This window comes from Carassius carassius, chromosome 11, assembly GCF_963082965.1.
Source record: "Carassius carassius chromosome 11, fCarCar2.1, whole genome shotgun sequence".
Lineage (NCBI taxonomy): Eukaryota > Metazoa > Chordata > Actinopteri > Cypriniformes > Cyprinidae > Carassius > Carassius carassius.
Window position 1 is genome coordinate 27,233,483 of NC_081765.1, and position 288,358 is coordinate 27,521,840.

Here is a 288,358-nt window from a genome sequence, read left to right on the forward strand (position 1 = left end):
GAACCCCCCTCGAAAATGAGATGTTAGTTCCAGTGTTGCGGAAAGTTACTTTTAAAAGTAATGCATTACAATATTGCGTTACTACCTAAAAGTAATGCGTTATATTACTTTTGTGTTACTTTTTAAATATGAGCAGGGCTTGATTGTTTTTAATATAAGAAGTTCTATTTATAGCAAATGTAAAAGCCCTTTCACACCATAAAGTGTAATGAATAAACCTCAGGCTGAACACAGGAGAACAAGGTTCAACACTGTTCAGCAAAAAAAAATGAAGCACAATTGTTAGTTTATCTAAAGTCATTTTTGCTTATTAGTATGGTTAAACTGGATCATCAAAGGTCAGCAGCAAAGAAATTTGTTAATAAAATGAGATTAGATACATTTCTGTTGTTTAACATATTTAATTATTGTAGGTCTGCGTCATATTCTGAGTTTGAATTTCACTGTTTTCATTAATTTTGATGAATACTAAATCTTTTTTTCTTTTTTTTGTGATTGGGATGAATTAATGCACATTCACATCTAGAACTACATCATGTTCACATAGTGCACACAACGCCTCTGTACTTTCAATTTCTCCCAATATGTGGACAGGAGACTTGTCAGTCAATAAATGGGAAAACAAAGTAACTGCCGTTACTTTTTTGAAAAACTAACTCTTTCTTGTAAATTTAAAAGTAATGCGTTATTTTACTAGTTACTTGAAAAAGTAATCTGATTACGTAACTCTCGTTACTTGTAATGCGTTACCCCCCCAACACTGGTTACATCTCAAGTGACTTTCAACATACAAATTTTTTCTGACGCCGCTACAAATATGGGCGGGAGCAGGATATATCATCAGGCACCAAGGTTTCCCCTTGATTATCACAACATGGATTCTGATGTGCTTGTACTGTGTCTTTTGCGATGGTGACAAAAGCGTCTTATTATATTGTACTCTGTCTCTCTCTATATATGTAAATTTATGGACACTAAGCAATAAAAAAATTATAAAATGTGTCCGCATTCAAATGTACCATCTGTTCCTGTTTCCATGGACACTGCAAACCATGCAGCTTCTTTTTTTATTTTTTTTTTTATAATCTTTTAAAGATGTTATATAAAATAGGATGCTGCGCTACGGCTAAAATTAGTACTTCCTCCATTTTTGAATTTCTGTACAGAGAGGTCACACAGTGACATATAGATACCTACTGGTCCCACGTCTTCACGTGATGTGAATACACAGGTCAGAGTTCACCAAACTGGAACTTTGGAATGCAGCGAAGTGCGGAAATTTTCATATGAGCATGCGTTTCCGGTCTGATGCATTAATATGCCTATGAATGGAAGTCAACGGAACTAAAAGTGCAGTGTGACCACCCCTTCATTGTATACATTGTGTTCATTTGGTTTTAGATTTGTCATTGTCAATTGTCTAGCTTTGTTGCCTGTAACTACTGTTAGTAAGTTGTGTCCATGTCTATGTTCTTGTTTTATGTAGTCAAATCAAGCCAGCAAGCCATGTATGCTGTGTGTATTGTTTATCTGCTCCCTTTTGGGATATACTAAAACCACACTTGGGTTCTCACAACACTCTTTCAGTGGACATTTTATTACAATCTTACATCCACTGTCAAATGAGAATGCTGCTCTTTAACAGCAGCCTCTACTGAAGTCAACAACCTGTAAGCATGTACTGTTGCAAATATAATTTTTTGTGATGGTTTGTTTTAGTCACTTAGCATGTCAGACAGTGTAGGACAGTAGCTTTTACACAGCACAGACACAAGGTTACTGCTACCCTTCTGATGGTCATTTATGGCCAGTAGCTGCTTCCAGCTGATCTACATGATGATAAGCCGGACTCTCAGCTTGTTGACCTGAGATCAGCATTGTTATACTTGACCAAGTTAATATACCTGTACAAAACAGATAACATGCTACAAAAGCTAACTAAATAAATACAATAAAACAGTTTGACCACCTTAAAGCATTATATGAAATGGTATCTCTTATTGCACAAACAAATTCTAGAATTATATATTTTTATTATAATATAATTTTTTTATTTATATAAAGGTTAATATAATAATAATAATGGTGATAAATGTAATAAAATAACAAACAAAAAGTATTTATACACAAAAATAATAAAAAAGACTGATGATTTAAAGTTTGTTCTCACTACTTGTCTTAGTAAACCTTGTCTATAACGGTTCAGAATCATTCCTCACTGAATTGCCTTTTTTACGTAAAATACACCTATATTTGATTATTGACATATAGCTAACTGAATCTCAGATATTCAATTTATTATATCACCTACAAAAGTAATAAATATGCAGTACATATAAAATTTGTATACTACTAAAAAGAATATAGATGAAGTTATATATTTACCTTGTTAAGCCTGAATTGGATTTAATGTATCGTTATTGAGTCCGATCCGTTTGATATAATGAAGACATTTTGCCAGCTTATTCTTAGCAAAGACCACTTTCCATGTGATATGTCACGAATTTACGAAAAAGTAATATAAAAAAAAACAGGAAAAAAAGCTTAAATCAAGTGTGTAGAGTTTATAACGCGCAGGAGATGTTCTCTCTCTCTCTCTCTCTCTCTCTCTCTCTCTCTCTCTCGTCAGGTGTTCGCGCCGCTGTCTGCAGTATACTATTGTTTCTGTTCTGTATTCTGATTGTCTATACAGACGGGGCGGGTGTTTCTCACACGTTGCATGACCTGTTTGAGGATTCAGCGCATAATGTGAGTGAGAGGGCAAATACGCAATCGAGAGAAATTTGATAGGTAGGCCTATTCAAGATATAGGCGATGTATAACTACCCAAAGTACGGTGCCCCTATACGGTGCCCGTAAGGTTACATGTTCGGTTCACAAAGTTTTGTCGTGGCCACGACATAATAACTGCTGGGAACGTTGTAATATGTTGTGGCCACGAGATATAAATTTGAGGGAACGTCATATTAAATCGTGGTAACGTGATATCATGTCGTGGCCACGAGGACATCCTTATGTTGTGGCCACGACTTCTTGAAAGTGAAAGTGAAAGTGACGTGACATTCAGCCAAGTATGGTGACCCATACTCAGAATTTGTGCTCTGCATTTAACCCATCCGAAGTGCACACACACAGAGCAGTGAACACACACACACACTGTGAACACACACCCGGAGCAGTGGGCAGCCATTTATGCTGCGGCGCCCGGGGAGCAGTTGGGGGTTCGATGCCTTGCTCAAGGGCACCTAAGTCGTGGTATTGAAGGTGGAGAGAGAACTGTACATGCACTCCCCCCACCCACAATTCCTGCCGGCCCGGGACTCGAACTCACAACCTTTCAATTGGGAGTCCGACTCTCTAACCATTAGGCCCCGACTTCCCAAAAGATGGAGCGCTTCAGTATATGTGCCGCCGTGGCGAACACTTCTTTATGTTGAGAGTAAGGCTACGTTCACACTGCAGGCTCAAACGACCCAATTCCGATTTTTTTGCCCCTATGCGACCTGTATCTGATCTTTTCATGACAGTCTGAACGACACAGATCCGATCTTTTCAAATGTGACCCAGGCCACTTGGGTATGTGGTCCTGAATCCGATACGTATCCGATCTTTTGAAATGCGACCTCCGTCTGAACGGCCAGGCCACATGTATCTGACCCGTACGTCATTGATACGCTACAAACGTCATAATTCTGCGTTGAAGTAGGCGGGAACGAGAAGATAAACTGATGAATTCTGTGTTAGTGAAGCCACTCACATCAGTATCCCACCACTCCTGACTGCGACTCCGCACCCACACGTTTCTCTGTACCGACGTTGCTAACACTGCTCCACAAAACGCCATGGCCAAAAACCTTGCTCTCCTGCTTCTTTTTAATTTTCTTCTTAAAACGAGAAGATTGTAATTGTGCTGGCTCCGTTGGGAAAATAACTTTAATGTTGCAAAAAGAGCTCCGCTGTTGACTACACTGTTGTTGACATCAATGTTTAACGTTAGCTACTTCCGCAAACAACGAGTGACGTCGTTGAGCGTTGAGTACTCTTCTGCGCATGCGGGTCACTTCTGGGTCATTTCACGTTCACACAGGAGATCACAAAAGGTCGCATTTAATTGGAAATGTGAACGGCCTTGCAAAAAAATCACATTTTTTCAAAAAATCGGAATTGAGCATTAAGCCTTGCAGTCTGAACGTAGCCTAACATTAGGACATATTTTTCTCTGTGGCCAATGAGGTTAATGCGTAAACAAATTTGTGTGATCATAGCAACCCGAGATTATCAAAAATAGATAAAAAAAAAAAGTTTTATTAACATTAAAAATGTAATTTAATATTTGTATATTATTATTATTATTATAATAACTTATTAGGGTTCTATATGTATTATTATATATGCTTATTTCTCCTTTTATCACTTTACCTAGTTAATGTTTTGTGTAATTATTCTAGCATTTGCTAACCTACCATATATTTTGTACATAAACGCCTAACAATTATAATTATTATACAAATAAAACTACGTCTATGATTAATTCCTCAACGAAACATAGTATTTATAATTATGGTCTATTAATTAGCTGAAATAAAATTGAATATATGTTAAATTTAAACTTTAAATTTAAATCTACTGGATGAAATAAATTACTTTGGCAGGTGTAAATCATTTATAATGTTTTAATAATGTATAATTTTAGTAGCTAGGCTAATATAATGTTTATTTTATTTATTTATTTATTTAATTCAGTAAATTTATATACATTATTGGTTTTGGTTTGTTTGAACTCAGATGGAGTGTCAGCCACATTAAAAAAGTTGACAGCTTAAGTCATTTGTGGATTAATGCGTATTAGAGATGCGAACCCTTTAAAACGATTTAGTTCGATTTGGTGAACTGAATGATACGTTCGCGAACCGGATATCCAGACTGCTTTGTTTTGAACTCTCTCACACAACAGACACGGAAGAGAAGACAATGCTGAATAAAGTCGTCATTTTTGCTATTTTTGGACCAAAATGTATTTTCGATGCTTCAAAAAATTCTAACTGACCCTCTGATGTCACATGGACTACTTTGATGATGTTTTTTTTACCTTTCTGGACATGGACAGTATACCGTACACACAGCTTCAATGGAGGGACTGAGAACTCTCGGACTAAATCTAAAATATCTTAAACTGTGTTCCGAAGATAAACGGAGGTCTTACGGGTTTGGAACAACATGAGGGTAAGTTATTAATTACATAATTTTGCTATCTGGGTGAACTAACCCTTTAAAATATATAATCAGAAATATTCACTGAAGAAAGTGTTTGAATAGGTTATTTATAATAGAGATATTATGAATCATTATGTATGTGCAAGAGTTTTTTTCAGCCATTTCATGATATACTATATATTTTGGTAAAGGACTGTTTGAAAAAAAAAATGGTTCTCTATTCTACACTGAATCAATCAACCAGATCAAATTCTTTTGTTCACTCTGGCTTGATCAGACTGTCTGGTTTTCTATGACCTTTAGATCACATTCAGTGTTTTTGTTTTGTTTTTTTATTCGTGATGGTTGTACAGGTTGTGAAGTTCATGAATCTTTCCTTTGTCTTTAGGTTAAAAGGAAAAGGACAATAACAGTATAGTACATACATTATTCTGAAATATATCACCTAACATTTTAATCAGTTCTAAAACTGATCGTAACAATAAACAGCCAAGATTAGGATCCACATAACACGCTATTGTTCAAATATACTTGAACTATGAAAACTGGCTTGGAAAGTTTTCTAGAAGCATCAACAGAACAAAAGACTGAAAAACATCTCATGTTGCACTCTTTTTTATGAGAATAAGTCACAAAGCATTGTCTCCACTCACAAGTTGAGGTAAAATGAGAAGTATAGCTTTGAACTTACAGATGAGCATCATATGAAACCAGATTAATGCCCCTGGAGAGAGATTGCAAAAACAGTCATTTAAAAATTTGCAAAACCTACAGCAAATTTATTATTTTATACTGTATCTAGCAGACTACTAGAAATTAATTTAGAATAAAAAACATTTATAGAAAAACTGCACAGATTAAAATACAGTACATCTTTGAATGGTAATTGTGAACATAAATTCACATTTCCAGACAATAAAATAAATCTACAAAACAAAAACCTCAACTGCTTGTCCTCAAGTTAAGAATGCTACCATTCCTGACGCTTATCTTAACAGGCTGTGATTTCAGAATATGTACTTTGTACTGGAAGCGTTTACCTCATCTAATGAAAGGAATAAACATTCCATGATTTTCAGCCACCTCAACTACTGCTTTACAAGTTGGTCTCAAGCAAATCAGAGTGCAAAATGACCTTTGGAAACATTATACAAACAAGCCATTAAAATCATGGACAAAAAACCAAGGTACTATCATCACTGTGCAATTTAAAAAAAACACAGCCTTTTAAACTGGAACAGTATTCATAAGTTTTTAAATCTGAATCTCATATACAAAGTGACACATGATTTGGTACCACTTCATCAGCCAAAGAAACAGCTCTGAGCGCGTCACTCGAGGCTCTGCTAGAGGGGACTGTGTCATCCCTCTGTGCAGGAGCGTTTTCAGTCGCTCGGCCTGGTCAGTGAGGGGTTAGACAGGAGGTTAGACAGCTCAACACTTACAAGGCCTTTACAAAAAAAATTGAACATTTTGCTCATTAACAATTATGTTTGCCAACATTAAAAGCCAAGCCTATTGAGCTGTATTATATATTTGATTATTGTAACAGGTACAGTGTACCTTAAGTTATTTTACAGTGTCATTTATATTGTAGTTATTTTGTAGTCAATTTGCCATAGACTTTCGTATTTAATGCTTTTTTTTACATCTTGGCCAGGGGACTACAGATGAAAAATAGCCCTTTGACTAATTCTGGCTTTTTAACCATGTTTGTTCATGTGTTTTATGAAATTGCACTGTCCCCTTTTAAATTACAAATTCAATTCAATTCAATTCAATTAAACACTACCGAGTGTAAAGAAAACTGTGGGAAAGTCTGTTTTTTCTTGTTGTTGTCAGTTTTTTTTATGACAGGCACAGTACTGACATGTTAGAGCAAATAAACACTAATACTGTATGTTCATATGTGTTTTTCTCAAAGGCATAAATTGTTCTGAGACAAAAATAATGGAGATAAGAGCATAAGAGCATATATAATAAGAGCATAACACAAAAAGCCAGGCTTTAAAGGCTGGAGCAAGGGTTAAAAAAAATAATGACCTCTTTCAAAAAGATTTGATTACAGTGTTATAAAACGTTCATCTTGATTATCAACAATCCCAATCAAAGAACTGTAAGAACAGAGCAGCAGCATTCACAAATTCCATATGTGACACAAGATAGAAGTTAAAATCCATTTGATATATTACACTTATGACTCACCTTATCTTCTTTAACTTACAAAGGCCTTACAAACTTGTTACACAATCAAAATCCATTGGCTCTTCCATGAAACAAAAAATTCACCCAAAATGAAAATTTGCTGAAAAACGAGTCTCCTTCAGGACATACAGTAGAAGATGAGTTTGTTTCTTCATCAAAAAAGATTTGCAGAAATGTAGATCCTCTGCAGTGAATGGGTGCTGTCGGAATGGGAGTCCAAAAAAAAAATCACAACAATCCACAAGTAATCCACAAATCTCCATTAGTTAATATCATTAGCTGTGTGTTTGTAAGAAACACATATATTTTTAAGCCATTTAAACTTTAAATTGTCTCTTCTGGCCAAAATACCATTCCATAATCCATAATAATTATTACTCAAATCCATCCCAAATTGTCCTCTCACATCAAAATCCAATTAAATATTTATTTATAACTGTTTTTGACTGTGTATTTCACTGGAGAAGGCAATATTGTGGATAGAGGACTGTGTTTTACTGTAAACAGCAGTTTGAGGTTAAAAACATCTTAAAGATGTTTTTTTTTTTTCTTACAAACGCAACGCTTTTTGTTTCACAAAATGTTAATTGATGGCTTGGAAATTCATGGATTAGCATACTTTGATGTTTTTATCAGCAGTTTGGACTTTCATTCTGACGGCACCCATTCACTGAAGATCCATCGATGAGCAAGTAAGTAATGCTAAATTACTCCTAATCTGTTCTGATAAAGAAGCAAACTCATCCACATCTTGGATGGCTTGAGGGTAAGTAAATGTTCAGGAAATTTCATTTTAGGGTGAACTATTCTTTTAAAAGATTGTATTTTCAACATTGTCAGATAAAACATAAAAAAATATAGAGAATCCTCTTAAATCTGAAAATGTCTGTATGATCAGCATCAAGTTTTCTGTGTGATCAGTAGACAATTTTCCAGTGTGTTGGTTGTTCACATTCATTCTCATCGTCACCACAGAATCGGTTGTAGGTGATTTTAGGATCGAAACCTAGGATCTCCCTTTCCTCGTGTATTCTGAAAGAGAACGTTGGAACCGAAGTCCCAATGAAATACCTGACAAGAAAGTCAATAAAAATGTGAGTGGGTGATGTACTCTTCCAAAAGAGATAAACCATCGCACAAACAAAAAGATTGCAAGATATATTTACAGTAAAATGTCATACAAAAGCATGTGATAGGTAGGATCAAAGGTTGTCATATCTAACAATGAGCAGTTTTTTCCAGTTAAGCAAGTGATTGAGGTGATTGAAATGATCAAGCCATTGCGTCATGGGGTTATACATTTCCTGTTTTAATGCAAAGAAACTTTTGAGTCACACCCAATTCAATGAAACAGCAAAAAATCGAATTAGTAATTGTAATTGCTAAATAAACTTTTAAAGTTAAGTCATTATTTGAAATATTATTTATCTTTCAACACAGTTGATAAGGCAGGTTTGTTCAACTAAAGCATACAAAAAAACTCAATGTCATTCGGCAACCACTTTGTTGTGATGAAAAAAGGAGAGCAGAGGCTGGGATTCAATACCTCCCATGAGCGCAGATCCACTGGTCTATGATGGCCACCCCTCCATCCTTCAAGAGATCCAGGTCCTCACAGGTGGGCTCGTATCGCACCATCTCAGGTAGCATCCTTTTCAGTTTAGATAACTCTAAAAGCAGAAACAGCTTGATCTCACATACATTATATATATATATGTGTGTGTGTGTGTGTGTGTGTGTGTGTATATATATATATATACACACACACACACACACACACACACACACACATATATATATATATATATATATATGTACACAAACACTACTGTTTAAAAGTAAGATTTTTTAAAATGTTTTTAAGTCTCTTATGCTCACCCAGGCTGCATTTATTTGATTGAAGATATGGTAAAAACCAACATATTGTTAAATATTATTACAATTTAAAATGACTGTTTAAATATATTTTAAAATTGAATGATGGCAAAGTTGAATTTTCAGCATCATTACTCCAGTTTTCAGTGTCACATGATCTTTCAGAAATCATTCTAATATGCTGATTTGATGCTTAAAAAACATTTCTTAAAGCTTAGTATTCATGTGGAAACCATATTTCTTTTTTTCCCTCGATGAATAGAAAGTTAAAAAAAAATAACAGAAATCTTTTGTAGCATTACATGTCCTCACTGTTACTTTTGAACAATGCAATGTGTCCTTGATAAATAAAAGTAGTTTTTTTTTTAAAGAGATTTACTGAGCCCACACATGTAAACAGTAGAGTTTAGGAATATAACATCTTAAGTAATGATGAAAATACAGTAATGGTCAATGTGAACATAAATTTAAATTTCCAAACAATAAAAGAAATATACAAAACAAAAACATCAACTGCTTGTCATCAAGTTAAACATGCTACCATTCCTGATGCTTATCTTTAATGGTTGTGATTTTATAACAGGCTTTGTACTGGAATCTTTTACCTCATCTAATTAAAGAAATGAACACTATCGAGTGTAAAATACTGTGTGGCAAAGTCTGTGAAAGCACTTTTTGTTTGTTTGACAGGCACAGTACTTCAAAGGCTGGAGCAGGGGTGAAAAATCATGTTGACCTTTTTCAAAAAGGTTTGATTACAGTGTTTACACAGTTCTTTTTGCGTATCAACAATCCGAATCAAGGAACTGTGAGAAAAGAGCAGCAGCATTCACAAATTCCAGCTAAAAGCCATTTGATATATTCCACTTGAATTTTCAGCATCATCACGCCAATCTTCAGTGTCACATGCATGATCCATTATAAATCATTATAATATGCTGATCTGATGCTTAAAACATTTCTTACTATTATAAATGTTGAAAACAGTTGTACGGCTTAATATTTATGTGAAAACCATCAAAAGATTTTTTTTTTTGATGATTAGAAAGTTCAAAAGAACAGAAATCTTTATCATACATCCTCACTGTTACTTTTGAAGTCTTTGATGAATAAAATTTAGTTTTTTTAGTTTATAAATTTACTGAGCACACACTTTTAAACAGCAGTGTTTATGAATAGAAGATTTAAAGTGAATAAAAATGGCTAATACAAAGCTGTTGGGTGGCTAGAAAAGATATAATTAAATCATATCAGCTACTTTTAAAGTGCTTTTACTGTGTTTTTTAGATATGCATGCTGCTATATATTCTGCTGAACAGAAAATAAATATCAGCTCAAAGCTTTGGAATGAGATTGGTTTAGTAAACAATAACAAATTAACCATTTTTTTTCTATTCTGTGATTGTTTTGTATCATAAATAAATAAATGTGTCTGAATGAAAGCTTGTTGTTTTAGTCTTTTTCAGTCTTTTTAATAGTGTACCTTCTTCTTCTGCATCGGTGGCAACAAAGACTTGTTGAAGCTTGTGCTTCTTCAGGAGACTACGGTTCTTCTTCACTGCTCTTTTGAGGCTGGGCACATCTTCCCTGTGCCCCCAGATGAAGTTCTTCCTACGCAAGTGGACTCCCAGGCAAGGGCCTCCTTTAGCACTGCCAAGCCTGTTCTGAGTCCAAGAGTTTACAAAAGGTCAAGCAAAAAAGTTTGACTGCTTTGTCACCCTGAAATGAGTGTGGGCGTAAAGCACATGACAAACATTCCAGAAATGAACTGTCCTGACATATGAACAAAAGCTCTGACGAAGCTCAAATACTTAATCTTGTCACATAATCACCAGTCTGACTATAGCTTTTATGGCTGGAACTAATGTAAGTGAAACATACTTTCATTTGGGTCCAGTCTTCGTTATATGGCGCCTGGTCCTGTTTGTCTGTGGAGTTTAAATTCTTGGCCCTAAAATCGTCTCCTATGATACGCAAGTGTTTGGCAAACGCCATATACTTCGCCTCGTCTGTAGAACAATAAAATTAGATAGGTGATATATATCTTTCAAAAAGCCTGATTTAGCCAAATTATTTTAAAAAACTTGAAAGTATAAATTCATGGACTTACATCCCAGTAGTCCTTCCCAGCATAATGATCATGAAGGACAAATTCAGCTCTGTCTAGCATTAATGACCTTTGGATTAATGATAACACATGTATAAGACCCCATTTGCATTTAAGAGCTTTTTAATTCAAACTTATTTTCAAAGAGACTTACATAGCGTTTAAGTTATTTTGTAAGACAGGAGCCAAGGTAGAGGCATGACCCTGAGCAGATAAACAGGTGACATTCAATGCTCTGGTCTCCTCATAACCCCAAAACCAACCTCTGGAAAAAAAAATAATAATAATTAAAGAAATTAACTGAATTTCTTTTCCTATGCATTTCTCTTTTTTGCTGTGGAACACAAAAGAACATATTTTAAAGAATGTTGTTTTGTTTGGACTTTTTGGTATGGAGACAAAGTTCAAATGATATTATTTTGCATTCAACAGAACAAAGAAAAAAAAAGAAACAAAGAAAAAATCACAAACTATCACTTTAAATTTGGTTTGTTTCTCACACAAAGCCATTGTTTGGTTTTAAAAGATAATAAAATATAATGCATGATCATCCCTACTTTCTCAAATCGAGCCGATCTCAGATGCCTGTCTCTGTGATGTCTAGGCATGGGCCGGTATGAGATTCTGACGATATAACCTTAGATAAAAATATCACGAGTTCACAGTATTGTGAAAAAAAAAAACTTTTTTTTCCATTGTACACAATATATTTTATTTTTAAGAAAAATATAGAATATTTTGGGACAGTAAACATGTCAGGTTAAATAATAAACATTTATAATACAATTCTTCTTAACATTAAACATGCAGCCCAATATTCAAGAATATAATCAAAACATAATTTCTGTAAAAAAAAAAAATATATATATATATATATATATATATATATATATATATATATATATATATATATATATATATATATATACAGATATGCATCACAACAACTAGGGATCATCGACGCTCAATATGCTCCCTTACCAGAAATAATGTCACATTTCTGACGCGCGAAACATAAACCAAATGAGCCAACTCGATAAATTTGATGACACACGAATGACACGATAGAAGATTTGAAAATACAAACCATTTATTTGTATTTCAACATGAACACACATTGCTAGAAGGGAACAGAAGACATCTAATTAGCATTTATTATTAATATTTATTATTCAAGCTGAAATGTTGTAAGAACATGTAACAGAACGATGTGTATAAAGAGAAAATAATAATTTAAAAATTTTAATATTAATTCATATGTTGTCAGTTGATGTTGTATGTAATGTTAGAATTGTCACTGCAATTCGAGTGGTCACTGTCCCAATGGGCAGTCTTTGTCTTTTTCATCGGTGGAAGAAGTTCCTCGGATTTACCTCCTTCAGCCATCCTATACACCAGAGGTTCCCAACCATGATCCTGGAGGCCCCCCAATACTGCATGTTTTCCATGTCTCCTTAATCAAACACCAGTAACGTGCGGTGAAATCTTGTCATGGGTAGGCTGTGACCTATCAATGTGTGGAATATATGTTCATATATTCATTCAGTTAATTTAGCAACACAAGTTCATATCAGGCATCATCAGATCGCTGCCTGCATTCAGCAAAGTCAGTCATGTGAGGCTAATGCACAATCAAATATAATAATCAAATTAATGGACACATCTATCTTATGACTTATACAACAAACAAATGTTTTGTGCGGGACACAGAGAAGGAGGCGGCGCGGCAGCCTGGTCACTCCATCAAAATGCGCAAACGCGCACAGACAGCCACGGCGCACACACACACACACACACTTTTGGTCTGGTGACGGCGCACCAGGCTACAGTCAGAAAACATTGCGTCAGCAGTACAGCTTTAAAGTACAAAAACAGCTTATTCGCTCCTACAAACTGCTAGGCGCACACACCAACACGCAAGTATACTAGATGCTAGTATTCGGGAAGCGCGCGGATTGAGTGAGAGCGAGTAGATCACGTGACATGAAGCAAGCTCGGTCTCTGCCTCAATGTTGATAATTCAAGACAGCATGAGAACTGACTGCGCATGCGCAAATCTACATAAACTACGTTCTATGGACCAAAGAGGCACCGCTCACCTCTGCCTCAATGGCCATGGCTTTTGAATTTCCTGCATGAAACAACGGTTTTTAGGAGCAAACAGTGGCAAAATGAGTATATTATGTGTATTCCTGAAAATTTTTGTTACAAAAAATTATATTTTGAATAAAATTAATGCAATTAATAATGTGGTGAATTAATAAAGCTCTTGGAATTAATAAATGTAATGTCAACATTTCCTTTGGTGAGGCACTGCCTACCCTGCCTACCCTGACCGCACGTCCCTGTCAAACACACCTGATTCAGCTCATAAGTTCATTAGTAAAGACTCCAAGACCTGAAATGGGTGTGTCAGACAAAGGAGAGATGCAGTGTTGGGGGACCTCCAGGAACGTGGTTGGGATCCGCTGCTATACACAGGTGACCGCTGGCAGGTTTCACACCAGAATACGCCCAATTGCTACTCAAAACTAGCCCAATCGCATTTCGAGGGAGTCCTGCACTTTTCATCTTTGACGACATGTAAAAAAACTGCGCATACAACAGAAATGATATAACAAAATTTTAGTGGTTTTGAAACCATTTACACCCACAACAGTATGTCTGTCAAGAGCAACTGAACTTGCAGAACATGTAACTTTAAAGCAGTACCTGTAATAACCACATTTTTCTTTTGTGTACATTAGCTTTTCGATGCATGTTGGTTCATCCACCATCTCCTCCCATTTCCCATCTGTCCAACCCTCAGCATACCTCTGTAGCACAAGGATCTGGTCAATGAAGGGTCCTCCAGACACTAAGATCAATAATAAAGACACAGAATGTGGGAATCATACTTGAGTCTCAGCTTTTATTGTTTATTAATGCAGTGCCCCTACTCGTATTTAAATACTACACTGTAAAAACATTTACTGGAGAATGTTTGAGAAGAAATTTTTTTTTCAGTTTTTCTTCAGTGTGTTACTTGGTATTCTTTGTAGTTATTTGTGAAAATTACTAGCACTTTCTATTCAAGTTAAAGTGAAATTTGATTGTATATGACTAACTAGACAGTCAAGCAAGACTGTCCTGTATTTTCTGTGCCACTAGCATCACCACATGGAATTGAAAGTAATGTACATATGTTTTTTTTAAACCTGTTTTTCCAACATTCCTCCTGTCTGAATAAATTAATGACAGGTAATTGAATTTAAATAATAACATGTAATTGTAATCTCTCTCAAACACACAAAAACAGCATGGCTCACCAGAAATAAACTCCTCATACTCAATGACAGGTATGTTAGCCTGCAGACTGGTTATGTTGAAGAACTCCCCCCACGGGATGCAAACCTGATTTATATCAGGACTCTGCCAGTGATGCAGACGACCCCATGGAGGCAGTACTAACATCCAGTCGCCATTTTTCCTCAAGGTCTTCAGCAAAGAGGCCATGCGAATGTACACATCTCGGCGAAGATTAAAGCCCTCAGGTGGATTAACATCATATATGAGGTATCTGAGCATTGCATATTACAGGATCAATTTATATATATATATATATATATATATATATATATATACACACACACACACACACACATACACACACACACACACACATATATATATATATATATATATATATATATATATAGAGAGAGAGAGAGAGAGAGATATATATATATATATATATATATATATATATATATATATATATACACACACACACACACACACATGGTCAGAATTGTTGGTACCCTTCGTAAATATGAACAAAGGGCTGTGGAAAAGAACCCTGCATTATTAATCCTTTTGATCATCTATTTAATAAGAAAAAATAATCACAAATATCTAACCTTTTACTGAACTAAAACAATTGAAAATGGGGGGAAATCTCATCATGAAATAAATGTTTTTTCTCAAATACATGTTGGACACAATTATTGGTACCCCTAGAAATTCTTATGAGTAAAATATCTGTGATGTATATTCCCATTCATATTTACAATTATGAGCATACCAGAGTGATTATGAACATGAAACTATCCAACCATGGATTCCTGTTTCACAGGAATATAAATAGGAGGCAAACAAAGACCAAACTCAGAATCAGAAATCAGAAAGAGCTTTATTGCCAAGTATGTTTGTGCATACAAGGAATTTGTTTTAGTGACATAGGCTTCCAGTACACAGAGACAACAACACAGACAAAAAAAGAAAGAAAAATTAGCAAATAAATAAATTTTATAAACAGTTGTGCTATAGATGGTAATGGAATAGAATTGAGTAGGATGCAGGGATGTAATATGATGGAGGGACAACAAATAAGTATAAGGATATTACATTTTTATTGCATAAGTGGGGAACATTTAACTGTTCATGAGGTAGATTGCCTGGGTGAAGAAACTGTTCTTGTGCCTGGCTGTCTTGGTATTTGCGGCTCTGAAGCGCCGGCCAGATGGCTAAAGCTCAAAGATGGGCTAACTTGGATGTGAGGGATCCAGAGTGATTTTCTGAACCCTTTTCCTTACTCTGGATGTATAGAGTTCTTGAAGGATGGGCAGGGGAGCACCAATAATCCTTTCAGCAATCCGAACCATAGCACAGTGCACAGGACAGACTCAATGATGGCTGAGTAGAACTGTTTCAGCAGCTCCTGTGGTAGAAGGAAATACAACCTTTTGCGGCCTTTTTAACAATGGAGTCAATGTGATTGTCCCACTTCAGGTCCTGAGTGATGGTGGTTCTCAGGATCCTAAATGAATTAACTGCTGCCACAGTTCTGTCTATGATGGTGAGTGGTGGGAATGCAGGGGGGTTTCTCCTGAAATCCACTTTGATCTCCACTGTTTTGAGAGTGTTCAGCTCCAGGTTGTTAAGAATGCACCAGACAGCCAGCTGCTCAACCTCTTGTCTGTAAGCAGACTCGTCACCATCCTGGATGAGACTGATGACTGTAGTGTCATCTGCAAAGTGAGTGAAGTGAGTGAAGTGACATTCAGCCAAGTATGGTTACCCATACTCAGAATTTGTGCTCTGCATTTAACCCATCCGAAATGCACACACACAGAGCAGTGAACACACACACACATACTGTGAGCACACACCCGGAGCAGTGGGCAGCCATTTATGCTGCGGCGCCCGGGGAGCAGTTGGGGGTTCGATGCCTTGCTCAAGGGCACCTAAGTCGTGGTATTGAAGGTGGAGAGAGAACTGTACATGCACTCCCCCAACCCACAATTCCTGCCAGCCCGGGACTCGAACTCACAACCTTTCGATTGGGAGTCCAACTCTCTAACCATTAGGCCACGACTTCCCAAACATCAGGAGCTTGACAGAGGGGTCTTTTGAGGTGCAGTCATTGGACATGAATTCCCCCAGTCTCACAAGATGTTGCCTATCTGTCAGAAAGCTGGTGATCCACTGACAGATAGAGCTAGGAACAGAGAAATGGGTCAGTTTGGTCTGGAGGACTGTTGGGATGATGGTGTTAAAGCCGAACTAAAGCCCACAAACAGGATCCTCCAATAATTCCCTGTTTTGTCCAGATGTTGCAGGATGAAGTGCAATCCCATGTTGATTGCATCATCCACAGAACTGTTTGCTCAGGTAGGCAAACTGCAGGGGGTCCAGTAAGGGTCCAGTGATGTCCTTAAGATAAGCCAGAACCACTTTTTCAAACAACTTCATGACAACAGATGTTAGAGCCACAGGTCTGTAGTCATTAAGTCCTGTTATCTTGGGTTTCTTTGGAACGGGGATGATGGTGGAGCATTTGAAGCAGAAAGGCACTTCACTAGGGGTGCACCGATATATATCAGCCGATGATTAATGCGCATCTAGTCAGTAAAGCTGGTTCTCTAAATTCCATCAGGTGTGTGATTTCACATAGAGCAGCTGTTATTACACAGGGGTGCGTTTCCCAAAACCATAGTTGCTAACCTGTTAGGAACTTAGTTGGTTGGCAATGGGAAATTGCATCAACTGGTTTTGGGAAACGCACCCCAGAGCCGTTGTTAATTGACAAGCTGCGCAAATCCTTTTCAATTAACAACGGCTCCGTGTAGTGTAAGAGCTTCTATATGTGAAATCACACACCTGATGGAATTTACCGCTGATTAGAGAACCAGCTTTACTGACTAGATGCGCATTAATCATCGGCCGATATATATCGGTGCACCCCTAGTGAAGTGCCTTCCTGCTTCAAATGCTCCACCATCATCCCCGTTCAAAGATCAAAAGGATTAACAATGCAGATTTATTTTCACAGACTTCTTTGATCATATTTACCATGGATACCAACAATTCTGACCATGTTTGTATACACACACACACACACACACATACATACATACATACATATATACATTTTTTTTTATAATTCATGTGTAAAAATCTGTTTTTATGTAGGCTACTTCTATGTCACTGGAAATGAAACCATACTAAAAACAATTATTTAGTTAGAGAGATATAGACTTGTGAACAATGACTGTTTTAATAATACTAATTATAAAGCCAATGAATGCGATCCAGTCTAATATTAAACAGAAAAACATTTGTATTTGGGTGTTAATGAACGTTATATAAAGGGGAATTCAAGTCTCTTATATCCTGGTAAACACATTAATCTATTTTTACATTACAGCGTCCATATGGCCTTACTTAACAGGAATAAACCAACACAAAAGGACTTAACAGTTTTGGACATTCGCCATGTAAATGTAGGAAGCATCTTTTCCAACAAATGATTCCCACCGAACATCCCGTGATGCAGCAGCCACCGGAGACAACATCATCGACTGCCTGGCACGAAATACATCGTCCTTTGTAGCCGAAGATAATTTATACAATAAAATAGTTAGTTAGGATTAATAACGAATAATGTTGTAAAATATCATGAAAGGGAGCAGACTCAGCTGTTCCCCTCTTATAAGCCATTACTTTCGTAGTCACGCACTTCAGGCGTCGGTACAGTTGCATAGCAACCATAGACTGTATGATAAAAACAGATAGCAACCACTGATCTATAATATATATAGATCAGTGATAGCAACTCAAGCACCTCTACACAACCGGTTTATAACTGAGTTTACTCCTTTTCAGAGTCATGAAATATATATATATATATATATATATATATATACATATATATATATATAGTTAAATATAGCAAAAAACGCGGAGATTTACTTTTACTTCCGTTTTCCCTCCGGCATGGTTTGCAGGTGGCGTCATGTGTCGCAGAAAAAGAAGCTACCTAATATGCGTTAAGCATTGAGCGAGATAGTAGGCTGCATAAGAGGGAAATTCACTTCTTTTGACTCTTGTCGTGGGCCTGTGAATGTCCAACTAAACATTTTAAGTGTGATCAAGGCCGTATTGGTGGCTGTTCTTACCGATCGTACCGAGGGCCAGTCAATTGTGCTGTAGATATCTGCCCGTTGTTGTTTTGCTGCTGTGTGGCGGCTCGTGACGGCGACCAGTGGTGTTGTGCTGTGGAGACGGGGGAAGTTGTGCGCTCAAGTCCCTGATTACTGTGATAGACACACACGGTTATGTGCGCAGGGTTTTATGTAAACGTGTGTTGATACAAGCGCGTGTTTGAGTGAGTTTGGTGCAAACGAGTGTGTGTGTGCGTGTGTGTGTGTGTGTGTGTGTGTGTGCGTGCGTGTGTGTGTACGTTGAGATTATTTGGTTTGGATTAATTTTGCTATATTGGTTGGTTTAATTGTATTTTCTTTTCTGATAAATGTTTTGTTATATTGGTCGATTTAATAGTTCTTCTTGAATCTGATACTTTTGTTATAATTTGATTTCATTGTATTTTTCTTTGATTTGTTGTTGCTTGTGAATTGTGTTCTTGAGATCTTATTTGTCAATTCCTTGTACCATCAAGGATTACCATTGGGACTGGGAGGATTTATTTCGTTTGCTTATTGTGTGGATTGTGGTTTTTGGTTATACAATTGCATGGTGTGATTTTGAGGTGGCTTGAATTTAATTTTTTTTTTCATTCCCAAATGTTAACTTACCCCATGGGATATTGATATTGACTGTCGTGTCCAAGATCCGATTTTACAGGCGACCGCTGTATAACATCAATATTTATTCATTTATTTTTGTGTGAATGTAATTGTACTTTTGCATTGTTCCCTCAACAGGTGTGATTTTTATAATATATATTCTCTTATCTCTGAACATCAAATAAAGATTGTACACATCTCTGCTTGTCCTTTCCATTTGTTTGGAAACCCTGTGGTTGGGAGCGTGTATAAAATACGTTTACCCCTTAGGTGGCATTAGCCTCCGCTCACATAAGGAATGAAAAAAAGCATAATCTTCATTGGCAAAGCGCGAATGAAACCCTGTCTATGAATGAAACCGTTCAGTGGGCAGGTGTCGGCTGTTGTGACACATCGCGAGATTTCCTCGCTGGTGTCGCAGCATTATGACATCATCAAGCAGGGCCAGCAGGGGCGACAGACAGAGGGAGAAACCTTACAGTAATCCAGAACATCAGCTGAATCTTAGCCATGTCATTAATAATTTTGACATCTGCGCACAGGTGAGTCTTCCTCAAGTGCCACAGGTGTGATGTCATCAGACATCCGTTCTGCATATAGACTCCAGAATTCAAGAATTATTTGCTTGCTGTTTGGTGTGTAGGAGATCTGCAGACACTGCAATATAGGTCTCTTTTCCAAAAAGAATGAATGAGAGCAAGTTTGGACGTTGTCTTATTTATATATACAATAGCTAATAAAGTATGGAAGGTGTCGTTTAAATATTTGATTAAACTGAACCCAGCAAAACATACTTTAAAAGGTTTAAAAAACACATAGAAGCAATCTACACCTAATGCATCATATAGAAAATGTTGTGCATTGTGTTCTTGTCTAATAATGAAAGGCATGAACATAAATAAAAAATGATATATATATAATTTATATATACATGCATTGTATTTGATGTTTCATTTTCAAAATTTCCTGTTGCCTTTAATTGAATAAGTTTAATGCCATGACCCAACAATACATTTAACAATAACATAAAAACAATAACACCACGGTTGATTTTTTTTTTATCTAATACAGATTACGATCAGCCTGCAGATTGCAGAGAATACAAGGACACATGGTAAGTTTGAGCCCTAAGCAGACATCAGTATTCATGCAAAAAAAAAAAAATAATAATAATAATTCAGCCAGTCAAGAGTGTATAATCCTTTTCAATAGTTTTTTTATGACCCTAAAAATCTTTTGGTCTGGTATCTTATATATAATGCTTGGAATAATTTGGCCTTTTTTCATCTGATGTCTAATGTTTAAATGTGCATTTATTTAAAAAAATAAAATAAAAAAATTATTTAATCACCTTGTGATGTACACATTTTATTTTAGTAATGTCGTATTAATTCTACATGTTTCTCCCATTGAATATTGTTTTATTACTGTGTCTCAGATGTCCACTAAAGCTGGGTCTGAAGTCCTGTTTGAGAAAGTTGGAAACGCTGGTGTCATTACACTAAACAGACCCAAAGCTCTCAATGCCCTGAATCTCACCATGATCAGACACATCTACCCTCAGCTCAAGGTTAGGGGAGACTGGAAGCCTTTCTCCCAACATCAATAATAGCCCTATAGTATTTTTGATCACCCAATCCACCTTCATATAATAAATCTGTATTGTTAACCTACTTCAATCATCGTGTTTTTGTAGAAATGGGACAAAGACTCAGAAACGGATCTAGTGATCATTAAAGGAGCAGGGGAGAAGGCTTTCTGTGCTGGTGGGGATATCAGAGGTAATTATTTAAGATAATCATGCAGTTTGGTTTTTCATTCACTCTTAAATTGATATATGCATAGATAATACAGATCTGACATTCAGATATTCTCCCAGCTGTCACAGAAGCTGGTAAAGCAGGCGATTCTCTTGCTCAAGACTTCTTCCGTGAGGAATATATTCTTAACAACACTATTGGTATGTTTTCACATTTCTGTTGCTGTTTTTGAGGTTTGATGAACGGATTGATTGATTGATTTTAACTCTTTGTAGGTACATATCAGAAACCATATGTGGCTCTAATCGATGGAATTACAATGGGGGGAGTAAGTATTTATCTGAAACGGTCGTCTTGCTGCACAAGTTCACCAGCAGATGGTGCTGTCTGTTCTAATTTAGCAGAATAAAGAACCAGAGGCAATGTGGACCAGCTTGTCTTGTGTTTACAAAATATAAAAATAAATGAAGGACAAAGCGTCCTGCTTTATATGAAACAATATATATATAATATATATAAAAAAAAAAAAAATATATATATATATATATATATATATATATATATATATATATATATAACTGTACCGTCCTTTTCACTGTGTCACTATTAATTTGTCCAAAAACATAAGGACTCACATTTCTACTGGCTTCATGCATGATGCAAAATCTAGGTGTTCTCATTTGTAAACATATGCATGAAAGTACTTGGACATAAGGACCCATGAGCTATTATTATATGTATTCTTTATGCAATATTCAATATTGTGCAGTCATGTTTGACTGTATGAGCTGCAAGCCAGTCGACGCACTTAGAGTCATAAACCCCTCTTAATCCTCTTTATTTCTGTTCTGCAATGTGTATTTTATCCAGTAGGTGTCAGCAGTGAGCTGATCTTGCATACAATCTTTGGGTTTTTTATGAATCAGTTCTGAAGTGTCCTCCCATTGGTAGGCTATGGATTTGTGTTTGAGTAACACTTTATATTTACATTCATTTTGTACATTACATGTAGACCCAAAAGTCAATTCAGTTAATAATTAGAGATGCATCACAAAGTATCTGTATTCAAAGGTTTTATACTCAAAATGTTTAATCAGTTTCTAATAAACTAATAAACTTGTAATGCTTAAAGGAGTAGTTCACCCAAAAAGAAAACTTTTCACCCTCAGACCATCCAAGTTAGATGAGTTTGTTTCTTCTTCGGAAATGTATTATTGTATGAACAAGTTAATGAAGTGTTTCACTTCGTCTCGAATTGCACTCACGGAAAGTGCTTGAGAAAAAGTGTCTCTCTTTTTTGTCTCGAGAAAGACTGTACGGCATTCACATTACATGATTTGACGGATTTTCACGTAGAAAGGGCAACAGCGCACCACATTAAAAGAAATGATCATTTATGTTTCCATAACCGCTGACCAAATTCAAACACATCTTTGAGAGCAAGTGTGCCCCCAGGTGTTTCGGGGGCCCTACACAGATTGCGTATTTTGTGTATAGACAGGATCAGCTCTGCTATAGTTGTATTTTTGTTATTTTTAGTTGATTTATTTATTTTATTAGCAGTCTCCATTATGTTAAATATTTATAGCTGTTATTAACTTTATAGTTTTTAATACATTTTAGATAAAAACCCTTAAAATCTCCTGCTGAATTGGGTTGACAGAATGCTCACTAGTCAAAATTTGACAACTAGCACAGATATAAACATTATTTGCACACTTTTTTGTGATGGGCTCTCTTTCTTGTATTTATTTGCATACTAAATTTTATTTTTTTGTCTTCAGTTATAGTAACTGCATCTACACTACTTTTGGGGTCAGTATGTATTTTTTTTGTTAGTTTTTTTTTTTTTTTTTTTTAGAAATTTATACTTTTAATTCAGCAGGGACATGTTAAAATGATCAAAAGTGACAACAACATTCATAAATTGTATTTAAAAAAAAAAATGTTCAACACTAATAATATAAAGAAATGTTTCTTGAGCAATTCTAATCCAGTTTTATAATATAAAGAAAAGTTTCTTTAGCAATTCTAATCTTGTTTAAACACCCTGAAGTGTCTATGAGTTCCTCTCATACTTACTCTAAAGCAGCTTTCCAGAATCCCTACTTAGAGATGTGAGGAAGGCATAATAGTCCCATCACTATAAGTGGTAGTAGATTATCCAATAAATCAGAATGATTTTCTCCAGTGGTCCAACTTAATCTTTGTTTATGGAACACATTTAGTAATGGAAGAAGTATGTAATCACTCATGAGAGGCGTAACATCATATCTCATACCTGCAGTGTATCAGTCGGTGGCTCAGTGTGATCTATGAGGATCTCTTTGATCCCTCACACAACCCTGTCAGAGGGTGGCTGTGCCACACCTTTAAAGCCTTCCTGACCATCACTGCTTATCAGCTATTCCTGTTTTCCAGGATTTGTAAGATACTCTTTTGCTTTGATTATATAGTTAGCATTTGTGGATCACTATAAGAATGGTATTTTGGTCCCCACTCAAGCTGCATCCTCATTAACTTGCACGTCTGTGTTTAGTCTTTTGTGACGAAGTTCATTTTCAGTCATAGCATGCAAAACTACTTTTTGGACCTTGCAATGAATATGGGCAGCAGGATGTGATGCCACACTCATGGGCAACTGTTATAAATAAATGAAGAATAATAATAAATTCTGTGTTACAGATATTGAAAGAGCAGTTAGAGGTAGGCCAGATAAACTCGCACTCAAAAGATATTTCATTTTACTTATGCTGAATTCATTTTGACCATCTCAAAACTATAATGAAAATCAAACCTTTAGTGCTTCTGCAGCTTGATGCTTACCATATGGTAAATCATAATTAAGCAGAGCCGCAGGACAGATGAAGTAATACAGAGGACCAGAAAGAGAAGGGCAACTGTTATATAAAAAGAACTGGTGAACTGTTGAAAATATGCAGACCACATTTCATAATGTAACTTTGTTTTCTCTATAGTGAATACGAGTATAAACTGTTGTCTTCTACTTTTGTTTTTGACCTTATTGGGCATAGAAGTTAATATTACCATAAAAAATTTGGGGTTGCTTTATAATGTTTTTTTGAGCCTCTTCTGCTCACCAAGGCTGCATTTATTTGATCAAAAAATAAAAGAACATTGATATTTTGAAATATTATTGAAATGCAAAATATATTTGAATATATTGTAAAATATAATTTATTCCTGTGATCAAAGCTGAATTTTCAGCAGTCATTACTCCATCCTTCAGAAATCATTCTAATATGCTGATTTGATAATCAACTGAATATTTATTATTATCAATGTGGACAAAAATTGTGCAGCTTATTGTTTTTGTGAAAACTGCAATACATTTTTTTTTTTTTTCGAAATCATCTGATGTCACCTTTATTTCTTACTCTTTACAGAGAGAAAGGAAAATAAATAATTATATTGAATAGAAGGTTCAAAAGAACGACATTTATTTAAAACAGAAATCTTTTTTAAATTCCTTAAAACATAAATGTCTTTACTCTCACTTCTGATCAACGTAATGTATCCTTGCTGAATAAAAATTGAATTTTTCAAAAAGAATGCCCAAACCTTTGAACAGTGGTGTAGGAACTTTTGAACTAGATGTTAATAAAAATTCTAACCTGTGGCTGCCTATGTTTAAGCATGACTTTTCTCTTTTAAGTTGATAGGAACTTTTTAGATATTTCCACCTCTGGCAATTTTAGATTCAGAGGTTTGCCAAGTACCTGATAAAGCGATTTGCCTTCTTTTAGGATATCTGTGATGAAACATTCCAGAACGCTTTCATATTAGAATACCGCCAGATTAAAGATGGTCTTTAAACATTTTTGGCTACATTTATGTTCCATATTAGTCTCCTAAAGAGGAGAGACTTGTGTTTTTGATAGGTAATGTTTTCCATCCTGGAGTTGATTCCTAAATTTAGAAGCTGTCCGCAAGTTTTCGGTCGGATTCCAGCCAAACGTTTTGGACAACCGATGAAAGTTTCCACCGCTTCTAGGTGAATGATTTGATGCTTCCAGCTACAACATGTGCTTCCCGTTTATACATGAAAATCCTGTTACCAAACTATTTAGACAGTTTATTCTTTTCTTCTGCTTCTACTTTGACTGTGTTATAGTTTGGATGGTTGTTCTCACCTTATCGTAATCATCCTAATGAGTTTTCATGTAGGGGACACATGGGCTGCTCCCCAGGAGAAGATGATTATTGTCTCTAAATGAGCAGCCCGTTGAGAACGCAGCCCCCAGTTGGTCTCATAATCACGCAATTTATGATGTCTATTTTCTTTAACTAGATGAGTCCATGTCAGTCATGCTCTGTGATCTCATGAGTCACATCAGCTAAATATATTGAAGTGATTACGATGACGATGCTGTTTTAGACTCATTTGTGGATCTTTTTTTATGACAGAATCAGGTGGAGCTTTGCAGTGGCAACAATGAACAAGTTGTTATTTTGTATAACAAAAAGGTTTCGAATTTTGCGCTTCCTGATAGTCCAGGATGTTTTCTTTAGAAGTTGCTTCTAATTTTTTGAGAATAATTTATCTACAGAGCAAGGTCGATGGTTGATATAATGCTAATATACACTGTCGTTCAAAAATTTGGGAGTCGTTATTTTGAATCGTTTGTAAATAAATGAATAATTCAGGAAGGGTGCATTAAATTGATCAAATGTCACAATAAAGACATGTTTAATATTGCAACATTATATTTTGTAGCAATATTAAATATCAGTATTTTGTAGCTGAAATAGTAGATTTCTATTTCAAATAAATGCTGTTATTTTGAACTTTCTATTCATCAAAGAATCCTGGGGGGGGAAAATGTATAATGGTTTCCACAAAAATATTAAGCAGCACAAATGTTTTCAACATTAAAAATAAGAAGAAGAAATGTTTCTTGGACATCAGATGGCAATTTGAGATTGATTTCTGGATGATACTTGGCCAATATTGATCATTTCAAAAATCGGTCATTCGTTTGTGCTAACAGACCTGATAACTGTTCAGCTGTGTCTGTAATGCATCAAGAGTATCAGCTGTCTGCTAGGGTTGCTGTGTTGTTGTTGTTGTTGTGTCATGTGCACCATTTGTTTCTTATCCTACACGGTTTGTGAACAAGCTGTGGATTTTCAGAGCACATAAAAATCCAGTGTGCTGTACGTCAGTGACTGTTTGTTATTCCATTCCTGCGTCTGCTGTTTAGGCAATGCTGTCGTGATTAAGGGTCTCATACTAAATCATCAAACGTGGTGTTGGTGTTTCATTATGGCTACAGTGCATATAGAAGAGGCTTAAGTTCTTACACTGTGCATATGATATACTTTGTCCACTCTTTTTCTGCTGCACTTTCTGTATTTTCACACAATAGGAGAATTTTGACTTTTGACCATAGATCGTTTCTCTAACATGACAGTTTATAGTGACCATAGGGTTTAAAACATCAAGGTTTTCACAGAAATATTAAGCAGCACAACTGTTTTCAAACTTGATAATAATAAGAAATGTGTCTTCAGCACCAGTTCATATCAGAATGATTTCTGGAGGATCTTGTGACGCTGGAGACTGGAGTAATGATGCTGAAAATTCAGCTTTTCTATTACAGGAATAAATTACATTTAAAAACATTAAAATAGAAAACTATCATTTTAAATTGTAATTATATTTCAAAATATAAATATTTTAACTTCATTTTTTATCAAATAAAAAAAGAGCAAACACCAATTTTTTGAGCGGTAGTCTATATATAGACACAAGTCATATGGGCCATACATACAGATTTGATTGAATCAGAATTTTCATTAAAATATCCCTCTAGTGTCTTACAGTGAATGGGTGTGAAGACTTGAACCTTCATTCTACAGCTCTCTCCATCTGGTCTGTGAACATTGTACCCAATTATTGATCTGTACATTTTTTTCTCTCTCTCTCTGTCTCTGCAGGGCGTGGGTCTTTCAGTTCATGGACGGTTTCGTGTGGCCACTGAGAAGACACTGTTTGCCATGCCAGAGACGGGCATTGGTAAGAGGCAGCCTGCATTCCTCTCGCCCTGTGGACTGTAACTGGGTTATAATCAAATTTTCATTTATAATGCAAGATGGCTTTGACTTCACAGGAATCGATAGTACTTCATCCAAAAAATAGATGTGACAAGTGAATGTAAAGCATACCATTTGCCAAAAAAGGCATATTCATTTAAAGGAATAGTTCACCCAAAAATTGCTTTAAATCTGCTCACCCTCAGGTCAACCATGAAATAAATGTAAATCGCAACAGATTTAGAGAAATTTACATTTACATTAGATTGCTTGCTCACCAGTGGATCCTGTGCAGTGAATGGGTGCCGTCAGAATGAGAGTTCAGACAACTGATAAAAACATACAATAATCCACACGACTCCAGTAAATCAATTAACATCTTGGAAGTGTAAAACTGAGTGTTTATAAGAAACAAATTCATCATTAGGGTGTTTTAACTTCTTTTAGCTTCTTTTTAGCTTCTGGCTAAAACATAACAAAATCCATAATAATGCTTACTTCAGTGAAAAAGTCCATCTCCTGTTGACATTTGTTTTTGCTGGTAAACAGTGCTTGATCTGTGTATATTTCTCTACTGATTCAGATTAAACAACTTTTTCACTGAAGAAAGCAATGTTATGGATAGAGGACTCGTATTTTAGCAAGAAGAAATGGGTTGAATGTCTTATGATTAAAAATGTCTTAAGATGCCTTAAAAAAATATGATATTGCTTTTTACAAACATGCTGCTTTTCATTTCACAAGACCTTAAATGATTGATAAACCTAACTGACGTTTACTTGTACATAATTGTGATGTTTTTTTTCAGCTGTTTGTGTGAGTGAATGACGTGACATTCAGCCAAGTATGGTGACCCATACTCAGAATTCATGCTCTGCATTTAACCCATCCAAAGTGCACACACACAGCAGTGAACACACACACACACTGTGAAGGCCCGAGATGCGAACACACAACCCTAGGGTTAGGAGTCAAACTCTCTAACCACTAGTCCATGACTTCCCCCCTGAAATCCAATTTTGACGCCACCCATTTATTACAGAGGATCCATTGGTAAGCAAAGAAATGTGATGCTAAATTTCTCCAGATCTGTTGCAATGAAGAAACAAACTCATCTTGGCCTGAGGGTGAGTACATTTTCAGTAAATTTTAATCTGTGGGTGAACTATTCATTGAAGTAGTGATCTATTTAGTTTTTTCTATTCCGCTTACAATTACATTGAGTTTTGTGTTTTTCCTACAAATATTGTACAAAAATATTACTTTGCATCTTGACTGTTAGATGTGTCCTATCATTCATCTCATGACCAGCCAAATTACAAGCAGACCAGCGTGAGATGACACAGCACACATTTTTTGTAGCTGAAAAAAAACTTGTGTAATCTGTTTCCTTCTCAAATCATTCCCTGGCCCAAAGTCCTGACCCAAAAGCATCTTTCGCAGCAGGTCAGTTTTATGTGGAAACAGTGTAGAGAGATGGTGCGGATCGAAGCACCTGTCTGATGCTTGTGGTCTCTTAATGAGCGGCATGCTAAAACACTCCACAGACAGCATGAATCTTCCTTTTGCTCATGGAAGGAATTCTGGCGATGCGGACGGCATCCGATCAATCTGCCGCTGATATGTAAGTGGCTGGGTCTTGTTCCAACCGTGGAGCCAACAGATGATTCTTGCATACTTGTATGTATATTTAATTTCCTAACCTTTCATCTGGTGTAGGTGGACAGCTCAGTTCATAGTGACATAAATTGAGTTACAGACCAAAGTATATATATGTTTTCTCGAAATGAAGACAATAAGTTTTGACACTTTCAGCACTACAAATCACCTTCAGACCATTGTCATTGCAAAAAATTCTTACAGATGCAACGTGCTTTGGTAATTTGTTGTCTAATCATTTTGATAATTTTTTTAAGCATGTCTTACACTACCGTTAACACTACCAAACGTTTGGGATCTGTAAGATTTTGAAATGTTTTTGATAATTTATGCTCAACAAGACTGCATTTATTTGATCAAAAATACAGTGATACATTTTCTCTATGCTTCTTTGATGAATAGAAAGTTCAAAAGAACACTTTTTATTTGAAATAAAAATAATATTTTTTTCCTTTCAAATTTGAGCAATTTAATGCATATTTTTGCATATTATTACATTTCTTTAAAAAAAAAAAAGAAAATCTTTGTGTTTCCAAACTTTGGAACTATAATGTTTTAGTGTTATACCACTGCTGATGTTTTTAGAGAAACTGAGCTTGTCATAAACTTAAAAATGTTTAATTCTGTCATCACTTACTCACCCAGAAAATACACAGTTAGACATGAAGTTAAGAAAATGAAGACAAAATGTTCATTTTTGAGTCCAAAGTGAATGTTTCCACATCCATCTTTTATAACCATCCTCCCAGAATACATCCATGTGTGCTGCATATCACTTTTATTGCACATGCTTCAGATTTTTCATGCTTCTTTTCATTCCATGTTCTAATCACACCCTGTGAATGGTATTTCTGGAGCCTTGATGCGGTATAAATCAGATCGTCTGTGATGAATACTTTGCCTTTGTCCCTATCACATGCTCCTACACATGTTCGCAGAAGTCTGCCTCGGTTATTGTAATTCATTCTGGACTCTTAATGAGAGAGTTTTACAGCATTTCCTCCTGCGTTGTACAATGTCCTTCACTCTTGCAAGCCTTGGGTGAAGACTCCCTGCGGAACTGTTAGAGTGGCAGGAAGTAGTGCTAATCACGGTCTGACACATCTGTTGAGCATCTTTGCACGTGTGTGTGCGTGTGTGCGTGTGTGCGTGTGTGCGTGTGTGTGTGTGTGTGTGTGTGTGTGTGTGTGTGTGTGTGTGTGTATTTGATAGAGTGAATGCACAGTGTCTTTGTGCCGTCACCCACTAATTCCATTAAGAGCTTGTATCTCTCAACCCCAGCTAAATGAATAATCCTCTTTGGGTTTACAGTTGTCTTAATGGTTTGTTCTGCGTTAAGGTGGCCAGATTAATTTGTCTTGTAGCCGGGTACTTCTTTATAGTTCTTTTTCCTTGACATAAGGTTGTTAAACAAGTACTACATCATCATGTGCACATCATTTGTGTGGATCCTCAGTTCAGCTATTGATGTAAAAAAATTGCCTATTACACTATTTTATTGTATTATTTATTTCAGATGATATTTCTGTGTCTGGGGCTCATCTAGTTTACATGGTCTCCACTAGGGGTGACCCTGAATAGTTGATGATGCGATGCTTCGATAGGAGGAGCCCGATTCTACTACCAATCTCACAGTCAAATATTTGCAGGGTGATATGATGATCATGCCATTTTGACCATATGGCTGTGCTCAGTGTTCGAGTTCACATAGAGCTACTGGTTTTCTCCCAATAAGTTAATATAAAGCCTGTTAAAAGAAAGCTATAAATAAGAATCTGAAAAGAAAGAAGCTGCAAATAAATATTTTAATGTGCATGAATAAATCCAACCACCCCTAAAGATTAAAGTTTCACTTTCCATAATCAAATAAATCATTTTAACAATCTTATTTTAGTTACTTTGTTTCAATTACCGAAAAATGTTTTTTTTTATGGTTTTAGTTTTATCTGACAATAATAACCCTGTACTTGGCATCATAATAAAAATTCTTCATAAATAATGATTTATTAATAAATGTTTTAAACAGGTTTTAAACATGTTTGTCCATTTGCCATAGATTGAAAAAACACACCCCAAATAACACCATTGGTTGAGCTGTTGTTACTATGTTGGGTCTCTCAAACAAACAATGTTTTGATTGTGTTTACGCTTTTCTGGGAAAGAAGTGGTGCTGGGAATCGTGTACAGTTTTTAAAGTGGTTTAAAGAACTGATATTTATTTTATCTAATTTTTTTGTTATCTAAGTGGGATTCCAGAAGGGAAACACCATGAACAGCATGGTAGCAGAAGCCTTGAGCCATTTGTGCTGAGCTGTAGCATTCACCCATGGTGGCACCTTCTCTGACAATGTGCCAGCCATCTGTGTGTCGAAAATGGCCCCCTCTCCCCATCTGTAACCTGTATCAGCCCCTTCAACCCCTTCTGTTGATGGTTTATGGGGCTATTTGAGTTTTTAAACTATGCCGGCCATGAGACAAAGGCAAGCTTAATCTGCATTTATGATATTACATTTGTCTCTTGGAATCAGGTCGGGGACCTAATCCTGCCCCGTTTTACTGTGTGTGTGCGTGTGCATGTGCGCGTGTGTGTGTGCGCGTGTGTGAGGGAAATTATGTTATTTTTCTCAGCCCCTGCTACTAAAAAATGCACATCAGGTTAATAAGATTGTAGCACCACACTATGCCGTTTCATAACCATATCCTGCAGACTGAACAATGCATTTGATAACTGTTTATGCAATGGTTTTACAAATTAGGGGCCAAGGACCCCCTTGCAGGTAACTGGAAATAAATAGTGTAAAAATATTTGTAGAAAATGTTAATATTTGAAGAATTTAACTTTTGATTTAATAATTCATAATTTGACTCTCAGTTTAATACCTCTAATATAAATCCAGTGGTGGGTAGAAAATTATATTATTTCATCTTAATGCTTAATATAAGTAAATATTTTCATGTTTTTTATTTTATTTTATTATTCTTTTTTTATCCCATCTTTTGGCTTTAGTGTAATGGCAATATGACATCCAACTACTTGATTTTGGAAACAACATTATAAAGTTTGCTTTATAATATCATGTTTACTATTTTTCCTACATATCATAAATGGTCTGTTTACATGGTAATATACAGCTCCCATCATACTTTAGGAAGGGGGCCCCTTCAGATTATAATTTTGTTGGGTTATTGGCATAAATTTTTTTTAATGCTCCTTCTTTGTGTGACAGTGAAATATAGCTCATATGATCAAGGTCTTCTCGTTTATTCAAATATTTCATTTTTTGATTACTTATTAAATCACTTGAGCGACAATTATAATTAATTAACTAAAAAATAACAGTTATTTCTTGGGTAAAGAGCATTAAAAGTCATGTCTCATTGGTCCTGTCCAATCTTAAATTGTAGGACGACAGCATAGCATAAACACGCAGCAGATGTACACTGTCCCTATGTAGCTTAAACAGTGAATAAATCTTATTAAAAGTGGCGAGAACCAATCGTTATGGATTGAAATACATCACTGAACTATTTGTTCACTGACCTTGAGTTCATAATTATTTTTTCTGCATTAATTTTCTCAATAAGGATTCAAAAAAAGAATAATAATAATAATACATTTTCAATAAAGAAGCCTTGAACCAAACCACCCAGCTCTGAATTACAGCACATTTGATTCAATGTAAAATAGTGTAGACTTAAATTACAGACTTTACTAGAAGTAAATCAACTAGTCACCCCATGAAGCAGTGCAATCAATTATTTAATATATAAAACCTGTTTTGTCTTGTTTTTCAGTGGAGAAAATGATTGGGATATTTGTGTCCAGATTTGTGCTTCATGTCATGCTCTAAATGGCTTTTGTTTTGTGTGTTTCGTTTCTATAGGACTGTTCCCTGATGTTGGTGGTGGCTACTTCCTGCCCAGACTTCAAGGCAAACTGGGCCTCTTTCTCGCCCTGACTGGGTTCCGCCTCAAAGGCAGAGATATTCAGAGGGTCGGGGTGGCTACTCACTTTGTGCAGTCTGACAAGGTAATGCACATAGACTAGAGAAAGACCAATATTTGGCCATTTTGAGGTTAAATAGATATTTGATTGGCCAAATAAATGGCTCTTTCTCTAGCATCAGTTTGTCAGACTATTGATGGCCTTGTGAATAGATATTGCGCATTTTTTTTTAAATTTGTCAAAGATTGTCACATTTGTCAAAGATTGAGTAAATATTTGCAAATATCAGTGTTATTGTAATTTTAAGCTTCTATTAATCTTATGTACAATCAAATATTGTATATTTTTATAAATAATATATAATATGATATTTAACAGATTATAATTTATTCTATATTTGTATATTATTTATTATTTATTATATTATTGTATAATATAAAACATTGTATATAATATATATTTAGAATCTGCATCATAGACAAAGCAATATCTGATATATTGGCTGTGATTGTTTCATGTTGTGCAGTGGTTTCACATGCAGCTCCTGGTTAGGACACAGTGCTAAGAAACAGCTACTACATTTGTAGAACAGTTTTAAGATGAAAGGATGAAACTCAAATTCAAGGTAATGGTGACTGGAAAGGAGCTGTGCTGGTGCTGGCCTCCTGGGCTTTCGGGCTGAAGTTCTTGCATTTGTTGCTGAAATGATAGAAGTTACTGAAAGAAGAGGACTTAGTCAGCTTTTCTCACACTTGTCAGCAAGCTTTCGGCAGCAGGGGGCAACTGAGCCCTAAAACTACGCCCAGTTCATGTGCCAGAGGTGAAAATGAGGACCAGGGCTTGGCACTGCTGGAGAGAGGGGCATACAAGCCTACACACACAGACACACACACACACACACACGCATACACATCCTCTGGCCAATGACAGACAACCAGCAGGATCTGGCATACACGCTACACACAGAAGTGACTTGTGATAAAAATAACCACAAAAGGGCTCTGAGGACAGGGTGTTAGTTTGTACTGCAGAACTAGTTCAGAGCTGATTCAGTCTGTTTTTGAGCAATGTAAACAACCCTGACAATTATAAATTGAGTCAGCCTGTGTTATCATTAATTATCACCACAAGTGTAAGGGAATTTTTTAATTGTGATTTTTAGGCCTGGAAAACTTTAAGAGGAAATAATAATAATAATAATAATAATGAAAAAACATGGGATTTCTTTAGTGAATATACATTTTCTAATCCTGTAAAATATTTAATTGATTAGAAATTGTTCTTTCCAAGTCCAATCTCTTTAAATTTTATCTAGCAGTCAAAAGTGGAAGAAATGCATTTTTCCAACAAGTGGGAGCCTGATGGGAGAATTAAATGCCATTCTTCCTTTTATATCCTGGTGTAATGCATTCTATTCAATATGTTACTGTAGTGTGTTTCACAATGCATATTGTTCCAAAGTAGAAAGGGTAAAGCCTTACAATTCCCTGTGAAAAAATAGCCATACAATTAGGAGTTTCATGTGAGGGAAAAAAGTTCCTCATGCAGATTTCAGAAAATATTCTGTAAAATTTTCGACTCTAAAAGCTGCTTGGTTTTTTTAAGTAACTTCTTTTTGTGCTGTGTTATATATATCTTCTCACTGTTGACAATAGACCTTTTTTTTCATGCAAACTTTAGCTGATGAGACTGCACCTTTTAATGCAGTGTTGTAAGCTCACTTGTGATCCCTAAAAGGCTGTCCTGCACACTACGTTTTGGGCACTAAGCTGTTGTTTAATGTTGTGTATCACTGTGCCCCTGCCCATCAGGAAACAACACATATCCTTCTCTGCTCTTCAGCATCTGATCTAGACCCACAAGATTTTTTCTTCCTGTGATGCTGAGAATTTTACCATTTGTTTCACCCATCAGATTGTGTCTCTTGAGAAGGATCTTATTGATCTGAAGTCTCCATCTAACAGTGATGTGGCCCAACTTCTGAATTCTTATCAGGAACAGGTATGTGGCAAAAACAGACGTGACTCTTTTTGAAAACTTTTACAACCTGAGTGCCTGCTGTTACACTACACAGTGGTACGATATCAACGATATCGCTGTAGATGAAGTGTCCCCAACTAAGCAAGCCAGAGGCGACAGCGGCAAGGAACCGAAACTCCATCGGTGACAGAATGGAGAAAAAAACCTTGGGAGAAACCAGGCTCAGTTTGGGGGCCAGTTCTCCTCAGACCAGACGAAACCAGTAGTTCAATTCCAGGCTGCAGCAAAGTCAGATTGTGCAGAAGAATCATCTGTTTCCTGTGGTCTTGTCCTGGTGGTCGTCTGAGACAAGGTCTTTACAGGGGATCTGTATCTGGGGCTCTAGTTGTCCTGGTCTCCGCTGTCTTTCAGGGCAGTAGAGGTCCTTTCTAGGTGCTGATCCAGCATCTGGTCTGGATACGTACTGGATCCGGGTGACTGCAGTGACCCTCTGATCTGGACACAGACTGGATCTGGTGACCACGGTGACCTCGGAACAAGAGAGAAACAGACAAATATTAGTGTAGATGCCATTCTTCTAATGATGTAGCAAGTACATAGGGTGTTATGGAAAGTGTTTCCGGTTCCGGTTTACCTAATTAATGCAGCCTAAAAATCCTTTAACGGATTTGGATAATAAAAGCATATTAGTATGTTGTGTATGCCAGGTAAAGGACCATTTACCCATGCACCATGTGTTTTTCCAAAGCTGTATGACTTTCTTTCCTCTGTGAATTACAATTTCTAATTGATTTAATATTTTCTATATAATTTAGAAATATGTGACAACAACTTATGGACCCTTGTTTCAGTATGCTATAATGAACATGAAGTTCAGTTCTGTGACATTAGCAAGACTGTCCAAAAGCTCAAAGTCTTTTGCTCATTATGGCTTAGTGGTATGGATTAATGGCCGTCTGTGTTTAATGCTGTGAAGCTGTGTGTGCCAAACAGGAGTGTAAGTGAGGATTATTGTGACTCGTACAGTATTTACATCACAAAGCTTTCCAGAGGTCCCCAAGAGGGAGGGACTTTTTTATGCACCAGACAAACCACTTTCGCAAACCCTTCCCGGACCTGTTTTGATCATTCCATTTATTTTATTCTCTTCGATTCTCAACAGATTGTAATAGTAGCCTAATTAAAAATCCAAACACTGTGATTATTTACAGTTAGTCTTTGCATAATGATATTGCACTAAAATGCACTGGATGTTATTTATGTCTGGCAATGCTCCTGCCTCAAAGAGAGTTTTATATACAGCAGCTGTCACTAAACCATAAAACCATATCATCAGTGTTGCACTTTAAAGTCTGTAGATTGTTTGATACTGAAGATAAGATGGGGTGTATCCAGACCTGAGCAGATAAGGGAGGAATATAGACACTTTCATTCTTTGTTTCATTCTTTGAGTGCTAACAGTGAATTGTGATTCCATGTTACGGATTCTGTGACAGTGTATTGAAATAGATATATCCATGTCTGTGTATCTCTAGAGCAGGCGTGAAATGAAATGTCACTGGGATTCATGTCACCGCTTTTAAGGACTAGGAGGTCATAAATTAGTTTGACCAACGGTGCACGCCTACACAGAAGATGAAATTATAAATGGCCTGAATCTGAAATGGTCAGCCAACAGTGTACTAGTTTATAGTGTATGTATACATGCACTACCAGTCAAAATGTGGATTTTTTTTTTTTAATGTTTTTGAAATGTTTTTCTTATGCTTATTCTTCAGCATCAGACACAGCCATGGTGTCTGACAGGAACTAACATGGCCTCACACAGATAGTTGAGGATTGCAGTTGTCTGGGTTGAAATACAGCCCTGTATATGTGCTTCAGCTGGTGTTTAAACACAGACTGCTGTTTTGTCTCCTCAGAGCAGTCTGGATGCTGAGAAACCTTTTGTGCTGCAAGAACAGACAGAGGCCATCGACAGGTAAACCTAAACGCTCTTCTCTTCTTGCTTTATTGTGTCTAACCCAAAATAGAATGAAACTAAAGCTCTCCCTTGAAATGGAAAACTAACCTGTGGTTATATGTTAGGTTTTAAGTATCATTTAAATATAATTTTCAGTCTGATACTGCTTTTGAAATGGTTATGTATGGGTGTAGTGATGCTTGCTGAAGTCAGTTGACTATTGAAATTGGGGAGTTTTTAGAAGAACAAGAATGTATGTGCTTTAAAACATTCATTACACTTGCCCTATAGGCTTCAAGTCTAAGTGCACTACGTTTAAAAAAAAATTATATATATATTTTCTACAACTTTTCAGAATGATCAAACATTTATAATTAAGCATCAATGTAAATGTTTTCATGCTTAAAAAAATTATTAAAAAATTACATTATTTGGTTCAACATTATGTTGCAATTCTTTTGAGATTCTGGATCACTCCACAATAATTAATGATCAGATTTGTAGGTTAAATGTTGATAATTCTTTTTTACTGAAAAATGAAAACAAAAAAAAACTTTATATAGATACAAATAATTTAAATATCTAGTAGATATACACTTTTTTTCATCATTCTGTCCTTCAGAATTCATAATAATATACTGATTTGGTGCTTAATAAACATTCTTATCATTATCAATGGTGAAAACAGTTGTACTGCTTAATATTTTTGTGAAAACCATGACACACTACCATTTACAGAAAATTATTTCTTTATTTATCAAGAATGCATTAAATTGATTAAATGTGAACAAGTGATACTTCCTTGCTATTTCACAAGTGATACTTTTTTTTAGGTTTCTTTGATAAGTAAAGAGTTCAAAAGAACTGCATTTATTTGAAATGGAAACCTTTTGCGGCATCATAAATATTTCTCCCGTTACTTTTGATCAAATTAATGCTGAATAAAAGTTTTAATTTCAAACACAAACCCCAAACTTTTGTACATTAGCTATCTCCCAGCTCCAGTATAAATCAGCATTGTATTTAACCTGTAATATTTAGGTATGAATAGCAGTGACACCATACATTTTTTTGCATACTGTGATGGTGACAGTGTGGTAACTGTGAGTCAAAATCATCTGCAGGAGCAGTGCTGGCCTAATATCTGTAGACTTCACACTTTTGAAACCAATTAGTTATACTTCTGGGTTTGTGTCTGTTTCAATGGATAAGCTTTAGACACCAGCCTTCAAGGTCTAGTAAAACTTGGAAACTTCCAGGCAATTTATGGCACTCTGAAAGGCCCATAATTCCATGTGCAGGAAAAAAAAAGTTGGGTTTGTTGATCAAAGTCCTGAAACGATCAGACTGATAAACATTGGACATGCTCCAAAACTCAGTTTCCACCTTGACCAGAGCATGTGCAATGTTGTGTTTACGTCTTCCCTTCCGGGTGCTTGAACGTTTAGTGGAACAAATTGCCAAGAGCCTATACACCCCTTGTTTACCTGTTTTTGTGTTGTTTGACTCTGCATTGCATATGAGCCTTACATAACATCGATTGATGCTGCACTAATCTGGTCCCAGGATTAAATCTGATGACTAATTTGTCTTGACTGCATGAGCATGATGCAGAAAAACTTGCAAAGACGGGGTTTTTATAGATGTTTGTGTTTGTAGGACTGTTGTTGTTCTTTTGTTTCAGGCTCTTTTCAGCTGGAAGTGTGGAGGAGATCATGGAGAACCTTAAGAAAGATGGCTCTGCTTTTGCACTCAAACAGACTGAGGTGGGTTCAGGGAGAGTGACTAAACACACACAAAAAAGATGACCCAAGAGTGAAAATTATTGTGATTTAACAATTACAGTCTTGACCTCACACAAAGCTACTTACGACTTTAGAAGATAAAATATAGTGTATGCTTTACGACAGATCATTTTTATAATATTTCTATGGTGTTTTTTTTTTTTTTTTTTTAATCACCTCGTAGTTTTACAGCCCTCAGCCCTAGTCCTTGTTCACTTTCATTATATTGAAAAGAATGGCCAGTATATAACCTTAATGGCCTTTTTGTGTACTACAGAAAAGAGCAAGTGATACAGGTTTGGGACAACATGAGGTGAATAAATTATGACAGTATTTTTTTATATATTACTCTTTGGATGAATTATTCAGTTGTTTTGCAGAGTAAGACCCATACGAAACTCACTTGTACTCCCTAGTGCAAGTGATGTTTTAATGAACCTCATAAAATGTCATGGTAATAGGCAATGTCGTAGCAAGGTTTGGTTTGTTCTTCATAAAGGAGTGTGTTTCCATGTCCTGCTCCTGCAGCTGGGTACAGCGTTTGATGGTTTCTGGGATGTTGAGTGAGATAAACAGAATGAGCGCGTATGGCTTCTCATTTAAGGTCTACGTGCTCTCTGCTGCATGCAAACACTCTCTTCTATTGCGTAATGGGCCCTGAATCATATTATACCTCATTAGTATTTCAAAGCCATTCTGTTTTTCCTCCCATAGCGCTACTTTGACACATCAGTTTGTTTAGAGTGAGCTGTAGATAGGAAATTGATGTTTGACATTGTGTTGTTTTATTGGTGAATATTTACAGTTGCTGTTGCTCAGTATCTGGACTATAATTTTTTGAGTGAAAATCTGTTTCCTGTTTGCTTTTTCTGTCCTTTTATGACCTAAACAAAGTTACAATATAAATAATCGCAATTCCTCATTATACTGTATAATACAAAGTAGGGCTGGACGATTATGGCCTAAAATGAAAACCTTGATTAATTGAACATTTTTGCCTTGATTACGATTATTGAATGATTATTTTGTTTTCGTTTTTTTTTTTTTTTTTTTCTCATAGTTCACTGACAAGGTTTGTACTATAAATATGATTGACTATCAGCAGTTATTTTATCTATGTTCTTAACATTTCTTACTAGGGTTGGGTATTGTTTGAATTTTATCGATTCCGATTCTTATCGATTCCTAGTTTTGATTCCAATAAGATAAATCCAATATAAAAAAAATTAAGTCAAACATTTAGATGTCAAACATTTTTACAAAGCATTCTGTTGCAGCTGAATAACATGAGCAAAAATCAGCAGCCTACAAAACACTGCAAGAGGAATTTTGCCTGTGATAAAAAAAAAAATACTATAGCAAAAACAACTAGATTTATATAAATTTCAAATATTAAAGTGTTAAAGACAAGTAATAAGATAGGTCAGTAATAAGAAAGGAACAAACAAATCAATTAGCAATATCATAAATAAATATAACTAAACTAAATTTCAGGTAGCCTACAGAAACTGTAATTAAAACTTTAAAAACACTGCATAATTTTCTTTTTATAAATTAAAATAAAGATTAATCAAGTAAAGTTATTAAATATATTCAGTCAAGATCAGTGAATGATTTTCTTTTGTTCTTTGATTAACATTAATGACAGGCAGCGCGTTCATTAGGCTGTTGTCTCTTTAAGCAAAAATACTGTACATGTGTGTTTTCTTTCTCTTCTGTTTATGTTCACGTAAGACAAAAACGGCTGTGTTTATGATGATATACTGATGTAACGTTAGTTTTCTGTATCGTAGTTTCGACTCAGAACAACCTTTTCTACAGTTAAAATACACAGAACAGTCCGAGAACGGACACAAACCGGGAACGCGCAGCGCGACCGCCGACCGCTGCTCTCTATGTGCGCTGCACGCTATAATAAGTTTTGAGATTCTAAGCTACTTTAGTGATAAATCACAGGACAGCGCTGACAACTACTTTCTGTGTTCCTCTGTGCGCGCGATCTTCATAGCTACTGTTTATATGAGGGTTCGTGCCACAATGCAGCTGCGCGAAATGGTAGCTCGATACAAGAATACACATCCGTTCATCTAATCGCTTGAATGTCCAAACCATAAAACAAATACAATTGACAAAGTTTAGTGAAGACGCAAGGCTCACCGCTCACACCGCTTTGCTTTTAAGCCACTGACGGGATAGCAGAGTCATGTGGCTACACACACGCTAGTATGCTTTTAAGGGGTTAGTGTTAACAGGATTAAAAAAACGAAATAACCGACATGGGAAAATTACGTCGGTTAGAGGTTATGAATTTAGGTTTTGATTATTTTTCGATTAATCGTCCAGCCCTAATACAAAGTGACCCTGATATAAACAGAACAGGCCGTTTGAGTTGAATGTGAATATGTATGACCATACAGGTCATGCAATGTTCTCTCCAAACACAAGGCTGTTAATGGACTGGTCCTCTGCTTATGTGGGGCCTCTTTTTGTCAACAGTTCACTTGACCATTACCCCTATGTAACCTCCCTGTTCATACTTTTTGGTTATATGTGGACCAGTTCATGTTTTCCCCAGCTCACAATTTTTCTTTTTCATGTATGTGTGTATTTATTTATTTATTTATTTATTGGGAGATAAATTATGACCTTGTTCACCCAAAACGACACATTTCTGGAGCTTCTGTTAATTTTTGTGAAAATGTAAGCGATAATCCATCCATCCACTGTTTTATAAGTCTTTCAAGGTCTTTGATCAAATCTAAAACTAATTTAAAATTAAATTAAAATCATAACTTTAGCTGCTCAGTCTGTCCAATTCTGCAAATTCTCACAACACAACCAAATACAGAAACGAACTGCAAATATATAAACGCGCTGCAAAATTCTCACAACACAACCAAATACAGAAACATGCTGCAAATTCTCACAACACAACTAAATACAGAAACGCACTGCAAATACAGAAACGCGCTGTAAATTCTCACAGCACAACCAAATACAGAAAAGCACTGCAAATTCTCACAACACAACCAATTACAGAAATGCACTGCAAATACAGAAACGCACTGCAAATTCTCACATCACAACCAAATGCAGAAACGCACTGCAAATTCTCACAACACAACTAAATACAGAAATGCACTGCAAATTCTCACAACACAACCAAATACAGAAATGCACTGCAAATACAGAAACGCGCTGTAAATTCTCACAGCACAACCAAATACAGAAACGCGCTGCAAATTCTCACATCACAACCAAATACAGAAATGCACTGCAAATACAGAAACGCGCTGCAAATTCTCACAACACAACCAAATACAGAAATGCACTGCAAATACAGAAACGCGCTGTAAATTCTCACAACACAACTAAATGCAGAAACGCACTGCAAATTCTCACATCACAACCAAATGCAGAAACGCACTGCAAATTCTCACAACACAACTAAATACAGAAATGCACTGCAAATTCTCACAACACAACCAAATACAGAAATGCACTGCAAATACAGAAACGCGCTGTAAATTCTCACAGCACAACCAAATACAGAAACGCGCTGCAAATTCTCATAACACAACCAAATACAGAAACGCTGCAAATATAGAAATGCACTCCAAATTCTCACAGCACAGCCAAATACAGAAACGCGCTGCAAATACAGAAACGTACTGCAAATACAGAAACGCACTGCAAATTCTTACAACACAACCAAATACAGAAATGCACTGCAAATACAGAAACGCACTGCAAATTCTCACAGCATGATGATACTTTGTTGATATATAAATTCAAATTGCTATTTATTTATTTATTTTGATTATTAAATTCAGGTTTTTGTATTGGATTTTACAGACTCTGGCCAAAATGTCCCCAACCTCACTGAAGTTAACTTTCAAGCAGATTCAGGAAGGAGCGAGAATGAGTTTGCAGGAGGTGTTGGTGATGGAGTATAGACTCAGTCAGGCCTGTATGGTATGTAATCCAATTCCCTTTAAATGCAATGCTTTATCATTTCATTACCCAAATCAAATCACCTTAAAGCTGTGTTGGCACAGTTTTCACATGCCAGTTATTAGTTTAGGGGAAATACTTGTTATTTGTGTCATAGGTTTTTACTCTTGCTTTGCAGAGGGGTCACGATTTTTATGAGGGAGTCAGAGCAGGTAAGACATATTTTCTTCAAATATTCACATATTATTTCCTAATAAATATAAGGTATCAAATCAGAATGGTGGTTTTAAAGGGTTGGTCAAATTTATAAAAAAAAAAATTTAATGGTTTGAAATTTGAATTAAATTAGCCACAACCATGGGATGTTGAATTAAATTGAATCAACTTGAAGAATACATTTATTTTTAAATTTAAAGACATTTAAATTTTTGTAAATTAAGCCAATCTAGAAGTATAATGCTGTTCCAGAATAGTTTGTAATTTACTAAATTTAACATTTACACATTTTAACATTTTACACATACATATGTAACGTACACATTTCTATCATCGTATGTTATTGGTAATATCCCATATGATGTGTCTATAATATTATGTTTATGGTTCATTCATATTTGTGACCCTGGACTACAAAACTGGTCTTAAGTCGCTGGGGTATATTTTTAGCAATAGCCAAAAAAACATTGTAAGTGTCAAAATTATCTATTTTTCTTTTATGCTAAAAATCATTAAGATATTAAGTAAAGATCATGTTCCATGAAGATATTTAGTAAATTTCCTACCATAAAAATATATGAAACCTTATTTTATTGATTAGAAATAAGCATTGCTAAGAACTCATTTGGACAACTTCAAAGGCGATTTTCTCAGTATTTAGATTTTTTTGCACCCTCAGATTCCAGATTTTCAAATAGAGAAATATTGTCAGATCCTAATAAAACTTATTTATTCAGCTTTCTGAAAAAAAAAGGTCACATTTGTGTTAAAACTACATTTGACATGATGAGTTTCTTACATTTCTGCACATTGTTGATGTTATAAATTGTATAATCTAATAATATCTGTTATTGGTAATTAAGGTTATTATAGGGTTTTACCTCAAATGAAAGTGCCTCTTGCAGTATTCTTTGCCAGCTCCACTCACCTAACCAATTTTTTGTCCTAAGCAACTGCAAAAAAAGGTCAGTGCATACTGTAACTGTCTGATTTTTTTCCCTCTCTGCTTGCAGTGCTCATCGATAAAGACCAGAGTCCAAAGTGGAAACCTTCCACCCTCTCTGGGGTCTCAGAGCAGGCCATAGAAGAATGTTTCAGCTCCCTGGGTGAAAGAGATCTCAAACTATAGAAACTCCCCTCAGAAATCCCCTTGCTGTGTAATCATTTGTGTAAACTCTGTGGAAAGAGAATGGCAGACACTCATTTTTGCACTTGCTGCAATCCGTGATTAACCCTGACAACCTTAACCACATACCCTGGCCATGATTCAGTTTGGTGGGATTAAAGTGTCGTCATGTGATTCATAATATGACTGCCATTAAGCACAGTGTTTTACTACACAAGCAGTTCCACTGGCCTAGACTCCAGGGTATCAAGCCTGACAGAATAAATCTGAATGATTTTGAGACAGCGTGATGCCTTGAATTCAAATAACTTGGTTCTCCTCTTCTTTGCTCATGTAACTATGTGGATGTTCATAAAAAATGTGCGACCTATATGTGTGCAAAATTATAAAGTAAAATTATTGTTTATGATGTATGTTTTTGATTTTGATAGCAGATATGGCATAACATTTCAACAGTGCATCTCAATAAAAACTTTCATTGTATTCATTGAAGTAATTAGTAAATTGACTGATAGACTTAATAGCATGCATGGCAACAGATCATTTAATCTACTTATCAGTTTTATTCATTAAAGCATTGCTCATACTTAAGGTTGGGGATCTAAACAAGCACCCAACTGCAAGTAGTAAAGTCAGGCAAGCGATCTGCGCGTTGTGCTACAGTATGGACATGAATAATATCTCAAATCATGATGACATTTAACGGAGAGCTTTGCTATTCATTTTCAAAACAAACAGCATTTTTCTCTTAGTGGTTAATAAAATCACATTAAAATTCCCATACACTTGCACAGAAGGAAAAGTCATATTTTAAGTGTCGTGATAAATATGAAACGGAAGAATCTGAAAGAAGGCAACAGTTGAGGTATTGACAAAGGCCATGGTTGGTTTATTGGTGTAGCAGTGTTTTTCCCTTTTCTTTAAATTACAGAACTGAGATTGCTCAGACTACAGGTAAATCACTTATGTCTGAAATATACACTGAAATATGAAATACAACAATTTTGGTCAGAATCATCAGCATCTCATCAAACATTTGTGAGAGGTCCTAGGAGAAATCAGCTTGACAGTACACACTGGTACAAAAATAGTCTGAGATTGCTTCTTATTTATACTGGATTTGAAGCACTTTTTTGTTATAGGTAATTACACACTTTTGGCCTAGTATACAAATGGAAGCCTATGAGAGTAATGAACACCAGTGACTCATGTGCTGATTGTTCTTTTAGATGCTGAGATATTCTGAGGTTCTACTCTGAGCACATAACATAGTGTGCTGAAAGGCCTCATGAAATACAACTTTAAGTCCTTCTTTCCTATCTTAAGATTTCACTCTGCATTTATGACTTTCTATGCAGAGGTATAATGGTCAAAGTGCAGTTCTTGCTTAATTGTCTTTGTAACACGCCATAACAGTGACTACCCATGTCTTCTGTGGCCTAGGTTCTGGAAGTAATTTTCTCATTTGTTTTCTCCATAGGGATTCGGAAAAATTATTCAGTTAAGAATTTAAAGCCATTAACAAAAACAAACCGCTTCATCAACCTTTGATTTGAAGCAAAAACATTCTTGGCACTCTGAATAATTATTTTATGACTGAATATGACAATGACACAATATTAAATAAAGATTAAAAAATATAAGTATAAAATAAAACGAAGTTAATTGCAAAACATTCAGATATGCATAAATATAGAAATGATTTGAGAAATCTGATGCTCTATGGGAAAGGGTGACCTTTGAAATTAAGATTTTTTTTTTTGTAGTTATGTAGTTAATGTGATAGAGCTTATATCATATTTTAACCACATCAGAGCTCATGGTAGGTCTGTCTTAAAAGATTTATGCATTACCACTAACAATCCATTTCTCTATGGATAAAACAAATGTCTTCCAGAACCCCACTGTGTCACTGTATTGTGCTGGAGATCATTAAAGGGAGTATATATGCCTACCTGACCACATGGCACAAGACCCAGAAGTGCCAATATCACATCAATAAAAGCATTGGTGAGCAGCTGTTGAAACACTATTAGAAGAGTTATTGTGCTTGCATTAAGAATCATTAAGGATATTGGTATATTTGCTCCCCTGTATGAATTTTGTCTTTAAGTGAGGGGTTCGGCAACCTGGTAGCACTAAGTTTGTTTTTATAATGTCTTGGCCTTTAAGAATTGTATATCTGAGCTCCACAGAAGAAAAACTTATATTAACAAAATAGTTTAATGGCTTAATTTGGGAATCCTTCTCTTTTGAATGTATTCTTTCATGGCATCATGAGAATGAAGGATGATTTGTAACCTCTAAATTTAAGAATCCATGGCATGTATCATGTATAAACAACATCTGGCCATAGTATCGACAAAGTTGTTTGTACCCGGAATTACATTTGACAGAGCTGTCATATCAAAAAAAAATTTAGCAGTGAAGTAATGTACACTTATTAATCCATAGAAGCCAGCACTTGCCCCTTAAATAAAAACCATAACCCCTGAGCTGGCGTCCTTTAAATGTGCAGTCACATTTACCATTTTTCAATGATTTTTCACAGGCAAAATCCAGTCATTTCGATAGGAATCCACGTTTAGGAATTTTTGTATCAAGGTCGAAAGATTTCCCCACAGATGGGTTCAAGTAGGTCACTTGAATTCTCAGTGCTGACCAACAGAAATTCTTGGTTTGAAAGTCATCACTACACTGTTGCCAATGGACATTTTTTTGCCAATGAAAATTCACTAATGTGACCAAAACCAATGGATGGATGGAACGTAAAAATGAGGTACTGTCTGATGTGCTGAGCCACATGAACATGAAAATATTAAAGGCAAAAAGATGAAGTATGTACTAAATATGGTTGGGATGACTGTGGCCTTTGGACCAATTAAACCACTGCTTTAAGGGTAAACAAGAGACGCAGTCTTGTGGAATAACAGCTCTTAGTTAAGAAAACAGGCCTCTAAATGTTACTTTTAATGTGTATTTAATGTGAATCCTTAATGGGTCTATAAAAAAAACTGTTTTCAAAGATCAAAAGAACAGCTTCCCAAAATGACATGATCCTCCTCTGGCCTGAAGTTATTTGAAAGCTTTCCTTTACAAACAGGAGGGGTGTAAGCCAGGCCAATCCAGCCTTATTCCATCCAGTTGAAACGTTATGGCACATCACACTCAATGTAGGGGATGTCACTGTACCGGCTGTCCACCTCAGCCCATTGTTGTACTGCCCGGGCCACAATTTCCTCGGAGAGTCTCTGGGCATAGTCCAGCAGAACCAGACTGACCCGTACCGGGTCCTCCATGGAGCCAATCTCTGAGAAAACTAGAACTGCTTTCTCTCCTTGCTTTGCTGGCTTGCCATCCACTTTCTCCGATGAGCTGGAGTTCTGAGTGGGGTCACTGTGCTTAGATTTCATGCATCCCATGATATAAATAATGTAGCATTGGTTTGAAAGCAATGAGGGGAAGAGATGCAAAGATGGTGAGATACCAAGGTTATATTCCCTTGTTTGGAAGTTTATAGGGTTTATGATGTATGGATAAGAAGCTAGGGCGTATTTCTGTGCAAAGTGTAGTTGAGACACTCCAGATGGTCAGCCATGATGTACAGCCACCTCACACTTCCCTGTGTGAAGAAAATGAATGGTTAATGTGAGTTATTTCGCCTTCGCCTGGCTAAATATATATTTTCAAGATGACTATTTTTCAGTGTCTTGACAACCTTGTCCATGACAATTTTAATGACTAAATCTTCACAGGAATGAGGATTTCCTATAAAGAAATATATATATAAAGAAAACTGTGCTTTAATAGGTTAAAGCATGTAGTTTTAAAGAATCGGTTAAAGAAATGCACTGGATGTTTATGCAAACACATAATTCCATAATCACACAGATAATATGCTACTGTTCATTGTGGATTTTTTATTTATAAGGGTTTTTTTTTTTTTTTTTTAGCCCAGTTCGGTTTCAGACCTAATTTAAAAGCTAAATATAATTTATATTCACATTAAACAATACTACATATCTACTTGAAGAAAATAATGTTTGTGTTTATAAAATACCTTAAAAACAAAACTATATTATAATTATGTAGACTATAGCAAATGCATATATCAAACGTGATTGTAACGTTTTACAAGTAAAATTTTGGCTAAATTTAAATCTGCGTTTAGCCTCATCAGTGACATCAGTTCACACTAAAATGCTCTTCCATCAGTTCTCGACTCACTCCGAATCGGATTCAGTTGGTTGGGATGTTTTAGACTGGAGAACCGCTCGGACTAATTCAGTTCGGTCTTCGAACAAATCGATTTTGTGAACTGGTTCAACCTAATCGTTCAAATGATCCGACTCAAAAGAACGATTCGGGCGTCGCTATTAGAATATTTGTCTCGTGCTGTCTCCAGAAACGCTGCATATCCTAACAGCTAATCCTAACAGACTTCTCCTCACAACGAAAGCCGACTCCTTTTTCTGCACAGATACCAACATCTAGAATTTAGAATATACCGCATTTAGAATATAAACATGTTGATTTTGTGGATTCCAAATCTACAAAATCTTTTGGGCGCTAAAATAGTTAATATTTTTAACAATAATATTATTAGGCTACTCTCGGCAATATTCTCTTCGTCTGATACGCGAACCCATTGTAGGCTTTAATGCACAGCAGCCAAAGACAGCCGACAGCCACGTCTGGAAATCTTTTTTCGAGTAAATTCCATGGTCGCGTTTGTGTCAATAAACCCTCAAGGTCAAGACAAATGCTTTTCCTGGTTTTATAGAATGCACGATTATCTGTTTTATATCGTGATATTAAAAGTGCAGATTCTAATGATATAATCAGTGTGGGTACATACCTATTCGGACAGCAGGCTGCGAGCGTCAATATTATGGATATTAAAATCGAAGAATAATTTAATCCATATCGGAGTGCGTTCTTTAAAATGAAAACTGGCATAAATGCACAGTATTAACAGGCAGAAGCTTCCTCCTCTAAACCAGTCTCGATTACTCCACAGGAGAGTGAGAAAGCATGGTGATGAACTTGCTCTTGTGGGGTAAGTCGGGTCAGAATTCAGCATGTCATGTGCGTCCGGAGTCCACATACACTGATAACGTTTCAGTTTCATTGCAATGACAGGACAGCGAAGCCGCTCAACAGCGCATTAATCCGTGTTGTTTTTGCATTTCTCTCTGTCCATTCAGTCATGGCCATCTATATATGACTGAATTTGAAGCTGGGAAATTCTTTCCGTTTCTATTCACGGGCATACTTAGTCTATGATATCCTTGCTTCAAAGTTTGTTTGTAAACTGGGTAAAATAGGTTACTGCAACGCACTCAGACACAGGTTGCGCCTCGCTGTGTTTTTAAATACAATATCGCCACCTAGTGGAAGGACTGTTTTCACTAATACTATAGATAAAGATTTCTAACAGAGGGGTTTCCCAAACTTTTTCATGACAGACCACCCTAGAGATGTACAATCTATTATATGAAAAATAAACGCTTTTTTTTGTCATAGACTACAGCATATAGAAAGAGAATGGGCTATTTCTTGCTGTCACACAAATGTGATTCAATAGTTAATTCCGTGAAGGTTTCGTCAGACTCTTAAATTTGTGAGTTCTGTATGCTTACCAAGAAAATGTTAATTGAATTTGCAAAAATATATTTTGTTGAAACACATTTACATTTCATAAATATACCGCAATAACCAACAATTTAAGGAAGCGTGTTACATTAAAAACCATCAAACAAACAAGCACGATAATTTCAGGCTAGATCATTTTATACCATGTTAGGTATTATCCTAAGTCCATTGGAACTTAATAAAGGAAGATATCTTCGATTCTTCCTTTTTTATCTTCACAATATTAGACTGAACTGAACCGAAGATATAAGTGACGGGATAATGCCCTTTCATCAGCTCATTATCACTAAATGTTCCCAGACTCCAAGCAGTCTTGTATGGCCTTGAAAAAGTTGACTGCACATTTTCCTGCTCCTTATTCTCCTACCGGCTCCTTGCCAAATAAATAAATAGACATGAAATATTTATTTGAGGTGAAACTATGTTATTATGTAAGAAGAAAAACAGTGGAGTAGTGCAGGGAAAATCTGTTTTGACATGCACAACAGCTGGCCAATCAGAATTAAGCATTCCAGAGCACCATAATAATGGACATTTTAATCAGGATTTATTTTCTTGCCATAATCCAACACAACTATAACTTCTAATGTATACTAGAAGTTGCATATCATAATTTTATTTTTTAGTATATATTTATTTAATAATTTTCCACGTTTACTATCTTTATGTGTATATTTTTTACTGATAATTGTGCAAAAATTAGAAGGTCAGGGAAATACCTCACCTGCGTTCCACAATGTATTCCACAAGATGGCGCAATGTATCTTACCCACGGGTCTTAAAAAACTTAAGAACTGCAGCTATGAGGGAGTGTTGGACAAAGATTAATTGTGATTAATTGATATCATACGTTTAAAACTTTACATATGTAGTTTGAAATTAAATCTCGTTGCATTGACAGAATCAACGTGAATATTATCCAAACACATATCTTTCAAATACTACAGGCTACCACATAATATAGGACATAGGAAAAATTAATGCATGAATGTACTGTTAAGATTTTTTAAAAATCTGTTATGATTTCATATGCATAAATGCCACATCTAGCCTTCACATTAGGGTTCAGATGCGTTTGGATAGTGAGTAGCCTAGATGCACGCACTGAAATGGTATACTAAATATGCGTGTTTTTCACATACATGTGCATAATTTGTATTCAAGTCCAGCTGATTATTCCACGACTCCTCTAAGATGTGTCATGCCTCTTTAAGAACTATGAAAGAAGTCCAGCTCTGTCCATTAGGTTTATTGTTGCCAGCTCAGCCAATCATTGAATCTTACGACACAATAGAGTGGCCAAAGTTGCAGTATAAAAAGCCTTGTCGAATTTAAGCATGACATCTACTTGTCCGGTGCGTGGTGAGGTTCATTTGCATAGCAAATCAGATCAAACATCGCAAACATCCTTTAGCACGCTTTGGAACATGCATTTTACACAGGTTTTAATTTCTCTAAGTGTATTAATTGCATATGGTTCAGTGGGTCATGGAGATATAACGGCGCCCCAGCAGCCTTCCACAGCCGCGGAGGAAAGCGAACAGTGTTCCACATGTGAATTCAGACAACACAGCAAGCTGATGAGACTGCATGCCATCAAGTCCCAAATTCTTAGCAAACTCCGACTCAAACAGGCTCCAAACATCAGCCGGGATGTGGTCAAGCAGCTGTTACCCAAAGCACCGCCTTTGCAACAACTTCTGGATCAGTACGATGTTCTGGGGGATGACAGTAAGAATGGAGCTGTGGAAGAGGATGATGAACATATCACCACAGAGACCATTATGACCATGGCCACAGAGCGTAAGGATCGTATATTTCAAAGATTTATTTAAGTAGATGTATCCTCTTAACAATGGACAAAACATAGGGTAGATACTTGGAGAGACCCTTTTCGGCTATTGTGCATTAAATGCACAGTTAATGCTAAAATAATTATCGCTTACTGATTTTTTTTAAAGGGTTTGGTTTGCTCCTTTATCAGCCTTGCTGAACCGATTTTACGCACGCTGAACTTGGAAGTCGGTCGGTCAGAGGAAAATGTTTTCACCATTACCACACGTGACATTTACAAACTGTAGTTGAACCTTGGTTATATCTCAGGCATTTTTTAGGTAAAAAAAATGCGTATTATCATATATACATTATAAGTATGGCCAAATCCATTAGTTTTTAAAAGTATAAATGTTTCCTTCCGCAATGCCGTTTAAGGTATTTTTGATATAAATAACTATAGCCTATATCTAAACTATATGTATATAGTCAATCAATTTTTTACATAGAACTGTCTGCTTTATGTCTGTAATGTATTGTATTTTGTGGGTGTAGTCAACGTTATTTCTTTAAAACGTAATTTTTCAGTTTATATCAGTGCGCCACATCATGAACCGCTTTAATAATAAAACTGTCACTGAAAACAGCAGATATATAATCATATATACAGTCCCTATAATCGCTCTTTCTCTTTTTTCAGCTGACCCCATCGTTCAAGTAGATCGGAAACCGACGTGTTGTTTTTTCTCCTTCAGTCCGAAGATCCAAGTGAACCGGATCGTTAGAGCGCAGCTGTGGGTTCATCTGAGACCCGCGGAAGAAGCGACCACCGTCTTCTTACAGATATCACGACTGACGCCCGTCGCGGACGGAGGAAGGCACATACGAATACGATCTTTGAAGATCGATGTGAACGCAGGAGTGACGTCTTGGCAGAGTATAGACGTAAAACAGGTGCTGACGGTGTGGTTAAGACAACCGGAGACCAACTGGGGCATTGAGATAAACGCGTATGACGCGAAGGGAAACGACTTGGCCGTCACCTCAGCTGAGCCTGGAGAGGATGGACTGGTGAGTTCAGCTGTTCTGGTTACCAAGTATGCGTTTTTATAAAATATAACCAATTTTAGACAGAACTTTGCCAACAGTAATTGTTGTGAATGGCACTAATGAGAAATTATTAAGATGGTTTTAGTTCTACAATACTTTGTTTTAAATAAATTATATTTTAGTGAAACAATGTGTCTTATTGAATCTAAAGTTACCTTCGCCATGTCTAACAAGAAACAAACTAAAAAAAATTTAAAGTTAACCCTCGTGAAACTTAAATTATCTTACATTTAAACTTGTATCACTAAGTCGTACTTTACAAAAAAGATTGTTTTAGTATTTTTATTTAATATAAATTCCATAAAAAAAAGTTTTACATTTATGTTTGCATATTGGTTCTGCTGATATCAGAAATGATCTCATGATTTCCTGGGGGCTGTAACTGCAAATAGAATTGAAAAAATCTTTAATGGCACCATTAAGCAATAATAATCATTAAGTGGAATTGGAACCAGAATCATTAGCATACATTAATGGTTGGACAAAGCTACTTTATGGTCAGACCAGGAGTTGGCAAGCGGAAAGCACCAACAGTAAACTGAAAGACTGGCTCTTTGGTTTCTTTCACTCCCAGCTCCCCTTCATGGAGGTGAAAATTTCAGAGGCCCCAAAGCGAATCCGGAGGGACTCTGGATTGGACTGCGACGAGAATTCATCAGAGTCTCGATGCTGCCGGTACCCTCTCACTGTGGACTTCGAGGACTTTGGCTGGGACTGGATTATTGCTCCAAAACGCTATAAGGCGAATTACTGTTCAGGAGAATGCGACTACATACACCTGCAGAAATATCCCCACACCCATCTGGTGAACAAAGCCAATCCACGAGGCACCGCCGGGCCCTGCTGCACCCCCACCAAGATGTCTCCCATCAACATGCTTTACTTCAACGGCAAAGAGCAGATCATCTATGGCAAGATCCCCTCAATGGTAGTAGATCGCTGTGGCTGCTCGTGAACCAGTGCCCAGACAGGACTTGATCCGTCTCATAACCCGGACATCCGATCACACCATCCACCATCCACTATCAGTGCTTTCCGCAAGACACTGTGCAATAGAAGGACACTCACTCACTCTCTGGGCACTGCTTCAGTTTTTTGTCATTTTCCTCTAAATCAGTATCTCTGCTACAGGAGTCCAATGTTACATGGATGTACTAAAGGAATGCCATACTGGCTGGGCTTGGGAATGGACACTTTTGAAATGGAAGACATTCTCTGCTTTAATTCATGTTTTCACCTTGTTCACAATACTCTCATTAGGATACGCAGACAACATTGTATTATGCAACCACGCCAAAATACAATAATTTAGATCTTTGCTGTAACAGCTGTAACAGGTGCGCTTATTTAAGAAGATAAACAGAGAGGGACTCTTGAACATTGAACAGAGCTTGAATACAGTTATCTGACGCAAACTTCCATATTGCAATAAACACACCGATCAAATTGTTAATTGTAGCTTTTGTCCACTACTCATCTGTCGAACAGCCCTACACACTTGAAGTATTATTGAGATTGTTATTAGGGGACAGAAAGACTTGAAGCAGAGGTGCTGTGAATGCTGTCTACACATTGAAATGTGTTCGAGACAGAGACATCGGAACTGTAAGAATGAATGTTAACATCACGCTAACACCCTGTCTTCAAACCAAACAGTTTGCACTATGGCAGACCAATAGAAAGAATTGGTTGCTAAAAATGTTGTAAAAACTGATTTTGATATGTTTGCTAATTGTATTGTATACTTGCCATTGTTTCCATTAACGGTTGCCTTTTTTAACCATGGTTAGTACATGTATATGAACACAAAATAGCAAAAAAAGTGTACAATATAAATCTATGTATCTGTTCAAACAAATAAAAGGTGCTTGCTTTATATGTTTAACTCTATTATTTCAAATTGTTCAGAAAAAGGATTAAAACTGCACTGAGTTTTGAATGTTTGGAAACCCGCAGTTCTGTACGTATAATCAAAATCATTTGATAAAATGTGTTTATTATCACACTGAGCCAAATTGGCTGTGATCAGATAGTTCAATGGGAAAGTCGGTTTATGTCATGTCTTTTTCTAAGCAAAGGTGAATGTGGGGCACTGTCCGAACTGTGTTAAGAGGTTCCTTTTTGGATTGAATTTACTATCATTTGACCTTTTCATTCGCTTTCCCCCATAATGGCAGCGAGCTGCAGTGTAACATAAGCCCAAATGAACAAATCTTCCCTCGGAATAGTTCAGTGTGAGCATTCAGTAGAGTTTTCTAAAAAGACTTGTGCAGAAATGTTTTGACAGCACGGCTAATTAGACCAAGGCTTATTGGAGCCCTTACTTCCGTCCAGAAGAGGGCGAACTCAGCACTGCCGAGATCTGCTTCCTTTCCTGCTGTGAGTTGGACAGATGCCATGGAAACCAGGTGGGAACTGCTCTAAAATGAACAGAGGGCTGTGGGAGATTAAAAGTCTGACTTGCAGCACCGTCCTTTGTGCCAGGTAATGGCAAGTGTATGATATACAGGAACAGTAATGGTTTCCCCGAGTTGTTATATCTGTCACACGGGAAACGTTTTCAGTGTCTCCGTGGCTTGACAGCTGCCAGCACATTCCCAGGTTGACAGGAGAGGAAGTGACTGTGAGAAAATGGGAAGGCAGCGTGGCTCCTCGAGGGACAGGAGACTCCGGGGGAAAACACATAGCTCATCTCAGTCACCAGGATTCCCCATATCCGTATGAGCTGCAGGGGAGCCGGGTAGAGCTGCATGTGCTTGGACAGGAGGGAAGCACGGTGTACAAGGGGGAAGAGGGACAGCTGCCAGGTGTGGTCAAACATCTGCATCTTCACACTAACATACAGTCTCTGGAACAGCTGGAGAAACACTTGCTTTTGAGTGATGAGTTAAAGGTACGCGCTGCCATGAGGCATCAGGTCGAATATTGATGGCGAGGCTGCAGACAGGTGGCAGATGATACATGTTGTGCTGTTGACATCTCACCTGGTCTGCTGCTGTGGTAAACATGAGCTGTACTATTACCTGTCTGCCAAAAAACAATCAAATTATGTCAGTTTGACTTCTTAAGTCATTCAGGTTTTGAACGAGACAATTGTAAGATTATTTGCTCGAAAGATTCCAACTGCATTTGCTTATAAATATATAAATTAAAATGTATGTTTGTTTGTTTATGCTGGTCCAGTAGATTTATACATGCCTTGTTGATATCATGTGGCTTCACCCCAAAACATAATAAATATTAATATAAAAATAATAAGCATCAAGCATCAAATTCATCAAAAGTGACAGTAGACATTTCTAATGTTACGAAAGATATTTAAAATAAATGCTGTTCTTTTTTTTTTTTAAATCATTTATTTCTGACAGATCATGTGACAGTGACACTGATGGCTGCTGAAATAAATTACATTTTAAAAATATATTCAAATAGATTGGTTTTAAATGTATGACTATTATTGATCAAATAAATGCAGCCTTGTAGAGCACAAGAGGCAAAAAAAAATTTGAAAAGTACTGTAATTTGGTTGGACGGTAAAATCATACAATGAAAACCAAAAATGCTAGGTCTGAAAAAAAAAACATGCATATGATCATTAAATATAATTCTCAGTGACAATTAGTTGTCAGCTGGCCCAAAACTGAAGCTTATTGTTGAGCTCTGCACTGATCTTTTCTAAATCAGTCAACACCAGGTCCACTCAACAGGCACAATCGAAAATACCTTTAATTTAATGATTAATCTAACATTTTGCTATGCAATAATCACCTCAGTTTCCAAGGGAGGTGTGATTCAGTTCCACTGAACTTGTGCTCTCATCTGAAGAAAGCAATGAAAAGTAATAAAAGACATGGGCCTCGGGCAGATGGGTGCAGATGTGCAGCCACTGACGGCTGGTTGTCAGCGCCCCTGATGGATTTATCCAGCACATCCACACTGGGCCCTGCCTTCAACACCACTTGTTTTTTCACTTAGCTGAGAAATCGACATCCGTCTCTCCCAAAACTCTATTGACCCTTGTGGAATCAACATTTGATTAATTACATCGTAAAGCTTCCGTACGTCGAGGACGGGAATGTGTCCTGTTTTAGCAATGTGTAACTCAAGATCACATTTGGGCTGGAATGAGTCATTCAGCAAGTTTTGTCCATAAGTCTAAGTTCATTTACAAGGCACCCTAATGACTGAAGTGGAAAAGGTCTGTGGCAGTAAACCATATGCCCCCAGGAGACCAATTACTGACAGTGATGGAGGATAGATGCTCCTCTGAGGAGACTGCGAGATGTCTGGTTCATTTGGAAAAATGGAAACATGTCCCCTTCTGTGTCATCACAACGCCTGTCAGACAGCTGGATATTCAGGAATCTGAGGTGTTTTGTCATATGGAGAAACAGTTTTGCATTGTTTTGCAATCAAGGCAATAATGTCTGTATCTATTTTAACATATAAAATATTGCTTATTGAAAACTTGTCTGTAATTTCTTATACAAGAATATACTAGTCTGGCTATCTATCTATCTATCTATCTATCTATCTATCTATCTATCTATCTATCTATCTATCTATCTATCTATCTATCTATCTATCCACACTTAACAAAATTATAAACGCAACACTTTAGTTTTTGTCCCCATTTTTCATGAGCTGAATTCAAAGATCTAAGACATTTTCTATGCACACAAAAGACCTATTCCTAGGTCATCCATCCACCTCACAGGTGTGGCATATCAAGATGCTGATTAGACAGCATGATTATTGCACAGGTGTGCCTTAGGCTGGCCACAATAAAATGCCACTCTAAAATGTGATTGCAGTTCATCATCATAACCGACTTGAGTGTGCAAATGCTCACATTTGACGGCATCTGGAACTTTGTAAAGGTGTTATCTTTACAGATGAATCCCAGTTTTCAATGTACAGGGCAGATGGCAGACAGCGTGTATGGCCTCATGTGGGTGAACCCAGGTGCATTTTATTGACGGCATTTTGAATGCACAGATATACAGTTACGAGATCCTGAGGCCCATTGTTGTGTCATTCATCCACGACCATCACCTCATGTAGCAGCATGATAACGCACAGCCCCATGTTGCGAGGATCTGTTCACAATTCCTGGAAGTTGAAAACATCCCAGTTCTTGCATGGCCAGCATACTCCCCGGACATGTGTAATTGCATTACACCTGTGCATTAATCATGCTGTCTAATCAGCATCTTCATATGCCACACCTGTGAGGTGGATGGATTATCTCGGCAAAGGAGAAGCAGAGGTAATCCCCATTCCCACATTTAGCATAAATCCAACACTTATAAATTCTCTAAGGACATGAAAACCACAGTAGGTCATTATACAGTGAATACTGCCAAGCATCACAAGCCATAGTGAGCAATAAGGTGGACAGTATATAATCCACCAATTAAGACAGCAGCAAGACTGCACATTTAAAAGAGTGGATCACCATATGGGTCATTATTCAACTCCATATAGAGCTATGTTTCCTACAAAAAATTCTAAGCAAATTGTGATTTCAGCTTTCAAGCAGAATGAAAATATCCATCCATGGACATCTGTCTTCTGAGGCACAATGTTTCTTAACCTTCGACCCCTGTTGCAGAGGCACTGGAATGGCATTTGGCACGCTCTCTGACCACAATGTGCAGTCCATCTCATGCCAGAGACCGTCCTTCAGTACACTGCTTCCAGCAGTGCCAGCTGCACTCTCTTTAATCAATGAATGCCATTTGACGGCTAATTGTATACATTATGAAATTACAGCACGTTTTGCTGATTTGCACTTTGTTTGAGAAACATTTGTTTTAAAGGATAAAACATCTGAATAAATCATTAAAAGCTGAAAAAAAAATATGAAAATCAATTAATATTGTGTGACATTAATATTGTGTGAATTAGTCATATATAAACACAGAAAGGGGATTGTCCAACCATTGAAGCAATTCAAGCTTTAGTTAGCATTTCCATTAGCTAGCCTCAGTCCAAAATCAAAGCACTGAAAGCAGCTCCAGCTGATACTACAGGCAACCTGTCCTATGCGCAAATTATTTTAGTCTTGTAGTTAACCTGCCTCAATCATCAACTTTCTTAAAGACTTTTTAAGGGAAAAACACATTTCTTGTGATGTACAAAACGTACTCGGTTACTAAAGTAACCTCGGTTCTCTCTTGAAGAGGGAACGAGTACTGCGTCTTAGCTAAGACGCTACGGGAAAAGTCTCTTTTCACGAAATACTGAAGCAAAAAATTATCCTTAATTTTGAATTATTGTAAAGCGCATTTGCAGCAGCACACAGCCATAGGCGAGACGGCTCGCTCGCTCATTGGCTGCTCTGCGGCAACTGCACAGCCTATCGAGCGCAGGCTGATGCAACATCAGTCCAATACCCGCCGAAACGGGTGTGGCCCAACCCTATAAAAGGAGCTCGAAAAGGCTGACTCACCTGATTTATTTCATCGCCGAAGCGAACCAGAGTGAATCGTACGCACGGCAGAGAACGCAGTACTCGTTCCCTCTTCTAGAGAGAACCGAGGTTACGTTAGTAACCGAGTACGTTCTCTTACGAGAGTTCTCTCGTACTGCGTCTTAGCTAAGACGCTACGGGAACCCCATGTAAAGCGCCGTGCGCGCAGGGATCACACACCAATAAACCTGGAAGCAACGCCCAGGATTTACAGTGCACAGTCACCCGAGAGACTCACAGAGAGTCCAGGACAGGAGGGGGGGGGGGCCCTCCGTCCCATATCTAGCAGCATCCGTAGATGCGGCAATATGACATCACACAGTCCAGGCAAGGCCTGACCAATGTGGCAATGCGGGTCTTACGCAATACTGCCCATATAACAGTCGGCAGCGCATAACGCTCGCGATCTCAGAGTTCCAATCAGGGCCCTGATTCGACTATACCGACAGCAGCCTTGCTTGCAAGGCGGGAACCTCCAGGTTATAGAACCTGATAAATGTAGACGGCGAGGCCCAACCTGCCACCATACATATATCCTGCAAGGAGATCCCCGTAGACCACGCCCACGACGAGGCGACGCCCCTTGTGGAGTGTGCTCTGACGCCCAGTGGGCACTGAAGGCCCCTGGAAGTGTAAGCTAACGCTATGGCGTCAACTATCCATCTGGATAGAGTCTGTCTCGAAACAGCCATTCCTTTGGAACGTCCACTGAACGAGACAAACAGCTGCTCAGTCTGTCTAAAGACAGCAGAGCGAGACACATAAGTCAAAGTCAAAGTCACCTTTATTTATATAGCGCTTTAAACAAAATACATTGCGTCAAAGCAACTGAACAACATTCATTAGGAAAACAGTGTCAATAATGCAAAAATAATTGTTAAAGGCAGTTCATCATTGGATTCAGTTATGTCATCTCTGTTCAGTTAAATAGTGTCTGTGCATTTATTTGCAATCAAGTCAACGATATCGCTGTAGATGAAGTGTCCCCAACTAAGCAAGCCAGAGGCGACAGCGGCAAGGAACCGAAACTCCATCGGTGACAGAATGGAGAAAAAAACCTTGGGAGAAACCAGGCTCAGTTGGGGGGCCAGTTCTCCTCTGACCAGACGAAACCAGTAGTTCAATTCCAGGCTGCAGCAAAGTCAGATTGCGCAGAAGAATCATCTGTTTCCTGTGGTCTTGTCCTGGTGCTCCTCTGAGACAAGGTCTTTACAGGGGATCTGTATCTGGGGCTCTAGTTGTCCTGGTCTCCGCTGTCTTTCAGGGATGTAGAGGTCCTTTCTAGGTGCTGATCCAGCATCTGGTCTGGATACGTACTGGATCCGGGTGACTGCAGTGACCCTCTGATCTGGACACAGACTGGATCTGGTGACCACGGTGACCTCGGAACAAGAGAGAAACAGGCAAATATTAGCGTAGATGCCATTCTTCTAATGATGTAGCAAGTACATAGGGTGTTATGGGAAGTGTTTCCGGTTCCGGTTTACCTAATTAATGCAGCCTAAAAATCCTTTAACGGATTTGGATAATAAAAGCATATTAGTATGTTATGTGTATGCCAGGTTAAAGAGATGGGTCTTTAATCTAGATTTAAACTGCAAGAGTGTATCTGCCTCCCGAACAATGTTAGGTAGGTTATTCCAGAGTTTAGGCGCCAAATAGGAAAAGGATCTGCCGCCCGCAGTTGATTTTGATATTCTAGGTATTATCAAATTGCCTGAGTTTTGAGAACGTAGCGGACGTAGAGGATTATAATGTAAAAGGAGCTCATTCAAATACTGAGGTGCTAAACCATTCAGGGCTTTATAAGTAATAAGCAATATTTTAAAATCTATACGATACTTGATAGGGAGCCAGTGCAGTGTTGACAGGACCGGGCTAATATGGTCATACTTCCTGGTTCTAGTAAGAACTCTTGCTGCTGCATTTTGGACTAGCTGTAGTTTGTTTACTAAGCGTGCAGAACAACCACCCAATAAAGCATTACAATAATCTAACCTTGAGGTCATAAATGCATGGATTAACATTTCTGCATTTGACATTGAGAGCATAGGCCGTAATTTAGATATATTTTTGAGATGGAAAAATGCAGTTTTACAAATGCTAGAAACGTGGCTTTCTAAGGAAAGATTGCAATCAAATAGCACACCTAGGTTCCTAACTGATGACGAAGAATTGATAGAGCAACCATCAAGTCTTAGACAGTGTTCTAGGTTATTACAAGCGGAGTTTTTAGGTCCTATAATTAACACCTCTGTTTTTTCAGAATTTAGCAGTAAGAAATTACTCGTCAGCCAGTTTTTTATATCGACTATGCAATACATTAGTTTTTCAAATTGGTGTGATTCACCGGGCTGCGAAGAGATATAGAGCTGAGTATCATCAGCATAACAGTGAAAGCTAACACCATGTTTCCTGATGATATCTCCCAAGGGTAACATATAAAGCGTGAAGAGTAGCGGCCCTAGTACTGAGCCTTGAGGTACTCCATACTGCACTTGTGATCGATAGGATACATCTTCATTCACTGCTACGAACTGATGGCGGTCATATAAGTACGATTTAAACCATGCTAATGCACTTCCACTGATGCCAACAAAGTGTTCAAGTCTATGCAAAAGAATGTTGTGGTCAATTGTGTCAAACGCAGCACTAAGATCCAATAAAACTAATAGAGAGATACACCCACGATCAGATGATAAGAGCAGATCATTTGTAACTCTAAGGAGAGCAGTCTCAGTACTATGATACGGTCTAAATCCTGACTGGAAATCCTCACATATACCATTTTTCTCTAAGAAGGAATATAATTGTGAGGATACCACCTTTTCTAGTATCTTGGACAGAAAAGGGAGATTCGAGATTGGTCTATAATTAACTAGTTCTTTGGGGTCAAGTTGTGTTTTTTTGATGAGAGGCTTAATAACAGCCAGTTTGAAGGTTTTGGGGACATATCCTAATGACAATGAGGAATTAATAATAGTCAGAAGAGGATCTATGACTTCTGGAAGCACCTCTTTTAGGTTCTTCCTTGTAACAAGAAGTAGAATTTACAATTTTGGCTATATGAAGTTTGCACAGAACTAAATAATGATCTGAGATATCATCACTTGGCTGAATAATTTCAACACCATCAACATCAATTCCATGTGACAGTATTAAATCTAGAGTATGATTTCGACAATGAGTAGGTCCTGAAACGTGTTGTCTAACACCAATAGAGTTCAGAATGTCTATAAATGCTGATCCCAATGCATCTTTTTCATTATCAACATGGATATTAAAATCACCAACTATTAAGACTTTATCTGCAGCCAGAACTAACTCGGATGTAAAATCACCAAACTCTTTAATAAAGTCTGTATGGTGCCCTGGTGGCCTGTATACAGTAGCCAGTACAAACATAACAGGAGATTTATAATTAACATTTGTTTCTCTGGATAATGTTATATGAAGCACCATTACTTCAAACGAGTTATACTTGAAGCCTGCCCTCTGAGAAATCCAGAAAATGTTGTTATAAATTGAAGCAACTCCTCCACCTTTGCCTTTTAGACGCGGCTCATGTTTATAACAGTAATCTTGGGGGTTGGATTCATTTAAAATAATGTAATCATTAGGTTTTAGCCAGGTTTCTGTCAAACAGAATACATCTATATTATGATCAGTGATCATATTATTTACAAAAAGTGTTTTCTTAGAAAGGGATCTGATATTCAATAAGCCAAGCTTTATCATTTGTTTATCCATATTGCTTCTGTTTTTTATTTGTTGAACCTCAATTAAATTGTTAATCTTAACTTGGTTTGGACGTTTTTTGTATTTTCTAGTTCGGGGAACAGACACAGTCTCTATAGTGTGATATCTAGGTGAAAGAGTCTCTATGTGCTGAGAATTAACTGACCTCTGTGACGGGAGGCAGCTAGCAGACGGTCGGTTTAGCCAGTCTGTCTGCTTTCTGACCTGGGCCCCAGTTAGTCAAGTATAAACACTAAGACTATTTGCCATATTTCTAGAGAGAAGAGTGGCGCCACCCCAGGAGGGATGAAGACCATCTCTTTTAAACAGGTCAGGTCTGCCCCAAAAGCTCGTCCAATTGTCTATGAAACCTATGTTATTCTGTGGGCACCACTTAGACATCCAGCCATTGAGTGATGACAATCTGCTATGCATCTCATCACCACGGTAAGCAGGGAGGGGACCAGAGCATATTACAGTGTCTGACATCGTGCTTGCAAGTTCACACACCTCTTTAATGTTATTTTTAGTGATCTCCGACTGGCGAAGTCGAACATCATTAGCGCCGGCATGAATAACAATCTTACTGTATTTACGTTTAGCATTAGCCAGCACTTTTAAATTTGCCAAGATGTCAGGCGCTCTGGCTCCCGGTAAACATTTGACTATGGTGGCTGGTGCCTCTATATACACGTTCCGTACAATAGAATCACCCATAACTAGAGCACTTTCATCAGGTTTCTCAGTGGGTGCATCACTGAGTGGGGAGAACCTGTTTAATGTTTTGATCGGAACAGAAGAGCGGTGTTTTGACCCACGACTACGCTGCCTCACCGTCACCCAGTTGCCCTGCTGCAGGGGCTCTGTTTCCGGAACCGAACAATGTACAGGAATCCCTGAGCTAGACGCATCCAAAGCCGTATCTAGAGCCCTAACATTCTTACTGTCCTCAATTAAAGTTTGGATGCGTGTCTCTAGTTCTGAAATCTTCTCTGTCAGCCTAACTATATCCCTGCATTTATCACATGTGAATCCCTCATCAGCGACAGAGATAGATAAACTGTACATGTGGCAAGAGGTGTAAGTAACAATGACGGGAGAAGGCATTACTCACCGTGCTTGATGAAAATTCTTACTGCGGTTGTTTGATGAACTTGTGAAAAACTGGAGCGTGAGGAGAAAAGAAAACAGCGATAGGTTCGAATGAAAACGCTAATGACAAGCTAACGAGTGCTAACGCTTTGCAGGTGTACTGCACTCACGGATATAAAATAAAAGTGAACGATCAAAGTTAATCTGATAAGATTGATCGATAATATCAGAAAAATGGTGTGAATTAAGTTATATTTTACCACTTTAAAAAACAGAGAGTGATAGTAAGATAAAGATTCTAGAGAAAAAAATAAAATAAAAACAGCTACACGGAGCTACGATTTGCTACAGAAGGCCAACAGGAAGTAGAGAAAACACTGTCCAACAGCGACACCCGCTGGATGTATCTTAAAGCCCTAACAGGGCAAAGAAGACTCGAGTCTCCATCCTCTCCTGACACAGACAGGGCAGACAGGGCAATAACCTGAGCCCGAAACGGCGTGTTGAGGGATTTCGGCACATAACTGTGCCTAGGTTTGAGTATGACCCTTGAGTCATTAGGCCCAAACTCCAAGCACGACTGGCTCACCGAGATCGCGTGCAGGTCACCCACACGCTTCACTGAAGCGAGAGCCAACAAGAACACTGTCTTGAACGACAGATGCTGGGGCTAATCGTTTGGATAGGCTCGAAAGGGGAACCCTTCAAGGCCTCCAAAATCGTCGCGAGGTCCCAAACAGGGACTGGATAGGCTCGAAAGGGGAACCCTTCATGGCCTCCAAAACCGTCGCGAGGTCCCAAACGGGAGGATTCAGCCTCCTAGCTCCTCTAAGGAAGCGGATGACCAAATCGTTCCTTTCCATTGACTGACCGAGCGCTGTCTCAGAAAACGCTGCGATAGCCGTCACATAAACTTTGAGCGTGGATGGGGCTCTGCCCTTATCCAACAGCTCCTGTAGGAAGGAGAGAACCTCCGTCACCTCACAACTAAGGGGTGAACATCCCCGAGCTGTGCACCAGCTGGAGAACACCGACCACTTTGAGGCATACAGCCGTCGTGCCGACGGAGCTCTAGCCTGAGTGATGGTATTTAGCACTCCCACTGAGAGATCAGCGGGTAACCGTTGAGCGCCCACACATGGAGGGACCACAACTCCGGTTGAGGGGGGGCCAAATCGAGCCCCCGGCATGCGAGAGGAGATCCCTCCTCCACGGCACTGACCACGGGGCAGTGTCTGCTAACTGCATCAAATCTGGGAACCATGGTTGGTTCTTCCAAAATGGTGCTACAAGCAGTATTGAACATCCCGTTTCTCTCACCCGTTCTATCACCTGCGGAAGGAGGGAGACGGGGGGAAAAGCATAAAGCGGGCAGCACGGCCATCTCCGTGACAGCGCGCTTTCGTTCTTGGAAAAGAACGAGGAGCAGCGAGCGTTTTGTGGGACGCGAAGAGGTCCACCTCCGCCCTGCCAAATCTCTCCCACAACAGCAGGACTGTTTGTGGGTGTAGAGACCATTCGCCCGTGGGAATGTTGTTTCTGGACAGCCTGTCTGGACCCAGATTCTGTAGCCCAGGCACATGAACTGCCCTCAGCGAGCGCAAGTTGCGCTGAGCCCAAACTAGGAGGCGTTCTGCCAACCTGTACAGGTTTCGGGACCCGAGACCGCCCTGGCGATTTATGTAGGACACCACAGACATGTTGTCCGAACGGACTAAGACGTGGTGGCCTTTGATTCAGGGACAAAAGCGCGTCAGCGCGTTCTCCACTGCCAGCATTTCCAGACAGTTGATATGTTGGAGCTTTTCCCGTTCTGACCACAGGCCAAAGGACGGTCTGCCCTCGAGCAGCGCTCCCCATCCCGAAGTGGAGGCGTCTGTTGACACCATCTTCACTTTCGAGGAAGTCCCCAGGCTTACACCTGATTGGTACCAGTCATTCGCTGTCCAGGGTTTCAGGGCTGTAACACAGCTCTGATTGACCCTGAGACGCACGCTCCGCGCAGTACTCGCGCTCACAGCCAGAACTGCAGGGGGCGCATGCGGAGCAGGCCCCACCGAAGAACTGGAGAAGCTGAGGCCATGAGACCTAGCATCTTCTGAAATTCTCTGAGCGAGAAGGTCGCGCCGCAGCGGAGAGAGCTCGCTGTGCGCTGAATGCCCAACGCGCGCTGTGGCGACAGCCGCGCCGTCATGGAACGTGAGTCCAGAGCTATACCCAAAAACAGTATCGTCTGACTGGGGTTCAGCGAACTCTTCGTCCAGTTGACACTGAGACCGAGTTTCTTGAGGTGATCGAGTAAAATGGCCCCGTGTTCCACGAGCTCTGATCGTGATTGAGCCAGAATCAGCCAGTCGTCCAAATAGTTCAGCACTCGCATGGCTCTGAGTCTGAGAGGAGCGAGCGCTGCGTCCATGCACTTCGTAAACGTACGAGGAGCCACAGACAAGCCGAACGGCAGGACTGTATACTGGTATGTCTGGCCCTCGAAGGCGAATCTCAAGTATCGCCTGTGACGTGACGATATCTGTATTTGAAAATACGCGTCCTTCAGATCTATTGACATGAACCAGTCTCCTTTGCGAATATGCGCGAGGAGTCTCCTGGTTGTAAGCATTTTGAAACTGCGTTTCGCCAATGCTTTGTTCAGCTGTCTTAGATCCAGTTTGGGCCTGAGACCCCCGTCTTTCTTGGGCACTAGAAAGTATTTGCTGTACAGCCCCCCTTCGCTTTGAGCTTGAGATACAGGCTCCACAGCCCCTCTGCTCAACAGTTTTGATATTTCGGCTCGAAGTAGGTGCGCTACTTCTGTTTTGACCGTAGTTTCGACGCGCGCTAAAAAGCGCGGAGGGCGTCGGAAAAACTGTAGCGAGTAGCCTCCCTTTATAATGTCTAGCACCCGATCCGGAACCCCTGGAAGCGCTGACCATGCGTCTGCATGAACAGCTAGGGGTTGGATGCGAAGCGCGCTCTGTTGCTGGGCAACGGCAGCGCTTCGATGTGCTCTAACATGGGCGTTAAGCCTGTGACATTTGAGGCGAGGAGCGCGCTGATCACAGCGACCCCCCCACGGTGCTTAACCGAGTGAGGGAGGGCTGAGCGGGTCCCGTGGGACTCGTGCTGTCTGTGAGTAATTGTGGGCTGTAAGCGTGCACATTTACTGCTTTAGACTCGCTGTCTGCCTGGGCAGAACAAACATGCACGGGTTTCGTTTTTACAGAAACCACATGACGCGTGTGACATAGTGTTTGTGGGCACTGAGGAGTGGGCACGTTTACTATGCAGTGCGCGCGATCGACTTGAGTCGCTTTTATGGGCGCGAGCCCTGTGTGAAGGGCTGTGCTTATATGTGGAGATGGGCACTGAGCAGTGGGCATCGTCACTACATTTATAGCACCATCGGCCGTGGCCGGGACACCAGAAATTACACCTTTTTCGGGAAATATCTGGGTAGCCGTGATAATGGTTTTTGTGTGCAGGCAAGCGGGCAACCGTACAGGCTTGCGCATTGCAAAAGACGCTGAAACAGTCACAATCCCTGGAACTGAAACAGCGGCGCGCTTGGGTGAGAGTTCGGCCGCGGCGACTCGTACACCGGCGCTTTCCTAGGATGGCTTCGGGGCTTCCGGCCTCACCGTGATCCTCTGCCGTGGTCCCCGCGGCGCGGGGCGACGGCCGGTAGAGCGAGAACGGGGTCTCGAGCTGCGTTGCTGAAGCTGTTGTGATAACGGCTTTTGTGTGCAGGCAAGCGGGCAACTGTGCAGGCTTGCGCGTTGAAGAAAACGCTGAGACAGTCACAATTCCTGGAACTGAAACAGCGGCGCGCTTGGGTGAGAGCTCGGCCACAGCAGAGCTCGTACACCGGCGCTTCGATGAAGCAGCAGGAGGCGGGGGGTGTGGCTGAGAGCTTTGCGAGGCCGGTCTAGCACGACTCGCTGCAGAACCGGAGCGCTTGCCATGTCTGAGAGCGTCAGGCCTAGATGCCTCTCAGCCACCGTAGCGGAAGCCATAACTCGTCCCATGGCTTGTGCAGCGGATTTAGTAGCGAAGCACTCCTAAAATCCGCGAGACAGATAGCCTCAGGTCCCATCTTGTCCAGTTTACAGAGGAGATCACCCTGGAATATCTGCAGCCATCGTGTGTAGTGCAGACGCAGCCTGCTCAGCAGCAGAAAAGATTCGCGTGAGCAGAGATGACGTCATGCGGCAGGCTTTAGATGGCAACACCGCTTTCGTCCGCCGTCCAGCAGAGGGCGGGTAAAGGTGCGTCGCTATCGCCTGTTCCACCGGCGGAAGTGACTGGTAGTTCCTGTTTTTAGCATCATCCAGTGCGGAGAATGCTAGTGAGACAGACGTATGAGTTCGCGCTGAATATGGAGCGTTCCAAGCCTTTGCCACCTCTTCGTGAAGCTCAGGAAGAAATGAGGCGGGCTCTGAGAAGTACGCTCATCCGAAAGGAAACCACCATCCAGCCGGGAACGAGAGGGGGGGCGCTGGTGCAAACCACTCGAGGCCGAGACTCGTCGCGGCCAGCGTGAGCACTCGCCTCGGCTCCTTCTCGATGTCAGCTCATTTGCTGGGCTTCTGAGCAGAAGGCGCGAGATCCCCGGAGCTCGCCCAGCCCTCACTGCCCGAAGCTAGCAGAGAGCACGTGTCCTCTTCCCCCGACGCGGCCCTGAGATCGACTTCCTCGGACGACGCGGCAGCAGACAGCGGGCACTGCCCATCGGGAAGCGATGCAGGGGAGGCCAGTGAAGCAGGGCGAACCGGCGAGCTTGGTTGAGCTGAAGACGGTTCCGGAATCCGCTGGAAGCGTCGCTTTTTACGGCGCCTAAGCGCAGCGGAAAATGCAGGCTCAGAGAAAAGGCCAAGCGAGTCCTCAGAGTCACCACTGGCAACAGCTCGCAGTGAGGGCATCCGCCGTCAGCGAGCGCGAGCGCTGCATGATCTTCACCCAGGCAGGAGACACAGATGACGTACCGGTCTCCCTCGCTGAGTGGGGCTCTGACAAGCCGCAGGAAGGCATCTTAAAAAAGACGCAAGCTCTTTTACGAGTGCGTGTCGCAGGGCGAACACACACACACGCATAAAGAACAGTTGGATATAACAGAATTGAAAGGATATGTGCGCCGGAACGCGCAGCAGGAACGGCAGTGGAAGGCAGCGTTGGCAAGTGGCTTCAGGAATAGCTCGTCCCGCTGAGATGCTATCTGACGGCGCTTGCTTCTTCGTGATCCAACGATGCGTGAGCTTCGCTGAAGAGATGAAAAATCAGGTGAGTCAGCCTTTTCAAGCTCCTTTTATAGGGTTGGGCCACACCCGTTTCGGCGGGAAGTGGCATGAAGGGCGCGAAGCTAAGACGCAGTACGAGAGAACTCTCGTGAGAGAACTAAAAATCAATAAAAACTTGGTAGAAATCACAGTAGGCTACTTCAATCTCGTCGATGTAACAACTCAAATGAGAGCTAGCAAATGTTGTTATGGTTCTGTCCTCACACAACTTTCTACATTGTAAGGAGAAAAAAACGTTTCTTATGATGTAACAGTTACAAATCTATAAAGACCTGGAAAAATTTAACGTACTTAAGATTTGTCGATGTAACGACCATTACATTCTCGTGCAGGGGCACGTACTTGTTTGTGTGGTTCTTGTGTAAAAACACGTATTGTGATGTATAAATCTACAAAAACGTGAAAAATGTACAGCACTTGTTTCTCGAGTAATGACTGAAAACAAGAGCGCGCTAGTGTGACACTGTTGCAATTGCAATTGTCACGCTTCTCGAAATCTTGAAACTTCATCAGACGCTGAAAATAAATATATAAAGCTGATAGATAGATAGATAGATAGATAGATAGATAGATAGATAGATAGATAGATAGATAGATAGATAGATAGATAGATAGATAGATAGATATTCAATTGCAATTATTTGCTTAATATGTATAAAATGTAGTTAATTCAATATTTTGAGTAAGCACAGAACTGTTCTTTCAATTTATGATTTCTATTGAGAAATAAGATTGTATTTAAATATTCACTTATGCTCACTTATTTTTTTATCTATTTTTAGCTAATATGAAGTTATATTATGTCACTACAGTCTCCCAAGACATTTGCCTTAGCAGAAACATTAAGTCTTTTTTCCATGTTAAGTTAATGGCTTAATGATAAAGCTGGCCAGTGCAGATTTAACTGCACCCAGGAGCCTCAAAATCCAATAAAATGTCATTCGTTCCCTATTATTTGACGAAACACATAATTGCCTTGCATGTACACTTATAACAAGGCTAGCCTAAATAATAAAGTAAAATAAAATGTTTTGTATATACCAGTTGGCATGCTACACCACATTTATACCGGCTCTAATGAGCTCACATGTGCTGAACCTGAGCGCAGAGCCCACGTGGCAGTGAATCGGATCATGCAAAGGCAATGCAACTCAATAGCACGTCTTATGATAATATTGTATTTAACATAGGGAAAGGTCAAACCACAGCGCACGTTTTAGTTTTCACAGCCCTGTGCTGCAACTTCAGCACTCACTCTCGCATAGCCGCAGGGTGCAAATTCTAAAAGCAGGGGAGAAGTGAGGCAGCACTCAGGGGCCTCATTTCTCACTGACCCTTGTTTGAGACTTCCATTAAAGCTGGGAATATGTGTGCCTGCTCTCTCGAAACAGCCAGTGCTGTGTTTCCCAAAAGCATAATTGAGCATAGTTGGTTTCAATGGGTCTACAATGTACTTAAACTTACAATGCTTTTGGGAAACGCAGCCCAGTAGTCTGATAGTTGGGATTAACCAACGATCATCTCAAGAGCATACACTCGTTTAAAAAGATCACACTTAATTTATTTTATCACCTCATTGGTTTTAGGCCAAAAATCATTTTCCTTCAGAATACAGATGCAACAGGTTTACTTATTGCACTGTGGTGTGAAAAACCAAGCCTGGGTTAACATGGGTTATTTTTTATATGTTCGGATGCTAGTGCACCATTTGGCTTTGCGTACAGTAAATTTGCACGTTAATCGGGTCCAAAATGAAGCGACACATGCTACGTGCATCTACTCCCAAGCTATTCTTAGCTCAGTGATAAGGATTGAGAAAGGCCAGAGAAAAGAGCACCACACCCACCTGTTTTGATTTAGCAAAAGGAAACAAGGTGCAATGCATGACTGAGCAAAATTTGCTGAGACAATGTGTAGGCCACAAGAAATAACGTCACTATTAAAATCTTGTGCCATCTCAATATATATTGGTCAATTGCAAAATGGGTCTATAAGACCAGGGAAATAATAATAGTAAAAAAAAAATCGATAAATTAACAGAAAAGTTTCAATATACCATATAATATACATTTAGCTGACGCTTTTATCCAAAGCAACTTACAATTGCTATATATATGTCAGAGGTTGCACACCTCTGGAGCAACTAGGGGTTAAGTGTCTTGCTCAGGGACACATTGGTGTATCACAGTGGATTCGAACCCGGGTCTCTCACACCAACGGCATGTGTCTTATCCACTGCACCAACACACCATATTTTAATTATGTTTTCTACAATTCTAAAAGTTTTTCTAAAATTGTATTTCTGGGTTTAAATGAAAAAATAAAATCTCAGATGTTTTTGAGCTAAATTTCTGATGTTCTCCAGCTGCATTATATACAGGGGTACACATACATTTTTCAGCCTGGTTCTCATAAGAGAACCTGGAGATTTGGTTTGGTCCTCACACTGCATATAGCATGACCCATTAAATGCAACTATAAAAAATGAATTATTAATAGTTTTTAATATTATTACACTTTATTTACTTAGTTTTTTAAAAATTAAATAATAGTAAATAAACTAAATAATAGTGTGTGATAATATTATTAAAAATAAAAAGCAGTCCTAGTATTAAATACAAATGCTTTTTTATAGTAAATAAACTTAAAAATAAAATGCTAATATTTACTACTTGTTTGTTTGCCTCTTTAAGAAGAATCGCTTTATGTATTCCCCAATTTGAAAAAAAGCGTCTAAAAATAAATAAACAAAAGCGTTTTCATCATATTCAAAATTAAAATCAGCAGGCTTTTATTTTGGCGGGTTGCCGGCAAGTAAGTATACGTGCTTCCAGATTTAGCGCTGCTGATTAAAGAGCGTCAGTGGATGAATGTCACAGTTTTGTATTGTGCTTTGAAACAGTAGGCATAGCCTAGATTTATGCTTTCAGGTTGAAAATAAAACTTATATAGTACAGTTTGTGATCTAAAATGGTAATTGTGCATTAACAGCTGTCAACCATGTCGGTAAGCAAATGCGCTGTCAGAACATATTTATATTACGCATTTTTTATTTTGGTCGCGCATGCGGACCTGTGGACCACCTATGTGCACCCCTGATTATACACAAAAATATAGTAAAACATATTATGAAATATTATTAATATTTTAAATAATTGTTTTATATTGTATAATTTATATTGTAAAATGTATTTTATTCCTGTGATGGCAAAGCTGAATTTTCATTCATCATTAGGCCTACTCCAGTCTTCAGTGTCACGTGACCCTTCAGAAATCATTATAATTTGCTGATCTGGTGCCCAAAAAACATTAAATATTAATATCAATGTTGAAAACAGTTGTGCTACTTAAAATGTTTTGTGGAAACCATGATACATTTGTTCATGATTCTTTAATAGAAAGTTGAAAACCGCAGCATTTATTTCAAATAGAAATCTTTGTAATATTAAAGGGATAGTTCACCCAAAAATGAAAATTATGTCATTAATGACTCACCCTCATTGACCCGGAAGAGAAGACAATGCTGAATAAAGTCGTAGCTTTTTGCTATTTTTGGACCAAAATGTATTTTCGATGCTTCAAAAAATTCTAACTGACCCTCTGATGTCACATGGACTACTTTGATTATGTTTTTCTTACCTTTCTGGACATGGACAGTATACCATACACACAGCTTCAATGGAGGGACAGAAAACTCTCAGACTAAATATAAAATATCTTAAACGGAGGTCTTACGGGTTTGGAACAACACGAGGGCAAGTCATTAATGAAATAATTTTAATATTTGGTTTTTTTTTACTGATCCGTGTCCTGCTGAATAAAGGGATTATTTTGTTTAAAAACTAAAAATTAAGAGTCAAAATTTTAGACCCATGTCTTCTGTAGAAGATGAAAATGAATTACTGGGTCCCCAGAGGTTAAAATGCAGTTCGTGGAACTGATCAAACACTGAAAAACCACAAACCATATGACTACAGGGGAGCAACTGTTAAAACTTCACAGCATCTGAGCCTTATTTTCAACTGGTAATTGGAGGTCCCTGACTGTGACTGCACACTTTTCGGCAAACACTAGAGCCCTCCCCTTTTGGCTTTATGGGCCCCGAGTGCAGACTCGTGATCAGCATTTAAGGTGCTGATTTTTGGCAGAGAGTGAATTTACAACCACACTGCATTCAATTTTGTGGTTCACTGGCATCTGCTGTGGGGTCAGTAGTTCTGGCTTGTTTACTTTTCTAATCAGAAGTCAACAAGGCAAACTTTTAAAGGCGAGCACTTGCCCTTTCCTTCATTACCTGCAATGTCTAATTTTCCCACAATAAATTAAGACAGAAAATCAAAATACATAAATTAACATCACTGAAATATGGTTTCAAAATCTTAATGTGTCATAATTGATATTCACAGTTTTTTAGCTTTTCCCTCATAAAATCGTTCATAATAGTAAAATTTGTCATTTCTGGACTGAAGTAGCTAATGCATTATAATTACAGCTATTATATTTGCATATGTTGTGGAAAATAAAATGGTGATGGTAAATGGTAAATGGTGAATACATATAGTACGCATCTTGATTAAACATTTAGAATCCAGTTTAATAAGTATTTATACCTCAAGTCATGAATGAAAACTGTAAATCAACAAGACAAACATTTATTATTTCAAATAAAATGAAAACTTTCATGGTATAATAAATGTTAGTGTGCCAATAGGGTCTTACAACAAAGTCCTTGAAATCCTTAGCAATAATTAGACATGATTTGCAGAGCTTCCTGCTCAATTTCAGGAACAGTAACCAGATCATGAAAAAATGGTCATCCATGAAAGCAGACCCGACTTTCTTCTTCAAGATCCCGTTTCATTCGGCAAAGTGTTTGTAACATCAGCTCTGGAGAGGTTCAGAGGTAACTGTCTATAGCTAGTCTCACAGCTTTACTCTAAAAGAAAAAGTGGGAGAAAGAGAGTTTTTTCAAGCAAAAAGGAAGCTAACAAGATACTAACTCCAGTCTAATATTATTAAATAAATAGTTCACCCAAAAATGTTAATATGTCACCCTCAGGAAATTCAGAAAAAACCCTCAGGGAATTATTCCATAATAACACTGCCTCCAGTGAAAAAGTCCATCCCCTGTTGTCCTCTCACATTAAAATCCATAACCATATTTTATTAGAACTGTTTTTGCTTATAAACAGTGCTTGATCTGGGCATTTTTCTCTCCTGATTCAGACGAGATGACTTTGGATAGAGGAGTTGTATTTTAACATGACGTTTGATGTTGAATTTGTCTCTTACAAACATCCTTTTTTCACTTCAGTCATGTGTCGTGTGGATTACTTGTGAATTATTGCTATGTTTTTATCAGCTGTCTGAACTCTCATTCTGACGGCACCCATTCACTGCAGAGATCCATCTGTGAGCAAGTGTAATGCTACATTTCTCTAAATCTGCTCCAATGAGGAAACAAACTTATCTACATCTTGGATGGCCTGAGGGGGAGTACATTTTCATCTAATTTTCATTCTTTTATTAAACTCTCCAAATGTGCTCGTATTTTGATAAAGTGGCGGCAAATTAAAAATGGATCATTAAAAACTACCTCTAGGTAGTTTGAGACTTTGAGAGGTCTACATTGCTCCATGGTTTTTGCATCCTGGACCCTTATAGTCTGCAGGATCTCCCTCAGGTCTCCTATCCCGAAGAAAGGCATGCAGTCGGCCATGCCCGTCACTTCAACATGCCTCTCAGAAGACGAGGAACCTGGCCAAGATAAGCAACAAGCAAGGATTAATAAACTCCAAGTACAACATTCTCCAGGAAAAAAATAATAAATAAATATTGTGATTTACACGCTGGGTAGAAACCAAGTCAGATGGGCATTGCACCAAATTACGCTATTACCATGTCTTTGTGGACTGGAAAGAAAAACCAAGGTGGAGGAGGTTTTCAACAGATGATTTAAAGATGATTGCTTTTCCCTAGATGCATCTCAATGAAGAGGTGAAATGTATGGAAAGGTCATCAAGGAAGCACAAACAAAACATTTTCTCCTTCCCTATGCACTTTAGAAAGAAACATCACTTGATCTGCCATGCTTACAAAATTATATTATTGGCAATATGATAAATATTGACTAGACACTCCAAAAGTGACTTTCCCATTGCAAGTACTAAATGTTTATTATTTATTTCCCCAGGGCATTGCTAAGTGGTTGCTAGGGTGTTTTGGGGGATCGCTAGGACGTTTCTTACCACAGGCCAAGTCAAATGAGCCAGCTTCACATCAGTGTTATTTTAGTATTATTTCTATACTATTATAGTATTTATTCATATTTTTATATTTTCCATTTTTTAGTAATTTTGTGCTTTTGTCTTTTTTATACAACCCGAATTCCGGAAAAGTTGGGACGTTTTTTAAATTTTAATAAAATGAAAACTAAAAGACTTTCAAATCACATGAGCCAATATTTTATTCACAATAGAACATAGATAACATAGCAAATGTTTAAACTGAGAAAGTTTACAATTTTATGCACAAAATGAGCTCATTTCAATTTTGATTTCTGCTACAGGTCTCAAAATAGTTGGGACGGGGCATGTTTACCATGGTGTAGCATCTCCTTTTCTTTTCAAAACAGTTTGAAGACGTCTGGGCATTGAGGCTATGAGTTGCTGGAGTTTTGCTGTTGGAATTTGGTCCCATTGTTGCCTTATATAGATTTCCAGCTGCTGAAGAGTTTGTGGTCGTCTTTGACGTATTTTTCGTTTAATGATGCGCCAAATGTTCTCTATAGGTGAAAGATCTGGACTGCAGGCAGGCCAGGTTAGCACCCTGACTCTTCTACGACGAAGCCATGCTGTTGTTAAAGCTGCAGTATATGGTTTTGCATTGTCCTGCTGAAATAAACAAGGCCTTCCCTGAAATAGACGTTGTTTGGAGGGAAGCATATGTTGCTCTAAAACCTTTATATACCTTTCAGCATTCACAGAGCCTTCCAAAACATGCAAGCTGCCCATACCGTATGCACTTATGCACCCCCATACCATCAGAGATGCTGGCTTTTGAACTGAACGCTGATAACATGCTGGAAGGTCTCCCTCCTCTTTAGCCCGGAGGACACGGCGTCCGTGATTTCCAACAAGAATGTCAAATTTGGACTCGTCTGACCATAAAACACTATTCCACTTTGAAATAGTCCATTTTAAATGAGCCTTGGCCCACAGGACACAACGGCGCTTCTGGACCATGTTCACATATGGCTTCCTTTTTGCATGATAGAGCTTTAGTTGGCATCTGCTGATGGCACAGCGGTTTCTGTTTACCAACAGTGGTTTCTGAAAGTATTCCTGAGCCCATTTAGTAATGTCATTGACACAATCATGCCGATGAGTGATGCAGTGTCGTCTGAGAGCCCGAAGACCATGGGCATCCAATAAAGGTCTCCGGCCTTGTCCCTTACGCACAGAGATTTCTCCAGTTTCTCTGAATCTTTTGATGATGTTATGCACTGTGGATGATGAGATTTGCAAAGCCTTTGCAATTTGACGTTGAGGAACATTGTTTTCACAATTTTTTTACGCAGTCTTTCACAGATTGGAGAGCCTCTGCCCATCTTTACTTCTGAGAGACTCTGCTTCTCTAAGACAAAGCTTTTATAGCTAATCATGTTACAGACCTGATATCAATTAACTTAATTAATCACTAGATGTTCTCCCAGCTGAATCTTTTCAAAACTGCTTGCTTTTTTAGCCATTTGTTGCCCCCGTGCCAACTTTTTTGAGACCTGTAGCAGGCATTAAATTTTAAATGAGCTAATTAAGTGGATAAAAGTGTAAAATTTCTCAGTTTAAACATTTGCTACGTTATCTATGTTCTATTGTGAATAAAATATTGGCTCATGTGATTTGAAATTCCTTTAGTTTTCATTTTATTAAAATTTAAAAAACGTCCCAACTTTTCCGGAATTCGGGTTGTATTTTAATTTAATATGTTTATTATTTCTTTTAACTGTAGCCTTTTTTCGGCTTGAGTTTTAGTAATTTTAGCAACTTATTTTCAGCTAGATGCCATGGGCAACATTTATAATTGTACATTTTGTATAATTAACTTAATTCTTATTTTTCAAAGCTTAATTAACAATTGACAAAAACTATTTTTTATAGTTTAGTTTTAGCTAACAATAACAACACTGCAAGATGCTATGATATTCTGTTCAATGCAAGACAGGATTTCTCCCAGCAATTTTATTATCAACCAGGTGTAAATCTGATCATTTGCAAATGAAATTGTACACATCTCCTCAACAAGCTGAACAATTTGAGGTATAATTCATATTTGTAGGACAAACAGTAAGGGTTGAGTTTTGCGCCAAGGTTTAATACTTTGGGGTTTTGAAAGGGTTAGAAATCTGGTGCATGTTTTTGCCAAATCTCTGAAACTTGGCTCAGAAATGATTCCCTGTTGTAAAGGGCAATTTTTCTCCACAGCACCACACTTTAGTGCAAATGTACTGTGCTGGCAAAAGCTCAGGCAGCGAGCCAGCTTTGGCCATGATGACCATTACTAGTGCCAACACGACACTTTACAGGAACAGGGCTGAGGGGGAAGTCTTAAGTGCATTCCATAACAACAGTCAAAATAAAGGTCAAATGAGGACTAAGATGGCAAACTCCTTAGAGAGAGGACAAAATTACAACATAAGCAGATTCTAAACCAATTATAAACTGTTTGCACAATATAAAATTATTAGAACATCAGTAATCTGCTCATTTTTTATTTTTCAGTGTTGGATATTAGATATTTAATTGATTCTGATTGTCATTATCAAACTTAACTTAAAGGGTCAGAATAATGGAAAAAAGTAACTTTTAAGAGGAAATTGATTGAAAGCACTTTTTCTTTAAGAGTGCGTGTCAATATAACAATAGAGCCTGGGCATCCATACATATAAACGTGGAAGTTGTGGCCTAGTGGTTATAGAGTTTGACTCCTAAGCCTAAGGTTGTGGGTTTGAGTCTCGGGCCGCCAATACCACAACTTAGGTGCCCAAATCAGCTTTGACATTACATAAATAAATTAGTTAAAATATAACTAAATATAATCTCTTTTCTCTGTATGTTATGAAATATAACAATAATTCGGTCAAATATATTAAAATTTGTGCTGTCAAATGATTAATCACCATTAATCGCATACAAAATAAAGGTTTTTGTTTACATATACATGTGTGTGTACTGTGTATATATTTAAGAAATATATGTTATGTTTATATATTAAATATATTTATACATGGTATAAATTATATTAATAGAAATATACACATGTAAATATTTTCAAAATATTTGCTGTGGGTGTGTATTTAGATAAATATACACAATACACACATATGTAAATGAAAATGTTTATTTTGGATACGATTAATAGTGATTTATTGGTTCACAGCACTAATTAAAACAGAACAATTACAAACCCGATTCCAAAAAAGTTGGGACACTTTACAAATACAAAGTAAAAAATGAATGGAATAATTTACAAAACTCATAAAGATATATGTTATTCACAATTGAATGTAGATAACATATCAAATGTTGAAAGTGAGACATTTTGAAATGTCACGCCAAATATATTGGCTCATTTTGGATTTCATGATAGCTACACATTCCAAAAAAGTTGGGACAGGTAGCAATAAGAGGCAGGAAAAGTTAAATGTACATATAAGGAACAGCTGGAGGAACAATTAGCAACTTATTAGGTTAATTGGCAACATGACTGGGTATAAAAAGAGCCTTTCAGAGTGGCAGTGTCTCTCAGAAGTCAAGATGGGCAGAGGATCACCAATTCCCCCAATGCTGCGGCGAAAAATAGTGGAGCAATATCAGAAAGGAGTTTCTCAGAGAAAAATTGCAAAGAGTTTGAAGTTATCATCATCTACAGTGCATAATATCATCCAAAGATTCAGAGAATCTGGAACAGTGCCACGCCGCTTAATTAGCAAATGCATTTGCACTCATTTTTGCGCCCATGGGCATGCTGGTTTAAAAAAGAGGTGTGTTCAGGAGTGTGTTCAAAGCCATCATGGCACGGGCGCAACTGGCTCTTAAAGGGAATGGAAGATGAGACTCTGATTGGTTTATTGCACGTTACGCCCCAAAAACACCCATTACTCATTAAGAGAATAGGGACAACCCCTTTAGACCATGCGCCCGGGAGCGGCAACAGTTTTTCCATTGTTAAAATAGCACAAGTGGATTTGGACACGCCATGAGAGCACCTGCGCCGTGCGCTTTACACTTTGCGATTAGATCGTTAAAATAGGGCCCTCTGTGCGTAAGGGTCAAGGCCGGAAAACCATATTGGATGCCTGTGATCTTAGGGCCCTTAGACGGCACTGCATCACATACAGGAATGCTACTGTTATGGAAATCACAATATGAGCTCAGGACTACTTCCAGAAAACATTGTCGGTGAACACAATCCACTGTGCCATTTGCCGTTGCCGGCTAAAACGCTATAGGTCAAGAAAGAAGCCATATCTAAACATGATCCAGAAGCACAGACGTTGTCTCTTTCAGGGAAGACCTTGCATTTTCCAACATGACAATGCGAGACCACATACTGCATCAATTACAACATCGTGGCTGCGTGGAAGAAGGATCCGGGTACTGAAATGGCCAGCCTGCAGTCCAGACCTTTCACCCATAGAAAACATTTGGCGGAAGATGCGACAAAGAAGACCTAAGACAGTCGAGCAACTAGAAGCCTGTATTAGACAAGAATGGGACAACATTCCTATTCCTAAACTTGAGCAGTTTGGCTCCTCAGTCCCCAGACGTTTGCAGACTGTTATAAAAAGAAGAGGGGATGCCACACAGTGGTAAACTTGACCTTATCCCAAATTTTTTGAGATGTGTTGATGCCATGAAATTTAAAATCAACTTATTTTCCCATTAAAATGATACATTTTCTCAGTTTAAACATGCGATATGTCATCTATGTTGTATTCTGAATAAAATATTGAAATGTAAAACTTCCACATCATTGCATTCTGTTTTTATTCACAGTTTATACAGTTTCCCAACTTTTTTGGAATCAGGTTTGTAAGCTGTAACAGTTTCACAATATTACTGATTTACTGCATGTTCGATCAAATAACTGCAGCCATGGAGAGAATAAGAGACTCCTCCAAACTTTTTAACGATAGTTTATATTAATGTTACTTTGAAAATCTGAAAATGCATTAATATATAATTTTATGAACTTATCTCGGCTCAATAACACAGCTCAATAACAGATTTAGACAGATTTGTGAACAATATTTAAGAGAAATAGGCCTTTTGTGTAGATAGGAAAAGTCTTAAATCTTTGAGTTCAGCTCATGAAAAATGGGGGCAAAAACAAAAGTATTGCATTTATAATTTTGTTCAGTGTATATAAATACATAAAACACTAAAAACGAATAATTTGTGAACACGGGGATTTATTAAGTACTGTATGAAATCAATGAGGCACTTGATGCCATGGCTCAAGTGGCTATTGTACCTCATTGCTTACTTAAAAATATGCAAAATTACAGGTGGTTACATTAATATTCCTTTTACAATAATTTTAGAAAGTGAGGTAATGATTATGCAGTATTGGCACACTGACTCTAGAAACCCCTGCAGTTACCTGTTTTTATAATATTAAAAGGCATCTAAAAAATTCCCACGAAAACATTAAAGCAAACACATTATTTTCATTCTTCACTAATCAGACACAAGCAATTCTGTCAGAAATAATTGACTGTAATCCTGTTATTCAAGCCGTTATATTTGACATTTCAAAACAATTTGTGAACTGTGGCATTAATGATGTCCAGTGGGTCCAACCTTTGTTAAATCAAATTGGACAATCCTAGAGACCTTTAAACAGCATGACTCTTGAATTAATAAAGGCACATTTTCTCAAGAGAAACCTGGCAAAGAAAAAAAAACGAGTAATTAAGAATCCCTCCCACTCCATAGCACATGAAAGTGAAGTGTGATTCACGTGAACGCACAGAATGACCATCTCAGAATCCCATGGCTGAGTCATACAGGAAATGGACCGATCCCTTAGAATCAAGCCCCCTCTTTTTAAAACTATTTCTTATTATACACTGAGCTGTGAAAGGGAATAGAAGTGCTGACACAGCACTTTCCACTTAAGCAATTTGTATAAACAATGACTTCATCACTCGGCGCGACAGGAATTAACATCTCTAAGGTAATAGCATGGATATTAAAAGTTATTAAAAACTACAAATTAAGCATTATCATCATATATTGGAAGTTGAATGATATTTTCCAATGCCTATAAAGAAGTAGTTCACTCCATTTAAAATGAGACCTTTTGCAAATTGCATAAGTGCAGGGATGCATATGTAATGGAAAAGTGAAACGTAGACACAATTGTTTAAATTTGGTGACCAGCTCCAAAGTACCAAACAGACCGTGTCTATGGAGGAGGAACAGTAAGTCCAAATCAAATAAAACACTTTGAAATGTCAAACATAGTTTTTTTACATGATCATGACTCTTTTATAGAGTTATATTTATGAAACGAGTATGATGGATTGGTTGACCAGCGTTTAAAGGGTGTTGATATACAGACCGTTCCTTTTTTTCTTTTTTGTAGTGTTCTAGACTAGAGTTTGCGAGCTTTGTGAAATAAGTTGAATGTAATTTTCATGTTTTGCCTGAGGGAGCAGATTGTTTTGAATGTTGGAGTGGAAGTCGAGCCGATAATGCCAGAATATACATAATATGATGATATGAATATAATGTTGCACAACATTTCAGAATATTGATCAAATACTGCACAATATATCAGTCTATCGCTAATTAAATAGAACATAAAACATTATATTTTAATATATTTTAAAATGTCATTTATTCTTGTGATGGCAAAGTTGAATTTTCAGCAGCTGTTCCGGTCTTTAGTGTTACATGACCCTTTAAAAGTCATTCAAATATGCTGATTTGGTGCTCGGGTAACATTTCTTATTATTATGTTGAAAACATTTATGCTGCTTAATTTTTATTTTATTTCATTGGGGGGGGGGGGGGGTAAATCATGTTTTTTTTTTTGTGTTAAATTAATTTAAACGTCTTTGAATGTTACCTGGAATCATCCTAATCTCAAAACCATTTGCCACAAGCCTAGGATCAGTGAAGAAGACGTCTCCATTAAAGCAGGGACTGTCTTTCTCCATGTTCAGCAGAACATCCATGTACTCTGACCCACCAAGCACCCTGGGAAAGAAAGTGTATGTTAATATGCAAACATAAATATTAATGAGTCGATTAAGTACTGCAATTTAGAATAGAGTGGATTAATGCAGCTATTACTCCTATATTGTAATTCTAAATGAATGCATTTATGCATACTAAAATCCTTATTTTTATGTTTTTACAATTATATTACAGATCGTACACATCCAGAATGTCATCATTAGGTGAGAAAATGAAACAGGCAACCCATCTGTCAGTGGTACAGGGGTCTGCAGCCTCACGGTTGGAAGTATATTATTCTCCAGAAGTCTTTAAAACAGCAAGGCTTCCTCCACTCGAAACGGATTCAACAACATGAGCTTTCTGCCGCATAAAACGACCCTGGCACCTTGAGAAGCCAAGCGGTTTACAAGCCTGAGGCCCTGCGCACTCGAGCTGTTCAGATAGGAGAGGAGGTTAAGACTCTGCTTGAGGGTTGCAATCCTGAACGGGAGGGGTTTGGAGAGCTTGGCAGGGCTCCTCTTACTCGAGGGCTTAGAGGACAAGAGTTTGTCCAGGGCCTGCTGGTTGGCGAGGGGGGCCTTGCGCTTCATGCCTTGAGCTTTGTTCAATGAAGACTCGGCACTCATCTGCTTCTTGCCCTCTCTGCACTGGTCACCGCCCTCTGCTGCCCTCTTCCTTTGAAGGTTGTAGGCGTTCAGAGACTTTTCTGCCTTGCTTTCATACCTAAGATGGGATGTGATAGAAGAACCTGTATTTGTTACAGTCCTACTTGTACATTTTGTATTTCTTTTGTATAACTGTTTGAATGTGTTTGGAAATAACACTTGATCAACATTTTGGAGTGAATTTGTTTCTCAGGATTTTAAAAACACTTTTATTTAGGCACATGCTTAAATGTTTGAAGAAGGGTTCTTATAATTAACTCCAAACTAAATTAGGCTGGGTAAAAACAGAAGACTGAAATAAACATTACTTGATATAAAAGACCATTTAAAAACTTAAACTTAATTTATTTCACGTTTCTCATTTTCATTTAGTTGAACTCAATGTACAAAAAACTAAAAGTGAAAAAAATATCTAAAAACAACATACAGCATATTTAAATAATAATAATACAAATTTTCAAATTAAAGGAACATTTAATAACACTGGCTTGACACATGGTTTCGTAGACAATGTGAATTTCTTCACAAAATTAAAATGTTTATTTTTTATTTTTATTTGCTCATTAATAATGATCCAAATAATAAGAAACATTTTTTAATTATTAAAATACAAAAAAAATTCAATATTGTTTAAAAAAAAACTGTCCCAGAATGCAACCAATGCAAAAGTATGGCAACTATGAAAGAAACTAAAATATAAGATAGTTTTCTTTTTTTTCTTCTTTTTTACTTATGATTAAAAAAAGGTTGTAGGTTTCTTCCCTTGCTTCCAGTTTTGTTTAAAATTTGTATTACTTCATTGTTATATTAATACATGGAAAAAAGTAATCATAAAGATAATTCAGACATAATGTGGCACTGCTCAGGTGCTATGAGAGCCCAGGTTGCTCTGATAGTGGCCTTCAGCTCTTATGCATTGTTGGGTCTGACATATCGCATCTTCCTCTTCACAATACCCCGTAGATTTTTTTTGGGGTTAAGGTCAGGCGAGTTTGCTGGCCAATTAAGAACAGGGATACCATGGTCCTTAAACCAGGTGCTGGTAGCTTTGGCACTGTGTGCAGGTGCCAAGTCCTGTTGGAAAATGAAATCTGCATCTCCATAAAGTTGGTCAGCAGCAGGAAGCATGAAGCACTCAAAAACTTCCTGGTATACGGCTGTGTTGACGTTGGACCTCAGAAAACACAGTGGACCAACACCAGCAGATGTCATGGCACCGCAAACCATCACTTACTATGGAAACTTTACATTGGACCTCAAGCAACATGGATTGTGTGCCTCTCCTCTCTTCCTCCAGACTCTGGGACCCTGATATCCAAAGGAAATGCAAAATCTACTTTCATCAGAGAACATAACTTTGGACCACTCAGCAGCAGTTCAGTCCTTTTTGAAGCGAGACGCTTCTGACGCTGTCTGTTGTTCAAGATCGGATTGACACAAGGAATGCGACAGCTGAAACCCATGTCTTGCATACGTCTGTGCGTAGTGGTTCTTGAAGCACTGACTCCAGCTGCAGTCAACTCTTTGTGAATCTCCCCCACATTTTTTTAATGGATTTTATTTTCACAATCCTCTCCAGGGTGCGGTTATCCCTATTGCTTGTACACATTTTTTCTACCACATATTTTCTTTCCCTTCGCCTCTCTATGAATGTGCTTGGACACAGAGTTCTGTGAACAGCCAGCCTCTTTTGCAATGACCTTTTGTGTCTTGCCCTCCTTGTGCAAGGTGTCAATGGTCGTCTTTTGGACAACTGTCAAGTCAGCAGTCTTCCCCATGATTGTTTACCCTACAGAACTAGATTGAGAGACCATTTAAAGGCCTTTGCAGGTGTTTTGAGTTAATTAGCTGATTAGAGTGTGGCACCAGGTGTCTTCAATATTCAATCTTTTCACAATATTAAAATTTTCTGAGATACTGAATTTGGGATTTTCCTTAGTTGTCAGTTATTAACATCAAAATTAATATATATAAACATTTGAAATATATCAGTCTGTGTGTAATGAATGAATATAATATACAAGTTTCACTTTTTGAAGGGAATTAGTGAAATCAACTTTTTGATGATATTCTAATTATATGACCAGCACCTGTATACACATACAAGAAAGAAGACAGAAGACAGAAATACTGCTTTTGGTCCAGTAATTTGCAGGTTGGTAAGAATTAAATACTAAATATAAAGATGAATTAAATATCCTCAATTCACACAAGAAACCTTGATTTAATTTGCTCTAATGATCTAAGTGGACTGCTGTAAATCAGAGTGTAGAAAATGTGCAGAAACAGGCGAGATAAAAAAACATCTGCTACCTGTGACCAGATGGGGGCCGGAGAGCAGCGAGGGAGGGAGGAGAGGGCCTGTTAAAACATGCAGCCCTGAGCCTCCACTGGACGTTTCTCGAATGGCTTGCCAATTAACAGCTGTGGCATTGCACAGAGCTTGCTACTGTACAATTGACAATTTCAAACGCACTGTATGGATTCAGAGCTTAATGCTTGGGTGCAAGAAAAAGATGCAAATCAACTTGCAAATGCTGATAAACCAGACAAATGAAGACAAAGGCATGAAATGTGCTGAATGCAAGAGAAAAGCAGTAGGGGCCCAATGGGGGAGATAAATGATTTCATAATGGAGCAGAAGGTTGAAGCTTGAGGGTATCCCCTGCCATGTACACTGAAATGAGTTCTTGACCTGAGGGCTCTTGGATTTAAGTCTGCATCTTGAACAAAGTGAAAATATAGGAACAGCCATCGTGGTTGACATTTACATGTACAAAAAAAATTGAAAAGAAGCTACTAAAAATGGCACATTATTTTTCAAGACATTTGATTAGCACCACAGATAATTATTTTTACTTTATAAACTAGTGTTCAAACATTTGGGGTCAATTAGATTTCTTTCTTTTTTTCAGCAAGAATGCATTAAAGTGATTAAAAGTGATGATATATTTATAATGTATATATTCATACAAAAGATGCAACATTAAAGATTGGAGTGATGGCTGCTGAAAATTTAGCTCTGACATCACAGGAATAAATTACATTGTAAAATAACATAATTTCAATTGTAATAATACTTAATAATTTTACTGTTCTTGCATTTTGTATTAAAAAAATTCAGCCTTGGTGAGCCCTTTTCAGTGAGGCTCCTATAAAAACCCTCATCGTTTTGCCACTAAATCAAATTTCTCGACTGATGGTCCTATAAAAGTACAGTAGCTGTGTCTGTCCAGCAAAGTAAAATATTTTTTTAATCAACATAATTAATTTCATTAGAAAAAATTTAATGTAAACATAAAACAGATTTTACCATCAGCACTGCCAGAATTTACCTGCAGCATCAGGGCCCTGTATAAAAACAAATAATAATAATAATAATAATTTAACTTGAGGTTGAAGCGACGCGAATGAAATTCAAAGGTCACGTGACGCATGTCTGGATTAAAAAACTCTCATTTTGATTTCATTGGGTGTCCAAATGTAATGGCCTCAAATCTCATCACAGAAAGACAAAATGTAGCCATAATTAAGACCGTGCATCAAGGTTATTATATTTAACTAAAACTAAAACCATAAAAACATGGTTACTGGTAAAACAAACATTAACTAAACTAAACTAAGCTTAGCTAAAACATTAAAAACACATGCTAGTTAAAAAGTTATTTTAGTTGGTTGCCAAAACAATATTTTAGTTCATTTAAACTTGAAGTATTAGCTAAAAAAAAAATCTATATTTATCTATACAGTACCTATCTATTTTTCTATCTATCTATCTATCTATCTATCTATCTATCTATCTATCTATAAATGACAAAATAACACCAACATTACTAAAACTTCAGCTAAATTTAAAGTGAAAAGAGAAAATCTAAAATAAATAATAATAATAATTCAAAATATTAAGAAAAACTAGTATATCAACAATACTAAAATATCACTGCCATGCACATCAATTAGCCAACCAGAATATCTCCAATGAGAGGATGAGTGTGGAAACAACAGAAAATGAAGGCGCCATCCTCTCTTCCCTCCTGAGATGGACCTCCGTGGACACTCGCATACACAATGAAAGCCATTTAGGGAGTACAGTTTGCATTTTTAGCCTAGAATTCATAATGAGGATCAAACACACATAAACCGTTGCAATAAGAAAGCAATGTACCCTTGGTGTGAGCACTTTGGATCTAAACCAAGTTCGTATAGAGTCCCTGGATCAGCGCCAGGCATTTTATTGCTGCATCAGACCACTGCAACCAAAATATAACAAGCATGGTACTCCCTCCCCCAAACATCCATGTCAACAATCTCTGACCCTTTAGCTCAGCATGCCCATATGTGATGAACCCATGCTACATGCATCCATGTAAATATAGCAACTCTCAGAAGTGCGTGTTACCTGATAAGGCCTATTTCATCTTTAAGACGGCACTAATGTGCAACAGCATACAGATGTCTTTTTCCATGTGTTACTTAAATGTCACTAACAGTGCTGAGATACAATTTACATTCATTTAATTATGCTGACTTGGCATGCTGTGATTTAGAGGGGATATCCTCTTTTTGTGTTACTGTGATAACAGTATTTCTGATGTACTTTGTTTTTAATCTGAAGTTAGGAAATTACAAAGATCTTAGAATTAAAAAGACCTAAATTTTAGTTGCATAACTTTAAGTTGCTGTGAGGTCATCTATATGCTAGTGTATTTGACAAAATTCACTTTTAATAGATATAGTAGAGCTGCAACTAACGATTATTTTTTCTGTCGACTAATCTAACAATTATATTTTCGATTAGTCGACTACGCTACTCTATTTTTATTACAATAAATAATGAATCTAATGTTCTTTTTTTGATTAGCTAATGAATCCTTTGGATAACTTTACAAAAACATATAAATACAACTTCTAATATAATATTTCAACCTTTATTCATTTTCAACCAATGTGGTTGAAGTTTTTACAGTATACAAAAATAAAGAGGCAAAGAAAATTATTTTACTATGGTAAATATGAGTTTACGATAGCGTTTATAATTAAACCACAGTAGCCACAAATGTACAGTTGTCTGAGACGTCATGAAATGTTCTTTAGCATCACAAACCATAAAATGTAGTCAGGGTTCTGCTATGGTTTAGCATGGTTTCCAGAGATCTGGAGCTGATTCGGGGTAGCACGGTGGTTTGTGACTGTTGTCTCGCGGCGCGCTGTCTTTTAAGGGGCCGTTCACATATTCACAAGTTCGTTATTTCCAATGTAGGCACGCGGTATGCGCGCTCATAATGGAAGCGAAAACAGGCGCATCCGCACCGCATCGAGTTAAAAACATCTCAACTTTTCAGAATGCCGCAAGCGCACCGCGGGTCATGTGACAAGAACTAACTAATCAGTTTCATCCTTTCCCGGAACAATGTTGAAAGCTCAGCTAAGATGAGGGACAGCTGATCATAGTTGTATATGGATCGCCATTTTGAAATAAATTTAGTCGCAGAGCTACTGCAAGCGATTTTTAGTGCTGAAAATCCATTTATCCTTTGCTGAAATTTCCGCGTCTTCATGGAGAGAGCGCGTCATGGTTGCTTAGCAACGGCAGACATCCCAGTGGCGCAACTGCCCGAGCGCTTTGGAAAGTAGGAGAAAGCGGCGCGACTAGCGTTTTCCACGCGTTTTTAGGAGCGATATGTGAACAGTATGCCCCTAACGCTGTTCGAAACCCGCACCAACACAGACTTACTTTATGTTTTATTTTATCCTTACTTCAGCCGCCAAGGTTGATCATACCAATAACTTGTAATCTTTACAAGAATATCAGAATCATGCAATGAGCAAGTCTGCGTTTATTAGAGACTTAATAATATCACATCAGTTTGTACTTTTAGAATCGCCGAATCTGCTGCGGTCGTTCCATCACATCTGCCGCGGAGACATGAAACAGGAAGTTGGTCACCAGATCACACGGTAACCAGTTAAACCGTAACACCGGAGAGCGCCAGGATGTTTTCCTCTGAGGTGCTCATGCATCGCAGTTGTGCTGCCATGGTACACCATATCGGTTTTTCAAAGGGAACAAATGATAAATGACAAACAATGATTTGCGACCGTTGCAAATCATTTGTACTTTGTGTCAGTACGTCAGAAATAGAACGAGGCATCAGTTTACTGTCCGGGATTTGTCATGTTGCATCCAGTGTTAACAGCATCACTGATAATAATGGGTTATTTTTTTACCTATATTAAACTGGTACATAAAACTAGTACAGTTACTAGTGAGGTTAGTAAGATGTCATTTATTTATTTTTATACATTTATACAGCAAGGATGCATTAAATTTATCAAAAGAAGCAGAAAAGACATGATGTTACACAATATTTCTATTTCAAACAAATGTTGTTCTTTTGAACTTTCTATTTATCAAAAAAAAAAATCCTGGAAAAATGATGCAAACCTGAAAGACTCATGAGATGAACTAATCAATTCTCTTTCCGGCTCAGACTGCATTGGTAACGCTTATGGGTCTGTCACGTGATAAAGGAACGACTCAAACTCGAAAGACTCATGAGATGAACTAATCAATTCTCTTTCTGGCTCAGACTGCATAAGTTAACTCAAACCCGAAGACTTGTCAGATAAGAGGTGAGGTGAGCTAATCATAAACTGAAGAACCCGGAAAACAATGAATTAATCTTTTCTGTTTCTTATAGCATTATAGTTTTGTATTGTTTGTAGTTAGATCAACATTTGCGTAAGTACTAGTATACATTAGGGAAGTAACACGTAAAATTTTAATTATATTTGATAAAACAAACGAAATGACTCGAAAAAAGATCCGTTCATCTTGCTAAACAAGACTCAAAGGTCTGAGTCGCTAAAATGATCCGAACTTCCCATCACTAATAGGAACTCCTTTAGAACAGTTTAAAATGCACCTCATGTCTAGACTGTGCAGAGCTGGAATGCATCTAGGTAACATGGTTAACCTTTTTCATCACTACAAATTTCCCATTCATCCATTTGTGCTATTTCATAGTTTGATGATAATCATTCTTAAATGTGGACAAGAGCAATAATAATAAAAAAAAAATCAGTAGGTGTGTCTGAACATTTTGACTGTCAGTCTAGAGCAGGGGTGTCAAACTCAATTCCTGGAGGGCGGGAGCCCGGAGTTTAGTTTCAACCGTAATTAACCAGACCTGATCCAACCAATCAAGTCCTTCAGGCTAATTTGAAAAGTACATGGTATGTGCATTGGAGCAGGGTTGGAACAAAACTCTGCAGGGCTCCTGTCCTACAGAAATTGAGTTTGACACCCCTGGTCTAGAGTCATAAAAAAAGACAGATCCATATATCCAACCTGAGTATTCCTTGGGCTCATAAACAACCAATAAATTAGTCAGATTTCATCTGGTATAGAATGAACTGGAATCTTCTGGCACCTGAAGGAACTGAAAGAATGTGGCATTCTTTGGAAAAATAATGGAATACCTCTTTTACAATGGAAAACAGGCCTATTGTGACCATCAAACCAAGTAATCAAACACAGTTTTCTGGAAAATACAAACACTTCATCACTTCTTCCTTCATGTAGCAACATGACCAGGCCAGGCAGATTTTCCAATCCATATTTTACACACGCTAGTGGCAGATCTATTTTTCTCTTGCTACACACAGAGAGTGAATCACAACAACTGGAAACTGCGTCTTCGAGGGTGAAATCTGGAAACTTACTTCTCGCGGTCTTCCTCCCCGAGGCTTTCCCATCTCTCTTTCACAGGAGTTGTGACATCCTGAGGACTGGCTCTTGGGTTCACCTGGAGGACCTGCGATCTGGTGTCTTGCTCATACAGCGAAAAGGCAGACGAGTGCTGACGCACGGAGCGGTTGCCGATCAGCTCGTAGGCTGTCAGCTTGGCCATTTTCTTCATAATGACGTTAGAAGGCCTCTTGGATGGGCTGGAACTCGTACTTGTGGGCTCGGTTCCTCTGAGGTTTTCATGTGTTTTTGGGCATGGAGTTTCACAGTTTCTAGGCATTCTTCGGTGATTTGATTTGAGAAGGCCTTGCCCGTGCTCCAGCTCTCAGCAGATACTGTATTTCACTCTCCTGATCTGGGCCACTGTCACTCTTAGATGCCTTTGGGGAGCCAAAGTTTAGATCAGATGTAGAGTTCATTACAACATCGTCAGCAGGTAATGAGGAACTAATACTATCAAAATCATTTGAGCTTCTGTTGATCACCCAATCCTCTGAAAACGAAGAGGAGCTGGTGTTTGCCGTGTTGCTCAAGGACAGCTCACTATCTTGTTTCTTTTCATTTGGGAGAGAATTCTCAAGTAATTCTGGATCGTCCAAACTAATATCTGTTGTTGGTGTAGGCTTTAGTACATTAGTGTGTTCAGGTACCTCCACAGAACTAACGCCAGGGCGATTTCCACCTGCTTTGAGATCATCATCGCCGATAGAGTACTTGTACAAGGAGAATAACATGGTCTCCAGCGCCAATTGGAATCCTTCCTGTTAAACGATATTAAAGTTTGATTAAGGGAACACTGTCATGAAGGGAACAAAGTTTTCCATAGTATAAAAACATAGGAAAGAAAGTCAGAACTATTTGTACCTTGTTCTGTAGCATCACTTCAGTTTTATCAGGTGTCAGGTTAATGTTATTAAAATGGAAAAGCGGCGGTATGCAGATTCTTTATTAAACTGAGCACTGGTGTAGTATTGCTTGAGAAGCTGCAGGGTACATGTGCATTCACAAGAACATTGTGAGTAGCATACAATCATAAATGATAAGAGATCATTTGATAAGAACAGAACTAGGCCCAGACAAAATCTATGGATTTTTAATCAGCATTTTCTGCTAATTTTTTTTTCTTTAAAAACTAACAAAAAACTGCTGACTCCAAACTTTTGAACCATAGTGTAAATTTCATGTAGGCTTGAACATAACAAATAATCAAATGTATGGATGAATGAATGTTCAAGGTTTGGGATATTTCATTTGTACAGCTAGTCAAGGACATTTCATTTTACAGAAAAAAATCTATAAAATTTACACACACTGCAAATAAATGTAGGTAAATTAGTATTATTTTACTAATTATTTTAGTATTATTAGTAAGGTTCAGTGTTGGGGGTAATGCATTACAAGGAACGCGAGTTACGTAATCAGATTACTTTTTTCAAGTAACTAGTAAAGTAACGCATTACTTTTTAATTTACAAGAAAATATCTTTTTATTTTTTCAAAAAAGTTACTTTTACAAAAAGTTACTTTTTCAAAAAAAAAAAAAGTTACAAAAAGTTACTTTTTCAAAAAAGTTACGCCAGTTACTTTGTATTCCCATTTTTTGACTGACAAGCCTCCTGACAAGTATGGAGGCGTTGTGTGCGCTGTGTTAACATGTTACTGTAGTTCTAGACTAAATGTGAATGTTCATTAATTCATCCCACTCACAAAAAAACAAAAAACAAAACTGATTTAGTATTCACCAAAATTAATCAAAACAGTGAAATGCAAACTCAGAATATGACGCAAACCTGCTATAACTAAATATATTAAATAACACAAATGTATCTATTCCCATTTTATTAACAGTGTCTTTGCAGTTCAGTTCAACCATACTAATAATTAAAAAATGACTTTAGATAAACTAACAATTGTGCTTCATTGTTTTTTTTTATTGCTGAAGAGTGTTGAACCTTCTTCTCCTGTGTTCTACTGTACAGACGTGAATTTACTTTTCCTTCAGCCTGAGGTTTATTCATTACACTTTTTGGTGTGAAAGGGCTTTTACATTTGCTATAAATAGAACTTCTTATATTAAAAACAATCAAGCCCTGCTCATATTTAAAAAGTAACGTGAAAGTAACGCAAAAGTAATGTAACACATTACTTTCCATAAAAAGTAACTAAGTAATGTATTTAGTTACTTTTTTAGGGAGTAACGCAATATTGTAAGGCATTACTTTTAAAAGTAACTTTTCCCAACACTGGTAAGGTTATATGGCAGTTACTTTACCTTACGTATTTCTTTGTGATGCACAGGTTGACTATTAACAAAGATGAATGTTTTATCAGCAGAAAAGGAGCTGGTGGAATTAAAATCTGAGTCTGGTTTGGAAAAGAATCCGTCGATGCCAATCTGTACAAACAAGACTTCTGTGAATATCACTTTCAACCCATGACTGCATACCAAAAGAGTCATATATCCACATTAATTGAAACGTGTATTAAGAAGCTAGATTTCCATGTTAAATCTAGTGTAGTTTTTCTTTATTTTTCCCCTCTGCCACAAACCATACTCATTAACTGTCAGGGCACATTGAGGCTTCTATGAATTTATTCCAAAACAAACAAGATGACACACTGCTGGCCTTCAGCCGGCTTCGCAGTTACCAATTAAGACTTCACTGTGTTATCAAAACCCATTTGTCATCTCCTAACTATGAAGTAGCCATGCTAAAATTTGCAATGTTTCTGTTGGCTAAATGCAGCACCAGCGAAGTGGCGGGATGAGAAACGGCTCCAAATTAATCAGTGATCTAGGGCTAGATTGTGATGCTCGAGCTCACCATTTGGAATTAACAAGCACAGCAGTTGGATGGCAAGAGGACATTTTAATTGGAGTCTCTGACAAACTTGATAATCAGGGGTATTGTGACTTTCACAATCAACACTTATGTTCTGTACACTTTGCCACATTTGTCAATGACGGTGTTGTAGGTGGCCCAGTCCTTTCTGTTTTAAGCACTGAATGGAGGTTATTATTCTGGACTCTTCCACGGCAGAAGGATCTCGGCCACAGCACAAAAACAGTCAACTGTAAACCCGCTTCATGTTCCATTTTCACTCAGAAAACCTGTAACCATTCCAGCACTTTCATAAAACTGAAAAGGCACCTTTGATTGCAAATATATAATGCAAAAATATAATAGATAATATATATATAAAAGGTTGCAAAACTTGAGAGCAAAAACATGAACCCATCTAAGTTTCTTCAATATTCTGATATGACTCTTTCAATGCAAGTCGTGACTTAAGCGGATTGGCTCATCATACATAATATAATAGCCTGTTCAGTGAACTTAAGTAAATTAAGGAAAACTTTTCCACACAAATAGTTCAGGTCCATACAACAAGACTAAAACAAGTTCAAGTAATTCAAGTTGGTTAAACAAAACATTTACTGCAGAAACAGTAATCCTGTGAAATATTTTTACATTTTAAAATAACTGTTTTATATTTTAACTTCTTTAAAAATGTAAATTATTCCTGCGAAAGCAAAACTGAATTTCCAGCATCATTACTACAGTCTTCAGTGTCACAAGATCGTTCAGAAATCATTTATGCTAATTAAGTGCTCATTGAACATTTCTTCTTATTATTATCAATATTAAAAACAATTGTGCTACTTAATGTTTTTGTTGAAACCACTATACATTTTTTTCAGTATTCTTTAAATAATAAAAAGTTAAAAAATACAGCATTTACTTGAAATAGAACTGTTTTTTTAAGTCTTTACCATCAGTTGATTTAATGCATGCTTGCTGTATAAAAGTCTTTATTTCTATGAAAAGCAAAGAAAACAACAAAATCTTAATGACCCTAATCTTTTGAACAGTAATGTACTGTATATGTTCGTAGTCACAATTATAAGTTTTAATGTTAGGCACAATAAATCACATTTAATTGCAAATAACATTAGAAAAATGTCAAGATTATGACTCAAAATGTGAAATGCATGTCACTGTTTGCAACTGAGGTTTATGAAAAATGGAACGCACCACTGCAATCTGAAAATGGCTTCTCATGTCAAAGTGGTGAGGGGTGGGGTGAAGAGTTAGCAATGGTCTTGGCATGGGGCTCAACCTGAGGATGAGTGTAAGGCTGATGACTGATTACTCCAACAGATCCTCCTCTCAAGGCCATAAATAAACCCACCGATTCCTAGAATGCTGGGATGTCTTACAACTAATAAATGGTGAGCAAAGATGCATTCTCATCTGGCACATGGCTTTACAGAACATTTACGCAAGACTCAATGAAAACCATCTTCGAGCGTAGCTGTATATACGCAATGTGTTCTGCTATATGTTCAGCAGGAGAAGAGCGACCTGCCAAGATCAGCTCGAGCCAAACACTGAAGTGTGTCTACATAGAATTATTCCTACACTAAAGCAAAATGCAAGCAGGGACTCTATTCAAAACTACTAAATGCATGTTCTATAAGAGGACACTTAGCATGAATAAATCACATGCAAATGAGCCAGCAAATTTAGACAATGCTAGCGTTGTGCATTCTTCATCAGCCTCACATATCAAAGTAGGACACCATGTGTGCACCAACAATAGCATCCTCTCCAGCAGGGCAGCGATGAGATCAGGCCAAATGCCTGAATTAGAATCACCATGTCATGCATGCACTGTATGACCTATACAGTTCTGCGTAACAGGGAGATAATTATAGAACGAGAGGCAGATTCAGCGATAGGAGAGCCTGAAGAAGGGAAGATAAGAGAGTGTTATGCTGACGTAAATAGAAAAGGTCAAATGTTTCATTTGAAGGTAGGACAAAATGACCAGAAGAAAGAAATGTACATTCCTGTTCTGCTATCTTAATAATTAATAAGCCTGCTGAAATTTAAATACTTCAATAATTATAACTTTATTAATTATACCTGAATATTTACACAACAGGGAATGAGCAGAATGAACATTATTAAGTTAGCTTACTTGAGAGTCAACTTGACTCTCACTTGACAAGTGAAGTTACTTTAATACAAACTTTTGTCATTTTTTCCAACAGGATGGGATGTTTTACAGTGTGAGAAGCCAACTAATCCCACAAAACTTTTAGAATTCATCAAACCCATGTCTAACACTTCATGATGTTTGGGTGCAGTTGGTTTCCCCAAAAAAATGACCCACTTCCTTGAAGATTTCAAGGAACTCACTTTTGTTATATAGGGGATAGTAAAGCGGAGCACAAATTATTACCAATATTAACTAAATAATACTATTCAGTATTTGATTGTCCTCAATAATTAAGCATCATAATTTTATTATCAAAGATTTCACATTTATTCTAAAATAAAGATTTGATAAAATAAAATAAAATAATTTGATTAGATGGATGGGGAAAATATAAAATTACAATTTTTTTTTCTGTAAAATAGTCAATATTTCATTAGAGGTGCATAGAACAAACAATGACAAGATTCCATATTTAAAAATGTTAAGAGTTTAATATATCCAATCCATCAATGATGGAATATAAAAAATAATGTGAAACTGATTACCAATAATAATAATGATGATTATTTACATTTTATATTGATTGAAGAAATAGCTGCAATTTTCTGTTTAATAGTGCAAAGCACCTAGTGACATGGCAGAAATGGCAATACCCAAATAAATCTTAGTAAAATTATTTAAAGAAACAAAAAAACTAACTAATATGATTTTCATCTTTCATGATTGCAACCAATACATTAATGATGGCAATATACATGAAAATATATTACATAATAGGAGTGACCCGAAAATGCTCAAAATTAGTCAAGCAGGATTAGTGTCGAGGAGAAAACCTGCAGAAAACATGCATGCATCAGATACTGTACTGCTGCAGCACATTAAATCTTCATATGTGTGTCTTTGTGTGTGAGAGAAATGTCACTAAACTAATCGTTGCATTTGTAGCAGTGTATTAAATCCGTGCCAGAGCAGTGGCCTCTGGCCAACACAGGCAGGTTACATCCCTCTGAGGCCCTTTCACCACATACACTGCAGTCCCTGAAGGCTCCTTTAATTCACTGCTGTATTTGTCGCGAAGTTTACCACATTTGGTGCATAGGTCCACTGCTGACAGTGTAACGTGATCCGTCACTGACTGCCGCACTGGGTCTCGCAAAGACACATAGCCTTTCAGCACGTGGAATTCTATAGCCTACATGATTAAAATAACACAATTTTTAATCTGAAAAATGTGCAGTGTGCTGAAAATATATTTGGACACTTTAGACACAGTTCAAAGGTAGTTGCATTAGATGACAAAATATCTAACCAAAGAGGCATTTATTTTAAAGAAATAATATTTAAAAATAGACTTTTCAGGCAAAAACAAAAGATTGTTAGGTTACAAATTCTGTAAAAAAAAAAAAAATTTATTTACACTTGAGACAACCTTAAAATGTATCAAAGTAGTTGCATTAGCTAGCAAACATATCAAAGCTAACAGCATGTCAAACAAAGTGGCATTTATTTTAAAGATCATAGCACAAGTACCACTTCTTCTTCTCAAAACAAAAAGTTTGTTCGTTTTTAAAAAAGTATGTAACAATATACTAATTGTTCAAAGTGAAGACAAAAAGAATTTGGACAGTTTCTCATCATTAAATGGTAGTGGATCATGTACTGTTGGAACTATTACATTACACTGACACCCGTGTGAGCTTGAGGAGAATTGACTTCACATTTTGTTTGCAGATCCCAACTGGTTTGATATTTTGACATCTATGCAATGACATTCAAACATTTTAATACGTGAAGATGTCTCCAAAAGTGTCCATATACTCTTCTGGGCCATAGTATTATTATATATAAAGACCAATTTAGCTAGAAATTTGAATCCTATGCTGGAAATTAAAAGGCTTTATATAAGGTATAACCTGGGTAAGAATGCTGAGTCATTCATGCAAGAAGTCATTGCTACGGAATGCACAACCAGGAAAAAGAGAAACAGCTCTCCAGGGAGAGGAAAGCCGTTCGGAATTAAATTGTTACACGAGTCTTTGGGTTTAGCAACCTGACAGAAGTGCAAGGACGTTTAAAGTCAGATTAAGACACATGCCATTTAAATGAACCCTGATTGTTTGAACCTTGAAGCACACTCCCTTATGAAAACATTCTGTGGAAAAAACTGTTTCCTATCGCAAACCGTCATGGCAGCCCCAGAGCTGGTGCATCTGTGGAACCCTACTGCTTATGCTGAAAACGATAAATATGCAGTGTTTTCTCAGCGCTTCACTGACCTCTGGTTGCTCCTGGTGATGCTGGATGGGGAGCATGTTGGCTACGGAGGTCGCTCCGAGCACAGCCATGAGGGCAGTTCGGTGATCCGACACCCTGGACTTCAGCCAGTCCACAGCCTGTAACAACACGATAAAACAGGTCAAGTTATTTTTCGGTCATCCTAAAATAAGACCACCTGTGGGATTGCATGCTCGCAAACAGCCATTAGCCACCAATCAACTCTTCACAATAAACAATTATTCAAAATCAGATGCGCAGGGAGCAATGCATGGATAGATGCTGCCAGCTTTTCATTACTTTTCATGAAGGTTTTATACCATCTGGCAGCATCAAGCAAACATGCTACTTGCACAAATGTCATTTCAACGTGAGGAGCACAGTTATGCATATATTTTCACACCCATACGTTTGCCTGTCATTGGCACTTCCACATGCAAGTATATATATCCAAGGTGTTGATTTCTGAAAGCATGCGGTCCGCAGCACACATCTCTGCTATGAAATATACAATTTGGTGACTGTAAAGAGATCAGACTAGTAAACAGCTTTTCGAGAAGTCATGAAACCCAATGCAGGGCAAAGTGCAAAGTTTTAGATACCAGATATGCCTGGAAGTGCTGATGGCATGAAATGAGTGTATGGCCCTCCCCCGATGATCTACAACCTGAATGACAGGAATTTAATGAAAGGTACATGAAGTCTCACCGAGCAAGGCCAGATACGTACGCTATCATGAGGCCAGGCTGTTATTGGACTTGCGAAAACATTCAGAGAACTCATAACACTTAGTTTGTTACTTTAGGATCATGTAGCAGTGTGAGATTCAAAGGCTTAGTGGTTCATCCTGCGGTTACATTGCTAATTTTTGGACGAGAAGCATGCAAAATGTCCACTTTCCCGGGTTATACTGTAATTGATTCATGTCTAAATGCCGGAAGTCTAAAAGTCCAGGCTGTCATCATAACATGCGCTTATTATCAAATGAGGATTTTTATTTATTTATTTATTTTTATGGGCAACTTCAAGAGTTTTCCTATGGGCCTAACTTGCTTGTGACCTTAAATAAAAATTAAATAAACATAATTCTATTACATCTATACATCTGTTAACTGGAAGAGCTTTCTAAAATGTCTTTTATTATCTTTGCTGATTAATATCAGGATTTAAAACATGAGATTGAAACTGCTACGAGGAAGCAAAGAGTCAGTACAGTAGTGAGAAACCACAGCAATAAACAAGTTACATTAGTTCTAATTAATGATAGCCGAACAAAATTAGCACGACTGATAGCATGCCCTGTGATGGTTAAATGTCACTGAATGTGGGTAAAACCCTGTTTTTATACAGTCTATGGTAAAACCCGTAGAGAGTGATCCCACAGTATTTGTTGATGTGTGACGCCACCTAGTGGTCAAATATTCACTATCATTAAAACGTTTAAGGTCAGTAAGACTTTGTGAAGTGACGTGACATTCAGCCAAGTATGGTGACCCATACTCAGATTTCGTGCTCTGCATTTAACCCATCCAAAGTGCACACACTGTGAACACACACCCAGAGCAGTGGACAGCCATTTATGCTGCGGTACCCGGGGAGCAGTTGGGGGTTCGATGCCTTGCTCAAGGGCACCTAAGTCGTGGTATTGAAAGTGGAGAGAGAACTGTACATGCACTCCCCCCATCTACAATTCCTGTACATGCACTCCCCCCACCTACAATTCCTGCCGGCCCAAGACTTGAACTCACAACTCTTCGACTGCGAGTCCAACTCCCTAACCATTAGGCCACAACTTCCCCTATATGGTCTTCATAGTCATAGTTCTGTCTTCTCCACAAAAACACATGCAGAGCTACAGAGAGAGATTTGTATTTTTTTAAATTAAGGCTTTAATTTAGCAAGGTTACATTAAATTGATAAAAAAGTGACATTGGAAACATTTATAATGTTACAACATATTTCTATTTCAAATAAATGCTGCTCTTTTGAACATTCTATTCATCAAACATAATAAAAATCTGTGAAAAAATGTATTTCCGTTTCTACAGGAATTTCAAGCAGTGTAACTGTGCATAACATTGATTAAAAAAATAATGATAATTAATTAATTAATTACATTAAACTGAGCATCATATCAACAATATATTGATCTCTGAAGGATCATGTGACACTGAAGACTGGATTAATGCTTCTTTTACTGTCTATGGATTAATGGCTGCTGAAAATTCAGCTTTGCCAACAAAGGAAAAAGTTATGTTAGGAGCAATCTGTTCCCATAAATCAGAGTATTTAGAGAGTATTAAAGAGTATTTAAAATATACGAAGAAGTGAGATCACCTCAGGTTCACACCGGTTTCATCCATCAAGTCAATTTCCACCCAGTTCTTTGATAACAGGACAGATGTTTTAATCTGAGAGATGCACAGCAGACGCACAGTCTCAGGTGCAAGCGTCTTCATTGTGTCCTACCTAAAAATAAGTAGCAAAACAATGGTCACAAATCTGTCATTTTCGCAGATTATTGACAAAAGCTGCAGGGTAGCATCAATTCTAATAGGACATGTAATTTATATGATCAACCTTGACATTAACATTATGATACGTTAAACAATTATATTTAAAATATCCAAATATCTTCTTACTTTATGTAAAATAATAATAATCCGTTAAAAGATAACCAAAAATTTCATAACACAAGTGTATTTAATTTAACATGTTTTCATGACTCGCTCCATTATCGGATATGACTTAATTTACTAAATTACGCAATTGTTAATCTCTGCTTTGATTATACGATATTTAATTGTCGTATGTTTATATATTTATATTGCTTATAAATCAATAAATGAACATTTTAACAGTTATGGCTATCGCTAGGAAAGTATACAAATCCACAAAATTTAGCCCATGGTAACATATTTTCATGTTATTGGTATTTTTTTATATTTAGAAATGGTCAAATAAAACCTCACACAAAAAAACACTAATAGTGGCCCAATTGTTATCCGATAATAAAAAATATTATTTTGCAGACGTCGTGCCTTTGGTGGGCGTGGTGCGTCAATCTCGCGATGTTTGCTCTCATAATCCCGTTAGCTGGGGTAGCCTGTGTGCTAGCGGAGTGTGAGCGGTGAGTCAGCCCGCAGTGCGCGCAGCGGAGGCCGGCAGCGCTCCAGCCTGCTTCACCCGAACGCGAATAAGGTACCGTTACTTATCTCTTACGAATCCAAGTCATTTGTGCCGCTACTTTTAAAACCAATTGGAAGAAATTCGGCTGATAATGGGAGATTCGAGAGCTTTTATTGTTGTTTGAGGTATTTAATGGAAGGAGAGTGAAACAAGAGCAACTAGTGTTTGTTATGAAAACAGTAACGTTATATGCGAAATAAAAAACATTGCTCATGGGCAAAACCTGAAGCATCTCCGTTTAATAGCACAGACAGGAGAATAGGCATGTTTAAAGAGTGTTAATTTAAGTGGTTAAATTAAAGAATACATTAAGATGCGCAATGTTTGGTCAGATAGCTGTGCTGCTAACTCCGTGTCATGGGCTTGTTTATCTCCTGCAACTGCCACTGAAAAACCAACATTTATTTTTATGTAATATTAAGGTAATTTTGAATAAAGGCAAACGCTCAGCCTGCTGTCTTTATCGTTCACATGAAGCCGGTTATGAGCGTTATCTATTAAATATCACTTCTTCATTACTGTGTTGTTGTCTCAGGGGGTATTAAATACATTCTACATATATACTTCATACTTCTACCATGCAGTCTATGACTTCTACACAATCACTGAGTGGAGGATCAACCAAGTGGCTATTGACAGATGTTGCAGGAACAGGATTTCAACCTTTGACCTCAATCTGTTTTGCTTTTAGTGCATCTTTGTGTAGAGGGGCAATAATAAGAGATAAAATAATGCCATTTTGCTATGGATGCTTTCTTTAATCGTTAAATATATCATGAAGCAATTGACATGGTGAGTAGAAACCAAGATGAGCTTTGATTTTGGTGAGAAATCTTGAGCTGAGTGACAACCAAACAAAATAAGCTTGAAATTAGGTAACATTGAACCTTGACTTTCAAACAGCTGCCCAGACTGTTTACTGTGACGGAGAAACCAAACAGGCCATGAAATGTCACTTCCACCCGTTTTGCTCTTCCAAAGAACTGAACTCTTGCAAATAATTTGTATAAAAAGTTGGCCTGCATGAGCAGTAATGCATTAGGGCAAAGTACAACAAAGAATCACCCCATTGTAAGTTCATGAACTTTCTTTTGTTGGCATATAGACAAGACCTCATCTGTAAGACCGCTTCTATTTTTAACTAGTTTTTTTTAAAGCTATGAAACAACAGCTGCAGACTATAGATTGTAGTAGTGCAAAATGATCATAAATTTGAATACTTTAATACAGTTTTATATCTTATTTAATTGGAATTAACTAGACTGCTGCTAAATAGACACTGACATGGTTTTAGTTATGATGAGACAACAAGAGACACTTTTATCAGTTGAAGTCACTTTCTCAATTAATTCAAGTTGATTGATTAGCTAAATAATTTAATGTTGGTTCTTTTTTTTGTCAGTTTGAATCATTTAGAAAAAATATATATATATATATATTTCTTACAATTTTTTTTAAAGAAGAATGCTATGCTTTATTTATTAATTTTATTTATTGTATTTTGTGTTTATTTGTATTAACTGCTTAATAAACATTTAAGATATATATATATACTAGCAATTTCTGAGTGCAAACTGTTTCTACACCAGATTTTATTTTGTTGTAGTCCAAAATGTCAATATGGAAAGTGTAAAATAATACAATATTTCTGCATAGTGTAAAAAAATCCATATACCGTATTTTCCGGACTATAAGTCGCACTTTTTTTCATAGTTTGGCTGGTCCTGCAACTTCTAGTCAGTTCACGACTTATTTATCAAAATTAATTTGACATGAACCAAGAGAAAACATTACTGTCTACAGCTGCGAGAGGGCGCTCTATGCTGCTCAGTGCTCCTGTAGCCTACACTGAGTTCTTGGTTCTAAATAAATGCGACTTATAGTCCAGTGCGACTTATATGTTTTTTCCCTCGTCATAACGTATTTTTGGACTGATGCAACTTATACTTAGGTGCGACTTATAGTCCGAAAATGGTATATATGGTTTTTTGCACTCAGAAATTTCACAAACAATAACAAAAAGAACAATTTAAATTACTATTTTGTAATAGCCTGTAATAACCTGTTTTATTTAAAATGTAAAAAAAAGTTTTTTTTTTTTACAGTGTACTGTTTTTTTTTTTTGGTCTGTCGACAGAAAAGCAAGATGAACGTCGGTGTGGCCCACAGTGAAGTGAACCCAAACACCCGTGTGATGAACAGTCGGGGGATATGGCTGACATATGCACTCGGTGTAGGAATGCTTCACATCGTACTGTTGAGCATTCCTTTCTTCAGTGTTCCTGTTGTGTGGACCCTCACAAATGTTATTCACAATTTTGTAAGTGTCCTCTGTTGAATAATCCTTCATTATATTGCATTTCATTTCCCTGTCTATGGCTTGTCATTTTCTCAGCGGTGCCCTGAGGCCAGTTGGAGTCTCAACAGTTGATTCTTCCTTAGTAGTCTTTGTGGCATTATGTAAGGACTCGCTCGCACAAAGATTCAAGGTCAACAGCATGACATCACCAACCAAGTTTAAGCTCTCTGGTACAAGATGATGTATTACGGCTAGTGCCACAATGATAAAGCAAAGCTATTCATAGGGATACTGTAATGTTTCTGTAGTCCTGACATAGAATTTAGTGAGCCATACGATAGCTTTCCATTAAGAGAGAACAACAAGGTCTGTGTACTTTTGCATCCCTTTTTTCCGTTTTTAACCCAGAAATATAATATGGAAAATGTGATTTTTCTTTAATGGTTCAAACACTGATGAATAGAATAAGCCGACACAAACTAACATAAAAAATTAAATCTTGTTTTTTAATCTATATAAATGATAAATTTAATTTCTAGCTTTTTTTTAGCATCTCTTTATAGATGCTATAAGCACTACTGGAGGGACAGGAACTTCTCATGTTTTATTTCAAATATCTGAAATAGTGTTTAGCAGATCAACCAAAGTCATACAGGTTTAGAATGACGTAAGTAAATGACAGAATTTTCAATTTTGGGGTGAACTGTCCCTTTAATATTGAGGGGCTTTCCATTGTTACAAGCTTTGAGAATTGTGTATGACATTTGGATCATCTTTCAATCTTCCCACAGGGTATGTATGTGTTTATGCATGCAGTGAAAGGCACACCATTTGAAACACCAGACCAGGGCAAGGCAAGACTTCTCACACACTGGGAGCAGCTGGACTATGGCGTGCAGTTCACATCATCTAGAAAATTCTTTACAATCTCACCAATCATTTTGTAAGTTATTTTTGCCATCTTTTGCACAACATTTACACTCTTAAATACATTTTTAAAGGGGTCATCGGATGCTACATGCACTTTTACAAGTTTGAACTGAAATGTGTGTTGGCAGTGCGTGTACACAACCATCCTATAATGATAAAAATCCACTCAGTGTTTTTTTTTTTTTTTAATCTTGTTAAATCATTTCCCCTTTGAGCTGATCTCTGTGTGACATCACAGAGACAGACCCCTCCCACGATAGTTTGATTGACAGTAGGGCTGTCGCGGTTAAGAAATTACCCCTGCGGTTATTATGGGTGGCTCAATAGCGCGATATGCGGTATTACCGCCGTTTTTTTTGTGTATATACCTAATTTATCCTGATTTTGCTGCATACAAAGCTCTATCGTTGAGTTATGTAGCATATATTTTTGCTATTTTAACTGACAGAGAGACACGTTTTAAAACATTTTTGTTTATTGTTAAATGCCAAACAGCAACAAGAACATGCGTTTTCCAATACATTTTTTTTAAGAAATCAAAGAGTTCTAACATGTATTACACGTATTTGCGCGCGACTTTGGACAGCAGCAGAAATCTAGACTGATTATCGCGCACCACTGGCCCACCAGGACAGTGGATTCGCGTTGGAGTCGATGCACTCCTCAAGCAGATAGCATGTGTGAGCTCGTTATCTGCTCACGCTCTCTTGGGTATGGGCACTGACGCGGAGGTTGTCCGTGACTTCAGCAGGTATGCCTGTTACTTTCACGGCTGTATTTTACAGATTTCGCAAAGGCTTCAGCTACTCCTAACTGTCGGCCGGTACCGGTCTCAGCTGTTCTTTTTGATGTTGCTCCGCGATCTGATGCTTGAGGGGGCAGCTGCGCTGGGTGAAAGGGGACACTCTAAAACGCTTAACATGGCTTAATGTACTAAGACAGTGATATTAACAGACCAAACTTTTCCTCCCATAGAAAACCGTTATAAGAAAGCGCTTAATGTGGCTCAATGTACTAAGACAATGATTTTTAAAAACCAAACTCACTAAACATTATACTAATACAGTAGTATACGATGTACAAAAAACAAAACAAAAAAAACAGATGATCCCTGATTATGAATGCAAGTCGTTTAATAACACGTTAAGCATTATGATGGTTTTCTATGAGAGGAAAAGGCTTAACGTGTTATTAAACGCGTTGAATTCATATTCAGGGATCATCTGATTTTTTGTAGATAATATACTTTATTAATATGATGTTTAGTGAGTTTGGTATGTTAATGTCACTGTATTGGTAGCCTACATTAAACCACGTTAAGCGTTTTAGAATGTCCCGATGACCTCAAATTAGATGTAGGCTATTGCCGCGTCACAGGAACATTTTTTGCAGCACATTTTGCATATCGGCTCATCTATATTCGCTGGCTCGTCCTTTTCATTGGGTTGAAAGCCAAAATGTTCCCAAACTGGCAACGTGACATTAGGTTTTGGGACGAGATCGAGCGTCTCCCATCGTTTCAGCCGGCCTATTCAAAACAAACGAAGCACCATAAAGCTACAACGGACTCGCGAGAAAATTACAGTCGTAACCATATTGTATCATTAATGTATATAACATTGAATGCACAGTGACAAATTGAAAAAAAAAAACAATGCCACAGCCTCAAAAAAAAAAACTGAACGCTGCGGTTGCCGCGGTTTCTGCGGTTGCTATCTTTCCTCTGCAGTTTGCTTTTCAATAGCGCGGTATTACAATATTGCGGTTATCGCGACAGCCCTAATTGACAGTAGTGTTTCAGCACAGATTGGAATGGTGTCTTACCTTAGACCCGTCCCTAAATTAGCTGTCATCATTCCACCATTGTTTTGACGCCGGAGCAGATGTAGACAAAAATATCTCCTAAGTGATAGTTGTAACAATGAACATAGCAGTCATCATTTACTCCCGACATCTGAGCCGCTGAAGACGCAGTAGATTACATTTGTTTTTAAAGGGAATGCGCCCCCGATCTACCTAAATGTGTCTATTTTCGTGTGAATCATTCATGATCCCGTGTAACCTACAGAAAAAGTGAGTATAAGGTTTTTTTATGAATCTTTGCAAATCGCCTTTCCTAATAATGCGCTAAATAACAAGTTTCATTATGAATGTGGCTGAAATAAACAGTCCCTCAGAGAGCCACTTGGAAGAGAGGGGCGGGGTCAGCAGAGCTCATTAACATTTAAAGGAAAATGCTACAAAACTGCTTGCTCTGAAAAGAGCTGTTTTTGACCGGGATTTAAGGGTGTTGTTTTACACTACCATTGAGAAACTGTGTTACAGACTTGTCATTAAGACCCTAAATAATCGTATCAACTACTGGAAAATCATCCGATGACCCCTTTAACAGACCTGATATAGGTTTTTTTATATGGCTGTTGAATATTATTACAACCATGAAAATAGCCAAGAAAGCTGGCCTGGTGTTAAAACATCAACCATCCATTTTCACAACATTTTGAACTAAATGCATCCGAAATGAGAATAGTGAATATTAAAGACATATTTATTAGACCTTTATTATATAAGATCCTGTACTTATTTTAAAGTGTAACAATTGTTGTTCTTCTCTTTTCAGATATTTTCTGGCCAGCTTTTACACTAAATATGACATGGCTCATTTTGTGATAAACACAGCTTCGCTTTTGAGTGTTCTCATCCCAAAACTGCCACAACTCCATGGAGTCAGGATCTTTGGAATAAACAAGTATTAAGCCCAGTGTTCAGAGGGAACAGACCAACTCGGAGATGTTGTCTGATTCGGGAGAGGAGATAACCCTTTGTACTTTGTACAGCAGCTGTGTACACTTAGCAGTTTTGTACAGTCTGTGTAATTGTGAGTCTCTTTGTTTGATATATCTTGAGAAATTGTTGTAGGGACATGTTAGGAGGACAATTCTACAAGCATTAATAACTTAAGATATTTAATGTGTTTTTGTTAGTTGTTTTGTGATCCTTGTGGATCTGGGCTGGCCCAGGTTTCATGGTTAAAGTGTTTTGTTCATTAGTTTTTGTTTGTTCAAACGTGCTCACAACACTGATACATTAAGATAGATTTGTGCTTTTAGCGTCACTTCACATTTCTGAATATATTGATTCTTAGATAATTCCATTAATTGACAAAACGTGTTTTTAAAATCATTTAAAAGCCATGAAACCTTTCTGCTGTTTCGTTAATATTTTCATTGCTTCAGAGACGAATAAAAAGTCAGATGGCATGATATCCTGAAAAATATTTGTTCCGTCACAATACTATATATAGTTTTGTTTACAGTTTTTGTCTTACAGCTTATAAGTGACAATGGAAAAATATTAACATTAACACAACTTTTAGGATTTTAAGAACTTTCACATTCATTAGTCAACATGAAATCCAAAATCGATCTTCATTCTGGTCTCATTTTGCACATTTTATCATTGCACCTTATTTCAAAGAATATTTCATCATAATTTTTGTACAGCTTCCTCTGCCCCTGAAACAAAACATCAAGTTTTTCCCTACATTCTTTTATCTATTGTTTGAATCAGAAAATTGCATGTTGACTTTTAGCTCAATTTCAGTGTCATTGTAAACTCTGGATCATCACGATTCTTTGCTCCCTTTTCCCTCACAGTATTATTGAAGTTGAGAAACTGTAATATAGCCCTATTAAACTATTTGTATTTTTTCAATTTCTCATCTTTTGACAGTATCTCCGAAGGCTCGACTGTGCCAATTGTTTTGTCCTTTTTGTTTTGAGAAAGGGTATGATCAGTTATGTGTTCAGAGTATGTTATGTGTTGTATGACATGCTCCAAACAAATAAAACTTTGCAAAGTATTAGAAACACTGTTGTTTATTAGAAAAATAAATTGTGTGAAATACCAAATACATTTGATGTTATAAAGCTTTTACTAAAACCATAGAATACACACCACTACTCAAAAAGTTGAGGTTGGAAATGTTTTTTAAATAAAAAATATTTTTACATTTTAAAATCACTTTTCTGTTATATTTTATTATATATAATTTATTTTATTTCTGTGATGTCGTAGCTGAAATTTTAGCATCATTTAGGATCTAATATGCTGATTTGCTGGTCAAGGAAGATTTCTTATTATTAGTGTGCAGATTAATATTTTTAATATTTTTGATGATTTTTCAATTAACAGAAATTTGTATATACAGGTCCTTCTCAAAAAATTAGTATATTGTGATAAAGTTCATTATTTTCCATAATGTAATGATAAAAATTTAACTTTCATATATTTTAGATTCATTGCACACCAACTGAAATATTTCAGGTCTTTAATTGTTTTAATACTGATGATTTTGGCATACAGCTCATGAAAACCCAAAATTCCTATCTCAAAAAATTAGCATATCATGAAAAGGTTCTCTAAACGAGCTATTAACCTAATCATCTGAATCAACTAATTAACTCTAAACACCTGCAAAAGATTCCTGAGGCTTTTAAAAACTCCCAGCCTGGTTCATTACTCAAAACCGCAATCATGGGTAAGACTGCTGTCCAGAAGGCCATCATTGACACCCTCAAGCGAGAGGGTAAGACACAGAAAGAAATTTCTGAACGAATAGGCTGTTCCCAGAGTGCTGTATCAAGGCACCTCAGTGGGAAGGAAAAAGTGGCAAAAAACGCTGCACAATGAGAAGAGGTGACCGGACCCTGAGGAAGATTGTGGAGAAGGACCGATTCCAGACCTTGGGGGACCTGCGGAAGCAGTGGACTAAGTCTGGAGTAGAAACATCCACAGCCACCGTGCACAGGCGTGTGCAGGAAATGGGCTACAGGTGCCGCATTCCCCAGATCAAGCCACTTTTGAACCAGAAACAGCGGCAGAAGCGCCTGACCTGGGCTACAGAGAAGCAGCACTGGACTTTTGGACAAATTTTGCATGTCATTCGGAAATCAAGGTGCCAGAGTCTGGAGGAAGACTGGGGAGAAGGAAATGCCAAAATGCCTGAAGTCCAGTGTCAAGTACCCACAGTCAGTGATGGTCTGGGGTGCCATGTCAGCTGCTGGTGTTGGTCCACTGTGTTTTATCAAGGGCAGGGTCAATGCAGCTAGCTATCAGGAGATTTTGGAGCACTTCATGCTTCCATCTGCTGAAAAGCTTTATGGAGATGAAGATTTCGTTTTTCAGCACGACCTGGCACCTGCTCACAGTGCCAAAACCACTGGTAAATGGTTTACTGACCATGGTATTCCTGTGCTCAATTGGCCTGCCAACTCTCCTGACCTGAACCCCATAGAGAATCTGTGGGATATTCTGAAGAGAAAGTTGAGAGACGCAAGACCCAACACTCTGGATGAGCTTAAGGCCACTATCGAAGCATCCTGGGCCTCCATAACGCCACAGGCTGATTGCCTCCATGCCACGCCGCATTGAAGCAGTCATTTCTGCAAAAGGATTCCCGACCAAGTATTGAGTGCATAACTGAACATAATTATTTGAAGGTTGACTTTTTTTGTATCAAAAACACTTTTCTTTTATTGGTCAAATGAAATATGCTAATTTTTTGAGACAGGCATTTTGGGTTTTCATGAGCTGTATGCCAAAATCATCAGTATTAAAACAATAAAAGACCTGAAATATTTCAGTTGGTGTGCAATGAATCTAAAATATATGAAAGTTAAATTTTTATCATTACATTATGGAAAATAATGAACTTTATCACAATATGCTAATTTTTTTTGAAGGACCTGTATATATATATATATATATATATATAATTTGTAATATTTAAATGTATTCAGTGACACTTTCATCAATTTCCTGTCTCCTTTCTGAATAAAATTAAATTTCTTAAAAAATATATATATATATATATATATATATATATTAGACATGCTTTGATGGTCTGATAAATTGAATATGATATTTAAAAGTAGACGAGAATCCAATTTCCCTTCCGTATTTTTTATTATGGTCCTATCAACAAAAAAAAAGTCAAACCGTAAAAATAATTAAAATGTCATCATAAATATCAATGCAATATATATATATTTATTTAAATCACTTTTTGAATAAAGCCTCACATGCATTTCTCATCACCCCATTAAACACTTCAAAGTGATGATTTAAATCTTTTTCCCAATGAATTTTATACTCTGTTCCCAAGGCACCATCTGCAGAGGGCGCTCCATAAAACACTGTTGATTCTTGAGTGCGCCAAAGCCATTGCACACATCACACACGGCTCTTGGGTGACGGAAAGGTCATATCCGATGCAGATATAAGACTGTCCGGTTTCTTTGGCATAGCAGGCATTCCTAAAGGACTCAGAGCTGCTAAACCGACAGGCTAGATATTTCTCATAATTGTAGGCACCTCCTCCTTGCCCACAGGCCACAAGATCAATACAGAGCATGATGAAATGGATGAGAGCCTCGCTTAAAGTCATGACCCACTGCAACAATCTGCTCAGATTCTGGGTCCACAATCACAGCGCCGATGGCATCCATTCCCATCTCCTCACCTGATCCTGCTGCCTCTACAGCTGCTGTCATGTACTCTTGCATTTTAGCTTTCTGATCGGCAGTGAATAACTGGCCTCTCAGAGCCGACATCATGTGTTTGTCCCCATGGAACTGTGGTCTAGTTAATGGAGGACTGGCGGGTATTTGGACAAGGATTTTCCAAATAGGTTCTCCCAATCCACTGGAGTCAAAAGACTATGAGCGAAGCAGATCAGCAATAGTAAATCCTTTGCAGTCTATCACCTGCACATCCCTGGCCAAGCACACAATGACCTCCAAAGGATGAGGAGTGTTTTTGTCTTTCCGAGCCCTCACTCTTTTTATGTGCTGCAGACTGAGCAAAGGGTAGATCAGGGAAAGCTCTTTGACAAGGCGAGAAGTTTGTCTTTTCTTGATGATGGGTGCAGCATAGGCCGGCAATAATTCAGTGTACCGGGACTGTTCATCAGAGAGAACTGGAAGAACATCCCAAGTATCATATTTGTCCATTTCCTTTCTTCGTTTGGCTTGTGGCTCCATCTTGTTCTGTTCATTTAATAATTTGTCTGGGGCTTTCCTGATGTCATCTGTAGAAGCAGAATTTGACAGTAAAAGTTACTGCCTGAAGAACTGTCTGAGACTTCAGACTCAAAATGTCCTCATCACGAACCTGGTTTGTTGCAGTTAACTAAAACCATAATCAAATGTTCATTATTTGAAATAAAATAAACTTGAACTGAGGTAAAAAAAAAAAAAATATATATATATATATATATATATATATATATATATATATATATATATATATATATATAGTTATTTAGCTTAACTTAATGTACTGAAACAACTAGCTAAAACTAAAACTAAAATAAATAAGAAAATTATAACTATATAGACATTAAAAAATAATGAAACTGACAAAATACAAAATTATTAAAACAAAAAAAAACAGATTTAAAAAAAAAACAGAAAATAGCCTATGAACATTGTAATCCTGAAAAGTATGAAAATAGGTAATGTAGACAGAAAACAATTGATACATTGACTTTATATACTATATTAATATATATTTTTTTCAAAAATAATTGTTATGAACCTGCATATTACAAAAAAAATTACTTTGCAAAATCCGTAAAAACTACCAAATGCAATGAATTTTTATTATTTCTATTTGTCAACAAGGCTAACGTGACTCAAAAACGGAATGAATGGATTTGAATACAGAAATGTGCGTGAAGCTAACATGCCTTTACCTTATTAAGAGTAAAGAATGGACTTTAAATATCAAATAATAGCTGGAAATAGTCATAAAACCTAATTTATAGCAGCCAAGTGTGAAGAACTCATCTTATTCAGTGTACAACATCTCGCCCACGTGAGTCTTCATCCCTCATGTATTATTATCCCGATGGAAACAGGCTCAAGCGACACTGGTTCCCGTATTGTTCTTTATTTTGGACTTAGCATACTTGTTTATGCATTAAATTGGCCAAGGCATCTTTTTTTCTCTAACACTATTTATCATTTTCATTTTAAAGGAAGTCTAACGGAACCCAACTTCGTACGTTGGGAGTAGGGCGTATTTATATGTAACGCCTTGATCTTTTACTGTCTATGGGACAGGGTCATAAATGAAGTTTTACAAGGAACTACATTAAGTCTAGCGGTGTATTCGAGTCTTTTGAATTGTTGAAGCGTATGTAGCCTTTCAGATTCCCGTCGAATTAAATCAGCATGCTCCCTCGCGCTCTGAGTGGCGCTGCTCGGTGCCTGATGAAGCGCTGCTCGTCACAGAGAGTCTTCAGGACAGGGCGCAGGTTAGTTTTGGGCATCGAGACGAGCTGCGATGAGACCGGAGCGGCTGTGCTGGACGACACTGGACTGATTCTGGGCGAATCTCTGCATTCTCAGAAACTGACACACCTTGAGTAAGGATAGCCACTGGCTTCATTAATAACCTCAGTTAATGATATATAGAACAACACTAATCACGTTTGCATTATGTTAAAGAAACATTTCTCTCAAAAAGGCAATTCAGTGATCAGATATTCACCATCACGATATTGCAAGGTCTTAAGAAAAGAGAAAATTATCATAAAAATAGTCTATATGACTTGTGCACTATACTTCAAGTAGGGTTATTTTAGTATTGTTTATGAACTAAATCTGTATTATAATCAAACGATTAATCGTGATTAATTGCATTCAAAATATACGTTTTTGTGTATGTGTGGAACATATATTTTGAAAATATTTACATGGATTTACATGTATATATTTATATTAATATAAACTAAATCATATATAAATATATAATATATAAACAACATATTTTTCTTAAATATATACATGCATGTGTGTGTCTTTATATATACATAATACATATACACAGCACACACACATATCACGTAAACAAAAACTTTTATTTTGGATGTGATTAATCGTGATTAATCGTGCACTAATTATATTATAGTATTATATAGTATTATATTATAGTATCAATATTTATTTTATATTTTTAGTTTTCATATATTTTATTTTATTTTATTTTTTTCAGTGTTAGTTTAAGTAATTTTAGTACCTAGATTTATTTATTCACTCAATTGCCAAGGCAACATTTATAAATTTAACTGAAGTTTTTTTATCATAGAATTATATTTTGTGTCAGTCTTATTTTAAGAAAAACTATTTAGTTTTAGTGAACAATAACAACACTGACTTATCTTCTTGAGCTATAATAGCTGTGCTTAAGAAACTGAAAGCAAAGTTGTTATTCACTGAAAATATAAGCTGTGGTTACTATTCACTGTTGTTGTGTAGAAAAGAACAGCTTGGACATTCTGCTATGAATTACATATTTAACTTATAATTTTACTTATTTCCGAGGTGAAACCGTTTCATTTTCACACTAGAAGTTCACAGGCTTTTAGACAGTAGTGTTAGTAATGGCTTGCATGTTGGTTTTACATACCTAATATAAAAACCCTCATAATTTTTTTATTTATTTTTTTTATTTTTCGTGAATTCTGTCATCTAAACAAACACTGTAATATAATTATATTTTATAAGGTTTTTTTCATTAAGTTTGGTCATTTTCAGATCAGGACTATTTAAGTTAAATCCAGGAATAACAAAAAAGGTGATTTAAAAATAAACAATTTGCCTTATATATTTATATACATGAGATAAGGATATAAATGACTCCGTTAATGGCGTATTATGTGCATTTAATTTCACTCATTCTCTTACAGGGCGGGTGGAATTATCCCAACTGTGGCCCAACGCCTACACAGAGAAAACATCTGTAGAGTTGTCCAGGAGGCCTTGGACAGAAGTGGCATTGAACCCAGTGAACTCACAGCTGTGGCCACAACAGTGAAGCCTGGGCTTGCCCTTAGCTTAGGAATCGGCTTGGATTTCAGTCAGAAGTTTGTGAGACTTCACGAAAAGCTGTTCATCCCTATACACCATATGGAGGCACACGCCCTCACTGTAAGAATGCTACACCCCGTAGACTTCCCTTTTCTTGTGCTCCTTGTCTCCGGGGGTCATTCTCTTCTTGCATTGGCCAAAGGAATAGATGAATTTCTTCTGCTGGGGCAAACATTGGATGTAGCAGCCGGGGACACTTTAGATAAGGTATCAGGATATAAGGTCAGTTTCAAATACAGGGAGAGCAGCAGGATGTTTATAATATAAACCGTTTATCTTTGCTTTCAATGACAGATTGCTAGAAGACTTTCTCTTAGCAGTCGCCCAGAGTGCTCTTCTTTGAGCGGTGGACAAGCCATAGAGCTTCTGGCAAAAGAAGGAGATCGATTCGCATTTCATTTCAAGTCACCCATGGGGCAGCTCTACGACTGCAATTTCTCTTTTGCTGGTTTGCGAAACCAGGTGACACTGGCAATAAGCAAAAAAGAGAAAGAAGAAGGTACTTTATCTATTCCTTTTAAACAAAAGTTTCCAAAAGCTAGTGAGCTGCCTACATAGACTGCTAAACAGGCAGTAACTATGTATAATATATACACACACACACATTGTATTTATATAAATGTACAGAACACAAATACTGGGCAAAAATATAGGGTTTTCATGTAGATTTTAACTATTTTATGGATATATATGTATTCATTCATATTGAAGTATCAATAAAAAGGTTAAACTCAAATGTAAAAAAAATTTATTTGTATGTGCTGTATATGTTAATTCTAATTGCAATGTATTTGAATAAAATTTGTATTTATATAATCCTAACCATTAATATATAACTGTAATGTTATGTTTCGTCAGGTGTTGAAAAAGGACAGTTATTATCATGCGTCAAAGACATCGCGGCTGCCTCACAACACACCGTGGCGTCTCATATAGCCAAACGAACACATCGTGCCATTTTGTTCTGTAAATCCAAAGGTCTTCTACCACAGCATAATCCAACTCTGGTAAGTTCACAGCACTCCAGGACTCGCTTGAGGCTTTTAGTATTAACATTCATTTGAGCTTGGCTTAATCATTTTACAGTTGAAAAACTTCTACTAAGAAATTCCTGTGGTGAATTGACATTCGGTGAAAATTCCACTAACCTTTCTATCCCAACCAAAACTTCTACTCTTCCACTTGTGCACCTCTGTAGGTTGTTTCAGGGGGAGTAGCAAGTAATGAATACATCAGACGGACTCTAAAAATTGTCACAGATGCCACTGGATTGCATCTGCTTTGCCCTCCATCAAAGTTTTGCACTGATAATGGAGTCATGATTGCATGGTAAGAACATAAAATGATGCATATTGCCTTACAGTCTTAATGACATGAATAAGACTGTGACATTTGTTCCTCACTATTGTTGTTAGGAATGGTGTAGAGAGACTAAAGCAAGGAAAGGGGATCATGTCCCACACCGAAGAGATCAACTATGAACCCAAGTAAGTTCAAATGTGACCCTGGAACACAAAACCAGTCAAACTTGGTTTTCAGTCAAAACTGTCAATTTTTCAAAATTGAGATAATACATCATCTGAGATCTGAATAAATAAGATTTCCATTGATGTATGGTTTATAAGGATCGGACAATATTTGGCAGACATACAACTATTTGAAAATCTGGAGTCTGGGGGTGCAAAAATACTGAGAAAATTACCTTTGAAGTTGTCCAAATGAATTCTTAGCCATGCATATTACTAATCAAAAATTTAGTTTTGATATATTTAAGATAGGAAATTTACTAAATATCTTCATGGAACTTGATCTTTAGTCAATATCCTAATGATTTTTGGCATAAAAGAAAAATCGTTAATTTTTACCCATACAATGTTTTTTTTTTGTTTTTTGCGCTATTGCTACAAATATACCCCAGCGACTTAAGACTGGTTTTGTGGTCCAGAGTCACAAATGGCATTTGCTCTGTTAGTAAATAAATTTGATTTATTTACATTTTCAATGCATATTCAATTTCGTAAAAAAAAAAAAAAAAAAAAAAAAAACTTGGTCTTTGTAATATTTTTTTTATTTTTATGATTTAATTAAGTATTGGCTTTTCATCAACTCACAAACCCCAGTTTGGAAAACCCTGCTGTGATGTTTAATGCAAAGTATGGAATATCTTTTCTATCTCTTTGTATTTTTATATCATTTTGGTACAAAATAAACCTATTCAAATCTATGTGATAAACAAGTGAGGTCAAAAGTTATCCGATTAGATTACCTAAAATGTGTCAAATCTAATAGATTACATTACTAACTTCCCTCATATAATTGGAATCAGTAACGGTTTGTAAGTAATCTACCCAGCACTGATTGTACATGTGAAGAGTCTGTTTTGATGTAATAACATTTTTCATTTATTTTTAGAGCACCACTTGGATTAGACATTACTTCAGAAGTTAAAGATGCTGCAATCAAAATTCCCCCATTAAAACTGAGGATAAATTCTCGACATTGTGTTGAAAGGACATTTCCTACATATTAATAAATGATTATTTATTAAAAAAAAATTCAAATGGGTTTTGCATATGCTTCTTTTTAAATCACCTTTTGTGTGCATGGCTGTGCTGGAGTTCTTGACCTTTCAGCTATTTTCATTCAACCTTTGATTTGGGGCACTGTGGCAGGACGTCTGTCCCATTCTGACTCTGGGGTTGGCAGTTCTGGCCCTCTATCTTAAATTGTGTGGCAAAAGAGCTGGTGTTTCTCTGTCCCCAGTTGCAGACTGACGTTCATTCTCTTTGCCAGTCCTGGTGAGATATGATATAGCACAAACATCTGTATGTGAGATATAGTCCTCATTGCTTTAGCCAGCATCACAGTATCGCTCTGTCATACATAATTCAATTGAAATACCTTTATTATCACGATGAGGCACAGGAGGGCTGCCATTTATCTCCAAACTGCAATGGAGAAAACAGAAAGAAAACAAATTATGCTTGTGAATTATCAAAGGCCTCATATTTTAGCTACTTCATTTCATACTTTAAAATTAAAGCACCTGAGGGATGGAATCCCTGTTCTTCTCTGTCTTTCAAACTCTGCTGTAAACAATTGCGATATTCTGGCATCTTCATCTAAATTCTCCATATATGTGAGGAGATTTTCTACATTTCGCCAGAAGCTGTCGATAACGATGCTGTGCGAACCTAAAATGTAGGAGGGAATAAAGTATATTATTTTAATTCCAAAATATATATTTTAATTGCAAAATAATAACTCACAATTAAACAATCATGATTAACTTTTTATTTATACTATATTTTCATTTATTTATCATTTTTTATTCCATGGCAGAAACGAGCTTCCACAGTTATGAAGGTGCGGACAGTTCTGTCTGACAAAATGTTTTAACAGACGATCCAGGGGAGACTCGATCCAGACACCTGACTGAAAAGGAAGCACTCTTGGAATATAGCATCATTTTGGAATCACAGCCTGTAAAGGGGTCATAGTTTAAGACTAATAGCAATACAAGAGACACAGCAACTCTTGTAAGCAATGTTTACAGAGAAACCCACAGGGGAAATAATGTTCCTGTCTTATGAGTCTAACAGATCAGTGCTGTCTCAAGACAGGAAGTGCTGGCCACTTACCCGCTGGACCAGACCTGTTCTGTCAGTGACCGGGAGAAGCTCAGGTAGTCAATCTGCTCAGTTTATCCAGTGCCTGTCAGCACGTAGTCAATGGGAAGCTGTTTTTATTGCATTTGGTGCTTCTTCTGTCTGGATGACAGCTTTGCAGCGAGATTGTTACTTACATTCATGGGTGACTGATTGGTTGGATGGAACTGGGTGATCTCTTTTGGGATGGTGTCTAATGAGACCAATTTTTATCTGGCCTTACCCACATATTGCACTTTGTTTGAAGAGGACAGAAGAAGGTCAAGGATGACCGGGTAGCCCATATGCTCTGCCATGAGTTTCTGTTGCTTCAGAATTTGTCCTGCCAGGGCACACAGAGCTGTTGCACCCTGTTCCCGCACTTCTAGCTGGACACCTGAACACAGGGTGAAGTTCAGAGAGAATTTACTGTGCCAAGGGTTGACTTGAGACTTTATGCAATACGAGAACCATTCTCTGAAATCATATCCTTCTTATCAAATCTTATAATTCTTTGAAAGTTATCAAGAACGGTACAGGAAATTCAACAACAACAACAAAATAAGACCTTTTGATACACTTGTTGATATAAAAGCAAGACTAAAAAAATGCTAAATTACTAAGGAATGACCTAAAATCAAAGAACAACATTTAAGGAAAGGAAAGGGGCTTCTTTTTTTCTTTTTTTTTTTAGAACATAGATAAAAGCTTTTTATTCATTTATAATATTATTCTAAATAAATTACTAAAACAGTTCATTATAAGCATATTCATGAACTAAATTCCTAAATAAATTAACATTATTCTTACAAATATTATAGTGATTATGCAATTTTCTGACGTTCTGATAATTTATGTTGTTAAAATAACATTCTTTTCTGTAAATGCATTGTCTACCTATGTATTTAGCTACTTTTCAGTACACCACATTATATAACAAATTAGTACTGTAAGACTGAATAGTAAAGTGCAAATTAACACCTGAGCACTCTTGTGGGTTTGCTATATTGTTAAAAGTAAAAATCACACAAGGGTAAAAACATTGGTGTAATGTAAGCAACACAGCTACAACAAATGAAACTGATAATGAGTGAGCTAGATTTATAGTGTGTGAATAATCAAGCATTGACAATAATCAGTCGTATTGGCGACACGAAGGGGCCCCCATATAAAATTCTGCTTAGGGCCCCTTAAATCTTGGGTATGCGTGTATGCATTTCTCAATATAACTCCTGTGCCAGAGAGCCTTCACGGTATAATCTTTTTATTTGTATCTGACCGACTTTTGTATCGTAATATGCTGGTGGCAACTGGCACATGGAGCTCTGGTCATAGTTGGGTACCAGACTGATAAAGGAAATTGGTTAAAACCATATATTCCCACACAGGGGCGCTGGACTGGGGGTAAAACCAGTACTGATTACCAGGGCCCCAAAGGAAGAGAGGGCCCTTGAAAAGTCTGGAATATATATTTTCAAGGGGAGGGGGGCCCATTAGGACTGCCTATGCATAGGGCCTGGGATCTTGTGCAGCGCCCCTGTTCCCACAGTCAGCTCCCTCACAATCTGGTGGACCATTCTGTAATCCAGGCGCAAACTGGAGTCAAAGGGAGCCAGAAAAATTATGTTGGGAGCTAAACTGTTCCTTAATTAATTTCCTTTCAAAAACACCCCTGAAAAGTTGTCGAATTTAATTTTGTGCTCTTAGCAACCAGTCACCCCCAGTGACGCTTCTGCAACTCTTCAGCTCGACCAATAGATGGCGCTGTTGCACGCGTTTGCAGTCAGGTCAGTGCAATATGCAGGACTAGCTCATGATAGAGTTTGATTAGTATTTTTTTTAATAATTTTATTTAAAAGCGGCAGTTCACATTAATAAACATACTTTAAATGAGTCAGAGGCTATTCCATGGACTGAATGTTAATTAGTCAAGTCACCCTAAAAAATACAAAGTGTAAGATAAACTTTTCAACATATTAATATGTTATATAAAGTATGGTATTCAAAAAAGCAAAAGAACAAAAGACGCGTCTATATTCATGTACATAGTCCAAAATGAATCGTATATTATTATAATTTGCATTAAATTATGTATTAATAGTTATGTATGTATGTATGTATATATATATATATATATATATATATATATATATATATATATATATATATATATATGTATATGTATATATATATATTTATATGTGTGTATATATATATATATATATATATATATATATATATAATTTGCACGTCTATGTACATATTTAATAAAGACAAAGAGGTAATAAAATATATATTACAACTCGACAAGATATATTGCTTTCTTTAACAAAATTAATTAAAACGATTCGTGTAAATGATTTTGACTTCCTATCACTTATATTCATGAGCTAAGTTAGTTTCGCGGATGTGAGAGTGCTTTGAAACGTTGTGGCACGTACTGCGCATGTGTGGGTCTGACTGAACAACACACAGCAACTTTTACCCAGAAAACGATCTTGGCGAAACCTTTCCAAAGTATAAAACTTTACGGTTTAACCAACTTTTTTTTAAATCAAATGCGGAAAAAAGCTTTTGTCACTTTCATTTTCATCCGACTATGAAAGCTGTTATTTTAGCTGCAGGTTATGGAACAAGACTGCAAAGGGATATCGAGAATGACACTACCGGGAATTTCAAGCATCTGGGCGGCATTGCAAAGCCACTGCTTCCTGTCGGTCCTTGTGCCCTTATCACACACTGGGTCCAGGCACTGACCAAAACACGATGTGTGGACACAGTTTATGTGGTGGTGAGTGCATAATAACTGTTTTGTTGTTGTTGTTTTTAAATATGACAATATTCAGCTTTTACAGCCCGTGTTTGAATTGCATGATTATCATGCACAAAATAATAAACTGTATCATCTATTGAACAGACGAATGATCTTTACCATGAAGCATTCCAGCAGTGGGCTCAAGAATTCCTCAATGTTAAAATAATAAATGATGGAACAAGAAGAAATGAGGTGAGCAACACGGGAAGGAGCTATTTGTGAATTAAAATATATATACACACACACACACAACCGCTCAATATTTTGGGATCAGTAAGACTTGTAATGTTTTTTAAAGAAATATCTTATGCTCATTAAGGCTGGATTTATTTGATCAAAAATACAGAAAAACATGTTATAACAATATAAAATAATTGTTTCTTTTTTAAGATAGAATTTATTTTTGTGATGCAAACCAGAAAATTTCCATCAGCCATTACTCCAGTCTTCAGTGTCACATGATCCCTCAGAAATTATTGTAATGTGCTGATTGTTTTTCAAACAAATGTGTTTGCAGGACAGACATGGTGCTGTTGCCTGTCTTCAGCTAACGGTCAAGTTGTGTGCTGTGGATGACCACTTACTAGTTATCGGAGGGTATAACCTGCATCAGATAAAATAATGCACTGTCCAGCGAAATGTTTGAAATGGCTTTAAAATTTGAAAAAAACAAATATATATATATATATATTTTTTTTTTGCAGAGATACTTTATTCAAAGAGGATTTCAGCCTGAGGAAATTCACAGAGAGGTTCTTTGAAGTGCAAAGTAAAGACAAAGAAAGCAACTTAGTGCTGTCATACCAGTGCAATGATGCAGGTAAACATCCTTTTTTCTTCACTTAAAAAAAGCTAAATATATTGTAACTAATTATTAAAACTATTTCCACCTTCAGAAACATCCAAATATGGGATTCTGGATTTGGATGAGAACCTTAAAGTACACTGTATGAAGGAAAAACCTCTCTTGAGTGAAACAAGTTCACGTAATGCAGTAGGTTTTTTTTGTATTGTTTGATACAAGATGACATTTCAATACTATTTGTCCTTAATATTAGAGTCAATATCTTTAATGTGTTATCACCGCTTTGCAGTGTCCTTGCTTTTACTTGTTTTCAAGAACCTCACTTCCGCTTTTGGACATTTTTCTCAATGAGAAAAAGGTACAGTTTATATTTATTTAGCTGTTCTATCATGTTATTTTTCGTAATGCAACTCTTTTCCTTGCAGAATGCACCCCTTGAAGAGCGGGATGCACCAGGGACCTTTCTCTCATGGCTCATATTAAGGTTACTTACTGGCATATAATAAGGCATTGTGTTTTTTGACATTCAATTACTTTAATAACCATCGGTTTATTTTAGGAGGCCTGTGTACGTGCACAGGATATCTGGTCGATTTGATGTGGGAAATCTTCCATCATACATAGAATGTGACAAATACTTCAAGGACCAACTTCAAAATCCTTCTGTTTATTTAATGTAGTTCAAACATGTAATGACATACAGAATAAAACTGGTTTTAATTGTTTTTTATTGCCATAAATGTGTTAATTGTACTCATTCCCAATTCTCCAAACCAATCATTTAAGGAGCATATCCATGTTAAAAGAACAGAACCAGAAAAGACACCTGTCAGAATATTAAATTAGGTGGTGAAAAGCCTTTTGCACTTATCCGAGGCCTTTTCATGGTTGTCCTCTAATTTAGCAATTCTGGAGCCGAACTGCATGGCTCTCTTAGGCAAGAGAGCAGAGAGTCCCAATCCCAACTCAATAGCCGCCAACCTCAGTAACAGCTTTTCTCCGACTCCTCTAGATAGAGACAAGTCAGCCTTCTCAGACACAGGTAGTCCGTTAAGGAAACTGACTACATCTTCATCCAAGTACGGGAATCTGAGATAAAAGAAGTACATGTATTATGTACAATACAATAGCATTTCATTTTTGGTTGAACAAGTCCTTTAACCTTAAATATTCCTTGAGCTGCAAAGTGTAATTCTTGCCTGGCCTCTTTTCCATGGTCCCCAATGATTCGGTCATCCCTTCCAAGATTTCTTGAGGATATTCGTCCCAATTCCATGGCCAGCTCTTTGACGAGTCCTTCCAGTCCTGAGTTCTTATACCGCACCCTGTGTCTGGAGTATCCCGCCAGCTGTTCATCTGCTCCGATGCCAGTCAAAACCACCTGCGAGAAGAGGAACATATAATTTTATACAGTATGACCTAGGACTTCCACAATTCAAGTGCAAACAGAAAAACAAAGTTACCTTTGCTTCTGAAGTATAAAGTTCTTCTATGCCCTCATTTATGACGCCAATTCCTCTGGCGGCAAACCAGACGGCACATCCGAGGCTATCATCCAGAACAGTGTCCAAAGGGTGCACCAAATGACAGATGCATTTCTGTCGCATTTCTTTAAGCTCCTCTTGAGTTATGTTAATTTCGATAAAGTTCCACTTGCGCTTTGGACTGAGTTTTTTTAGTTCTTGCAGACCAGCTCTACCGGTTAATCTGTCTGGCACATCAAAGCAGTTAAAGCTCTGTTGATCCGATTGCATTTCATCAGCATCACAGCCTTTCTTCTTATTTTTCCCTTTCTTCAAAGACTTGGGAGGCACTTTTCGTTCTTGGATTTTGAAAGCAACATTGAGCAGGTCAATGGGTTTGTCTGCAGGGATGTGCCTATCAGCAAGGACAGCTAATATCATTGAATCAATTCCCCCAGAAAAAAGAATGGCAATATCAGCTTTCATATGATTGGGGATCGCCATTTCATCTTGAGCAGGTAGGTACTGTACTCTCTTACGGACTGCCTCACTTAGAATATCAATGAGCGTGCTAACCACTGCTTTCTTTTTAGAGTTTGTTAAAAATCCTTTCAGATTTTCAACAGAGGTTTGAGAAACATTCTGATCTCGTTCAGTTGTAAATGACGAAATGGAAATATTCATTGGACAAATAGGAGAACTTAGGTAAAGTCCAGAACTATTTACAGTGACAGATCTGGGAAGACCTACGCATTTCAATTCCGGGCTTTCATTTGGCTCTTCACCACTGTGGAAAACCCATGGAAAAAATTCAAATACAAATGGACCTAAAGGTGAAGAGTCTTTAAGGTCAAATCGGTACACTCCACTAGGTGGTACTTCCTCCCATTGGGACTGAATATCATCTACTGGCAGGGAAGCAACTGATGAAAGTGTGAAAGATGTTCCTTCAGGATCGAATTTCCAAAGCAGACTTCTTCTTCCAAAAAAATCTCTCCCAAACCAGACACAGCGCTCTACTTTTTGGTAATATATAAAGGCCCATGGTCCTCTGAGTTGCGATAGTAAAGATAGCATATCTGAGGCACTTTGCGCCATTGACAGGTGATGGAGAACAACTTTGGTGTCATTTTCTCCCTGTTCTACTCTCAGACCACCAAATACCTCTCCGTTCCAGAGAAGCATGTTTCCATTGTCATCTTGAAGAGGCTGAGGTGTCAAGCATCCTCTCATGTGAAGCACATGTGCAGAGAAAACTAAACTGCCGTTTGAGATTGGCTCTGTAATGTCCCAGCTAGAGTTGGGCCCTCTGTGCTTGAGATTTTCATGGACATGCTTGTCCAGGGGATTATGCGCTGTGGTCAAACTGACCACGCAGCAGATACCACACATGATCTCAAGGCACTATATATCTCGATATTCTTTTCTCATATTATCCAGATCCTCTATAAGAGACAAGATGATGGTCATATTAAGAAGCGCTCTAATTGTACAGTTATTATTTGTCATTTATGATTCATTGTTTAGGAATCTTACCTTTACAAGTGCTAAGGGTCTCTCCTTTGTCTGCCAGGAAGAATATATTGCTGTTGGGCTGCAGGGTGTAAACTCTCTGCAAGAATAAGCTTATGAGTACCAGAACATGATATACTAACAAATCTACAATCTAAACAGGAACCATTATAATTCTTCAAAAACGAAATCAGGTTCTATTTTCTTCATCTAAAGGTATGCCATGAGAAGACCACTGACCTTGAGGTACACTTGGATATCTCTTCGATTGAAATTACATGCAATATTCTCAAGAAAAACATGACATTGTATTATCTGAATCCCAGTGTTTTGGAAAATAGCAATGGATTATATGCATGATGTGTATATAATGTTCTGGTCCTTTTTTCTTTGTTTTTCAAAATTGCAAAGTGTTATGAAACAGTGCAAGCTTATTGAAGAAGAAGCTTTTAAAATAATTGGAAATATTGGTTTCAAAGATGATTGATTATACTATTACTGGTTATAGCTTAAAGTGTTTTTCATAATATATGGTACAGTGGAATGCGAAAGTTTGGGAACAACTTGCAGAATCTGTGAAAATGTGAATAATCTTTACAAAATAAGAGAGATCATACTAAATGCATTTTTTTTAGTACTGTCCTGAGTAAGATATTGTACATAAAATGTTTACATTGTCCACAACACAAAAAAAAATTGCTGAAATTATTAAAATAACCCCATTCAAAAGTTTGGGAACCCTTGGTTCTTAATACTGTGTGCAGTTACCTGGATGATCAACGACTGTTAAATAATTAAACCCTTGTTTGTTCTGAAAAGTTAAACCGAGAACTGTTCTTCAGATAAATCTTTAAGGTCCTACAGATTCTTCAGTTTTCCAGCATCTTTGCATATTTGAACCCTTTCCAGCAGTAACTGTATGATTTTGAGATGCATCTATTCACACTGACAATTAAGGCACTCAAACACAACTTTTAAAAAAGGTTCAAACATTCACTGATGCTCCAGAAGGAAAGAAGATGCATTAAGAGTTGGGGGGTGAAAACTGTTTAACACAATGAAGATATTCAAATTTTTCTTATTTTGTTGAAATATATATTTTTCTCCATTTAGTTCTGCCCTTCTAAGCAACAGAAGATACTTGTGTTTCCCGGATCACAAATTAATTAGTATGATCTCTCTTTTTTTTTTTAATTATTCACATTTTCACAGGTTCTGCAAGGGGTTCCCAAACTTTCGCATGTTTGTTTTTGTCAGCATTTGCTACTCAAAATGTAAAAATGACAGAAATTAGAAATTAATGACAGAAATTAATATAACAAAACGAGTAGAAAGCATACATACCCTGTTTTTCTTCAAATTGCTCAACTCATCAACGACAATCTTTTGCTCTTTTATCTTGGAATGAATCGTAAAGGTTTGTAAACATTAATTAAAAGCATAATTTACTACTAAATTTAATTAACGTACTGCAATCGTGCCAATTTTACATAAAGTTATGATATTATATAGGCTATACAAAGTATTTTTGAAAGGAAACCTTCTTGTTCAGCTCCTCTTTTTGTGCACGATCTTCCTTTGCGCCAGGTTCAGAGGACATTTTATATAAAAATACTTCGGAGGATTCAAGGAAACATTTCCACATGCAAGCCAGCGGCTCGTTCGTCGAACACAAATGACGTACGCGGGAGAAGCAGACAGCGACGCGTTAAAAGTACGTCACGGAAATGTTTACGAACTCATGACCCCTCCCAGAGTCTTTAAAGCGATGGTTTGAAGATAGCTACGAGAGACTGGAGCATTTTAACAAATGACTTGGAATGAACGAGTAAGAGGGACCGTGTAAACGGATGGTTTAAATACCTGTAATGTATCTAGAAAAATAGGATGTAAGTTAAATTGTCAAAAATAGCTCACAGGTCAAATGCAAAAAGTTATTCACCACCAAACAGTTGATATTTGTCTGAAACCGATATAATCTGATATTATCCTATCTGATTTCCTTGAATGTCAAAAAGAAAAAAAAAGCATATTATAATGTGTTTTTGCGGCAAAGTAAAAGCTGGTTTTTAAATGTAGTTTTATTATTATCTTATACTATCCTTTCTGATGTCCACACTTAGGGGGTGGTTAAAAAAATGAACATAATATCATAACTCTTGCATGCAACATCTTATCCCAAACTAATCCAAATATTTGTGTTGCACTGTAACTGGAGTTTTGCTCAAAACATGTCAAAGCACATGGTTTGCATTTAAACCTTCAAAAGCAAGCTGACAAGATTTTACTGTCTTACGGTAGAAATGTTGAATCCCATTGGATACAAGTAGTATTTAGTGTACAATGGAGTCTTTTGATTTAGAATTTTCTGCCACAACACTAAACAGCCAACATGCCACAATCCTAAATCCATGAGACTATGGCTTCTGATGACAAAAGGTTTTGTAACACATCCCTGAAATGTATATATACACGTATTGACAATATGGTCAATATATAGTATTATGCATTCAAACAGATTTGAGAATATTTCACATCCACTAAGAATTTTATTAAGATGATTAAATCATCATATTTTCAGTAACTGTCAAATACATAAAGGTATTTTTAAAGACTAAGGTGACACACACACACACACACACATGGCACATCCCTAGTCCTCCTATGTATTATATGTAGCTGTTGTTGGTGTTAAGAATATTCTTAAAATGAATTTTTGGGAATACAAAATATTCTTATCTTTTTTCTTAAGTTAGAAAATAAGAAGAAATTGGCAGTTAAAAAGAATTTTATTCTTAAGAATGTTTCGTGAATCCTGCCCCTGATTGCTAAAATTGAGGCATTTAAAATATCTCTAAAATCTCACTTGTTATTATATGCCTCAAAAAAACATGGATAATATTTTTTGTATGTTCTAGTTTTTTTAAATGTTGTGGGTTCCATATACTGTTATTAGAATTATTAATTGTTGATACAACTTTGTTAATTCAACTTTTTAATATAATTTAGCAAAAATCACACTATGAAAAAAAAATCAAATAGCAACCACTGCTCTAAAAATAGAATTCATTGGTTTTGGTAATCATTCCTATTTTTAATAGTAAGATCCCACTCTCCTGTTTCGTAAACTTCTAACCTCATTCATGACAACAAAAACCTGTATTTACTGAATTACAGTGTTTGTGTTTGTGGTCCTGTTGATTGTGCTTTAGCCCCTGTGTTGTACAGTTCTGTTGAAACGTTTGTTCACCCATGAAAGGCTTAAGTGTTAAATCATGTGGACAGTGTTTACTTGTGTTTACACATAAGTTTGTTTGGGTTAAGTCATGGTCATGGCAGTAATGAACTCTGTATACTCCTGTATTGATTCTAGACACCTGTGTAAAGTTTGGATCTTTATCAGAGGAAAATTGGCAATTTCCAAGGTTACTAAATATGTTGGAAGAGTTCCGATTTTTCAGATCAAAGAAAACCAAATTTGATTAAATGCAGATTTATTATCAAGCAAGGTGTAAATCTCATTTTCGTGTTATGAGACCAACAGAGAGACAGAGAACAATACCAAGTCTGTTATGGAAAGCCAAATGGGTCAGAATACGCGTGCTTTTCAACGCCGTATTCATTTTAAAACGCCGTTTTCATAACGCCGCCAGGCGTTAAATAAGCGCCGTTACGTGATAAGTTAACGCCAGACGCCACCAGGCGTTAAAATAACGCCACACGCCGACCGACGTTAAGTTAACGCGACACGCCACTTAAGATGCAAATTTATTCGCTCATCTACATGGACACACCTCTCATGGCTACGAGGACTCTACGGCAAGTCAGAGCATCCAGTTTGCAAGAGCGCGAAGATGGCAAGAAGAGCCCTTACAATTGTACATATAGGGGATAAATGCCCCTGAATAAGCTTTTGTCTCATGAAGTCTCATGAAGTGAAAATGTGGAAATGATTTTATTCAACAGTTAAATTAATAAGGAAGTAATATTATTATTTTATTATTATATTATATTTTGAGTAGGATATCATTTCAATTTAATAAATAGTTGGCCATAGTTTTACAAAAATAGAAATTCTGTTTATTTACATTTACTCAACCCAATGTTGTTTCAAACCTTATGTCTTTATTGCGTTTGAGGAACATAGGAAGATATTTTGAAGAATGCTGATAACCAAACTGTTTTAGTCTGTAAATATATGTTGATTCAGATGCAACTTCTGAAACAAAGCATAGCATGTGTAAACCTAAATTAAATATACATTTTTAAAGCTACATTTTGATTCTGTTTTCTCATTCTTTGCTTTTCTCATTTAACACAATTTGGCTATATGATAAAATATCTTTTGAGGGTACTTTTTCTTCCTTTTTAAAACATAATAACATATGATAAACTGAAATCATACTCAAAAGTAGATACCTGAATTTTTACAATAAAGCACTTACACACACACACACACGTCTGGTCAGCTATCCTTGTGGGGACTCTCCATAGGTGTAATGGTTTTTATACTGTACAGACCGTATTTTCTATCGCCCTACACCAACCCTACCCCTAAACCTAACCCTCACAGGAAACTTTCTGCATTTTTAGGTCAATTTAGGTCCCCTCCGTGACACGAGTCCCCATGAGTCTGTGTGTATTCAGGTTTAAGTCCCCACCAGAATAGAAAAACAAATACACACACACACACACACACACATATATATATATATATATACATATATACATATAATGAATATTGTTATTACATGACACAAATGAGTGTAAATTTGGAAATTATTACAACAGTTAAATAATAAATTTCTTGTAATATATTCCAAAATATATTTATAATCTGTGTTGGAATATATATATATATATATATATATATATATATATATATATATATATATATATATATATATATATAATGACCTTTTGGATGTATTTCATTATAAATCTCTTTGTAATCTATAATAACATTACATTTATTTCATATTTCTATATGTCCTTCTTGAATATTAAGCAATTTTGGCCACATTATAAATACTTTGTGAAATTGCACATGCTAAAATATAAGCATTATTAATGTGTTTAATAAAAACATAAACATTAATTAGTGAAAAGAAAGAATTATTTAATAAACAATTAGAATGATTAGTACTTGTCTCTCATTGGACTGATTAGCCTATCTCTCAAAACCTTTCTTAATTAGTTGTACAGTATTGCATGATTTGTAGATTATATTTAATACACTTTGCGTAAACGTTTGCAATTAGTTTTTAAAAGGTAACATTAAGGTCTTAAGGCGTCTATGCTTACATTCCTTTATATATATATATATATATATATATATATATATATATATATATATATTCAAAGAGTTTTCTTTATTTTCATGACTATGTAAACTGTAGAGTCAGACTGAAGGCATCAAGGGCTATTTGAGCAAGAAGGAGAGTGATGGGGTGCTGCTCCAGATGACCTGTCCTCCACAGTCATCACCGGACCTGAACCCAATCGAGATGGTTTAGGGGTGAGCTGGACCGCAGACAGAAGGCAAAAGCACCAACAAGTGCTAAGCATCTCTCTGGGAACTCCTTCAAGACTGTGGAAGACCATTTCAGGTGACTACCTCTTGAAGCTCATCAAGAGAATGCCAAGAGTGTGCAAAGCAGTAATCAAAGCAAAAGGGGGCTACTTTGAAGAACCTAGAACATGACATATTTTCAGTTGTTTCACACTTTTTTGTTATGTATATAATTCTATATATAATTCCACATGTGTTAATTCATAGTTTTGATGCCTTCAGTGTGAATCTACAATTTTCATAGTCATGAAAATAAAGAAAACTCTTTGAATGAGAAGGTGTGTCCAAACCTTTGGTCTGTACTATATATATATATATATATATATATATATATATATATATATATATATATATATATATATATATATATATATATATATATATATATATATATATATATATACATTATAGGGCGATATTTGACTCCTTAAAGATTAGTTTTTTAACCTTTATAATCCCCTTTTTCAAACTTTATTAAATGTATTCCATATTTTAAAGCCAAAACATTTAGATTTTAACTTAGCATCAACATTTCATCTTTGCCATGCACTTAACTTTTTTTGTTGCATTAAGGAATATTTACAGACTTCATGCATAATAACGATGTTATGAGATTAATGTTTAAAATATGAAGTTTTGAATATAGAAATATTAAACAATTTAAATGACTCAATTTATAAAATGAAACTGAAACCGCCAGTAGGTGGCAGCATGTCACTGAATCATTTATTAAATCGATTCGTTCAAACGTCTGATTCATTTATGATTTTAAGACAGCACCGGATGTAGTGTCTGGCGCGTTTTTTAGATTGTTAGGTCATTATTAATCTCTTTATCAGAGAACAACAAAGATGTCTGGTGTACCTAATAATTTTAGAAGACGTCTCAGTGGGATTAGGGATCGCATAAATGCCCAACTTGACAGTTTACTTGAAGCATCACCAGCAGAGCTTGGAGAACAAAGTCTTGTGGACAGGTAGGGAATGTCTGTCTGCTATCTATCTATCTATCTATCTATCTATCTATCTATCTATCTATCTATCTATCTATCTGTAAAATCTTTAAATAAAATCTATTTATTAGCCCTATAAATTAATTGGATGATTTAATTCGACAACTTAAATCATGACATTATAATAACAAACAATAAGTATCAAACTTACTTTATCTCAGATCATTAATTAGGTTATAGCAAATATGTTTAAATTTCGTAGTAGAGTTATGTTTAAATGTTCTCTGAAAGGTTTGAGATGTTCCGCAACGAACAGCCGTTGCATGGTCCTGCTCGTCCCAGAAGGACGCGGAGGAGAAATGTGACATGTACATTTAAAGTAACTCTTCTCCGCACTGGTATTGATCGGTTATCTTCTTTGAGAGGTAAGTCCTTTGCTTATAATGCTATTCATGAAATTGTCATGTTGATTGTAAACAAATTAAACTAACAGCATTTCACATTGTTGACCAATAGATGCCATTGCCAGTCAGAGACTTGTTGTACAGAGAGAGCAGAGTGAGACACAGTTTGCAGAAATTCTCAGAAGCACGTTTCCACAGCTTCAAGGGAGAGAGTTTGAATTATGCAGGGTTGATGCACAGAGGCAGGTTTCACGTTTGAGTCTGGAGTCAAAAACCCCAGCAGCCATAATTGCTAGTGGGCAGCTAGGAAGATCGGCACTTTATGTACAAGAGAAGGTAATCTAATCTAATATTCAAAAGGCCTCTTTGTGTCTGCAGTATTATGTAGAAACTGTGTTCCTATTGTTTGATCTATTTCATATCAGTCTTCGTTTTTTGGACAGCCTAATATTTTATTGCTTCCTTTATATTATGTATAAACAAAAGTGCTACAAATAGTGCAATAGTACATTCAAATGAAAGATCACAGTTGTTCAATTTTACAGAGTACTTATGCACTTGCACAAGTGAACTCCTCTCCAGCTCCAGCCGTGGCCTCCTTCTCATCTCCAGCCGTGGCCTCCTTCTCAGCTCCAGCCGTGGCCTCCTTCTCAGCTCCAGCTCCAGCCGTGGCCTCCTCTCCAGCTCCAGCTCCAGCCGTGGCCTCCTTCTCAGCTCCAGCTCCAGCCGTGGCCTCCTCTCCAGCTCCAGCTCCAGCCGTGGCCTCCTTCTCAGCTCCAGCTCCAGCCGTGGCCTCCTCTCCAGCTCCAGCTCCAGCCGTGGCCTCCTCTCCAGCTCCAGCTCCAGCCGTGGCCTCCTCTCCAGCTCCAGCTCCAGCCGTGGCCTCCTCTCCAGCTCCAGCTCCAGCCGTGGCCTCCTCTCCAGCTCCAGCTCCAGCCGTGGCCTCCTTCTCATCTCCAGCCGTGGCCTCCTTCTCAGCTCCAGCCGTGGCCTCCTCTGCTGCTCCAGCTCCAGCCGTGGCCTCCTCTCCAGAAGTTTCAGTGGCATTTTCTTTACTCAGTCCAGACACAGATATTTATATCTCAGATGAAGATGAGTATGAGTAAGTCAATTGATGTTGTTAGACATGTATTTATACTGTAGTTGGATCAAAAGACGGAGTAACATTCTCTTTTATTTATTTTTTTCAGTGTTGACCTGAAATCATTGTTAAATACAATGTCAAACAAAGTGGATTTTACAGCTGCACCCATTTCCAACCAAATCAATGTAACACGATGCAACATCCTAGACAGTGGCATCAGAGCCTTCCGACGCCAACGTTTTAACCCTGAGGCAAAACTAGATGTTGTGTTCAGAGATGCTGATGGGATTGGTGAGGGAGCCGCTGATGAGGGTGGACCAACGAGAGAATTTTTAACTTTGCTGATGAGGGAAATCCACTCATGCGAAATATTTGATGGAGAGGACTGGAAAAAAACACTTGCCTGCAATTCCAAAGGTAACCTCCTGCCTAATTTGTGTGTGTGTGTGTTTACATTAAGCATTTTGGAAAAATAGTTTGCCTCCTTTATAATTTTCTGTAATTCTGCACACTTTCACATTGAATGTCATTAGGTCTTTATAAAAATCATCTTTAATTATTAAAATTAAAACATAGTCCCCTATGAAAAAAGTGATTAATTTTTTAAGAAGCACCACACATTTTCTAAGCATTGTTTATAGACATAATAATGCTTTTCCCATGTGTTACAGCACTGTACAATGGAATGTACAAAATAGTTGGACGGATGATAGCTGTGTGCCTGATACATGGTGGTGTGGAGCCAAATTTTTTTTCAGAAAGACTGTTCTGTCAGGTGTGCAACCTTCAGCCCCCAGTACCAGACCTTCAAGAGATTGCTGACTATGACTTCAGAGCAAAGATGACCAAGGTTAGTTTATATATTGCACATTTTCATTTATGCCAGCTGTTGCTTTGTTAGTAACTGTAATTTGGCGATAGTGGTAATATCTTAGAATGTTTAAATTGTTAACCTTAACCTTAAAAAGCTCTTACTTAAGGGTTTGTGTGTGCATTAAATATTTAAATGTTTTATATAAGTATTTTGTTTCTTGTATTTAATGGCTAATTTTGTGTTAAATTCATTGTCAATTTAGATCCAGTTGGCACAGAATGTAAATGAAGCACAGTGTGCTATAATGGAGGCGTCTGACCAATTAAGTATGCTGGGGTCTCTATGGCACATCCAGACGCTAGAAGACAGAGACAACTTAGTGGAATCAGCTACCAAGTTTTTCATCGAGAACAGGTTGAGGGATTCCTTGGAACAGTGAGTATAAGAATGTACAGATATTTTCACCTGACAAATTACCAGTACTATTTTGTCATTGTTTCACATTTGGTACATGTTTTGCTTATCTAGATTTAAAGAGGGCCTGGAGTGTCTTGGGCTTTTACATTTGATGCAAAAGCATCCTCAGCTCTTTAAAGAAGTATTTATGTATGAGGAGAAGCCACTTTTGGCCGAAGACATATCTGCTTTGTTTAAAGCAGAACTTTCTCCAGTTGGCAGCAACAGGAGAGTAGTGGAGAGTAGAACAATCTGTTTCTGGAGGGACTGGCTCATAGAAGTGGAAGGTATGAGATCAAACTGAAGCTATGTTGGATCTCTCTCTCTCTCTCTCTCTCTCTCTGTCTGTCTGTCTATCTATCTATCTATCTATCTATCTATCTATCTATCTGTCTGTCTGTCTGTCTGTCTGTCTGTCTGTCTGTCTGTCTATCTATCTATCTATCATATTTTTTTAAGATAAATTAAATAAAAATGTATATATGTTTGATGAAATCCCATAGCTCATGTGTGCTTTTAACATATTATCCCTGTATTAAAATGTATTTAGTTGCCACTTGAACAAATCTTTCATACACTTTTAAATATATACTGAACCATAGCACACCTTTAACTAATACACTTATAAAACACTTGTATATTTGGTTTACTTTATCTGACTACACTTAAAATCAATTTATATTAAGTGTACTTATGTGGTACAGTTGGGAAAATGTACTTATATTTATTAAAAGTTTAATTTAGGATTACTATATAAAAATCTACTAAGATTGAACTAATTTTTAATGTAATGAAATCAAACTTTAGAAGTACACAAATAAAAGTCCTCTGTATATTTTTGTGATAGGATACTTTATTTCAATGCACTAAAAATGAATTTGAGTATTAGTGCTACTTAATATACTTTTTCAAGTGCAAGTAGAAATACACCTTTAATTAGTGTCTATATAAAATATAATCTTATTTAGCACAAAAAAATGAATTTACTACAAAAGTACTTGCTTGTTTTTAAGTATTTTTAGTACATTCAACTATACTTTATTGTTATCTGGGATGAGGATACTTATATGGGTTTGGAAGAACATGAAGTACAATAAACTGTGACAACTACTTTACTGGTATTCTGTATCTGCAAAATGGTCATTAACTTTTTTTTTTCCTGTTCATTTTTACTAGAAGGAACTGCATATCCCCTCACCTTAGACAAGATTCTTGGATTTGTGTCAGGATCTACTGCTATTCCGAGGCTAGGGTTCCCAGTGGAACCCAAATTGGAGTTCTTACACCCTCAAGAGAATGAGGCCCCTAAAATTTTTCCAGAGGCAAATACCTGCAGCATTGTCTTGAGGCTACCAATCCATCCCAGCTATGAACTCTTCAGAGAAAACATGGAAAGTGGTATTTTGCAATCCCCCACTTTTGGAGTGATGTAGAAAAATTGTGTTGGCTGTTACTGATGTAATAGTTTTAAATATTTTCATGTTTTAAAGTTTTATTATGAAACATGAAGAGCTAAATTGGCACACCACTGCTCTAAGAGTAGAAAAATATTTATATTCTCACCAAAAGTGACATTTCAAGCCTACAAGCTCTTCATCAGACAATGATCACATACATCAAACTAGAGTGACATGATCACCCACATGACCCCCCGCCCCCCAAACCGAATGGCAATCAGATAAAGGCAATAAACATAAAAGTGAAAACAACCATTAACTACAAATGCTGAACCTCAACATATTAAAAAAAAAAAAATACTTGCAAAATATACATAAAAGAACAATACTTTATCTCTCACAAAAATCATTAAATAAAATGCCTGATGTTAAGAAAACAATCAACATCAAGATAGAATCAAATGTAAATTTGATTCTATAATTTATGTATACTTTACAGCTATTTTTTTTATATAGGCTTAGGTTCAGAATTTGTAGTTAGTGGTTGTATTCACTTTTAGGTTTGTTTATTGCCTTTATGTGAGGTGATTTCCTGATTGCCCTTTTTTGGATCATGTGGGTGATCATGTCATTCAGGTTTGTGCTATATATAAAACCTGAACTATGTATGTGTTCATTGTCTAATGAAGAGCTTGTAGGCTCGGAATGTCACCTTTGATGAGAACATAATACTTTTGGAGCTGTGGTGTGCCAAATTTCTTCTTAGTTTTAGGTATTTACGTGGTTGAGCACTCACATTAAGCCCTTCAGCCTGTTGGATGTGTGCACTTCGATTATCTAAAGTTATACAATGGACATTTCATCATACAGTTCTACTACAGCTTTTTGATGTTTGTAGGGGTTGCTAAGTTTTGTCCCTTTCTCCAGTTCTGCTCTGTCTTGGGATATCTGATAAGAATCCACATCTGAAAGTATTCAGATTATACTACAAATTAATGAAATTTACATCACAATTACAATAAAAAGTTGTTTATTAATGTGATTTAGTGTTTTTTTTTTTTTTTTTTTATCTCAGGGATATGACTAGCCCTTACATAAACTATAAATGAGTCAGGAAAGTAGAGGGGAGATACCGATCAGAATATGACACATGCCATGTAAAACACTTCAAACAAGTAACAGTGACACTGTTAAATGTCAATTTACATTCTTAGGTTTTCCACAAAAGAAAGGACATCTTTAAGTACATTTACTCCAAGATTTTCCCGGGGACCTTCAAGTGGATCAATTTGTTCTGTGAGTTGTTTCATCTCATCATCAGTCACAGTGAACTGGTTTGGAGGTACGGTAACTCGTTCAAGCCAATGCACATGAGATACCGCTCCAGATACAGAATGACTGTCACCACCAACAAGCTCTGCTGAATTAGTCTCTCCTCCAGTGGAGTCTGAGGGTCTTGCAAATATCTCCTGCATTGCAGTACTTGGCAGACTCTGTTGTGCCAGGCAATCCCGGACAAAGATTTGTAGAGGTGACTGGTGTCTCTCGGTTCGTAAACCATGATTGTTCCACTGGTGTTTAAAATTTGTCAAGTCTTTGTTAATTCTTGGGATGTAGACATATTGCAGAGCCCACATGTGCATTTCATTATCTACATCCACAATGCCCTCACTCTCAAGAAAGTGGAAAAGGTCATAGTACACATTTGACACCCCACGCCACAGATCGACCCAAAGTCTTTCAATCCTCTGATTGTGTGTACTTCTTCCTCTAAGAGCACTCCCTCGTTCAGTGCCTCTGAACAGGTTCATGAACAAGCACACTGCATTGTTCTCTCCCCCATGGTCAGTCCTTACTCTGGAAGGGACTCCATATTTGGAAATGGCATCCAAGAAGCAGTTCATGACAGTGCTGCTGCGATTGTTGTTAGATGCTTGGAGAAAGGTGACAAGCCGACTGTAGCCATCAATGGCACCATGAATTACTATCCTCCATCTAAATTAACACAAATACATAATTACTTAGTTGAGCATAAAACCTGCATTAGACAACAACAAAATATCCAATGAAGGGTGTGCTTTAGATGTTCTACAAGAGCACTGTTACATCCATTTCAACAACCCTTTTTATGCAGCCATACTGATTTCTGTTAATCAACTGCTTAATTCTGAAATTTAGACTTTTAAAAACAAATTTTAAATTTAGTGACTTAATGGCATTTTGTTAAAGCAACAGAAGAATAAAGTGGTTAAGGCATAATGCAATGTTTAAGATTGCATTTAAAAAGAAAATTACCTTATTAGTTTGTGATTTCCATCAAGATGCCATAAAGAATTAGGTCCTGCGACACGGTAGGACCTTCTACGTAGTCTCTGAGACATTGCTCTGAGAGCTGCAGCCCTTGGGTTGACACGATGCATACTGCTCCGCACTCTGCACCTCTGAACCCGAATTCCCTCTGTCCTCAGTTGTGCTCGAACTGCCTCTGGTCCAAGTTGGTCATTTCCAGCCACTATATCCCTAATTTTTTCATCTAAATCTGCATCAGATATATCTGAGTATGAGGAAGACTGCAACAGATTGAAGCACCTGGAAATATATATCCAAGCATTTTAACATTTAATAGGAGCGCTAAAATAAATCAAAAGTTGCACTCAGCATTTTTCCCAACTCATTATGATCTAATGAGATGAGTACTCCAGTCAGCCTAAACATATGACATTTTAATCTAGGTGGAGCAAATTCCCAAATATGTTTCTATTGTTATAAAATGCTTTGGATAAAAGTGTCCACTAACTGACTAAATGTAAATATAAATAAAATTCACTTTATTAATCGGGTTACACAGTGTAATTACACATTTAAGTACTAAATAATAATAATAATAATCTAGATGCACTTACTATAGGGTTGTGGTTAGGAATAGGATTAGGGTTTAGTTTATGGTCAGTATCATGTAATTATGCACACTACATGTAACATATGTAACTGGGATAAAATAAAATGTTTCCATCATTTTATTAGTTTTGCATGACAAATACACCTGTGAACAGGGTATAATGTGTGTAGTCAATGGATATTAGTTATTATATTATATAACTTACCTTAAACGTCGCTTGACTGTGGATATGGAGGTGTGTAGAATTTGTGCAATCTGTTTTACAGTGAAGCCACAAGACAACAAAAATGACAGCTGATCCTGTGTAATGACATAAGATGGTGCACCTCTGGATCCACTACGAATCAGTGGAGGTCGATATACAGTGCTGTCTGTAGAATAATTATAATATATTGCTTTTATAAACAATTATAAACAGACTTCTTAATTTTTCCAATAGTTTGTATGTCTGTGTGATATGTTATGCTTAGCAAAATTATTCAAAATATATTACTGTAGATGTCAAGTTACTGGCCATCAAAATCAGACAATCTAACTGAAGTTTACTGTGAGTAATTAAGATTGTTTGATTGCATTTACCATCCTGTGCTCTTGGTTCAGAAGTTTGAATCTCCTGAATAAAATCTGATACTTCATGGATGATCTCATCTGCTGCCTGAGTATGTAGAAGAGTCCCCTTTGCCCATTCCAGGCTCCTCAGCATGGTTTGAAGTCTAAAAAGTAAATGTTTTTTTTTTATTATTATTATTTTTATATTAAATAAATTAATAACAATACATAATTTTTTGCTTTGTTTTAAATAGTATATCATGCTATGTTTTTTTAAAAAGAAAGAAAAATAACCTCAAAACTTATTTTAAAGTCTAAAAAATGTTGTTCTAACATGTTGCTTTAGAAAGAAATATTCAATTTACATTTAGGCTACACTGTCAATTTTTTATTTATTTATTTATTTATTTATTGAAGCTGCATCTGAATCATTATTTACATACATTTAATGACTAAAACAGCTTGGTTACCAGCATTCTTCAAAATATATGTTCCCCAAAAGAAATATAGACATTTAGGTTTGAAACAACATTGGGGTGGGTAGATGTTAATAAAAAGAATTTCAATTTTTGAGAAACTATATAGCCAATATATTTTAAACATAAACTAAAAAAGATACTCACTGCTAGTAGGTGTCAGTAAATGTTTAAAAATCATTCAGTCCATTCGTTCAAACGACTGATCATTTTCAAAGTTGGAATTATTTGTGATTCCTGTAATAACTATATGAGACAGTTCATTCTGGCATTTCCAGCAATGCACATTTTGTGTGTCTACCTAATCAAACACACCTGATTTAACTCATTAGCTCATTAAAAGAAACTCAGGGGACTGAAAAGGCAGTGTCAGATAAGGAAGACATACAAAATGTGCAGTGTTGGGGGATGCCCAGGTCCAGGGTGGAGAAACACTGTAATGCATCTTGTTTGCTTCCAAACAACTGCATAAAATGTATTAAGATGACTTAACATAGTTCTGGGGCATAAAAGTTAGTAAATTGTGTTAAAAAAAATATTGTGCCATTATTGTGCCATTAAAATTAGCAAGTTAAATCAACAGCTCATGTAATCGTGTCTATCAAAACGTGACCGTTACAACTCTAACTAAATTATTTTGGAGAACATAAACACAATCTTTACCTGTTTAATGATGACTGAAAAACAGCAGGCCCGGGATTATCAGACAGTAAAAGGCGAGTGCAGTCATTAACAGTGTGTTTACACTGCAAAACAAACGCTCTTCTTGCCATCTTCGCGCTCTTGCAAACTGGATGCTCTGACTTGCCGTAGAGTCCTCGTAGCCATGAGAGGTGTGTCCATGTAGATGAGCGAATAAATTTGCATCTTAAGTGGCGTGTCGCGTTAACTTAACGTCGGTAGGCGTGTGGCGTTATTTTAACGCCTGGTGGCGTCTGGCGTCAACTTATCACGTAACGGCGCTTATTTAACGCCTGGCGGCGTTATGAAAACGGCGTTTTAAAATGAATACGGCGTTGAAAAGCACGCGTATTCTGACCCATTTGGCTTTCCATAGTCTGTGACCCAAGTAATCTGGTTCTATGTCTAGAATTTTTGTGGCTAGGATGGTTCTGTGTGCAACATGACTCAGCTTTGAGCTATGTGTGAATCGGATGCTTCCCAATTTTCTGACTTTTTAATCAAGTCCAAACAATTAGATTTTGGTTTGTCATTCCATGCAAATTCTGCAGCAAACAAATATGAGAACCACTAACAAAAATATATAACGACGCAATCCTTTCTGTTTGTTATAAGATTAAATGTGACATGTCATTGCATCATGTTATTACTTAAAAATAACAAAACCGAGCAAAGCATTACTTCACTTTTTATGCATTATCAAGTCAAAAAAATATGAAGATACAAACAGATATATAAAAAACATGCTACAAGCTTCTGCATAGTCATGTTAAGGGAAAAACATCCACTCAGGCTATCAATTGTATAAAAGACTGAAATGCACTCTTTTGAGCCTCTCAGGGTTACGCAATAAGGTTGTAAGTGAGCGCGAGTGTGTAATAAAGCAACTTTCTTTCAAACCAAAAGCAGAAGGCAAAAACACATTCCGGACATACATAGTTTTTTTAATAAACATACCACAGCTAATGTTTTTCTAATATTTCACATTATGTTTGTTTGTGTGCTCAAATACTGACACTAAGTACTGACCTGAATAGAATAAATCTGGATACCATTGGGAAGAGCCATTCACTGCCAAGCTGTTGGGAAATAGCTGCATTGACCCAAAGTGCAACTCAGTAACAGCGGAAAAAGAAAACTTCCAGTTTATTGGGAATGTTGAAAATAAAATAAAACTCATCTATCTATCTATCTATCTATCTATCTATCTATCTATCTATCTATCTATCTATCTATCTATCTATCTATCTATCTAGGTCAGGTGTCTCCAAACTCGGTCCTCAGGGTCCTGCAGGAGACTGAGTTTGGAGACCCCTGATATAGATGATTGGATTTAATAAAATGTTAACACTGATTTTATGTAAACTCTACTGTTCATTGAGGGCTGTGTTGTAAAATTTCCAAATGATAGAGATGTACTGGGCACCTTTTAGGTCATTGAGCACAGCCTGGCAGTGAATAACAGAACACCCATCAAAGAATGTCATGGTGACACATAAAGAGATTATCTGATGCTAGTAGTGTTGATACTGATATGGGTTTTTAATGGCATACCAACTGAATGATAACTAATAAGATATATGGCCAGTTGAAAAAAGTGTATTATGTGTAGGAGAGCATGGGGAGTTGTCATACATCAGACAAAAAGTAGCAATGCTACTATTAATAATGACTTAAATATTAACATTTCATTATTACCCATGAAAAGACGGAACATGCTTACATTTTGTCACAACATGCCTCAATACCCAAATTATATTGTTGTTGACCCCTTAAGCCTATGCTGTTATGCTTTCAATTCGTTCACTTAACAAACAGCTAACGCATATGTCAAGTATGGCAGTATTACATTTTACTTTGAAAGACAGTATTCCAAAAACATAATTTAACGGGATTAAACTAGAAGACAAACAAGCGTTAGCCCCGTCTCCCCTATAATAAGATGTATAGACTTTATATATTAGCTCTTTATATTTTTATTTTAGCTGTATTTTGCAAATCAATTTAGTGGATCAGAGTCATAACTTTGACATTGTTAAACAAGCTCGAGAAACACTTGTCTTTGTCTGATCGTGGAGGGGCGGAGTCTATGATCGCTATATTATCAGCCGTCTGCTCGGAGCGCTGTGTGCTAAACACGGTGCTCGGCTGCGTCCGTGAGCGCGGATCTGGCTCCTTCGGGAATCATATGTTTTTACACATTTAGTCGTTCTAGAAGAGGTTATTTCTCTCCAACTTCAGCTACAGTGATAGCTAAGTTTGGAGAGGAGAAAAGGGAAATATTCGTGTTTTTGCGCAGGAAATATTTGCAGCAACGATTTACTTTTCCTGTCGAACCTGAACAATACAAAGGAATTAAAATCCTGACAAGTAAAACCGAACAAATACAATCGATATTCAACGCAAAATGGACACAGCTGCCTCTAAAAAACCTTGCTGTGGTAAGTGTTTTACGAATTCATGTGAAGTATAAGAAGAAGAAGAAATAAACAACATTGCACTTGCATTTCTGTATTTTCAGAAAGATTTTGCGAATTCTTCAAGTCCGCGAAATTCCTCATTTACCTCGGACATGCCTTGTCAACATGGGTAAGAAGAGTCTCTGTGCCTTAGGATCTGTATTTGAAAGCTCGTTTTTTTTTTCTTTGAAGAACGACCTATATATATATATATATATATATATATATATATATATATATATATATATATATATTGCATATGTTGTATAAATGTGGTCATATTTGAGATATTTTGCTATTGTATTGTATTCATATTATTTTTATTTTGTATTTGTATTTTAGATTTTACACACACACACACACACACACACACACACACACACACACACACACACACACACACACACACACACACACACACAAATAGATATTTTGATTAATTATAAGCTTAAATCAAATTTAATTGTTTTTATTGTGTCTCTTAAATTGCTTTTTCCCACATTTTTAGCAACACTGAAGGGTTAAAATATACATATATATGTATGTATGTATGTTTTTATTAATATGTTGTCAATAAAACAGGTAATGTAAGCTGCAAAATGCTTAACTTTTTTATCATTGTGTCTTTATGTTACAGGGGGATCGGATGTGGAATTTTGCTGTGGCTGTGTTTTTGGTGGAGCTGTATGGCAATAGTTTACTCCTGACAGCTGTGTATGGGCTGGTGGTTGCGGGGTCTGTCCTCTTACTGGGAGCTATTATTGGTGACTGGGTGGACAAAAACCCCAGACTGAAAGGTAAACATGGCAAATCTCCAAAAAACAGGGCATGCAGAATTATTGTGCAACATGAGACATTACTGAGAGTATGCATCACTTTTCATAATGCCAATTATTAAAAAAAAAAGTAATTTTACTAAATGCAATTTGAATATATTTCTCTCTCAATTTCAGTGGCACAGACGTCTTTGGTTGTCCAGAACAGTGCTGTCATTCTCTGTGGTGTCCTTCTGATGGTTGTTTTCCAGTTTAAAGAACAGCTTACTACCTTGTACAGTGGATGGTTGCTTGTGAGTATTTAAAAAGCTGTGATAGTTTGCTTCCTAGTAAAACTCTGACACTATTCATTAATATTTGCTGAGTGTGTAAACAGATCTTCAAAAGCACCCAGAACTAATCTTGAGTCCTGTACAAGCCTTAATTTTAAAAAGCATAAACTTCTTGGTGGCCTACAGTTTTGTTTTTGCTCACGTTTAATGCAAATGGTTTCACTCTAAACATGCTTCCCTATTTAAAATGCATGAAAAAAGGGTTTTTTTTTCGTAGCTGGCAGTGGCAAACAATCTCCTTATAACAAGATATTAAGAGTAATGTCAAGCTTCTCAATAATTTCTGACCTATATAGGAGGTGATGTTGTCTAAAGCTCCCTTCTTTATTCTGAATCGACTCAACTTAAGTTCTTGCTTCTGAAACATGAGACCTTGATAACAAAATGTGTTGTCAGCAGATTCCAGGGATGTCTTGTGAGCAGAAAGCATGTTGTTTGCTTAACAGGACTGGAAAGCTTAAACTTAACATATATAATAACAAACAAAACCTGCTGTTTGTCCGGGTGTCACTGAGGTGGAGAATCCATGCAGCAGACAAAATGGGACTCTTGTTTTTTTTTTGTTCTGGACTGTTCCTGAATATCAAGTCATGCTTTTTATGGCAGTGGACTTACAACAAATAACAATATCTGCTACTTTTTAGGACACTGTTTGTTGTTTTTTGACATTGCAGACATCATGCTACATTTTGGTCATCACCATTGCTAACATCGCTAACCTGGCCAGCACAGCTATGTCCATCACCATCCAGAGGGACTGGGTTGTGGTTGTGGCTGGAGATGATCGGAGCAAATTGGCAGGTCATTTATGTTATGTTATTTAATTGGATGTGGGTTAAGTGTCCAAATACATTTTATAACTGTTATATTGTCTATAAAACTCATTTCACCTATTCGAGGAAACCCATAAAATACATTACAGCTCTTTCTCCATCAATCATCTTATCTGTTTAGAATGCTTGCATCAGCTGGCAGTCCTTATGACTTTTAATGTACCCAGTGAACCCACTAACCTTCAGGAAATCCATGAAAGTTAGCACATAGCCAATATCTACATTATATATAGGCATATACATTACCATTCAAAAGTAATAAGGGTAGTATGTTTTATTTTTTCAAGTAGTACAGCTGTTCTCAATATTGAAAATAATAAGAAATGTTTCCTGAGCACCAAATCAGCATAATATGAAAATTCAGCCAAAACAATTACTTTATATTGCTATTATATTTAACAATAATACTGTTTTTTATGAAGTAAAAGCAGCTTTGATGACTTTTTTCAAAAACATGTAAAAAATCTTGCAGACTCCATAATTTACTGAATCACTTGTACTTTCTCTCTCTCTGTATATATATAATCACAGAATAAATCCCATTTTTCACACCTGTACTCCCTATTGTTTTCTATGTGTCTGTTTTGTTAGATATGAATGCAACTGTAAGAATAATCGACCAGCTAACCAACATTCTGGCTCCAATGCTTGTGGGCCAGATCATGGCATTCGGCTCCCATTTCATCGGCTGTGGTTTTATCTCGGGTTGGAATGTGTTCTCCATGTGCTTGGAGTACTTCCTGCTTCGGAAAGTTTATCAGAAGACTCCAGCACTTGCCTTCAAGGCAGGACAGAAGGACAATGATGACCAAGAGTTGAAGCATCTCAACATACAAAAAGGTTTGTAATACCACCCCAACTCTTCACTTTCCACCAATTTTTTTTTTTGTATTACAATAAAAGTGATTTTTGTTGTGAGCACATCTGAATATGTTAGACTATTATTTAACATAAGATTAAGACAACATAAGAATTATGCAATATTAATCTACCTTAAAACACAAATGTTCACCTGTGCATAACCCTGTTACCTATTGTTTTTTTTCCCATTACAAAAATTATAATTTCTTAAAATTGTGACACCCTGAAAGATAATCTGTTGAATCAATAAGTTATTCAAACTGTAGTGTCCACTGCATTTGTCAAGCTCAACCATCTAACCATATTACTAAGTTTTTTTAAAATAATTTGTCATTTTTATTGTGACTAACCATAAACCATCTTTTGTTCAATCTAAATTTGAAACCCTTTTACTAGTCTGTTATTTCTGACTCTGGATTAGATCTTTTTTTTTTTCAGTGTTTTTTGTTGTTGTTGTTTTTGGAAGATTAAGCACCTTTTCACTAATCATTTGTTAAAAAAAATAATAATAATAATTTATTTTGTGTTTGTCCAACTTACTGTTTGCAGAGATTGGAAATAATGAAAGTCCAGTTGAAGGCTCCCAGCTGATGAATGAAACTGCTGAGGTGAAGAAGAGTACCAGCTGCTTCTACCAAATGACAGAACCCATCCGCACCTTTAAGGATGGCTGGGTGGCCTACTACAACCAGTCCATCTTTTTTGCTGGCATGTCTCTGTCTTTCCTCTACATGACCGTTCTGGGCTTCGACTGCATCACCACAGGCTATGCGTACACTCAGGGCCTGAACGGCTCCGTGCTCAGTCTCCTCATGGGAGCTTCAGCTATATCAGGAATCTGTGGAACGGTGGCCTTCACCTGGATCAGAAAGAAGTGTGGCCTGATCAGAACCGGCTTCATCGCTGGAGTCGCCCAACTTACTTGCCTCGTGCTCTGTGTAGCATCTGTCTTTGCTCCTGGCAGCCCTTTCGATCTCAGCGTCTCACCCTTCGACGAGGTCTTAAAGCATCTGTTTGGAGACAGCAACTCGCTGCGTGAGAGTCCTACTCTTCTTCCTACAATTGAACCACAGATCCAGATTAACACCACTGTTTTTGAGGAAGCCCCACAAATAGAGTCCTACATGTCCGTCTGTCTTCTTTTCACCGGTGTCATTGCTGCTAGAATTGGTGAGTAATTGATCAACCAACAGCAAACAATAATAATCGTTTTAGTCCTTATTTTCTGTTATCTTCAAAGGGAGGATGATGATATCCGTATCACCTGAAAGTTATAAAGCCAACCTTTGAGACCAAAAACAACAAGGCATGTTTGTGATAATTGCATATTGATGCATTATGTTTTAATTGATTCTCCTGAATTGCTTTCAGGTCTTTGGTCCTTTGATTTGACCGTGACCCAATTGATCCAAGAGAATGTGATTGAATCCGAGAGAGGCGTCATCAACGGCGTCCAGAACTCCATGAACTATCTTCTTGATCTCCTACACTTCATCATGGTCATCCTTGCACCAAATCCAGAGGCCTTTGGGCTTCTCGTGATCATCTCGGTTTCCTTCGTTGCGATGGGACATATGATGTATTTCAGGTTTGCCTATAAAAGCCTCCGGAGTCGACTCTTCCTGTTCTGTTCACCCGAGCAGAAGCCAGATCCCAATATTGCCTCACTTCCCAACTCTGTATAACTTTTAAAGAGACTGTAAGCCAATTTGATAGAGTATGCCATACTGCTAGAGTATGGCATGCTGTGTTCTTCGAGAACCTCGCCATGAACCTGTTCCATCTTTTTACCAATATGCTTGCTTTAGCTTCCTGCAATGCTTATGCATTGAGTATATAGACTTCGCCATTAGCCAAAAATAACAAAGGCGAGAAGGAGCTCTCCTTAGCATAGCTTAGAACTACTTATGTCAAAAAAGCATACACTACTTCCCTGAATCATACGGTTTGTTCAAGGTGCTGTAAAATTGCCTGAGAGCTAATCATAGAGTGGAAACATACGGACAGGAACTATGGTTCTTTGGGGTTATACATGCTTTAATTACTTTTGTAAAAGCTCCAAAGCAATAATGGGCATATTTATTCTACTTTTACGGATTTTATTAGTTTCCCGACTTTATGGTCGTAGTTAACCTTCAGACTAGGTATATAAGTTTTACAATGTGCTCTACTTAAGATAGTGTAGTTTTGTAATGCTTGTCCCTCAATGCTTTTTGCAAGCCATGGTTAAAGTCTCTTTAATAGTTATTTGGAGTGTGCTAGTTATTCATTCAGGAATACTTATATAATGCTTACATATTTATATACACGTAGTCAGTATTCTGTATCTCCGCTTCGGTGGTGCTAGATTGTTATCATAACTCTTCTGGAAAGCTATGCAGACATATACGGTTTGTAACATGTAACCAAAGTGGATTTTTTTTTCACCATGTGGAAGTGAGGGAATTGCAGATGTTTTTTAAACATTACGAATATTATTGGTGTGAGATTTAGGTCCTAAAACACTTTCCACATTGCAACTAGCTTTAATCACTGGATTTGATTTTGTCCTGTTTGATTTGAAAGTGATTTTAGCGCATGATTCTTTTTGCAAAGATTGTTACACTAGCACTTTACATGATTTTACTTTTCCCATTACAAAATAAGAGCAACGAGACACTTCAGGTATTAAGACATTTGCACAAAATAGTAGCAGTCCTGCATTAAAACAGGATTTTCTTTTTACAAGATTTCACATCTGCTTCAGAATCGCAACAAAATTGGGATTTTAGAACTAGCTCATAACTCAAACAACCTCATGATTTTTACTGTTCTGTAAATGGCAACTCACCTCAGTTTTCCCTTTATTCAAATCACATGCTAATCTAGACTGCACAAAGTAAACATTAAAGACCTGCCTATGAGCCACAATCGTTCAAGTACTAACATCCCTTTGACAACCACAGCTGGCTCGACATATATATGAAGTTATTTTGTAATAGTTGTGTAATATTGATGTTGGACACCAGCGGGAAACCACCATATGCACAGAACAGAAGGGATTATTGAGTCCAGTGTGGATGGCTGGTCTAAAGTGCAGCTGGTCACAAAAACAGGTGCCAAGTCACTGATGGTTTACTTTACTTATGCAAGCATTTTTAACTTGTAAGGATTTTTTCATGAGGCCCTCACGAACATACTGTCAGTTTTTAAACACTTAATTGCTTCAGTGCATACTGTCTTTCTATGAATGCAAAGCCTTATTTCCAACTGTAAAAAAAAAAAAATATATATATATATATATATATTCTCATGTTTGCTAGTTTTATTTGAAATCAGTTTTGTACTCCTATGTAACACCACAGAAGATTTTGCCCTTGACACAATTAGAAAATGAAACACTTGCAAAAAAAATTGTGCCTAAAACCCAGTTGATAATGTAAGAAATTATTTTATGGGAGCATAATCCTGTTGTGTGGTATGCTTGCAATAATTGTGGTTCACACAACACTGCTGGGGGACTAATTCAAACTTGTACCATATCTTACTTCAAACAAAATAAACAGATTTGTATCCAAATGCAATGTTTGATTGATTGAAAGGAGTAGAGGAGCGATTTCAAGTGGTCGCCTGTGAACCAGCAGGAGCTGGAACACATCCAGTGGAAAAGGGACAGGGTCACATTCCTCAGAAGGGTTTGCTGGTAATTTTCTTTGATAGATTTCCCTTTCAGACTTTTTTGGTTAATGCACCAACTAAAAGCAGAGCAGTGGCTTGCATGAGAAGCAAATACAAAAAACAAACTGATTACATGGCAGTGACCAACACAATGCCTGCCCTTCTGGGTGGGTGGCAAATCAGGCCTATCTGCTTGGTCTAAACCAAAAATGTGCACAGAACTTTGTGTTTTTAGAACCAGTACTGAGAAATATCTTGCATGTCTATCAGGCCAAAATTTAAAGAGCGCATGCATTTGATTATGCAGTTAAAACCTGCAGCAAAGTAGGTGCAAATCTCAACTGAAGTTTGACTTTGCTTGAATTAGAAATCCAGACACTGGTGAGAGATTTTCTCCAAAGTGTTTTGAAAATAAATGCATGCGTGAAGAAACTTGCATCCCAAGCAATTTATTTTGTAAAATATCAGTCTATAAAACCATGACCTTTGATACATTTACTAGACAGCAGTCCTAATACTCAGTTGACTTTGTTTACCATGTCTATAGTTTACAGTAGTTCACAGAAAGAGAATAACAACTGAATTAAAGTAACTGAGAGGTTACCACTAGATATATATATATATATATATATATATATATACAGTACAGACCACAATTTTGGACACACCTTCTCATTCAAAGAGTTTTCTTTATTTTCATGACTATGAAAGTTGTAGATTCACACTGAAGGGATCAAAACTATGAATTAACATGTGGAATTATATATGGAATTATATACATAAAAAACGTGTGAAACAACTGAAAATATTTCATATTCTAGGTTCTTCAAAGTAGCCACCTTTTGCTTTGATTACTGCTTTGCACACTCTTGGCATTCTCTTGATGAGCTTCAGTGCTTAGCACTTGTTGGCGCTTTTGCCTTCAGTCTGCGGTCCAGCTCACCCCTAAACCATCTCGATTGGGTTCAGGTCCGGTGACTGTGGAGGCCAGGTCATCTGGCGCAGCACCCCATCGCTCTCCTTCTTGGTCAAATAGCCCTTGATGCCTTCAGTGTGACTCTACAATTTTCAGTCATGAAAATAAAGAAAACTCTTTGAAAGAGAAGGTGTGTCCAAACTTTTGGTCTGTACTGTATGTATGTATGTATATATATATATATATATATGTACACTACTTCCCTATGTATATATACAATTTTAAGAAGATACATTTACAACCAATGAACTTTTACTGTACCTTTGGATCACAGTTATTCCTCAGTATTTTTGTCTAGTTTTCAAGTGCAATCAATACACATTGAGTTTAAATAATTGCCAAAAGTCTAAGAAAAATCAACTTCATTCAAAAGGAAATCAAGCTTACATATCCCATTCACAGATATACGTTCAATTAGCCTCTCAAGTAAATCTATCCTGATTCAAGGGTGTTTAAATATTTTAATTGGAAAGAGTTATAAACTGAACATTAAAATGCACAAATATACTAAAATAAATTCAACGTCACAGTACATTTTTCACAAAGCTCTTTATAAATTGTTGATGTAAATGGGATGAACATTTTACTAACATTCAGAGTTACAAAATAGCATTGCTGTTCTTTTTGTTCCATAAGGAATCACTTCTCAAACAACTAATGGGCTTCGGCAGTCCGAATAAACTGGATCTGAAGCAAGTTGGGAAGAATAAACAAAAACACAATAACAGGACTGTGAAATTGCTTCATCACGGTTTGGAGTCAATGAGGCCAGCCATCCAGCTAAAGTCAGTCTTTCTGACCCGCTTCAATTCCCTCTCTTGTGCTTTAGAAAGCTTCGGTGTCACCTCATCCACTGAACCCTGGGCTCTGAGCTCCTGCTGACTATCACTTGCCTCCATTTCCTCCTCAGAGTCCTCTTCCTCACCATTCATTTCCTGCTCAGAGAATTCCATTTCCTTCCTGCAGGCGTGCCAGAAAAAAACAAAAAGGAAAAATATAACATTTATGTGCATGCAGTACAAAGCATCTCAGAAAAAAAGGTAAGGGAAACTTAGAAGGCAAGTTACCTCTGGTTAACTTAAAAAAAAAAAAAACATTATATATGTATATGTATATGAAGAAAGAACCTGAGGGGGTCTTGTTGAACTCCAGTGTTGGAGATCAGGAGGGAGCTGACAAACATTGAGCACAGGACAGACGCAGCAGGTAGAACGTGAGCTGGTGTGTGCAACAACTAAAAAAAAGAAAACATTACAAGAAATAAATACTTGAAAATATACACGCAAGCATTTTTTTTTTTACAGTAAACAGTAATAGTGCTAAATACTACTACAATTTCCTCCAGAATTCAGTGTCACACGATCCTTCAGAAACATATATATAACAAACAGACAGCCTATTTGAAATTACTTACTTCTGTGATGGTAACGGAGCCCTGTGGCTGATGGGGCTTGTCAGCTGCTGGATGGGACGGTGTGTTGAGTTTCTGCTGCTGTTGTCTGTGTTTGCCCAACAGCAGGTAAAATGGTGTTACAGCAACACTGTCATCAATGACAAGCTGTACCAAAGACACACAAGTGAAAAGTTACTTTGGAGGTCTTCGAAATAAATGAGAATAAGGATGGTTTAAGAAAGAAAACTGTACCCGTTTACTCGAAGACAACAATCTGTCCTCCTCTGTTGCTCTGCTGAAGGTCAATAAATCCTGATAGTTGAACACAGTGCATTTTAGTAGAAATGTCAGGACCCAGTATAGTATTAGAACATATTTACAGGACTATGCAGTTGTTTACCATGATTGCTCTTACAAAGAAATTGAATTCTAGCTCATAAAATACACTTTTTTAAAATTATTTATCATATTAAATGTATCGTTTAATTTTTATCTTTTGAATATTTAAAATTAATTAAATTTGATCATTTATTCTAAATTCAATAATTTTATAATTAAAAATATTTTCTAATAAACGTTAACCTAAATTATATAATTTTTCATATTAAAAATAGCTTTTTTTTTTAGAAGTAAAAAAAACACTTTTTTAGGTTTTTATTTGATGTAGGAACTAACAAACAAAACATGAATGGATCGTCCTACGGTTATGCATATATGTTTTTACGCTGTTGTGTGATTACAAATATCACTGAAATACCATGTTCTGGGTGAGGAAGTACAGTTGAGATCTGTTGAGCCACTGAGAACTTTCATCACAACTGTTCAACGGCTCTTCTCGGGGAACAAAGACAGCACGATGTATCTTCTCTGAACACACGTTCTTATGGCTGAACAGAGGCCTTGGCTCGTTGGGTTTGAAAACAAACACTGTATAGAGACCAGAAGATACATTAAAACTAGTTTGTGCATAAGTCTAATATAGTTTACTTCTAAATGTACTGCTGACCAAAAGAGATGCAGAATGTGTCAAGAGGCGATGAGCTTTCAAACACTTACGGTCTGTATGTTCAGACTGGTATGAAAAAGCAGCCACATTTTCTGACAAGGGGTCGGGCTGCAGCTTGGAAACTTCCACAGATGTGCTCCACTCCACTGTGAATGAAAGAGATTTGACATTACATAAAACTGACCTTGCAAAACCAAACAGTGAATAAAACCAGGCTGAGCCAGCTTAGTTACCCAAGAGATGTTCATCCAACAATGCTCCAAAAAAGCCCATGAAAGTACCATAACATTTGTCCACAACTGGGTTGTTATAATGTGACAGACATGTGCAATTTCTCCTTGTACTGTAACTAACTGGAAACAGCAAATATGAACCAATATTAATGACTACTTACATGCACAAGTGAGAAGATTCCAGCAGCAGAGAAGGTTTTCTGTGGTCGTTGCAATCAAGTATTTGGAGCAGCTTAATTGGCCGAAACAAAGGTCCCTGGTGGATCAAAGTAGCTGCCTTTAGTCAGTTTCACCAATTCAAAGACCACCATGAACAGTAAGACCCATGTCACTTACATATTTCATCAGATTAGTCTCAGTGAGTGATAATCAGATGCTTTACTCTTAATCAGAAACTGTAATATGACAGCAATGAACTATCAAAAACATTAGCGCTAAATATCCTGAGGTATTATCATTTTACTGATGTTTACAAAATCTTATTTTTTGAGTTTATTTGATAATATACATCAAAACATGGTGCAAAGCTGCCTATGACCTTATGGCTTACCAAATCAGTGTGAGAGGATTGGAAATACTGTACGAAACCGATTTAGCACCTGCTGGGGTTCCTAATTACTATAACTACATATCCACATTCCATTCTTCAGAATTCAGATAAATACTATATTGATGGTACTTGGACAGGTTTAGGGCTGCTGTGGACAGCCGAATCCCAAAGCGTTTGATATTCTTCATATTATGTGCGGTGATTCGTTTGCAGCAGTAACAGAAAGGAACATTTTCAGTACGTTTACATTTATTTTTATTTTATTTTCAATTTTTACCTTTATATGGCCATTTTTCCCCTAACCTAATTAAATGTATGCATCATCGTTTGTGTCAAATTCTTACATTTAACCAAATTCAAAAGATAAGACACTTTAGGACTACCAATCAAATGAAATCAGTATCAACAAAATTTGTGTTTGCAATGCAGAGGTGGCACAGAATCTGCATCTTAAGTGGCATTTACATGCATTCACACAGATTGTTTTATGCAGTCTATTTGCAGTCACTGGGTGTGTTTTTGCGATACTCAATGTCAAATTGCATATCGTTTAAACAGTATTATTGTAGAATATGTAGTACATCGCACACCTCTAATTGTTACTTTTCTAATAAATGCACCCAAGATAGCTAGGGCAAATGTGAGGATTAAAAGTCAATTAGTTAATTTCAATCAGTTCTTTACACAAAGATATCATCTTCTATCACTTCCTTAAGGACCAATTTACTAGTACTGTCACAATGCTGGAATTTATAACTTCCATAAAATGACACACCATTAGAGGCATAATTTTAAGGTAATTTTATTTACTTTTGACCATAAAGTATTTTCTTTTCAACTGAATCTAAGATTCCTCAGGCCTCCCAAATGCATGTTAAATTCAGAGACTGAGTTCACTGCTTTCACAGTCAACGGAGTCACTGAAAACACTGGAGTGTGATTGCTTAGCTTTAAAACATGCAGCAGGATATACGTGCTTATTTAATTAAAATTACACATTTTCTGTCGGAGATAGAAGGGAGAGTGAGAAAGCTCAATATTGCAGAAAACTAGACTGAAACCATTTTAAATATTTTAAAACACGACAATTTAGTGCTTGTTACACAGAGAATTAAGGAAGAACCGAAAGCAGTTGTTGACAAGGAATGCCATGAATTTTCTATTGTGATGAAAATCAGTTTCCTCTAATGAACTTCCTTTTTTCCAAAATACACTGTTGAAGAGAAACTTCAACTTCGTCCCTGGTGACCCTGCAGGACTGGGCTTGCGCCCAATTTCTTAGCAGGACTAAATCCCCATTTTTGTCTGACAGCATCTAAATCTTAACCTCCTGGAGTCTAAGGGTATTTTTGGGGCCTGGAGAAGTTTTGTCATGCCCTGACATTTGTGCTTTTTTCAGTTTCTTATAAACATCTAAATTGCTAAAGTCTAATCTCACTGTAATCAGCACAAACTGGGCTATAATAATGCGTGAGCAGCATGTATGTACATTAGGGGTGTAACGGTACATGTATTCGTACCGGACCGTTTCAGTACAGGGCTTTTGGTACGGTGCACGTGTGTACCGAATGACGGAATGCAATATTCTGTGCGCGGAACATAAGTACATTTTCGTGTTTCCAAAAGAACATATTAAGTGGCGGAAGTCTCCGTGTTCAGCGCAAATCCCGCCCTGCAGCTGATTCTAAGGCCAAGCGTCTCAGCTGCGTGGCGTGTCCGTTTTTAATTCGGCTCCCATGTTAACAGGTTAGAGCTTGCAGACTGCCTGCATGAGACGCGCATCTCAGGTGCGGCTCGAGCCGAGCAGAAAACGCATGCGAGCTAGAAATGGATCCGATGCCTATTTTTCACGCGACACGCACTTGTGTTGGAAGTGTTTCCAGGCAAAATAGAATAGGAAAATATGTTTATATGTCATTTTGTACACAAATACATATTAATTCATGACACTTTGATGTTTGAAAGTCTATAGGTTGACATAAATTCAGATATAATTTAAATTTAAATGTAATTTGTAATTTAAAAAATAAATTAATAATTATCGATTTTCAAATATTGCACCTGTCAAACATAACGTTAGTCTATTTTGTCGTCAATACTGTTGACGGTGTCCTTTATCAGTAGGCTTTATCTTTATGCTCAACATGGAGTATAGATATTGTTGTCATGAAGACAAGAGCCTGGTCTGTCGGCGGTCTCCCTCTATGTCACCTACAGCAGCAGGCACGGCACGCTTCTGGTGAAGCAGGTCTACAAGCTGGGATTGGTAATGCTGCACTGTAATCATAGTTATTTATTATATTTTTCATTATATTTTATTATATGGTATTGGTTTGAAACAGAGTTTTTTATTTAGTGGAGAACTTTGCAGCAGTATTTTATTTCTTATTCTATTATTTTATATATATTTTATTAAAAAGTATTTAAAAAAAAAAAAGTGTATAGTAATAAACAACCTGCAGTTTAATGTTTGCATTTCTTTCCCTTACTGTACCGAAAATGAACCGAACCGTAACTTTAAAACCGAGGTACGTACCGAACCGTGATTTTTGCATACCGTTACACCCCTAATGTACATGATTGTGTCTTTGAGAAAAAAAATGTTATGCGTGGTTCGTGAAAATCTAAAAATGTTAAATCACTTGAATAAGGCCATAAAATACACAGAACATTTGTTCCTGGGACTTTTGAGAACTGGAGCTTGTAGCAAAGAATTTTACTTTCTAAATTATGTTAAAATCATCTTGTTTACTCACTTACAGAAAACAATATGTTGATTTAAATTTTCTAAGACACTTTTTGTTTGTAAAAGTCATATGTATGTAGGCATCAACTATCATGAATATCATTGTGATTTACACCTGAGAAGACAAAGGCCCGCATAATGAGCTGCATAATGAGCCTCTCAGTCAGCTTGTGTCACTGAGAGGGAAGAGTTACAAGAAAGAATGTGAGGACAAAATAAATCTATATAATTTTATGTTTGTAGTTTATTTAGAATATATTTAATTATCCCACAACATAATTTAATTTCCACTTGGGAGTGCAGTTAAACAGTTTATTAGCAACAATCAAAGCTGACTTTCAAACGGAATTTTTTGCATCATTACTCCAGTCACACAATCCTTCAGAAATCCTTTTAACAATCTGATTTTTTTACAAAAAAACAAAACAAAAAACTTTTATTGTTATTATTACCATTATTATTATTAATATTATTATTAACGTTGAAAAGAGCTGAGAATATTTTTTTCAGGTTTTTTTTAGGGGGGAATAAATTTAAAGAACAGCATTGTGTTACATTTGTTACAGTTACATTTATTTGTTACATTTATATTATTTACATCAAGCTTTTGAATGGTAGTGTAGGTATATTGTTATTGAGACTTCATAATATTTCACTTGATTATACATTTAGTCAGGAATTATAGTTTGCAAAAAGTCTTTGGAAAAAGTCTAACTAGTAAAATGTTTACACGTTATGTGAAAACTACTGTATTTTCCACACTATAAGGGAATGTCAACAAAACCTTGATCCATATATAAGGCGCTCCGGATTATAAGGCACACTGTCATTTTTGGAGAAAATTAAAGGCTTTTAAGTGCGCCTTATAGTGCGGAAAATAAGGTAGTATATAAATAAATAAAAAGAGACTTACTCATGTATATGATATCTGCTGAATAAAGTGAGGAAATCCAAATCTCAAATCCTCAACCACATCACATCTTTTTGGGGTGAATTATGTCTTATTCCTCTCATCGCGAAGCAAACTCAAAGAACAGTCTGGCTGCGTATGGGCGTATTCAAGCTGCACGCTTCAGTGAAACATTATAATCTGAATAGCGCGTTCAGCGCGTGGTCACATTAGAACATAATGAAGGGAGACGTGAAAAACAGACATCGCATTGTTTTCACATGGATTACTTTATCACAGAATATTTGTTTTCGGTGGCTTGTTTAGTTTAAAAGTAGACATGTCAGGCTTTCTATAGATATCTCTCTCGTGTCTCTTCGTTGAGTTTTCACTGAGTTACAGTTCATTTTAATGACGTGTTTGTAAATGAAGATCAGCGCAGACAAAGGCTGTAGACAGCACACCTTGTTTGTTATCTTTATAAATGCTCAAAGTTTTGTTATATCTGTATACAAAAAAAGTAGACCCTTTACAGATACGATTGATGTATTGCTTTTATCTCTACGATCAAAAGTTATTTTTAGGGTTATCAGGAGAAAATGTCTCATTACGTGTATACGCGTTAATCGACTTCAGAGGGTTAATTACTAAGTTACTATTATTCAGACTGTGCAGATAGTTAGAAAAGAGTTTAGTGAAGGTTAATCCACCACTCTGAATGGGACAGACATCTAAAGACCTCAAGAAACCTGTGCAACCCATTCTAAATGCATCAGAAAGCGTTTGGACTGACTCATTTGAAGACAGGTAACATATACAGTACCCTGCCTGATAAAACAACATATCCCACCTTATTACTCCAGGTGGTTGGCAGAGGGTGGTGAGCAGCTCCCAGGTGTCCGGACTCCATATGGTGATGACTTCTTGGAAGCTCACCGCCAGGAGAGAGCTATCAGCTGAGAAACTGCAGTTTGTGGGCTTCAGGTTATGGTAGCTGCCCACAAAATCACATGACCAGAAGTTCTGTTCTTCTAAAACACAAATGGAAAGGTTGCGGTGAGACAGGTATGTCTGGATTCAGACTCGTGACCTTCGGTGTTTTGCTTCTCAATCCAACACTAACACCTTTGCAAATGTCTGAAGGGTTTGACTCACGTTCTGTGTCTGCGTCAACACCCTGACACCATGCTTTGAACTGGCCTTCTTCTGCTGTGGTCACCAGCATGGTGGTCTCCTCAGAAGAGCTGAAGCACATGGATATAATCCGATCCGTGTGGGCGGCAGTGATGGTAGTGTTCAGCACGAAACTAATGGGACAGAACAATATTACAGTCCAAAAATAAAGTCTTGTTTAGAAATATGAAAATTTCATTCAAAAGTTGAGTCCGTTTCTTTTAACAAATAAAAATACAGACATTAATGTTACAAAAGATTTTTCTATCTCAAATAAATTAAATTTCCATATATTTTTTTTTCTAAATAAATGTAGCCTTGGTGACTTCTTTCAAAAACATAAAAAAAAATCTTACTGACCCACAAAAGTTTGAACTGTACTATAAAAATATATTTTTGCCACTTCATATATATATGGGACTTAATTATACATTTTATACACACACACACATATATGTATTTGTATGTATGTATGTGTATAAAGTATATGATTTTAAATTTATGATTAAGTCTTAAATTTAATTTTCCCTAATGATATTTCTAAAAAGATAAATAGCAATTACATGCAATGCAACAACTGTGTGTGTGTGTGCATGCATGTGTGCATTATATATATATATATATATATATATATATATATATATATGCACCAAGTCATCATAAATATACACTTTTCACAATTTGTGTAAAATAACTGAGACACTGAAATATCAGGCATATTCCTTCATACACCTGCACTAGTCCTCACATCCCAAACTGTGAAGTGTGTTTTTGCATTTCATTTTTAATTTGAAATTTTATGCAACTGCATATTTATATACTGGTATTGCTTATATTAAATAAAAAGTTATATTTTATTAAAATTGTAACATTTAAATTTTGTATAATAAATGTATGGTTTATGAGATAACGTCAAGGTAATATAATACGAAATGATAAGAATATGATTATAATTAACACTGATGAAGGACCAGTGCCAAGATTTTTGATTGTTCTCCTAACAGTATTAATTAAATGGAAAATGATTTACATTATTTGCTTGTGGAGCATGAGAAATAGCAAATGTCGTGGGCAAAATTCTACATTTCTTATACGAATCATATATTTGACATTATTCAAATCTGCAATCTAGCGTGATTACCTTTGTGTACTTTCATCGTAAGCCCACAGTTTGAGGAAAAATTCAAGATCGGAGGACTTTTGTCCCCTTTCCTCCACTGTAGCAAGCCAAAACCCTTTTCTGTCAAAGGCAGCCTTCACCACTTCAAACTGATCCAGACCCGCTTCATAAATATATTCTTGCTGCACTATGTCCAGCTGTGAATGCAACAGACAGAATGTAAGCACAAATCTACACAAAACATGACAAAACAATATTTGACAAGACGACGGCCGCACGGATCATGTGATTTCATCTGACACACGTCAGGTGACAAAAGTTTATTAGCCATTTCAGCAGAGCGCACAAGGGTAAAACTAACGCACCGTCATGTGATTCAACATTTTCCAGCACATACTTCCCCCAAATACTTGCTTATTTAAGAGAAATGGGAAAACTCACATTGTAGAGATGCTTGTCACGCAGCAGGGAGTAGAACTGCAGATGACCCGGTTTCCCATTCAGCACTAAAGCTTTACTGCGCGGGTCAATCATTAGCTCAGTCAAAACGGCATCTCCTGAAAGCATTAAAAACATCGGAAGAAATAAACATTTACTGCAACTGTTATGAAATCTCAATGGTTTGTGCAAATGAGACTTTACAAACCTTTGACTAAACCCTGAATTACTCCACACACTTTGAAGCTGCTCTCAATAACTGTGATCTCTGAGGAAGAGAAGGCAAATGACAAACCAGAAAGCTGTCAGAAATGACACCAGAGTGAAATATGTGGGTAAAGACAGACTAAGGTTAAGACTAAGATCTCACAAAAATGTACACAATTCATCCACAAAACAGTATGACAATATAAATTACAATCTGCATGATGAAAGTAAAGCCATTAAAGGGATACTCCACCCCAAAACAAATTTAGTCATTAATCACTTACCCCCCCAAGATATTTTGGATGAAAACCGGGAGGCTTGTCACTGTCCCATTCACTGCCAAGTATGTATGAAAAGCATCGTCAGAATAGTCCATCTGCCATCAGTGGTTCAACTGTAACATTATGAAGCAACGAGAATACTTTTTGTACACGAAGAAAACTAAAATAAGGTCTTGTTTCAACAATATGTCTCCGGTGTCTCTTAACATTACCGTAACACCAGTTTGGATAATATTCGTGACAAATTGTTGAATAAAGTTGTTATTTTAGTTTTCTTCGTGTACAAAAAGTATTCTCGTTGCTTCATAATGTTACAGTTGAACCACTGATGGCAGATGGACTATTCTGACGATGCTTTTCATACATACTTGAAAGTGAATGGGACAGTGACAAGCCTCCCGGTTTTCATCCAAAATATCTTAAATTATGTTCCGAAGACGAACAAAGCTTTTATGGGTTTGAAACGACATGGGGGTAAGTGATTAATGACTAACTTTAATTTTTTTTTTTGTGGTGAAGTAACCGCATAAGGTTCAGACTTTTAGTTGAAAGTTTCGGTATGGGGCAGGATTAAAATATCTCCATAATGTAACAAATTCCATAATGTAGAATAACTTCATAAATTTCAATAATATAACATTTAATTTGTCTAAAAAAAATAAACTCTTTTCTGTACACAAAATAAAACTACTTTTAGCTCAATTTCGGAAGGAAATCCCAGATTCACCACAAAGCTGAAGACTTACTGTTGTCTGAATGAGAGGTGCAAAACAGCTGACCATCAGATGATGTAGACACATGTAAAATGGATCCTCCGAGACGGGGCAGGATCTCTTTTCTGTTGCCTGCCCCATACTGCCACTGGACAAGCACTGACTCAATGCCTCCACTCAACAGATTAGTGCCTGCACGGACAATAACATCATGTTTTCTACAGATGGGGTCAGTAACATACATTTGACACAGAAGATGAAGTGAAAGTGTGTGAAACACACCCACCCCACAGTACAACCCACCTTCTGGAGTAAAACACAAAGTGTTTACAGCATTATGATGCCAGTGCTGGGTAGAATATGTGTACTCTTTTTTGTGAATGAAGTTTCTCCTGTAGCAAAAACAAAGTAACTTTAAACCTCCAATTCTGATCACATGACCTGCATATGAAATCAAAAAACTGCATGCTGAATTCTGGCCTTACCAGAGACGGATCTTTCCGTCTTCATGACCGGTGGCGATGCAGTCGTCTGTGGGGTGACAGGCTATGCATGTGAATGCATTTTTGGCTCCTTTCTTATCTGTGGCTTTTAAGGAAAAACTACAACGAGAAAAAAAGGGGGACATTTAATTTAACTTTACATTGGTCATTTACATTTTCATTACACTGATTCAATGAATGATTTCCATTTAGCACAACAGGAACATTTAAGTAATGAAAGCAAATACGGATGGGTGCTGTCAAAACTTTTTTGAAAAAAAAAAAAAAAAGAAGAAAAAGGTGCAGATATAAATTTTTTCTTTATGTTTAAGTGTCGAATAACTAATAAATTGTACCAAATAGATTTTTTAATTGTTTTCTTTTTGCTATTTGACAATTAAATTACAAAAGCAACATGATAGGACTTACATTTCATTATTAGTAATAATTGTCATTTTATTATCTCAGGATACATCTAATTGTTAAGATGCACATACTGTACACATTACACATGAAAGCTGCAGTGACGACACATTTTCTCTCTACACCAGAGCCACTGAGGACGCAGTGTTTTAGTTTTGTTTCTGATGGTAACACGCCACCGAATATGCAAACAACGTAAGAGAGCAGTGGGGTGAGCAGTAGCTCATTATCATTTAAAAAGACATGGACCGAAATGGGTCGCTGTAAACAGAGCATTTTTTGACAAGGTAAAAAGGGTATTTTTTACACAACCAATGAGGAATTTTAACCAAAGTGTGTTGCAGACATTTCTTAAAGACCCTAATGAAACATACCAACTTGTGGAAAATATCCCCTTTAAAAATCACTCAAATCATGCTATTTGTTAGTAAACCAATAACCAAATTACTTGAAAAGTGTGAATATTGGTCATCCCATTTGAGTTCAACGGGAAAAAAAAAAACAGTTTTTAAATGACAGTGTGTAAGATGTAAATTACATCTTCATGTTGAGGTGAACTATAAGGTGGTGTTGTCTCAATTTACTTGTTTTCAGAAAATAAAAAGGAAAAACCAACAAAGCCCAATCCTAGCTACATGACACGTGTCTTGCTCTGGGGCCAGTAAATAAGCAGTGCGGTTGGACACGTTTCTACATGTTCTGACCATAAAAAGGCTATTTAGGATACAGCGGTTATTACCTGTATGTCTTCTGCTTCCTGAAGAAATAAACATTCAGTTGGAGATTCCTGGCAAATGCTATGTATTGCCCCTGAAAATACAATATACAGAAAACACAATGTTAAGAAATTACTTTCTCTAGAGCTAATTGTAAAGTTGCTGGTTCCATGTCTTGAGCTTGAAGAAACATACAGGTCTTTCTTATTTGCCCACAACCACAAATAAGGTTCAGAAGTCATGATGTGTAATGGCTGTACCAAAACAGCTAGAAAAGGTGCGAAAGAGCTGCACACGCATGGAGCGTATAATTTATTTGTACATTAAGATTTTTTTTTTTGTGAATTCAAATGAAATAGGTCCACAGTACTCATGCCTATTGGTTTCTAAACATCTTAACACCAGCTTGTTGGGTTTTAGAGTATGATACACTTGTGTTATTGTATTATAATATGATCTGTTCCTGTTCCAAGCTGTCACTGTGTCTTTTTCTATTGAATTTATTATCAGATTTTTCACATTAAGGGATTTTTATTAATAGAAAATGTATAGAAAAGGACCTTTACTTTGGAAAAGAGATGCCAGATTTGTTCTGGCTTGTTTTTCCTGAACGTTTTAAAATTCTGTGCCTGAAAAGCCTATTTATGTAAAGTAGGTATTAAAAATTGAATTTAGTCTTGGACTAAAAAGCGTTCTAGACCGATACCTCAATGGATTTCAAGACATCCACCAAAGGACAAATCACAGCAAAAAAAGAATGTAATAACCATCACACTAAAAGAAAGTGCTGATTGAGCTCTTACTTCTCTACCGAAGGCCGTGCAGTTGGGTTTTGGGCTGATATGACTGGAAACTGCTGACAGCTCTTTGGCTTCCACCTCCTGCTCTGCTGACTTGGGCAGATGTACAGCAACCAACTGAAAACACTCTGGACATGCAGACACACAGAGCATTCATTTCTATTAATATTGTGCTTTCTGTAGAAACATTGTCAAAGTGCTTTCTGAATGGAGAACTGAAATACACACCACTTTTGGAATCTGTATCCATAACAATATGAAGAAAAACGATTCCCTCATGTTTCTCGGACACGTAAATTGCAAACAAAGGGTGTCCAATGATGAATGTCTGAAAAAAAGAAATAAAACAACATGAAAAGAATGAAAATACTTACTGCAACAGTGGCCTTGGCTTTTCTCACACCACCACAAACTGTACCTTGATAAGGATGCCATCAATGAAGTCCCATAACTTAACAGTGCCATCTGCAGAGCAAGAGTAAACCTGCATGCAGAAATAATGAACAGGTTAAAGATTAAATTCTGCTGTTGAAGTAACAGTAAGCCATCCAAAATAAATCCAGGAAGGAGATCACGTGGTATATTTTGGAATAAAGACTTTGTCCTCAAAATATATGGTTAGCTTAGTCAAATTCCTCCAAAAAGGAAGATGGCGAAAGATTATAAGACATTTTTCTGCTATAATATAGTGCACCTCAAATACCAGGAATATGCAAATAATTTCATAATTTATTTAACTGGACTTCAAAACACACCTACATGAGCTGGTTAAGAATTCATTGGCATGCTGACTGACAGAAGGAACACAAAGACAAACTGCTCAACGATCTGACACTTTCTATAGAAGTGAGCTAAAGTGATGCACACACACAGACCTGCAGGTGATTGGCAGGATTCAAGGCAATGCCGGTCACTTGGTTGGTGTGGCCCTGCAGACTATGGAGCCACTCTTCTGTGCGTGTGCTATAGACCTTCACTGAATCCCCAGAGGCACACAACAGAAACCTGCAACCATGAGACAACTTGAAATTTAAGTGATAGAGACAATGCCTTTGCATTTTATATTTTCCATTCAGAGACCTCCAATAGGTCACTGGAAAAAAGTATTTTTGTTTAGTGAATTCATACAGATATATTGCACACAAATGATCAAAAACTCACGTTACTTAGTTGTCTTACCATAAAACAGAATTTAATGTCTTAATTATTTACTAAAACCATGGGTTTAATTGTGATTATTTTAACAAAAAAAAACTAAAATATTGATAAAACGAACACTAAAAAAAAAAAAAAACACCTGTGCAATGACAAATAAACTTACTTAATAATGGATCCACTTTGGCTTTATATCATGATGCTTACTGTTTTTTCCACACATTATACATGTTTATATATATTATTTATTTATTAACGCATGACTATACAGCTTTCAGAGTCCATTTCAATGGGATCAACATATTGGGGGGGAATTAAAAAAGGTAAAAAATAAAAATAAATCAACCCAGGGTGGTTGCAGCAAACAATGTTAAGTGCAATATTTTTACTGTGCTTTAATGTCACAATAATGTGATTTTTTGGGGGGTAAAGCAACATGAATGATGTGTGTCTGGAACAAAGATTAAGTTAACGTTACCTGCTTTACAGACATATCTGTATCTTTGAACACAACACTAACAACACATTCATCAGCATTGTAAACAATCACTAAAGTTCATCCCACTATAAAAATGCAGATAACCCTGTCATATAGCCAAGTGTTAAGACACACATGTAGATCGGATTTTAATTTGCTATCTGGCCGATCACCCATCCCTTTGGGAACTTCCATCACGGCTTTAATGTTTAAGACGATGAGATTTAGAGAATATACAGACAACATCAGACACAAAAGTTCACTTGATTTAGCGGATACCTGGAGTCAGTGGAGATGATTGGAGGTCTAAAGTTTATTTTGCTGCCGCCGCAGCGAACCACGCGGACGTCACTCTGCTCCACCATGTTTTTCTGCCTCTCTTCATCACATGTGGCCGCTGTGCATTTCTTCTTCGTCTATAGTGAAAAGAATCTGACGGAGCACAGCGGCCTCGTGCGGCCGGGCGTTCAGTCACCGCGACAGTTATAGAAAATAATATTTAGTTAAATAATCTAAAAATGTTACAGTAAAAAAAAAACCGTTTTAAAGAGAAAAAAATAAATTTTACTGTAAAATATGGTAAATAAACAGAAAATGAAACTATTTTTCGTCCTGAAAATGTACATTATATTAGAAATGAAGAATATAATGGCAAAAAGTTTTTATATACAGTTAGTTAGGCAACATCACAACGTTTTCACCATTAAAACTGTTTAATGATTCTGTGAACAGTTCAATAAGCAAATACTAATATTAGGTCACTTACTTCAAATTAGGTCACTTTTAGGTGGAAACAGCGAATCTCACAGCAACCAGACGAGTCATTGCTGATTGATTCCGTGTTTTGAACGAGTCAAAGTTTCATTAACATCTGATAAATCTGCCATTTGAACGAATCGTTTGAATGAACGACTTAATGCTCACTCATTAAATGCACACTACTGGCTTTTTTTTTCTTTGAAAAGTATCATTTCCACCATAATTTCTTGTTTGTATATTAAAATATTATTTAACGCTGTTGTATTTTTTGTGTGTAAATTATTGAATTTGATCATGTATAGGTAATCACATCATAATTGAATTTATAGATCAAATGTAAGAATTTGAAATGAATCATATTAATATGATTAGTGGGAAAATTTCCTCTATAAAGTAAAAAAAAGCCCTTGAATAAAATATAAAAAGCACAATTATGTGTCATAGCTGAAAAAAAAAACACTGATGAGAATATTGCTTCAGAATAATTCATATTTGCAAAACAACAACAACAACACACATATACATAGGCTATATAAGGCAAACATATAAAGCAACATGCATGGTGTGCGTCTGGAACAATGATTAAGTTAACATTACCTGCATTATGAATTGCATTATACTAAACTTTTAATATTTATTATATTTCATGCCAAATTACATTTATGTATGTGTTTATATGTTTTTTTATTTCATTTTAAATGTTGGGGCTGCCAACAACAATTAAAACAACAAGTAAAATTTGGTTAAACTTTGTTTAAACTGTTACTGTAAATTAAATACAATAAAAACTTTTTTTGGGGGGGTAATAAATTCATGAATTAACGTTTCTGCATTTGACACTGAGAGCATAGGTCGTATATTTATAATATGGAAAAATCTTTGAATGATTGCTATCAAAGAGCAAGAGCACGCCTCAAGTGCTAGACAGTGTTGTGTCATCTGTGTTATCAGTACCTATGTGTAACACGTATCTTTTAATGCCATCCTTGCAGAGAGTGGTGAGTTCACAAATCTAATAAAATGCATACTCCATTCTAAACTCACAAGATGTGAGTCAGACAGACGCGGTCAATATAAAATACCCTGTGAACACACTTGAGATCATTTAGGGGAGTTTCCCTTGTAGTTTTTTTCTGCCGCGACGTTTCCGTGTTCGCGAAGTGCTCAACATTTCCTTGAAGAACCCACCTGTTTACCCGTTCAGTCCAGATCGCTGGATAAGACAGTTGACATTCATGCCTGAAAGGACGTCATTCATGAGAGGAAACGGGACCGTGCACGCATCTCCAGACTTCTAGGAACATTTGAAGCGCGTCTCGCCGGATAGGGTCTGCAGTCTGAGGGCAAGACTCTTGAGGAACTGCGTCTGGTTAAACGCGTGGCTGCTGGTTACCCTGAACCATCAGGTTTAGCAGGTGAATTGTGTGAACTTCTCGTGAGTGTCATCCTCGTAAGAGCAGCAGGTAAATCTTTGGACTTTAGTTTCGGTTTTAAGCAATTATTACAAATGAATGCATTGGCATTTGTATTCGAGTTGTTTGTTAAAATTTGATTTCTAAACCGTAGCCTATATGGTGCGTTGTAATATTTATTGTTTATATGAAAGCTAAAATATAGTGGAGATTGGGAAACTTTGTAACGCATTGTTTTTTTTTTACACTGTCTCAGACTTTAATATAGCATAATACTCCCATGAGTGTCAAATACAAATTAAAATTGTTTATAAACATAACAGACATAAAAGAGGTTTTACATTTTGTGCATGAATTTATTGTGGTGATCTTATGTCACAATAAAGTTAAAATCATGTTAGAATCATCCCAAAAACTTTTGACAGCTGCTTCTGCATTCAAGGTCAGTTCAGGTCATTCATTCCCTTAGAGGTGAACCCTGTTGCTCTACACTTAATTTAACATTTAGTAAACATATAGGAAATCATTGAATTAATAACTGCAAATAAAATAGGAACAGGCTACTACTGTATAATAATCTATAATGTTTTTAGAATTATTAGTAGATACTGTCGTTTTTTTTCATGCAGAAATAAATCACATGATAATAACAAATCAATTTATAAACTAGCCCTGAAATCTACTAGTTTTTTTTTCGTCAAGTAAATCTCATCATTTTACAGAGTCTTAAAACCTCTAATGTCACCTCAAGAGTATGATTGTCATGTTTGATAGTGGTTTCAGCCCATAGCTTATTTCTTGGTTACACTATTGTTGTCAAAACACTTCTTGATTTCTCAAGAAGTTATTGTTGCCATTGATTCGATATATTAACAGTATAGTTTTCGTGTATTTCATATATTGCATCACATTCATTGTATTTTGAACACTGCATTTTTCGTCCCAGTACCACTATGAGTCAATGGAAACAAATCCAGCAACTGGATATTAAGTTCCTCGAACAGGTGGACTATTTTTATGATGACAACTTTCCAATGGAGCTGAGACAGGTGATGGCCAGCTGGATTGAAAGCCAGGACTGGTATGTGGCTCAGAATTAGTATTTTCAATGTTTATTAAATCACATTTTTACCAGCCAGAGAAAAACACAACATCCACCCTAAAATATTCTGTTGTTCATAATATTTGCATTTGTATTATGCATTTGTAACACAACTCTAATGTATAAGGGAATGCATCTTTCTGAAGCATTTTTGTCTTTATCACCTTAGGGAAACAGCTTCAAACCATGAATCTATGGCTACTGTACTCTTCAATAACTTCCTCATTCAACTGGAGAGGCAGTGTTCTCAGGAGCAGAACTTTCTTCACAGACACAACCTAAAGAGAATATTTCATCAGATACAGGTAACAGACGCTCACTGCCCTCCTGTTACTTCCACACATCTGGTGCGTTAGAGCCATATCCACATTGTAAAACATTATGTTTCACATCTGTAAAAAAACAACAAAGATTACTGGAGTACATTTTACAAGAAAATACTATTTCATTCATATACTTCAATATTTCATGTTTACTTCAATGTGTTACTTGCCATAATTAATTGTGAATTTTGCTAGCAATTTTCTGAGTGAAAACTTTCAGTGTAGTACTTTAGAATAGGTAATACCTAATACTTGCTTATTAGCATGCATATTACTAGAATATTAGCCATGTGTAAGTGCTAATTAAGAACATATTTATGCCTTGTTCTACTTGACCTTATTCTATATCCCTGATCTTACCCAATTCCTAAACCTAACAACTACCTTACTAACTTTTAATAAGCAGCAAATTAAGAATTTATTGAGAGAAATGTCGTAGTTAATAGTTAACAAGTGTTACCTATTCTAAAGTGTTACCGAAAATATTTTTCTTGCACACTGAACGAATGTTGCCTATCAAAAGCATAGTTTCATTTAGTGATGCCTCCGTGCCTATATTTACACACTCTCTGAAACAAGAAGTGAGAGGAAAGTGAATGACTTTACTTTATTATTTATTTACCAAATGCATGCTCTTATTTTCTATAAACACTTATCAGGAAATGATCTAATAGTCCATTTTGAGATTTACTGTAATAGTCAACAGGCAAATTACATAGAATATCTGTTGTGATTCATAACTCTGTGACAACAATGTCAATTATTTTAAGTGCGTATTTGGTTGTCAACGGAAGCTTGTGTAGCCAGGTGTGGTTTTTGTTATCAATGACTTCAGTGGAAACAGTCCTAACCTATATTTAGCACCTTAGGTCACTTACCTCACATTATTAACAGTCTACAAGCAATGGCTGCCATGTACACTACAGTAACATACCATTTCGATGTGTTAGCTGTAGTTACAGTAGTGTGCATTCCTACAGTCTTGAAAATTTCTATAGTAGGTAGACAACAAGAAAATGAGAATCCAGGATGTCGAAGAACCTAAATTCACTGACAAAAGCTGACTGGCAAAACACTCAGTGTAGTTTCAGACTGCTGAAAACATTTCTTTCATTTATGCATTATTTTCATGAGTAGGTGCTGTGGGGATTTCTCACAAAAAAAAAAACTTCCACAGAAGAATCAAATGTCAGGGGTTTCGCTTGTTTAAAAAAAATGACATCTGTCTGTAGCTGGTGTTGTATGCCACCCGCAAAAAAACAAAATGAAAGATCACAGCGTGGGGGAGACCATTGTTTTATTTTTCACATAGACTGTATTTAGGACAGCTACAAAAAATATATATATTTTCGATCTTGCGTAATTTATTTTGTTTTGAAAAACCCTATGGAAATATCAGCCAATATTGCATGGGGGAAAAAACGACTAGACGAAACGCCCACAATATTGTTTTGTCTAACATTAAAGTTCAAATGAACTTAGCAGATGATTGTTATTTTCCGTAAACTCCTGAAGGAATATCAAAACCTCGATCTCTGTGCACTTCAAGGAAAAATTCACTCAAAAATGAAAGTGCACTCTCCTAAAGCCAAATGCATGCATGATTATATGCTCTCAGATCATATTTGTATGATCATTATATGATTTTAGAACATCAAACCTGCTAAATTTTAAAGTTTGGACTAACTATTCCTTTATAGAAACAAAACAGATCTCCAAAACGTAATGCGTGAGATTTTAACCATCAAGTGTTGTGTTTTCATCAATGGTTATTTGCTTGAACTTTCACTTTCCAAGTTTACTTCACTCCTTGTAATGACACATTCCTTGTGAAGCATGATTCCTGTAAATGGTGATGAGTTTTTACTTGTCAGGCATTTTCAAATTTCAGGGTACTTTCACTGTGTGTAATGATTACACCCTCCTTCAAATAACTCAATAAAACAAGAACAAAAAAAAGGTTTAAGGCTTTTTTTGATCAACAGGAAAGTATATTGAACCAAAATTTTAAAGACAAAGAATTTCCAGGCAATTAAAATTGTTATATAGACCATTGAATCATACTCATACTTAATACACTCTGCTTCTTAATACACTACACTCTTCTTCCCTCTTTTTCTTACTCCTTTCTCCTGCTTTTCACACATATCGCAAAACAACCTTCAAGCTGATCAGATATTCATTTATTTTCACCAGTGTACTTTGAGGTCTGACTAGATATTGCCGGTCTCACATCAGTCTGTAAATGCTGTTGCTTAACTCTTTCAGGGAAAATACAAGACGGATCCTCTGGAAATGGCCACTGTCATCTGTAACTCCCTGAGGGAAGAAAGACGCATCTTATCTACAGCCAGCATGGAGGAACAGGTACTGCCAAGACACTCAGGACAAACAGCATACAAATACCACATATACCCAATGCAACTATGTTGTTAACCAAGCTTCAGAGTTTTGCAGCATACTCACATATTACAGTATACCAGTGTGGGATCCAAAAGGTGCTTCAGTCTGACCTAGTTAACATGGCCAATATTACAAATGCACTTATTCAATTTGTGACCTACTGTAGAACAACACATATTTGATTTATTTCATGTTGTCATGCTTAGGATGTATACATTTACTTTACATTTAAATCTTCTATTTTCCATGTTTCCATTTCATTAATGGAAGGGGCCACTGGAGAAGTCAATGCAAAACTCAGCCGCCTTGGAGAAGCAGAAAGTTCTTGACAACAAAGTGGCAATCATAAGAAGCAGCGTTCAGGTAATTTACCTCTAGTATTGCTTTCCATTAGCACAGCTGTGGGGGTTTCGATTTTATGCATTTTTTTTAGAGTTCATTTTTTATGAAAAGGTCCAGTGTGTCATTATTTCTACATGCGTTTCTCAGATGCTGGACCAGGCTGTGAAGTATCTTGAGGACATGCAGGACGATTTTGACTTTCGCTACAAAACACTCCAACTTCGAGGTGAGCCTTTGACATGTTCCAAAAATGTCAACCTCCTATCGTTTTACGACATAATAAAGCAAATAATTGAATATGGGCATATAAGAGAGGATTTTTTTTTTTTTTTTGAAATCTTCCACTGATATCCTGTAGATCCAGTTGATAGAAATTCTTTATCCATGAAGCAAGAAGTCACTACACTTCAGGAAATACTGAACCGCCTGGATTTTAAAAGAAAGGCAAGTGTATTTTTACTCTGACATTACTATTTTTTTAATAGTTGTACTTCACAACCATTTCATTTTCTTCTTCTTTGTAAAAGGTGTTGTTTACTTAGATTGTATTCTACTCTTTGAACTACCCTGGGAACTTCCTGCTTCAGACGGGTGGCTTTGAGTGGTTTTCACACATCTTTGGTACATTTCACTCAGGTGTGTGATGCCACTATATATGTTGTGGTTGGAAGGTCATTATTAACCACTATGTTTGCACTTTTTTTTTTACCTTTGCAGGAGATTTTGTCAAAGATTTCAGATGTTATAAAGGAAATTGATGCCCTGATTTCGTCCCAGCTCAACCCTGAGCTTAAGGAATGGAAACGGAGGCAACAGATCGCCTGCATCGGAGGACCGGTTCTGATAGGACTGGACCAGCTCCAGAACTGGTATAACCCTTCATAACATATTCAGAAATCATGCATTAAACTTAATTTGAGATTCATCAGAGAATCCTAACAAATGTATTACGGTTTCCGCAAAAAAAACTTTCAACATTGATCCTAAGAAATGTTTCTTGGGTACCAAATATTAGAATGATTTCTGGAGGATCATGTGACACTGAAGACTGGAGTAATAAAACAATTAAAAAATATATTAACATAGAAAATGTAATTGCAATAATATTTCACAATTTGACTAATATTTTACAATACAATTTATATTACTGTATTTCTGGTCAAATAAATGCAGACTTGGTGAACATAAAAGACGTCTTTCAGAAAAGTGAAAAAAATCTTACCGACCCAAAACCTTTGAAGGGTGTTAATGCTTTCTGAATGGTTGTTTTTGAGGTTGCAATTGTGTTGCTATGGTGAGAGATTGACCTTCTTAAAATTTTAATCAATTTTCATGTGAAATCGCTTTTATAGGTTTACCCTGACAGCCCAGAGTCTTTTCCAGATTAAAAGACAGCTAGACAAACTGGGTGAGCTGATCCTAAAAGTCACTTACGAGAGTGATCCAATCCCTCTCCAGAAACCTCAGATGGAGGAGCAAGTCAAATACCTCATCTATCATCTCATTAAAAGGTAACATTTAGGGATTTCCTGTGATTTGTGAACAATTGAGGCACAACAGCTCACTTTGTGTGGCTTTAAGTGCCGTAAATACATGAAACTCAAAGAATGCAACACAATGTAAAGGCTGTGCTGGGTGACCAGGGAACCTGGATAATCTGTCTTGGTCATGTTTGCAGCTCATTTGTGGTGGAGAAGCAGCCCTGCATGCCTACACACCCCCAGAAACCTCTTATCATCAAAACACAGGTGCAGTTTACCACCAAGGTCAGGTATGAACCACAGCCTCCTCCAAACTCTTCATGTAAACAAGTCTGATTTCACAAGGAGTTGACTGCCTTTAGTCAAACACAAATATTGCCCATTTCATTGCACTTTTTTTTTTAGATTACTGGTTAAATTACCTGAGGTGGATTATCAACTCAAAGTCAAGACGACATTTGATAAGTATGTTCCCTGAATCATGTCTACATTCCATCTTTCATGTTATGCAATACATTTGCAATAATAACAATAGTGTGCAATACATATATTAACTTATTAAAAAGAAATATGCCTTTGATGTAATGAAGCAGACTTAAAGAAGTATGATCTGATTGTCAAAACATTAATTACAACTTGTTTACTTACAAAATGGCAAATTTAAGAGTGTGGATCATAACAAGATTGAAAAAAAAGTTAATATAGATATTTAAAAAAAAATTTAATGTCTAGATATTATACCGATTATTATTATTATTATTAGACAGAGATAAACAAACTAATGCCACAGTACACCACAAAATATTCATCATAATGTTTACGGATGTTGTGCTGTTGTTTCCCTACCACACATGATGTCACTTCCTGCTAGATAATGTCAATGAACTTGCTTTTGTCCAAGTAAAATCTCAAATGCATTTGTTAAACAGTAATTTTTTATATATATCTCGTTGATGTCTAATTTTCTTTTAATAATATTTAGTCCAAGTTTTGACTCAGTTGTTGATGAAGCTATATTGAATCTATGTTGAGACCAGTTAAATTATATTACAGGAAAAATCTGTAAAAATCTACAAACTGATTAATACCAAAAACAATATTCCTATGACAATATGCTTTGTTTACCCCATTTTGATTATTATAGATAAATAAATAAACAAACAACTAAAATATTTCTTAGCCATTAATGCAATATGCACTCAATCTTAATTAAAAGTAGTACAATTATAGAAAATTAATAATAAAAATCTCTAAAATCAATTCCATTTTTACAATTGTAAATATGTATTACGGCATTCATGATAGGGATGTGAAAACACTGCACAACTAGGAATGATCCAACTGTGATTATGGCTATAATAATTAATATCATTCTCACATTTACATGCAAGCTTTTGTTTTCATTGTTCACGAGCCATGCGAGCAGTATTTGTGTCACAGGTGCATTTAGCCCAACGTGACCGTGTTTTTCTACTCTTTTCTATTTTTGTGTGTGCAGAGACCTTCCTCCAGGCAAAGTGTGAGTGCACTCAACCTCAAACAGAAGAACCAACTTCCTGTTGTTTATTTAGGCCAAATCTCAATATGAGTTTTTTCAGCTAAGTGTGTGGGGGAGGGGACAGCAGTGTTTTACAAGCTAATTTTTATTTAAATTCTACATAGCATGTGACTGTAATTTACAGTACAGTGGAAGTTGTGACTAAACAGAAAATATCAAAACTAACATTGCTGATATTTCCTTGTAGGAACAGACAGTTCTTCATCCACACCCACAACACTAAAGTGATGGATGTTGAGGAGTCGACTGGATGTCTTTCTGTAGAGTTCAGGCATCTGGTACTTCACTCTGAATTCTAGCATTATTCAAGAGCAATACTGTTACTAAGGCTTTGGTGTTAAATATATTTAAAAGAGTTCACCCACTGTAGGAAAATTAATTAGTCATTATTTACTCACCCTCATGTTGCTCCAAACCCACATTCTGTTATTTTTCCATGGAAGATAAAAGGAAAAACATTAAAGCTTTTTTTTTTTTTGTCATTCAAGGACAGTTGGTAATGACCATTGCTCCAAAAAGTGAAAAACATACTCTTTTTCTCACATAAAGTTATTAAATGTCAGAAGACTTGGAATATTTTAGTATATTGTGTTTGTGTGTGTGTGTGTGGGTGGGTGTAAGCATGTTTGTGGTTCATGAGGACACAAATTTGTATAATGACATGGTTATGACATAGGTATTACAATGAGAAGGTGATTTATGAGGACATTTTCAGTGTCCCTGTAATGTATTTTTAAATATAATTTATTCCCGTAATTTATCATTATAAATCAATATTCTTATAAATCATTCAGAATGAGTATTTTTGAAAATCCAAAAACGCACAAATTTTCCTGTGAGGGGTAGGTTTAGGTGTAGGGCAATAGAAAATACAGTTTGTAAAGAATAAAACCATTACGTCTATGGAGAGTCCCCATAAACCACATATACCATGTGTGTGTGATAACTATGAACTGTTGTTAGAATGAGCCGTGTGAAAATGAACATGAGGGTGAGTAAAAAACGGTTTAATTTTGGGTGAACTATCCCTTTAAGAGAGGGAAGCTATTTTATGAAATCGTTGTGTTTTGCAGCAGCTGAAAGAGAGAAAGTGTCCTACTGGAGTTAAAGGAAATGAGGTAATACTGCATTATTTCTAATATCTGCTGTTTACTTCACATGTGTATCTCTTAAAAGGCCCGTGCCATGGCTTGAGTCTGGTTACATGCATAGACTGTATAAGGTTACATGATTACATGTTGTGTGGAATACATCATCTTGCCAACAGAGGGCAGCCTCACACAGTATATGTTTGATTTTGTATTGAAATGTAATCATAATGTGTCTGTTTTGCAGGGTCCCCTGTCAGTAACAGAGGAGTTACATTCTCTCAATTTTGAGGCCATGCTGATGTTACAGGGCCTGGATATAGATCTTGAGGTAAGTTTAAGTGTATAATATATATATATATATATATATATATATATATATATATATATATATATATATATATATCAAATACTGTATACTAATTACCATATGTAACTTTATATAATCAAAAGCATATTTAAAGCTTTATTGAAAATTCATATATATTTTTGTTTATAATATGTATGAACATTACAGATGATTTTCAATGCAGCTTTATATATGTTTACCAAGATGGCTTTTATTTGATGATAAAATACAGTAAAAACAGTAAGATTATAAAATATTATTAGAATGTAAATGACATAAAAATAATTGTTTTCTATTTTAACATATCTTAAAATGTAGTTTATTACTGTGATGGTAAATCTGAATCTTCAGCAGTCATTACTCCCAAGTCTTCAGTGTCACATGACCATCATTCTTATTAAAATCATTTTAACATGCTGATTCGGTGATGTTTTTTTTATTTTCAATTTTTTTTACACTATCATTACTGATAAATGTTGTTGTAACATTTTTGTAGAAACTGCTACATTATTCCCCTCAGGATTCTTGAATAGAAAGCTGAAAAGAACAGATTTATTTGAAATATAATTTCTATAAAACAAACCGTGATCAATTTATTGCATGAATAAAAGTTTAACATTTATTTTAAAAAAAAATTACTGACCCCAGTGTACAGTACAGATCAAAATTAGAGAACAATCTATAAATACTTAATTTTTTTCTGAAATATTAATCGCTCAAAATATGAAGGAATATTAGCTGTTGGTATACCACTGTTCTACTAACATGTTTGACAAAATAACCAGGGAAATTCAACAAAAGGAAGGAAGGAAGTGCATGTTGTTGAGGGAGGTTCTGATAAACATTTGCATTGTACCTGTATATGCCCCAACTCCTGCTGCAGAATGCATCCCCCAAACCATGACGCTTCCTCCTCCACCTTTCACTGACTTCTTTAAGCACTTGGGCTTCAGTCTTTCCCCAGCTTAATGCCGAACAAAATGTTTCCCATCAGACCTAAATAAATTTAAGTTTGGACCAGTGCTCCTCTCTCCACACAACTTGATCCTCAGCAAAGATGAGCTTAGCCTCTTGATTCTTTCTGCTGATGAGAGGCTTGGTCACTGCAGAGTGTGCTTTCAGTCCATCCCGAGACAGATCGACACCCTGTTCAGCACTGAACTGGTGAGCAATTCCAGCTGCAGTGATGAACCAGTTCCCCATTGAGAGTCTTTGCATTATCTTGTCCTCTCAGGCATATCCCTTTCGTGGACGACCAGCCTTTTTTTGGGTACTTGAATGAATTAGTGTTATTGTAAACCAGAAATCAGATTTAAAACAACCAACTTCTCTGTCAGTGGCTGAAAGGGTCATCCCTTTGGCCTTGATCGGGACCGCCTCCTGTCACAGGCTTTCAGTCACCTTCAGTAGTTAAGTAGGGTTTGTAATATAATTAAGGAAAATAGCACCAGGTGCCAGATTAACATCAGTAACATGGAGGTATCTGTAAGTGTTCTTTAATTTAAAAAAAATTATATATATAAATAATTTGTATGGGAGATTACTATGCTTATATAAAATGCTTTTATGATTTTTATTATTATTATTTATTTATTTATTAATTGTCTCTCATGATACCGCACACTGAGTTTTCTATTTTTGTTTCTGTGCAGACTTGCTCCCTGCCCCTGGTGGTCATCTCCAATGTCAGTCAGCTTCCAGGGGGCTGGGCCTCCGTCATGTGGTACAACCTTCTAACCGACGACCCCAAGGTGAGCTTCTGATGCAGATGCAAAGAATTGATGTCTAGCTTATAGTATCTTGTTTATAGTTTTGCAGCACTTGGTAGAAACATGCTAATGGTCTGCATTTGATCTACTCATGTATTATATGACTACTATAACTAGAGGTGGCAAGGCTTGTCATACAGTATTATTTGAACTTCTCTGATATGTTTAGAACCTTGGATTCTTCAGTAACCCTTTGCGGGCAAGTTGGAGTCAACTCTCAGAGGTACTCAGCTGGCAGTTCTCAAGTTTTGCAGGCCGAGGACTCAACAAGGAGCAGCTTAACATGCTGGGAGATAAACTCCTGGGTATGTTTTCTATAAACTTGTTGGCGTATGTGACATTAAAGAATATTTCTGTGATTGTCTGCTGCATTCCACTATATGTTTGATTTCTCTAATTATGTTTCATAAACATAGCACCGTTTCTTGTGAACGTATTTAGCCTCCAGCTAAGTAGTGTTTTCTAATTGTTTCTGAAGGTCAGCATGCTTCTTATAATGACTGCCAGGTTTCTTGGTCCAAGTTCTGGAAGGTAAAAAAATAAAATAAATAAGAATAGTATATGCTCTTGCTATTCTTGAACTGTAACAATTTAAATCCAATATGTTTTTTTTTTTCTTTTGTTTTTCTGTTGGTGTCAGGAAAACATTCCTGGCAAGTCATTTAGTTTTTGGCTGTGGCTGGACTCGATCCTGGACCTTATTAAGAAACATTTACTTCCTGTTTGGATTGATGGGTGAGTGACCTTGTCATGGCATTCACATGCATGATAAATACAAATAATAACACATATTAGCTCTGTTATTCTGATAAGTATGTTATAAAAAAGCATGTAGTCTATTTTTTTATGTTTTATTACAGTTTTATCAGTATATTTATAATTGAGATTTCTCTTGATCTGCCATGCTGAATTGAGTTTTTGCTCGTTTTCTGCTTCTCAATGGATTCTGCTATTTTTTGTTTCTCAGTTACATAATGGGATTTGTGAGTAAAGAGATGGAGCGTGCCTTACTGAAGGAGAAGGAGCCAGGGACATTCCTGCTACGCTTTAGTGAAAGTCACCTCGGAGGAATCACTTTCACCTGGGTTGAGCAGGATGAAAATGGTTTGTCTAATACATTGGTTCCCAAACTTTTTCAACTCGCGGCCCACACAACCAAACATATATGTTAGCGTGGCCCCCTGCAAAAAAATGAACTGACTCTGCTATTGTTTGGTTAATAACTTAGTACTCAGAAGCTAGATTGTTAACTGTCTTATTGAATGAACTGGCAATGAACAGAAAATATCTCGGGCTGGCACCGCTCAGCAAAACGGGAAAACCAGATCCAGGCAGAGCTCGGCAGCGGGTAAACAGTCAGCGGAGCAAACAGTCAGGAGGGAACATGTTGACAGCCATTTATGCATGTTTGAATTTGTTGTTCTGTCACATATGAGGCAAAAATATCTAAGATAAATTGGCAGTTTATTCTTAAACCAATCAGCGAGTTCCAATAGTGGAAGCATAGTAACAGTTTAATATTTATTTTTTTGTTATTTAATTATATATATATGAAATGATGTTATTATGTTATGACTTAGACATTTTTACATTTATAAAACAATATTATTATTTATTAGTAATTGGCGGCCCACCTGCAATACCATCGCGACCCACTAGGTGGCCGCACCCCACATGTTGAAAACCACTGGTCTAATCAGGATTTAAAGGAATAGTTCACCAATAAATGAAAATTTGCTGAAAATGTACTCACCCTCAGGCTGTCCATTACTGTATGTAGGTTTGGTTTTATTTTCCATCAGAACAGATTTGGAGAAATTTAGCATTACCTTCTCACGAGTGGATCCTCTGCAGCGAATGGGTGCCGTCAGAATGAGAGTCCAAGCAGCTGATAAAAACATCACAGTAATCCACACAGCTCCAGTCCAGTGAATTAATGTCTTCTGAAGTGAAAATCTGCATGTTTTGACCCTTTGGTATTGCTCATTTGAGGGACACACAAGTGTTGTTTGTAGGCCAAAAGTGACCGAACAGCTGAAATGTGTAACTTTTTTATTTTCTGTAAAATCAATGTAATATATTTTTGTTCAATAATATTATTTATTTTCTTTTTTTTCTTCGTATGTTGAGAGAATTTCATTATATTAATCAATATTTATGCAATAATTATGATAAAATAATTCTCATAGAAATAATAATAAAAAATATAATATTTTATATAACTTTTGTATTTATGGAAGTATTTCAGGATAAAATGGAAACAATAAAACAGAAAAAATTGAAGGCAGATTAGTGACATCTGGTGGGAGTAAAAGAATAAAAACATCAGAAATTCTTATTTAGATTCTTATACAGCTCTATGTAAAAGTCTGTAGCTCCATTTGACTGTTTTCGCTTGTTAAAGGTTGATCTGTTCATAACTCTCCCCTGATATAAACAAGATGACTTTTTTTCACTGGAGGAAGTTTTATTATGAATAGAGGAATCATATTTTAGTGGGAAGCAGCATCTTAATGATGGATTTGTTTCATGCAACAAACATGCAGCTTTTCACTTCATAAAACATTAATTCATGTACTGGAGTCGTGTGGATAACCTTTGGATTATTGTGATGTTTTTATCAACTTTATGGACTCTCATTCTGACGGCACCCATTCACTGCAGAAATGAACACTACATTTCTTCAAATGTGTTCCAATGAAACAAACTCATCTCCGTCTTGGTTGGCCTGAGGGTGGGGAAATTGTCTGGGTGAACTATTCCTTTAAGAATAACATTCCCAGTACAGTCTAATGTAGGAGACATTATGTTAAAGGTGTCCAATTGTAAAACAAAAACATAAGAATCCTAACAAGGTCTTCTATGCAGTGAATGGTTGAAATCTTCTGAAAGCACAAACAGGTTAAAGGATATGTTAAATATGTTGTTAAATAATCTTAAGTACATGTATTCTGCCTACAGGAGACCCAAAGTTCATCTCTGTAGAGCCGTACACGAAAAACCGCCTCAATGCCTTGCCCATTGCTGATATAATACGGGACTATAAGGTCATTGCAGATGGTGTTGTCCCAGAGAATCCTCTGAAGTTCCTCTATCCTGACATCCCGAAGGATGAGGCTTTTGGGAAACATTATAACAGCCAGCAAAACAAAGGTTAGATGTCTATAAATGTATCAGATTTTGTTTTATTTAAGCTGTGCCCCATATTTTGTTTACAAACCTGTTAATTTTTGTTCATATCAAATTGACACCCAAGAGATGGAAGGAAGGCATGTACATCATCACTTCCCATTATCTCAGTTTTTACAGGTTACGCACCTCTTTTCATTGATGATCATTCTTTTTTTTTAGGCCATACTTTTTTTGGGGGGTGGGGAGTTTAGGATTATAAATATCATATGCTAACATGCTTTATTGTTGTTGTTTTATATCATTCACAGTTTGTCCTTACATTCAGACACAGTTAGTTCCAATTTCCCATCGGAGGTGAGTGTTTTAATTTCTTTCACAACCAGATTTAATTTTGTAATTTGTTTCTTCCCTGTGTTGCATGATTGTGTGAACTGATTGTGAACTAAAAAAAAATTCTCTCTCTTCAATGTCCTCAATTCTCAGTGGTCCGGTCCAAAATGCATGTTCCTCTCCTGAACCCCCCATGTCTCCTGGAATGTTTGAAATTATCACGCAGCACCTCAGTCCCTTTGAGTTTGAAAGCGCTGTAAGTAACATTTTTAACACATTTTAAAGCTTGCTATAATGCTGTCAAGTGATGATCGTCCTTCATGATTTGAGAATAATCCAAAAAGCATATTATACTTCATTAAAAGCAAGAACATCTGACTTGAACTAACCAGAAAATGACACTTTTTTTTTTCTTGTTTACATTGCAGATGAGTTCACCCTAGAAAGGGCAACAGCCACATTTCATTTGGATCCAAGATTATAGATGGATTCAAAGATTTTCATCTGTTTATTTTAGCTTCTTTTGCTGTTCTTCACTTTTCTGGCCCTATTCTGTTACAATGTCTTTATTTTCATTTGCTGACAGAGACTGTATATTCAAAAATACTGTCAGTATGACGATGTATCATATGTATTATTAATGTCATAATTCTAAATTGCAGCAATTTATTTCTTATTTACAATAAATGACTAGTCTCATCTACCTGTAAAATTCAGATTTGCCCAAACCTTAATCTGTCTTAATTTTATAACCATTTTACTCTTTATGTATATATAAAAAGTATTTTTTTAATTAAGAATTTCATGGTTTATCTATGGTATTATTATTAATAGTAGTAATAAAATAGTAAAAATACAATGCAATATATTGGCACACTGAGTAGGAATTGTGGTTGTTCACATTATGAGGATGGAAATGTTGTTGAGTGGGTGGCAGCCAGCATGTTACATGTAACATGGGAAAAGTTTTCACCCACATTCTTCCTGTCAGCATATGTGAAGTGTTTGCAGGGTAGGATCCAGTAATTTAGAGCTAGAAGTAAGAATCTAATCATGATGTCCTTTATAGTATGTAGATATAAACCTTTATAAACAGAAAACTCCCATTAAAGTTTGTGACTAGATGCACTGTGCCTGCAGTATGATTTATCTATTTTTTAAACACCTGTCTGAAAACACTTTTACTATTCACTCCATGGTTTTTAGTTGCAAACATGCCATGCAAGATATGACAGTAAATCTTTTGCATTTCTGCAACTAAGAATGCTAAGAATTTGACATCTACTTCATTCACTTTGGTTTGTCATGCCGGTGTGTGGAAAAAAATAATGATGTCAAAATGTCAAACAAAACTGCTAAGAGAACTATGAATCATAATTCAAGTTTATTTGTATAGCTCTTTAATTAAGATTAAGTAAAATTAAGTTTCTACAATATTTGATTATAAGGTGATTTTAAGTTAAATTGAGTTTTGTTTCTGTAAAAATTTAGACAATACTATGCAACACATTTTTATGTCCCTGTCAAATGTTTTAATATACGAGATAAAGTATTAAATTCACAATTTAAAAGTAGAAATCATATTAGCTTTTATCTTAATATAATAATTAAAGTGAAAATTTGCTCCAAATTTTGTTCTTGTAACACACTGTAACACACAGAACTAACTTAAACTGCATAAACATATTTAATTAAACCAAATTCACAAAATAATGTTCTTTTTAGCATCATTGGAATTCACAGAACCACATTTACATATACAGTACATAACTAACGTTCTGTTTCATTCCTCCTGACTGCCAGAGGCAATACTTAAGCACTTGTGGATGACATGAAGAATGCCAGTCACCTGAAAAAAATGTAAGGTTGCTCCTGAAAAATTGCGGAACTGAGAGCATGAGGGGTAGCAATGTTGAGTTTGTAGAAGCTGGCAAAAGTTCATTGGGAAGCCCAAGTGTCAGCAGCTCAAATATACCATAGAGACTCCACTGAAAGCAGCCCAAGATGTACAGTCGTGGCCAAAAGTTTTAAGAATTACATAAATATTGGCAATTGGAAAAGTTGCTGCTTAAGTTTAGCAATTTGCATATACTCCAGAATGTTATGAAGAGTGATCAGATGAATTGCATAGTCCTTCTTTGCCATGAAAATGAACTTAATCCCAAAAAAACCTTTCCACTGCATTTCATTGCTGTCATTAAAGGACCTGCTGAGATCATTTCAGTAATAGTCTTGTTAACTCAGGTGAGAATGTTGACGAGCACAAGGCTGGAGATCATTATGTCAGGCTGATTGGGTTAGAATGGCAGACTTGACATGTTAAAAGGAGGGTGATGCTTGAAATCATTGTTCTTGCATTGTTAACCATGGTGACCTGCAAAGAAATGCGTGCAGCCATCATTGTGTTGCATAAAAATGGCTTCACAGGCAAGGATATTGTGGCTACTAAGATTGCACCTAAATCAACAATTTATAGGATCATCAAGAACTTCAAGGAAAGAGGTTCAATTCTTGTAAAGAAGGCTTCAGGGCGTCCAAGAAAGTCCAGCAAGCGCCAGGATCGTCTCCTAAAGAGGATTCAGCTGCGGGATCGGAGTGCCACCAGTGCAGAGCTTGCTCAGGAATGGCAGCAGGCAGGTGTGAGCGCATCTGCACGCACAGTGAGGCGAAGACTTTTGGAAGATGGCCTGGTGTCAAGAAGGGAAGCAAAGAAGCCACTTCTCTCCAAAAAAACCATCAGGGACAGATTGATTAGATTAGTGAATGGACTGCTGAGGACTGCGGCAAAGTCATATTCTCCGATGAAGCCCCTTTCCGATTGTTTGGGGCATCTGGAAAAAGGCTTGTCCGGAGAAGAAAAGGTGAGCGCTACCATCAGTCCTGTGTCATGCCAACAGTAAAGCATCCTGACACCATTCATGTGTGGGGTTGCTTCTCATCCAAGGGAGTGGGCTCACTCACAATTCTGCCCAAAAACACAGCCATGAACAAAGAATGGTACCAAAACACCCTCCAACAGCAACTTCTTCCAACAATCCAACAACAGTTTGGTGAAGAACAATGCATTTTCCAGCACGATGGAACACCTTGCCATAAGGCAAAAGTGATAACTAAGTGGCTCGGGGACCAGAATGTTGAAATTTTGGGTCCATGGCCTGGAAACTCCCCAGATCTTAATCCCATTGAGAACTTGTAGTCAATCCTCAAGAGGCGGGTGGACAAACAAAAACCCACTAATTCTGACAAACTCCAAGAAGTGATTATGAAAGAATGGGTTGCTATCAGTCAGGATTTGGCCCAGAAGTTGATTGAGAGCTTGCCCAGTCGAATTGCAGAGGTCCTGAAAAAGAAGGGCCAACACTGCAAATACTGACTCTTTGCATAAATGTCATGTAATTGTCGATAAAAGCCTTTGAAACGTATGAAGTGCTTGTAATTACATTTCAGTACATCACAGAAACAACTGAAACAAAGATCTAAAAGCAGTTTAGCAGCAAACTTTTTGAAAACTAATATTTATGTAATTCTCAAAACTTTTGGCCACGACTGTAGACAAAGCCCTAGTGGAATAACAAGAGATAACCTCTGGCAAAGGTTTTGGGCTTCATTGTATGCCATAATGATAACCTCCACAATCCAATTTGACAAACTCTGCTTTGATACATTGGTTCCTTTCCTTGCACCACCTAAGATGAACCGTAGCAGTAAAATATACCTTCAGGGCTCACACAGGACACTAAGGTGATTCTCTGACTGTGGTGCTGACTGAAAAGCTGCCAAATTGATTGACTGATTCATAAACTGCAGAACTTTAGATGGAAAAGAAGGATTTGGTCAGAGCACAACACCAAAATCCTCTGGCAACCAACGCATACATAACATAAAGCATGAAACTCACTTACGTTCAGCAGAAGCAACTGTAAACTAAAAAACTGTTTTTAAAGATATCCATTTCAGTTTAGCTGTCTGCTAAAGCTCAAATGGTGGCGGACAGACAAAATCAAGAACAAGTTTCAAATCCCATACAGTAAAATATGGGTTAAGGGTCGGTCTCAGCTGTCTTGCACCCTACAAAAAACTGCACACGAGAGTATGAGAACCAAGAGAAGAACCATTAACCGGAACATGGTGCACAGAAATTTATGCAATATATACCTTCAGTTTAGAGGCTAGTTTGCCTGAATTCAAAAGATGCTGCTAAAAACTAAGAACTCCACGATCTTCACAGCATGGGTCTAACCTACCCACCTTGCACCATGTCGAGAAAATCCTCCAACGTGCTGCATAGAGCTGACATGTGGATGCAGCTAGTTATAATACTCTCCAGCCTTTGTTGACCATTTCACAGAAATGCTATCAATTATTTTTGTTTTGCAATTGCAGGGGATTTTAATATTCACATAGATAATGCAGAAAACAAAGCCACAAAAGAAATGATCACTGTTTTAAACCCTTTTGACCTGATTCAGCATGTGCATGGACCCAAACACAAACATAAACATACTCTAGATTTAATCATCAGTAGAGGTCTAAACATTTCATCAATTTTTATTAAGGACGTAGCACTATCTGATCTCTTCTGTATTTTCTTTGATATATTGATCTCTGCTACCACTGAATCTAGATCTGTCTCTGTCAGAAAGAGATGCATTAACACATACATTGGTCAGGCATGACAGAATGTTTTCAGCACAGCCGAACTCGATGCATCGCTGAACACTAACTCAGTGCATTATCAAACAACACCCTTCCCCACCTCCTACAGGGTTTCAAACATGAAATGTTGACACAAAGTCCTGTTAGTTCCCTGGTGCCCAGCTGATGAGTAACTTGGAAAGAGCAGACCAATATGAAGTGAGTTTGTTGTCTCTGTGGGGCCTGTGAACCCTGACCCAATGTGCTGCCTTTATGTCAGGGACCTTAACACTTGCTGAGAAATTGAATTTCTGCTACATCCTCCTCTGTTGGAGGTAGTGGTCCATGAGGCAGTGCAGGGCTGAGCTTGTCGAGGGGAAGGTGGAGCTCACGGCCAAGCATGAGGAAAGCTGGGTGGACCTGTAGTGCAGCAGTGTGTGATGGATGGTCTGTGAGAAGGTCCAACCTTGGAACAAGTGCGCTCTGAGACTGTTTTCCAGTGACTGATGGAAGTGTTCGACACCACCATTAGCTTGGGGATGATAGTATTCTGTGCAGATGTGATGAATACCTTTGTTTTTGAGGTATGTTGTGAACTCAGCTGAGATCAGCTGTGGGCCATGGTCAGTAGTTACGTATAGTGTATGGAAGACACCATCAGGAAACCAGAGAGTCCAGGAAGTTAATTATGACCTGAGAACTCACAGAGCCCATGGCAATAAGCTCAGGCCATTCCGAATGCAGACTACCACTAGGAAGCGTTGGTGCTGAGGAACTCCCTGTATCTCACCACATATGTCCAGCTGCAGGTGGTCCCAGGGCTGCGATGTTCAAGCAAATGGTTGTGGGGGGGGGGGGGGGGGGGGGGGGCTGTTGACCAGTCTTACCACTCAAGAGACAGGCAGCATAGTCTTTCACGATGGCCTCAATGTCTTTATCCAAACCCGGTCTCTGCAGCGCTGCTTCAACTTCACAATACCCAGGTGGCCCTTGTGAGCAATTGCCAAGACATGTGCATGTAGAGTGCTGGGGGTGAACTTCAGCTGTACCTTGAACCCACGCATAGCATCAGAGCATGCTTGTGACCACACACATGGCTCATCCTTACGCAGCAGTCGCCGTAGAGGGGCAGTGATAATGGATAGTGCACATTGACTCGAGAACGAGTCAATCTTTCGTTCATTATCTGGCTCGGCTCGGTGTTCATCTTCAGTTCTCTCTTCACAGCAGCAGTCAGTGTACTTTTTGAGTAAATTAATTACTCTGGGATATTGGTTTGTTTGAACTCAGAGGGAGTGTCAGCCACATTAAAAAAGTTAACAGCTTAAGTCATTTGTGGTTTAATGCGTATTGGAGACGCGAACCGTTTAAATGATTCAATTCGATTTGGTGAACTGGTTCAAGAAGATCCGGTTACATCGAATGATTCGTTCGCGAACCAGATATCATAAACTGCTTTTGTTTTGAACTCTCTCTCACAACAGACACGGAAGAGAAGACAATGCTGAATAAAGTTGTAGTTTTTGCTATGTTTGGACCAAAATGTATTTTCGATGCTTCAAAAAATTCTAACTGACCCTCTGATGTCACATGGACTACTTTGATAATGTTTTTCTTACCTTTCTGGACATGGACAGTATACCGTGCACACAGTTTCAATGGAGGGACTGAGAGCGATCGAACTAAATCTAAAATATCTTAAACTGTGTTCCGAAGATAAACGGAGGTCTCACTGGTTTGAAACGACATGAGGGTGAGTTAATGACATCATTTTGATTTTTCGATTAACTAACCCTTAAATGACATCATCCTCCAGGAAGCGACATTATTTTGGTAGGTAAACAACAGCATAAACATCAGCAAGTATTTGCAAAGGATTTTGTGACATAGATGTATACATGGCTTGTTTCACTCTAAATCGAAATCTGGTATATCCTTTATAGAAACATTTCTTACAACAAGGCTCTACATTTTGTGTCTCAAAGCACATTGAAAGCCAATGGGTATCCTTAAAACATCCATTAGCTTGTAGTAAAATAATATGGAATTGACGTAAATCCAAGTTTCGTTTCTCAGTTTCATTCCTGCACCTGAGTTTAGGTCTCGCTTTCTCAGAAAACTCGTGCTCGTCTGGTGGCTGTGCCTTAAGTTTCACAACCCCCCCCCCGCCCTGACCAGCGTGAAAGACTTCGACATAAGGTCAGTGATGGACCAGAGAATGCTTTGTCTTTTAAGATAATAATCAATTATTCGTAGATTATTATGAACGGCTTTTGTCTAATTAACAAACTTCATTTAAAAATATTCCAGTGTTTCGCTAAGTTTCTTTTTTCACATCAGTTCCTATTCTCTAAAGATCGTGACAGTAAAGGGAGGGCTGCGTTTACCGAGAACAGCCATTCACTACAGTGGCGCGGCTTAGCGTACGCATTAGAAAATGATTGGCTGTCATCACTGGTAAATTTGCATATGGTGATTACAGCATTCCCATTGGCTTACATACCCAATGTGGGCTGTAACCTGCGGCAGTATTTCATGTTTTACCATTATGAGGTCACTGAAGAGAATATAAGTCTTACGCATACACAGTTTAGTCTACTTGTATCTACTTATCCTGAGATATACTGCTTTTGTGACTTGACCCAACTTCTATGTTGAAAGGTAATTTTCTATGTTATCTAGCGCTTTATCTAATTTCGTTCTTTTTGGTAATGCTATCCCATGTAAAGCATTGTTTTCTCTGTTTACAATGGAATGAAGCCTGCGCATAAAACATAGTACATGCAGTTTAAAAAAAGAAAAGAAAACAATGTATGTGTTAAGTATCAAATGCATAGAATAAAAGCATTTAATAATCTCTCTAAACTCTCTAAATACAAGTCTAGTGTGACCGTGGTCAGTGATTTTAAAAGATGAGCACAGCACCAATACTCTTAATATTATTTCATTATTAACAATTTTTTAAATTAAAATATTGCAATACTATTTTTTGTATCACCGTGAAAGTCTTATATATTATTAAATATATTTATGCATTTTTATAATACATTTTATTATTATTATTTTTATTATTGGCTTAATTCCTAATGTTAACACAATTTCTCAAAAACAAGCAGCTTGGAGACCAATATCAACAGGATGTTGCACGTAACCACTCTTACACTATTTCATATGCAAGTGTGATTTTATATCTTCAGATGACACTCTGGAACCAGCTGCAGCTGCTGGACTCTCTGTATTTAGAGCAAGTAGACCAGCTTTACGATGAGGCTTTTCCAATGGAGATCCGACAGTATCTCAGTCAATGGATTGAGAGTCATGACTGGTGAGAATTGTTTTAATTTTATTGTTTAATTTTTTTATTTAATGATGCATCATCCAGTTGCATATTTTAATTCATGCATCATGAATTGCTGCAAAACATCACATCTTTGACACGTTATTGTTGGTTGCAGGGAATCCGTCGCGAGTAATGTATCTTTGGCAACCCTGCGCTTCCATGAACTCCTGAACCAACTGGACGAGCACTACAGCCGTCTCAACCTAGGGAACAACTTCCTTTTACAGCATAATATACGCAAAATTAAGCGTAACCTACAGGTGCAATTTTTTATATTGTTTTTCTAACAATGTTACATTCAATAAACATTAATATCCTTGATTTCATTAGTATAAAATAAAATGGCATATCTAATGAAAATAATCATCTCCCATTAGGAGCACTTCCAAGAGGATCCTGTTCACATGGCTATGATCATAGCTAGCACTCTAAATGAAGAGAGAAAGATACTGGAAACTGCTCTTAGTACTCAAGTAAGGCTTTAGTCTTGCATTACAACTGTCATTTCAAACCTGCACACGTATTTATTATTCATCTTAGTCATTTTGCTTTTAGGATAAAGGTGGCCCATCACAGGGGAGTTTCATGATGGAACAGCAAAATCAGTTGGGCAACAAAGTCAATGCTTTGAAAACGAGTGTGCAGGTAAACCATCTTTTTGGAGCTCATATTGAATCCTTTTTGGTCTTTACCACAAAAACGCTTTAAATTACACAGATATATTTAAACCTTACAAGTAACTACAATGTTTCAAACAGCTGCAATTGTGGAATATTTATATGCTTCTAGGAAATTGAACAGGACATTCAGGTTCTGGAGGATGCGCAAGATGAATATGATTTCAAGAGAAATACTTTGCAGAGTCGAGGTGACATACATTTTAAAAATATTTTATAACATCAGTACTTGGTTTGAACAATTTTGTGGTTTTTACAGAGTCTATCAGAACATAAATGGTGTGAATTTACAAGAATGAGAAATGGTATGGATTTGTATTTTTATATTTTCAGTGGAAGGTGAAATGAATGGCCAGATAACAAAAGAGATCCAGCAGGAGGAAACGGCACTTAGGCAAATGTTTGTTGGGCTGAGCATGAAAAGAGAGGTAGGTCAAGATTTCAGTAATGCACCTATACACACATTTAGCTGAAAGTTTGAGATCAGGAAATATTCACATCTAGGAAAATAGTATTTTCTGTTGTGACATTTAATCAAAGCCTCCAAGGTTAACACCAAAAAAGTGTGACACAAGACCAAGGGGCATTTTTTTTTTGAATGGATGTCAATGAAGAGTGGCTTAACTATTTTGAATAAACTGCTTTGTGGGAGAGCAGCTTATCAAACAGCTAATCTTCACCATGTTTGGCATGTGACATTCATTTTGGATTGATCTGTTTTTAAAGCTTACACCAATAAAAAGGGAGGAGTGACATTAAAAATAAATTGCGACAGGTAGGATTCAGTTCATGGTATTTGTCAATCATTTCTGTGGTGTGTGCAAAAACTGACTGACTGACTTTCGCACAGCTCTGACAAAAATGTAATGATTTAAAGGCTGGTTACCAAGTTGTTACACTTTCTCCGATGATATATCCGCAGACTTTGATATCTCTCAATAATAAGAACGTCTCTGGCTTCTCAAACAAGAACAGATGTACAGTGGCACTTGATCTTGTCCATCTGTAATTGATTGCATTGTTTGATCATTCATTTTGTCCCACCTTTACACCAGTAAGCGTGTAATCAGGGAAAAGAGATGTCATTACAAGAGGAAGGGGAACTTATTTTGGTTAAAGATTACAAGGGTGTTGATTTCAATGTGGCTTTAATGTTTTTTTTCATGATCATATTTTTTCTTAAATATAGCATGTGTATCTGTGCAGGTGGTGATAAGAGGAATCGCTAATGCACTGACTCTAGCAGAGCAGATCCAGCTCTCACTCGTATCAGAAGAGTTACCGGAGTGGAAGAAAAGACAGCAGATGGCTTGTATCGGTGGGCCGCCCAATGCATGTCTGGACCAACTGCAGAGCTGGTGGGAACCTCTAGGGGGCGATTAAAAAAAATGACTTGTAAAGCAGCTTGAAACAAAATAATCATAAAAAAAAACAGATCAAATAAATATTTTATATTTGACATATCTATAATGTTATACTTTAGGAAAGAAAATCCTTGAAATTATTAGTTGGTCTTGAGGGTCATTAATAAAAGTATTTCCATATTTAATGTACAGTAGTCTCAAGCTTGAGCTGATGATTTCATCTTGTCCTTTTGGTGCTGATATATAATTTTTATAATTAGCTTGTACATGAATTATGCTCCAGGTTCACAGCAGTGGCAGAGTGTCTCCAGCAGGTCCGTCAGCAGCTGAAGAAAATTCAGGAATTGGTGCAGAAATTCACCTACAACAACGACCCCCTCACTCTGGGCAAGAGCCAGCTGGATGAGCAAGCCCTAACACTCTTCAGACACCTTATATTAAAGTGAGGCACAACACCTTAACTGTTCAAACCATTCTATGACTTTAAATGTAGAGCACAAGCTGTAGAATTTTTTTTTTTGATGGGAGGATTTGTGGGGTTATAGATTCACAGGGGAATTTGAATAGATTTTGAGGTGTGCATCACTTCTTAAAGATTGTATTCTTGAACAGGATGGCAGTGGTTGTGATATGTCTTTCAGTTCTCTTGTGGTGGAGAGACAGCCTTGTATGCCCACACATCCTCAGAGACCCTTGGTGATAAAAACAGGAGTTCAATTCACAGTCAAGATCAGGTGAGTTTCTTTAAAGTTACCATCAATAGCACTGTAATGTCACTTATTTTAAGTGATGGTAAATATCTGATAAAAGCCTTGTGAAATAACAGTGATGCCGATGTGTATATAAAAACGAATGTTTTCTAGATCACTAGTCAAACTCCCAGAACTGAACTGTCAACTCAAAGTAAAAGTCTCTATTGACAAGTAAGAAAAATCCCTCTATCTGTACGAGTATCCATCTGTCTACTTGTCTGTCAGTTTATCATATCCGTGTATTCATACAGTTTATTTGTTTTTCCCCTGTAGAGATTTAACAGAGAAAGAGACAGTAAAAGGGTATGTAACATATTACAAAGAAATGTGACGTTTTGAATGTATTTAGATACATAGCAAGTAGACGTTCCCAACATTCAATAGCTTGTGGTCCACTCATAAGCCACAAAAACATCTGCATTTTACAAAAGTCCAAACCTGCAATCATATTACAGTACACTAACACATCGATCATTATTATAGAAGATAATGAGCTTGAAATGCATAATTGAATAAAATATTTGAAGAGTAGAGCATTGCGCTATCAAGCGCAAGGTTGGGGGTTCGATTGCCCAGGAACACATGATAGGTAAAAATTGATAGCCTGAATGCACTGTAAGTCACTTTGGATAAAAGCGTTTGCTAAATGCATAAGTTTAATTTTTAATTTTAATTTAATTTTCCTATTTATCAAGGAACATCATTAGCACATATTTTTATGCATGTCTCCAAAGCTCAAATAATCCAGATGTCTGTTTTCTGGTGTCCTAGATGTAGGAAATTCAACATTTTAGGAACGTTTTCTAAAGTTCTGAACTTAGAGGAATCCAGTGGATGTCTAGCGGCTGAATTTCGTCATTTGGTAAGATGTGAAAAACAAACAGATATTACTGCACATAATATAATGTCTAATCATATGTTTATTGTTAATTCCCGATTACCACAGCAATTAAAAGAGATGAAATGCAGCAACAGAACCAGTGAGGTAGGATAAAATGCACACACAGTGATGTCAAATAAAATGAACTGTAGGAATCGCTGATGGTTTTTGTTTTTTACAGGCCCCTCTTATCATTTCTGAAGAGCTGCACATACTTAACTTTGAAACTCAACTCGTTCAGCCAGAACTGTGTGTTGATTTATCGGTAAAGTACTGTGAAATGTAAATACTGTACTAATTGTGACATATCAACTGGAATTCTTACCACACCTGTTTACTTACTGTAATTAAACAGATCACATCACTTCCTATTGTGGTGATCTCCCATGTGAATCAGTTACCTAGTGCCTGGGGCTCCATCTTATGGTACAACATGCTCTGCAGTGAACCCCAAGTATGGTCATTTCCCATCATCAGTGTTTTTGTGCTCTATTGAGGTTTCCATTCTGACTCTTGCTGTCCATCTCTCTCTCTCAGAATCTGACGTTCTTCTTGAATCCTCCACCAGTGAAATGGGAGCAGCTTTCAAAGGTCTTAAGCTGGCAGTTTTCTTCTGCCACTAAACGAGCGCTGAACACTGAGCAGCTGAGAACGCTGGCTGACAAACTCCTTGGTGAGTTTATTTGTGCTTCCTTTTACCTTTTGAAATGGGGCTGAGTAGATGCTCATAGTTCACATTGTTTTTTTTTGTTTTTTTGCATTGTTATTTTAGGTCATGAAGCCCAATGTGACCCTGAAGGACTCATCAACTGGAATACATTTTGTAAAGTGAGTTTATGGAAATGGTTAAAACAAAGACAGGAAAGTTGCTTTCACTTTCATTAACCAACATCTCTTTAGTCTGTTCCTCTGCTGTCACTACATGATTTACTGATAAAACAAACTGTGGAAGAACCTGATCTTTCCAAAAACAGCTGGGCTTTCAAAACTCAACACCAGCTGAATAGATTTAATATTATTTGTATTCTAAAAGGAAGTGCAATAAATATTGTCACAACATTGACAAAGTAATGCCATGCCGATGCTTAAGTTAATCAAATGGAGGTAGAATACATAATTTGTGTGTTTTTCGCCTAGATGTCTCCTAATGAAAGGGGTCTACCGTTCTGGCTGTGGATAGATGGAATTCTGGACCTTATTAAAAGACACCTGCTCAACATCTGGAATGATGGGTAAGAGTTCCAACATAACAGACAAATACTGTTAAATAAAATCTGTTCCATTTTAGATGTGCACAATCAGCCAATGTTTATAATTAGGGGTTCAAGCACGAAGTGCTGAAACCCTATTGTGATTGTACTGATTTTTATTATTTTTCTTCTCCGCTAAAACGCGTTGTGCAGCCCAAACCGTAAGAGCTGGAACCTTGAAACTTTGCCAGATGGTAGTACAAAAATCGAGGAGAGGTTCAGAGAGTATGACCCCGATTGGCCCATAGGTGGCGCTAAAGCAACCAAAAGTGCGAAACTAGTCATAACTCCTAGACCGTGTGTCGTAGGCTCCGATTTCATTTCCGGTATGCAAATTTTTCCGCCATTTTGAATTTTGTTTAAAACCTACTTTTGCGAACTAGTCCGTGGTTTTTTGCCAGATCAAAACCAAACCAGTGCAGAAATGTTCTATGGAGTCTGAACATCAATAATTATTGAAAAAAAGTTTTTCATTTCCATTCACGGTCGCTAGGGGGCGCAAAATTAACGTTGTGGGAGGAGCCTATTTGACTAAAATGGCTATTACTCCAGAAGTCAATGAGATATCTTCACCAAACTGGGTACACATGTATATGAGTTCAGTCTGGGGTCACAGTAAAAAAACCGGCGATTGGCCACATGATGGCGCTATAACATGAAAAAAAACTAAAACAGGCTATACATCTGACCGTTAGTCCGATTGACTGGAAAATTGGTATGCAGTGTCTTGGTCCAAGGTGCCATGTGTATCTATGAGGACATTGGCGTATCTCAAAAAGCATGGCCGCCATCGGCCAATGAACTATGAGCACCTATTAGACAAGGTTAACGGAGGCAAATCAGAACGAAACTCGATGGGCATGTTCGACTCATAGCCCTAGAGGTCTGTAAGTTTGAAAGAAATCGGCCACTAGTTAGCGCTAATGAGTTTTTTGGCTCAGTAATCACGTGGTGCTACACAGATTCACAAAATATGCATATCATTTGATTGATCTCCTCGTAATGCACAACTTTGCCTCAAGAACCATTGTTGTCAATCAAATCTTTCATTAATTATTCACAAATATGTTAAAAACCTACCTTTGCGAACTAGTCCTAAGTTTTTCGCCCATTCAGAACCAAACCACTGCAGTAATATTCTCTGGACTCTCTAGATGAATAATTATCAACAAAATGTTGAATTTTGTCCTTTGGTTAGATATAACTGGGTCATTTTTAAAAGGGGTGTGGCCAAATATACTCCAAAGCCTATAAAACCTAAACGAAAACTCAAAACTTTACGAAACTTGGTGAAAACAAGAAGCAGATGACTCTTAACAAGCATGCAAAGTTTCATGGAGATTGGACCATAGGTGGCGCTATAACAGTAGAAAAGGTCTCAAAAACACAAGATTTTTATGGTAAATGGCCTCAAATTGGTTGAAAATGCTCATATATTCACCCAAACACTAGATATTCATATCAAATGATAGATCTCCTCATTCTGAACACTTTGCCTCTTGGACTAATGCTGTCAATCAAATCTTTCATTAAATATTCACAAATTCACAAATAAGTTTAAAACTTACTTTTGCGAACTAGTCCTAGGTTTTTTGCTTAATCTCGATCAAACACTACAGAACCATTCTCTGGACTCTCTAGATCAATAATTATCAAAAAAATAAAAAATTTGGTTAGCTATAACATGGTAATTTAGAAAAGGGGCGTGGCCAAAATACCCAAAAGCCTATAAAACCTAAACGAAAACTCAAAACTTTACGAAAATTGGTGAAAACATGTGTCAGATTACTCTGAACAAGCATGCAAAGTTTCATGGAGATCGGACCATAGGTGGCGCTATTACAGTAGAAAAGGTCTAAACGACTGGTAATTTTATATGTTCTTTACATAATGTACACAAAGGCCTATTAATACAAACAGAAATCCCACAAATTATCACAACTGTGTAAAATAATGCATAATTTCATTCTTAACAAGCATGCAAAATTTAAGAGCGATTGGACAAAAAAATAACACTAAGAGTTAAAAAGGTTTAACACAGTGATGTATAAAAAATTGCCATTTATAACCAATAGATGGCAGTGGAAGACCACTAATGGGCTCATTTAACAAACTTAAACAGTATTGTTCAAAGGTTTCATGGATTCATGTCAAAACGTTATAAAACCACTGTTACAACATTTTAATTCTCATTGAGGCAAAGTTTTTCATTTTATTCATACAGACATATCAGATTTTACACTTTTACCACATTATGATTACAGTGAAACCTGAAAATGACATCTAAACTCTTAAAAAGAAGACTTGCAATATGTTTTGTGTCACCTATGACTTAATTAAATTATCTATATCTGCAACAAAATATGTGTGCATGTATGTCTTTGTATGTGAGTATGTATGTCTGTGTATGTTTGTGTCTGTGTGTAAATATGCTTATAGAGTATTGATATACTAGTTTAATGACTTGATTTCAGTGTGTGTGTCTGTCTGTTAGCCTATTCTACATTTTGAATGTGTTTAACTGTCATCCGTACATCCAGGTTGGCCGAGACCACCTCAGAGGCCTTGATCTGCTTGAACCCTGTAATGGCTGCTTGCAGCTATATTTATTATTATTATTGTAGATTTTTTTTATGCTAGAATTCAAATTTTAAAGTCAACATGAAATCTGCATCCACCAAATATTTTTCATAATACATCTTTCTGGTCTCAATGTGTATTGTCAGTCTGCAGAAAAAAAAATTGTTTGTGTTTGTAATCTTTTAATCAAAATGTAACTCTGCCCATGCTTGCTCCATTTTGATATACTGTATAACTCCTACTTTTCACAATCCAAGCATTCCAGATAGATAAAATCAAGTCCCATCCTACATTTTCTTTTTTGTAAATCTGATTTCACACAAAAATATGTAAGCTGTTGCTTCAAGTCACCCCGAAACAAAGTTATGATATTCCAAAACCTCCATTCTCTTTAGCTACTTTCCAATTTACTAATATTACTGTGCTGCTATATACGTAGGCATTTTTATCCAGTCCAATTTTTTTTTTTTTTTATCACATATATAGGTATATCATAGGGTTTTTGAGTAAAGATCGAGAGAGGGCTTTGCTGAGTGGCAAACTCCCGGGCACTTTCCTTTTGCGCTTCAGTGAAACTTGTCGAGACGGAGGAATCACCATCACATGGGTGGAGTATTCACAGGACGGTGTGTGCTGGTTTGAATTGGAGTATTTTATTTTTTCATTGTTTAGAAAAGCAGTATCTGTCTGGCAGTCTTTTCATGTACGTGAATGAATGTCGTCAAATACAGGAAATCCTAAGACGCATTCAGTGAAGCCCTACACTAAAACAGATCTGGCGTCGATTTCCTTGCCTAACGTCATCCGCAACTACACCCTCACTGCCGCAGAGAAGATTCCGGTGAACCCCCTCGTCTACCTTTACCCAGACATCCCAAAAGATGACGCCTTTGGTCGCTACTATACCAGCTCTTCTGATGGTAGATATTCTTTCTTTAACCATTCATTTATTCAAAAAAGAGGGTAAGACAAGAGTGTGAAAAGACTATGATGCACATCTTACGGTACAACATGACCATATCACAAAATAAATACACTATGTATTTTAATATATTACAGAACATATTCTTCTAAATCTATATATTCTTACTGTATATAGTGGCCCCGAATACTATAGTCACATTTAAAAATATTTATGTCATTGCATTAAACGACAAAATGTTGAACCAAGTGCCATTTATAAAAAAAAAATTGTAAAACATAACAAATGTATATTTAACAAATGTATATGTCATGGTAGAAAACAATACTGTTCCCAAAGACTATCTGGGGAGTTTGCTGTTGTAAAATGTTAGTGGAAATTTTTGTCAATGTTTTGTCAATATCTACATGCCTTACGTTATTCATCTTTTGTCGCTCAAATACAGAAGAGATGGAGATAGACAAACCTATCAAGCCATATTTAGACAGACGCATAATTTCTGTGTCAGATGAGTAAGTAATATTTTATTTTTGTTCTACTTTATTTTTAATTTTCTATTTCTGTTACTGAAAAACAATATTCATGTTTTATTTGTCTATGTTTTTAGACCTTTTTCAAGACCGCGTAAGTGTTAAGAGCACATCGAGGCAAAACTGATATGAGGAATGCTTCTCCACCAATGCATCTAAATTTAATCCTGAACTTTTTTTATGGAGGAAGGTGAATCTGTTACTAGAAGTATTATATCTGGCAGACCAATGTCTAAAATGAATAATGGAAACTAAAAGTGATACACAAATAATTTATCTTTTCTCTGTACTATATTAGTGTTAAGGATCTACTACATTTATTCTCGACTTGTGTGAAGAAGAGGAGCCATTTTCTTTTGTCAAATTATAGAATACATTTAAAATAGTGTAATCCTGTTCTTTTTGTTTATATAAATATGTGAACTTATGTTGCATGGATTTTTCATTTTCTGTGTATTAAGATAAAGACACTGTTGTAAATGGATATATACAAATACTCTGAAAAGCTGTTTCTGTGAAGACGTTTGTTTGAGAAAAGGATATCGTTCTCCATCTTGTGAAGCACTTATTTATTTTTGCACATCAAAATATCTTTACATACAATTGCCTTAATTGCACATGTACAAACACACACACCAGCCTGATATAATCTAACAGAAATCAACCTACTTTCTTCAGTCAGCAATACAATCCAAGCTAGGTCCAACAGGCAGTGTTACTTAATGTGAAGTAATAATAAAGATTATTAAATGGTTTATATTCATGTTTTATGCTTTTTTTAACAGCAGTTTTCTCTTTTTCATTCATCTTTTTCCCGGATGGAAATCTTTATTAAGCTTAAAGACCACAGGTGCCAAACAGGACTGCAAAAATATCAGATTTATTTAATATATGTGTTTGTAGAAGTAGTATGGTAGCATTTTATTCTGTACCATTACATATCATGATTCTCATCCAATAAATATAATTTTATTTTGTGTAGCACTGACTTCAGACAAATTTCTCCTATTAGGAGCACATTGAGATGCTCATCCAATACTACTGAATGAGGAGAAGGCAATTGATATCCTTTTTCTTTTTAAACACTATTTTTGTATAGACATTCATCCATGTACAAGTGTGATATTGTGTTCAGAGAAAAACTCTCTCGTGACAGGGAAGTTTGAGGGAACAAGAAAAAGAGTTGGACCATAAAGTAAACATCCTGAAGTGCACTTTGCTCACACCTTCATTCACTGATACTTATTTTACTCTTGTAACAGACTACTTGTTTCTTGAAACTTTTACTACATTAGCTTTCTTTTTATTTCAATAGGAAATAAAACCGAACATTTCGGTTTTGGAAGATCTGCTATACGAGTATGACTTAAAGAGCAAGTCATCAGAGTATCAAGGCGAGAGCAATATTAAAGGTGCCACAGAATGCAAAAATCACTTTTATAAGGTTTGAACCTTAGTTCAACCTTGAGTCGTGTGGCCGCAGTGTGTGCAAATAACCAGCCTATGATGGTAAAATTCCACTCTCTCATTGTTTTATAATTCCAAAAGATCATAAACTAGCAATTCCAGACAATGATGACAAAGTCGACGAAAGTCCCAGTCTCCTCAGTAGCATCTACTGATCATAATGCTGTGTTGAACAAAGGTAGAATGATAGCATCCTTTGGCCAATCAGAGCTCAGTTCTGTAACAAGTTGTGTGCAAGCGGAAGCAAGTTTTGGTTCACAAAATGGCTCAAGCGCAACTTTTGAATTTCTTTAAAAAGAAGACACCAGAAAAGGTATGATTTTTCCTTAATTAGAATTAAAAAAATTTCCCCTGACATAATGTTATTGTGATGCGTGTAACTGTGGGAGATAGGAGAGCTGACATTGAGTCATCAACCTTGCAAAAACCAAACACAAAAACGCCTTGAGAGTCCAAAAGCGTTCACTCACTGCGAGATGAAGCCTATTAGAATACAGGTAAAATATGTATGTATGAATTTCAATAAATCATTTATCAAAACGGGCTTATTGTCATCATTATTTATCCATGACAGGCCTAAACCAGACAAGGTCAACTGATTAAGATTTGATCAAGTTTGTAACCGGATGTGTTGAAATAACTTAAAGGGGTCATATGATGTTTCTAAAAAAACATTGTTTTGTGTATTTGGTGTAATGAAATGTGTTTATGTGGTTTAAGGTTCAAAAAACATTATTTTATACATACTGTACATTATTGTTTCTCCTCTATGCCCTGCCTTTCTGAAACGCGTCAATCTTTATAAAGCTCATCATTCTGAAAAAAAGAGAGGTGTGCTTTGATTGGCCAGCTATCCAGTGCGTTGTGATTGGCTGAATACCTCAAGCGTGTGATGGAAATGTTACTCCCTTTACCATACCGAGATGCCGTCTCCCAGTGTTCTAACAAATAATGCTACCTATCAGATTATTCTACCAACACTGTATTTATCCTACTGGGGAAGTCGGGGCCTAATGGTTAGAGAGTCGGACTCAGTCAGTCCCGGGCTGGCAGGAATTGTGGGTGGGGGGAGTGCATGTACAGTTCTCTCTCCACCTTCAATACCATGACTTAGGTGCCCTTGAGCAAGGCATCGAACCCCCAACTGCTCTCCGGGCGCCGCAGCATAAATGGCTGCCCACTGCTCCTGCTCCGGGTGTGTGCTCACAGTGTGTGTGTGTGTTCACTGCTCTGTGTGTGTGCATTTCGGATGGGTTAAATGCAGAGCACAAATTCTGAGTATGGGTCACCATACTTGGCTGAATGTCACTTCACTTTCACTTTTCACTTTCACTTTTTCACCTTTACTGTAAGGGTAGTTTTAGGGTTGGGGTAACGTTAGGTGTACATGTTAATAAGGATTTTGCTTCCAAATGATGCTACCACCTGTTAAAATCTGATCTTGTAAGAAAAGAAAAACAATTCGTTTTTTGATTGAAGTATTTGTGGGTTCACAGGGGACTTTGAATATATTTTGTGGTGTGCCACTTCTGAAAGCTTGCTGACCTGGACAAGAAATCTGTTGCGTCTTTCAGTTCTCTTGTGGTGGAGAGACAGCCTTCCATGCTGTGGCATCCCTGGAGACCCTTGGTGCTGAAAAGGGGAGTCAAGATCAGGTGGGTTTTACGTTATTGATATATCAACAGACACTGTAATGGCACTCTTCCTAATAGTAATTGGCATTGCTTTAATTGTGCTTTACGATACTATAGACTACTAGTCAAACTCCCTGAACTGAACTCTCAACCCAAAGTCAAAATAAATATTGATGAGTAAGTAAATAGCATGTATGTATGTATATATCTGTCTGTCTGTCTATCTAACTATCAATCAAATGTTTCTGAATAGTATAAAGTCTTTGATAAAAATCTCTGCCAAATCACAACAAAATTTTAATGTATTTATGGTTATTTTTCAATGAGATGGATACACTGAAAGGGTAACATATTACATTAACACAGAGCACACATATACTTGCCGGCCACTTTATTAGGTACACCTGTTCAATTGCTTGGTAACACAAATTGCTGATCAGCCAATCACATGGCAGCAAGTGCATTTAGGCATCAATGTGGTGAAGACGACTTGAAGTTCAAATCGAGCATCAGAATGGGGAAGAAAGGGGATTTAAGTGACTTTGAAAGAGGAATGGTTGTTGGTGGCAGACGGGCTGGTCTGAGTATTTCAAAAACTGCTGATCTAATGGGATTTTCACGCACAGCCATCTCTAGGGTTTATAGAGAATGATCTGAAAAAGAAAATATCCAGTTAACGGCAGTTGTGTGGATGAAAATGCCTTGTTAATGTCGGAGGTCAGTGGAGAATAAGCAGACTGGTTAGAGTTGATAGAATGGCAGTAGTAACTCAAATAACCACTTGTTACAACCAAGGTATGCAGAATACCATATCTGAATGCACAACATGTTGAACCCTGAAGCAGATGGGCTACAGCAGCAGAAGACCACACCGAGTGCCACTCCTGTCAGCTAAGAACAGCAAAGGGAGGCTACAATTCACATAGGCTCACCAAAATTGGACCACAAAAAGATTGGAAAAACGTTGCCTGGTCTGATGGGTCTCAATTTCTGCTGCGACATTCAGATGGTTGGGTCAGAATTTGCCGTAAAGAACATGAAAGCATGGACGAAGTATTGTTGGTAACCATCCCTTTATGACTACAGTGTACCCATCTTCTGATGGCTACTTCCAGCAGGATAATGCACAAAGTCACATAGCTTAAATCATCTCAGACTGGTTTCTTGAACATGACAGAGAGTTCACTTTAGTCAAATGGCCTCCACAGTCACCAGATCTCAATCCAATAGAGCAGCTTTGGGATGTGGTTGAACGGGAGATTCACATCATGGACGTGCAGCCGACAAATCTGCAGCAACTGTGTGATGTGATCATGTCAATATGGACCAAAATCTCTGAGGAATGTTTCCAACACCTTGTTCAAACTATGCCACGAAGAATTAAGGTAGTTCTGAAGGCAAAAGCGGTCCAACCCGGTACTAGCAAGGTGTACCTAATAAAGTGGCCATTGAGTCTATATAAATACATTTATTGAATAAACATTGCTCACAGTTCATAATTAAAAATACTTATTAATAAACGTTTCTGCTACAAGTAGAGTTTTGAAATGCAGTATTTATTTGAGACAAAGGTATAGCATGAAACTCGTTCGTGTAACTCCTACATCTAACCTTGTGTTCAAACAGATCACATGTCTTCCTGTGGTGGTGATGGTCAGTGGTATATCTGTGCTATTAAGTGCCTGGCTCCATCTTACTACATGCTCTGCAGTGAACCCCACATATGGCCATTTCCCATCATCAATGTTTTTTTTCCTCTACTGAGGTTTCCATTCTGACTCTTGCTGTCCATCTCTCTCTCTCAGAATCTGACGTTCTTCTTGAATCCTCCACCAGTGAAATGGGAGCAGCTTTCAAAGGTCTTAAGCTGGCAAGTTTTCTTCTGCCACTAAACGAGCGCTTAACTCTGAGCAGCTGAGAACGCTGGCTGACAAACTCCTTGGTGAGTTTATTTGTTATTTCTTTTACCTCCTGAAATGGGACGGAGTAGATGCTCATCATAGTTAAAAGAATAGTATATTTCTTTTTTTAAATTTTAAGGTCATGAAGCCCAAGGTGACCGTGAAGGACAATATATATATATATTTAAGCGAGTTTATACAACTGATTGAAACAAAGACAGGAAATTTGCTTTCGTTTTCTTTAACATTCTCATATTTGTGTTTTCCCCTGCTGTCACCACATGATTTACTGGTAAAACAAAACTTAGTGAGAACACAATACTGCAAAGAGCAGACATTAACTAAATGCATTTATAGCATATATGATGCTTTGTGATGAGATATAAAATGATAAATGAGAAGGTGAAGCAATAGTTTCTCTATCACAATATTGCGTAGAAAAACTTTTGTGTTTTCATAGACATCTACTGAGTCTAGTGATTTACTCTGGCAATGGATATATCAAAATTTGGAACTCACTGAAAAATGTGCTCAACATCTGGAATGACTGGCAAGAAATCCGAAGGGGTTTAACCTTTACCATGTTATCACGTGAAAGCCAACACCATTTAAAATCACTGACGTCAAAACTGGCTCATTTTCCAAATTTCAGGCTTAACACAAAGCTGTTTTATGGCTTCAGAAGACTTGGAATATAGTGCACGAGTAACATGGACTACTTTGATATAAACATATGTACAGCTACATTATGGGGTTTTTGAGTAAGGAGAGAGAGAAGGCTTGTTGAAAGACAAACTCAGACAAACTCCAGGCACTTTGCTTCTGCGCTTCAGTGAAAACTTCCAATGAAGAGGAATCGTCATCACATGGGTGGAGCGTTGGTTTGTCTGGGTTTGAACTGGAATATTTTATGTTGTGATAAATATATTGGTCGTTTTGACCAAAAATCACTCAGAATTATGTCAGCACAGGTGAACCTGTAGTACATTCAATTTCATTTTCATTTATTTATTTTAGGACAGTGCACATTAATCAACATTACTGTAAATGTGCCAGTGTTAGCAAGCAGGCTAATTTTCAACTGTAGTCCATTGGCAAGATGTTATACTAGGCACAAGATAACTAAAAAAAGAACATATTAAGTCACACAACAATTGATATACAACAATAAAACAATGCCATAGCACTGGCTAAAACATAAAATCATAAAACATATAACCAGTGTTGGGAAGGTTACTTTGGAAATGTAATAGGTTACAGATTACAAGTTACCCTGTTTAAAATGTAATAGTAGTGTAACTTTTTCAATTACTTTATTAAAGTAATGTAACTAATTACTTTTGAGTACTTTTTGATTACTTTTATAAATTTGTGAAAATTAAAGAATAATAAATAAAAGCATATACATCAACTTAAATACAGTTATCTAATAAGCATGTGACGTATTCTGTGTAATAAACTCCTGAAACATTGGTGTTTTTTTGAAACTGCTGTCTCTGTATATGATGATAGTTTTCTCAAAATAAGTAAAATGCACATGAAGTGACACAGAGCAGTTCTAGAAATTATGTTTATGTGCTCGTGTACTCCTATATTGAGGCAGCAGAGGTTGAAAACACTGCGAGCTTCAGTAGGCCTATGTGTAGTAAATGAAACCATGTCTTTGCCATTAATTTACAGAAGGGGTGGACTGGGAAAAAAAATCAGACTGGAAAATTCAAACTCATACAAACAAATTCATGGACAAAACTATTTTTTTGTATGGACCTGACATAAAAAAGGTTTAAATCTTTAATTTGGGGACATGCTAAATAATTAAAAGTTCTCTCCTGAACTGCACCTTCACTTCCATTTTTCTCTTCAGTCTCTTTATTTTGTCCTGTTATCCATCTCTCTCATGACTTTAATACTCAAGATTGAACAAAACTATACTTTACAATACAATACTCTACAATACTACAATATCTTTATAGAAAAATCCTAATACTGTACATGAGTCATGTTTTTCCCTTACAAAAAATTACCATGCTTTTATTAGCCTATATAAAAGTAAAATAACCTTTTTTTTTTTGCAAATGGATTTGTATTTATTTTTAAATAAATACATTTGTAAAATAATTTTACATTTTTGGTTATCACAGTTAAACAATAGTAACCATTTCCTCTGGATTTATAGTTAAATATTAAAATGTTAATTTTCGTAAGGGTTGTGTTGTTGTCTGTCCGTAGCTCCCCCTAAACCCATAAAAAAAATCTAAATTTTTTTTCAGCTAAATTACTACTGTAACATTACAACAGATAATAATGATGTCCTTTAAATAGTATTTTGAGTGATGACTGATGAGCAACGTGCTGCTGCTTGATTAAATAAATAAAAAAACAAAGACCAAAAATCATCTTTAGAGATGAAACTGACCTGAAACCCTGAACAGGAGTTCCCTATCTGTCGGTCACTACGGGTTATGTCGAACGACATATGGGGTCTCACTTGGGAGGCCAATCATCTCTGAATTTAAGAGAAAACGCCAATGAAAATTGGCTAGTGGATTAACACACCTGAGCCACTCCCCGAGCCACGGGTATAAATAGGGCGACAGGTGCATCCACTCATTAGATTTTTGCTTCAGAGCCGAGTAGTCGATGAGAGCAGTCACTACAAAGCCATTCATCTTTGTTTTAAAGAAGCTGTTCCTGGTCGGTGTGACGGCGCGGTACAGCAGTGTCCCTGTGACGGCGATTCCCCTGGGCGCTTCGGCTAAAAGAGACAGTTTTCTAAAAGAGCAAATCACGGGCGATTCGCGTCTTTTTCAAGATGCCGTTTCGTCCGTGTCCTTCTGGATGCGGTCGTTTTCTGTCTTCGGTGGACGGTCACGAGCGTTGTCTGCAGTGTCTGGGCGTCCAACACGCTGAGGCTGCGCTCGTGGATGATTCATGCGTCTACTGTGGGCGTATGAACATGGCAGCTCTGCGATCACGTCTCTCACTCCTCAAGGGGAGTGCAGCAGACCCCTCTGTCGCCACCTGTCCCGGTTTCTCTGGCTCGAGCAGAGGACCGCCGGCTGGCGCTCTGGGAGATCTGAAGGTTACAGTGAGAGCTTCTCCGCCGGGACACGGCCCACGGACCTCTCACTCCTCCCGCAGCGCCTGTCCCGTGCAGCTGCCGATTGATTCTGCTGGGCCGTCTCACGGCGGTCCCAGCGTGTCTTTCGGTGCGCCGCCCGAAGATCAGATGTCGATCGCTGCATCGGGGGATGGGTTATCGACCTCTGAGGATGAGGATTCGGCGGGGCTGCCCCCCTCGGGTGTTGTCGCTGCTGCCGAATCTGACTTGGAGTTGTCGGCCATGCTTGCCCGGGCAGCCGTGAGTATCGGGCTGGAGGTGACTACACCGCCCAGTCCAGAGCCCTCGCGGCTGGATGATTGGTTTCTCGGCGCGGGACGCGGCTCACAACCTCGTTCTGCTCCGGTGCCTTTCTTCCCGGAGGTGCATGAAGAGGTGACGAAGTCGTGGACGGCCCCTTTCACGGCCAGAAGCCGTTCGTCTCCCTCTTCCATCCTCACCACCCTCGGTGGCTGGGCAGCCAGGGGGTACGTGGATGTTCCCCAGGTGGAGAGAGCGGTTGCGGTGCACCTGTGCCCACAAAACGCCACCACTTGGAGGAATCGTCCGCGTCTCCCGTCCAAGGCCTGTAAACTGTCGGCCGCGCTCGCTGCCAAGGCTTACAGTGCCGCGGGCCAAGCTGCCTCCGCCCTGCATGCCATGGCTATCCTGCAGGACCCGGGGTTGATGCAGGAGCTGCGCACGGTGACTGACTTCGCCTTACGGGCAACGAAGGTCACGGCGCGGTCCCTCGGGAAGGCGATGTCCACGCTGGTGGTCCAGTAGCGGCATCTCTGGCTGAACCTGGCTGAGATGAGGGACATGGACAAGACGGACAACACTGCGGCTGTTTCGTACATCAACCGACAGGGCAGTCTACGATCACGTCGCATGTCTCAACTCGCCCGCCATCTCCTCCTCTGGAGTCAGACGTGGCTCAAGTCGCTGCGCGCTATCCACATTCCGGGGGAGCTCAATCGTGCAGCCGACGCGCTCTCACGACAGCTCACTTTCCCCGGGGAATGGCGACTCCATCCCCAGACGGTCCAGCTGATCTGGAGTCGATTCGGGGAAGCCCAGGTAGACCTGTTTGCTTCCCACGAGTCCTCCCACTGCCAGCTGTACTATTCCCTGTCCCAGGCCCCCCTGGGCACAGATGCACTGGCACACAGCTGGCCTCGGGCTTTACGCAAGTATGCGTTTCCCCCAGTGAGCCTGCTTGCACAGACACTGTGCAAGGTCAGGGAGGACGAGGAACAGGTCCTGTTGGTTGCGCCTTATTGGCCCACCCGGACCTGGTTTTCGGAACTCATGCTCCTCGTTACAGCCCCTCCCTGGCGCATCCCCCTGAGGAGAGACCTTCTCTCTCAGGGGCTTGGCACCATTTGGCACCCGCGTCCAGATCTCTGGAACCTCCACGTGTGGCTTCTGGATGGGACGCGGCAGACCTAAGTGATCTGCCCCCAGCGGTGGTAGACACTATCACTCAGGCTAGAGCCCCTTCTACGAGGCAGGCCTATGCTCTGAAGTGGAGTCTGTTCACGAATTGGTGTTCTTCTCACCGAGAAGACCCCCGGAGATGCCCGGTCAGAGTCGTGCTTTCTTTCCTGCAAGAAAGGTTGGAGCATGGGCTGTCACCCTCCACCCTGAAAGTGTATGTGGCTGCCATTGCAGCCCATCACGATGCAGTAGACGGCCGGTCCCTGGGGAGGCATGACCTGATCATTAGGTTCCTGAGGGGTGCCAGAAGGTTACATCCTCCTAGGACACCCCTGATTCCCTCCTGGGACCTCTCTATTGTCCTGGCGGGACTTCAGAGGGGTCCCTTTGAGCCGCTGGATTCAGTCGAGCTTAAGTTCCTGTCTCTCAAGACAGCGCTCCTGATCGCGCTCACTTCCATCAAGAGGGTCGGGGACCTCCAAGCATTTTCGGTAAGTGAAGAGTGCCTTGTGTTCGGGCCGGCCTACTCTCACTTTGTCCTGAGACCCCGGCCTGGATACGTGCCCAAGGTTCCCACCACTCCCTTCCGAGACCAGGTGGTGAACCTGCAAGCGCTGCCCCTGGAGGAGGCAGATCCAGCCTTGGCGTCGCTGTGTCCCGTAAGAGCGCTTCGCATATACGTGGACCGCACCCAGAGCTTTAGAAGCTCTGAGCAGCTCCTGGTCTGCTTTGGAGGTCAGCAGAAGGGGAAGGCTGTCTCTAAGCAGAGGTTGGCCCACTGGATATTGGATGCCATCGCCTTGGCTTACCATTCCCAAGGCGAGCCGTGCCCCCTGGGGGTGAGGGCCCACTCCACACGGAGTGTGGCCTCCTCCTATGCACTGGCGCACGGCGCCTCTCTGGCAGACATCTGTCGAGCTGCGGGCTGGGCGACACCTAATACCTTTGCGAGGTTTTACAACCTCCGTGTGGAGCCAGTTTCTTCCCGTGTGTTGGGTAACAGGTAATTGGCGGGAAGGGCTGGCTGGGTGTCACGCTTGCTGCGCCATTCCCCCTAACACGGGGATGTGAGCGCCTTTCTTCTCCCAGTAGAGTTCCCCGGTTGGCGTACCCTGGTCGAGCATCCTCCAGCACCCTCGGCAGTCAGACTTGGCGGAGCAGTCTGTCGCCAGGCCCAGTACTGGTGTTAGCATGCCCGGAGTTCCGGTCAGCCCCTGTACTGGGCTAGGTGTTCATATGGCTTGGTTCCCTACGGGTAATCCCATATGGGTATTCTTCCACGGTAAGGTTTCCCTCTTGGCAAACCCGTGTCTTCCCTTGACAGACCCGTTCTGTCAGTCTCTTCTGGCAGCCGTTCCATCCCTACTCCAAGGTAGGACCTGCCTCAGAGACCCCTTCCATATGTAGTACTGCCCCCTGGGTCAGTCCATATCGGTATATCCACATGTCACCTCCCTACGGGTAGGATGTGGTCTCCGTAGCGACCTTTTCCTAGGCTCGCTTCCCCATTGTCTTGCCAAAGCTGAAAGAACAAATAGGGAAGATTTGAAGCAATCTTTCTCTGAAGGTTGAAATCCCTTCCATTAACTTATGTGGGCGGAACAGCAGCGTGGCCTTCTCTAGCAGCGATGTACTCACCCTTTGGTCCCTTCGGTACCAAGGTCAGTGAATTTGCGCTGGGGCTTTGGGAAGGTTACGACCTTAAGCGTAGCTTTTGTGGCACGCCAGGGCTTGTCGACAATTGCAGCGCCACAGGGTGTTCATGTTCAGGTTGTGGCGTTTTCCATAGGACCCCATATGTCGTTCGACATAACTCGTAGTGACCGACAGATAGGGAACGTCTCTGTTACGTACGTAACCCTCGTTCCCTGATGGAGGAAACGGAGACGTTATGTCCCCATGCCACAACCTTGAACCGTTCGCTGTTGCCGGGACACGTTCTCGGCTCCTCAGCGTAAAACCTAATGAGTGGATGCACCTGTCGCCCTATTTATACCCGTGGCTCGGGGAGTGGCTCAGGTGTGTTAATCCACTAGCCAATTTTCATTGGCGTTTTCTCTTAAATTCAGAGATGATTGGCCTCCCAAGTGAGACCCCATATGTCGTTCGACATAACGTCTCCGTTCCCTCCATCAGGGAACGAGGGTTACGTACGTAACCGAGACGTTCTGCTTCTCTGCTCCAGCAGTCCACTCTATTCTCTATTCTCTCTCTCTCTCTTTCTCTCTCTCTCGCATTGATTACTCGGAGTCTGATCCAAACAGTTTGGCGGAGGCGCGGAGAGCGCGCGAGTCATGACTAACAATTCATGACTTATTAGAGATTTAATTATCAAATGGCGGATTCGCAAATGATCACTTTAGTACATTCGGCAGGCAATTATACAATAATGATATTAAATAGTGGGGCAAAATCGGCTGCCAGGCCACCGGGAATTGTCCCGGTTCTCCCGGTGTCCAGTCCGCGCCTGATTTCCACAGACACGCAGAATGTGCAAGTCATATATTGCATTTTTGGGGCTTTATATTCACAGACACTAGTCGATGTCATGTTTTGATTCAAGTGTACTGACCTACTTTTGATTTAGTCATCCAAAATGTGGCATATTCCATCCGCGTTTCGTTTTTATGACTGGATTCTACGAACCAGACTGTATTTCCGCATCCCGGAAATTATTAGGGCGGTATGTCTCAGAATAGTCAGTGCAATTTGGGAAAGAAATCAGTTAAATCTGTATGTGGATGTGTGTAAATATTCAAATGTAATCCTCTTTGTAATCGTAAAAAATTTCATAAGTAACTAATTTAATTACTCATTTTTTCCTAGTTACTGTAATTACGGTTACAATAATTTTGTAATTAAATTACGTAACGCCGTTACATGTAACTAGTTACTCCCCAACACTGCATATAACCAGCCATACAGCTGTTTGGAATTTATAAAGAACCATCTATCTATCTATCTATCATACATATACCACAGGTTACAGGACAGTTAAAGTTTAGAGTCAGACATACATTAATTATTATGAGATAGTCCCAATAGAGCCCAAGTAAAGTAGATATGAACAGAATCTCATCTGTGACTATACCGTCACTGATGGAGAGAAGGATCCAGCAAATCCCTTTACCCGGACATCCCAAATTGCCTTTGGTTGCTACTATATCACTGCATCTGATGGTAAAGACTTTTACATTCACATTTATGCACTTCATGTCTGTAATGTGCCATAACTGACCACTGATCTCCCACTTGAACGGACTTGCACAGGAAAGAAAATAAGATAAGTTTAACCATGAGGCAGTAGTTTTACTAAGCCAACATTTCTCAGTTCATCCGGTCTTGAAACTGATAACAAGCAAAGGAAACAAAGCACACACACAAAAAAAAATAATTTATAAAATTAATTTACAATAAAAAGCAACATCTAATAATTCTCTGAACAACTTTGCGCCTGTTCTGAGACTCTTAAAGGTTTGTGTTTTTGTCCTGGTATTTGCACACCATCAGGACATTTGCAATACAGTAAAATTCTGTAAAACTCTTTTAGCTCTAGGAGGGAAGAATGAAGACAGACTTTCTGGTTTGAAAGTCTAAGATGGTACAACAGCATGTCAGTGAAGACCACGGCCTGGAGTTCTGTCAGGATTTAGTCTTTAAACTGGTAGAGAATGTGTGTAGAAATGCAAAGGTCATAGACGGGATTCCCAGAGAATGGATAAAATGTATACCTTGAATGCACTGTAAGTTGTTTAAATTAAATACTTAAAGGAAAATAATCTTGCTATTGTGCTACACATGCCTCACTGTTATTGTTGCACATGGATAGTATTTCCGTATATTATTCATCCTGCACCGTTTCAGCTATGAGCATGACTTTTGCTGATTGTTAAGATTATTGTGATATTACTTCGTTTGATATATAATTGAATTCAGGTTAACTTTTTTTTCTAGTCAGATTTTGTGTTGCATGTAGTTTTGTCCACTGTATGTATAATGTATGAGTAAAATTACACCCTTTTAATTACTAACACAATTTTATTCATTATTGCACATCAAAGATGAATCTTCATATACCGTCGCTTTAATAGCACGCACTGACTTTAGTCAGCCAGATAGAGTCTATTAGAAATCAGCAAAAAATATGTGCTTCAGTGAATACTGAATAGAAGTGTCTTTAAAAGAGTTTACATTCATTTACTTTGACATGAACTTGATTTTTGTCCAAATAACTGACTTGACTATCAAGTGTTTGGTCCGGGTGAACAGGTTTGACGTCTTGCAATAGACTCTACACTTACAGTAATTTAACACTTCATAAAATATACATAAATGCACAGATGCAGTGTCTTTTATATATAAGATTTATAAATAAAAGGAGTTTTTAATTGTATCTGATATTGATTTAAGCAGGTGTTGACGATTCAATTTGTTTATAATGTGATTTTCCTAACTTTCATCTTCCTGTTATCCAGTATACATTTATTTTTGACCACTTTTGTTCTAAGATTAACACTGTGTACTTTGCGTGTAAATGGCTATATGAGTGAACTGAAGAATACACAGTCCATATATCTGATAATACGATAAAGATTAACAAAAATAACTGTCTATTGGCATTCCAATAAAATGTTCAAATAATGAGGTATAATAAAATAAGTGATATACATACAAAAATTCCAAGCAACTAAATGATTAAAATAATTCCCACTTTTACACAGGACACGTTCTCTTATTTCGGATCTTAATAATAATCGTCGTTCGTGACAACATCGATTGTTTGATAATGGAAATGCAATAGACTTGCAGGTCGCATCTCGATTTCCATTCCGTTCTGCCGATAATTTTTTTTTTTTTTTATAAGACAGCATAAAAAAGTAAGATATGTTGGCTAGCAGCTTTTATGTCGTGAGCTGTTTTTAATGTAAGACGCTTCTTAGGATTGTTGGATTTCATTCTCGTACTCTTGAGTTTAACTGTTTACCCTCAGGAAAACAATGACATGGCTGTAGTCATCCTCTCGCATACCTCGACCCACCTTTCACAGGCACGAAAGCATACAATTATAACGCCCATTGAGAGTCATTTCGCACCGTTAAATATGGCCATCATCATGACACACACCCTTTCTTACAAGGAAGTTGTTTTGAACAACCCAAAAGTTTCTCACAAAAGCTTAAAACTACAGGAGACAGCTTCAAACGAAAAATTATACTGACGAAAACACGCACACGGATCTTGAGAGGGGGCAGTGTTTCATGAGCTGTTCAACAAGAGTGTCCTGTAGTGGTAGAAGAAAAGTTTACGTCTCCAGAATCGCACGCAGGTGTTTTTCAATGCTCCGCTGGGTTGTGTTTACCGCTGTACTCCTGTAGAAGCGCGAGCACCTCGTGATGACCCAAGTGTGTCGCCTCGTCTATAGGTGTATTGCCCCACCTAGAGAACACAAATGTTATTTAATTAGTTTTTTTTTTATAGTTTCCACATCTTTTCTGTAACTCTTTATACCGTTTGATAACTGAATTATTATTATTATCTAATATTCATAATTAATAATTTTATTAATATTAAGACTATAAAAGGAATATATTTAAAAACAATGATTTACTTTACAACAGTAAATCAAAACTTGTATAATTTCTACAGTGTAAAAGATTTAGAATGTATTAAGAGCAGTTTAAAAATATATGTATATAAATTATAAAATTATTACTTTTTAAAAATCTATTAAAAATAAATTGTGCTGTCCCTGTGTTATTGCAATAACAATATAAATAATTTGTATATCCAATATATTATACTTGATATTTTAAATGACATATAAGATATACTGTACCCGTCTGCTTCTTTGTACCAAGTTGTGTATATATAAAACACATTAAAATGTAATTATATATTTTTTTATGTTTTTAATAAATATTTCTTAATATAATAGTATAATGAAATGTGATCTAAAAATGCATTTTAAATAATTTTACACACATTGCACTCACAAAGAGAAAGTTGTACCTGATTCTTGTTAGAAATCAAAATCCTGAAAAATTTTCCAAGACCATCATGGGACACCTGATGTCTTACAAATACTTAATTTCTAAATAAGAGGATAAAATATATATGTATGTACTGTATTGCTCACCTGTCCTTGGGACCAGGATTCACCTTGCAGGCCTCTAACAGGAAACGCACAACCTCAATATGTCCTAAAATGAAAAGAAATAGATTTATTTATACAACACATACTATAGATTTAAGTTTAGATGTAAAACTGCAGTGCACTGAAAAGCATCATGAAATAAAGATCTGAATAGTTTCAGAGCAATACGGTATTTGAGGACTTATTTGCGTAGTGATTAAACTAGAATGAAAAGACATAAATACAAAATATAGCTGCAAAAAAAATACACATTGTAAATTTGCCCAGCATAGCTAGCTTATTACCATTATTTAAAACATTACCACTTTTGACCACCAATTGGCGCTGTTCCTAAACTTATGTGGCATTTAAGGCATAGTGACTATGACATGCACATTTTGAGTCAAAATGCAAAAGCAAATTACAGCTTCACTTTCTATCACTCTTTTTTTGTTATACTTCAGTTCATCAACTACCAGCTATAAGGCAAACAATCAGATACCAAATTAACAGACACCAATGGTTCTTGGGCCCTAATAAGTGACCCTAAACCCTAAACTAGTGTGAGCGTGTGCAATATTGTACCCTCAGCTGCTGCTATGTGTAGCGCCGTCCTGGAGTCATAGTCCCGCTGCTCCATGTCCACAGAGGACAGTGCAAACCTGCAGTCATGTTTAATGAAAAGTTACAGAAAACGCTCCTAAAACTTGTAGGCAATAAAGAACTCAGTACCTTCTGAGAGCAGAAACATCTCCTGTGTAGGCAGCAAAGAGGAGTTTGATGACAGATTTCACCTGGAATGATAGAAAAGAGCCTTTGTGGAATAGAAATAAATTATTATGGTCAGGTGGTGGTCAGAAACGGAGGCCTCCGGAGTGTCTCCTCTAGCTCTAGCAGACAGAAAGGAATAGAGGACAGCTGAGAGGAAACACCAAATAGACAATGAAAAATTAAATCAAGTGCATTTAAATATATGAGCACTTGCATTCAAGGGGCACCTAAATTCAACACTTCTTTCAGGTGGATTGAGCAAAAGTGAAAGCAATCCCCTACTTCATACGGTTTAAAACTGAAGGTTGCATTTTAAGTCTGCCATATAATGTGTATAGGATCATATTTGATATTTTATAGACAGGGTTCCCTCACCTTTTAAAGAAAAGACTCTCTATAAACTCGATTTGTGCCAATTTTAGTACAATTTTGTAAACCAATCAAAACCATCAATTGAAATAATCAGAAGTTCAAATACGAATATGATCAGTTTTACAAGATATAGACGCTTAGTATTTAAAATTAGATAAAAATTTACATTTTAAATAGATGACAAAAATGTATACACATCATGACCATGCATTTAGATTCAAATCTAATGAATGTTTAAATTAAAGTTAGTTTAACTATACTTCAGTACCACACTGAGTATTATCTTCTAATATCCAGTATCTTTGCTTTCCTTCCCACAAACATTCAGAGTCAGAGAAGTTGTCAGTGTCTTTGGCCCAAAAGATCATCTGAGAAATGTCAGAATCTCCTTGTGTGTGTGTTTAATTATAATCTCTATCACTTCAAATTACATCTGAGTTCAGTTTAATGTCTTAAATAGAAACGCAAAACACTATTCCTGTCTGCAAACGTGTAATTATTCTCCAGAAATGTGCATGTTAATTTCAGATTAAGTCAACTGAAAACCAAGACAAACCTGCTGGAGTTTAAAACTGCTTGAAGGTCATTCTGAAGGTTATTTACATTTTATGTTGCTTTTGAAGGATTTGCCAAGCTGTTGCAAGCTAACAAGTGAGAAAGAACGCGAGATGGATAGATGAGATGAAGCATGTCATCTGTGTATCAAGTCAGTACAGTCAACTACTGCTGTGTGAATGGAACACACACACACACACACACACACACACACACACACACACACACACACACACACAACAAATGGAATACAACTAATTTCAGGAAACAATGAGATTAGATGAAATACATTTATTAATGATACAAAAATAAAACCAGAACAAATGGCGTAAATACACAATGACAAAAGAGAAAATAAACTAAACTGTTATGACAGAGTAAAATCAAATGATATTATATTGTGATGAAGCATTTGTCAGCTGTTCTGTTAGACTCAGGACAGTTCAAGTAACTAGACTGTAAAGAACTCATATATTGACTGTTAAAGCTGTCAGTGAGCATGAGAAACACTTCTCCACTAAAGCAGCACAAAAACAAGACATGAAAATAATCATTCAAACTGGTGAAACTAAGCAACAAAACCCAGAAATATACAAGCCTGTGAAAGCAAAGCAAATCATGCAAAAATGAAAATGAACATTTAGATTTAAAAGATTAAAAAAGAAAACATTTTTGCAACATGCACATAAAAATAGAGAATACTTAGTATCTTGCTGATACTTAATCAGCATCCTTCCACCAATACAACAACTTCAAAAGCTTATCCAAGTTTAGTTCGATATAAACCAACATATTCTGAACTATCAATAATGTGCATAAATGTTTCTAGCAATAACATACAGACAAAAAACAGAACTGAGGGAAGGCGGAAGAAGAGGAGCTTTGTAACCTGTAGTGGTTTCACTGCAAAGGTCTGACAGCAGGCTCCAGCTGGCTGCTGAGCAGGACTAGTGCGGCTCTATGATGCAACCACTGCCCATTACAACAGTCCTCTCAGGACGCGCAGCTACCAATTCAGCAGGAACGCATCGTGACTAATCTAAAAATTCTCCTTTGCAACATGAGGTCCCTTTTAACCTTAACGCTTGGTCGGAATGTGTCCTAAGGGAGCAGTAGATCGGGAATAGTTCAGCCAAAATGGAAAATACTACTTCACCTTTATGTTGTGTGTTATGTTAGGAAGATTTTTGAAGAACCTTCATGAAGTTCTTTTCATTGTAACCGGTTGACCTTCAAAACGGATCTAAAAACAACCATAAAAGTGGGGCAGTTGTGGCCTAATGGTTAGAGAGTCAGACTTGTGACCTAAAGGCCGTGGGTTTGATTCCCAGTACTGTTTTCAGTACCCATGACTGAGGTGCCCTTGAGCAAGGCACCGGACCCCCAGCTGCTCCACGGGTGTGTGTTCACTACTGCTGTGTGTGTGCACTTGGATGGGTTAAATGCAGAGCACAAATGGGTACGGGTTCCCATAGCTGGCTACACCTCACATATACAAGCGGTCCATAGGACTGTATTCTCCAAATCTGCACTATATTCAATTTTTTTTCAAGGCGTGTGTGTTGACTAAATCTGACACGTTATCCAATGATACTACAGATACCAAATTCGCACCAAATGCCATTTTCAATAACTGAAATGTTCATCTTTTACCTTATGAAAGCTAGTATATGGCTTCAGAACACTTCAATTAGATGGACAACTTTTATGGTTATTTTAATAAGATTTAGATTGGAATATGGAAAATAAGTTGCATGAAAATTCGTAAAACAATATTTGTGTTCCAAAGAAACAACAGCAGCATACACGGTTAAAACATGACAGTGAAAAAAATAATAACGTTACAGAAGATGTCCATGTACTTGTGACACCAAGTTAAAGACCTCACAGACGACTCTACATCTGGTACGATGCAGTTAATTATACATGACCACCACATTTAGTCGTAGTGCAAAACAGAACCACCTGCGGTCTCTGTTCAGCAGCCAATGCTCAACTTAAAACGAGAAAAAAAAATCAGAAACAAAAAAACAACACTTTCTGGTCTATGAGAGACAAGAGCCTATAAATCACGCTGCACCTAAAATCCATGTAAGTGAAGAATAAAGCCCTCTGCTATGCTTTTCAGTGTTAGCACAGATAGATACATAGAAGCCAAGGAGCAAGGACCATATCCTCTACCATAGTCATTCAAGTTCACCAAGACTGGTGCAGAACCAACATGTGCTGAGAATGAGATTCATTGAAAATAAATAACAGTTAAAGTACATAAATATATACTGTCAAAGAGCTCGCCGAGGTCAGTCAGATCTCTTTTAGTTGCCATCTCTGACATTCTCCATCCTATAGACTACAGTAGTGGAGCTGTCCTCATTGCACTCAGTGGGCGAGACCTTTGTCCACATAGTGTCTTTGAGAACCAGCTCTTTCTGAAGGCTCTCGTAATCCAGGGGTCCGAAGGTGTACTGCTGTGTTGAGCAACATGAAGAACAGATTAGGGGAAAGTGTGTGACTCACACTGTTCAACATGGTGACGTGTGAACAGATTTCAAAGTCAACAAAAACAAACTGTCACAAAGGAAGCCTTCATATTCACACACCGGGAATTTTTTTCAACAATTTAAAACGACAACAAAAAAAAACTAAACAGGTCTGTCTTATCACAGAAATTGCACATACTGCAGTAGTCTGATTGAAGTCATAATCATTACTAACAGATGACCAGGCCCACACGGAATCAACGGTTGCAGATTAATAATAATACAAATAATAATGATGATGATATCTTAGATTCAAAAATATAAGTAATATAAATAATAACAGAAAATAGATCAATTAAGATTTATTATTAATAACTATTATTATTTTTATTGTTGTTGTTGTTGATTCAATTGATAATTGCAACCTTTGGGAAAAAAAATAGTAGAATATTTTGGATTCATGAAAAGCTTTTTAATTAGTTTTTCACTTATTTTAATTTGAAACTTATACTTTTCAACAGGAAAACTGTCTCAGTTGCATTATGGAGGACAGACAGGCATCTTCATGCCCAAGGTTTGATATATATAAATATATATATATATTTAAATCAGGTTTGGTTTCAGGTTCAAATATGTAAATTGGTTTATTTTTTTAGATATAGATATTAGTATTTTAAGCAAAGTTAAACTCATTTGGCCATATTTTTTTTTTTTTAAGGAAAATTGGCATGTAGTGTCAAAATGCTCCTTCAGGGGGCTGACTGCAGGCCCTATACAAGACATTTAGTGGAAATAGACGGTATTCTCTTGAGTAAATTATTACATGCAGTCATTCATACAAGACGTGGTGTAATGCGTCAATGGGGCACATGGGGAGGGCAAGGCTGGCAGCAAATGGAAGAGGGCACTCACCCGCTGGTCCCCTCCCTCTCGGCGGGGATCGAGCTTCTTGGTGAAGTGCCTCAGGTTGTCATAGTTGTGGAAGTTGAACAAGGACACCAGATCCTACAGCCGGAGAGAAAGCCACAGGGGATCAGTCTTAGAGGTCAAAGGTTCAAGCGCACACACACTGAAGAACTGTGTTGAGTGTCTGAAAGTGGTCTGCTAGTGACCGGAAAGTGTGCAGTGCATAGAGAAGGTGCCTGCTTTCATTAAAGCCCATGATGATGCTGAAATGAACCTCCATCACAATGTCATTAAACTTCTCAGATTCCTTCCAGAATTATTCTTTTTTCTTCCCTATTGTGACATCTATCAGGATCAAATGACTTCTTGAACAAGAATTGATTTAATGTTGAATTAAGTTTGTGTAGCTGACCTTGAAACTCACTCGAAACATTTGGGACATTTCCTGAATTTGTTGGGAACTTAAGAGTTGGCAGAAATGTCTGAATGTCTAATATTACACCCATTTTCAGTCTTGTGATCCTCTGACTTGCCAGTTGTAACCGTTCTTTTGGCACAGCAACACTGCTCACAGAAACAAAGCCTTCCATTATCACTGTGGCTCTAAATTCACTTCTGATTCTGTGACTGTGTGACAGTAGAAATCTGTCAACCTCTCCTATAAATGATGTCAAATTCTAGTCATACTTTCCACCTCAGAATGAACTTCACCAATTGGCTCTGGTCCCCTTGCTGAGGTCTTCCTGAGTCGGACTATCACCATTAATGAGTCCAAGACATGGACTGTGGCGGCATTGATTTGCTTATGACACACAGGGAGTAATTATAGACTCCTTGACCTTTAACAAGGGTCTGAGAGGCTGTACTGATATTCAGATCCTAATAAATGCTGGTTCTCAGAGAGACCTAAAATAACAGACAGATTCTAATCATTTCGCAGGTAAACGATGAGAAGCCCTCACAAGGGACAGGATCATAGGATCACAATAAACAGTGAAGACAAACTATACATGATAAAATGTCCCATTCATTGTATTTATGCCGATGTGCATCTAGGGCCAGGCTGTACAGCTTGACAAAATAATGAAAATAAAAATGGGAACATATTTTGACAATTTTCCCTAACTGTAACAGACTTTAGAAATCTAGAAACAAATTATTTCCTAATGTATATTTACAATAATGTCTTGGTGAACTTGCAAAATGTTTTTTTTTTTTTTACCAAATTTCCAGTACATTGGTTGAACTTCATAAGAAATGTATTTGTTTATGTGTGTGTAGGTGTCAGCAAACAAAAACATTCACATACTGTGCAGAACTGGATGCCCCGGACACTGTTGCCGAGTCTGTCCAATGGAGGGGACCAGCACATGATGCCCATCACATTGGGCACAACCAGCAGAATACCACCAGACACACCTGACTTGGCCGGAAGACCCACCTGAAGAAAATAAAAAAAGTACATTAACATTACAAATTATAAACAGATAAATAATGACAACCATAATTGTTAACATTTAAACATTAAACATTTAAATAAGGTGTGTTTGGCAATCCAAAATGCAAACCACAGTTATGTTGGAAATAAGCTTGAATAAGCCTGAAATACTGCATGCTAACTATTAAGTGAATTTGAAAAAAAAAAGCGTACTTTAATTAGCACAAATAATGGACACAAATATTCTCTAAAAAGTATATGTGGACTTTAAGACCCTACAAGAAAAATCTGGATTTGGAGAAAGCAATCTACAAAAAATGCTTTTTTTATGTCGTACTGAATTTCTGAAAGCTAGGGGGATTTGATTTACGTTACTTGCATTTGTTGCGTTTACACACGCTTGAATCTGCACACACGAAAACTTACATGGAAGGCGAACTGTCCAGAGAAGTCATACATGCCGCAGGAGTGCATGAGGCTGAGGGTGTCTCGCACGGCTTCGGGGCTCAGCACACGCTCGCCTGTGATTGGACAGAAGCCACCGTTGGCCAGTGTGGCAGCCATGACGCTAGCGCTCTCACAGGTTACCTCGATGGAGCACAACTGCACATATGGACACAAACACAAATGAATGAGAAATATTATTAGGCAATGATGCCAAACCACAGTTTTGTTTCAACATGCTTCATTTGGGAGCTTTCCTCATGGATTTTACTGAAACAACACCCTAAGAATTTGTCCACATGTGTGGATGAGAAAGCCATCAGCAGCACTATCCCATTACACACGTTGCATGATCTCAGAATCACATGACAGGAGTCAAGAGACTGAATCACCAGACTGAAGTCCTGCCATGCTTGTGCCATGTCAAACTAAGCAAGAGCCATCAACTTTCTATGACCTCCAATAACCATTCCACTGTAGTGTATCGACTGTGACTTACAGATTTCTGATCATGATTTGCAAGCTCTTGCTTTGATTCCAATTTGTATAATATTTCTTTATATATTGATTCATTTGGTAATATACTACCATTCAAAAGTTTCTTTTAAGTTTTTTTTCAGTAAGGATGGATTGAATTGATAAAAAGTGATTTTTTTAAATTCAATTTCAAATAAAAGTTTTTCTTTAGAACTTTTCATTCATCGAAGGATCCTGAAAAAAAGTTTTAGCAAAAATATTACACAGATTGCAACATTGATATGAGTCACCAAATCAGCATTGCCATAACTGGAATAAATTACATGTAAATAAATTAAACATACATTTTAAAATGGATAAAAAAAATTTAATATTTTTTTTTAAATAATAGAATTTTGCATATTGTATATAGAAAATATATTTTTAAATCGACACAATATTTAACAATATTACAATTTTATTGTATTTCTGATCAAATCAATGCATAAAAAAAACAAAAAAAAAAACTTTAAAAACCCCAAACTTTAGAATGGTAGTGCATATCACTTACAATATTTCAAAAGGCAACCCCAAAATCCATTGCGATAAACTCATAACTGTTATGTTTCATTCTGACAGTAACTTAGAAATAGAAGGCATCTCTGTACACACCTGAAAGTACAAGTCCAGAACAGCAGTCATGTCTGTACCATCTGGAAAGCACTGCGTACAAGAGAAATTTAGATAAAAAAAAATAACCACTCCTGTAAGTAAAGGGGCCATTTACACAGAATATGTTTTTCCATTCCACTAGACTACTTTTCCGTTGTTTTTCTATGTAAACATGCACTAGAGAGACATCTTTGACCATGGCTCTTGTGTCTTGAAAACACAAAACTCTTGTGCTTATTCCCTCTTCCACTGCCCGCATCTCATGTTTTCCAACAAAGCAAGTCACAGCATATAAAATGTGAAGGGTATATGTGAAGAGAAACAGAGACACGGTTGGGTGCGATAAATCACTAAATCACATCAAAAGCTCCCCGAGATACTAACCTTCTTTTCTTTCAGGTAATATCCAATAGCGAAATTCCTGTCTCCCGACTCACGCTCCGACTGAAATCTAGATCAGTTGACATAAATAATCAGTTGCCTTAACCGAACCCATCAACACAAATCATACATAACATAAATCAGATACTGAATGTACTAAAGAGGTCAGGACTATATATTTGGACTGTTTGCCAACTGTATCTATGATCAAATCTACAGAACCGTTAGCTCAACATACGTGGCATTGCTGAAACCGACATATTCATTTCCAGCCATCTTCTTCAAGTAGTTCATCAACTGCAAGACAGAAATCAAAAAAGGTAAATCAAACAAAAACAACAGCTCCTGTGAAAAAAATTGATTGGAATCTTTTGATAAATGACTTACATAATCAAACTTCTCAGCATTGCCTGCACCTTGCTGTAAGACACAGGAAAGAAATAAAAGACAAATATTCTGTCTAATATTCTGTCCTTCTAACATTAAAATATACAGAAGTAGCATCATGGGGGGAAAAAATCAAAACAGTAACTCATACAGATTAGCAGTAAGGAAATGTATCATTTAGTTCCTTTAATATTACCAGTACAATGCTAAAATCATCAGTTGTTAGAAATCAATGAGAAGATCAAAATCATTTCATATGTGAACTACAGTAAAGTACTGTTATGCTCTTCAAAGGAAATGATGATGAAATGCTACAGAGCAAAGACTGGAGTTAAACGTGTACATGAAGACCTGTAGGCCAAACAGGGAGGTGGATGTGAATCAGCAGGGTTGGGAACGTCTTGAGATGATGTGTAAGGAGGATCTGTGCATTGTGTGTTGATGTGTTTCTGAGTAAGTGTGGATCAGTGTTCATTAACTTACAACATCCTGCCAGATTGAGTGTGGGTTGAGGCACCAATCAAATTAATCCAAAGAGCCACTGAGTTTCATGGCATTATTGCAATAAACCAAGAGTGACTAATGTGTTTGACTGTCTGATAGACTGCTGAACATCAGGGGTGTAAAGTACTCAAATAACTGCACTTAATTACTATATTTATGTATTATTTTGGGAAACTGTATTCTTACCTAATTACATCTCTGAAGAGGAAAAAATTATTAATTCTACAAATGCATTAAACCTTGACAATACATTTGCTGCATGTATCAACACTATAATTCAAAAGTTTTGTTGATGAAAGAAAGTAATGCTTTCAATCAGAAAGGATAGATTAAACTGATCAAACCCTAGTTTTGAAGACTTACAAAATAATTATTTCAATTAAATGCAGGCTATTTTAAAAATGTATTTAATTACAGTTTCCAAAGAAATATTAGGCTGCACTTTTTAACAAACAAAACTTTTCTTAACGTTTCTAAACGTTTCTTAAGCACTGAATCAGCATACTAAAAAGTTTTCTGAAGGATCATGTGACACTGAAAACTGGAAATGTATGGCTGCTGAAAATTTAGCATGACACTTTGACCTAGGGCTGCGTGATTATAGCAAAAATCATAATCGAGATTATAACACAATTATGAGTGGACCAACTGACCAAAACTTTATATGAGTGATTTATTTAAAGATAGCAATATATATATGTAAATAAGGTTGCCATTAGATTTATATTTTAAGAAAACTATAGTCTTCAAGCAATACAAAGACAGAACACTGAATTAAATGGGTTACTATATACAAAGTTCTTTCTTATTGGATTCTTTATTCAATTATACTATATTAATACTAAATTGAAAGTCACAGCTCCCATAACTGAATGCATACACAACTTCTCTGTACATCTTACACCCCTGCTGAACATTATTGTTTATAAGGTGTAATATATATATATTATATATAAAAAACCTGAATGTATTGCAAAACCAGATTACTTCAGAAACCCACAAAGGCCATGCATCAATATTTTTGATCTTCGGAAAAAATGCTGAATAAAATAAACACATGGCCTCTATGGGCCTCCATTTGGTCTCGCACAGATGCTCTATTTTATGCAGTCGTCATCTTATTAAGGAACACAATGGCACTAATGATATTTTAGTATCCAGGCTTGTTCATGGGGAGGGAGGAAAAATGGAAAGGAAAAATTACCAACGTCATTGACCTGCAGCAGTGGTCAAAAAATCCCACAGATCCTACGTCTGCAAAATATGCAACAACATAAAACAGCACACAGAGCCTTCAACAGCATATCACACGCTCATGACGGTGCTCAAGGACTCGGAAGGAAAGGGAGGAAATGATGTCATGCTTTAATTAGGTGCAAAGGAAACCTGACAGGCACGACTTAACATTAAGCACTGCCCTCCCGGAACACATCAGTGGGGTGAAAGACATTTTGAGTCACACAAATATTATTCACAGGAGAACAATTTGAGAAGAACAATCACAATGGTTGATTTTAGGTGTGATGGGAGATGTGAGGTTGCATTGTTCACGCAGAGTGACGAAGCATCCTTTTAATGTGTGGATTGGTCCTGGGTTAAAATTAATTCTTAAGCTGTCAATTGACTTTTTAAATCAAATGAATTACATGGTTTGTAACAAATTGATACATTGTTAATTTGCTGAGAAAAGCCCTTAAAATAATATTAAAGTATGGATTAGACTTTACAAAAATTGCCTTTAGACATCAATATATTCCACAACGCACACTTTTGCCGTCGAGTATGTCATTCTCTTCAAGGTTGACTTGTTTTGTCCAGCTACAGTGTTTTTCTATGTAAACATGCACTAAATATACATCAGTGATGGTTTTAATGTCAAGACAAAGGTAGTTAATCTTTCTATGATTGATTGCAGTAAAATTACATGTTAAATTGACAGCCCTAATGAGTGCATAAAGTTATGAACAGTTTTTTTATTATGAGAGCTTGAGGATGAAGATACTTTCTATTTCCTAGAAATGTGTATGCGTGTTTGGTTTAGAAAGGATCATTCTGCATTAAACGCACACATACATTCTACATGCAAGCCAGGGCTCAACTGTGAGCATATATTACAGTGTCAACAACTTTACATAAGGCAATAAGAACCTTTGAATCTACAACATCTATATTACAAAACCCACACTAACCCAGCTGGAGTGTTTTTCTTGTCTCTTGTGTTTGCACATGGATCAAAACAGATAAAAGACCAAGGTGCATCTGTTGTTACACACAAACACAACCAAAAGGTGCAAACAACTCCAAGAAATACCAGCCGGGCTTCAGAAATACTCGTAGCAAATATTCAAAATATATAATATGATGCATTTTACGGTTTATGGAGATTTTTTTTTTTTTTAAATAAGGCACAAGTAGGGCTGTGCAATATAATCAATATTCACAATTTATTTGCAATGACTTTTCCTTGATGTAAAATCAAGCAACACTGTGAATATCATATTGATTTTAACACAAAGTTTCCTTAACATTTTAATAGCATTAAGTAGTAAAAATGACATTAGACTTGGTAAGTTTGATTCATTTTCCACAAATCAGTTCAAACTGTCTGATTCAAAACTTTGATTCAGTGATTTGTTCGCTTCTTGTGTGAGACTTGCAAGCACTTGCAATAATTACGTATGGGCTACTGAATGGGCTCTGTTGTGTAAATTAGATCACTTTTAAATAGTTTTTGTGCATTTTTTGTATAAACCATTTATTTTATTTATTCAAAATACAACTACAGCCAAAATCTTTTAAAATGGGATTACTGCATGTGTCTCAAACATCTTTATCAACAATCTTCAATATCATAATCTGTTCTGGCTAATTCAAATAGGATGTTAGTACAGTTAGGAAGAGGAGAAAAAAAAGCGGAAGATGCTTACCTTGATGAGAGAGGTACACACGATTGCACCAGCATTCACCATTGGATTATGGGGTTTATCTGTAGGAAAATATACCTTCTTGTGTTCTGTGTTTTGATTTTTAGGTTGCATAATTAAAGGGCACATTATGATCAAATTTAAGACAAAATGTTGAAACTTTTTTCTGATAGTTGAAGAGAGCAGTCATGCTGAAGCTGATGGTTGTAATCCTTACCGTCCTCGTTCAGGAAGAGCTTGTTGAAGCGTAAGCCACTGGGTTCTTTCCCAATGAATTGGTGCACATATTCAGTGCCATGGTCATGGACCGCAATAGCGTACTTGAGTGGCTTCACGCACGACTGCAGGCAAAATGGCACTTTAGTGTCTCCCACTGTGTGTCTGTGCAAAGGGTAAACAGAGATCAGAACCAGTGACATCATCCTATGGTCCATATAAGCAAACAAACAATGATTTTAAAGCTGAACCTAACAGCCACACTGTGACTCTAACATGATATGAAGATGTTTAAAAAATACTGGGGGGAAAAAAAAAAGACATGGGCCTGACAGACTCCAAGGCATTTGCATTTATGACCTTCCTAAACAGCTATTTTCACACTCTATAAAGTCTATCTATATGTTTTTTTTTTTAGAATATTTAGCTCTTAATACTAAAAATAAATTAGTTGTTTTTTTCTAAAATTAATAAATAATAGTTAGCGGATGTGTCAATGGGCAGTGCTTTTTTAGTTGCTGTGAGATTTAAATTATGATTTTGCTTTAATAATAACATTTCAAAGCATGAATAGAACAAAGATGTTATTCCGTCAATTTCTGTCAATAGGTCAAGGCTCTGGCACGATGTTGTTGGCCAAAAGAGCTAGTTACTGTGTAACTGGTAATGAACCTAGTATCAACACAGAAGTATGTAGACACCCATGTATCTTTACAACAAATCCTATATAGCACAGGATAAAAACATGCAGATTATATCTTAGTATGTCCCAAAGATTAAAGCATGTACCTTGAAACATGGGTCTAAGTGTTGAGGGAATATTAAGATTATAGTCCTGTTATCAATAATTCTCAAATGAGAGGATTAACATTAGCACATTTTATCTGCTCTGGGTGACTAGTCAAGGAGAAACATGGAGCGTTTTCTGAATGATAAGATAAGCTGCAACTTTAATGTAAGTTCAATTCAAGTGGTCTGGTTGAGAAGTTCCCAAAATGATAATCAAAAGTTGTTGAAATATGAACAATGTAACACTCTGACACCAGGCTAAAGCTTTTTTAAGCAATAAATGCAGTGAAAAAAACAAAGTTCCTCTCAGTAGATGAAGCTAAACTAAGCCAAATCTCAAGCTAAAATAAGTAGTTGTCAGTAGATGAAGGTGTATGATTCATACCTTTGTCCATCTACTGTGCAAAGGGAAACGGCCCACAGATCTGGGCTGAATTTGGCAATTTGGGGAATGTAGTCAGCAACCTGTGAGCAAAAGAAAAAAAGTGATCAGAAACAAGTCAAGTTGAAAAGAATCACTAAGAGTTCATATTTGTGCTTCTCTCATCTTACCAGCCCCCCGGAGAGCTTTCTGGCCTTTTCATAAAGTGTATCGATGTGGGAAGCAAAAGGCTGGAAATCAGGGATGACAAATTTCTTCCGGAAGGCCTGTGTTAGGAGAACAATATTGCTCTGGACACACCTGGAGAAACAAACAGGACAGAGCTGAAGAACTAAAACCTACCAGTGGGTTGCTCCTCGGTTCTGGTAGAAAGTATGTAATAATTTTTTCCCCAAGTAATTACTTGACAAATATCAGAGGTAAAAATTACTTGAGACATATGAGACAATGAGACATAACTTCACCATTAACTTGACTATACGAATGATAAAAAGTACATACATTAAATAAATTGGCTCGGTCCTGTTGGTTGTAAATATATATATATATATATATATATATATTTTTTTTTTTTTTGCAATTTTAGGGAGAAAAGTGTTTAAAATGCAACACTTTAGTATTTTGTATTTATCGCAGCCCTCAAGAATCAATTCAACATGCATAAATACAGAAACAGACATTTTATTCTCTTGAAACAATCATTTACACTCCTTCCTCTTTCCTTTAAATTTGTATTTGATTGCATTGATTAAAAGGAAAAAGAGCAACAGACTGGATCTGTTCAAATGAACATTTCCCACAGAAGAATGAAAGATTTTTTCAAAACATCTATGATGTGAGAAAGGAAACCGTGGCTGGTTTCACATAGCCAGGTTATTCACTTCCACTAAAGAAGAGGGAAGCAAAGCATCCACAGGCTTCATGAACACAGACCTCTCCAGTGATTGTGTCTGAAATATAGGTCCAGTCACTTCACCAAAATCCCTGAATGGACAGACACGCTCAAAATAACTGTGCACATTGCTGCTCTTCAGATTTATGTGGATGTGAATTTTCAAAAGGAAATATATTACTTGCTATCTGAAGGGCGGGGAAGCTAAAGAGGAGCCCATTTCTCCAGTTGTGTATACTATGTACAGTATACTATGTGAAATAAATTAATGCAAAGAATATCTGAATGACTTTTGCAAAAGTAGGTACTATATCACACAATGCAATCAACCTGACTTGACCTTTTTCCATGTCCAAAGCAAAAGTAAAAAAGCAGATATTTTGAACATATCTTTCTCAATTCATTATTTTACTGAACAGACATTTTAGAGAATATTAGAAATTGAGTCTACATCTCACAACTCTTACTCTTTTTCTCTGATTTCAGAGTTTACATCTTGCGATTGTTATTTTTTTTCCCGCCACAGAATAAAAAGTTCAAAGAGGTCATTTCGACTTTCTCACAATTCTGACTGTTTTCTTGCAGTTGCGAGTACATATTTCACAATTCAGACTGAAAAAGTCTGAATTGTGACATAAAAAGTCACAGTTACCTTATTTACATTTTTATCCCATGGCAGTAAATTGGAAACAAGCTTCCATAACATTATTCTTAATCTCGTGAGTGAACATCATTCTCATCATATGTGTTGAAAGTGTGGTTTAATGGTTTCATTTTTTGTTTTGTTTAAATGGTTAAATAAGGGAGAACTGCAACTTCAAGAGAAGCTGTAAAACAGACATCTATCAGGCTTGTTTAGGCCGGAGGCAGGTTTTATGAATGACGTCTGAGGAGCGACACACAGCTAGAGGGAGCAGACTGACAGGGTTTGCTCATAAATAAGACATAAAGTGCTGTCCACCAATCACAACTTCTATATAATGTATAATATAAACAATATGTGTAGTATCTAAATATGCATGACAAAGTGCATACTTCTTATCTCTTCTCAATTGCAGGGAATTACTTTAGCTGAATTTCTCACCGTGATTTACCAGGGTAATTGCCTTGGGGCTTATTATTGTTATAGGAATAATATAGGTGCAGCTCTAAAGTAAGCAGTAGTATACATACTTTATGATATGTATATTTAATGGATGAATGGAATATCTAGATGACAATCCACATTTGCAGATGAGCTTGAATTAATTTGACTTCTAAACCATTTTAACAATCCTGATGATCAACCAGTTTTATAAGAAAAAACACTAGTTTACCAACATTTTTTGCATTTTTTTCAACATTTTTTTTCAAACATCAACAGCTAGAATCAGTTCGGTTTAAAAGTTTGTGGTCAGTAAGATTGTCAGCTTTAATAAGAAGGATGCATTAAATAGACCGTAAAGACATTTATAATGTAAAAAAAAAAAAAATCAATCATCTTAAATAAATGCTGTTCTTTTCTGTTCAGCAAAGAATCCTGAAAAATGTATCATGGTTTCCAGTATAATATTAAGCAGCACAACTCTTTTCAACATTTTAATAATAAATAAATATTTCTTGAGAACCAATATGGATATTAAAATGATTTCTGAAGGATCATGTGATACTAGATTAATGGCTGCTGAAAATTCAGCTTTGCATCACAAAAAAAAAAAAAAACATTTTAAAATATATTCAAATAGACTGCAGTTGTTTTAAATTGCAATACTTTTTATACAATTCTTTGTACTGTATGATCAAACAAATGCAGCTTTGGTAAGCATAAGAGACTTCTTTCAAATATGTTTTACCCCAAATATTTTGAACTGTAGTGTGCTCACATCTTGTTGCTCCATGCCATTTTTTACATTTTACTAATCATTCTAGGCCTGGAAAAATCCACCTTCATATTTTCAGTTTTTTCATGACTGAAGAAACCATGAATATGCTACAGAACATTAAAAACAGTGTCAGCTTACTTTTTGAACAGGTGCCGGTCCAGCATTACGCCATCTGACGTGGATTTGAGGGTGACTTTCAACATGTCCATACATTCTTTCAGCCGTGGATCTCCTGTTCGAAGTCCAGTGGCCTTCAGTGCCTGAATGCATACATAAACAAGAGATTTCCATGAGCACTAATAAGAGTTAACAGTTAACTGTCGATGGCCTTACTCATTACTATCATCAATCACAACACTCTTATCAGGGTATTTTACTTCCTTTGTCTGTAAAGTTTGATAAGATAGTCAGTGTAATAAAACATGACTCTGTGCCCTATTTAGTGACGCCGATAACAGCAACAACACAGCAATAACTGAACACGCTGACCCTTCGGTCATACGATCACAAAGAACAGAACAACCTACTAGCACACAAAACATGCTACAGCCTATAATATCTGTCCCTGCAAATATAAACATATGTAAAGGGAGTGCTGTCACTCACGGTAATGAATTTGTGAGCTGGGATCCTCTCCTGGCCGTCAGCAATACTGTAAAACAGCAGGTCTTCCAAGCTGGGCAGGATGCCAGCCTTCCTTCTCCTGAAACAAGAGAGAAAAGGGCATTGATATTGAGTGATCTGACCTTAATCAATGACTTCTACCATGATAGAAACTGCTACAATCTACAGATCAAAATCAGCCTGGAGTGCATTTTAATGTCATGTGTTCAAATACCAAATGAACTGTTAAAGGAATTTAGTTAGTAGGGGTTAAATTCAGAGAAAGACGACTATGCTACAAAGATTAACAGAAAAAAGATTTGGTCAGTGAAGAGTTAAAGAGCCCATGAAATTACTTGATTTAATTTAATATATAGCATTTATATAAAATTACTTTTAAATAGCTTTATATTTTTTTCATTACATACCTGGTCTTCATCAATGCAAACATGCATTAGCATTGCACAATACACGAGTGTACTGTAGACACACTCTTGCCAAGTTTTATTAAGAGCCGACCTAACTAAGCCACTGCATTATCACATTTAGATGGCTTTGAGTCTAATGGAGCTCTGCGTAAGCTGCTGTGGCACTGAGCCACGACAGAGTCTGGCCAGGACTGTATACTTCCCAACGGCCTAACAAAGCATCCTCTCACAGAGCACCAATGGACCCACCTTCCCACCACAAACATTCCCAGAACTGAGACTTTCCTTTACCAAACCTCATTTACATTAGCTGTATTCATTTTCCTAAATATTATTTGATTATATTTAATTGGAAGGTTTTTTCTTTTTCTTTTTCACTGAAAATGTGATTTTCATCTTTTGGGTTAATTTGTGAGGATTATAAAACATAGAAAGGGAATTTGTTGAGAAATGATAGATAGAGGTAAAAGACTGGAAGTGACTATTCAAATCATACTTACATACAAACAAACAGCAGGCAGAGCAATGAGGGAGAGAAAAACATGCAGAATTAATGAGAAACACAATAAACAAATCAATCAAATCAATTATGTTCAACTTAAAACTGATCAAATCAAGATTCTTTATTGATGTATAATGAATTTAAAATTCAGTTGCTTGTGTGTTTTTGTTTTGTTTCTTGAATAAAATATCATATGAATTTACACTACCATTCAAAGTTTAAGGTCGGTAAGATTTATTTATTTATTTTTAAAGGGGTTGTATGATGCGATTTCAGTTTATCTTTCTTTTTGGAGTGTCACAAGCTCTTGGTGCATGAAGAAGATCTGTAAAGTTGCAAAGACTAAAGTCTCAAATCCAAAGAGATATTCTTTATCAATGTTAAGACTGTGCCACGTGCCGCTAAAACCCCTCGTTCTAACACACCCCCACATGTCTACATCACTGTGTGGAAATATTTGCGTAATGCCACCCAAATGTCCACACAAAGAAAGAAGGCGTGGTTTCAGTAACCAGAGTTAGTGTTGAAGCAGCCATGTCAGGGAGATGCTGTGTGTATCTAGACGAAAGAAAAATCACTTTATTTGGCCTTATGAAAGTAGATGCATTCAGGAATCTTTAAGATTAGTTATAACAGAACAGCAACGCATTTTATGGATGACTGTTTCGTGAACCTAGTAGAAGAGGTACTTTTGACTGCTATGACAATCTGCCGCTTCTGAATCAGCTACTGTAAGTAGGCTATGTTTTGTTATTAGGTTAAGTATTTGCTATTGAATGTTCAAATGTGGAGCTAGATAGAGAGAGGGTCACACAGTGGAGCCAGCCGTCTTAACCTTCGATAATGAACGCGATATCGCGCAGCTTGTCAGTGATCTACAGCTCTGTCTATTAAGTGCCGCTCCATTTGAAAGCAGGTGATAGCGATCACTAATCACGGAACCAGACTTATTGACTAGATGCGCATGATCATATCGTTAGATATATCGCCCAGCCCTAGTGCTAATCAACACTTTGCCACAAAATTCATCCAAAATATTCCCATAAAAGTACAATAAGTCAATGAAAAAATAGAAATAGACTAAAAACAAGTTACACAAAGGAACATCTAACAATGCAACCCACACACAGTTCAGCAAGTCATGCAAAATCCACAATTGTCTGTATTTTCCTATACTATGCAGAGCTGATCAAAATTTACTTTCATTTAATTTGAAGTGAGGTCACTTGAACTAAATAGCCAACACGCCTGTGTTATGTGATAGAAAATCAATTGCGCACTCATCAGAATTGTGCTATCAGCTTGCAGCAGAAACAGCAGGTCTGTAGTTCTCTCCAATGAAAGCAAAAGATCAATGAGAAAGGAAATGTGTGAATCATCGGCACTGGACCTTTGAGATCTAATTAGCAGCAAAGGGTCTTTGGTGTTATACAAACAGCATGTCGGTCCGACTCCGGCCCATTCTCCTCTCCTTTCATCTCTCATCTCTGCAGTATATGTGTGATCCTCTACACAGGATTCCAGGGATTCTCAGAGAGACTCATCACCCTCCTGCAGACTTAATAAAACAAACACTGTGCTCCTATTCACACACCACTGACGGCTCAGAGAAGACAGACCCAGCACAAAACCAAAAACCACAGGCTGTGCAGACACTGTGACCTGACAGCAGGGATTGTGGGTTTATTTTAAGGCAGCACAATTATTCAAATAAATAAATATTATGGTTGCAGCTCTGATTGTTGCGAAAAGCGACTCCCTACACAAAATACATATTTTAATTTACAGTTTATGATCCAAAATTTGTAATCAATTCAAATCGAAATAAAATTGGATAAATCGTTACAAAAATACGATTTTCAAGTACAATTCTGAAGATTTTCAAATCCCGAACTGCCAGATAAGGATGTGGTCAATACTAGTGAAAGACCGATATATAAAACGCCTTTTCATGTAGCTGATGTTTTTTAAAACGGATTATGACACCATATCATGCATTTATGCTTCCTCTTTAAGACAAGCTACTCAGATGTGAATCCAGCACTTGACAGACAGAAAAATGACCAATCGCCATTCACTTTCTAATGTGAGGCTATGTTGTGTTACATACAAAAACACTGTGAGACATCAGATCCGCAGTCCAGCGCCAGTTCCGGTGGCAGACCCAGATGTGATATGAACAAATTCAAACAAAAATTAAACCATGTTTACCTCACAAACAATCAAAAATCCCACGACAGGCTTTTTCTCAGATATGCGCGTTGTTCTCAGTCATTGCTTTCGGAGGTGGATGCCGCTGTTTGGAATGCAGTCGGGTAAGATAGTTCTTGGAAGCAATTATACAGAAATAGTTTGACGGCAGCAGGCTTTGCCCGAGCATTTAAGAATGACCATAACAACATTTCAGATGGTGTGCAATGAGATCGGTCCTCTGGTTACCCTGTAAAAACAGGGTGATGGAAACATAGCTAATGTGAAACTGAAATTGAAACTGAAAATATGTATTCACTATTTGGCTATTTAACTATCAAGAACTTCCTGCTTTTTTATTGCATCAGTGGTCACATGGAAATCAATTTTCTATACCACACACTGAGCAAACTTGTTTATTGGCCTAAAAGGCTTGATTCACATTAAAGGACATGACCCTCAGGGTAAGATTGTTAAACCTCCCGGTGGTATTAATGGACACTTGATGCTATATATGGCTCCTGTTCTTCCTGTCTGTGAACTCGCACAGGAAAGGTCGATACTTTCATCAACAGAGTTCCCTTCTGACCCTCGATCCAAAGAGTCTCAAGCAGGAGGTCTTGATTTGAATTCATCAATGTATATGAATTCAAAATTACAGTTTTCATTTTGGGCTGGACTATACTGAGCTGGTAACTAGAATATCCTTTGTTACAAAACAAATTCAATAACTCTTTCCACTCACAGATGCATGAACGTATGAAACTGCTGTCTGAATTATGTTCAGCTGACAGATCTCAGTGAAGACTAAAATGAACCTGGGGCATTATTCATTGTGTAAATTGGCCAGCCTATGCTCATGGTCAAGTGTTTGTTCTTCAGAGAGCATGGGGAAGGTGGGGGACATGAACAGGACAGACTGTATTCTAGTTACTGCTGCTGACACAGCGACATGCTGCTCTAAACCATGTGCCAAGTGGAAATATGTATTCTGGATTCAGAGACAAGTACTGTAGGTGAGGTGAGAATTTACCACTGAGACTTAAAATATTAACACTTTCCTAATGAAAAAACGCTGTAGAGATTTGTTCACAAAAAAATGTTGCTACTAAATACTTGCCACACTGTTAAACTGGATGATATATCCATTATTCACAACAGATTCACAATGATTTTGCTTGCGATATAAAATGTAACATTGTGAATTTTATAAAAAGTATTTTGTTTGGACATTCAATTTTCTAAAGGTTGACATTAAACTAGTTCCAGAAATATAAGACAGAAATGTTTTAATAGAAAATTAAAGTTTTTAAGTTTGTTGATAAGTCTGATTTATTTCTGTAAATCAATTGAAACTGAAGATTAAGTGCATCAGTTCAACACTTAGATTTCATCCCTCTATATATTAAAACATTTAATAAATATCACTGTTAATTAATATGAATTCAAATAGTGGTGCACAAATGAAAATTATTTATTTTTGATTATATTCTTGCAATCTACTAGGATTAAACACTTTCATACTTGTTTGTTTGGTTGAAATTATGTACTGCAATATTCTTCAGAAAACCCTGTTGTTCAGAAATCATTCTTCATAAATATATGCTTATTATCAATGTTGAAAACAGTTGTGCTGCTTTATATTTTTTTGGAAACCATAGTAAAAAGATTTTTTTGGATTCTAGCTTAAAAAACAAAAGTTCTAAAAAACAGCATTTATTTGAAATAGAAACTTTTTAATGTTATAAATGTCTATGCTGTCAGTTTTTAATCAGTCATGCATCCTTTCTGAATAAAAACATTAATTTATTTTGCAAAAAAAAAAAAAAATAAACTGACCCCAAACTTTTGAACTCCAGTGTATAATTCTCAACACTACAACACTGTACACTTGGCCTTAGGATGCAATCATTTTCAATCCTGTGCCAAGTGCAGCTCTCTAGAGGATTGTGGAAACTTCTGTTGCATCTCTGTGGGGCCATAGGGGTGAAAAAAGCATGTACCCCTGAACCACGTGCTACTCAGAGAACAGTCTCTTCAGGTTTCAGGTGTCAGATAACTTTACTGCATCTGCCTGACAGACAGTAAAGTTCATTCACCTCTTGTATAGTAAATCCTAGCAATTTGTTTACACACTTTTGAGACTAGAGGATTAGTTTCTACTGACATGCAAGACAATCAGTTATTGCTAAGAAACTTGAAAAACCAAAAGCAACTATCTAATCAGTCTGATTCATCCAGGAAGCATGTGCAATATACTGACTTACAGAGAAATGCATGTATGTATGAGTCAAAATGAGCAACAAAAACCTCATAGAACTTTGATAAAATCAAGTTTATCCATTTAGTATCATTGTTAACAATGATGAATATCAGATCGATATTCTCTGAAGTCAAACTCCAGGCCCTTTGGGGCCAGATGGAGCCATGTTTGACAGCTTTTAGCAACATCTTTACTGATTTGGAAAACAAGTTCCCCTGCAGACGAGGACAAGAGCTTAGTCAATTTTTTTACACTCCGTTGCCTTGGACACAATTAGCTGAACTGTCAGAGACTTCCTCGTTAGACAGGAAGTTAGTTGTCAGTGGTGAATCAGATGCCCACGGGTAAGAAAGCCTTCCAACAACAACTTAACAAAAAAAATCATGATTCGACCAGAACAGTAAAAGTTCAAATACATGTAAGATAAAAGTGTACTTTAGTGATCCCCTCAATCTGCACGTTTCCTCTCACGGCGCCGCCATTCTTGTTTTAGCAAGCGACAATAGTGTACTAGTTCAAGCGCCATGGCAAAAGTTCGAGCAAAGCATGCTAACTGTTCTAATTGTTCTAAATAAAACACTATTTAGAGTCTCAGCCTCAGAGGAGACAAGAGAGCAGTGGATTTATTTATTTACTCACAGACAGCCACACAGATCTAATAAAAACATGCAATTTCTTTCCCAGCTGTTTAACTTCACAGACATAACGGACTGTTTTTGTCATTTGTGTTTTTAACAACATTTTGTGTATTTGAGTTTAAGCGCAATAATACATGAAGAAAACTTAGTTTAGTACTCACATGCCTTTCTGTGCGCGTGATTCAGATGTGTGCGTTTAGAAAACACTATACCAGACATTTAAACTAATATGGCTTTAAAACACATGATTTTAGTACGATAGATATGATAATCAAAACCAAACAGATGTTTTGTTTGTTTGTTTTTTTATCAGAGTATGACATATGAGCTCTGAAGGAATACAGGCACAAAACAGAGTGTTTCTGCTTCCTCAAAAAAATAGGCATTTTCAAAATGATATCATAAATGATCAGTTGGGTACTTTGAGCTGAAACTTCACAGACACATTCTAGGGACACCTGAGACTTATATTACAGTTATTGTAGAAAGGGGCATAATATTAAGTCACCTTTAAATTACTCATGCCCCGTGGTGACTCATGACTTATGCTTTCAGAACTTCACATTAAACACTCATTGTTTAATAACTGCATATGTGCTCTATTATCATCCATGATGGAACATTACAACAAGAAGGGAATAAAAAAATCAGCTAAGTGCTGAAATATAATGATCAGAGTGTTTTGAAACATGCTAAATAAATAAATACATTTTTTTTTAAATTACCAAAATAAAACAAGGATTGATATCCACGAGTGGAAGGCCGTTCATACGTCACAACTAAAGCAGCAGCCTGTGGCCACACGTTCACCCATGACATCATCAGCTGGTCATTCACCTCTCCTCACCTTCTTTGAGCAGAATATCCCCATGACAACACAACAATCAATATCTAATTTTCATAGGATTGCAGAATTGATTGCTTCAAACTGGACACGTCTGAGTGCATCAAGCCTCTTAATAAGAGGAGTAAACACTGCAGGGACATGACAGGCTAAGTTAAAACAGCCTGTTTATATGGAGGTATTACACATTAAATTATATCATGATTATGTAATTTACATTCTTAAAATTACCATTCTTCTCTCTAGATATCGTTATCAGCCATTCTATCAGTCAACTATAAGACTGCACTCAATCCATTACAACCTTGCAGCACTTTTAATTGTGTAATCTCTGTAGCGCAACATGTTAACCATTAGTCCAACACGTCACTAAATAGGATTATGCATCATTAACTTATTTATACCAGCTGAACAAATGTAAGCAAAAGTCAGTCTGTAAGGAGGGCAGAAATTCTCACAGATCTTGCAGAAAATGACTCTTAATATTAGGGGTGCTCCGATCACGATCGGCCGATCGTTAATGCGCATCTCGTCAGTAAAGCCGGTTCTCTAATCAGCGGTTAATTCCATCAGGTGCGTGATTTCACATAGCAGCTGTTACTACACAGAGCCGTTGTTAACTGAGAAGATGCGCCAATAAACGCTGAAAATGAACGTGGATTTGCGCATCTTCTCAGTTAACAACGGCTCTGTGTAGTAACAGCTGCTCTATGTGAAATCACGCACCTGATGGAATTTACCGCTGATTAGAGAACCGGCTTTACTGACAAGATGCGCATTAACGATCGGCCGATCGTGATCGGAGCACCCCTACTTAATATGACATTTTGTTGAGGAAAACGGCAGTCATATTGCCCATCGTAAAACAGAACAGCATTCATGAGAAGATGATCAAGCTCTCGATTAAAGTCTTTCTGCAGGGACAGCATGATCCTTCTGTGTCATCTTATAAATAATCCATATGGACAGACGAGCGATGAGTCATGCGCACTGTGTGGGTAAACCGCGAGCAAACAGAAGAGCGTGGGTATTTCAGTCTATTGTACTGCCAGGGAGGGTATTATCTATCTATCTTTCTATATATACACATCTCTAAACATGGAGAAAACTGTTGCACTGAAAACTCCTTGTAGAAGTGCATTATTAACATTCCACAGCTGCCGTATGAATGGTGTCATAATCCAGCAGCTGATAAGAGCTGCCACCACTCCCATCTCTAACTTCCACAAAGTAAACAGTAATAGTGGGTTCATTTTGGTTCATCTCACTTACTCAAAACTTCTATGTGTTCAATAAAAAAAGTTCACTGAATTATTCAGTGGCCTTTTCCGCAGGTCACATTATTATGGCAGCAGCAGTGATAAAAAAAGTCTGTGTTAACAAGTTATGAGTGAGCACTGAACCAATTTCTAGAGGCATTACAGGCGTTCACGCCCAAAACAAGTCTTATGCATAAATTATCTACAAATCTACTAAGACTTCAGAAAGAGTATCCAATCATTATAACCTCACCTGACTTTCACCTAGCTATAAAAACAGGAGTTATCGATTACGTCGACTACAAAAATACAATGACGTGCGTGAAATGCGTCGACGTATCACACTGTTTACATCTCGCATAATGGCATACTGGGAATGGAGAAAGTTGCATTCTATCACAAAAACAGAGACCACTGTTATCAAAAGTATGGGAATACTTTAAACAGAGGCCAAATAAAATGGTCCCTTGTTCCCTTTGCAAAACGGATATGGTGTACAAATGCGATGCACGAGCAACCGCGGTGCGCTTGTGGCATTCTGAAAAGTTGACATGTTTTTAACTCGATGCGGTGCGGACGTGCCTGTTTTCGCATGCGCGTCGCGACCGCGTCGCTTCCATTATGAGCGCGCATTCCTGCGCGCCTACATTGGAAATAACAAACTTGTGAATATGTGAACGGCCCCTTAAAAGACAGCGCGCCGCGAGACAACAGTCACAAACCACCGAGCTACCCCGAATCAGCTCCAGATCTCTGGAAACCATGCTAAACCATAGCAGAACCCTTCATGACGTCTCAGACAACTGTAAATTTGTGGCTACTGTGGTTTAATTATAAACGCTATCGTAAACTCATATTTACCATAGTAAAATAATTTTCTTTGGCTCTTTATTTTTGTATACTGTAAAAACTTCAACCACATTAGTTGAAAATGAATAAAGGTTGAATTATTAAATTAGAAGTTGTACTTCTATTTTTTTTGTAAAGTTATCCAAAGGATTCATTCGCTAATCAAAAAAAGAACATTAGATTAATTATTTATTGTAATAAAAATAATCGTTAGAATAGTCAACTATTCGAAAAATAATATTTAGATTAGTTGACAGAAAAAATAATTGTTAGTTGCAGCTCTAGAACACATTAATAATTGTTAGACCCATATTCTGGAAACTAAAGGCCCATTCTAGGAATAATAAGTAGGGCTGGGTTGACAATATTCATCTTCATTTTGATGAACCAATATTCTTGAATTCTAATTCAGTCTTTTATCTTTGCTGCTTTCGGTTAATGCGCAAACAAAACTTGACTAAACATTATTTGTAGCATGCCTCCCATCTAATAAACACAATATGCAGTGTGCTTTGTTACATTTAAAATGAAAAAATCTCATCTTTTATATTTTGTAAATTTTATCAATAAATGTGGTTTTGATGCTCTTTGATGGGAGGGAGTACGATCACTGGAGCTGCCTCAGTTCAAGAGCGAGCGTGAATGATCATCTTTTCTTAAATTCAAGTTTTTTGAAGTCAGGAGGATTCTGGTTGCCTGTACATTTTTTTTATCATTCCTTAGCTGGAAAATAACATTTTGAAAGTGATTCCAACTATGTTCCTCTGCTTCGGTATATTACAGCTGTGGTGAGGACTTCCCTGTTCTCAAAGATTTAGAATTTTTAACTAAACTTTATAGTTATTATTATTATAGTTTTAGTGTGAACAGGCCTTAACCCATATAATGAACTCAACACATTACCAATTTTGTTCAGATCTTCACTTATAACTAAAAATTCTTTGTTCCAAAGTATTATTTTTCTTTGTTATAAAAATGCAGTTCAGTCAGTTGGTCTACAAATGAAATTGCACAGTTTATTCAGTTCGTTAACAAGCAAGATACTCCATCTCCATCCATCCATCTTCTTCCGCTTATCCGGGGCCGGGTCGCGGGGGCAGCAGTCTAAGCAGAGAACCCCAGACTTCCCTCTCCCTAGACACTTCCTCCAGCTCTTCTGGGGGGACACCGAGGCGTTCCCAGGCCAGCCGGGAGACATAGTCTCTCCAGCGTGTCCTAGGTCTTCCCCGTGGTCTCCTCCCAGTGGGACGCGCCCGGAACACCTTCCCGGGAAGGCGTCCAGGAGGCTTCCGAAACAGATGCCCGAGCCACCTCAACTGACCCCTCTCGGTGTGGAGGAGCAGCGGCTCTACTCTGAGCTCCTCCCGGGTGACTGAGCTTCTCACCCTCTCTCTAAGGGATCGCCCAGCCACCCTGCGGAGAAAGCTCATTTCGGCCGCCTGTATCCGGGATCTTGTCCTTTCGGGTCATGACCCAAAGCTCATGACCATAGGTGAGAGTAGGAACGTAGATTGACCGGTAAATCGAGAGCTTCGCCTTGCGGCTCAGCTCTTTCTTCACCACGACAGACCGGTACATCGACTGCATTACTGCAGAAGCTGCACCGATCCGTCTGTCAATCTCCCGTTCCATCCTTCCCTCACTCGTGAACAAGACCCCAAGATACTTTAATCCTCCACTTGAGGCAGGAACTCTCCACCAACCTGAAGAGGGCAAGCCACCCTTTTCCGACTGAGGACCATGGCCTCGGATTTGGAGGTGCTGATTCTCATCCCAGCTGCTTCACACTCGGCTGCAAACCGTCCCAGTGCATGCTGAAGGTCCTGGCTTGATGAGGCCAACACGACAACATCATCCGCAAAGAGCAGAGACGAAATCGTGTTGTCACCATACCTGACCCCCTCCGGCCCCTGGCTGCGCCTAGAAATTCTGTCCATAAAAATCATGAACAGAACTGGCGACAAAGGGCAGCCCTGCCGGAGTCCAACACGCACCGGGAACAAGTCTGACTTACTGCTGGCAATACGAACCAAGCTCCTGCTCCGGTCGTACAGGGACCGGATAGACCTTAGCAAAGGGCCCCGGACCCCATACTCCCGGAGCACCCTCCACAGGCCGCCGCGAGGGACACAGTCGAATGCCTTCTCCAAATCCACAAAGCACATGTGGACTGGTTGGGCAAACTCCCATGAACCCTCCAGCACCCTGTAGAGGGTATAGAGCTGGTCCAGTGTTCCACGGCCTGGACGAAAACCACACTGTTCCTCCTGAATCCGAGGTTCTACTATCGGCCGGATTCTCCTCTCCAGTACCCTGGCATAGACTTTCCCAGGGAGGCTGAGAAGTGTGATCCCCCTGTAGTTGGAACACACCCTCCGGTCCCCCTTCTTAAAAAGAGGGACCACCACCCCAGTCTGCCATCCCAGAGGCACCATCCCCGACTGCCACGCGATGCTGCAGAGGCGTGTCAGCCAAGACAGCCCCACAACATCCAGAGACTTGAGGTACTCAGGGCGGATCTCATCCACCCCCGGTGCCTTGCCACCGAGGAGTTTCTTGACTACCTCGGTGACTTCAGCTTGGGTGATGGACGAGTCCACATCTGAGCCCTCAGCCTCTGCTTCCTCAATGGAAGACGTGACAGCGGGATTGAGGAGATCCTTGAAGTATTCCTTCCATCGTCCAACGACATCCCCAGTTGAGGTCAACAGCTCCCCACTTCTACTGTAAACAGCGTTGGTAGGGCACTGCTTCCCTCTCCTGAGGCGCCGGACGGTTTGCCAGAATCTCTTCGAGGCCGACCGATAGTCCTTCTCCATGGCCTCACCGAACTCCTCCCAGGCCCGAGTTTTTGCCTCCACAACCACCCGGGCTGCAGTCCGCTTGGCCTGCCGGTACCTGTCAGCTGCCTCAGGAGTCCCACAAGCCAACCAGGCCCGATAGGACCCGATAGGAATATGAAGCGAGATACTTTGTTCGATTATTTCACTCACGAATGATAGCTCCATTCATTAATGTTATTCAAAAAGACTCGGCTGATTCATAGGGGTGGGCGTATTGATCCTGATGTATCAATATATCAATACTGATACGAGTATCAAAAGTATCGATATTCACATAAAAAATATAGATACTAAGGTGTGTTTATACCAGTGATTTTGTTTATTAAACAACAAAAAAATAATGCGTACAATACGGATTGAGTCGGACGAATTATGTGTTAGCGAATAATTGTGTAGGATAGAACAATTTTCCTGCTCATCTGAACACAAGCAAAGGTTGCAGGACAGAACCAATCAATGCAATTTTCATCAGAGGACAGAAAAAGCATGTTTGAGTTATTTCGCAATAAACTAATTAAAATAGTAGCCTACATAGTTGCAATTACATTTATTTATACTGAAACGTTAAAAGTCCATACTGATAATGTCATTCTGTAATGTTCATATAAAAGAAACAGAATAAAAAGGTTGCATTTTATGCATGCAACAGCCTTTCTCTGGCAGTCCTTTATGAAAATGAACCATGGTTTTACTAAAGTAACCATAGTTCAACTATATCAACTATTTAACTACGTGTAAACAAAAATATATCCTAATAATTTGCAATTAAAGTGTATTGAATTTTAAGATGCTTTTCAAATGTCATTACCCATTTTACTCTCAGTACTATAATAATCTGACACATTTCTTAATTTAAAAGTTCAGTGTAGAAGTATCTAAATCGAATACTATTGGCTCGTGCTGTATGGTCTTTGTTGACACACAGGAGTCACTCGCTTCAAAAAGCGCACACACTTCAGTGAACGGAAAATACGAGCTAGTGTATGGAAGTGAACGAGACCGATTCACTCAACTAAAAAGACTCATTTTAAAAAGACCACAATATCATATCTAGACGATGAACTACGGTCTTTCAACGTAATGAGGAGTGTCCATTTAAAAAAATAAACACTTTATAATTGACGTAAACCTATCAGACTCATGACATCTGATTCTAATATGAAGTATAACTTACTACTAACACGTTCTCCAGCCACTGGCTGTAAAAGTGTACACACAGCGCCACGTTGTCAGTCATTGGGGGATATTTTGGCTCGTGTGCTAAGCACATGCTGTATACTTCCAATCAGTAACACTGAATATCTCATGCGTCACGGTCAAATGACAAATAAATAATTTTCGTACTTATCTGCCGTCGCTTCCTGAACGGACTCATCTTTCTTCACTGGTTCTGCAGGGTCAATTGCTCCTTCGGTCTTTGTACACAGAAATCTTCTCCCAGCTAAAAGCTGAATGAAAGGCTTTCCATTACAGACAGTCTTTAATTGAGATATTCTACCATCCGGGTAAGCAGCGCTGTCGAAGTACGCATTTGGTAAAGTCTTCTTATGCCTTATAATGTCAGAAAACGAACGCTTTGGGCTGGCTTGTATCAACTCCTTCAGCACAAGTGAAGCCCTAAACTGTAACATCTCAATCCTGTCGAGCTAATTCAGTTTAATGTCTTTATTTGTAATAATACTAAAAGACAACTTTTAGTTCTGGATGCTACAGCCCTGTCAATTGCCACACTTTGCGGACCTAATCAAGTACACCCGGCTGCAGCCTGCGAGGCGGGACTGCACCTGGGGCGGGGTTGCATGTGCAGCCCCGCCCCACACCTACTCTGATTGGTTCGATCGTCTTTCAAAGCATACATGATAGGAAATGTGTGCGTAGTTAGTGTAGGACGGAGAAGCTAAAGTGCTTCAGCCGGGTGCTTCTCAGGCGCATGGTGCTTCTCGACCTAATGATAAGAGCTTTTAGTGAAGAACAATCCTGTACACGCCCACCAAACCAGCTATTGGACAACGTGCAAATATATGCGCATTTCTCTCACATCATTGGCTCATTAACACTTTTCATTTTTGATTGCACCACATCCTGCAATGACTCAATTGTATGACCCGCATTGTATGTTTTTTTGACTTAGTGATGTCTATTTCAGTATAAAATTTGTGTGAATGGCTGTATGCTTATTGTTGTTGTCCTGAAAATAATTGTGCATTTAGCTTTTTTTCCTCATTGACTAACACCGTATACAAAACTCTAGTGTTTATGCAAGTATTTATTTGTATTTAGTACAGTATTTATTCTGAATTAACTCTTTTTATATTTTGCATTTTTATTGTTATATAATACACATTTTTATAGGCCTATTTTAATACCTCTATATTTATTTCAGTATACTTCAACTTTAGTTTTTCTCTAATTTACAAGTGAAGTGAAGTGACATTCAGCCAAGTATGGTGACCCATACTCAGAATTTGTGCTCTGCATTTAACCCATCCGAAATGCACACACACAGAGCAGTGAACACACACACACACACTGTGAGCACACACCCGGAGCAGTGGGCAGCCATTTATGCTGCGGCGCCCGGGGAGCAGTTGGGGGTTCGATGCCTTGCTTAAGGGCACCTAAGTCATGGTATTGAAGGTGGAGAGAGAACTGTACATGCACTCCCCCCACCCACAATTCCTGCCGGCCCAGGACTCGAACTCACAACCTTTCGATTGGGAGTCCGACTCTCTAACCATTAGGCCACGACTTCCCCTAAGTATTTAATATGAAAAGCTAATTGAGAGGCCTAGTACTTTTAAATTGTATTTTTATTTATTGAATGACATTTACAAATGTTAATGTAAGCCTAGACGTAATTCATGCTCCTTTTTGTCTCATGCAACATCTCATGTACCTTTCTGAATGTTTGTGACCTCAATGAAAAAAATTATGCCATCAAGCTGAAACGTCATGGATGCAACTACTGTCCTTTTAGGTAAAGACATATAATACCAAGTGCAGTTCAATTAGACATAAAATCTGTCATAATTCTACAAATAAATAAATACATGGTGTGTAATGATGCAATGACATCATTATAACCTATAGCTTTTTATTCTGACCCCAGGAAATGTTAATACAAGAAGGAACCAGATGAGAAGCTAGCTAACGACAAAATTGGAATTTAGAGAAAGCTGCTTATCTCTAACGGCTGTAAAATAAAGAGCTCAGGTCTGCACGAAGCTCAAGAGAAAACTCTGACTGTATACTTTTATGTTCCCATATGTGAAACGCAAAAACTGGATACAAGCATGCCGATCGTCAATCCAGGTGTCAGAATGGGGTTGTGCAACCAGTCAGTGACAGTTCAGGGAACTATTAAGCAATCTTTACGTTGGTAAACTTTAGGAAGCAGTCACTACAGATAAAAACAGCTTACTGTTTTGGTCTGAGATCGTATTCTTTTGTGCCACAATAGTGCAACAGTATGCCTCTAGAAATTTATGACATTATTGAGTCAGTCTTAAACATCTCAAAGCTTGTTAGTTTGGTTCATTGTTCAGAAATCTTTATTTCAAAATGTTTTGAGAATGGAAATGGGAAATATAATTTTGGCACCAAGGCAACTGAAAAAGTAGACCTCACTGTTTTGCTTTACTACAGACCAGCAAACAACTCTGGCATTCAATCCTATGCAATATTTTATCAATCTCTTGACTATCCAGAAATTTAAATGCCATTTTAAGTATTAGAACAATTTTATTTTCTGTGTGGGAATTATTTTTAGACTGCATGCCTACCACTCTTTCTGGAAACTTCTAAACTTGAATGAGGCCTAAACCAAAGGAAATGTTTTTGTAAATTTTTTGCCTCCTACTGTCACAGAGAGGTAATAACACGATTTCACTCTTGTCTTCAGAAAAAGACTGTACAGTGTGATGCTACCATCTTGTGGATCATGTGTATACTGTAGTGAGAAATATTGCTAACATAGACTACTGTTTGTAGATTAAGCCCGGAATAAAGTAAGCATCATAAAATAGCAACAGTTGTAAATTTCACCTATAATATAAACAGCAACATATCTCTTCAAATTATACTGTTGGTAACGTTTAGGGCCCCAAACTAAGCAAAATATACAATTTGCCAATTTTATATTGGCAAAAAGAAAGATGAAAATCTGATAACTACATAAAATGTGTATAAATATCAGTTGTCACTCTATATTTCCCAGTAAGATGATAATATGAAAAAACTGTAAAAATTGAGAGAGAGAGAGAGAGAGAGAGAGAGAGAGAGAGAAATTAGTAGCCTAGTATCAGAGATTTCTAATATACTTGAAACTGCATTTAAAAAAAATAATTTGAAACAAATTACGTCATTTGTAGTCTCGCTGAACACTTTTTTTTATTTCCCATATGCACTAGAGGGCACTAAAAGGTGATGTTCTCCTTGGACTCCGGTTGTTTACTTTGAACTTTTTGGTCATTTAACGCGATTCAGGCTCCAAGATTTTTCTCTGCAGGGGACACAAACTGTTTAGGGACCAAATTTGCAGTTTCATTAGGTTGCGGGCATTACATAACTGTTTGTATTTGCTATACGAAGGCAAATGCTCGTTTTCCCCTTGAATCGTTTACAATAAAAACCACAATGACCTGAATGACGCCTTATCAGGCGAGGGACCGCGAGCGGTCTGTGACATCCGTGTGGAGAGGCATCATTCCGGGCTGACTGTGGGCGGCAGTGGGGTGTTTATCACTACTGGGTTTAGACGCAAACAGACATTGTGTACGCACAACAAAGGGTGGAAGCACAACGGCGAGTGTTTGTGAGTCATTCTGCAGTTTCAAAATGTGTTAATATGATGTAGATGCAAATGAATAGAGGTGTAGACACATCGACCCACACGCTGCCCTCACTGTCATCCGTCATGTCATCAAAGGCATATAGCTAGGCCTACTTGAGAAGATAAGGAACACCACCACTACAAAAAAAAACAAAAAACACACATAACAAAAATTACTAAAATGTTAACTAAAATTACAAAAAAACTAATTAACCATATTAATACACACTAGTAGGCTATACAAATAATACTAAAGTAACAATGATGTGAACTGATTCAGGACTTTTTAAAAAAGCATCTCAAAGGTTGGGAAGGAAATGTAAAAGGAGATTGAATGAAAGATGGTTCTGATGTAGGCCTAGGCTGCTTAACCTTTATTTTATTTTATTTTATTTTTTTATCATTACATAATCCCCATACTTTCATTTTGTCATTTGTGGCATATTTTCATGACCTAACTGTTAGTCGTAATATTGAACATCAAATCTTAACAGTAAATGAATAGTCATAATAAACAATTGGCTTGTAGTGTAATTACTGTATCTTAAACGCCTTTTTCTTTTTCTTTAAATAAATAGCCTAATCATGATTGCGAAGGCCAGAAATTCCTTGATATGCATATCACAACTTCTTACTAACACAAAGATCAGCAAAGATATTTAGACCACTGCAGTCAGAATCTTGTACTACCATAATTTACCAAGTAATCCTGTTCGAGCACAATGCATTGTGGGTGCTGAAGTTTTCCTGCCGTTTTAAATTAGTTTTCTCTAGTCGTATAGATTAAAAGACATTTAATAAAAACGTCTGATTTTCAGGATATTGTATGTTTACTTTTATATGTTAATCTACTTGTCCAGTGTAAAATCTGGGCTCTGAAACAAAGCATGAGAAATGAAAAGTACTTCACAATCAGATGTCAAAAAAATAGAGTTTAATGTTCATGTGCTGTATAACAAATTAAATATATTAGTGTTTACAAAACAATATGTGCAGGACTACCGTATGCATATCCTAATGTACTCTCTACTCAAAAGTGATGAGAACAAGTTCTACTGACAACGTGGTTTCATCCTACAGTCCAAGATGCATAAGTCTATTATACAAAGCAAGTAGAAAGATTAGAGAAAGACTGATTATTTCTGTGAGTGGTTAAAGACAGTAACAAGCAAGGAACAAAGGTAGGCGTCTAGATATGTCTTGCTATATAGGTCATTGGTAATGATGTAATCAGTAAGGTCCAATCAGATTTTTTCTTCATCAAACTGTTTTTTTCCAAAGCAAAATTTGTTCCAGTGCTTTTAGAGAGCTTGATATTGCCAAGGCTTTAAGTCTCGGATGTTCATACAACTTCCCAAATCTCATTTCATATTCCACCTAAAACGAACATCCAAAATAAACTACTACCAGTGAAGAATTGTAACATGGAATGCTTTAAACTAAGGCAAAAAGAGCGTATAGATAAATATTCACATAACGCTTGTCTTTATCACACGCGACGACTCATAACCTATCAACTTATCGCACACTCTCAAAAATATGTTTAAAATGGCACTTAAATTAAGATTTTGCATACTTGAGACCTCTTGAATCTCTAAAAATAATCCTAAAAAAATAAAAGCACACAATATTCCCTCGAAATACTGAAGTGTATGATCAGGATGTTAAAAATCGGCCTCCTTGTTCCGATATAGAGAGGTATTTGTCATTGACGCAAATACAGATTATATAACAGCTTGACCGGTACATTACAGACATGTAACTGGAAAACCTGATTATCTTGTGCCTACTTCACCTCACATGATACTCTAAAACTACATAAAGATTGAGACTTGATGATTTCACGGGTACAAGTCCTACGAAACGTATCACCATTGAGAAACACGAGAAATGTTGAGCAGTAGGATGCAAATTCGAGAATCAAACACTAGTGCATATCAGTTTCACATACATTTGCACATTAGCTGAATCTAAGACTATGTCTACACTACGAAAACAGAGTAGAAATACTGTACAGTGAATGTCCTCTGAGGCTGGGACACCTAGACACGTTCACTGAGTTAAGTGACAACAGCTATCCGGTATTGCTCTACGACTAAATATTCAGAAATACAAATACATTACGTTGTGATAAAGACTGGAATGGTGCATTAATGATTTGTTTTCAAGTCCAGACAGTTGCGAATGTTTTGAAAATATCTACATGACTATTGGTCAGGAGAGGAGACATGCTTGTATATATTAGCATTTTAGAGAACGATGAAAGATATTACTTGTGCTTAGTAACGTAATAAATCAGGCATTACTATTCGTTCAAGATGACAAGGAGGCCAAAAGTCTGGCTCCGAGATTTCAGTGTTTAAATAGCAACGCATACTGCCGTTTTCCTCTGTTACGCAATTAAATTCAGCCATAGCACCATAGTAGAGATCTTTAAATTCAGATTCGTTAGCACTGCTATCAGAAAGCGACAGAGGAAAAGACGACTTCCTTAAAGACCCCATGAGATCAAAATTAGAGTTTTTAGTCCCTATGCAACATCTATAGTGTACTAGTCACAAACTTCACTTTTGCGTATAAAAAAAAAACACATTTCTTTCACATCTGGTTTAAACAATTCTAAATATTGATTATGGCTGCACGATAATGGGGAAAAATATTTTATTTTATTTTTCTGGAGAAACTGAAAATAATTTTTAAAAGCTGAAAAATTACTTTGATTACTTACTGAACAATTTGTGAAAAACATTTGTTCGCACCTGGGTAGTCTTTACAAGAACAAACTGAAACATCTTTCAGAAACCATAAAGTGACCAGAGTTCACTTAAAATAAATAAATAAATAATAATTCATAGGTCACATTGCCACTGTTTTTGATGCATTTAATATGACTATAAAATCATACGATTTTTATTGATTATTAAATAAAAATATTTAAAATGTTGCAATAATACTAATGTACTATAAAATAAAGTATTTAATAAAATTGAAATACTGTAATATTACAATACTTATATTTACATCTTAATTTCTTCATTTTTGTCGAAATTAACATTTACTTGTGCAAGTGAACAGTGTCAGGTTTCACTCTGAAACACGCAATGCATATATTTAATAAAATCACAGCTTTGAGGATTTGACTACTGCATTCAGCCAAGTCGCAATGTCAATAATATTTTCATATATCGTGCAGCCCTGATATTTCTGTCGAAATAAATGCTCTCTAGAATGACAATATTGCTATCAAATAGCAATAGCAAATAACTGTTTATGGTGTAAATAAAGCCTACTGGCTATTTAAAAAAGGGGCAAACCATTTGATGTCATTTGATAATAGGAAATAGTCAATACAGGAAATGAAGTTGATTGCATGGGGTCTTTAAAGAGAAACACAATCCAGGAGGCTTACTTAAAAAGGTGACAACAATAGTTGCTTATACGAACAACTTTAAAAACACTGCGTCCCTCTGTTTCTGTGATATTTTACATGCATTCATATATATACATACAACACATACTGTATTTAAATAACATTTAACCATTTTCAAACAGACGTTTTCTATGTATGTACAAATAGTGGACTTCGTGGTCCACGTCGATAGGAGAGCATAAAAAACAAGTGATGAGAGCTAGAGAGAATTAAACAAGTACAGTCAGTGACTACTCAGGAGAATGGAAATAAGGGCTCTAGGTGCTTTGGCAAAAACAAAAATGGACGAGAAACTACACTAAACTAAACTAAACTCTTTTTTGAGGCAACATTGGTTAAGGCTTTACTGTAGTTGTGCTTATTTAGTATTCGCTGACAGACGACGTGTATTGTTGTAGGTTTGAAACGAAAGCATCCGGGGCTGCTATCTGGAATCCTCTGGCTCTGACTTGATGGTCTTCTTCTCAGAGAGGTTGAGGGCACGTGAAGATGCGTCTCCTCCGTTTTCTGGAGAAAAAAAAAGAAAAAAGGATCAAGAGAAATTCTCTGGATTACTGAAACCTTTTATGTAATTTTTGATATGTTTGTAAGGTTTTTTATGTGCAAGTTGTTTTAATTAAAAGCGTCTGCTAAATGAATAAATGGAAAGTTGGCAGTTACAAATATTATATGGATCATTCCTGTTATGCTCGGTCATTAATGTCTAAATATAATGGTTAAAAATACCTCACCGTGTTAAAGATCAAATCCTTTTAGTTAGCCTTTCAAAACTAAGTGAAGCTAGAACATATGGTGAAATTAGATCATTTCATTACTTTAGGAATTTAATGATCAGATGTTGTCATTTTTGCCATGTCCCTGTAAGCTTCTAAAATGGAAAAACGTGACAATTTATAAAAAATATGATTAAATAAATCAATAAAAATCATAATAATAATAATTGATCATAATAAAAATAATGTATTATTTTAAAATAATAGAATTTATTTGTTATTATTACAGACATTTCTATAAAAAAAAAATTGTGTAAGCAAACTGTCAATTCCTCAATGAGCATTTTTCCTCTTTATATTCTAATTAACAGCCGAAGTGTCTTTATCAGAGCATATATCTGAATGTCTGATATATACCCTTTTACAGAAACTCTTCCTATATTAGAACACAAGCATATTTGAAAAATAACAGAGCTCAACAGGTATTGCAGAAATGACTCCTGTATGAAAAACACATTTATCTTAATCAGCTATGGAGTGCTGATGTTTTTATGGCCCTAGGCTGCAAGTGTGTAAGATAACGTGCAATAAAACCATCTACTGAAAGTGTGTGTGGCTCTGTTCCAAAACCTAGTGTGCTGCTTTGCGGTCTGCTAGTAAGGTGGCATCTTAACTGAAATGAAATTCATAACATAAGTTACAGATTTGAAATGCTCTACAAAGGGCAGCGTTAGCCATTTTTTAAAATTTTGAAGTACTTAAAATGACATTTTTCAGTTTTGAAGGAATTCGAAGCATACTGATAATGGACATTTTTCTTTTTTCATTCACTGTCTAGAAGGGAGATTTTTCACTGAGCTCACTGTAATGCATAATGGGATGCTTCTTTGTCAAGGATACTTATGATGCAGACTTAACATTTCTAAGGTGTCTTAGTCTTAGGGTGCTTACGATGTCTTAAATGTCGGCGGTTCATTAGGTTTTGTCTTTGTGTTCGTGACATCAACACACACCTGTGGCTGCTGGCGTCTTGCTCTCAGCATTGGCATGCTGATGCCTCTTCAACTCATTGGCCAGCTGCTTTCCGAGAGGCGTGTCTCCGTCTGATGCGCTCGTTCTCTGGCTGGTCACCCTCAGATTCAGCGGCCTCTCTCCTGTAGAGACGCAATGAAACAAAGCCTTCAATTGAACTCATGTTCTCTTTTCACCTCGCTACTATATTCAAGAACAGCGTTAAACAAACCGCAAGGCTGCATCATTTTGTCCATTACAGAGTCCAAACCAATGCTACGAGACAAGCATTCCGCCTACCAGAAACTCTCAGCACAATACTCACTCACACACGCAACTGAGCTTTATTTGATACGAATGCACCTTTTCTTCAACTATAGCCAGCCAACGCACACTCCGTAATAGCCTGGGGACCGTGAATGCGGCTTGAAGCACGTTGATCGTGAGGTGTATACACCTCCTTCAAACAGCACATTAACCTCCTCTGTCCCTGGCTGGCTGATCTTATTTGTGTCTATTGACAGAATCATGACTAATGTCTGTCATTTTTAACTTAACACAATGCCCTTTAATTACCAGCAGCTTTAATCTGAATGTTGAGGGGACATGTCTCTGCCACCCACTCCTCACAATACTTCTTTTTAAACCATAGAACGTAACGACCACTGGATTTCAAGGTTAGGCAAAATTCTGAGTGAATTTTAATTGAAAGTTCTACAGGAAGTTGCACTGGAATGACAGGACAAAGAATTCATTGAACTACACAGTACAAATTAAAGATATGTATTTCAGGTAATACATTTTGGGAAATAGTGTCCCACCACCCTGGTCAAAGAAATCGGTCTTTTATCTAACATTTGTATCTTTAATAAAAATCTAATTATATTTAATCCTTATAGTGAAGACTATGCGGTGTTTTATTTTTACATTTGATTTTTACATTTGTGTAGTATTTCATACTATGTTAAATAAACCTATTGTACCTGAAAAACATGTATTAATATTATTTTAATCATGACAACTCTCTGAAGATTTTTTGCATCGTGGTGGATACGACAATGTTACTGTATTTGGTCTTGGCGGAATAGATCTGCTGAGCGGCTTCTGCTGAATTGCTGCTGCTGTTGGTTATTGCTGTAGTTGTAGATCATTGCTGCTGCTGCAAGCAAGTGCAGGAACTTACTACTGCCAATGCATACGCCGATACGGTGCTGGAGTATTTAAGACATACTGCTGCTGCACAAATGGCATATAAAATAACCCCGTAGCAGATCTATACAAGTGGAGCTGGGGAAGGTGGAGGGTTTCAGAGAAACTATGAAAAGCGTGCTACAGGAATCTCTAGTGAATGCTAGCCAGCCATATAAATGCAAGGCAGTAAGCTCATTGGCTGCATATGCACATGAACCAATCAGCTTGTACCAAATCGTTTAAGTATACAAATATCTATCTGTCTGTCAAGTTAAAATTACCATAATTATTCAAATTTCAATCAATTTTAATCCCACTTCTTTACATTCTAATTATAATTGCTTACATTTTTACATTTATTAGGTGCATATACTGCAGTTTAATTATAAAAAAACGAAACTAAAACTTTTATTCAGCAAAGATGCATCAGATTGATCAAAAGTGAAGATATTTATGGTGTTACAAATGATTTTTATTTCAAATAAATACTGTTCTTTCAAATGTTATATTCATCAAAAATTCCACAAAAATATAGCTTTCCACAAAAATAAAGCAGTTTCAACATGTCACCTGAACACCAAATCAGCATATTTGAATGATTTCTGAAGAATCACACATTAAAACAGAAAACAGTTATTTTAAATTATAATAATATTTCACAATATTAATGTTTTTACTGTATTTTTGATCAAATAAATACAGCCTTGGTGAGCATAAGAGACTTTTTTTCAAAAGCATTTTAAAAACCTGACGAATCCCAACTCTTGAACAACAGTGTGTCTATTTACACTTAATTCAAATTCTAGAATGAAATTGCTGCTGAGGTTGAAATGGTATTGCAATCATATACTTGTAACCCCAACAACACTGATTCATTTTATTAAAGCCCTACCTGCAAAAGTGCAGTCAAAGCTAAAGAAGGACATATTTAGTTCTCATCTAATTCTCACTTTCTGCCTCTGCTTCTCTCTCTTCCTCTCTCCGCAGATCCCATACGCCCACTCTGGAGTTCTGAGAACACATGGGATATTAGGAAGCTGAGAGGGATCATGTACTCAGAGAGTTCATGAAGGAGTTATTCTCAGAGCTGGGGAGGGAGAGAGCACTATTGTGTTCAGCGCAGTGTGAAACAACCACAAATAATGAACAGAGTGTCACATTAAAGCAGATGAGAAATTAAGGCTAATTATGTGGTTTTTCCAAGGAGGTCTAAAGAAATAGCTAAAGAAAGGTATGCGCTAGCAATTTATCTCAATGGTAGCTGCTTGGCTGGTGCATAGAATAAGGAAATATGCAACCTGAGTAGTATGCAAAAACACACTTGTAGCTCATTTATTGGCTGATATTTGGTCATTTTCAGCATCAGATGTTTACCAATTAACAGAAGTGATCTGCCACATATTACAGCTTTTACTATGGATAATGCATAATTTTAATTGAATTTTTTAAAACTATAAAATATGAATGTATAAAATATTAATATATTGCCATTAAATACCCCAATGGTGGTCAGGCACTACTTTGCAATGCATAAGCCCTTGTAAACATATAAACGTTTGAGCTTGTGCTGTGATGCATATAATCAGTGCTCAGATTCAGTATATGCGCAGTAATTATTGTCATGTACCAACATGAGGGTCAAAATGAACTCCAGACGGGTGGCATTCTAAGGCACAAGATTAGAACACAGAGCTGTGTTCATATTTCCACCCAATGTCCCCCTCCCCTCTCTCACACCCACCACCCCGCCTCCGCCTGCAGCTGCCAGATGAGCCCCAGAAATGAGAGTGCCAACAAGAAACGAGAAAAAAGAGAGAGTCTGGAACAGGTGATGCAAGCTACTGAATTATCTGAGAAACAACAACTGAAACACTTCACTCGTTTTCTGTTCTGTCTAATGTGTACAAAAACAATCTGGATGGTCAATCAAGAGTAAAAGACAGTTTGTCTGCTTTTCTGAGTAATAATAATAATAATTATTATTATATTTGTTTTGTTTTCTTTTTTTTTGTCTGGGATCGTGAAAATTAATGTGCAATGTAATTCTCAAGTGGTTTTGGTTTAGGATTCATATACTCAAAGGCTTTTAAAAAAATGTTTATGTAAAAGGACTTCTAAAATTATTTGACTATAAAATTATGTAATATAAAAAAAATTTGTATTACATTAAAATAAAAAAATTATACAAATATTTTTGCAAAGATAAGAAAATTAAGTAATTCTTTCCTAAATTATTAATATATATGTAAAAAAAACCCACACACACACATATTAATGTAAGCATATATACGTTTAATATGTTTTCTATATATATATATATAATGTATTTTTTAATTATGCTAGATAATATTTTAATAAATATGATGTTTGATAATATTACAAGTTAAAATCTGAGATTAACACTTTATATTCTTTATAAATATATGCATATTTATATAATACATAAATCTGATTTTTGTCTTACTATTAAAATCTAGTGCCCTAGTGCAAAACAATAAAAAAACAGATACTGATGCCAAAATATCTGAAATGAAATGAATATTAATGAAAAGTAAAAAAAAAAGTTAAATATATTACCTTAATCCTAAATCCACTCACTCTGACAACTCCAAAAATATTTCAATGTTTTAAAAAACATAATTATGTTTGTGAACTCCCTAGTTTGACTTCAGCTTAAAAAACCCTGAATTCATAGACAAGATAAAAAAAAATTTGTATTAAAGGCATCCATCACTTGACAAATAACCCATCATCTCAAACTTTATAATGCACAGACTCACCCTGCTGGTCAGTGTTTTTGTCAGCGGAGAGCCCGTTGCTGTTCTGTCTGTTCATGCTGCGTTTGTAGGGCCCTGGTGGAACCCTCCACTCTAGAGCCTGCAGTCTGTCCTGAGCCGCGGCGTCATGCAGTATCTCCATCTGCTTGGCCAACAGACGCTCCAGCTGAACCTATAATAATCACAGACAGCAGGGAGTCAGTCAGGTGGATGTGTATAGCATCCTATGTACATTGTGATAGAAATGATTTCCAATATTCATCATTCATATCATACCTCAAGTGTGGTGATACAAAACAAAACCAACCATAAACAAACTCCTACAGTTTAAATATCTGGTGATTTAAATGCTCCTCAATCACATTTGTATTTGAAACAAGGTTTACAATTACTATAAATATTTTCTTAGTATAAAAAATTAATGCTTTTGCTGTACATTTATCTGATTATATTTAAAACCACACTACTTGTGGAGCTTGATTGATTCCAATAGCACCCCTCCTACATGTGCAATGCCATCCTACCTAAAAAGAGGCAAACAAAAACTAAAACCGCTTTTTTTTTAACACCGAAAGATGCTATTCACAGTTACAAAATGACACGTTTCCACTTCAAAACAGAAAAGTGGCATAATTAACTGATGTTTCTGAGACAATGCATTCTGTCAATCCATCTGTTGAAAAAAAATAGCCCAGAATAGGTTTTAAATGCTCAGAGGATGATTAGGAGACATAATGGAGAGAAGTATCAACTTTGCTTTAGATACGAAGGATATAAAAAGACACAAACGAGATGACTGTTGACAAAAAAAGTCAGGAAAGAACAAGAAAACTTCAAGCTATGTAAACATCACTGCATGCCAAAGTGGGTAAACAATCAATTCATAATGCAATAAAAATATGCAGTGCATTGTCAGTGTTGCCACTAGGGGCACTATAGCAGATATTAGCATTAACTGTCTTTTTATAAATTTTTCTCACTAGGGTCAAATACTGTCATGGCGGGGCAAATGTTTGAAGAGCCAAACATTTTGGCATGATTTTATCTTTAAATAATATTGTATATTTTAAGTTGATATTTAATAATATTTTTGTCCATTTCATGTCACTGGTTCTCAACCAGGGGCCGGGGCCCAGTAGGGGGCCTAAACAAAAATGTAGTTATATTAACACAATCATAATAAAAATACAAATAAAACATTCACTATTAAATTGTTATACTGTATATATTTTGTTATTAAAGTTTTTATAAATATATTTTATTTCATTTCTATACTTTATTGAAATAAATAGTGTGTCATATATAATTCTATATTATAATTTTGGGTTTATTTATTTTATTGTAACAGAATTACCAGAGGTTACATATCTGCTTGGATAGAAGGGCCTAGAATACTGCCCTGGACAAAGAGGGGACCTGTCCTCACAGCAACAACTTTGATATTTAGACGAGATCTTCTTTGTCATTTTCCTATGCAACAACAATCAGCAAAAGGCACTGAGATTTATTTTTCATCCATTTCCTCACTTCATCAGTACTTTTTTTTACACTTCTTAAAAATATCCAACCATTGAATGTTCATATACTAAACCAGCTGACCAAAAGTAAGTCATGGTCATGGACAGGTGAAGCTCTCGCAGCTATTAACCCGAAAACCTGCATGATAGGATACCGGAGCGAGACGTGTGGTGGTAGACAGACATGAAGACGGAGTCAGCGAGGCGCCTGAGAGCATTCCTCACCCACACACAAATAAACACACTGTCATAATGCAGTCAGTCACCTGGATGTTCCGCCCAACCGTCTCTTCTCCTTTAGATCTGGCGTGGGCTAGCTGCTCCTTAAGGGTCTCCTGGCGCATGTGAATGGCCTGCAGCGCCTCCTGGAGGTCAAAACATCCCTCCTGCAGATCGACATACATTTCATTGATATTTCCTTTCAGTGGGAGTCATTTTCAAAATGGAACAGTTCATTTCTGCAGTTTTAAACTGGTTTTTCTGTATCCGCGTCTTGTTTCGGCAGGACAAACAAACAGTCCTGCCCAAATATATGCCACTGATCATTGTTTTATTCTGCTCAAATAAACAGAATAATCTTATTGTAGACTTTTTTTTTGAAGAATCAACCTACTGACTCATAGATTTGTCAGCATGTTAAGCTAGGAAGCGAGTATTTTAGTGCCAAAAAAAAAATCAAGCAATCACCAAAATCTCCACAAACACTAAGTGTGTAAGCCGCAATTATCCAAACAGGTGACAATTTGCAAAAAAAAAAAGTCCAGCAGAGTATGAAGGTGAATAAGACAGCCAGGCAAGGAAAGTCTTCAGGAATTCAAGATGATCATGTTGTGACAGAAACGTTTGCCGTTCCCCTAATAAAGCTCTCTCACACTTGCTTTTCCCAGCTGTCTTCATTCAGCTTTATTGTGTACATGCCTTTTTTTGTTTTGCAAATTAACACCAAAAAATGACACATCACATCACATCACAAGACAACATAAACTATTATAAATAAAGCTGCTTCACGATGCCATAGAACCACCTTTTTGTCTAAATGGTTCCATAAAGAACCTTTAACATCCAAAGAAGCTTTCTGTTTCACTAAAGGTTATTTTTATGGCGAAAGAAGGATTATAAAAAGGTAAGAAAGAGATGGTTCTTTAAAGAACCATTGGCTGAATGCTTCTTTGTGGAACCAAAAACGGTTCTTCTAAAGCATCGCTTGAAGAACCTTTCGAAGCACCTTTATTTTTCAGAGTGTAGATGAATACAATAGATGAATAGGTGAATCTGTGACCATCTCCAGTAAGTCCACAATCTATGACACAAATGGACAGAAACCTGAAAACCTAAGTGATAGCAATATGAATCAAATATTTACTGGAGGACCATGATGTAAGTGTGACATTTAAAGATTACTGGAACAGTTCCAGGACCAGTTGTTAATCTCAACCACTTCCCAGAGCGAAGCCACTAATTTTGAACTAACTAAAGCTTCATTCCTCTTGAGCGAAAAGGTCAGATACTTAATAAAATGTCATCTCACTTAAGAATCCCGTCAGGATGAGTTTAAACCTGACAGGCGGATGAACAAACAGAACATTTTGTCAGACGAATCACTACGTCTAATTTACTACACGAAGGATGAGCTTGAAAAATGTCAAATGTTTACATGGGTTGCCATGGGTGCAAACTACCAAAGACATTCCAGTCTTTTCACTACTAGTTGGGTGTTTGAGGTCTGACGCAAATTTGCCAACACTCACGCAGCAACAATGAAGTCCTCGAGCCACTCCTGTGAGTTATGGCCTTTCTCTTTCTTGACACGGAGGCTGGTCTTCTAGAGCGCCCAAAGGTGCGTGCATATGCCTGCATGTATACGGATGTGTCTTCAGACTCGTCCCCTTTTCACTTTGTGGTATATACGCAAATGCATGGGTGTGGGTGATTCCAAGTGCACCCACGTAATGATGTCACTTCTACCTCAAGAATACGGGTGGGCGCGCAACTGATCTCATTTGGACCTTGTCTGGGTGCATGTGGGCGGGTGGCTTATTCTCACTGGTGTGGATGGGAGTGTAATGTGGGCAGAGTCGAGGCCAGACAGGGACAGCGAAAGGGGGAGGGGAAGTTTACTTTTTTTCTGAGTTCAGACACACGTGCTATTAACTGTCACACACTTTGAAATGTTAAACATGGAAAAGCCATTCTAGAGTGAGTTGCGTAGAAATTAACTGGATCAAAAATGCAGAAACCATGTAATAAGCATGAAAAAGATTGACAGCAAGACACTAACTTATCTAGAATTTTCAGTAGCATAGACAACAGTGATTGAATAACTTGACCAATTTGTAAATTGCTAAAAGCATGTGACAAAATAGATCTTCTGACTTTTAAATGCAGTAGGAAAGTCAGAATTAATGGATCAGATTGTTTGGTTCCAAAAAGGATTCACCAATTCAAGTAGCTTGACCAAATGGTATTTTGTTTTAAAAAAGTAACAAAATATACCCTATCTCCCCTATAACAAAGCAGGGAAAGTAGATTCAATTTAGTTTGTTTAAAAAAAACCAAAAAAAAAACCAATGTCATTAGCTTGGAAAAGTTGTATATTGTTGAATAATGTTACATTCTCTCTCTTAAAAGTAGAAGTTCAGTTCTTACATTTGCGGGTGGGTTTTCAACTCTGTAAAGAAAATAAAATGATTTCTGCCTTACTAAATTTCAATAATTAAATTGATAAATTATAATATGGTTAATATGATTGTGTCGTTTAGAATTATGGCAACTTTAATCAGCACGACATGAGGCATCACATTTACACTTAAACAGAATAAATTTACATGGAACAAAACTCCAAATTGCAGCTAGAACCTGCTTAAACGATCTGGATTTGCTGAATAGAGATTGCTGTTTGGGTGCCTGTCCCTGCTTGTTGAACTTGCAGATGTCTTTTTTTCAAACAATGGGTGAGTAATTCACTCAATTGTTGTATGTTGCTTCACATAAAACAGTTTATTGCAAAAGACTGTGTTGATAAATATGCTCATTCTCAACATGATTTCAGTGCTCATTCCATTCACTAAATATGGCTGCCAAAATAAATATGCACCACTTACGTGCCGCAGATGCAGTTTCTGTTAAAGAAAGTTAGCATCCTTTGTAAAGTTTCTAAATATTTTCTCAAATATTGCATTTCATTGCTTGTTAAACTACAGCTTTGAATGTTTTCTATATTTTCTTGTTGTATTTGCTGCAAACATACAAGTTTAGTGCTATAACGCAAATTGAGATCTTTATTGTTTTTTTGTGTCAGATAAATACTGCTCCGATTACAAAACTATTTTTTTTTTAGTAGATTGTAGCATCATTGACTGGAGTAACTACACTACCATTTGGAGTGAGTAAGATTTAGAGAGGAAAGACACGTATTATGTTACAAAAGACTTCTATTCCTGCTGTTGTTGTTGTTGTTTTTTTTTTGCTTTATATGCATCAAAGAATACAGAAGAAAATGCATCAGTTTCAATAAAAATATTAAGAATCAGACATCGTATCAACATAGTAATAACAATGAAGGTTCCTTCAGCAAAAAATCAGCATATTTAAATGATTTCTGAAGCATCATATACATGGCTGCTGAAAATTCAGCTTTGCCATCACAGGAATAAACACTTATTTTAAATTGTAATAATATTTCACAATATTACTGTTTTTACTATATATTTTGATCAAATAAATGCTACCTTTTTGAAAAGACACTTTGTATTTTTTTTTTTTCTTACCGACCCCAAAACCACACTCTCTGGTGCTGCTGTTCATTCACATGACTAGTGTGGGAACATGACGTAAAAGTGAGGTAAATCATGATTATTTAGTGAGTAACAATGCAAATTAGGGGGAAAAGGAAGACACTTGGTAATTTGCAACTGTCTGATAATGATGAAGGACTCATTTCTCTTTAGATGTAGAGTGGGTAGTAACCACTGATTTTCCGAAAGGGTCACATGTCTGTGCCCATATGCGGAGTGAAACCAGGGCAGAAGGTGAAGCAGGGAAACACCTGCTCTTCTTCAGACACCAGCCCAGCCCATAAGCATTGATGTGGGTTGTTAGAAGCTTCCAATAGATCTAATGACTGGACAGTGATCAAATGTGTCACTAGAGAGCCATGAATGGACAGCTTCCATAGAGCACAACGGCCTCTTCAGCAAACCACATCAATAAGATCACTATGTGTGCAGCTAAGTATAGGGCAAACTGGTCACGGATATGTAGGCTAAGGAAAAATAATGACCGTGGGCCGGCTAAATATGGATTTAAGGTGTGATCGAGGGAGTGGGCTTGAGAACATTAGTCCTTTGTAACTTCTTCAGGCTGAACTTCGACCTTTCCTCTACACCATGCAATCCTGATGGAGCTACCCCGCATGCTCCTGCAAAGCCCTCCCACACAGATCAGTCTGTTGACAGGCAGCTATGCAAACAAAAAGCCACTGGACCCACCCAGTGTCAATCCTGCCTCCTACGACAGTTTCCTCGCATATTGGTGTTAGTGCCGCGGCGCTCAATAATAACAAAATGACGTGAGAAATTGTGTTGGAAGCTTCAGACAGATTATCTGGAGTTCGTGAAGCAATTTTACTCACCTCAGTTTTAATTCTCTTGGGTGACGGCTCATCTCTGTCACTGCAGCGAGATCTGTAGGAGAGAAAATAAAATGCTTAGCCCTGAACAAGCAGAGTAAAACCACAAGCAATGAAACATTCTTTAACAAAAAATGTCTCCTGACCAAATATTTATATATAATTAAAATAAAACAACATTTTAATTCAACATGCATTATCATCAAGTAAGAAGTTTTTTCACTTTTCCAGCAAGGATGCGATAAAATAACAAAAATGACTAAGGTTTCTATTTTCAAATGTTCTTCTCAAACTTTCTATTTATCAAAGAATCCTGAAAAAAAATTCTGAAAATTCAGCTTTGACACCACAGAAAGAAATTACATTTCAAAATGCATTAAAACAGAAAACAGTTATTTTTTAATTGGAATAGTATGTCACAGTACTATTGTTTTGCTATATTTTTATTTTTAAAAAATGCAGCTTTGGTGAGACTTATTTAAAAAACATTCAAATAAAAAAACTTTTGAATTGTAGTGTAGTTAAATAGATTTTGTATGTCTATCTGTAGGAAAACACAGTCTGCCATCATGGAGATGTACTTAAAATTAATTTCCCCAAAATGATTTGAAGATTTCTGTTTATTTTAAATTCTTACAAAGAATACCTTAAAGCAAGGATTTTGGAAACCACCAGGAACACTTTACACATCAACCAGCATTATTATATTATACAATCCACAGATCATTAGTTATTCTTATAAAATTAGTTGGAAAGTTGGAAATAGTTTTGTTATATTCCATTATCTAGTTTTGTTATGTTTTATTATCTTCTGCACAGACCCCCTTCAGTACTTTCATGGACCCCTGCTTGAAAACTCAGGCTTTAACGTATTAATATTTGCTTTAGCAATACTAGCTTTTCACCTGCAACCTAATTTAGGAGTGCCCTTGGCAAATTTCATTATGACGTAAGAGGCATTGTAAGAAAACCTGGCCTAGATAACTTTCACAATACCCAGTCCATGACTGTGATGCAATCTTTCAAGTTTTGAATGAGTGACTGCAATTATGTAACGCCAAAAGGAATTTTCCATCCACTGACACGCAAGCCTGGCAATCCAGGAAACACCTGCACGGTCTCTTTGGATGGCAGGTTTTGAGTGTCTGATAAGGCCTATGTGCCTTTAGATGCAAAGGAGTGGGAGTGTTGTCATCTCTCAGTAGACCTCAATGCAGCACTTCACACCTCAACACAAATGCCACGCACAAAGCCGACTTTGATATCTCGGCTCAGCTCTAAGCAGACTAGGAGAGAGCAGATCCTGAACTGCTCACAATGCATTAGAATGAGCTATCTCTTTCTTGGCTTAAAGGCTAAACATCAGGAATGATTACTCTAGTCACTTACGGGGGTGTAAAAAGTGATGCTTGCAGAGAATTTAAAATCGACTAAATCAAACAAACGACTCCTCTACATTGTGCGTTTTTCATACTAAATAGGCAGAATCTCCAGGATATTTTTTGTTTATCAGGATTTTGCGCACTGATTTAGGGGGGAAATCTTCTGATTTAAACAATGGTAAAATGTTTAAATGGAGATTATAACTTTCATATTGAGGGCCTGCATCAGTGGGCCTTTACAGTGTTACACTGACACAGTGTTAATGGTTTTTAAAGAAATTTGCCTGTGCATAATGTGCTGGGATAGGGGAAATTACTTTAAAACTGAAAAAATTGCATGCTTCAGTTTTAACCAAAGGTTCAAAAATAGTCAACCATGGCATTTCATGTTTGGGAAATGACCTCAGATTACTTACTTGCTGGTTCTGTAGGTGTATTTGTAGGTGACCTCTCGGGAGACCTGACGGGCTAGTCCGAAAAGCTCATCTCTGCGAGTCAGCAATGCCACCTCCTTCATACAAAGCTGTGCTGCAGCCTCATTCACCGTCAGCTATGTAAAAACGAAGGAGATTTTTATCACCAATCTGATAATAATAGATATACTTGTGTGCAAAGAATTAAACCAGTCTCACAAGTTAGCAACACCTCTGCTTAAACAGACCAGCATGATATTTCAGGTGCAGCCAATTAACCAATAAAGCACACCCATCCCAAATACACAACGTCATTTCTTACTGAATGTGCAGCTATGTTTGAAAGTGCATGATTTATTTAAACCCCAAAAGCACCCAAAGTGCAAGCCCATAAAACACACCTCATGCAGAGTCAGATGCTTCCCATCCTTCCTTTTTGAGTCGAATCTGCCATATATAGCACTATACTTGCGGATTTCCTCTTCCCTGTGTGGATCCTCATCACTCATATCAAAAATGTGGCTGATCATTTTGGCAAGTTTCTTATTTCCCTTCAACTGTTCTTTAACCTCTCCAGGGTCACTCTTGGGCAAAGTCTGAGTGATTCTTTCCACGCACTCTGCCACGGACTGAACAGCAGCTGCGTCCAGTGCCTCCAGGCCGTCCCGAGGGGAAGACGGAGAGCCCAGTTCTGCCGGGGACAGGCTGTGCTCGCTCTCCGTGCCGTGACTGGCCCAAAAACGTGGCTCGCTTCCACTCTGGAGGGGCGAAACAGTGGCTGAAGAGTTCCCGTTGCCTGTTTCTCCTTTTCCGGGATCCACGCAAGCAGCTGCCAAACACTTGGGCACTTTGACTTGGGTGTCTCCACGGGCGCCATTCCCAGGCAACAGTGTGGGTGACCCTTCTGGCAGCTTGTAGACAGGAATGCTGCAGACAGGAAGAGACGTGAGGGGCTGATTGAACAGGGCAGGGTTTGTGACCCAATCGCGCAGAGCTTTCTGTAGGCGTCTGACATGCAGTGGCTTGCTGGCCATGCCTACGAGCGCCATGATCTCGAGAAACTCGTCCTCGCCGGCCTCGCATAGCTGCTGAACATCGTCACCACCCTGCTGGATGAAGGCATCGTAGTAGCACAGCAGGTTGGCCCTCTGAAGGATGCGGTAGAGCTGCAACTCCCCAAGGGTTCTGGGTAAAGTCGCTGCCATACCTGAACAAAAGGAGGAACAAAGTAAGCAATTATAGAAAACAAAGCAAAAGTGCTTGAAGGAGAGGACACTGGTTGCCACAGCAGCAAATGTGTGGCTGGATCCAAGTGTGGCGACTATAAGAGAGTGCCTGTCAGGCTCCTGGGCTGCTGGGAGAGTCACATACCACACTCCACCTCTGCAACACGCGTAGGTGGGCTCTCTCAGCACAGGCCTCATTTGTTTCTGCCGGAATCTGGCTTCTACAGCTGCCACTGTCAGGATCTGGATCCGCAGCAGCACCGATAAAAGCGAGATTGACTGAAGGGGAGGGAGGTGGGGTAATGGAGCCGTGTGGGAGTGGGACGGTAGGTGTGCATGCTAAGAAGATAGCGCTCTGCTTTTTACTTTAATTCACCCACTTCTTCCTTAAAAGGATCCAGGGATTATGAATGTACGACAAACACGAGCGCACACATAATGCTCTCTGAAAACTTTGTCAGAGACTGTAATGCATACTAATGTGGAAACTGAGCTCATTTGCTTTTTTGCCAGTTTTAGATGCGTTTTAGAAATGATATGCAAATGACAGTGAGAAATCTGACAGATTTGGGGGGAAAATTTATTATTTTTAATCTACATTTGCAATTCGCCACTCATTTGTGGATCAGATGCACATATAGTGATGATTTGCAAATACAGATACAATGCACACAAATAATCATACAAGACTTTGTAAACATGTACTTATGAATGATGTTTAGCATGTATGATTGATATATTATGTGAATGTGAATTAGATTACGAATTTGTCATATTTTGTGAATTTGGTTATTCATTTGTCACTGTAAAATTGAAAAGATCAAGGCACAATTTAGAGGTTCCTCCGAGCACCACACTGGCAGGAACCTGTGGAACTTCCAAAAGGATCCAATAAATTCCTGAAGAACTTTGAAGACATGTTAATGACTCATTTTCCCATCACAGGGGAAAGGCATTGAGTTACTTAAGTTATATATTGAACTTCCTTAAGTACACAACAGGATAATTGAGGCGCGTTCAAAATTATGCCTAGAGGTTCTCCAGAGGGTTCCTCCAGTGTGGCAATCTGAGGATCCCCAAAACAAGCCTTTTCATTTTTACAGCAGTGAATCATATTTTGTGAATAAAAATTAGGTTACTCATTTGTGAATCGCATTTTGTGAATATATTATTTCAAAGACTATTCTGACCCCTAGAGATATGTCAAGAAATATCTACTGTTTTACCGTCATCAGAAAACAGCATTATACATTCAAATACACCAACTACTACTCATACCTGAGGATTTAAATCAAATCTTGTTACCCTTAAATTCACAACAAATTTGCACTGACATACAAATCTGCATTTGCAGTTTTCTCGGTCTGCTATAAAGTAATGTGGGCAGTATAAAGACATCAAATCTTCAGACAGACACTGTTTTCAGAGAACAACATTACTATAACAGCAAAAATACATGTCCAAAATTTGCATAACTTTGATGGCATTTCCACAATACTCTCATATACTTTAGGATGAAAATAAAATCAAAATCAAATAATTTTAAAAATTAAGAAAATTTAAAAATACTTAATATAAAAATATAATATAATATGTTTTATATAAAAATATAAAATAATAAAACATAACCACTTTTAAAAGTCATGAACAATGCCAAGGTGAATGCCAGACCACAATTATTATTCTTTTAGTGGCGGTAAAAGATGACAGATGCTTCTAAATCATCATGACTGTTAGTGTACTAGAGGTGAGTAAGAACAGTAACACAGCGAGGCTGATAGTGAGTACTGATGAGTGAGTGTATGAAGATTAATGAGGACACCCCACTGTACAGCAGAGTGATCCGCCACTCTAATGGATGACTGAGGCCTAGACCCAAGTGAAGGGTACCTTGTTGAAACCAATTCAGTAACAGCATGGATGGCACTTAGGCAGCAATTTATCCAAAGCTCTCTCTCGCTGCAGCATGCTGGCTTCCTAATGCTGGAGATCTAAGGCCAGGGCTTCATGCAACATGCTGAGAGCACTCACAGCACGTACTCGTGTTGCCCAACAGCGGCCTCTTATCAGTCTAAATGAATAATGGATTCATATCGAGACCTGTCCTAAATAGTACAATGAAGCTTTCGACAAGGAGCTTCTCTTAAAAGGCAACCTATTGGTCCTTTGCATCAGACTAGATGTTTGTGAAACAGCTGCTCTCCATGGTATGTGATTAATTACAAATATTACAAGATGTAAAAATAACTTGCCACAATGTGTCTCACAGGTATAAATGTCTCCAAGTTCCAACATCACCTTTCAATCGCTTCATAGGACTACCAACTCATGTTCAACCTTGATACTCTTTACTTTTCAAAGCACTTCAAAAGATGGGTGCAAACACTCACTCATTTAGGTGGCAGTGCCTTTAACCCAAATACTGTAGGATTAATCACAGGGTCTTTTGAAAACAACAGGGGAAAATATTGGTGAGGAAAGTAGAGAAGGAAAATAGGCACTTTGCATTTAATGTTAACAACATCCAAATTTGTATATTGGGGGGCACAGTTTGTACAAAGTGGTGGTAAACAATGAGTCAAACTCACAGGACAGACATTAAAAAAAAATTTAAAAAAAATCCCATTATCTCATTCCAATTTATTATTCAAATGATAAACCAAAGTGAGGCATCACCAACTATTACTAATGTTTATGGGAACAATAATAAACCATCTCACCCCATTCATCAAATTTTCACCATAAAATGGCAGATCATTTTTAGACTGCTGGCAAATTATTATTATTATGTTTTTTTTTGTTTGTTTTTTGATAGACCAAATCAGTTGTCACTACAATCACAACAGATTTTGGAGGTACTGGTTAAAAAATGATAAGCAATTGTATTAGCAGCAAGTCTATCTATCGGGAATGCTATATTCATTATTTGTTTTACAACATATAATCAACATCATAATAATAATTACAATTGTCTATATAAGTCTATTTTAACATTTTGACTGTTAATATCTTCATGCAACTATATTAATTACTATCACAATTATCATACATAACCTTATTTTTTTGTAAATATAAACATATCAATAGTTATAAATACAGGTTTTTTTTTGAATATTTCTTATCATATTTCATATTATTTGGGAATAATACATCAGCCTACGACATTCACACATTGAAAAGCCATCGCACACATGGAAAGCATTGGGGAAACTATGACTGGAAGTAAAGAAACGCTAAAGATGCTGTTCACACACAGCTGCTGACGACCAGCGTTCACACACGGTACCGAGAGCTGTCCGGTCTGCACGGCGCGCACATGGATCACAAAAACACGCAGGAAAGTTGCACACAATACATGAATTCAGCGCTCAACTGCATTTGCCAGCGACGCTGAACAAAAGTACTGACAAAACGTACCTTTATATTTTCTTCCTTTGTCTTTTTCCACCAAAACTCTTCCAAAAGCGGCGCCTGTTTGTATGATTATTAAAGTTCTGAATTATGATGGTCCTTACAGTTACGCGACGCTTCACCTGACGTCCAGTTGCGCGCGTTCTGCGAGTAACGCGTCCCTCGGCTCTCTGTTATTGAATGAACTCGCACACGCTCTGTAGTTTGAACTACGGAGGGACTCTCTAACTAGTTGGTTTCCGCTCTCTCCCCTACTGCCAGAATTGGGATATTCCGCGCTTGCTACATTGCTCTCTCACTCCCACGCGCCTGCGTGACGCAGATCCTGGCGTGGGCGGTAGCGGCGCGTGGGAGGCTGCTGCATGGAATACCAAACCTCATATCAGCCGCATGCACCGCCTCATATATATACGCGTGGACATTTATCATGTTTGTTGACCTTACTGAAAATACGCCAGTATGCAGCATAACGGTTCGGTGGCCGCCTGTACGCCCACACCGGTGCTATTCTTGCCCCCTCCTTCTCCAGTGCAAATTCACCTGCTGCCTACAGCCTGTCACATACTGAGTCCTTGTGCATTCCAGTGGCCCGGTGTTCCTGTTTCACTTCTTATGAATTCTACCTGTCCCATTTATAGTTCTGCGCTGATGGATAATAGCAAGATCTGCAGGCAATCTCATGAACAACATAGCCTAGATACTTTTTACTTTTAAAAACACACTTTCTGGAGATGAGTTAATTACCTAGTGCAAGTTCCTGCAAAGCTGGGTCTTTAGATTGTAATTAAAGAGAAAACAAAAGAAAAACTTATATACAATACAAAACAAGGATGCATTTCCTTTAGGAAATACTGCAAAGGAAGCATGCTTAGGTTTGTGCATCTGCATGTGTCATAAAATTTGTATCTATTATAAAAACAGCTTTATATATACAGTTATATATATATATATATATATATATATATATATATATATATATATATATATATATATGACAAGAACATGCACACTGAATAACAATATAAGGTGTTTACATGACAAATCTTCAATTTCTTTAAGAACGTAACATAAAAAATAAATAAATAAATTGATAAAACACCTAAAGCTAAAATTATGCAGCAGTTTATGCTAAATTAATTGCTTGCTTTTTAATACGTAGGGTGCGGGTTGAGAGCAAACACAAAGCAGAATTTTTATGAACTATCAATGCAGTCATTCTTACTATTGAACATGCACAGATGTTCATGCTTTCTTTGAGTGTGGTCCTCGAGTAGTTAATACCCGCGGGGAACTATACCCTTCTAAGGGGTTTGTGACTGAGTCTTTTATTGTTACATGACTCAACCAAAACAAACCTCTCCCCTCAGCACATCTCTCTTATTACTCCTCAGCGTCAGATTTGGAGATTCGTTGAGAGATGTGCTCACAGACATGTTTTGGGGGTCTGCAGCAGGAAGAGGAGTGAAAAGAGAGATGCAGAGAGGGGCTGTGGTCCTGTATGCAGCCACTCACTCCTCTTGCAGGATATTTATACTCCCACACACAGTGATTCAGCTGGCTCTAATCCTTTCCTCTCACACACACACACACACACACACACACACACACACGCACGCACGCACACGCACACGCACACACACACACAGCCGCTGGATTAGGCTGCATAAGACACCCAAAAGTCTACGGCAGAAATTCTCCTTCTGCATGTAAAAAATCATGTGCATTAGATAAACTCAGGGAGCAAGCTGACTGACAAAACAATTTGTGAATTTTGAGTATTTTTTATTTGGTTGTATGTGGGCAGCAGACATGACATGCAATTGTTCTGTCATCAATTATACACAAGGTCATTCTGTTGTTCTCTTACATTACAGCAAAGGACACTGATTTTGTCCATAAACATCAAAACATAAATTCAAATGATGTTTTAATTTCAGTAAATGTATGCACATAATAAAATGTAAAATATCAAAAAAAATATTGAATACATCTGGAATGATTCACGTCTCTTGAAAATGTTGCTAATCAGGACCACAACAGGAAGTATATGACTCAGAATTGCCTACCACTCTTATTTTTGGCATATTAAGATATGGCAGAAATAGTAGGCTATTCTGAAATCAGCCATTTTAGGTTAAGGAGAGGGTTCAGTTGTCTCATGTAATCAAACCTTTAGTTTAATTCTACTAAGTGCATTAAACAAAAATCGACGGTGCCTTATAAATATGATTTTATTTCCAAGCAGATTGATAAAAAAAGAAAGAAAAAAAAAAAGAAAATCCTCAGCAGCCTTGGTTCTGGAAGTATTTCTCCCACAGGGATTTTTTTTAAAGTGTGTGTCAAAAAATTACAAGTCAGACTCATAACCAAACCAATCTTCTACTTGGAGAATAAAAACATTATTTTGATTTTGAAGGGAAATTAGTTTAAAAAAAAAAAACAATATAAGTTACAATCAAATTAGTACGGAGCCCCACACATGAAATGCAAGAAAAAAAATAAAAAAATTGTTCTCTCGATTTATAAATTGTGTGCATGATTTAGCAAATTGATGGAACGAATTAGTAAATTGTGCACACAATTTAATAAATTGAGGGAATGGATTAGCAAATCGTGCACACGATTTAGCCTATTTTTTTGCATGCCATTTGCATGGCTCCATAAATTAAATATCATGGAGAAATAAAAAAAAAATTATAATAAAAAATAGTGACATACATTATTCACAGTGCCTCATGGAACTGGGCGAGTTCTTTTGCTCGCTGTGGTTCTCTGATTGGTGGACATTTTTTTGCAGAATCAAGGGTAACATAGTTTTTCTACTGTTAAGCAAGTTTTTTTTTATTTATTTTTGTATAAGTTGAAATAGTGTGGGTTGATGGCTCCAACAAAATTCCGCTATGAAAAAATGAATGAGATTTTTTCATTCCAGAACTGTTGCTCTGTTTTTGAAAGTTGCATAAAGTCAGCCAATCAGATAAAATCACGAAAGTGCACAAAATGTCCAGTTTTATGTGTAATATGTAACAGAAGGTCAGTGAACAGACAGTGGGTGGTCCATGGATGTGCTGTCTGAGGCAGAGACCAGGAAGAGGGAGAGTTTTACCTTCTACTACTAAGTGTATAACATTTTTGTGACACTACTTCCATGTTCTTCAGTCCTGCAGTGTGAGAGAAAGAGAGATTTTAAGCATTAATGAGCAAAAAATGCCGTAAGCGAAAGGTTTAATTATTTGTGTGAAAGCAGCATACGAGTCAAACTGTAAATAATGTGTTAACATAGAGTTATACCTTGAAATGGGCTTTAAACTTTATTTTTCACATTATATAATAAATGTGTGTGCATTTTTGTGTCTGATCAGAATGCAGTAATTTCAATTCACACATACAAATGTGAATCCTCTACAGAATTTGTTTAATATACTTATATGTCACAGTTGATAGAAATATCTAAACAACACTTTCAGTGTGCCCACTAATAAAGGAAGGTGTGAGGAGAAATCAGACAGAAGGGGAGACAAAGAGAGAAAGTGGAGATTGGGTTGGCTGGGGGGCGCCAGAATGGGTAAGAGAGAAAGAGAAAAACAAAGAGAGAGAGAGAACAGTACAGTAAAAGTCTTTGAATCTGCCTTGGCATTACATGCTATTTTTAGGAAGTAGGCCAGCAACAGCTAGCAGCCTGGCGAAGGTGCCATGCATGCTTGATTATATATATTTTTCCTTCTTTTCTTCTCAGACAGATAGAGATGAACTGAGATGATTTTGGGAACTGATAAATGTTACACTACTGTGCCAAAATTCGAACCAAAGATGCCAGGAAAAATATGAGACGTTTCTGTTTTCACAGCTGATTGACAGATGGCTACCACATTGATCCTAAAATGACAGCTGTGCAGTTGACAATGAATTTAGCATGAAATCACACCAAAAGAAATACAACCGGTCAACAGGATGAGTGAGACAATACTTTCACAGAGAAAAACAAACAAACATGTTTTTTCAGTTTATTTTAATATATATTAAAATGTAATTTATTCCTGTGATGGAAAAGCTGATTTTGTTTTGTCATGTTCCTTCATAAATCATTCTTATATGCTAATTTGGTGCTCAAAAAAAAAAAAAATCTATGTGGAAATTTTGGGAAATGGTAATATATATTTTTTAAGATTAAAATGGTAATGTTTTTTCAAGAATGTACACTTTTGAATGGTAGTGTACAAATAAGTCAGTTCTCTCAGAATAGTCTCTCGTGCTCATAGCTGGATGACCTCATCATGATCAACATGATTTCTCTGCTTTATATGATCTCACCTAGTGAAAATGAATTGGTACACATGCAGTGCTTAAATAGTAGTTCTGGGTGTCAGCTTTACATTGAAATTAAAGTGAATGACACTTGTCGAAACAGTGTATTTCAAAAAGGGCTCCAACAAGGTAAATTACATTCAGAAGCAGGTGAGTGGGTACTGTCAAGTGTGTTTCCCCTCAGTTGCAGTCTCAATTAATATAATTTACTTCCTGCACAAAGGCTGTTATAATTGTTTCAGCTCACAGAAGCAATAGAAACATTTGATTTGATCGAATAACACTCGTTTAGTTTCCAAAAAGCAGCTGCACAAACATCCAAAAAACAGCAACAAGCTGATAGCGATTGTGTCATCTAATTAGTATGGAAACCCATGCAGTTCTGCAACAGAATAATAATCTAATAAACAGTTTGGACTTTTTTCCCTCACAGTTCTGAGAAAAAAAAGAATTGAGAGATATAAACGTGCAATTCTGAGATATTACATTTCTTCCATTTTTTTAGTCTTGAAAGTAGGGCTGCACGATATATCGACATTATCCAAATATTGCAAATGTGCATATCGTGATATGCATATCTCAATGGTTTGCTATAAATGAGTGACTTAAAAGGTTACTCCACTACAAAATGAAAATTTAGTCATTAATCACTTACCCCCATGTTGTTCCAAACCCGTAAAAGCTTTGTTTATCTTCCGAACACGATTTATGATATTTTGGATGAAAACCGGGAGGCTTGTGACTGTCCCATAGACTGCCCAAATAACTTACACTATCAAGGTCCAGAAAAGTATGAAAGACATTGTCAGAATAGTCCATCTGCCATCTGTTCAACCGTAACGTTATGAAGCGATGAGAATACTTACGCTCTTCTGTATCAGCCACGCTGCACAGATGTGCTGTTTTCATTCAAATACACATAAACGTATCCTGGTGTCACAGCTGTTCAATAAAGTCTTTTTTTTCAGACTTCTAGTTTGCATTTTACAAATCGTACTTTATTTCTCTGAATCCTCAGTTTACAGGTCTCAGTACTGTTTTTTTTCTGTCATGAAATAAAAAATAAATAATTGGGACTTTTTATATCACAATTTTGACTATTTGTTTTACAAAAGTAATGTGAAGACTTGATTCAGACCGGATGATAAACCAATCGGTCATCCTCTAGTGAGACACAGAGAGCAAAATGAGAAATATGGGAAAGCACAATGCCCAACATACCCTGTTAAGTTCAGCAAAGCTGAGAGAGAGAGACAGAGGGAATAGAGGTCAAAGTGAGGGCAGTTCAAAGCCCAGGGGAAATGAGCCACAGGCCGTGGGCGTTAAGAACGAGTGGGCTACCTGTTCTGTTCTGTTCTGCTGAAGCCGATGTCATTACGGTCTGGGCACACAGATCTGACAGCTGCTCCATTAGTTCTCCAGCCAGTGATCAGATAAAAGATCCTTTTGTCCTGTGAGGCCAATATACACAAGAGCAAAGAGTCTGGAGGAGAATCAGCCAATTAAACCACACAGACCTTTTTCCATAAAAGAACGAGTGGCTGCTACATTCACAGAAATTCATACTCTTCTTTTCTTTTATCTATGTATGCATTGAACTTGCATTTCATAAGACTGCATGCATTATGTATTTATCTGTTGTTTATAAAAACATGCCAGATAATCATAGCGTAAGGTTCATTTTGCACATATGTAGCATGTGTAAACAAATAATTTAAGAATTAAATAAGTTCAGGTTGAGCGTATAAATCTTTCGGAGCACAAAGATGCCGATAAAGTCATGTTGAATGGAAACACTCACATTCTCTGCTGTTGTAAGTCCGACTTTTAACAAATGGAATGTGGTAAGATTTCAGAAGATTAATTTTTGCAGTTGTCTGACAAAAACTGGACTTTCAAGCACATGTTAATATACGAATAGACTATTCAAAATTGCACCCTGCAAGTATAATATTATGATGCAGATGTATTTTGTGTTTCTTTTTAAAGAAACTAAACACTACACCAGTCCAGCATTTCTACTTTATTCTTTTATAAAGAATCCTGACATCCAAAACTCTTTAGACTTGGCCAGTTTAGCCCCCTTTCTGCAAATCTGTGGTAAAGAACCATGGTGTACAATTTAGTAGTTCTTTAAAATTTGATAAACAGATCAATTCAGTGGTCAAATCTTGTTTCTTCTATTTAAGATCAATAGCAAAGGTTAAACCGTTTCTGTCCTCCAGTGATTTTTTAAAAAGATTATTCATGCTTTTATTTTTGTAAGGCTATTACTGTAACTCACTGTATGTGGGTGTAAGCCAAGTATTGTTAAATCGTCTTCAATTGGTTCAAAATGCGGCTGCTAGGCTTTTAAAAGGTAGGCCTACTTGAAAAGAAACAGTATGTATAAACAATTTATAGCCACTTCATTGGTTGCCAGTAGAGTACAGATTTGATTTTAAATGATTGATTGACGTATATAAAGCATTGCATAACTTGGCCCACCTTATTTAGGTAGATTAGCAAATCAGATGATCCTAGACATTCCTTGGGCTTTGGGCTAGACTGAAACTGAGTGGTGACTGGGCATGTGCAATTGCAACCCTATGGTTATGGGTTCGAATCTCGGGCTGGCAATAACATGACTTAGGTGAGCTTGAGCAAGGCATTGAACCCCCAACTGCTCCCTGGGCGCCGCAGCATAAATGGCTGCCCACTGCTCCGGGTTTGTGTTCACAGTGTGTGTTCACTGCTCTGTGTGTGTGCACTTCGGATGGGTTAAATGCAGAGCATGAATTCTGAGTATGGGTCACCATACTTGGCTGAATGTCACGTCACTTTTTTTCACTTGTTCACTTCAGCAGGTTAATTTGTAAGAGGCTTTTTAACATTTGTTGTTAGTCATTGTCTGAAAGTAAATGTGTAATTTTATTGTGAGATTGTCAGCACATTGGTTAACACTGTATTGTTTTAATTGTCAGCACATTGGTTAACACTGTATTGTTTTAAAAAGGCTGGATGAGGCTTTGCATTCCTTTGGCCACAGATTGGAAAATTAATGGGGACTTGGGGAAAATGCTATCAAATTAGACAAAAATGCCCCTGCACAATTAAACATAGTCTATTACAGCTGTCGCGAATAAAGTTGATTGCTGCATTAAGTTTAGATCTGCATCATGCATTTAGATGTTGAATTACATTTCTTGTGAAGTGTTTTAACAGTGTTGCACATATTAACCAATCACACATGTTTTTGTTGAGCTAATTAAGGCAATGGTCAATCAGAAGCATTCAAATGAGTCATTGCTGAAACGCTGGAGTCTATTTTCAGTGCGTGTGCTCGCCAACTGAATTCTGCTCTCTCACAAATTGTCTCATCATAAACAACAAACTGCAGATGTGCGAACAATGTAAGAGATTCATTCATCATGACATGGGAGTTTTTTGAGAGTTCTTAAACTCGCGCTAGACTGAATCAGTGATAATATTCTTAGATAGTGTAGCCAAACTCAAGATATTTTCAGATACAACAGTTGATTAAATGGGATGACAGAGGTTTTCAAGGACATTAAATATCATCATGCTAAACAGTAAACTCACTATAGTTTTTTTTTTTTTTTTTTTTACTGCCATATATCTTTTCAAAAACTAACTGTGGTTAAACTGTTGTAGCAAAACCAATCAGCAGACCAGATCTTATCCTGATTTAACTCTTGTTTTAAATTTTGTTGGCTTGTGTACAAATGATTTATTCCAATTATGATCATTATTAATTTTGTATACAGTATATATATAATTTTCTTTCATATTTCTGTTGTTTTGCTCAAACTGCACTGCTTCACTTCATGCTCAAGAATGTCTCTCAATGCTTATTGCTTCATTCTTATTCAAATCTCTTTATCTGGTTATGACTGCGACAGAGCTATGTTCTGATTCAATCATGGGAGAAATCTTGTTGCAAGATTGAAATATGCATCAAAGCATTCCACAGAGGAGTTTCAAAATGTTTATATCAAATCTTGTTGTACCTGTAAGATCAAATTCACATCAAAATGAATTCTATCCACCTTATTTTTATCGTAAGAGTGGTCATTTGTAACTTGAATGTGCGAGGCACATGGAAGTGTCATTCAATTCCAGTGATTTTACCTGTAAAAAAAACTAAACAAAACAAAACAGCCCGTTATGCTGCTTTAATTTGAAAACTGGTCCCATCAGCTAAAATATGTACTAAGAACGTTATGAAAGCAAAAGAGAAAAAATAAAATTATGAAAACGTTTTTCTGAATGTTCTTTTTTCCTACACACGAATGGAACATTACATTTGGGAACACTTTATTTTGAAAGCATACTTAAGAAATTGTACTAACTAACTACTAAATACATTTACAACTAAATGCCAACTACCAGTCATTAGTGTATTTGTAGTCTGTCTGGTTAATATCTGCTAACACTTTATTTTGATGGTCCCCCAACAGACATTCAACTGGCTATAAGTAACATTGCAAGTAGGCTATGTCAACTTTATAGTAACCCTAACCTCACAGTTGACTAATTATCTAATCAGTTAGTTGACATGTAGTTGCAAAATTACTTTGAATTAGTAGAATGTCTGAAGTGGACTTTTGAAACAAAGTAGAACCTTCCATTTGATCATTTTGCAAACATTATCGGAGAGTTACTTTTGAATGTTCTCTTGACCTTCTGAAACAAGTAACATTTAAAAAAATGTTAGACAAATGTCCAACTAAAACAACGTTCCTGGAACAGTGTATATAAAGTGCTAGTAAAGACCAGGGGGGTATTCCAGAAAGCAGGGTTAACTTACCGTGAACTAAAACCTGAACTCTCGGTTGATTAACCCCAAACCTTGCTTACTCGAGGTATGTGGTTCCAAAAACTCGTCCGGGAGTAAGTTAATTCAACTCAGAGTATGTTCTTGGTTAAGACTCAAGACATTCTCAACAGAGCGACGAATTGACGAGTCACTATAGAAACGGATGCTAAGAAAAAGCGCGCCATGCTGTTTCTTTCTTCTTCTTTTGTTAATTAGTTGTTTACATGCTTAGAGCATATCGCCACCTAATTGATGGCTGTGCAATCATTTTTATTTTTTTCCATTTAATCTTTAATACTTGAGAATGTGAATTATATTGTTTATTTTATGCTAATTATACATTAAGTCATATCAGATATGTATTTTGATTTAGAATTTAGACATTATAGAAAAATGCCACTCCATGCAGTGAGATATAACATATAATAAATAAAATATATAAATATATATAAGTTAAACATTACCTTGTCATAGTGTTTTATAATTTATACATAACTCTTATATATGCCAATAAAAGAAATAATCATATTAGAATAATATATTACCTTATTTATTACTTATATTAGCGCTTCCTCATTAACATACATATATATATATATATATATATATATATATATATATATATATATATATATATATATATATATATATATATATATATATATATATAATAGGCTATATTACATATTCTAATATTATATAATGTTGTGCGGTATCTGTCACGCCCACTGAAGGCTCGCTGAAGTGAACTAATCCTGGAACATAACCTTCTCTGGAGCAGGTTATGTTCAGAGAGTGAGTTGCTATGACAACTAACATAACCTGAAAGTTACCTCCGTTTTTGGAACCGAAAGTTGAGGTTATCCATTTACTTACTCTTAAACATACCCGGGTATGTCACATAACCTGCTTTCTGGAATACCCTCCAGGCAACTTTGAATGAACATTCTATTGATGTTGCTGGAAGAATGTTTATTCATAACTTTGAGAGACCCTTTGCCAGAACGTTAGCAAAAGTTGTAAGAATGTTCCCTGTTAGCTGGGGTATTTGTTATCAAATTGTTTTAATTTAATATCATAAACACAATGGTTTCTAGCATAAATAGTTTTACCATTCACTTCATTTCTTCTATTTGTTTACCTACATGTATAGCTGCTAATGAATCAGAAGTCATTGAAAATGGCTTACTTTCACGCTGCAAAATAAGCTGGATAAAACTTCAGATCCTCTGTAACACGAGAATCTGTGTGAACCGAGCATTGTGGGAACTTCAGACTTTTACTGCTGGTGTATTTCAGGTTGTGGAGAGCATATACTTCAACTCTACCCAATTGGTGTGGTGGCTACAAGCCATAAGGCCCGGTCTGAGCCCGACAGTCTCTGCATGGCCGCCGTGCCAAGCTCTGCACTCGGTCGCACTCACACACAGCTGCCAGAAACACACTACTGTTATTCAGCATCTAAGACCTCCCCCTCTACACCACGACGCCCATGCTCACACACACACACATATAAACACTGAATCCTGCATTTGAGAAGAGGAAGAGCGAGAGGGAGAGAAAATGTCCACAGAGGTGGACACAAATAAAGACAACCAGAATTTCGAATTTTTTTTGAAGTATGTGTGTAAGGAAGGCAGAGTGTGTGAATTTGTGCATGTATGTGTGAGAGGGTGAAGTGAGGATTAGACGCATGCATGCAGGGAAGTAACTGAAGGTGGAAATTATTTCGAACGAACTTTGTGTCTTCGCATATCTTCGCAAACGTGTGTGAGTGTGGGCAGGTATTTATGCGTTAGTGTGTTTGAGTGTTTGGGAGTGCGTGTGGGTGGGTGAGCTGCGCACATCTGTGTTTTTGTGTGTGAATGTGTCTGCGAGAGCATGTGTGCGTGAGCGTGGGCTGATTTTTAGCGCTTGGGTGTGTTTTGGTGTGGGTGGGGGGTATCTGGCATCCAAAGATAGGGACTGGGACTTGGGGAACTGTCTGGCTGTGTCTGTCCAAGATTTCCCAGCAAACTTTCCCATGGCTTCAGTGTGGAGTCAGAGGTCATTGCTCACTTTGGTAAAAATTATTCTCTGAAGATAGACTTCTGATGCTTGACTGACCCTCTGCTGCCTTATATAATTAATAAATGAAAATTCAAATTCAATTGTATAATTCCTGTTAGTCAGACTATTGACTGTCTAAATATAGTCTGCTCCACTATATTACTTATTCTACCCTCTTAGAAGAAAAGGTTCTACATACAACCTTAAAGGGTTCTATCAGGCACTACATATTGGGAACCCCTGTAAGGTTCTATATAGAACCCTTTATATGAACAAAAATGAGACAGCAAACAGATAACTTTTGACATCTCTGTTGTCAGTCAGTGACACATCCATTTTGATGCCAAATCAAAATGTGCTCTCTGAGATAGGTGAAGGTCTTTTCCAAAACTCATCTTCATTTCATAATGCATCTTCATTGACCAAATACAGTGTGTTTAGCAAAATATGCAATTAATTTAGTAAAACATGTAATTATATTTTAATATACTATAACTGCAAACATAAAATACTTAGTTATCCCCAGAAAAAATGGAAATATCTCAATCAGGTTTTCTCTTTGTTCTTCTTGGTTTTTTTTTCATTCATGTTTGAATAGCACACAAAGCTCAGGCCTGGACAATGCAGTAAACCACTTTCTTCTTTTTGCTTCTTGAAATAAACATGTAGGATAAGTAAAAATCACAATGGTTTAGGTAAAAGTAATTAAAATGAGATAAGATTAATGATCCTTAATGGTTGAAGTTTTAAAATATAGATACACATTCATATTGTTTGTCATTTATGCCAAAGATCATTTTTAATGCATCTGTTTGGAGTGTTGAGTTAGTCTTTAAGAATCTAAATAAAACACTGAAACTCTATATGATATGATTATGTTGCTCATCAATATAAGAGATGTATATGGCATCTTTCCACATGACAAATGAAGAACTTGCAATCATGATATTGTGCAGATTAAACAGCAGACTGTAGAGTGCACCTATTAATAAAACAGATAAACCTGTCAAGATTGCTGTACTGCTGGTACACGTTTAGGCTATTTCTACCTGATAGATTTGTTGGTATAAATTAATTTTGCCTATTTAGGTTGATATTAGGTAATATTCAGACTTCAGTAAAACCTGGTCCAAAAACCTGGATGAGCTTCCCTGAGAAGGTTTCTGACACTTTGATTCTTTGGTTATTCAAATGACTGTTGCAACAGCTATCTGGGTGGCTGGTCTCAGACTATCTTGGAGGTGAAGATGCTGGATATGGAGGTGGAGGAAGAGAAGTGCTCACTGACACAGATTTAGACAGATTTGTGAAAAATATTTGAGAGAAATAGGCCTTTTGTGTGAATAGAAAAAGTCTTAGATCTTTGAGTTCAACTCGTGAAAAATGGGGGCAAAAACAAAAGTGTTGCGTTTATAATTTTGTTCAGTGTATATAAAACATTTTTGGCATTCAAGGTTATTTGGAGTTGAGTAAAGAACCCTAGGATTCTATATAGAACCCCAGTGAACCTTTTTTTTCTAAAAGTATAGGCAAGAACTACTTACATAAACAAGAAAGGCCTGTACAGTGTGACTGACATGAAAAGTGTCCAATCACAGTTTTGTGTTTACATGATTAATTGTATAGAAAACAGATAATAATAGCAGAAAATGTGTATACTTTGTAATCAGAATTTATTTTATCATATTATTTTCAGTATTAGTAGAGAACTGATAATTTCATAAGAACATCAATAAAAACTACAATTTAAAAGTCTTTTTCTGAGCACAAAATCAGCTTATGGTTCATGTGTAATGATGCCAAAAATTCAGTTTTGCTATCACAAGAATATATTAGATTTTATATTAGATTTTCACACTGATTATACTGCAAACTTCACTTTAAAATAATTGGTGTTTTTTATTTATTTCTTATAGGCCAAATCCATTCTGGTATTCTTGTATGAATAAAATCTGATTTCTACTTTAATCTTGACATAGTATTCAGCAGTACTCTTACAATGATCACGTGTTGACTGAAAGTCAAACCAGAAAATGACTAAAGAGAGGATCTGAGATTTGAGTTTAAGTTCACTCAAATATCCTCTAACATTTTGTGGATTTTTTAAGCATGCCCCCTCATGACCGATGACAGTTTAAATAGAGCACAAACTTCCTGTGTAAGAGAGTAAATGTTTATTGTGTGTGTTTGTTCATGAATGGGCGTATATACGAGAAAAGGGAACTGAAAGGAGAATTCTAAAAAAAACAAGTTTGGCGTGGGACGTGGAGTGCTGTGACCCCAGAGCCAAACACTCACATACACAGATGTATATACGCTGGAGAATCATTGACCTGTATGAAGAGCAAAGAGGAAGAGGCACTGTGAACAGATGTCTGGTATCAACTCCTCAACATGTGAAGTATTTGCTAAATCATTTCAGAAGATGAGCTGTTTTACAGTTTTAACAGTTTTACAGGTGCCTGTCAATTAAAGTGATTTCACAGATTTCAGATTTGTCATCATCACTCACTAGTACACAGTCGTCCAGCGATACAGTATCTATTTTTAATACATTCATGAAACATATTACAATTAACAGTATGCTTGCAAAAACCAAGTGGCACGGGCTGAGGCAGAGTGCCTTTGAAAATAACTTGATATCTTTGGAGGAGCAGTGAAACCTGCCAACAGACAACAAATAAGATAAGAACATGTGCCAGCTCATTTAATTCAATATGACTTTGAGAATAAATACTGAACATTATGTAGCTTCTGCAATGAGAAATACAGTATATGAAAAAAGAACTGAGAGTATCGAAATGACTAGCCACATATATGCTCTGAAAATTTTATGACAATCAATAAGTATCAATAAGATCAATAACTCACATCAAACCAGTTCAAAAGCACTGTTAACTCCACACTACGATCAAGACAGGGAAACACATGGAAGCATAACAAGCATAATTAATGAATAAATTAAGCAAGTGACATCCTGACAGTCCAAATGAATGGACTGTAAGCACTCAAGAATCTGAATGTGAAATGCTCACAGGGAAATCCAAAAGAAAAGAGACTGAATAGCAAGCAAGGGAGATACCATGATCGCGAAATCAGGTTGAGGAATGAGATTAAGTCAATCAGTCTGAGCTGCATTCACACAGAGCTCATGGGGGGCTGTAATATCGTATCAGTGACTATAATTTGGTATATGATTAAATTTCACCCAAATTCCCTTATTTGCTATGGGGATTGAGCAATGTAATCCCTGTAGTTTGAACACAGATGGCTCCTAGAGTGCTTTGCCCCAGGGAACGCTTGTCACACATCAAGGTTTCTTTGCTTTTACGATGGCTATGTTCACAGCATCAGAGCGTGGAGTAGATAAACCTACTTACACTGTCATCTTACAGGAAAAAAATCACCATTCTACACGAATACATTTTTGCATTGCAACATTATTACAATTTGTACAATTAAGCATGTTTTCCCTCCCAAATTCTCATTACCATAATGTATGTTTTTTTAGGGTTATCTAAAACTGAAACTACAATTAAAATGATATATATAAAAAATTTAGCTTTAGCTTTCATGGAAATATGTCTTATTTTAATTTAATTTAAGTTGATGTATGAAAAAAAAGAAATGTATTTATGAAAATAAAAATAAGAAAACTAATTCTGTTAATAATAAACACAGACACACACACACACACACACACACACACACACACACACACACACACACACACACACACACACACACACATATATAAACAAATACTAAAAATGACAAAAACATAGCAAAGTTACTAAGACTTTACCTAAAATGAAAATGGAAAATGAAAACCCGATTCAGTTAGTCTAATAAAAATTATAAAAGTATATTAAAGATGATAAAACAACACATTATTTTTAATTCCTAGAATTTGCAACAGTATTTCTAATTAAATACTTTACAATTTAATTACACAAATATTTTTTTCTATTCGTTTAAATGTTTGTAAAAACGTAGATCATTTGCAGTGACTCTCAAAAAAAGGGGTCATATGATGCTTTTCTTAAAAATCATTATTTTGTGTATTTGGTGTAACAGAATATGTTGACATGCTTTAATGTTTAAAAAACACATTATCTTTCAAATACTATACATTGTTGTAGGTCCTCTATGCCCCGCCTTTCTCAAACTCGTCGTTTTCTACAAAGTCCCTCCTTTCGACAAGTGCAGTCTGCTCTGATTGGCCAACTGACCCAGTGCATTGTGATTGGCCGAACACCACAAGCACTTGTCAGAAATGTTACGCCTCTTTCCATAAAACGTGAGCTTCATCTTTCAAAATAAATGTAAAGACAGTTAATAATGTCCTTAGTTTTACCATCAGTTCAAGCCTGAAAGGGGAACAGAGTCGCGTGACAGACACAGTGATGAAGCTTGTATGTGTTTGCAGTAAACAAGCCACAGACTGTTAAGACATCTGACTCCACTGTGTGACCATCTCTCTCTCTCACACGCACACACACACACACACACACACACACACACACACACACACACACACACACACACACACGCACACACACATACACAACACGCAAAACTTCACATTTGAACATTCAAAAGGATTAAATTCTTAATAACATTTAATACTTAAACTAATAACAAAACATACTTACAGTAGCTGATTCAGAAATGCCAGATTGTCGTAGCAAAGTCAGAAATACCTCCTCTCCTAGGTTCACGAAACGGTCATCCATAAAATGTGTTGCTGTTCTATTATAACTAATCTTAAAGAATCCTAAATGATCTACTTTCGTAAGGCCAAATAAAGTGATTTTTCTTTCGTCTAGATACACACAGCATCTCCCTGACATGGCTGCCTCAACACTAACTCTGGTTACTGAAACCACGCCTTCTTTCTTTGTGTGGACATTTGGGCGGCATTACGCAAATATTTACACATAGTGATGTAGACGTGTGGGGGTGTGTTAGAACGAGGGGTTTTAGCAGCACGTGGCAGAGTCTTAACATTGATAAAGAATATCTCTTTGGATTTGAGACTTTAGTCTTTGCAACAGTTCAGATCTTCTTCATTCACCAAGAGCTCGTAACACTCCAAAGAGAAAGAAAAATTTAAATCACATCATATGACCCCTTTAAATATTTTACAGTTTCAATAATATTATAATGAATATTTCAATAATAGTTACATAATTGTTTGTTACTTATTTGTTTTACCATTTATTGTTACATATTTATTAATAACATCTGTGGAAATGTTTTTTTCATTGATGCTTATTCAAAAATATTTTTTATTATAGTAATGAGATGCTAAAGAAAAGCACCATTGAGAATAATGGCAATAATAACATTCTGAGGATACATATTCTTACAACAATTGCTTGATGTTCTTCATTTAAAAGTTTTGGATAAAAGCATTTTAAGTAAATGTAAAAGTTAACTGTCATGAAATTAATGTCAAAGCTAAATGTTAAAGCTTCATTTTCTTAAATTCTTTAAAATGTAATTTCTTATTTCTTTTGATCTGAGGGTGAAATACAGCCATAGAGTTTTGATTCATCCCTTCCTGTAATGTTTTAAGGGTCAGTCATTAACACAATTCTGCTTTTGACATTACGAAATTCATTAATGGTTTCGTTTCTACAGTAAATGTGTCTTCGCTCGAGGAATCGGATATAAACAAATCCCACCATGCAAAAACATATACTCGAAGCTTGGTGAATTACACCTGTGGCTAATTTGTAGGTGCTTAAATACCTCTGGCTGAATTTAGAATTAGCTAGTCCTCCAAATAGCCCTGTCAAATGCAAAATGCCACTGGAACCAAACACAAATTTCTGTCTGCACGTCCAAGTAATTATGCACTCCCAACTCCCTAGTCTCAAACTCTGCATCCAGTATTCCTCACAAAGGACTTAAGGGCTGCAGCATGGGTGTGTGCTGCCCACATCTTCCTGAGTGTTTCAGGGCACCACCTACATTTGAACACAATAATGACCAGTGTCCTTCCCACCCCCTGTACACACGCCACGTTAATGAACTGTAATCACATCTCTGTGCCTCTGGTGGACCTGGCTGTGTGGGTGGGGCTTCTACCACTGGCAGAGTCTGATTGCCGCCCACCCTTCCATCCACTTTCTGCACAGCATGGCTAATGAGGAATGATCCAACCAATCGTTGTGCAACCTTAAATAGAGAAATGAAAATAGAAGGATTAATAGAGGGTCATGCGGTTCTGACATCTCTCCAACCTAGTTGTTTGGATCATTATGTGATGGGAGGTGGGAGATGTGATGGTTTTCGACACGCATTATTATGTACGAAAAATGCCATGTTACATGGGTCGCAATCCTCAAAACAGAACTGAATATGTAAAAGAGATGAAAAAGAAAGGTAATATTGCTTTTGAAAGAAATGAATACTTTTCTACAGCAAGGATGCATTCAATTCAAATTCAGTGACATTTATAATGTTATCAAGTAATTATATTTGAATAAATCTTTTTTTAATCGTCGAAGAATTTAGAAAAATAAATGCACAGCTGCTAAGCTAAAAAAAAGCATAATATAATATATGTATATTATATAACAAGTCTTCTGAAGCCATACAATAGTTATGTGCCAAAAGAAAAAAAGCATATATGACCAAAAGTATGGACTAAGAGCTTTTTTATTGTACCACATTCATGGTCACTTTAAACTGTCATTGTATGCAAAAGAGCTGCATGTACATTTTTCAAAGAATCTCCTTTTGTGCTCCATGTAACCATTAACAGTGTAGTACACATTAGAGCGACATGAGAGGATGAGAAAAAAAATTGTAACAGAATTTTCATTTTTGGGTGAACTTCAATTAAAATAAACAACATTTACCACAAAGAAGAGCATTAAAACATTCAAGCGTTCCCTCAAGTGAAAACACCTCCTCAGCATCTGCACTATTTACAATTCTGACAACAAAGCAAACAAGAGTTTTTAATGACCCGAGACAGCGAGCATCTCAGGAATATAATAACTTGCAATATGTTCAGCATAAAGCAATAGATGAAATCAAACAGTGTAACATATTTTCCAAAATGCCCTGTGTCCTAAGATGGAATCGTCATTTTTTTTTTCACGTTTGATGTTTACCAGACGGCAATTAAAAACAAGCTCTGCTGAGGATTGGTTCGCCCCACTCATCCGCCTACCTTCAGAAAGACTCAGCCTCGGCTGATTTTTCCAGCTCTCTGCTCATGTCAATCACCGTTCTTGCTCTCTGCAGCCTAGCAGCAGCCTACCACCCTACCCTCCTTTAGGAAACAGAATGGAAAAAAGCATAAGCAAGTGTAAGAAAACACACAAAGAAGAAACTGCCAATCTTCCAACTCGCAAAACAAAGATCACATCAGCACAAATGTGCTGCTATTATAAAAATGAAACTGTAGAACATGCGGCCTGCACATGAAGGATCACAACAACAAAGAAACAGAAAGATCAAGAAAAAAAAAAAAGTCACTAAGATTGAGGACTTTCATTGGACGGAGAGCCTTGTGAAACTTCAAAGTCCTCCAGCCATCCTGGGTGTAGGACGGGCTTAAGTGCACCAACATAAGGCCCAGCTCTGTGGGTGTCAGATTTTAGCCCACTAATCACAAGCTCAGAAGTCCTCTGTTTTGGAGAGGTGCTTGTCCATGGAATGCGCTCTTTGCCAAAACCTCTTTTTGAAGTAGACCACAGCTGTTATGATTGAAACTTGTGTCTCATTTTGAAACTTGTGTCTCATTCTTAATTGTGAGAATTAAGAAACAAATGCAAAATAAACTGGAAATTTAGAGCCTCAGTGTCTATTAATGCATATTTACAGTTAAAGGAATAGTTCACACAAAAATGAAAATTTGCTTGATGTAGATGAGTTTGCTTCTTCATTGGAACAGATTTGGAAAAAAAAAAATAGCATTACATCACCGTCAGAATGAAAGTTCAAACAGCTGATAAAAACAATAATCCAGAAGTAATCTACATAACTCCAGGCCATCAGTTAATATCTTATAAAGTAAAAAGCTGCATTTTTAACTTCAAACTGTTGCTTTTGAGAATAGTTCTCTATTCTCAATATTGCATTCTTTGGTGAAAAAGATATCTACCATTAGATAACCAAAGTTATCTAGTTATCTACAACCAGCAAAATAACTGCACAGACCAAGAGAAAACAATTCTAAACAAACATGTCGGTGGATTTTGATGCGAGAGGACAACAGGGGATGGACTTTTTCACTGGAGGAAGTGCTATTATGAATTTTGGACTATGCATTTAGGCCAAAAGTAATGGTTTAAAGTGAAAACACTTTAATGTTGGATTTGTTTCTTACAAACACGCAGCTTTTCATTTCACAAGACATTGATTGCTGGAGGGAATTGTGCGGTTTACTTGTGGATTATTGTGATGTTTTTATCAGCTGTTTGGACTCTCATTCTGATGGCACCCATTCACTGCAGAGGATCCACTGGTGAGCTAAATTTCTCCAAATCTGTTATATATATCTTGGATGGCCTGAGGGTGAGTTTTTTTTATATTTGGATGAACTATCCCATGCATATTAACAAT

General features: G+C 37.1%; 14 protein-coding genes and 2 pseudogenes across 23 annotated transcripts; 8 read left to right on the forward strand and 8 right to left on the reverse strand.

Annotated features, from left to right (window-relative positions):
* Positions 1-7,954: 7,954 nt before the first annotated feature.
* LOC132153287 (GDP-fucose protein O-fucosyltransferase 2-like) lies at positions 7,955-19,481 on the reverse strand. The gene is made up of 11 exons (XM_059562665.1): positions 19,477-19,481; positions 18,841-18,978; positions 18,200-18,304; positions 14,710-14,960; positions 14,114-14,258; positions 11,556-11,666; positions 11,401-11,471; positions 11,176-11,303; positions 10,778-10,958; positions 8,966-9,089; positions 7,955-8,490 (listed from the first exon to the last, which is right to left on the reverse strand). The coding sequence occupies exons 1-11, from the start codon at positions 19,479-19,481 to the stop codon at positions 8,337-8,339; spliced, it is 1,413 nt and encodes a 470-aa protein (XP_059418648.1). The 3' UTR covers positions 7,955-8,336.
* A 372-nt stretch (positions 19,482-19,853) lies between these two features.
* On the forward strand, positions 19,854-44,399 carry LOC132153117 (3-hydroxyisobutyryl-CoA hydrolase, mitochondrial). 3 transcript variants are annotated; one of them, XM_059562371.1, is made up of 14 exons: positions 19,855-20,009; positions 20,539-20,581; positions 20,906-21,037; positions 21,164-21,248; positions 21,347-21,427; positions 21,503-21,555; positions 27,189-27,267; positions 32,828-32,973; positions 34,804-34,890; positions 36,792-36,850; positions 38,517-38,598; positions 42,472-42,591; positions 42,749-42,782; positions 43,800-44,399. In XM_059562371.1, exons 1-14 carry the CDS (start codon positions 19,978-19,980, stop codon positions 43,913-43,915), a joined length of 1,149 nt encoding a protein of 382 aa, XP_059418354.1. In that variant the 5' UTR covers positions 19,855-19,977; the 3' UTR covers positions 43,916-44,399. The 3 variants fall into 3 exon arrangements, with proteins under 3 accessions (XP_059418355.1, XP_059418354.1, XP_059418353.1); XM_059562370.1 differs by lacking the exon at positions 20,539-20,581; XM_059562372.1 differs by lacking the exons at positions 20,539-20,581; positions 42,749-42,782 and having other exon boundaries at positions 19,854-20,009.
* A 6,528-nt stretch (positions 44,400-50,927) lies between these two features.
* LOC132153118 (growth/differentiation factor 8-like) lies at positions 50,928-54,328 on the forward strand. The gene is made up of 3 exons (XM_059562373.1): positions 50,928-51,370; positions 52,041-52,411; positions 53,025-54,328. Exons 1-3 carry the CDS (start codon positions 50,995-50,997, stop codon positions 53,403-53,405), a joined length of 1,128 nt encoding a protein of 375 aa, XP_059418356.1. The 5' UTR covers positions 50,928-50,994; the 3' UTR covers positions 53,406-54,328.
* Positions 54,329-73,784: 19,456 nt separating this feature from the next.
* LOC132153289 (PMS1 protein homolog 1-like) lies at positions 73,785-98,199 on the reverse strand (annotated as a pseudogene).
* Positions 98,200-101,055: 2,856 nt separating this feature from the next.
* LOC132153119 (ORM1-like protein 1) lies at positions 101,056-108,320 on the forward strand. The gene is made up of 4 exons (XM_059562374.1): positions 101,056-101,192; positions 103,318-103,500; positions 104,271-104,422; positions 107,030-108,320. The coding sequence occupies exons 2-4, from the start codon at positions 103,327-103,329 to the stop codon at positions 107,163-107,165; spliced, it is 462 nt and encodes a 153-aa protein (XP_059418357.1). The 5' UTR covers positions 101,056-101,192; positions 103,318-103,326; the 3' UTR covers positions 107,166-108,320.
* A 2,149-nt stretch (positions 108,321-110,469) lies between these two features.
* On the reverse strand, positions 110,470-111,540 carry LOC132152517 (probable inactive tRNA-specific adenosine deaminase-like protein 3; annotated as a pseudogene).
* A 992-nt stretch (positions 111,541-112,532) lies between these two features.
* On the forward strand, positions 112,533-116,905 carry osgepl1 (O-sialoglycoprotein endopeptidase-like 1). Its single transcript, XM_059562375.1, has 7 exons — positions 112,533-112,840; positions 114,164-114,551; positions 114,639-114,843; positions 115,203-115,351; positions 115,543-115,673; positions 115,760-115,831; positions 116,757-116,905. The coding sequence occupies exons 1-7, from the start codon at positions 112,647-112,649 to the stop codon at positions 116,872-116,874; spliced, it is 1,257 nt and encodes a 418-aa protein (XP_059418358.1). The 5' UTR covers positions 112,533-112,646; the 3' UTR covers positions 116,875-116,905.
* Positions 116,906-120,305: 3,400 nt separating this feature from the next.
* LOC132153123 (uncharacterized) lies at positions 120,306-122,310 on the forward strand. The gene is made up of 8 exons (XM_059562377.1): positions 120,306-120,782; positions 120,909-120,998; positions 121,324-121,403; positions 121,511-121,626; positions 121,703-121,800; positions 121,901-121,969; positions 122,037-122,095; positions 122,171-122,310. Exons 1-8 carry the CDS (start codon positions 120,591-120,593, stop codon positions 122,289-122,291), a joined length of 825 nt encoding a protein of 274 aa, XP_059418360.1. The 5' UTR covers positions 120,306-120,590; the 3' UTR covers positions 122,292-122,310.
* On the reverse strand, positions 122,250-124,466 carry LOC132153122 (asparagine synthetase domain-containing protein 1-like). The gene is made up of 3 exons (XM_059562376.1): positions 123,075-124,466; positions 122,811-122,992; positions 122,250-122,700 (listed from the first exon to the last, which is right to left on the reverse strand). The coding sequence occupies exons 1-3, from the start codon at positions 124,464-124,466 to the stop codon at positions 122,454-122,456; spliced, it is 1,821 nt and encodes a 606-aa protein (XP_059418359.1). The 3' UTR covers positions 122,250-122,453.
* LOC132153290 (ASNSD1 upstream open reading frame protein-like) lies at positions 124,381-126,186 on the reverse strand. Its single transcript, XM_059562666.1, has 4 exons — positions 126,127-126,186; positions 125,931-125,984; positions 124,611-124,686; positions 124,381-124,519 (listed from the first exon to the last, which is right to left on the reverse strand). Exons 1-4 carry the CDS (start codon positions 126,184-126,186, stop codon positions 124,479-124,481), a joined length of 231 nt encoding a protein of 76 aa, XP_059418649.1. The 3' UTR covers positions 124,381-124,478.
* A 4,978-nt stretch (positions 126,187-131,164) lies between these two features.
* On the forward strand, positions 131,165-136,302 carry LOC132153124 (uncharacterized). Of its 2 annotated transcripts, none has more exons than XM_059562380.1 (8): positions 131,165-131,535; positions 131,627-131,850; positions 132,060-132,616; positions 132,705-133,015; positions 133,357-133,448; positions 133,675-133,847; positions 133,941-134,155; positions 135,045-136,302. In XM_059562380.1, exons 1-8 carry the CDS (start codon positions 131,388-131,390, stop codon positions 135,299-135,301), a joined length of 1,977 nt encoding a protein of 658 aa, XP_059418363.1. In that variant the 5' UTR covers positions 131,165-131,387; the 3' UTR covers positions 135,302-136,302. The 2 variants fall into 2 exon arrangements, with proteins under 2 accessions (XP_059418363.1, XP_059418361.1); XM_059562378.1 differs by having other exon boundaries at positions 131,169-131,535; positions 133,270-133,448.
* Positions 136,303-141,982: 5,680 nt separating this feature from the next.
* LOC132153125 (solute carrier family 40 member 1) lies at positions 141,983-148,689 on the forward strand. Its single transcript, XM_059562381.1, has 8 exons — positions 141,983-142,311; positions 142,392-142,459; positions 142,967-143,126; positions 143,283-143,398; positions 144,112-144,238; positions 144,862-145,110; positions 145,681-146,301; positions 146,503-148,689. The coding sequence occupies exons 1-8, from the start codon at positions 142,278-142,280 to the stop codon at positions 146,814-146,816; spliced, it is 1,689 nt and encodes a 562-aa protein (XP_059418364.1). The 5' UTR covers positions 141,983-142,277; the 3' UTR covers positions 146,817-148,689.
* A 1,772-nt stretch (positions 148,690-150,461) lies between these two features.
* wdr75 (WD repeat domain 75) lies at positions 150,462-164,994 on the reverse strand. The gene is made up of 21 exons (XM_059562382.1): positions 164,847-164,994; positions 163,810-163,939; positions 163,353-163,418; positions 163,163-163,262; positions 162,938-163,062; positions 162,158-162,228; positions 160,999-161,115; positions 160,817-160,905; positions 160,547-160,705; positions 159,521-159,580; positions 159,316-159,431; positions 158,896-159,071; positions 157,737-157,888; positions 157,432-157,612; positions 152,558-152,652; positions 152,214-152,309; positions 151,915-152,084; positions 151,410-151,469; positions 151,179-151,322; positions 150,892-150,998; positions 150,462-150,724 (listed from the first exon to the last, which is right to left on the reverse strand). The coding sequence occupies exons 1-21, from the start codon at positions 164,930-164,932 to the stop codon at positions 150,511-150,513; spliced, it is 2,514 nt and encodes an 837-aa protein (XP_059418365.1). The 5' UTR covers positions 164,933-164,994; the 3' UTR covers positions 150,462-150,510.
* Positions 164,995-166,446: 1,452 nt separating this feature from the next.
* LOC132153291 (signal transducer and activator of transcription 4-like) lies at positions 166,447-198,302 on the forward strand. Its single transcript, XM_059562667.1, has 45 exons — positions 166,447-166,789; positions 167,685-167,819; positions 168,010-168,145; positions 170,432-170,530; positions 170,837-170,929; positions 171,056-171,134; positions 171,267-171,352; positions 171,626-171,777; positions 172,261-172,419; positions 172,587-172,679; positions 172,795-172,854; positions 173,888-173,908; positions 174,135-174,225; positions 175,021-175,065; positions 175,283-175,366; positions 177,037-177,135; positions 177,323-177,458; positions 177,632-177,684; positions 177,794-177,888; positions 178,121-178,257; positions 180,115-180,306; positions 180,594-180,639; positions 180,769-180,871; positions 188,448-188,575; positions 188,706-188,850; positions 188,968-189,063; positions 189,146-189,235; positions 189,380-189,452; positions 189,601-189,695; positions 190,474-190,625; positions 190,915-191,073; positions 191,273-191,365; positions 191,495-191,554; positions 191,657-191,686; positions 192,155-192,245; positions 192,330-192,368; positions 192,445-192,528; positions 192,619-192,717; positions 192,801-192,936; positions 193,036-193,091; positions 193,401-193,495; positions 196,580-196,719; positions 196,825-197,013; positions 197,461-197,527; positions 197,623-198,302. The coding sequence occupies exons 2-45, from the start codon at positions 167,692-167,694 to the stop codon at positions 197,648-197,650; spliced, it is 4,332 nt and encodes a 1,443-aa protein (XP_059418650.1). The 5' UTR covers positions 166,447-166,789; positions 167,685-167,691; the 3' UTR covers positions 197,651-198,302.
* A 13,729-nt stretch (positions 198,303-212,031) lies between these two features.
* On the reverse strand, positions 212,032-244,129 carry glsb (glutaminase b). 6 transcript variants are annotated; one of them, XM_059562384.1, is made up of 19 exons: positions 244,016-244,129; positions 243,415-243,810; positions 230,258-230,348; positions 229,790-229,911; positions 227,068-227,197; positions 226,901-226,980; positions 225,728-225,891; positions 225,514-225,572; positions 222,083-222,115; positions 221,934-221,992; positions 221,699-221,765; positions 221,315-221,365; positions 220,169-220,345; positions 219,614-219,745; positions 218,311-218,403; positions 213,953-214,014; positions 213,806-213,882; positions 213,224-213,287; positions 212,032-212,523 (listed from the first exon to the last, which is right to left on the reverse strand). In XM_059562384.1, the coding sequence occupies exons 2-19, from the start codon at positions 243,699-243,701 to the stop codon at positions 212,421-212,423; spliced, it is 1,851 nt and encodes a 616-aa protein (XP_059418367.1). In that variant the 5' UTR covers positions 243,702-243,810; positions 244,016-244,129; the 3' UTR covers positions 212,032-212,420. The 6 variants fall into 6 exon arrangements, with proteins under 6 accessions (XP_059418367.1, XP_059418366.1, XP_059418371.1 ...); XM_059562383.1 differs by having other exon boundaries at positions 230,258-230,354; XM_059562386.1 differs by lacking the exons at positions 212,032-212,523; positions 213,224-213,287; positions 213,806-213,882; positions 213,953-214,014 and adding an exon at positions 216,455-217,383 and having other exon boundaries at positions 230,258-230,354; positions 244,016-244,126.
* Positions 244,130-250,263: 6,134 nt separating this feature from the next.
* LOC132153128 (NGFI-A-binding protein 1-like) lies at positions 250,264-265,272 on the reverse strand. 2 transcript variants are annotated; one of them, XM_059562390.1, is made up of 7 exons: positions 264,364-265,253; positions 263,966-264,099; positions 262,171-262,222; positions 257,807-257,926; positions 256,027-256,195; positions 252,052-252,198; positions 250,264-250,826 (listed from the first exon to the last, which is right to left on the reverse strand). In XM_059562390.1, the coding sequence occupies exons 1-7, from the start codon at positions 265,165-265,167 to the stop codon at positions 250,756-250,758; spliced, it is 1,497 nt and encodes a 498-aa protein (XP_059418373.1). In that variant the 5' UTR covers positions 265,168-265,253; the 3' UTR covers positions 250,264-250,755. The 2 variants fall into 2 exon arrangements, with proteins under 2 accessions (XP_059418373.1, XP_059418374.1); XM_059562391.1 differs by lacking the exon at positions 257,807-257,926 and having other exon boundaries at positions 264,364-265,272.
* Positions 265,273-288,358: the final 23,086 nt, after the last annotated feature.

Bases quoted from the DNA above. Each gene is read 5' to 3' on its own strand.
- LOC132153287 (XM_059562665.1), bottom strand. The intron at 11,667-14,113 runs GTACTGCTTTAA...TTTTTTTTCCAG, and splicing joins GAAAAATGTGGTTATTACAG to AGGTTGGTTTTGGGGTTATG. The intron at 10,959-11,175 runs GTATGTTTCACT...TCTTGGACTCAG, and splicing joins AAGACTGGACCCAAATGAAA to AACAGGCTTGGCAGTGCTAA.
- glsb (XM_059562383.1), bottom strand. From the start codon at position 243,701: ATGTTACAGTTTAGGGCTTCACTTGTGCTGAAGGAGTTGATACAAGCC. The intron at 220,346-221,314 runs GTGTGTACAGAG...CCATATGTGCAG, and splicing joins TTCTGGACTTGTACTTTCAG to TTGTGCTCCATCGAGGTAAC. The intron at 218,404-219,613 runs GTATGTGAATGT...CTCCGGCTGTAG, and splicing joins GGGGCATCCAGTTCTGCACA to GATCTGGTGTCCTTGTTCAA.
- LOC132153125 (XM_059562381.1), top strand. From the start codon at position 142,278: ATGGACACAGCTGCCTCTAAAAAACCTTGCTGTG. The intron at 143,399-144,111 runs GTGAGTATTTAA...TTGACATTGCAG, and splicing joins TGTACAGTGGATGGTTGCTT to ACATCATGCTACATTTTGGT. The intron at 146,302-146,502 runs GTGAGTAATTGA...AATTGCTTTCAG, and splicing joins TGTCATTGCTGCTAGAATTG to GTCTTTGGTCCTTTGATTTG.
- LOC132153117 (XM_059562370.1), top strand. From the start codon at position 19,893: ATGACATCATCAAGCAGGGCCAGCAGGGGCGACAGACAGAGGGAGAAA. The intron at 36,851-38,516 runs GTAAACCTAAAC...CTTTTGTTTCAG, and splicing joins CAGACAGAGGCCATCGACAG to GCTCTTTTCAGCTGGAAGTG. The intron at 42,592-42,748 runs GTATGTAATCCA...CTTGCTTTGCAG, and splicing joins GACTCAGTCAGGCCTGTATG to AGGGGTCACGATTTTTATGA.
- LOC132153124 (XM_059562378.1), top strand. From the start codon at position 131,388: ATGTTCTCTGAAAGGTTTGAGATGTTCCGCAACGAACAGCCGTTGCAT. The intron at 131,536-131,626 runs GTAAGTCCTTTG...GTTGACCAATAG, and splicing joins TCGGTTATCTTCTTTGAGAG to ATGCCATTGCCAGTCAGAGA. The intron at 132,617-132,704 runs GTAAGTCAATTG...TATTTTTTTCAG, and splicing joins TCAGATGAAGATGAGTATGA to TGTTGACCTGAAATCATTGT.
- LOC132153122 (XM_059562376.1), bottom strand. From the start codon at position 124,466: ATGTGTGGTATCTGCTGCGTGGTCAGTTTGACCACAGCGCATAATCCC. The intron at 122,993-123,074 runs GTAACTTTGTTT...CTCTTCTCGCAG, and splicing joins TTTATACTTCAGAAGCAAAG to GTGGTTTTGACTGGCATCGG. The intron at 122,701-122,810 runs GCAAGAATTACA...CTTTTATCTCAG, and splicing joins GACCATGGAAAAGAGGCCAG to ATTCCCGTACTTGGATGAAG.
- osgepl1 (XM_059562375.1), top strand. From the start codon at position 112,647: ATGCTCCCTCGCGCTCTGAGTGGCGCTGCTCGGTGCCTGATGAAGCGC. The intron at 112,841-114,163 runs GTAAGGATAGCC...ATTCTCTTACAG, and splicing joins CAGAAACTGACACACCTTGA to GGCGGGTGGAATTATCCCAA. The intron at 115,352-115,542 runs GTAAGTTCACAG...GCACCTCTGTAG, and splicing joins CACAGCATAATCCAACTCTG to GTTGTTTCAGGGGGAGTAGC.
- LOC132153119 (XM_059562374.1), top strand. From the start codon at position 103,327: ATGAACGTCGGTGTGGCCCACAGTGAAGTGAACCCAAACACCCGTGTG. The intron at 103,501-104,270 runs GTAAGTGTCCTC...ATCTTCCCACAG, and splicing joins CAAATGTTATTCACAATTTT to GGTATGTATGTGTTTATGCA. The intron at 104,423-107,029 runs GTAAGTTATTTT...TTCTCTTTTCAG, and splicing joins ACAATCTCACCAATCATTTT to ATATTTTCTGGCCAGCTTTT.
- LOC132153291 (XM_059562667.1), top strand. From the start codon at position 167,692: ATGAGTCAATGGAAACAAATCCAGCAACTGGATATTAAGTTCCTCGAA. The intron at 172,420-172,586 runs GTAACATTTAGG...TCATGTTTGCAG, and splicing joins ATCTATCATCTCATTAAAAG to CTCATTTGTGGTGGAGAAGC. The intron at 175,367-177,036 runs GTAAGTTTAAGT...GTTTCTGTGCAG, and splicing joins GCCTGGATATAGATCTTGAG to ACTTGCTCCCTGCCCCTGGT.
- LOC132153118 (XM_059562373.1), top strand. From the start codon at position 50,995: ATGCATTTTACACAGGTTTTAATTTCTCTAAGTGTATTAATTGCATAT. The intron at 51,371-52,040 runs GTAAGGATCGTA...CTCTTTTTTCAG, and splicing joins TATGACCATGGCCACAGAGC to CTGACCCCATCGTTCAAGTA. The intron at 52,412-53,024 runs GTGAGTTCAGCT...TTTCACTCCCAG, and splicing joins AGCCTGGAGAGGATGGACTG to CTCCCCTTCATGGAGGTGAA.
- LOC132153123 (XM_059562377.1), top strand. From the start codon at position 120,591: ATGAAAGCTGTTATTTTAGCTGCAGGTTATGGAACAAGACTGCAAAGG. The intron at 121,970-122,036 runs GTACAGTTTATA...TTTTCCTTGCAG, and splicing joins TTTTTCTCAATGAGAAAAAG to AATGCACCCCTTGAAGAGCG. The intron at 122,096-122,170 runs GTTACTTACTGG...GGTTTATTTTAG, and splicing joins CTCTCATGGCTCATATTAAG to GAGGCCTGTGTACGTGCACA.
- wdr75 (XM_059562382.1), bottom strand. From the start codon at position 164,932: ATGGTGGAGCAGAGTGACGTCCGCGTGGTTCGCTGCGGCGGCAGCAAA. The intron at 163,063-163,162 runs GTGTGTATTTCA...CTGCATGTCCAG, and splicing joins GGATACAGATTCCAAAAGTG to AGTGTTTTCAGTTGGTTGCT. The intron at 159,072-159,315 runs GTGAGTTTTCCC...TTGCATTCACAG, and splicing joins GTGACAAGCATCTCTACAAT to CTGGACATAGTGCAGCAAGA.
- LOC132153128 (XM_059562390.1), bottom strand. From the start codon at position 265,167: ATGGCAGCGACTTTACCCAGAACCCTTGGGGAGTTGCAGCTCTACCGC. The intron at 256,196-257,806 runs GTGACTGACTGC...TGATTATTATAG, and splicing joins CGGTTGGGCGGAACATCCAG to GTTCAGCTGGAGCGTCTGTT. The intron at 250,827-252,051 runs GTTGATGTCACG...AAAACGGAGGAG, and splicing joins GCCAGCAGCCACAGGTGTGT to ACGCATCTTCACGTGCCCTC.
- LOC132153290 (XM_059562666.1), bottom strand. From the start codon at position 126,186: ATGTCCTCTGAACCTGGCGCAAAGGAAGATCGTGCACAAAAAGAGGAG. The intron at 125,985-126,126 runs GTTTCCTTTCAA...ATTCATTCCAAG, and splicing joins AAGAGGAGCTGAACAAGAAG to ATAAAAGAGCAAAAGATTGT. The intron at 124,687-125,930 runs GTATGTATGCTT...TTATTCTTGCAG, and splicing joins GCAATTTGAAGAAAAACAGG to AGAGTTTACACCCTGCAGCC.